The 288,358-nt window shown below is 41.9% G+C and overlaps 1 long non-coding RNA gene across 1 annotated transcript; it reads left to right on the forward strand.

Moving 5' to 3' along the window:
- The first annotated feature begins 44,821 nt into the window (after positions 1-44,821).
- On the forward strand, positions 44,822-211,716 carry LOC142830488 (uncharacterized). Its single transcript, XR_012905781.1, has 3 exons — positions 44,822-44,955; positions 135,845-135,970; positions 211,615-211,716. It is a non-coding gene; the product is annotated as an uncharacterized LOC142830488 (long non-coding RNA).
- Positions 211,717-288,358: the final 76,642 nt, after the last annotated feature.

Genomic DNA, 288,358 nt, shown 5'->3' on the forward strand with positions numbered 1-288,358 from the left:
CTTCAAAGATAATCAGAATGCATAAATAAACACAACTTTTCACAAACATACCAAAATAGTATTTGGAGATGATTGAGCCCATCTTCCTGACTTCAAGACATCCAAAACCAATATATATGTTTGTAAACCAGTTCCTGATGCAAATATTCTTTTATTTAAATTACTTCCTGTATACAAAGATGATTGACAGTTAATCTGTCCTAGTAGAATTTGTAAACACAACTCTACTTATAAAACTCCCATTTCCTCATGCTGACTTCAGAGCTGCTTTAGGCTTTTTAATGCTGAGAACAGACTCAGATGTAGGAGAGAAAAGCAAGCTTAGGTGAGGAGGTAGGAGTTTGCACCACAGTTATTCTGTGAAATAACCTGCATCCTACGCTTATCACAGACATTTATAGTTACTCACAAATGATAAGATATGTGGCGATGAAAAGAGAATACCCAATAAAGGAATCTCACATTTTGTATGTGAAAAGAAGATAATTTCTCCTGCAAGGTGGTACTGTAGCAGTCCTTTAATGGGTGTTACGTGTAGCAAAGGGAAAGTGATTTGCCACATGACCAATTTCAATCTAAAAACCATGTCACATTGGTTTCTGGGTACACTGAAGAATTACCCTGTCTTCAAGAGGACCATTTCCATTGGCTTGCTGAGAGAAGGGGGGAAACTTCTCAGCAACATGGGTAGAAGAAATAAAAGAAGATCAGTGAAAAGTGGTAAGGAGAAGCATCTTAAATATGGTGTGAATTCACTCTTCACCCTCTTGCCTCAATAAATCCCTGTACAACTTACTGCAGAGTTAGCAACTGACACATACGGTCAGATCCACAGCTGATGTAATTTGTAGTAGCTCTACTGATTTTTTTTTTCCGTAGAGCTACAACGAATGACAAAAGTTGAGAATCTGGCCCATCGTCTTTATTAAGATGGAGGAACAATGGTACACAAACATCTTTCCATACATGATAGTGAGATTTGGTAGACAGCTCTATGGAAACTACTTTCTTAAAAAAATGTTATGGTGACAGTAGAAGCCAGCTATAAGGGGGGTAAAGTGGGGACTTTCATAGGAAAGTCATACAGAATTTAAAAGTAAATGATGAGTTTTCTATAGATTTTTGAGTTAATAAAATAGAAGTAATAAAATATTATATCCTTATGTGGAATTCTATAGGATCGTTGGTGCCACCCGCAACAGATGAGTTTTTTAGGAATGGACTAAACATAGGTGATCCTGGCAGGACTGCACTTTCTGATTTGTGGACTTTTGGGGCCATCTTAAGCTCATATTTGACTCAGGAGAAGTCAACCAATGTCCACTGAAGCCAATGGGGAAAAAAACCCATTTATTTTAAAGTTGCTAGATTAGTCCTTTATCTTTTTCAAAACAAATTTTATTAAATCCTATTTCATTTCTATTCTCTTCACATTTCTATTCTATTTGTTTCCTTTCTTTTCTATGGCACTATACTGCTCTGACCCATATGAAATTCCTAAGATTTAAAAGGCAAGGCCGTTCCACAGATGACAGTTCTCCAGCTTTGTGTTTTTAAACCAAACCAATCCACTTGTCTCAGACACTCCTAGAGTCAATGTATATACAATGTGTTATGCCCTTGCATGTGAAATATTCGGGGAACGTTGCTAGTCAGTAATATTAACATTCGATCTCAGTCCTGTAGTGAGCTCTTGCCTCCATAGACTTCACTGTGAAAGTGTCAAGTATCAGAGGGGTAGCCATGTTAGTCTGGATCTGCAAAAGCAACAAGGAGTCCTGTGGTACTTTACAGACTAACAGATGTATTGGAGCATAAGGTATTGTGGGCAAAGACACACTTCGTCAGATGCATGCCTCCAATGAAGTGATTCTTTGCCCACCATAACTTATGCTCCAATACATCTGTTAGTCTGTAAGGTGCCACAGGACTCCTTGTCGCTACTGTGGAAGTGGACTCTTATTATTTATATATAGTTGAGTATGATTTAACATGGGTGTAGTTCTTATTTTTATAGTATTTATTAATAGCTATATTTGTTCCCTGTGGACTAAAAGGAACCTTTGAGGTGAGATAATATCAAGAAAATAGCCATATTTCTCAGCACATTTTTATTTTGCACATAGAGCACAGGTACTTTTGTAATGTCACAGCATACCATATCACAGATGTATACCAATGGCTTTAAAAGGGTTTTCAGTACTGTAATAGCCTGATCTTTCTCACAAGACAGGTTTAAAACAAACAAAAGGGAGTTTTTCTTCACTCAGTGTGCAATCAAGCTGTGGAACTCCTTGCCAGAGGATGTGGTAAGGACTAGGACTTTAACGGGGTTCAAAAAAGAGCTGCATAGATACATGGAGGTTAGATCCATCAATGGCTATTAGCCAGAATGGGTAGGAATACTGTCCCTAGTCTCTGTTTGTCTGCAAATGGGTGACAGGAGAGGGATCACGTGAGGATTTCCTGTTGTGTTCTCTCCCTCTGGGGCATCTGGCATTGGCCACTGTCGGCAGACAGTATACTAGACTAGATGGACCTTTGGTTTGACCCAGTATGGCCGTTCTTATGCTCTTATGTTCTTATGTTTAAGACTCAGGGATTTCTTTATCAGGGCTCAGAACAATTGTCTGCAACTCTGCTCCTTGAACTACAGGCAGTCCCCGGGTTATGTACAAGATAGGGACTGTAGTTTTGTTCTTAAGTTGAATCTGTGTGTAAGTCGGAACTGGCGTCAGCCGCTGCTGAAACTGATCAGTTTCAACCACGGCTGAATCTGGACGCCAGTTCTGACTTACATACAGATTCAACTTAAGAAACCCAGGCGTCCCCAAGTCAGCTGCTGCTGAAACTGATCAGCGGCTAATTCCAGGAAGCCTGGGGTAGAGCAACTCTGCCTCAGGCTTCCTGTAGTCAGCCGCTGGTCAGTTTCAGCAGCGGCTGACTTGGGGACGCCTGGGGCAGAGCAGCTGGGGTGCTGCTGGGTTGATCCAGTAGTGCGGCTCCTCAGCGCTACTGGAGCAACCCAGCAGCACCCCAGCTGCTTTGCCCCAGGCGTCCTGATTCAGCCGCTGCTGAAACTGACCAGCAGCAGCTGAATCAGGACGCCTGGGGCAGAGCAGCTGGGGTGCTGCTGGGTTGGTCCGGAGCAGCGCTGCGGGACAACCCGGCAACCCCCACCTGCTTTACCCCAGGGGTAGGCAAGAAAAGCCTGGTCTGCTGGAGGGGGAACTAGCTGCACCCCCCGCCCAGCAGACCAGGGAGACGGGGGTGGCGGGACCGCCCAAGTCCTCCATGGCTTTGCTCCGTCTCCCTGATCTGCTGACCTGGGAGACGCGGAGCAAAGCCGCAGAGCACGCGGGCAGCAGGACAGTCCAGGCGTGCCGTGGCTGTCCCGCTGCAGGCGCACTCCAATGCTTTGCTCCCCGTCTCCCTGGTCTGCAGGGAGACGGGGAGCAAAGCTTTGGAGCGCGCCTGCAGGGGGACAGCCCAAGCGTGCCCAGGCTGTCCCGCTGTGGGCGTGCTCCAAGGCTTTGCTCCCCGTCTCTCTGGTCTGCTGGTCAGGAGACGGGGAGCAAAGCCGCGGACCAGGGAGACGGGGAGCAGCTTTTCTCACCCCAGAGGATGGGGGCGGTGGACCGCGGCGCATCTGGGCGTCCCACCGCTCCCGTCCTCCGGGGCGAGAAAAGCCCCGTTCGTAACTGCGGATCCGACATAAGTCGGATCCGCGTAACTCGGGGACTGCCTGTATTGTTGGGTTCGAGTGCTTATAATGACAAATTTTTAAAAGGGAAAGCAGAAGCGGGGAAGGGAATGGAGATGTGAGCAAAGAATAACAACTCATATGGTGTGTCTAGACTACAGGGTTTTGTCGACAAAAGTGGACTTTTGTTGACAAAACTATACCCGCGTCTACACTGCCACTATGGGTACGTCTAGACTACCGGGTTTTGTTGACAGAAGTTTTGTCGACAGTATCTGTCGACAAAACTTCTGTTGACAAAGAGCGTCCAGACACATTGAATTCTGTCGACAAAGCAAGATGCTTTGTCGACAGACCCCTGTAGTCTAGACGCAACCCTACAGGCAATAACACGTTCTGTCGACAGAACTCTGTCGACAGAAGGTGTTATGCCTCGTAAAATGAGGTATACCAGCGTCAACAAAACTGCTGAGTTCTGTCGACGTTATGTCGACAGAACTCAGTGGTAGTGTAGACACTGGTATAGTTTTGTCGACAAAAGTGGACTTTTGTCGACAAAACTCAGTAGTCTAGACACACCCTATGTTCTGTTGACGTAACGTCGACAGAACTCAGCAGTTTTGTCGATGGCTGTAAACCTCATTCTATGAGGCATAACGCCTTTTGTCGACAGAGTTCTATTAACAGAAGGTGTTATTGCATCTACACTGTCCTTTGCATCTCTACTGTCATGTCAACAAAGCGGCTTGCTTTGTTGACAGAACTGGATGTAGTCTAGACACTCTTTGTCAACAGAAGCTTTGTCGACAGTCTCTGTCAACAAAACTTCTGTTGACAAAAGCCTGTAGTCTAGACATACCCTTATAGAAGTGGTAGTGATGATACAGGAGTATTGATGTCTTGCATATAGGCCAAGCTTTCACCTCAAGAGATTTAAGAGGCCATGTGTTCAATTCATTTAATTTTGGCATTGCAGTTGGGATCTAGTGCTGTGGCTGTATCTCTACTTTCATATGTGACTATAAAATAGCAACTTGTTAATCAACAGTTTTACTCAATGTGTGAAATTCATCTGCGTCTAGAAAGCCAGTACCTAATCTGTTCGACACTTAGGTTTCACTTAGACTTAACAGGGACTTAAATGGGACATACGGACTAATTTTCAAGGCATAAGTGGATTTAAGTGATCGTACACTCATGGACTTCAATGGCAAAAGTCCTACTGACTTTAGTGGCATGGGGTTGATCTGTAAAACCCACTGAAGTAACTGGACTTACAGGACTTACTGTAATTTGGACTGCAAAACTCATATTGTTGGTGTGATGCACAATGAGCAAATAAGTGAGCAACACATTTAGAGCCAGATTCTTGTCACCCTTACTTTTGCTCAGGGGTACCCTACTACTAAAACAACTCCATTGAAATCAGTGAATGAGAAAAGAGATGTACTCAATAGGAACAATATTGCAGGCTGATATCTATAGTGCAGGGTTGAACTTTCAAAGCTGGAAGTTAGAATAAACTTTTATTTTTATTTACTAACAAAAGACCTTCTATATGAAGTCACAAATAACAGCTTATAATATGTTTTGTGCACTGCATAGGCAACATATTAGGTATCACGCTTAGAGAAAACATTTATTTTTCCGATTCCCCTTCAGATTTGAAAACATGTTATAAGCTTCAAGCAAGCTGGAGGCTTTTAGTCTTTTCAGTTTTACGTGCTTGTTCCTACACAAGTGTGAATTAATTCTGTATGTGAATGGACTTAGAAACCAAGAGATTTATTAGAGAAAGTGAAGCTGTAATACTGGGTCAGTTGTTTGAAAATGAATATGTCCATTTTCCCAGGCCCCACTTTACTGTATTTAAGAACTAAAATGTAACATGAAAGAGATTTTAGATTTTATTTTAGCAGTGTTAAGAAAAAAAATATGGCTGAAGAGTTAGCAACAACAAAAGCTTTTTTGAATATTAAAAACATTGCTGAGATATTCAACTTATTTTTCTATTGTTCAGTGGAGTGTTGCTTGCCTTCCTACTGAGCACATCGTGTTCAATCCGTAATGCAAATAGATTCAGTTCCAATTCATTTCATCCCCATGTTTTACTTATTTGTATCCCACAGAGCCATTCTTTTGATGCCAGATCTGTTCACTTTATTTCTTTTTTTTATTTTTCCATTTATTCATTTCCCCACTGCAGAGCTGAACTAGACAGTTTATCCGTCAATAAGATACATTTGAATACATGGATATTTATCTAGAATGATAATGGTCAGCTGCTATTCAAACTGGTGAGATGAATACCTTACACTGATTTATAGATAACTGTTCTTACCCTTTTAACATGGCTACCCAGGTCAGATATGATTTTGCAACTTAAAACCCTTCCATTAAAAAACCCTCTCAAGTAGCTAAATAAAAATAGATCCACATATCATATATATTTTTTACATAAAGGGGTGTACTATTCGGCTTGCTTTGCCTCTGAATTTTAGCTAAGGTGAGTATCATTATATTGGGTGAAAATTAATATTATCAAACTCCTTGACTGGAATGTCGATGAGTGAACTCCACCCCCAAAATTATATACTCAAATGGACACTAAGAAAATCTGAATCCTTCCCACCATCAGTCAGAATTTAGAGAACAAACAAGGCTGTGCTCTCCCTGTCTATTCCAGTTGGTGTGTGACTTGCGGGGTTGGTTGGTTTGTTTGATGGTGGTGACATTTTTCTGATGCTGATTATATCTGAAGAAGGGTTTCTTTCAGTTGGGCCATTCTAAATGTTTCTCCAGTTGTCTAACTGCCAGTGTGCATGTTATGGACTGGCTTCTTTCTAAACACATTCCAATATTTCTGTCTTCTCTTTTTAAATAACTTTAGACATAAGGGGTGATTGAACTCCATGAAAAATAATTCTTCCTTGTAATAAACTGATTTGGTTTAATGCTTAGGTCTAAGGCACCTCATTTCTCAGGCTTTAGACCTTTGTCTAGACTGTTGGTTGATTTCCAGTTTTCGTATCTGTCTTCTAATATAGAAATAAACTTAAAGTCAAAGATTCTGAGTTGGTAAGTAGGTTTCAGATTTTTTGATGACCAAACCTTGTTTAAGCTGGTGAGTGCAAATGCTTCCTTGCCAGTTTATGGCATTTCCTTCTGGATATACCTCTTTTGGATTCCATGTTACTGCCAAAGTTTGTAAAATGGCTCATCAGATTTGCTTTTTGGATAAACATTAACCCCGCCACACACTTTTCTGTTTCTAGACAGCTTTGTGGTTTCTAGTCGCATGTTGGTTGAGCTGATACTTTTAAATTATGCCATCAGCAAAATCGAGGTTTTCTGTTGTGTGCTAAGCACACGGTTGTTTCTTAATTTGCTGCAGCAAAAAAGATCTTGTGTGGAACAGTTATTCTTGCTTGGGGGAGGTGGAGAGTTGCTGCAGGTGTGGAAACCTTCATATGCCTGCCCCTATGCAGGAGGGCAGGGCAGAGCAGCACAGGGCTTTAGAACAACACACAGAACTGCAGGGGTGCGGTTTCTGTGGTGCTGGAGCTGCGTAATAGATGAATGAAGTATTTGAACAGCTAATACAAGCTCTCCTTGCACACTAAGGGAAGGTGCGCCACTGCTCCGGAAGACTCATTGGCTTGCATGGTGCTGCAGAAGCACAATCAGTGTTGAGATACCTAGGTTATACAGGGAACTGGGAGTAACGGAGACATCTCTTCAACTAGTGAAGCAAATTCTCTCCTTCTGTTGTGTGCAATGATGGCGCCATCATGCTTTCTCCTCATTTATTCCCAGAGATGTTATTGTGATATTTCTCATTTATTTTGGGGCATAAATGGGATACAGACCCATCCCTGAGGAGAGTGAGGCCTAAAATAACCCCTCCAATCCATCCCAGGCTCCGTTTCTTCCCACTCCTGCTCCACTACCACCCCACTCTCCCCAACTCCTTTTCCCAAGTGATGAGGCCCAGGGGATTGGCAGGGTGAATGGCACTGGCAGCAGGAACTGCCTCCCATTCATTTACTCACCAGCGGCGGGAAACAGAGAAACCTGGCCCCAGCCTGCTCTGCTCTGCCAGCTACTGCTGTGTCTTTCTTATTCCCACCAGCGGTGAGTGCAGGGAGCAATTCAAACCCTTCCCAAAGATCCCTCCCCTGAGCAGTGTAGCCAGGAGCCAAGAGTGCAGAGCAAGTGGGGGACTGGGTTGCTTCACTTCCTGCTGCTGCCGGTGAGGACAGAGTGGGCCATACCCCTGGTGTGGGCACCATGCCCTCTACTAGTTTCCTGGGCTATGCTGGGCCCCCAAAGCATGGGGCTTAGGGGAGTTGCCCCGAACCATCCAATGAACAGGATGGCTCTGACCTGGTAAATGCTTTCTGAAAAAAAGATCCCCTTCTCAGTTCTCCCAATCTGCCAAGAAAATGTTAGGCTTTTGAGTGTAGTCATCACTATCATGACCCTTACCATATTGTCCTAAATAAAATGCTTGTCAACCACAAAGTTATTATCCTCGTGGGAATCCCTGGCAAAGGGGATGAAAGATAAAACTGTGATTGAAGAAAACAGGAAATAAAAAAAAAAGACCGATACAATAAAAGACTACAGCAATTTTATTGAAAGATTTGGGATATCTTTATGTGATATGACGAAAATATTTTCTTGCTGAAGGACATTTCCTAGAACTGAGCTAAGATCTGAAATGAGAAATTAAATTGCTTTATGTTAGCTTTGATTATTATCAAGTTGGAGACAGTTGCTAAGATTTTGAAATAACCTCTTCCCATATAATCCTCTTCTCCTTTCACTCACTCAGGCAATTTGTTTTTCTTTCTCATGATTCTTGCTTTGTTAAAGCGTTTCTGCCAGGAAAAATGGTGAGAAATGTGACTGAATTAGCAAGGGTCCTAGTTAGAAGGTTGCATCATGGACTTCAGTGGGCTTGGAAAGCTTATTCTTCTCATAATGTAGACATTTAAGTATCCCTTTGAAAATTCCAGCAACACTTTTCATTTGTGTAATATGGTGTGCGTTATAATATGCAGAAATCTCTCCCCTTCCCCCTTTCAGAAGCACTGGCTCAGGAATTCAGCAGTACAGTAAACAAAGCACATTATAGGGATGTCATCTATGATTTCCTATCAAAGTCATCATGTGGACTTGGACGAAATAGCCCAATGTCACTCTAAGGCTACGTCTACACTACGAGTTTTCTCGGCAAAAAATATGCTAATGAGGACTTATTTGGATGAGTCGCTATCTCATTTGCATATTTTCTGCCAATCTGTTTTTGCACTGGGGTTTTTGCACAAAAACAAGCAGTGTGGACATTTTGTTTTTGTGCAAAAAACCCTTTTTCTGCAAGATCCTTCTGCCCCCAAAAAGGAGGTTTAGCGATCTTGCACAAAAAGAAAATGTCCACACTGCTTGTTTTTGCACAAAATCCCCAGTGCAAAAATGGATCAGCAGAAAATATGCAAATGAGATTGTGACTCATGCAAATGAGTCCCTCATTAGCCTATTTTTTGCTGAGAAAACTCGTAGTGTAGGCATAGCCTAAATGTCTGTCTCTGATTCCCCCCAAAATCATGCAGACTTCAGTGTCTTCAATGGGATAGTTCGGAGTATATAAAGTTAAGTATGTGCCTTTGTGGGACTGTGTCCTGCGACAGATGATGGCAAGGATTTAGGAGGCAAATATGTTGTGCTTAAAAGAAGCACCCAGGATCTTTTTCAGCGGGATAAGGCAACATGCCACATTTATTTAACTTACATAGATCAATCAGTACTTTATCATATGCATATGATACGTTACACTCATGCACTCACACACACAAAAGCACACTCCATCTTGTTGTTACTTAGAGTTGCTCCCCCTAATTGCATTGGCCAGGTGAGTTAGAAGGGGGAGGGGTGGAGCTGGGCTTCTGCTGATCCAGATCGATGCTCCGATGTTGACAAGACAAAAACCCAGGGTCCCTCTGCAAGATACCTCCTATTTATCCCTCTCATGAAGCCAGTTAGTCATCATCTCGCCATTTTTCCTGCTTTAAAGAGTGTTCTTTCAAGGGCAGGCATTTGCTGCTGGACTCCCAAGGCATCTGTACGTCCAGTCTTCTTTTCAATGTACTCACTTCACAGGTATTGTCCTGGATCTGGCTCCCAGCCCCTCTCCATCCTTGCAACTGCTGCTGGAGTTGCTCACCTCTCAAGGCTTCTCCATTCACACCTCATTCATTTCAACAGGACAATCAATGAAAGAGGAGAGATCTATTCTACTCCTAGAATAAGACATTTTCTTATTCCTAAGGCCTATAACATAAAGGGGCTTAATACAAAGTTTCTATGGTCTATAAGAAGCAAAGATCTATACAAGATCTACCTATATAAAGAGTTATAAAGTTTCTCTTAATACAAAGTTATATGAGAATGATACATGATTATATGGAAATGTTGCAGAGATTTATCCACAAATATGGGTTATGCTTTCTAGGATCTTAGTCTGAACTGGAGTTGGATTTTCTTTTCAACAGTTACTCTAATTTAATAATGACTCTTTGTGTCTGACCATGCTTATCTTCCCTATTTTTTTCTTTCTATGAACATTTGAACCATTGAGTTTTACTTGCATATAAATTTTAGGCTCACAAGTCTGAGTAGTCACCCCAGAAGAGGAATATTATATATGGAATGTGCCGGAGTCTCTAAAACCACTCACTAGTGGATTCTAGTACATACATAGGCAATGCAATGAGCCAGTCAGCCAGCCAATAATCTAACCAACTAGGACCCTGCATACACACAAGCAATTGCCTCATAGGTCGTTGATAAGAGAAAATTAAATATAAACACTATTCCTACCTAAGCAACATTTCAGTTGCCGACATTTTCTAGACATGATGTCTTCAATAAGCCAGGGACTTATCAGTTGGAAGCAAACGGAGGAGAAGAAATACCCAGCTATACTGGGTATGAACCATCAATATGATGCACCAGTGAAAAAGGTTAATGCAGTCCTAGATGAGGTGTTTTTCATGTTTAACAAAGATTAATTCAGACTGGAACAGCTGCAGAAAAGCACTGATAGGATGAACCGAGGAATGGAAAACCTACCTTATGTGAGGATACTCAGGAAGCTTGACTTGTTTGGCTTAAACAAAAGAAGACTGAGGAGAGAAATGATTATAAGAGCGATAAATGCCAGGGAGAGAGAGGAGCTATTCCATTTAATTATCAATGTGGACATAAGAACAAATGGATATCAACTGGCCTTCAATAAGTTTAGGCAAAGGTCTCTAAGCATCAGAAAAGTGAAATTCTGGAAAACCCTTCCAAGAGGAGCAGTGGGGACAAAAAAATCAAGAACTGACAATGTCTGAGCTTGGTATGATGGGAATGCTTACAGTGGTATGTGACGCATTGGCAACTGCCAGTAACAAAACACCCCAGTGGCTGGAAATGGGATATTAGAGGGGAGATTACTGAGAGAATTCTTTACCAGGTTTCTGTCTGGTGAGTCTTGCCCACATGCTCAGTCTAGCCATCCATCATATTGGATGCAGATGAGGAAATTAATAAATTACAGAAGGATCTGGTTAAGTGGATGACTGACTGGCAAATGTGACTGAATGGTAAATGTAGAATCAACATTTCTGGCAGATTGTCAAAAAACTGTTTACATCCTTTCATACATATCTTTCTTAAGTTCTTCCTGTGATATTTGGCCCCATTTTATTTTAAGATAGGACAAAATTAATAGTGGGTGAAAATTCATTATCTATTCCAGAGTAATAGAAGGGACAATAAATCTAACTTAACAAAAATAGACTTCAAGTTGCTATCTTTATATTTAGTGTTGCCTTATTCCTCCCATTAAAATAATTAAATATCCTCGACCGGATCTTCAGCTGGTGTACATTTGGTGTGGCTCTGCTGAAGCCAGTGAAGCTGCACCCATTTACATAATGAGAATCTGCTCCAATAACTGTTACAGCTAAATTGTAATGCAGGCATCTTATATGGTCCTTCCTGTGTCCCCTCTGTCACTATTGTCGCAATGGAAAAATAGATCTAGCCTTACAAATGTAAATTTTACCATGCCAGGAGAATGAGACTGACTCATTCTCATCTGAGAAGTATTACAATCAAATATTTCTGCCAACAGTGACATTAACAAGCATTATTTTGATGATTATTTCTTTGCTTTCAATTAAGGAAATAAGTTGTTTTTGTTTTAGGCCACCAACTCTAGATTTCCCTTATTTAGTATTCATCTTTGGCATAAAAATGCTATCTGGTTTAGTCCCTTGGCATCACAAAATCCCTTGGATTTCATTATTTATGTTTTATCTACGGGTTACACTGCACTCATTTTTAAAAAGTAAATGACACACTTTGGAAATCCATTATTGCCTTTATTCACTACTCAGGATGAAAAAAGATGTATTTATAGTATGAATTTTTAGATGAATAATCACTACTGCTAAAATTCATGAAAGTTTTAGATTCAAAACATTTCTACAACAACCCAGAGGACATCCAAACTCTCAAAAAAATGAAAAACGCCACCCAAATTAATGCAAACTGAACAGTGAGCTTTTATTCATGAAAACATTTATGAATATACATTTTTCCTATGAACTGACTAGCTCTACTAATGCACATCAGAAAACTGAGCAACTGTGGCAATGAAACAGCATTCTGTACAATCACAGAATCCTAGGGCTGGAAGAGACCTCAGAAGGTCATCGAGTCCAGCTCCCTGGCCAAACCAGGACCAACCCTAATTAAATCAACCCAGCCAGGGCTATGTCAAGCTAGGATTTAAAAACCTCTAGGGATGGAGGTTCCACCACCTCCCTGGGAACCCATTCCAGTATTTCATCACCCTCTCAGTGAAATAGTTTTTCCTAATATCCAACCTAGTCCTCTCCCACTGTAACTTAAGATCATTGCTCCTTGTGCTGCCATCTGTCACCACTGAGTACAGCCTCTCTCTGTCTTCTCTGGAACCTCCCTTCAGGAAGTTGAAGGCTGCTATCAAATCTCCCCTCATTCTTCTCTTCTGCAAACTAAACAAGCCCAAATCCGTCAGACTCTCCGCATAGGTCATGTGCTCCAGCCTCCTATTCATTTTGGTGGACTCTCTCCAATGCATCCACATTCTTTCAGTACCGGGGGGCCTAGAACTGGACACAATACTCCAGGTTTGGCCTCACCAGTGCTGAATAAAGGGGAATAATCACTTCTCTAGATCTGCTAGCAATGCTCCTCCTAATGCACCCTAATATGCCATTAGCCTTCTTGGCTACAAAGGCACATTGTTGACTCATATAGAGCTTCTCATCCACTGTAATCCCCCAGTCCTTTTCTGCTGAACTGTTGCTTAGCCAGTCAGTCCACAGCCTGTATCAATGCTTGGGATTCTTCCATCCCAAGTGCAGGACTCTGCACTTGTCCTTGTTGAACCTCATCAGATTTCTTTTGACCCGTTCGTCCAATTTGTCTAAGTCACTCTGGTCCCTGTTCCTACTCTCCATCGTATCTATCTCTCCCACTAGCTTAGTGTCATCCACAAATTGCTGAGGGTGCAGCAAAATGTTTAAGGCTCATGGGAAGAGCTAAATATATGGGCTCAAGCAGCTCTGGTATAGGGTTAGAAAATGGTACAGGGCATCTAAACATGGACAAATCTGGTTCAGAGTAATCCAAAGAAAACATCTGAAAAGTGACCTACCTGATACCTTTCTGCTTTGGACAATGCAACCCTGGCTGGAGATTCCACACTAGGTTCTGCTCTCAGGCACAATACGGAATCACTGTTAACCTATGTCACTCTTGATGTCAACCAATGTAGTTCCAGCAGCATTTGGCTCAAAATGTTCTAGTTATCATATGTAAGTTTATTCAAGCTGCTCCACAACGGGCGACATTTGCAGAAGTGCTAGGTTCTGGCGATTTGCCATTCCATACGCAGGGCAACACTTTCTCACCCAGGGTGAATACCCACAATTAAATTAATTAACATTGTAAGGTCTTTGCGGCAGGGACAACATATGTTTGTATAGATACTAGTGTAATGGGTGTCTGATCATAGTTACTGACACTCAGCCTGAATGACATTGAAACTGTATGTCCTTATTTGTATATATTTTTGGAAAATCTTTTGGGCCTCCATTTTAATTCATAAATAACTTCTATCCCCATCTGAAAGGACAAATGTTGAATTACAGCCAATGAGCCAGATTCTCAGCTAGTGGGTATTGATGGCGCTCCAATCATTTAAAGGAGTTTATACCAATTTAGACTAGTTGAGAATCTGGCACAAAGTCTGCTGGATTATTGAAATAGGTATTCTGGGAAGCTTAGGTGCTCAGTTCTGCATATATCATGTTGTTTTGATAAAATAGCTGAACCTACAATCAGGTCTGTAATCAAACCATAAGATTCTGTATCTTTCTCATTGCCTCCCTATGGTGAAAACGTAGGGAAAAAACTGCGGATGTGAAATGAATGCAGATTTCCCCACCCCTTCTCAACAAGACTAGAATTCATAACGAAACAACTTCAAAAAAAAAGTTTCCTTAAAAAATACTGGAGCTTTTTATTATTGTAAGATTTTCCTTCCCTATTTTGCATGTATAATTAAAATTCTTTATCTCAAAAGCTTGAAGCTTTGCAGGGTGGGAGGGAATTCTTAGCTTTGAGATGACCAGGATGCATTCAAATGCTTTTAGGCCACACTCTTTCTACCGTCATCCTTCAAGGAAGATAATGAGCATTTTTACTTTTCAGTAGTATTTAACTTGTCAGCCTACCATCATTACAACAGCTTTTAGGAGATCAATAGGAGCAAATTAATCTAACTGGTACAGTATAAGAAGGTTCAAAGCATTTCTTGTCTGCAGAGGCGTCTTAAAATTTATTCTTTTGATGTAATCACAATTTAGGCCACTGGCTTGAAGAAATTGATAAGAGAAAACACAGAATTATTCTACCAGTGGTTTGCACTAAATATTTATAATGCATACATCAAAAATATATTCTCTAGCCGATGTTTCATAAAATATTTTCCAAACAATGGTACTCCACATCTGTGGTTTAGCAAAAGGGAAAACAAAGAAACCCTGGGTGGATTTTTAGCCATTACTGGATTTCAGTCCCCCTTGCTGATTATAAAATAAATGCTATATACAAATTAAAATAAGAACCAAACTGTCTTTGGTTCTTATTAGTAATAAGATCTGATGGACTATATTGGGAGGTAGTCACTTATAGTAGCAAACTGTTATTGACATAAATAGTCTCACTGGTTTCAATGGGTTATCAGTGTGACACATCTTATCAGTGTGACAGTCTGGCCCTGTATTTAATTGTCCGATTAATAGATTATTGGTCAGATGATAACACTTTTGCTCAAATTTAATTTAGTTTATGACATTTATGGTATAACACATGTTGCTAAAAGTATGCTCCTAAATTCTGACTTTGAGAAATGTTGGCTGCCCAGCATTTTGAAAATCACACCACATATTTTAGCCTTCCATGTGGCTTGAGGAATCTCACTTCAGGTGCCCACTTGGAAAAAACAACAACAAAAAACAACCAAAATTTGGCAGTGGTGTTATAAGGCCTTTATAGAATCTATCATTGAAACTAAGTTTGGTTATGGGTGAGAGCACATACCATAGCTCAGCATGATCAGTGAGGATGGCCTTTTCACTTCCCTCATCCTGAATCAACTTTTAACTGGCCCAATGTCATATAGAACAGATTAGAAGCTGTCCCAAATTAACTGGCTGCCTATATCTCAAAGTTAGCTGGGAATAAGAAGCTGCTTTTGCTCCAGACCTACTCATTATACAGATAATGAAGGGGAATAGCAGTTGCTCTGCCAGGAGATAACCTCTGTGGCTGTCGGTGATCGTTATGGGCTGGAATGTGCTGGAGGTATGGTCTTGGTGCTATGATCTAAGGGGGCTGCACCACAACAGTGGATCTGGCTCTTTAATTACCTATAGATAACATTAAGAGAGAAAACTCAATCTTTTCTGTAATTGTTCTCTAGGGATTAAATGTTCTGTTAGGGAACGTTGTGATCCTCCTGTCTCAGCATAAAATAAAAAGCAGCTTAAATTTGTATGAATATTCTGAGTCTTGCACACAATCACAGATTCCTTGCTTACAAATTGTGATGGAAATTGAAATGGGAAAAGTCACGTTGCATGGATATTTTGTCCTTGGATTAATACCAATTTTTCACCATTCCACATTTTTGCTTAGAGTGCACTATTCCCCTACCCCTTTTATTTGTGTGTGTGCGTATCTGTGTGGCCAGGTCTCTCTCTTTCTGAATACAGACTTCTTTCGTGAGCTAGAGATGAGTTAGTTCGCTAAATGGTTGGGTTAGTGTTTCAGCACTAGTAAAAATTCCTTGCTTTGTAGGCTGTTAATTGGAGGTATCAGCAAGATTTTCTTTGAACAAATAATTGTGAGCTGTTTCAGTTGTGCTAATTGAAATAATCTGCCTTCTAACTCTGCTTCCTGCAGTTCTAATAGATAAGCCAGAATGCCATATTTCCTTGTCACATGTCTAATTGAACTGTCTTATCTGCTGCATATTTCCATTTCAATGTAATTGGGACCTTGCTCATTTAAAACAAAACCAAATAAACAAGCTATGGTTGGGTAAGTGCAAATATGCAATTTAATTATGCATTGAAGAATGTCCCAACTTTGCTGGAGATTTGCAAAGTATGAAGTCTGAAGAGCTTGTGAAATGACTGAAAACAAACCAGAATATGAAAGATACACATGGACAATGGAGCAGCATGAGTATAAGATTATGTTCACTCAGCCAGACCTCATATATACCAAAAAAAATACAACATTGCAAGAAAATTTCAAAAATAGATGACTAGTTCTTATGGATGTGGTGATGACACAGTTGTAAATGTAGTCCAAGGGCAAAGTATGTTATCTCCACTGTGCATAGAGCAAGAAACAACAGCACTAGGAGATGAGAAATACCCCATTATTCTCAGTGGATGTTGACTCTGAACCCTGTAAATACCAAAGTTAATGTCAACATTAATTTAATTATTTCACTAGTGATTATTTTAGCAAAATATCAAGTTAATGCCTTACCCCGTAATCCCCAAACCCACCTCCTCAGGTGCCAAAACTTAGCTTAAATTTAGCAAGGCGACAAAGCCTCTTGCTTCAATGTTCGATATAGATTAATATGGCTTTGACAAATGTTAATGCATGTTTATAATAAAAAACATGAATGTATCTACTGGATATGTCCATTTTTATACTGAATTATTTTAATATGTATCTGAAGCCACAGAATTTCCACCAGAATGCTTATAGATAGATGGACTTAATTTCACAATATAGATCCAGCTTGTTGATGAATAGACAGGACCTTGGACAAATTGGCTCAAAATGAAATGACTAACTTTTCTCTTACACAAGGAACTTAAAAGAAGAGAGGGCCTTTTACCGTTTATTCTCGACTTTGATAGTGGATAGAAATGTGAGAGCCCATAGTGTTGCAATTCTGTGTTTGGAATGTGTTGTAACAAATTACACAATGGAACTCAAAAATTCACATATTAATATGTTTTAAGTGTAAAAGTACCATCTCTTAATTCTAATTTTCTACATATAACATTGGTCCTTTTATTTAAAACAGTAAAAATATTGCCTTGGATATTTATACATTAGCATCAAGGGTCACCAGTCAGGAATGGGATCAAGATTATTGTGCAAGGTGTTGTACAAATATGAATGAAGACAAGATTCCTGTTCTGAATAACTTACACTCTCATATGGAAAATCAGGTGTTCTGTCCTCAGCATATGACAATCCCATTTTGTACTTGTTTGCACTTTTACCCACTTCTACAAACTTAACAATTATAAGCACTTGTTCATGTTTGTTCTCCCCTGTACTTCCTTGGCCGAAACAAAGAATTAGAAGCATTTACAAAAAGATTACAGTTCTGTTTTTTCTTGATTTTATAATTGATATGTTCTGAATGGCAGAGCTCCAGATATTCCTCCATGACAGCCCTGAGCAATGCAATCTAATTTTAATATAATAGCAATTTTTTTGTGTGAGTCAAAGGAAGCAGTGTTTCCAATAAATAGGCAGTACTTCATATTTCTGATACCACCATAAAAACACTTAAATGGGAACAGTAAACTATAAATATCTAGGTAGTAGATTAAATTTACTATTTCGATGATATGAACAATTCATTTGATAATCAGCAGTCAGTGACTCAAAACACAGGAATTACCAGTAATCAAACTCCTCTGAAACTATGGATATTTACTAACTACAGCAACCAACCATATTAATACTTGATTTTGTCCCACTCTCCAATACCTCCAATAAAACCCATTCTTGCCCTGTATCTTATCCAAAGCTTATTTAAACCATAGAAACATAAGGACTGGAAGGGACGTCCTGGGTTATCAAATCCAATGCCTTGCTGTTGCAGGCAACATTGTCATATGCTTATCAAGCTCTGTCTTGAAACTCGCTAGGTTATTTCCCCCACTACTCCTCCTGGTAGGCTGCTTAAGAATCTCACTTCTCCAATGGTTAAAAAACCTTCAGACACAGAAATCAGTCCACGTGCTTCAACTGGCTTTGGATCTGATTCTCAAAATTCTACCAAAGCCTGAAATTAATCTTGTCACAACCAGGGTACATCTACAAAGTAGCATGTACCTCAAAATAAGCTACACAATTTCAGCTATGCAAATTACTTATTTTGAAATAAATTGCTATTCCGCTGATTTCCGTAATCCTCGTACAATGAGGTTTACAGGAAGTCGGAGAAAAAGCCTGTTATTTTGAATGTATTTCGAAATAATGGCCTTCTTGTGTAGCCAGCGGATAACGTTATTTCGGAATAACAGATTTTGTTCCAAAATAACCCTGCTGTTTAGATGTACCCCCACAGAATACAAATCAACACATTTCAAAATGATGTGATTTTTGAATGCAGAGAACTTGTATGTGGTATCATTATCTTCTCTTCTTTAGTGTCACTTATCATTGCTTTTCATTTGTTTACCCCATTATTTGAAATATATGTTCTTATTTTCCTTCTAGAACTAGCCTTGGGTCTGTGGGGAGTTCTTGGGTTACAATTTCAGCACTGACACTAAGACAAGCAATGGCCACAGGCAAATCAGTAAACTTCTCTGCTGTGGCATCCCTGCCTATAAATTATAATACCCGCTAATCTCATAGGGTTGTGGTGAAGATTAATTAATCACTGTTTCTAAAAGATTTTGAAGATAATGAACCACTGCAACTGCTTTGCTTTACCATGAAAAGAGCACTTATAAAGCTGATGCTTATGTAAGCACTATTAGTGCTTATGTATGTAGCTCTCTTATGAAAGAGTGGCATTTTTCAGGGTACTGAAGACAAATGGTTACATTTACAAAAAAGGTGCAACAGATTTAAGAAAGAAGATTTATTTCCCAATAAAAGTGAAAAGGACTATGATTCCAGAGGCATGTAGGAACTTTTGGAGATCTTACATATACGCTTACACTCTGGAAAAAGAAGGAATTGATCACCTTCAGTGAATTTGATTAGCCTTGATGGTTATCCGATTTCACTTTTCCACTACAAGCTACCTGGGCATTTCAGTTTTCACAATATGTATGTGTGCTCCATATAAGTGAAAACTGTTCAGTCTCAGTCAGTTATCATATTTATTTGCATCAAAGGTAAATTTCAGTCTCAAATCCAAACAGAAAACTTAAAGCTCCTTAATAAACAATTGACACCACTAGCAGAAACAAAGAGACAAAATCCTTTTCATCTGATTCATTAAAACATAAAATAATTGGCCGTTGCACTTCAAATATTTCACAAGGGAATATTGCTGCTCTATTAGCAAATGCCTAACTTCCATGTTAGCCAGTATGTAAAGTGGTTTTCTTCTAGGGAAAAAAAAAAAGCTTGGTGAACAATGTCACTAAAGAAGATTCTGTGAAATGCCATGTAAAATCTCAATTTGTTGTTTGTGAATAAGTCATTTTATTTTTTAGCCCTTCTCTGCATTCAGGTTCATTCAAGAACCAATTCTGATTTCTACAAAGCGCTGGATATTCACATGTACTTACCAAACTGTTTTGTATTTCATCTCAGCCACTTCTTTGCAGCTATTTAAGGGTGTGTCTACACAGCATGGTTTAACTCAGAATAAGTTATGCAAACTGAGCTACATCAATTGCATAGCTTATTTCAAAATAGCTTATTTCAAAATTGGGAGCAAATACATAGCACGTATTTCAAAACAGAGCATTCTTCCTCCGACTTCCCTTACTCCTCCTACAATGAGGATTACAGGAGTTGGAATAAGAAGTCCTCCAGCTTGACAGTATTTCGACACTATTTCAAAAGAACTGCCTGCTGTGTAGACATGGACTAAGTTATTTCGAAATAACGCTAGTTATCATATATATAGTAGCCGAGTGTCTGTGCGTCTGTAACACTGACACTCACGCTGACGTACACGGCTACACCTCCTGGTCAGTGCCCCACCCTCCTTCCCTTCCCTCCCTGGTGGTTTGGCCAAGCTGCGCTGCTCAGCTGTGTCCCGGCAAGGGAGCAAGTGGCGGCAAGCACCCCTTTGGGGTCCGCGCTCCCCAAGCGTCGGGAGCACGGACCCCAAAGAGCCGCTTGCCACCCTGGCTCACTGAGTGGCACTCCCGCCAGGAGCCAGCTGAGCAGCGCCAGCACTGAGCTGCTCAGCTGGGTCCTGGTGGGGGAGCAAGTGGAGGCAAGCATGGGGAGCGCGGATCCCAAAGGGCTGCTTGCCACCGCTTGCTCTCCTGCTGGGCCTGACGGGAGTGTCGCTCAGCTGGGAGCAGCACAGCATGCCACAGAGGGGGACGTAGGAGAAGAGGGAGGGAGCAGAAGGGGGACGGTGACATAGACAGCCCCACCTCCTGGTTGTGAACGTCACAGCCCGGCCCCTCCTCCCCCGTGGTGGCCTGGCTCAGCACGCAACACTCAGCCGAGCCACCACGGAGGGAGGGGAAGGGGGCAGGGCAGTGACGTACACAGCCAGGGGGCCGTGCCCCTTCACCTCCCACTGTGACACTCAGCTGAGTGCTGCACCCCTCAGCCGGGCCACCGGGGAAGCCAGCAGCTCAAGGGGCTGTTTGGGTTCCCCCGGGGTGAAAGGGGAAGGGAGGGTGGTGATGTACACATCCCCGGCCCCAGCCGTGTATGTCACCGCCCCCCTTCCTTCGCGGCAGCCCAGCTGAGCAGGTAGCACTCAGCCAAGCACCATGGCAGGTGGGAAGGGAGCGGAGAAGAAGAGAAAGGGAGAGTGAGATGCAGGAGGGGGAGAAGAGAAAGAAAGAGATGGAGAGAGAGGCAGGAGGCGGAGGAGAGCTGAGAGAGAGGGGGGAGGCAGTAGGAAGAGAGAGAGACAGAGCGAGAGAGCTCAAGAGAGAAGACCTGAAAATCCCGTTTTATGACGGGCTAATTGGCTAGTTTTGAAATAATGTTGCTGTGTAGACATACTCTAAGAGTGTACAGCAATACTATGCAACATTGTAGGACAGGTAGCAAAAGAAGTGATCACAAATTCATAGGTGCTTATTTTTATGTCATCTCTTGGAGCAGCTCCATGTCCTTTAACATAATTCCTGAAGATCACCTTCTGATAAACAAATGCTACTTCCTTAGCATGTATGTGCTTATTACAAATGTACCTTCTAAGGGTATATCTACATGGCAATGTCAGTCGATGCTTGAGCCCCGTTTGAGCCTAACCCCCTTTGCATCTATACTGGAATTGCACTACCAGAGCTCAGACTCTAGAGGGGCTATGCTTGATTTAAACTGCAACCCAGAAATATTCTGAGGTGCAATTGCATCTCTGAATGACTCGGGTCCCGGGAGTCACCAAAAGTATCCCACATTTCCATTGGACAACTTCCCCAGTCTTCTCTCTCCCAGCAATCTGAAATCCACTCTCCTGAACAGAGAAGCCACTCCCACCTTTGACAAAGGTCAGTATTAAATCTTTCTCTTCTGATCGCTGATCTGCAAGCCGGCTACCAGAGAGCCTCCTGGGTTTGCAGAGGAGAATGAACCCATCCAGTTCAGGTCCAGGAGAGCTGCTTTCCACTTATGGGAGCACAGACTGATTTGGATGTAACCCTGGTGGGAGATCAGTAAAACTTTAAACTTCAACAAAAGCACCAGGAATGACCACACGTACCAGCCGAGTGTTAAAAAGCTGACAGCTCTACAGATTTTTCATACTGGTGAACAGTGCAAGGAATGTATTAAGAGGCTAAAGAGAGAGTATAAGGAGACCAGGGATGAGAATGATTTCCTCAGGCAAATTGCCAATGGCATGTCCATTTCATCATGGTTTCGACCAGATTCTGAGTACTGCACCAAGCACAGAGCCGACCATGCTAAATAAGGACATGGTCAACCTGGATGGTTCCCTGCCAGACCATGAATCATGCATGGGGACTAGTGAGAACCGATAGCAGGCTCTCTGACAGCCACAGGAAGTGAATCTCTTAATAAAACCAGTCCCAGAGCAGGCTGTGGATTAGGATCCACAGGAAATTCTCTGTCCCTACTCAGAAGAGCTATTCAATTCCCTCCCGGACCCAATGGTCTGCAGAGCCTTCAGAGAACCCAGTGGGGACAGAAACCACCCTGGAGCCCAGGAGGTGTATGGCTCAAATGAAAAGTCAGGAATGGATGAGATTTCTGCTGTAAGAAACATGGCAAAAATGGTAATCCCCAGCTACCAATGTTTGGCCAGTAATGGCAAATTGTAACACAAAGCCTAGGCCTTCCCCCCTGCTCCTCACCTCATGAAGTTCAAAATGGTGACTTGGAATTTCAAACATTCATAAACAGCTGGAAATGTTATTTCGCTGTTAGGTCACATGGTCATTCTTGTTTTCTTGCCAGTAATTGGAAGTATGCCTCTGTAATCGCTCCTCCTGGGCCTATATAGCTGCCTGTAAACTGAATTCTGTGTGTGCGTGTGGGTTTGGGAAACATTAGCTAATCTCAAAATCCAGTCCACTTCAATTAAGTTCTTTTTAATGAGAGGAAATCTATGCAGTCTGTGGGCCACACGATCATTTCTCCAAGGTACGAACGTGGCGTCCATTTTTTTCCTAGAATTGTGCGGGGTGCAGTGAGTGTGGGAGCAGATATGGGGGTTGTAAACAAGCAGATTTCAGTGCGTTTGAATGCAGCCTTAGCAGGCTATGCCATGTGTGAGCTAACACAGCATCACATTAATTCTCACATGGATTCTGACTGAATCCTGGCTGCTGAGAGTTGCCAGCTTTTCCTGAAGCAGGAACTCCAGTTGGTCAGTTACACTGTGGAGAATGGAGTATTTTCCATCCCACTGCAGAGGAAACTCCATTCCCCTTCCTCTTCTGTCAAGTGAGGAGGAAACCATTGAAAGCAAGAAAAGAAGAATATTGGGCCCAAACACATGGGGGAGGGGCCTATGATTTTGTAACGGTAGGAGGCCTGCCCAAATCTGAGTTTAAGACATGTTTACAAATAAAGCATGCTATGACTGTCACTGTATCACATCAGATAATCATGATTTGAGATGAGAAAGCTAAAAACATGTTCAGAAGCAATTAAGCATTAGTAAGCAAACAGGTGCAGCATTAGCACGGTACAGCAATTAATATTTCAATGAATTCCATCAGTATAGCCACTTTGGGGCTTCACACACCCCCCCCAACCAAATTCATCATGTAATTCAGACTTACATTGGGAGGCATTCAAGTCCCTCCTCCCAAGCACTGCCCCTTTCGCCAAATACAAATGAGAGTTTTCCCCCTACAAGCATCTCTGTACAGGTACTATTCCTCCTCTTCTGTTTGGCCTTAAAAGTCTATAATGTGAGAAGACAAAGCATCCCTCACTTCTGCTGCCCACTTGTAACCAGCACTCCGTGGTAACTGCATTTTCTGGTTGAGGTATTGATCCAGCATTCCCTCACTCTCCTAGGTCCATTCAGGGTTGAATGGCTCACCCTTTGCAAAGGCTGTGACGAGCACAGCAAGATACTGTAATGCATTCAACACTGATATTGCTGGCATCCAAATGGATTTATGGACATCTCTAACTTAAATTACAGTCTCAGCAGGTGCAGAATGGTAGCAGAATGTGCTTTTGGCAGGTTAAAATCAAATCTTTTTGGAAGGTATATCTAAAATAATAGCATGGTTTCATAAGAAAAGACAAAAGTGGGTTCCCTCAGAACAAGGGAGGGGAGCAAAGTTCCCTCAAACTGTGCAGCTATGCAGCTATCTTCTGAGCCTGCTCAGAGGTTCAAAGCTCCCTGCACAGGCAGGAAGCTCAGCTGGGTGGGGCATCTATAAACAGCAGCTAAACATTGGCCTGTGCTGAACTGAAGGCCTCCCAGAGCAGAAAAGCAGCCGAGATAAGGAGACAGTAAGTGGCTGGGGGGGAATGGAGTCATTAATTAATTGGTTTGGGGGAAAGTCAGAGGGGAGGGGAGTTTGGAAAGTCCCATCTGCCAAGGGAGAGAGAGGGGCAGAAACCTAGCAGTCTCTTCAACACACCTGGGCTGGAAAGGGAGAGGTAAGGGAATGACTGCATGGTGTAGATGGGGGAAACAGGAGATGGATGCATGCTGGCATCTGTGCAGTGAAGTGGAGGCAGGAGGCAGTTTGTTTGGGGTGTCCTGACTCCCTGCACTCCTCTTTGTTATGCTGAGTTTGAGGGAGGGGGAAAAGCAGGCTGCACTGGGGGTGGTGTGCTAGGAGCACTTTTGCATGATTGCATTTCAAAGTTTACATAGGTGTTAATAGCTTAAGATAAGAAACAAAAAGATTATTTTACCAGAACTTTTTGGAGTGTTGCAGGTATCTAAAACTCTGAACTTAATGATTTTTTTAATCCTGTTACTATGTGCTGTTACTAATTAATACATGGTAAATTGCATTGCATTAAGGCAAGACCTTTGCTATGTGTTAGAGTTCTGGCTCTTATGAGTCAGAATTAGCAAGTACTATCTGTGATTCTAGTTTTGTAGGATGAAACCTTATCTGCAAGCTCTTTGAAACATGTATTTGTCTACAAACCTGGAAGCCATGTGTTAATTAGTTCTAGGGCTTCTGCTCTTCCTCCAGTGGAAGAAGGCTAATTCCCTACCTTTGTGGTCACTAAGGATATGTCACAGCAATTAGACACAGGTGCCTTGTTTGTATATATTTTCTTCCACATATATATATATATATATATATATATATATATATATATATATATATATATATATATAGACTGGCAACTGTAGTAAGATGAGGGCCTGAAACATAAGCTCATGTATCATAGGCTAGATATGAGTCCTGAGGTCTAGAAAGCAATGGTCAAAACATTGCTAATATTAAAGTAGAGTTGAGCTGTGAGCAAGAGGCAGGCCCTGTTCACAGAAAATGGAAAGAAAAGGGCTAATGTTACAGAAACACACACACACAGGGGAGGAGAGAGAGTGTGTGTTTTGTTTGTATTGGTGGTGCACATCCACACACTACATCAATGTTGGTGGTGAACATAAGAAATTTCAACCCACCCAAAAGAAAATTCAACCTGCCCAAGGATAAAAAATGTTAGTGGGAACGCTGGTAGGGAGAGTAATATGGTTTGTCAGTCATTTGGTGGGAATAGTGTCCCAGCAGGTCTATGGAAGTAGCCTCCCCTTCCTCCACAAGGAGTAAAACACTCTGACAGTGTGACCTTGACAGCCGTTATTATCATTAATACATCTGCCTCTGTGGTTCTCTAGTGCCTGCATAACAATGGCTTTGTGGTTTATATGCTCCTAGTTAACAACAACTAAAGACACATGAGTGCCATCAGTGGCCTTGGCACAGTTAGGAAATATCATTCTCTCAGAGTCAGCAGTTAACTCTGGAATAGCTTTAATGCCTGTCACATTGGAGTAAATGACATACTTGATTGTCTCAAACAAAATACAGGACCATGTAGCACTTTAAAGGCTAACAAGGTTGCTACGTAGTCCTGTATTTTGTTTCAGCTCCACCAGACTAACACGGCTACATTTCTATCACTTTGATTGTCTCAGAAACCTCTGCTATCATTTTACTCACACTGGACTTGTAAGGCTATGGAATTCAGTAAGGCAGATGTATTTCAGAGTAACAGATGTATTTAGGCATAAGCTTTTGTGGGCAACCAGCTCTTATGGGCAACTGTTGGGAGTAGCCTACCTCCACCCTGGCCTTTTTGTAATTTCCACTTTATGCATCTGGCAAAGTGAGGTTTTGCCCAGAAAAGCTTATGTCCAAATAAATCTGTAAGATTTTAAAGTGATACAGGATTCCTCATTGTAATGTCCTATGCAGTCAGTAAAGTTTTCCCACAGTGCATCACTGCAGTAGATTGGCAACTGTAGTAAGATGAGGGCCTGAAACATAAGCTCATGTATCACAGGCCAGATATGAGTCCTGAGGTTTAGACAGCAATGGTCAAAACTTTGCTAATTTTAAAGCAGAGTTGAGCTATGAGCAAGAGGCAGGCCCTGCTTGCAGAAAATGGCAAGAACAGAGCTAATGTTACAGAAACATACCTCTGAGGTACTAGGCACAGGCTGCAAACACATTCCAGAGGGATCATAATAGAATACCTTGTTAAGAAACATCTTGGTACCACCCCATAACATACATGCTGATGCAGGTTCAGGACCGGGTCTAAATTGACAGTAACTGAAACCTCAGTCCCTTTGTATGAGGTATGGGGCAGTAACTAAGCAATAGAGGGTGGCAACCTGATACGTCAGGAGTGATGTGTAACTTATTTGTACCTGTGTATAAAAGTGCACCCCAAAGGATGGTTGTCCACTGACGCTGGGGTTGATGCTGAATCCATAGTATTGATTGGGTGTTAGTCCACTGTTACAGTATACATATATATAGTGGCACAGCGGCGAGTCTGTTCACTGACAACTATTATTGTACTTTGGTTGTCAATAAACCTGTCCAGATGCTTTGGATCCTTATCTGACTTGTGGTCTCTGGGGGCTCTCTCAGCATCTGTCGTGTTGACTAACTGTGCATGGTTAGCACACTAGACTGGGAGCACACACGCAGCAAAAGTTATCGTTGATGGAGCTGAAGACCTGACAGGAACCCATCAGGACGCCTGACTGACGAAAGCCACATTTCAAGTGGGGGAGTCTAGGGGCTCTGGAATATGAGTTGGGTCTGTGTGCTACACGCTGCCGTGAGGATTGCAGAGCCCTGTGTTTGAGCTTGCACAAGAAAAGCCTTAACATAGTGTTAAAATACTATGTAGCTGCTCAAGCCTAAGGTTACCTAATGTGGATCAGCTTACCCAATTCCCAGTAACCCTGGGCTTATATTGCAATGTAGATATATGGTAAAGGTATGTAGGAGCATAACAACATTTCAAAAATCTCATTAGGAACCTATTTTCAACTTCAGACACCTTAAGATCTTTAAAAATCTGGCCCTAAATGCCTGCCTGAACCTGCTTAGCATGTAAGATCTATCATATTCCTAGCACTGGGGGATTTGGTAAGGGCTATTCCATTATAAATTCATATATATTACTGTACTCTCACAAACAGAGGGCTGTAATAAGTCAGGATGCAACATTAGCAAATCTAGTCTTCTGCCACACTAAACACTGCCCACTTTGCAGCCAACAGTTTCAAGCGATTGCTCTTCCCTTTCTGTTTCTATAATATCAGGAGAGAGGAACTCTGTGCATGCATGCACACACAGATTGTTTGGGGTAAAATTTAGACATGCATAGATGAGAGAGATTGACTGATGGGAATCTCACCTATGCCTGTCCAAACAATCTAATGCACAGCCTTGGAAGAGAGATTAGACTCTGATACGCTTGCTGAACTTTGGAGAGGAAGGACTTGGGCACAGGTCCTGGAGCTGTTGTGGTTACAGATTACAAATATTAGTACTGAGGACATTTTTTTTTCACATGAAATAACTTCTCTCTGTTGCCTCCATCCACCCTTCAAATAAATAGGTAGCTACTGAGATAGCATGTTGATGATAATGCTTCGAGCTACCTATGCAAACCGTGTAAAGAGAGTACATAGCAGATCATTCTTTTGTGTACATTTCCAGGGCAATTCATGTGTGTGAGAGGGAGAGCTAATGAAAGAAGAAAGATCAGAACAAATTTCTTCAGTAAGGCATGGTTGCTGTAGCAATGAATACACCATGCTTTGCTCTGTATTCCACTCGAGCGCTAAGTCTTTCTGACACAATAAATGCAGTATTGAAGAGAGGTGAGGATGAGACAACTCCAGTCTTCACCACGAAAGGAAATGGAAACGGTATCAAAACAACATTCTCTCAAACCATAGGACTGCAGTCCTCCTCCACTTCCCCAATGTCAGTGAAAAATCGTTTGACTTCCATCTTTTTTTTATTAGCTCATTTTGCTGTTCTGTTAATGCTGCCGAAATGCGGTGAGACAACAATTCAATCTTGATTATGCAGGGAACATCAGGGCCACGCATTTTGGGGTTCTGTGGTAGGGAAAATTATCAAGACCATTTTCTATGGAGATTTAGCATGGTATTGCCCAGATAAGTGTTTTTGAGGCACGGCTACTGACACACTATGCATAAACCAATCAAATCCCCCTCTTATTGGACCAAAGGCCTGTGTCCTTTGCCAGCTATCCTTACTTAGGCAAACTTCCATTCAAATCCATTTTAATTTCACCTTAGTATGGACAAAGAGTAGCTGAAAAAGGACTTGAGGGTTTGGCCTACATTTTAAAGGGGTTAAATTATGCTCTCTCTTGTGTAGTTGTATATTAGGGGAGGAGAAGATGGAGTAAATAGGCTACTTCCATTTTGCGTAGCCTGACTATGAGAACAGAGCCCTTGATTGCTAATTGCATTGTCCTTCTTGGAGTCCAGAGAGCCCAAATAATGCCTACCTAGAATAGTAGGCCATTGTCTGGGGGAGGCACATAAATTGTTCACCAACTTTCACCCTTGAGGAGGAGATCATGGATATGATGGTGGGGGGATACTTTGGCCCTATTAGATGCTGGCTATTGGAACTGAATATGCCTGTAATGAGGAGGCATGCTCCCACAGCTGTAAATGCTAGGGACGTGCCCTGGGCCACCTGGTGGATGGAATTACACCCAGCCCGCTGGAACTTCCAGCCTGGAAGTGCAGGGGCATGACAGGAAGGGGAAGCATAAAAGGCTAGCCTCACTGCTCAGTTTGGGAGAAGTGGCTGGAAGCAAGAGACACTGTTGCCCCATGGCTGGAGGCGAGGTCCAGGGAGAGCCACAGTTGCCCCAGGGTTCAATGCCAACCTCTGGAGAGTGCCCACATTGTAGAGCTGCTGCTGATGCCCCTGGCAGCATACCCGGAGAAGCTGGAGGAATACCTAGAGGTCCAACTATGCTGAAGAGTGAGTGGAGGTGACCGAAGGGAGCCAGCTGGTAGTCTTGTCTCTGGTGCACCTGAATATGGGTCAGTGTGTTGCAGACAGATCCCTGCTGACCCAGTGCCAAAGGGCTGTGGGTGGAGATGTGGTGGTGTTGGGTAGGCCCATGTCTCCACATGCATCCCTGATACCCTAATCCTGAGGTGGTAGTACTCCCACTCTGTAAGCCAGGAGGCTTGTGCTATGTTGCTCAACCCCTTATCTGGACCAGTAGATTGCAGTGATAGTCATCCCTGACCTGCTGAGGTGCCAAGGAGCCCAAATTGCTATTGATCTGGCTCTGTCTGATTGTGAGGGCCGAGCCATTGACTATAAATTACCCTGCCCTGCTTGGAGGCCAGGGACCCTGAGCTATTAGCAGAACTAGTGAGGTCTGACTGAACGACTCTGGGTGCAAATCACCCCACCCTGCTTGGAGATAGAGCAACTAACTATTGCTCTGTCTGGTTGGGAGACCAGGGTACAGATTATTTGTGGCCATGTCCTGCCTGGAGCCCAGGGAGACTGGTTCTGGCAGCCCTACCTGGTGGAGGGGCTGAGCCTTAGACTGATTCCTCTGCCCTTCTGGGAAGTGAGGAGAAAAACCTGACCCCTGTATAGACTGCTGTATCTCTTACTGGGAAGACAGATCCAGGAACAGTGCACTGAGGTGGGGCCCCCTTGGCCACAGATGCTGAGGGGTGGCCTTTAGCCTAACAATGCTATACTGTTTAAAGGGATTTAGCAAACTGTGCCTCCTGGCAGTGCAAACCCTGATGTCCAGGAGTCAATGTACCTCTTGAGTCCTAATTTTTTCTGTGCTTCTGAGGCTTGCTACACTTGTGCCTTTTTGGTAATTGTGGTGCAATATATCTATGACGTGGACAGCTATCTACGAAGGACAACGCTGAGGCAGCTATCTCATTTTGACTGGACTAAACACTCCAACATCCACTATGTGTCATGCCTTTGATAATTCTTGACCGGAAAGGAATCAAACAGGACATAGCTGTAACCCATTACACAACAAGCCTCACTGGAGCATATCCATATTTCCAAAGCTTCCCTCCTAACCCAGCCACCCCCGCACAGACACACACATGCAAACTTCTGCCCCTGTGCATAAACCACTGACAATTTTCAGTTTCACTGCTATATTATGCCCTTAATCTGAATGCATCTCCTGCTCAAATCTGTTAGTGTTGATCCCTGGGGATTAAATATACTGTAGCAGTTCTCCTCAAAAGTTTATTGGAAATGCAAACATCAAATAATAATTTCCTAAGAGTGAGGCAGTGTATTTGTTTTCAGATATGATCGCTGGGCTAAAGCAATCATGACATTTAATATTTTTACTATGACCAACCTGTGAAATCTGTCACCCACTGCTGTAATTTATATGCAGCCATTCTTATAATTCTTTATTTGTGACACGAGTGCTCTTGCAACAATAAATATGCATATCTGAAGTTGAGTTTGTTTTAAACCAGAGCAGCAAGAGCTTGAAAACATACCAAGGAAGAAAAGTCCCCTTTCTTAATAAAATCAATAAAATAAAATTAATAAAATCAATAAATACATCTGAGCTCGTGTCACTCAGCAGAGCTGAACTGAAGTCAGATGGGAAAGTTTAAGGAAAAGCAATAAAAGGTGATTGAAAAAGAAATTAGTGCATTCATGTATTTAAAATGTACTTACACAACCACATTGCAAGCTTAATTCTGTGACTAAGCAGAGAGTGCAAAGGTGAACATGCAGAGGTAGAAACTGATATCTAAAGCCAGCCTCTGGGTCCCAGATATCCAGTGGTAAGGGGGCAGTTGCATAACAAGACTGCCCAATCTTGGTCATGGTCAACTCCAGTGTGCATGAGAAAATTGGACAGGGATTGCTAGCTGACATCCATGAAGCCCAGACTTCGCTTCTCTTCTTTCTTGGTATCTTGGGAGGAGCTCAAACTAGCTAGAGACATTCTATAAATATATTAGAAGAAAGAGGAAGACCAAAGACAGGGTAGGCCCATTGCTCAGTGAAGAGGGATAAACAATAACAGGAAACTTGAAAATGGCAGAGGTGTTTAATGACTCCTTTGTTTCAGTCTTCACCAAGAAGTCTGATGATGAAGGAATGTCTAACATAGTGAATGCTAATGGGAATTGGGTAGGTTTAGAAGATAAAATAAAAAAAAAACAAGTTAAAAACTACTTAGAAAAGTTAGATGTCCGCAAGTCACCAGGGCCTGATGAAATGCATCCTAGAATACTCAAGGAGCTGATAGAGGAGGTATCTGAGCCATTAGCTGTCAACTTTGAAAAATCATGTCTTGCCTGCTGGAAACAGAGGAGCATGACAGGGTGTATAAAAGGCAGAGACCACAGCTCAGTTTGCCTGGAGCTTCCAAAGGAGACAGATTCCTGCTGCCTGTGGCTGGGATTTCAATCTGAGGGGGACCTCTATAGCAAGAGGAACCGGAGGGACTGCTGGTGCTGCCACATGGCAAAGACATAGAGGACTTGCTGGGATGCCACCTGCGTAATCCAAGGAGGCAGAGAATGCCAATGAAGTGAAGGTACCCAGTAAGGTAGTTGTAGGAGGTAGTCCAAGGAAACCAGACTATTGTCCATTGTTCAGCCAGAAGACTGGTCAGCGTGTTTCAGCTGGATCCCTGCTGACCCAGAGGTAGGAACCATCTGCAACTCCTAGGGACACAGTAGAGTCACCCATCCCTCCTCCCCCATTGCCAACTGCACTGCTGCCTGTATTTGTCTGCTGTCTCCCCGAGTTAGGATGCCAGGTGCTAAATTGTTTGGTGCTTTGTCCGTTAGAAGGCCTGAGGCCCAAACTGTTTGCTGTTTGACAGTGCCTAGTATGCCAGGGCCTCAGATTGTTAATTCTCCATGAATCCTTGCCTGCTATGGGCCTGAGAGCAAGGTAGCATAGATTCTCCTCCATACCCATCTACAGGCATACTCACCCAATATTACTCTACTAATACAATATACCAAGCCAGTAGCAAAAATAAAATTTTGTTTCACCATGTTCGTTGACTGACAAGAAGTCAGAGATGCAGCCTCAGCTTTGATCTCATCTCCCAAATGCTGGATTGAATGATGAACGGTTATTGAAAAGCAGTGTAATCACACATAGGGTACGTCTAGACTACATGCCTCTGTCGCCAGAGGCATGTAGATTAGGCTACCAGACATAGGAAAATGAAGCGGCGATTTAAATAATCGCTGCTTCATTTAAATTTACATGGCTGCCGTGCTGAGCCAACATACAGCTGATCAGCTGTGTGTCGGCTCAGCGCGATAGTCTGGATGCGCGGGTGTCGACATCAAAGGTGTTTGTCGGCCACCCAGGTAAACCTCATCCCAGGAGGCATACCTGGGTGGTCGACAAATACCTTTGATGTCGACACCTGCGCGTCCAGACTATCGCGCTGAGCCGACACACAGCTGATCAGCTGTGTGTCGGCTCAGCGCGGCAGCCATGTAAATTTAAATGAAGCGGCGATTATTTAAATCGCAGCTTCATTTTCCTATGTCTGGTAGCCTAATCTACATGCCTCTGGCGACAGAGGCATGTAGTCTAGACGTACCCATAGAGTTCTTCTGCTCTCAACAGATCAGCCAGTTTAGCCAGGGAAAGATAGAACTCGGATCTTACCCAATAATCACATGGCTGCCAGTCTTGTAGTAACTAAAATCTAGGGCTGTGTCTACACTGGCATGAATTTCCAGAAATGCTTAAAACGGAACAGTTTTTCGTTATAAGTATTTCCGGAAAAAGAGCATCTACAATGGCAGGCTGCTTTTCCGGAAAAGCCCTTTTTCCGGAAAAGCATCTGTGGCCAATGTAGACATGCTTTTCTGGAAAAAAGCCCCGATCGTCATTTTCACGATCGGGGCTTTTTTCCGGAAAAGACTACTGTGCTGTCTACACTGGCCCTTTTCCGGAACAGTTTTCTGGAAAAAGGACTTTTACCCGAGCGGGAACAGCATAGTTTTTCTGGAAAAGCAGCTGATTTCTTATAGTAAATCGTCACTGCTTTTCTGGAAATTCAAGGGGCCAGTGTAGACAGCTCGCAGCTTATTCTGGAAAAGCGGCTGCTTTTCTGGAATAAGTGGCCCAGTGTAGACACAGCCTAATGGTTTATTAATAAAAAAGAAACATGCAATGATAGCAATGTCTTTACATCAGATTTGTAGCAGTGATGTTATATACTGAGGACTTGTGATGTCTCACTGGTAACTTCCAAAAAAATTGGAAGGTCCATAGCCCATAGTTATAAAGCCACAGTTCAGAGAATTGGGGCAAAAAAGAAGCAAAACCAAGTCACTCTTGGGGGTTTTTATATCCCTTGCATGGTAAAAATCTTTTTCCATAAAGCTCACTGCCCACTTTGTGGAAAGTTACATGACTTGATGACTCACAAGGGCACCCATTGCCAATATCCATGCTGAGCCATTCACAGGAAGATCTGTCTGGGTGGAATGAGTATTTTCTATGGCCCATTATGAAAGCTAGTTGTCCTTGGGCAATAACACTTGAATAGTCCATTCACTATGGGCTGGCTGGACTGGACGTGAACTACCTTTCACTTGTGCCAGGAACAAGCACATTTGAGAAATAAACATATGGCCAGTATTCATAACTTCAGACACAGTGATGCTACATCAATTTAAATAGGATAATCTCATTTAGGAAATCATAAGTTTTCTGTTGGCATCTTATAGGACATACTTTGTACAGAATTGGTTGCAGTTGTCTAACAAGGATACATCAGTGATATAAACGCTCAAGTTTCAATCTTATAGCATTGTGTGAAATGTTCTAGGGAGATCTACAAGTGTTATCGGGCTGTTAGCACACTGCATTACATGTGAAAGTCGAGCTTACTGGAATTGTTCAGTACATAGGGCAAGGTGCATGGAATTTCTCTGGTGTTCTCAACTGGCTGAACCTGTCTCAAGCAATCTGGAGGGATACAGCAGAAGATATTTTCATTCATTTTCTCACAGGGAGAAAGAGAGGGCGCTCTGCTAAAGCGGGAAAAAATAAATCACCTCGCACCTTTGTTCATCTGACTGAGGCAATAGAAATATTATCATCTGTATTCTTCAGTCATTGTCAATCATTTCATCACTACTTTGTTTTGCTCTCAAAATAATTTTATGAGCCTAGCTAAAATCCTTAATGTATCAAAAATATTGTCTTAAACACCAGTCTGGGGTGTGAGACCAGCCTGAGGATTTGGGGAGTGATTCGATTAAAGATTTTTTCCCCGGCCCACTCACTACATTGAAATCTGGGATGCAAATTAAGCATCTTTCCAGTTATTGGAAAGTTTCTTATTTTAATAAGGACTGGATGAGCAAGAGTTTTGTTTATAGTAATCAGAAATCCCATGTTTATTCTTTAAGTCATATGTTTCTAAAATATGCAGTAGAATGACATTTCTTTAAATAGTGTCCTATATTTGCTAAACTGGAGGAATATTTTTCTGGATGCATTCTTTTTTTCACTTACAGTAATTGGAATCAGTTGATAGTCACCAAACCATAAAATGAGATTTATCTTATTTCAGCTGTGGTACTGTTCATTTATTTAAAAGGATGTTATAGTGATACTTGCCCAGCATTATCAAAATAAGCCTAGGTAAATGGTGCTTTCTAGATGTTCTAAACAATTGCAAGAATCATGTTCGTATGTTAGCAAATATTTACTGTATGTACTTCAATAAAACACAAAATAAGGGTGATCATTCATTATAATAAATGGAGTCAGACCATGCTGGTTTTGGATTGGATTTGAGGTGATATTATATATTAAGAATTGTGTTACTTCTAGGCATTGCAACTAATATTTCCAAAACCTCCAGAATTGTGACCACATTATTTTGAGTAATGATTTTTTGTTTAGTACATGGATAAATGTTTTCATCATTTCAAAAAATAAATCAACATATAAGGGGCACAGGTGCAATACAAGATACAACCCATTACCAATACAAGGTCACATTATATAATTTATGTTATGCCCTTGGAACTTTTTTAAAGCAAACACATTGACACTGGGATAATATCAAAGAATATGAATACATGCCATATCTGTGGGTGGTAAATTCAGCAACCCTTTCAGGTTCTACATTTTTTTTTTCAATACAATTTCTAGCAGTTTATTTTAGCTTCTTTTTCTTTTCATGTATTATCTGTAACCAGTTTTGTTTTCCCAATGAATTTGTTCATCGTTCAAAGTATTTCCATTGGTTTCATAGGGCTTTAAATTCAGCGCTAAGTGTTTTATGTCAACATATTTCAACCTATGTCTGTCTTGTGAGTTAGTCACTGTAACTCTTTCTTTGAGTGTTCCCTATTTGTATTGTTTGGTTCCCAAAGTATTACTGCCTTAAGAAGAGTTTTTGAGATGACCAAGCTAATATATCATCCATGAAAACTCATAAGAATATTCAGGTGAATATTCATAATGCTTTCTCTTTCTGTGAAAATTATGCAAACAATGTGCTTGAAAGGATGGTAAAGCAAATGGTGGGAGATCACGAACATCACTGAAGAGAAGTAGGTGTTTTATTTAATTGTATTTCATGTTCCCTCTTTGTAGGATTTGTCTACCTTTACTTTCCAATGATGTATTGGACTGTGTAGGTCAAGGTTCTGCAACGTCAACTGTTATCCTTTGATACTGTGGAGTATTGATATCCTTGTAAATGCCAACAGCAGCTGTGAAATTTCATCTCTCTTCCATTGTCTCATTTCAGCTGTCTGCTGCACTGCCTTTCATGGCTTTTAGAAGCTTTTTACAATGTTATATCCCTTTCTACTTCTCCCACTGGACGCTGGGTGGCCTTGGGCAAGCCACTTTACTCCCATGCCTCAGTTTCCCCACCTATAAAGTGGGAGTGGTGCGATTGACTTTCTTGTTAAAAGTACTTTGAGATGTACAGATAAAAAGTGCCACAGAAGTTGGGAATGGAATAATCTTACCTTGACGTAAAGGTGCCAGAGCAGTCCTAAAGGTGCAAAAGGAGGGATGGATAAATGTGTCTGCCTGGGAGTGACTGGGGTGCTCAATAAAGTGTCAGATAAAACAGCCTTGAAAGACTTTTTTATGTTTTTTTGTTTTTTTTTTGCTGGATTATTTGAATTTTCTAGGGTCTGATTGCATTTTAGATCATTAGTCATTTTACTTTCTTCTTCACTAGTTTTGTGGGGTCACACATTCCCCACCCTCACTAATGTCTTACAGTAGACATAAGCATAATAACTAGTACATAGTAGTTTTTGGTTGCTTCAGGAGCAGGTTTTGCAACAACAAATATACTTATGCTAGGATTATCCTCTCAATCTCTCATCCATATGCATATTATGAAGATTGCAGAATCTTCAGACTACTGCCCTAAGGGTTAAGCTTTAAAAGCACCACGGAGGCTTCAGCATCTTAACATTTTCTGTATTAAGATGCTGGTGAAGGAAAGCGCTCTTCTGCCCCCCTTTCCAATGCCTCCAGCATTAGCTGAGCTTCTGATCTGCTGCAATCAGTGCCTCTCAACTTGTAGGTGGAAATTGCATCCCTCTTTTGCTTCCCGGTACTTCAGCTTGAGTCACAGACCAAGGAGCTTCATGCTTTGCTTGCTTAATGCCCATGGAGATCCTCTGAAAAATTTAGCAAAATAGTATCATTTCTGACATGTTGTTAAATATTGCTTGCCAAAAAAAAAAAAAAAAAAAAAAAAGCAGCAGCTAGGCATCTTCCTTAATTCATTTGCAAATATGAGACATGCTGATACTAAATCTTTGGAATGGCAATTTGTTTGCCTTGGAGAGGAAACACTACAATTCTCCATTTACTTTGCTATATCAGATTCTTTTGGAACCCAACAAAGATGATGTCACAGATGCACTATTATCTCTATGACGCTAGCAGATGACAGCCATTCAGAGAGATTAAAGAAAAATAACTTTGCTCTAGTATCTTAAAAACCAACAAATAGTCTGGTAGCACTTTAAAGACTAACAAAACATGTAGATGGTATCATGAGCTTTCGTGGGCACAGCCCACTTCTTCAGATGAACCAACTGAGCTGTGACCACGAAAGCTCATGACACCATCTACATATGTTGTTAGTCTTTAAAGGGCTACCAGACTATTTGTTGGGTTTGTTTCATTTTTTCCTGTTACAGACAAACTTGACTACCCTCTGAAACTTTTGCTCCAATAATTATTTTTTAAACATTTCATACAAAACGAAGTCTGAATTAAATGTTGTAATCATCTCATTCTGTTATAGGAACAAATTTGAAAAATATGCTAGGAACTATTATAAAAGGTTGTTTTTACTTGAATATCAAAGCGATATTTTATAGTTAACTCAAGGTGTAGTGTGTGTATGTATGCATACACACAGCATTAAAATATTAACACCTGCTTCAAACTGATAAGAGCCAGAAAACCGAGAAAAGGCTTGAGTTTGCCCATTAACTTATCCCATTGTACAAAAGAATAACACGTTACTTAGCATCAGCCACTGTTAAAAGGTTTCGGTACCTCACTGGTTGGCCTTTTATAGTGAAAGGGTTCATCTATGAGCATGAGAGAATGGGACGAATATTGATGTTGGAGTTTTTTGTAGGTGATAATCTACAAAGTATGCAGTGCAAAGCCAGCCTTGAAAAGGTGAAAGCTTGATGTGACTGACACTGACTCTGCAGCCAAATACTTGATCTTTACTCATTGTTTACTCAGACAAAATTCCCAACCATTCACTGGGATTTCTTCCCAGATCATGACCTGCAGTGTGTGGCTACTAGGTTTGAAATTCTTCACTAGTTTTGCAGTCTAACTGCTGAGTTTTGTCACCTCTGAATCAAAAACTGAACATGGTACAACATGAAGGTGTTTTCATGCAGAGAAATGGAAGGATAACAATATGAACATCACCCTGCCACAATAAAAATTAACTTAAAAAACAACAAATAGTCAGGTAGCACTTTAAAGCAGCATTTCTCAAACTGTGGGACCCCTGGGGGGTCGCGAGCAACTTAGAGGGTGGTTGCAGGTATGGAGAGGGGGATCGCGAGCAACTGAGAGGGGGGTCACGGAATCACAAGTTTGAGAACCCCTGCTTTAAAGACTAACAAAATATGTAGAAACTCACAAAAGCTCATGATACCATCTACATGTTTTGTTAGTCTTTAAAGTGCTACCAGACTATTTGTTGTTTTTTAAGTTTATCCTGTATAGACTAACTTGGCTACTCCCTGACGATGATAAAAATTGACATTTCTAAGATCTTATTTAAAATGAAAATACATTAGTATTGTACTGAAAGTCCATGGCCTACAATATTCAGCAGCAAAGGGCTTATCACACCGTCTTCATAACACTAAGACTGTCATTTTGATATTTTTTTCTTCAGTGCTACTATAGGTGGTATGTCTGGGAAATGTGTCATGTAGCTTATACTTTTTTAGGGGCTAGACTACTTCTAATTTTGTTAATTAATTATAGCTTTTTCTCTATAATCATATATATTCAGTGGCATAATCTGTTATATTTTTCTATTTTCTGCTTTTGCATTTGCACTTCTATCCCTTGGTAATACAAAGGATGAGCCTCCTAAAGCTTTCCAAATGGCTCAAATATGTAAATGCTAGTTCAATTATTAATATCTGAGGAATATCATTGGATATAATGGGAATTTTAAGCAGTCATGGGGGAAGAAAACCTTGATGTGGGTATTGTTATATCTATTTTATTACTTTGTTTTGTCAGTAGATACAACAAAAGTCTCAGAAAAACTATGGCAGGGCAGAAACTACTACACAACCACCTACTGTTCTCATTATTTCTCATTTTTGCTTTTCCTGTTGAGGCCTCTTCTACACTTTCAATTGCATGTTAAGACAAGCCTCATATTTAAAGACAGAGCCTTGGTCGTCTTCTTCAAAATGAAATGTCACTTCTTCATCCCCAGGATGCTCTATTTTTAGTATCAAGGGCCAGCCGACAAAATCAATTTATATATGAGGCATATATTGGAGAAGGATTCTGTTGTGCATGAAGTAAGAAATAAAATTATTTTTAAAACACAAGAGAGCTCTTAGAGATGAGATGTGGGGAGCAGATAAAGCAAACTAAATGCATTAATGTAAACATATAAAGATTACTTGCACTTTGGACAGAAAAACCGTTACGGATAAATGAACCCGTTAGAATTTGCTGTACACGAAGACAGACAAACACATGCAGACAATTGAGAGTAAGACAGAAACTAATAAATAACAAAATTCTGTGCTAAAATTGCTGAAGCATCCTATTTAGCCCCATGTCATTGCCCTTTTTCATTTATGTCTTTTTATGCAGATATAACCAAAGTAGCAGACCCACGGTTTTGAAGTCGTTATCATGCAGTGAGTTAATACACTCAGACTGTTGCATATTAATTTATGTCTAATTACAAATCCTGTGGAAAATGCAACATACTTTTTAAACGAAATTCAAGAAAAGCATCAATGTACCTGTTTTAGGACAACCCAGCACACTCAAAATTAAACAAAAATAAACAGTCTAATTTTATTCTCACTGATAACATTATAAATCAGGAGTAACACTCCGAAATTCAGTGGAAACATCAGTGTAAATACTCTGCTCATGGCATAAAAATCTGGCCCATTAGTTTAAAACCTTAATTGTGGCTGTAATAACTTGCATTACTCCATTATAATGAAAGTATATAGGCACACATATTCAGCTGTAGAGGGAAAGAGGATTAAAGTTAAGGAAAGCAAAGAGTCTTAACAAATAGACTCTTAATATAAAACACTGGCCACACTTTCACTTTAAAGCACTGGTCTGACAGCACAGCTGTGAATGCACTTTAATTTTAGAAGTGTAGCGAAGCTTTAGTAGAACCATTTCTTTTGGCTAGTTATACAAAACAAAGGAATGCAAATGCGTAAAATAATTACCACTTAAAACAGCATTCTCCATTAGACTTCCGGGCCTACAAAAGGACAATGTTTTTTCCTCTATCGAGAATAAAAAACAGAGAAGACCATATCCAAATGCCTGGTTTGCTGTCCAGAAGCCTTGATTCGGAGATGCAGGTTGGACGTCTGTGGTCTGGGACTCTCAGGACCTGACTAGTCCTGAGCAAAGGAATTTGCTGGACCTGGGGACGTCACCTGCCATCAGCTTTCCAGCTCCCCGCGGGTTGAGCTTTCAGCCCCATCTAGCCCCCCGCCTTCAGCTTGCTGTACTGCCAGCCCTGGCCAGGCCTCTTAGCCCCAGGGCTCTCAGCTACGCAGCCTCAGCTCCTGGACTTCCAACTGTGCTGCTGGACTTCCTTGCCATGGGGCTTCTGGTTGACCCACCTGGATTCTCCACACCAGCTGAGCCTTCTGCCCTGAGACTCCTGACCTATGGCCGGTCTCCCTGCACTTGGGCTTTCTAGTTCTGGTTCAGGGAAGTCCAACCAGTAGTAGTTTTTTTTCTTGGCCCCCTGCTTTTACTGTCATCTCTTAAATAATATTTAAATTAAGTCCATGCTAAATCTTTCTCTTTTTGAATCCAAAGCATACAGGGATTTCCCCCCCCCCCCCCCCCCACAATATCATGTCAGATATATGCCCTGCTATTATTCTTACCTTTTTTGCATCCTGTCTTTGACCTTAAAATGGCCACACTCCTAATTCTGGTTGCCAGACTTTTCTTGAGTTAATATTGCTCACTGGTTTTCTACTCTTGAATATACTATGAGAGTTGATGGACACGCATACTGAGTGAAGATTTTGTTTTAAGTGGACATATTTGAAACCAGGAAACAACAGCATTTAAGCTAGCTCTTTGCTTTGCTTCTCATATTTTGGGCAGAGAGGGTTTCACTCATTTTCTGAGCACACTCATGCAAAATTAGGTGCAATACTCTCTGCATGAATATAGAACCTGACATGCAGTCAAGTTAATCAAAATAAGTAGATTAACATGGAACCAAGATCCCAGAGTTGCACACATCAACATTTTTTGGCGTTTACATTCAGCATCTTTGACCCATCTCTTTTAAGAGGGCTGTCTGGACAGCTACCAACCACACACAATTGTATCTAACACTGCCACTTCCAGCTGTAATTTGTGGTCCCCAAATCTCAACCACTGTAGAGGAGCTCAGAAAAAAGTGGGAGGAGGGGCAGGGGAGACCTTTGCAACTTTGCATTGCTCACAGTACGACTTTAATCTAGAGCACTAGTGTGCTCAGCAAACAGCTATTTCTCCTCTCATTTTGAATGCTATGAAAGGTATCAGTGGTCAGGGAGAGGTCTGAGGTTAAGTGTGTGGGGAGCTAAGTGAAGAAAAGATACTTAGATTCTTTCATAGGGAATTCTTAATTGCCCGACTTCCTTTTGCAATATTAATTTTCATTGTTAAATGACATTGTGTGAATTCTTGGTTCCTTCAGCTTCTTCATGAATGGTGTTTCCTTCCAAAGGCAGATCCATTCACGGAGATTCTCATGCAATATTTATGCCTGCTCCATAAAAAAACAGAAAAGCACTTGCCTTTGAGGGAAGAGCAAAGCTCTGATACCGCTTGTGAATGCCTCCAAAGAATTCTTCAGCTATCCCCAAAAGCAGATGAGTGTTTGCAGGGGCGGGCAAAAGAATTGCTGGACCTCTGTGCAAGGTGAGGGGTAGTTCTGTGTGCAGAAAGGGGGAGGGCATTGGGTGGAAGGGGCAGGGCTGAGGGCTGCCCTTCCCAAGCCAGCTTTTCAGCACTGACCTGGGCTTCGACCACTACCATAACAACAGCAGATGGAACCAGGAGCCCTGGGCCTTGAAGCTGCTGCTCCTTTTCTCCTCCCTCATCAGTGGGCCTGCACGTATGTAACACATTAAATGGCAGTCAGGAATAGCTTCATTGCATATCAATTTTCTGCAAGGGAAGAAGAGGGAAAATGGTACCGAAAGGGTTATTGTGGCAATACCGACTGATTTGACCCACAGTACTTTCTCACTATTCATTCTGCTCACACTTGGTCATTTAAATAGAGTCTTGAAACTTGGTAAATTGGAAAAAAAGTGAAGTTCGCTTTGCTAAGTAGCAACAATAGTGAATATTTATTCTGAAAACTTTGAGAATGTGGAGACATTTGGAAAACATAAGTATCAGAGGCGTAGCCATGTTAGTCTGTATCCGCGAAAACAGCAAAGAATTCTGGGCACCTTAAATACAGATTTATATGGGCATAAACATTCATGGGCAAAACCCCACTTCATCAGATGCATTTGCCGTACAATATTTTTTTACTATTCATAGTACTCATGCTTGGTCATCATTTAATAGCCATAACTCTGATCTTAAAACTTGTGCAATTTGTAATTTTTTGTTTAGGGTGATTATGTAGTCTCTAATAATAGGATAATATCTTCACACATCTGCTGAACTGGGGTTGTGCCCATGAAAGCTTATCCCCAAATAAATCTGCTAGTCTTAAAGGTGCCACAGGACTCTTTGTTGTTTTCGGAAAACATAATAAGCTTGCCTGTGTGTTGCCTCTAAAACTTTCATGTGAGCATAACAAGATAAAAATGATTGATTGGCTTCCTGCATAAGCAGTAATGTGTTCTCTAATGTCAGTTCTTTTATGTTAGCTGCTTCATATGGTTAAAAGTAATGAACCACTTTATATCAACCTAGGGAAGTCAGTTTTGGATGCGTTCTTTCAGTTTTGTAGCTGTATTAATTAATACATTTCAAACTGCTCTAGTATTGCAAGTGTGTCAATGCTAATGTTCGGTAATAACCACCACTTGATCTCAAAACCATGCGCTTAAGTGGTCCAAAAACGTGGGCACTCTCTGGGTCTACAAACCACTTGGTTTGTGCCTTCCAGAGTCATTTGTATTATATGGAATGCTGGGGTGATTATGAAGGATGCTATAACAGGATGATATCTTCATGAATAAGTTACAACAGGGCTATTCAACATGTGGCCTGTGGGCCGCATGTGGCCCACGATCCATTTTTGGCCCGCGATGCAGTTTGGGTTTACGCGGGGTTCAACGCGTGGCCCCGTGGGTGGGATCTTTTGAACATGGCCTCCACTGGGAACATACTGCACAATGGCGAGGCTTCTCCCAGGCAGGGTGAGCTCTGAAAGATGCAAGTAGATAGACTGGCTGGAACAGACGGGCACAGGGTGTCAGCATTTCTAGCCCACAGGGAGAAGGTGCTGGGAGCATCAGGCCATTGTGTGAAAGAAGCTTTTTGCAAATATTTGCATATATATTTGCAGTGGGTTTTTTTGTAAAAAAAAATAGGTGCCACTACTCCAGGGGAAAAGTTGTTGAGCTCTTACTGGAGGTGCCAGTACTGAGTACTGGACAGTACCATCACAAAAAAGCACTGTATATTTGCATGTATATGCAACCCCACTTAAGCTGCAGCCCTCAGCATGTGTTGTGAGTATCATTGTGGTCCCCTAGGCTTCCAAAGTTGAGTAGCCCAGGGTTAGAGCAACCTGTTTGTATTTCCCAACTGCTGAGAAACGTTCTGTGCACTTTTCTAGAGACAACACTGTGTAGACAACACCTGCTCAAAGCCATACTTCTTCCATGTACATTCTGTCCATATTCAGTTCTGTGAATAGAGATGAGGCAAAGAGGAGGAGAGTAACCATTGCTCCATTTTGGGGGTGCATTTCTGCTCATTTTAATTAAGCCTCTTAGAAACCTGCTGTGATAGCAACTGCTAACTTCCTCTGGTTTTACACCCTTTTGTGCCATTCAGAGAAAATCAAAAATAGTTATTTCTAGAGGAAGTGTAGTAACAACTTGTACTGGCCTCCAGGAACTCAGTCATGTTGACTCCCTAATGCAGCAGCCAATATATGGCACAATTGCACTACATATAAATAAGTACAGCTTAGAGTCAGCAAAAGTCCTCTTCAGCACTTGTATTGACGTGTTTGCAAAACACTGTACAATATTCATTGCTATCTGTGAATAGCAGAAGATCTGTAGTTCAGATAATTCTACCTCTCTTTCTTCAAATCTGTTTCTTTTTTTCCCTTTTGAGAGAATTACTGCAGATGGGCTGAAAGACCTTTATTTAGATTTTATGTTTTACCTGAGTAAAAATGGAACAAAATGATTAGGTCAACCCAAAATATGTGATGGGTGCATTCTCTCTCTCTCTCTCTCTCTCTCTCTCTCTCTCTTTTCTTTTTTTAATGGTTCAGACACTGAACAGAAAAATTAATTATTTGTACAACACTAGTCAGGATTTGGATAATCAAAACAATTTACATAGAATTAATTACATTATAAAGAAATCCTGTACAGAATTATAAATAAACTGAAGCTTCGTAAGGCCTGGTCTACACTAAGGGATAAGTTTAAATTAAGATATACAACTTCAGCTATGTTGATTACGTAGCATAAGTTGAAGTATCTTAACTCGAATTTTGGCGCTGTCCACACTGCAGGAAGTTAACAGGAGCACACTCTTACTTCTACTTCCTTACTTCTCGTAGAAGCAGGACTACTGGTATTGATGGGAGCACCCTCTCAGTTCAAATTAGCTGTCTTCACTAGACCCGCTAATTCGAACCCTGGAAGATCGACTGCGGCTGCTTATCTGTAGAGTAGACACGGTCTTCATGACAAATTACAGGTAAGAGATTCTTTATTGAAATAGTGTCTCATTGGTCATATGCTGTCCAACTGAAAATAGGGATATAAACACTTTTCCCTTTGGTGAGGAAGGGTGTTCTTGTTAAGGCATTGAAGTGAGACTCATAATTTCCCAGTTCTGTCTCAAAGTTTCCACATGACCTTGGATAAGCTGCTAAGGGCTTGTTTATGTGATAGTTAAATGTACTCTAGAGGGGTTTTTAAAGTGCACTAATGTCCTGTACATTACTTGGTCCATATAGACCCCACTGGGGTGTAGTAAATGTTTCCTGAAGGTTTCCAACAGCAGTACATTAAAGTACTGCAAAAGGGTCCTACATGGATCAGTTAATGTGTAACATAGTATTGCACTTTAGAAATCACACCTCCATAAAGTGCATACCCCCACTGTATGGACAAGTCCTTGATCACTTTGTGTCTTTTATGCAGGAAATCTCACTATGTGTATGTAGAGTGCTTAGCATAGTGGAGCCTTGATCTTAGCTGAGGCCTCTAAGTGGTACAGAAATTAAAATAACAGTACAAAAATAAAGTAATTAGAATTTCAGATGTATTCAAAGATGTTCTTTACACAACTTGGATGTATTTTCAGGTACTTCACAGATTATAGAAAAATAGGAGGAGCCAGTGGAAAATTCCATTTTCTAAATCTATAACATTGCTACTTATACTATAGGAAATTTTCTTCTTTCAATATACTGAAAACAATTCTCTTTACATGACATATAAAACCAAAGTCACGAGTGCCTGCTGTCAATAAAAAGTTTCAGAAGGGTGGCAGTGTTAGTCTGTAACTTTAAAAATCGAAAGAACATTTTGGTTTTTTAAACGTTGGTAAACCTCGTTCTATGAGGAAGAATGCCGTTTCCAAAAGCGCTCTTTCGAAAAAAGGCATGTGTGGACGTGGAGGAGGGAGTTTTTTTGAAAGAAGAGACCTCCAGGAAAAAGCACAGGTGCCCTGGTGGCCATTCTGTTCATAGAAATCACAGCTTAAATGAGAGAGAGCATCCATTTAGTGTGGATGCTAGCTTTCAAAAAAGCAGATCGCTTTTGCAATGTGCTTTGGCAGTGTGGATGCTCTCTTTCAGAAGAAGATTTTTCGGAAGATCTCTTCCAAAAAAGTTTCTTTCAAAAGAAGCTTGCCGTCTAGACATACCCTAAGATACCACAGAATGACTTTTAATGGTCAATAAAGTTTCCAAATTACTTTACTTAATAGTGGCACTTTTAACTCTGTATGAACCATTCCAAGTTTAGTTCAAAATGGGGAAGCAAATGTGTGGAAGAATTACTTTATACTGGTTGCAGGTTTTTTTAGAGGGATTGGGTGTATTTCAGTTGTAATCTCTGAAATTTTTGGGGGAAAAATTCTCCCTAATCATGACCTCCATATCTAAATGTGGAAGACAATGATCCAGTATACTGTTAGATTCTCTGGGAATTTATAAATTTCCTGACATAAGGAGATCCTTGCTCAGCAAGGGAAAATTCATTCTTCTGAACAACTTATTTTTTCTAATGCCATCAGCTTGTGATTTTCAGTCTTTGTGGACACAGGTCTGCACTCTTAACAATATGACCTGGAATTTTCTATTCTTTTTCTACATTTTTAATTTAATACAATCATCTTATGTTAGCCATGCTGGCAAATATTCAAAATACATGACAGTCAGGCCACAAAACATCAGGACATTATCTTTAAAGATAATGAGATTTTAAAAAAAACATCAATGCATCTGTTTCTTTCTTAATATGCCTTCTAGTTTGAGACTTCAGGATTCCCCCTTTTCAAGCTCTTCCTTTCACTAACAAATGACCTTTCCACGTAACAAAATGACTCGAGGAACTAAGGTTTTTTAAATGGTGGTTATGAGTAAACATGACAGATGGCATGCAGACCAATGAAATAGAAAACCAGGCAGTCTTTTTGCTCCATTGTTTCTGTAGAGACAGTTCTATCACTTTAATGTCCCGTTTCTCATTTATACACACAAAATAGTTATGCTGCATGAAAGATTGAGATCGGCACTAAACAGGCTAAAGGGACTAGTTAAGAGATAGTGGTAGTGATTCCAGTTCTGGTCCCTTTATCATCAGTTTTCTATGGTTCATCATGAGGTAGAAATCCACCAGAAAACATCCAGTAATCTAGTTCCTTGTGGGCATGTACGCATACAGGGAATGTCTAAACTGCATCCCTCTGTCGGCAGAGGGATGCAGATTAGGCAGGTCAACACTGCAAATGAGGCAGGGATTTAAATATCCTGTGCCTAATTTGCATAAAAATGGCCACCACGTTTTGCCAACTCAGCACTTTGTCGGCAAAAAGTGGCAATCTAGAGGGGGATCTGTTGAGAAAGAAAGCCTTTTTCAACAGATCCCTTATGCCTCCTGCATGCCTTTCTACATTGTTTAAAGTGTATTTGTCAAACTGTGTAGGGGAAAACAATGAACAAATCATTGCCAAGTTGGTTCTAACTGCTGCAATCAGTTCTTTAGTCTCAGGAGAGTAGAAATTCAATGAACCGTAAACAAATATAAAAAAGTCAAAGACTACCTTTTAAATGCATTGCCCCAAAAATATAACAATCCTGGAGTATAAATTAACATCTTCTGCCCTGATTTATGCATGTTTTGAGAGAGATGGCTTCATTTTTTCCATGAAAAAAGTTCTATGCATACATAATGATGAAAAAGTTACACTGTAGAGAAGTCAAAGATAATATTTTTTTATGAGTGAGGGCACTTCCAAGAAATTATTTCAACTGCCTGAGAACTACTCTCAAGTCAGTTTGTTTTTTTTACCCTACAATAATTTGCATTTAATTGAATGCCATTTGTAATGTATTAAATATTAGTCAATTACTTCCCGATGATTTTCATTCTGAAGGCAGTCTTATTACAGTGATAAAGTTGGGTGGGGGTTGATTTTTATTTGTTTTTCTTTCCTTCGCAGATTTTCATTGATACACAGAAAAATTAGAAATATTGTTTCCCCTTAAAGTACATTTTTGTGGAAGAAAATCTGCAACTAATATAAAGGCTTTTATACTGCTCAATAAGAAGCACCAAACTGTTCAACTGGCTGTTTAATCACAATGAAATTAAACAAATCTACAAACAATTCTTTGCAACATATCTAATTAAGACAATTAGAAGGGAATATGCAGCTGTTTTATTCTATACCACACTTACATAAAAACTGAATTCCACTATACCTGAAGATTCAGTTCCAACTCTTATTTTCCCTTGGTGATATTCATAGCAATCCACCATCCCTGAGAGAGAAAAGAAAGACTTTCCTCCAGAGAAGTACAGCTGACTAGTTTAGTTTTAAAGACCTACATAGAGAGTGACCCATTCAAACTATGCATGTGCCCATCATGTAGCAAATGTTCACATTTGCATGATCATTCAATCATTCACAGTGTGATACAGAGTTTATATACACTCATGAGTTTGCATGTGCATGTTTTTAATCTGCACTTTTCCAATAAGAGTTGGAGAATTTAAACATGATTTTGCAGAGGTATTTTTATTTTGTGTCTCGCCTGTTGCCTTCAGTTTTAAAAGTTGGCCCTACATGTTAGAGGGCTTATTCCCTTCACCCTCCCACTTCCCTGGTCCTTCTCATGTGAACAGAGAACGGCAATTTCCCAAGTCAAGAGATGCAAACCATTTGATATGTATAGAGGTTAGCATGAATCCAGCTTCCTTTCCTTTTTGCCTTTGTTGCCTTGTGTTTATTCCCAATTTCCCCCTTTACTTCCTGTTTACCCCTCATGTATATAGTAATATTTTCAGATATGCCTTAACCCAAGTGTGAGCAATAGTTTTTCGCAAAGGAGCTACTTCATGAATTTTTATTTGTGATCACGGGCTAGTTCCAGGTCTCCCAGAAGGAGCAGGGCTTTAGGCGGAAGGTGTAGGGCTGGAGGCTACAGAGAGAACGAGAGACAGAGAGACTGTGTGTGGAAGAGACAGATTTTGTGACACAGGTTGAGTGTGTGTGGTACAGAGACAGGAGAGTGTGTGTGGCAGTGCGTCTATGTGACAGTGATATGTGTGGGGCACATACTTTGTGTGCAACTGTGACACAGAGTGTGTGTGCTGGCTGCTTCTGGGCAAATTTCTGAGAGAAGCCACATTCTGTCGTCTTAAGATAGGGAAAATGTTACAGCTCTGTTCTCTGCAGAACAGAGGGAGGGGGCAGACATGGAGTATAGGGGGAAGTGTGTGTGTGTGTGAGTGAGTGAGAGAGAGAGAGAGAGAGAGACTTACCATCCATGCTTCAGATTGAAGCAACACTGCTCTGTGTCCCTCTCCCCAACCCCTGCTCTGCAGAGATGCGGTACAGGGGCAGGGGACACCCTGACTTGAGCACTCCCTTCTCCCCTCCCCTCTACACAGCCAGAAGGAGAACGCTGGGAGCAGCTTGGCTGCAAGATGGAGCAAGGGGAGGGGAGAGGCAACTGGCCACACACTGTCTATAAGTATATTCACTCTGATAATCAGATGGGCACGCCAGAGAGAAATGCTTGGCAGGCCAGATTATGCCCACCTTTGCCTTAACCAATATTCTACTGAAATGTAACAAACCGGTCCTAGATACTGCAAAATGATTACCCAACCAATTACATCCTACCACCTCAATTGGTTTGCACCTAGCAAAATAAATTAAACAGCCGACAGAAACAATCAAAGAACCTGGTGGAGGCCACACAGCTAAACAACTGAGAGGTGGAAGGCATAATAACAAAACAAAAAATGAAATGAGGATTTCACAACCCCAACTCTTGATAAGTGGGTCCTTGCTGGACAGCAAGCTATCAAGTGTCCAAGCTCTTCCCTTTATGTGGTGGCGATAGATTGGATCACCTTTCTGATAGCCCCAAATTGCCTTTTTTTCAGTGTGGCTGCTTTGAAATGTGCCGAGATGTAACTGCAACTCTGCAAACTTATGGACGTCCCTGCTGCTTAACCAAAAACCTGAGCTTACGAACAAGTCTATATACAGATAGACTTTGATTTTGATTCTTTGTTATACCCCTGTAATTAGCAAAATGGTAAAACTACATCTACGTTCTTAATGTATAGGACTTTACAGGCAGGCCCTAATTTCTATATCCTAACACTATAGTAATACTCACTATGCAGTCACAGGGATTTACTGGAACACTTCAAGTAACAAATCCAGCAAATATGGTAGGGTTAAACTGCCTAGTAACCCCTCCTACCCTTTCTGGCAAATAAGTATTGATGGACCTAACCTCCATGAATTATCTAGTTCTTTCTTGAACCCTGTTAATGTCTTCATCTTTGCAACCTCCTCTGGCAAGGAGTTTCACAGGCAGGCTATGCACTGTGTCAAAAAAAACCTTCCTTGTATTTGTTTTAAACCTGCTACCTATTAATTTAATTTGGGGACCCCTAGTTCTTATGTTATCTTTGCTTTTCTGACTGCTGCTGCACATTGAGTGGATGTTTTCAGAGAACTATCCACAATGACGCCAAGATCTCTCTCTTGATTACTTGTAGCTCAATTAGCCCCTGTCATATTATATGTATAGTTGGGATTATTTTTTCCAATGTGCATTACTTTACATTTATCAGCAGTACATTTCATTTGCCATTTTGCTGCCTAGTCATTTAATTTTGTGAGATCTTTTTGATTCTCCACCTCAGCCTCAGCTGTCTCCACATGAGTACTCTCCAGAAATTGTTTGTGGAGTCAGATACTCCTCAGCCTAGCCACCTTGTGTAGCTCTCCCACCTGCTTCCTGAGAAATTCCACCAGTGGGCACCTTTCACATTGGATGGTCTCCCCAGCCTGGATTTCAGTAAGTGGGAATTGCAAGCCACAGTCCCTGCAAACCAGGATCTGGAGAGAGGCATCCATGGTCAGGTGTTCTGTCTAGCTACAGGTGCATGCAGAGAAGACAGAAGCAGTGCTGGTGCAGGTGTTGCAGGTCTTCCTAACCATAATAGGCCTCCCTCTGTCAAACTCCCTCTTTAACTCCCCCATCTGCAGCCCCCTGTCTGCTTTTCCTCTGGCTTTTAAAGCCTGCTCACCTAGGTCAGGCCTATCCCCTCGTTAGCCACACGGGAAGGCTGATCCTGAGGCTGATCAAAGGCAATCAAGGATCAAACACTCTCAGACACACAATCCCAACTGCCACAGTAACTGAAATCACCTGAAATCAGAATCAAAATTCAAAATTCAAAGATCTGTGCAAATTCACTCACACCAAATCTAGTACACTTATCTTGCAGCCTGTTCAGTGGTGGGATCTCCTGTTCTCCTTTTTAAACTCGAGAAATGGTCTGAAGTAAACAGGATGAAGTTTAATAAAGACAAATGTAAAGTACTCCACTTAGGAAGGAACAATCAGTTTTACATATATAGAAAGGGGCGTGATTGTCTAGGAAGGAGTTCTGCCAAAAGGGATCTACTGATCACAGTGGACCACAAGCTAAATATGAGTCAACAGTGTGATGCTGTTGCAAAAAACGCAAACATGATTCCGGGTTGCATTAACAGGAGTGTTGTGAGCAAGACACAAAAAGTCATTCTTTTGCTCTACTCTGTGCTGATTAGGTCTCAATTGAAGTATTGTGTCCAGTTCTTGGCACCACATTTCAAGAAAGATGTGGAGAAATTGGAGAAGGCCCAGAGAAGAGCAACAAGAATGATTAAAGGTCTAGAGAACATGAGCTATGAGGGAAGACTGAAAGAATTGGGCTTGTTTAGTTTGGAAAGAAGACTGAGAGGGGGCATGATAGCGGTTTTCAGGTATCTAAAAGGGAGACACAAGGAAGAGGGAGACAAATTGTTCTCTTGGGCCTCTGAGGAGATGATAAGAAGCAATGGGCTTAAACTGCAGCAAGGGAAGTTTAGGCAGGGCATTAGGAAAAACTTTGTAACTGTCAGGGTGGTGAAACACTGAATTAAGTTGCCTAGGGAGGCTGTGGAATCTCCATCTCTGGAGATATTTAGGAGCATCTCCCCCAAGAGATGTCTCTGTCTGATCTATGTGCTCCTAGGCACCCATCTATCAGGGGACTGGACTCAATGACCTCTCGAGGTCCCTTCCAGTTCTAGTGTTCTATGATTCTATATTTTATCATCTGCCATGTTCTAGTCTCTTCTGACTAGAACATAGAGAATGTCTATTAATAGTTCCTCCCCCAAGAGATGTCTCTGTCTGATCTGTGTGCTCCTAGGCACCCATCGACTTCCCCCCAGAATAGGTATCCTTTAAAATAAAGAAATAAAATAAGCAAATGGTAATGTAGCCTTAGCTCTCATAAGCTAAAATGGTTTGCCATGTAGAGTGACAAACAGTCAATAGTAGAAGAGAGGAAAAGCAAATACAATAAGAAACGTGCGTTGACACTTCCACAAAAGGCTATAATGTACTGGAACAAAGTTCCCTGATTGAGGGTCAGTACATGGTCACACTATCCCTAGGGCAAACAAGGGAACAAAAGCTGAAACAAAAAGTCACAGTTTGTTTCTTAGTTCTCCCTTACTCCATGAGGAAAGTATTCTGTTTCTACTCCTTTTAGCTAGGTTACTCCTCCATCTACACCAGGCCTGAGAAAAATATAGCCCACTGGACGTGGCCCACCAAGCCACCAGATCTGGCCTGCGGATGCTTCAGGGAGCCCCAAGCAGGCTCCACTTATCTCACACACCCATGCCACTCAGGGTATGTCTAGACTACGTGGCTCCGTGGACAGTTTACGCAACACAGGCAAAGAAGTAGGGATTTAAATAATCCCTGCTTCATTAAAATAAACATGGCCGCCGCGCTGTGCCGATGATCAGCTGATCCAGCACAGCACGGCAGTCTAGACGCGGATCTGTCAGCTGGGGAAGTCTTTGCGTCATGAAACGAGGTTTACAGGATTGGTAGTCAAAGGCTTCCCCAGCCGACAGATTTGCGTCTAGACTGCCGCGCTGTGCCGGATCAGCTGATAGTCGGCACAGCACGGCAGCCATGTTTATTTTAATGAAGCGGGGATTATTCAACTACCCACTTCTTTGCAGGAAAACTAGTTTACATAGTTCTGTCGACGGAGCCATGTAGTCTAGCCATACCCTCTGAAACGTGGCTGCAGGGAAGTTTCACTTTAAAAACTGAGCCCAGAGGGAAGGGAGGGAAGCTTTAGGAGTTGCTCCCACCCCCAGCACAATCCCATGGGCCAGCTTCTGGCCATAAGCCAACATTTCCTTTACTTATTCAGTTTAGCTGTGGAGGTATCTCTCATCAACAGACGTTAACTCAGGAAAAGATATTACCTCACCCTTGGGTTTCTAGTATATCCATTACTGCCTTCGGAGCACTGTACTAAAAGGGAAAAAAGCAAAGTACTGTACTTTCATGGATAAGAAGAAAGCTAAACACTTATCTCAACTTCTTTCCTTCCCTTCCTTTTCATAAATCACACTTCTGTTAAGCCCACCAACATCAATCCAACTCCCCCCTTCCACACACACACACACACACACTCACACTAGCGTTAACACATTTACACTAAATTAGTGAGGAAAGAATCCCACTTTGCTTTGTGATAAATACATCTTCTGTTCACATGACCCAGGATAACATTCATTCCTGTGCAGAGGGCCAGCACAGTTAGCACCATGTCAGGGTCTCCTAAACCCCTTGTTTTCTTCTTCTGTCTATAGATTGCCACACCATAAGGTCTTTGGAGATGTGATAAAAGGTGAAATCTTGGCCCTCTTGACTTCACCAGGGCCAGATTTTAACCTCGTGGGTCCTGTATGTTCTATAAAGAACTTTGCCAGCATACAAAAAGAAAATATTCTGACAGTGGTAGTCTCAGGAGCAGAATAATATACTGTTTTCAGAGGGATGTCGTTACCAGCAACTTCAAATATCCAATTCAACTGTAAAAATGGACAATAAAGCAACAAGCAGTCAGAGCAAGGGAGGAAGAGCTTTACTTATCTGTCAGAATGATATTAAAACTGATAGAGACAACAATAGATTAAATCCTCAGCTATCAGAAATGAAGATATGCTGAGTTACACCCACATACAAAGTAGCACATACAGAGCTTTACAAAGTTGTACAGGGCTTGAAGAAAATAATGGCTAAATAATGGCCACAGATATATGTACACAAGTTGCACTGCAGTCAGTGGCATACGTGTGCATAACCAGGTGTCAGGAGTATCTAACCCAATGTTGCTTATCCCAGTGAAATAACTGTGAGAAGAGCAATAAGAAAGGATGAAAGTCAGAGTTCAGCCTGTAAGGCATCAGGAGAACAAAATTAGAAAGCCATGCTCATGACATTTGCTAAAGAATAACTTCAAAGGTAAATAGATCTTGAACAAAGTTTTATGGCATGTGTAGGAAAACTTGTTTTGAGGGGACTTGGAAGAGGATTGAAATAGAAACCCTAAAAAGAAGAGAGAAAAAAACCCCAAACCACTGCTTGGTTGTTACTGATAAATATGTTGGGCATAGCTTAGTGTTGTAATTGGTTAATATAAAACTGATGGCATAATATTCTGGGGCATGAAGAATTACTACTATTAATACCCAAAATGGTTCCATCTAAATCTGAGGAATTGTCCCAGATTAAGTTGTCATTAGAGGAGATTTTTGGAACAAATTGATAAACTTAACAGTAACAAGTCACAGCGACCAGATGGCATTCACTCAAATGTGAAATTGCAGAACTATTAACTGTGCTTTGTAACCAGCTTTACATCAGCTTCCATACCTAATCACTGGAAGATAGCTAATGTGACACCAATATTTAAAAAGGACTCTAGAGGTGATCCTGGCAATTACAGACAGGTAAATCTAATGTCAGTACCGGGGAAATTAGTTGCAATTATAGTAAAGAATAAAATTGTCAGACACATATATGAACATAATTTGCTGGGGAAAAGTCAACATGGATTCTGTAAAGGAAAATCATATCTTGCTAATCTACTAGAGTTCTTTGAGAGGGACAACAAGCGTGTGGACAAGGGGGATCAGTGGATATAGTGAATTTAGATTTTCAGAAAAAACTTTAACAAGGTCCCTCACCAAAGTCTCTTAAGTAAGATATCATTTGATCAGAGGGAATGCCCTCTCATGGACTGATATCTGGTTAAAAGACGGGAAACAGTGAGGTGGCAAAATATGCAGATGATACTGAACTTCTTAAGACCAAAGCAGATTCTGAAGAGCTTCAGAAGGATCTCGCAAAACTAGGTGATTGGGTAACAAAATGCAAATGAATTTTAAAGTTGATAAATGCAAAGTAATGCACATTGGAAAAAATAATTCCAACTATGCACACAAAATGATGGTGACTAATTTAGCTATAACCATTCGAGAGAGCGATCCTGAAGTCACTGTGGATAGTTCTCTGAGAACATCCACTCAAGGTACGTCTACACAGCAGTGTTATGTTGGAATATGTGATGTTATTCCGAAATAACATAATGCATCTCTACACAACAAGCTGTTATTTCAAAATTATGTCAAGATGGAAGAGTAAGGGAAGTTGAAGGAAGACTGTTCTTCCTTCAACTTCCTGCTGTGTAGATAGCGTCAAAAGCCAAATTAAGCTATTTCGACTTTAGCCACGCAATTGACATGGCTGAAGTTGTGTATCTTAATTTGACATTTTCCCTACAGTGTAGACACACACAAAATGTGCAGCAGCAGTCAAAAAAGCAAACAGAATATTAGGAATCATTTAAAAAGGGATAGTGAACAAGACAGAGAATGTAATCTTGCCTGCATCTTGAATACTGCGTACAGATGTGGCATTGGAAAAGGTTCAGAAAAGGGCAACTAAAATTATTAGGGATTTGGAATAGTGTCCAAATGAGACTAAAAAGGCTGGGCCTTTTCATCTTAGACAAGAGGAGACTAAGGGGAGATTTGATGTTGGTCTATAAAATCATTACAGGTATGGAGAAATTAAAGAAAGAAAAGTTATTTACTTGTTCCTATAACATAAGAACTAGGAGTCACCAAATGAAATGAATAGCTAGCAGGTTTAAAACAAACAAAATGAAGTTTTTATTCATGCAATTCACAGTCAACCTGTGGAACTCCTTGCCAAAGGACTTTGTAAAGACTAAGACATTGGCTGTGTCTACACTGGGCCACTTATTCCAGAAAATCAGCCGCTTTTCCGGAATAAGCTGCGAGCTGTCTACACTGGCCCTTGAATTTCCGGAAAAGCAACGATGGTCTACTGTACAAAATCAGCCTCTATTCCAGAAAAACTATTCTGCTCCCGCTCGGGCATAAGTCCTTATTCCGGAACACTGTTCCAGAAAAGGGCCAGTGTAGACAGCCCGCGAAAATGGCGATCGGGGCTCTTTTCCAGAAAAGCGCGTCTACATTGGCCACAGATGCTTTTCCGGAAAAAGGGCTTTTCTGGAAAAGCAGCCTGCCAATGTAGACGCTCCTTTTCTGGAAAAACTGAAAACGGAATAGTATTCCGTTTTAAGCATTTCCGGAAATTCATGCCAGTGTAGACACAGCCATTGTGAATACCTGGACTTTCAAAAAAGAACTAAATAAATTCATGGAGATTATGTCCATCAATACGTATTAGCCAGAATGGGTAGGAATGGTATCCCTAGCCTCTGTTTGTCAGGGGCTGGAAATGGATGACAGGAGAGGGATCCCTTGATAATTCCTATTTTGTTCTCTCCCTCTGGAGCATCTGGCATTGGCCTCTGTTGGCAGACAGGATACTGAGCTAGATGGACCTTATGTTCTTATGTTATTTTTAAATAGGAACTTGGATGGGAATGTATTTTTTAAGAGAAAGGGGAGGGAAAGAAAACAATATCACATATTCTGTATAAACTCTCTTAACAAAAGATCAACTGTTCAGTGCCCAGGGCACCAATAATCATTTGAATTCATGATTTTGAGTGAACTGAAGAAAGCAGCAGCTAGGAGAGCCTACAGCAACCAACAACAATTGAAGCAGCATGTTGTGCAGGGAGTTATTTCCTATTTGCATGTTGGGCAGGATTCCAAAAAGACGTCAATGTATAATAAAAGCTAAAGACTCAAAGTATTGAATAGAATGACTGAAAAGAAATGTCATTAACTTTATTTTTATTGTTAGTAGTGGGTGATTGTCTATAAAGTTTTGTGGACAGTTAAAATGAGAATTATTATATAGTTCCGATTGACAAAGAAGAGGCGGGGCCTCAGGGCAGAAGAGGTGGGGCTGGAGGCAGCTAGCCCTCAATGCTGCCTAGACAACGCTGAGCTGTCCCCTCCCCAGCCAGCCCTCAGACTGTACTCCGGGCCTGGGGCTAATGTCACCACTACGGCAATAGTGGTGCCTGAGAGTCCCAGGTCCTTTTCAGTCCACCGGGCCCTGGGCAATTGCTCTCTTCCTTCCCTACCCCCACGCCCTGTCAGCAGGCCTGACCAACTATAAACTTTTCGGGTAAGTGCATCTTACCACTGAAGTTTTCTTAATTGGTGTTATGCAATCTCTCCAATACACCTGTTGAAACACTGCTTTGCACTAGGCCCCTGAGGTATTTTTAAAAGCACTTACAAACATGTTTTATGGCCATCTCTAATCAGCAAAGCACTTACACACTAACTTTGCTGTTTCTTTGACTGCATCTCATTTAGGACCATGCTATGACACTCTTCCATTGAATAGGAGCTTATTCCACAAGTAATCCCTTCAAAAAATAAATCCTTTTCCGAATTCCCACTTAAGATAATCAAAGCAATTAGGATAATTTAAGCGCATGTAACGCTTCATATCTTGTAATATAGCCATCAGTGAAACTGTTCAGTCCTTTTAGAACATAGCCATACTATTAAATTTTGTCTACCAAACTTTAGCAATAGGAAACAGGTAATCTCCTCTTTCTAGGACTTCCTTCTGTCATCCTACATGTCTCACCAAAATAGAACAACATGTCCTGAGTGTTTTTTCAAATAATAATAAAAAAACAACAACCTTTGTTCCGAACTTGCAATCTTTTCTTAAGCGGCTCTTGTCAAATTTCACTGGCATTGGTTTGTAATTGACTTCAATAGTGACTACTTATGGAGTAAGGGTACATCTAGAATACTGGCTTTTGTTGACAGGGGCTTTGTAGACAAAGGACAGTGTAGATGCAGTAACGCTTTCTGTCGACAGAACTCTGTCGACAAAAGGTGTTATTCCTCATAGAATGAGGTTTACCGCCGTCAACAAAACTGCCGAGCTCTGTCAACGTTATGGCGACAGAACTCGGCGGTAGTGTAGATGCAGGTATAGTTTTTGTCGACAAAAGTCCACTTTTGTCAACAAAACCCTGTAGTCTAGACACACCCTAAGCTACTGCTCAGTGCTAATATGGGTTAATAAGGGATGGAAGGGAGTAGTAGACTAGTCGACTACCCAATAAACCTAGGCTTATCAAGTGGTTGAGTCAACTACTTGCATTCCACTCCCCGCTCCCTCCCCTTCCCACCCCCCGCTGCCTCTGTATTAGAGGCAGAGGCAGGGGGATAGGCAGAAGCAGGAGCCGGTGCTTGGGGGAGACATCTTAGAAGCCAGTCTCCCCCACCCAGCACCATATCTGCGGTGCTGCCTGTCCCCTCTCACTGTTGCCTCTATCAGAGGCAGCAGGGGAGCAGGGGCTGCTGCTGTGATGCAGCCCCTGTGCATGGGGGGGTCCCAACTTCCCTTTGGGACCTCCTGTGGACAGGAGCTGCTTCGTGTCAGCAGTCCTTGTCTGTGGCAGCCTGGCTCTGCATTTAAAATGTAGTAGGAGCCAGGCAGGCAGGCAGCCCGGCTTGGTCCCTGTTCGTTCTGGGTGTGGGACCAAACCCCACTGTGGATCTGAAATTTAAAAGGCAATAGGAGACAGGGTCAGGCTGCCTGGCTCCTCTTGCCTTTTAAATTGCAGTGCCGCAGCGGGGTTTGGTCCCGCACCTGGCGCAAGCCGGGACTGAGCTGGGCTGCTTAGCAACTAAACGAGTAGTCGATAAAAATTCTATCGACTAATTTATTAAATACCCGCCTCTTAACATCCCTAACATAGGTATCAGATTCTGCTGCATATTTACATTGAGAATGTAAAAGCAACTTTGATTTAATTGCTAGTGAGATACGTTATCTATCCATTTGTAGAAAGGTGAAGCTAAGAACATAGAGCATGAGGTAGGTTTTTCAAAAGCACAGAAGAATTGGCCTCTCATTGAAGTCAAACTTGCATTAAGTAACAAGGAAACCCTAAGCCAAGTTGGGACTAGTCCTAGTGAGGAATGAGAGAGAACATCAAGTTACCAGCTTTTTATAGACAACAAAAGTGAAATTGTATTGTATCCTATTAATATTATAATATTTCCTCCATTGACATGGTATGAGTGCATGAAGTTCATTAAGCAACAGGACTAGTATTTGCGTGTATGGTTCTTATTTTATCTTTTCATTCTCTTGGGTGGAACTTTTCTTTTTAATTAATCAGTTTATGCTGTCCGTGTTCTCTGGTTTTAATTGGAAGGCAAGGTCAAAGAAGTGCATTCTGAATGTGGAGAATCTGATATAGTTTTTAGGTCCCACTGGAACTCAGTCCCAAGTCTTGGCCTCAGCCCAAAGAAAGCTTTCCTTCCTGCATAAATGAGATTGACCATTATAGTGGACAGCTACATAGTGTCTGAGGAACAGAGATGTCAGCTGCTGTCCTTGTCCCTTAGCTCTGGGTGCTCTTTTGGGCCCAATCCATGGAGCACCTTCAAGACAGAAACCAAGACCTTGAACTTGATTCTGTGTTCTATAGGGAGCCAGCATGCCAAGTGGAATATAGTAGGGGCAGTGCTTGTTTTCCCAGTGCCCCCAGGTCTATGTGTAGGGACGTGCAGGTGAGGGTTCTTGCAAGTATGTACCATAAAATCTGCAGTATAATGCGCACTTTTCCCATCCCGGTTTTTTAGGGTCAACGCCGGGGTGCGCTTTTACATAGGAGATTTTCTGTTAAAGTTTTTAACTCACCCTCCCCTCTGCACAGAAACTTTCCAGCTGCAGTGCAGCGCCCCACCAGGCTCCTGGACAAGGCAAGGAGCTAGCAGTGCAGCCAGACTGCAGTGCCCTGGCTTGCTGCCTGCCTGGTCTTGGCGCGGCGTGCGGGCAGCTAGGCAGGGGGCCCCGTTACAGGCGTGAGGCTCCCGCGACAGGCACAAGCTCAGCCAGGCTCTAGGACAAGGCGAGGAGCTCCCTGGCTCGCTGTCTGCCCAGTCTCGGCGCGGACAGCTGGGAGGGGGTGGGAGGGACCCCTCGGTAGGTGCGAGCTCAGCGTGGTGCACGGGCAGCTGGGTGGGAAGCAGGTTTCAAATTCCGCCGCTGGCTCCCCAGTTCTGCACGCGTATTTCCCGTGCAAGCCTGCAGGTGGGAGCGGCCCCTTCCTTCCTATATATACCATAAAATCGTGAGTATAATGGGGGTGCTCATTATTTATAGGAGTTCACTTTTTTCCAGGATTCTGACGTTGAAAAGGTAGGTGCACATTATACATAGGTGCGCATTATACTCACGATTTTACGGTATGTGGCTGCGTAAAACAGAGCTGTAGAAGGACAACTTTTGGCTCTGAACTAATATTCAAGATTTCCATAGAAACTTCAGTCCATTCTGACTTTGGGAGCTATCACAAGTCACCATGGCCGTTGACTACTCTAAAATGAACATCTCTCTCTCTGTCTGTCTGAAATGAAATGTCTGTCTGTCTGTCTATCCATCTGTTTGTGCAAGAACTCCTCCTAAACGGTAACAACTAGGGTAACCAAATCTGTTAGGCAGCTTCCTCTCACTCTAACTTAAAGCAAGGCCAGGATTTTGTTGTTCTGGGAGCACGGGAAATGGTGGGAATGGGGCTGTTTTTCGCAGCTGGGAAAGGGAGGGGCAGAGAAAGGTGGGACGTGATCCTCACACTCATCACTGGTGGCTGCAAGCAGGGATGGGATATTGCAGAGTGTGCATTGGGGACAGCTGTACCAGCATGAGATTGACTGACTGGGGACAGGGCACTGCATGTTGCTGGCCAGGCCCCCTTCTATGAGTAAGGATTCTCTCCCCATCCCATCTACTGGACCTAGAAATTTCCCTCCCCCACTTACGGGGGACTGCACACTCCCTCCCCCCACCCGCTGTGAGTTCCTTCTTCTCCCCCCCACCCCCCCACACATAATTCCACCTGGAATGTGGGGATTCCACACTCCACTCCTATGCAGGACCTCCTGGTGCCTACAGATTTGCCTTCCTCCCCCCTACTGCCCCTCAGTGGGTATGGGAATTCTCCCCTTTTCCCCTCCCCACCATGATTTCATTCACTGTGAGGAGATTCCTGGTTTGCGCCCCCCTCCTCCTCCCACACACACACACCACTTCGCCTGGGGATTCCCTCCCCCATCCTGCTCACTCACAGGGTCTGGGCATGCACAAACCAGAGCAATGCCAGGTAAATCTGCTAGTAAATAAATAAATAGATAAATAAATAAAGCAAATGAAAAAAAAACTTTGTGGTAAAACTTTGTATGTAATTTAGTTTTTTAGTCAGTAGAAAAGCACTTAGAAAGCAGAGCAAAGAGGAATCATGAGTCAGACATTGTAAAGAGTTAACACAAAGCTTGTGTTTAATCTCAACAGGCGATACATTGATTTTATAATGGATGAGTGGATTTTTTTAATTTATACAGATTTAAATTTCCTATCGTGTATGTGAAATTATGCTGTTTTATTCTTAAAAGGCACTTCTTTGAGGTGTAATTTCAGTGTTTTACCAGAGTGTTTATTCTCTGGATATTTTTATATGGAAAAAGATTAAGGTATAAATGAAGATGATTTTGTCTATAACCATATCATTTAGGCTTTATGCACATTCTTTTCTACATAAAAATCTGAAATGGCAGCATGCATTTATTTTTATATCTAAAACGACATCAAGAGTTTTTACATAACCAACTATATGCAGTATCTATTAGAATGCTAGGCGCAAAAATATATACAAACTTATGTTTATATTTTCTGTATTAATTATTAGGCTTTCTGAAAGCAATTTGCAGATAGAGTCTGAGTAAATTTATATGATGTCATCTTGAAAGAACTATGCATTACTTTTATATTTTTACATTTGGATTCCATAAACACATGAAATGACAGTTAACTTCAAAAATGTGCGTACTCTCAAGTATCAGCTGCTTCTGCAGGAAGGATAGTAATTAAAGGAACTCACTACAGATCACACAACTCATTTTACCAACTTGCATACTGAAAGCTTTGGGATAGATTGTAAGTTTACTTGCAATATACTCTTAGGAATGGGTAGCTTATAGTTAGTCTAGGAGCAAAAGGGGGAATACATTGTAACTCGGAGTGCGTCTATACAACACCCTTACTTTGAAGTAAGCTACGCAATTTGCGCTATGTGAATTGCATAACTTATTTTAGTGTAATTTCGAAATAGCTTATTTTGAAATTTGGTGCAGTCTACACAGTGCCAAATTTCAAAATAAAGCACTATTCTGAAACGTCCCTTAACCTTGTGCAATGAGGTTTACAGAGACATCAGAATAGCAAGCCCTTTATATTTAGATATAACGTTCTTGCTCTTATGACACAGAATAGCTATTTTGGGATGCCAGAGGTATCCCAAAATAGCTCCGCAGTGTAGACAGAGCCTCAGATAGCTACAACTACTCCAGTACTCTTCCTTGCCCTAAGATGGGTGTTTCTTAATCCCTACGTATGAAGCAAATTGCCGCAGGCTGATCACAGAGAAGAAAGTACCCACTGCCAAGGCAAGATGTGGGGCCATTCCTGTTTGCTTTCCTATCCATTTCCTTACACACCCACTTAGTCACAGTGGGGAGTATGCACCTCCTGATTTCCACTCCATGACAGTACCTAGAGTTTCTGCAAGAGTTATTAAGTGGAGCAAGAGTGTAAAGCGGTGGGGGAAGGGGGGGAGAGGGAGGCGGAGGCGAGTATGGGGATAAGTCCCTTCCTGTCACAGCTAACGCTGTAACAGTTTGAGACTAGATTTAGAAGAGCATTCTCAACTATTGCAATTAAGTTCCATGTAGTTATTTCAAAATGCAAATTTTGGGGCACCTTATTGCTGGGGATGTTGTTGTTTTTGTGTTTGTGTTCTGGATGGTTCCCTGAGTTTATTTTCCTATTTTATTTCCCCTGGTTGTATTGAAGCATGGATGAGCAGAACATTATTTTCAAACATTAATATTGCAGGCATGGAGCATATTTACACTTACACGCAGCTTTATTTTAATTTGTATATGAGAAATAATGGTTAGATTTAGGGGCAAAATGTTTTGCAAAATATAAAAAGAAAACATTCTAGTTTTTAAAGGAAACTCATAATACCATTGTGTTCTCTAATCCTTTATATTTACCATTTGAATGGTATATTCCAATCATCGTTCACATTTGTTATAATAACTAATATAGAGGCTTTCTTGGTTTTTTTTTTTTTGTAAAGGTATGGGAATGAGAATGTGTTTTCCAGTATTTTGTACATGCTTTTTTTCCCAATATCTTTAAAACCAGCAGCAGATACCTGATAGGGCATGAATCTTGAAACATTCTGGTGAAAGTCACATTATGATCAGTTCTCAGGATTTTCATGTTTTCATACTTTAAATACCTGGAAAATCTTCACAATTTACTTTCATAATAAAACAATGGATGTGAGGGGTGAGGGGTTCTGTTCTATGGCACTGTTACTAACAACATTCTGCAATAATAATAATAATTCTCTCCATGCTCCTATACACGCTTATAAAAAACCGTTGAAGTCAATAGAAAGTCTCACATTGACTCTAGTGCAATGAGAATCATAGAACATTAGAACTGGAAGGGACTGCGAGAGGTCATCAAGTCCAGACTCCAGCCCTCACGGCAGGATCCCTCTACTGTCTAGACCATCCCTGATAGATTTCTATCCAACCTGCCCTTAAATATCTCCAGGGAGGGAGATTCCACAACCTCCCTAGGCAACTTATTCCAGTTTTAACTACCTTGACAGGAAGTTTTTCCTAACGTCCAACCAACTTATTGTGATCCACACTATACAATCTCCTTGAAGTAGTTAATATAAAATATTTCACAGTGTGTTGCTCCCTCGAAATATTAGCAGAACATGTCTGGCTTTAGTGGACTAGAGAGTTGACTACTCTCAAACTATGCTTGTAACATTCTTGTGTGGGTTATTTTAATCATACTATCTGTAAATATTCCTAATCAAAACCTTCTTGAGCTCTTCTATTTTGCATGAGCACTTAAGTGTAAACAGAGTTGGACCCACCTTCCATTTGGTGAATATAGATGTTAGGTTAGGTTACCCACTTTTTTATTATTATTATTTTTACTACACCCCTAGGATGGCTATCCCATTGTGGTTCTACAATTTAACATTTTTCACAAGGATGGGTTGTTGGTAGTCAACACTCTCAACGTGAAGGACCAGTGGACTAATTTTTGTCTGCTTTCTACATGTCGACCTGACCAGCTTGGGTGGTCCTATCAGGTATTAAATTTTCTGATGGCCTATTTTTTAGAGCCATTGGACTATACAAGCCTTCCTACCACATCATGGTGAAGATTACTGAGAGAGTCTGCAAACATTAAACTGTTCTTTGAAATGTTGTATTATATTTAATCTAACAAAAGATATATCAGTTGTTACTCCATGCAGCTGATTACACTACTAGTAGATATATCAGATACTACAGTCATGAGTACAGCATAAAGATCTCTATAGAATACACTTCTGCAAATTAACTTCAGTCCCCTCCCTGAGAAAATTGCTGATCTGGTATTAGTACCACTTCAGCTGAGCAATAAGGAAAAAAAAGAGAATTAATCATCCCATATTCAGGAAAAAACAAATAGCCAAAGAAACAACTATGAAATAAGAATGAAAACGTAAGTCCATCTACATTAAATTTATAATGTTAATAATTTAAAATCTCCTAGCAAATATATAAAGAATAAATTTTCTATCAAAATGTCTAACATATAAACTGACACTTACAAATATGTACCTTGTGCTGACATTTCAAGAATTTTCCGTTGGCGATATCTTGAATCATCTTTTGAAGATCTGTAGATTACAGTTAAAATATTGTTATCCATCAATTTGACTGAAAAGCATGCATAGGCCCAAGAAAAATTTCTTTATGACATATTTTATGTTTTATTAAAACATAGTTCAGTATGCCTCCATTAACTGAAAAATTCTTCTGTATTCTGTGTGGGTATGTCTACATGGTGGTCCTATTTTGGGATTGCGTTTTGCATATCTTAACAGCAAGCCTGTTGTTTTGAAAGACATTCGAAATAACAGGCTTGTTATTCCAATGTCCCATAAACCTTGTTGTACGAGAATTAAGGGGCTCATTGGAATAGCACTCTATTTCAAAATAGTGCTGTTTAGATAGCCTGTTTTGAAATTTGGCGCTATCTCGGAATAAGTTATGCAATAGAAATAGATTTAATCTATGCTCAGCTTTGCAGCTTCAACTACGCTTATATTTTAAGTATCTCTTCAGTTAAATTTGTCTGATCTTCTATCAACATAGTTAGACAAGAGAAATCAAGTTCTTAGGGCTATATCAATTAAGATTAAAAAAAACTATTGGTAAATATTTGCCTCGTATTCAGAAACCAGACATAACCAATCATCATTAGGGAAATTCGATTTAAAGGCAGCATCAGAAAGCCACTATCATTTGATTCTAGAGAAAAAAGCAGAAGCTGATAATGAAATTTTATTTTGTTACTGTCTAAATTAAAACTTACAAAATAAACATGAACACACTTTCATTGGGATGCAACTAATTTAGATTCTTGAAGTTTCCATCCTTATTGTTCCCTAATAAAGAACTGTTTTGGCAGGTTCTAAAGTCCTTTAGCAAGTTTGGGCCTCATTTTATAGTCTTGTACAGGAGAATTTACTCCCTTATTTAAATCTCAAAAGTCCAGCTGTTTTTAGTGTTGAATTCCTAACCATTGAAATATAGGATTTACTTAGGCATGATAAATAGGACAGCATTTGTAGCATTAGAGGAAAATTAATTACCAATCTACAATAGCGGGCCTCGATCCCACAGTTCAGATTTATAGAGACCATTAAAGTGAAAGTCAATGCCAGGATTTTACATCGTTAAAATGAACAATATGATCCATGGGATGCCAATATAACAATTCCCTGGGTCCTGAAAAATTTACTAAGAGACATTCAATTTATTCCATTGTTAAAATCCATGAAAATTGTAAAGCTTCAAAAAAAAAATAGATCTCTCTATTTTATTCCCAGTTGGAGGTGAGGCTGATTAGATTCACAGCCTAGTGGCATTAGATACATTTTACTTAGCAAATAGGAGGCTATGAATTATTGGCAGAGATTAAAACATGATTTTCATATTATTAGATTGGTTATAAACACATTAATTAAAATTCTGCTTATTATCCAGCCTGGAAGCTGAAAGTCACTCAAATATTTAAATTGTTACAATGACAAATAAGGCCTTGTATATTTAACTCCAAAATAGTAAAAACAATGAGTAGTCCTGTGGCACCTTAGAGATTTTATATATATATATATATATATATATATATATATATATACAGTAAAACTCCAATAGTCCGGCATCCAATTGTCCGGCACTCCCGATGGCAAGCACTTCTGATGGAATGACTGAACCCGGAACCACTCAGGTCAGCTGCTCTCACATGGGTTATAGCAGGGAGCAGAAGTGTTTGGCTCCGGGGAAGAGGAGGGGGAGGGGGATTGGGTTACTCACGGCATCCCGGCCAGCTGCTTGAAAAGCCTGCCGCTCAGTGCACGTGCCGGCTGTACAGGGACCGAAGCATAAGGTTGTGGGGGGGGGGGGGGCGGAGTGGGATGAGGTTACAGCAGGTAGCAGAAGTGTTTTGCTAAGCGGAAGGGGAGGGAAAGGGGGATTGGGTTACTTATGGGGTCCCGGCAACCTGATTGGGGAGGGGGGGCAGGGAGATTGGGTTGGGAGTATGCAGTACTTCCTGATACTCCGGCATATACAATAATCCGGCACCACCTAGGTCCCAAAGGTGCCAGATTATCAGAAGTCTACTGTATATATAGTATCATGAACTTTTGTGGGCAAAACCAACTTCTTCATCTAAAAACTCATAATACTATATATGGGTATGTCTACACTACAAAGTTAATTTGAACTAACAGACATTAGTTCGAATTAACTTTGATAGGCGCTACACACGCGAACCGCTAGTTCGAAGTTAATGCGAACTAGCGGAGCGCTTAATTCAAACTAGGTAAACCTCATTCCACGAGGACTAATGCCTAGTACGAATTAACTAGTTTGAATTAAGGGCTGTGTAGCGACTTAATTCAAACTAGTGGGAGGCTAGCCCTCCCCAGCTTTCCCTGGTGGCCACTCTGGACACCACCAGGGAAACTCTTCTGCCCCCCTCCCGGCCCAGGACCCCTTAAAGGGGCACGGGCTGGCTACAGTGCCCGTGCCAGGTGCAAGCCTGCCAGCATCCAGCCAGCAGACCCTGCACCTGGCACGGCTCGAGTCAGCCACCCGCTGCCACCCAGCCCTTCTCCTCTTCCCGGGACCAGGATGGCGGCTCCCGGGAGCCTGCCCAGGTCCGCAAGAAGCGGGCGCCCGCCTGGTCTAGCGCAGACATCATGGACCTCAACCACGACTTCCGCACTAGGCACAGGAAAGTGGCCGGACAGGAGAGCTGCCACCCTGGCCACTCATGAGCAGGTTTGCATGAAAATCAAGGTGGTCCACTGAGACCCCCGACCCTGAGCCCTGAGCTTAGAATGGCCGTACTGGGTCAGACCAAAGGTCCATCTAGCCCAGTAGCCTGTTTGCCGACAGCGGCCAACACTAGCTACCCTGGACCAGATGGACCGAAGACAATGACCAAGCCATTTGTCTCGTGCCATCCATCTCCAGCCTTCCACAAACAGAGGCCAGGGACACCATTTCTACCCCCTGGCTAATAGCACTCCATGGACCCAACCTCCATGACTTGATCTCACTTCTCTTTAAACTCTGTTCTAGTTCTAGCCTTCACAGCCTCCTGCAGCAAGGAGTTCCACAGATTGACTATTTGCTTTGTGAAGAAGAACTTTCTGTTGTTAGTTTGAAGCCTGCTACCCATTCATTTCATTTGGTGTCCTCTAGTCCTTCTATTATGGGAACTAATGAAGAACTTTTCTTTATGCACCCTCTCTACATCACTCATGCTTTTATAGACCTCTATCATATCCCCCCTCAGTCTCCTCTTTTCTAAGATGAAAAGTCCCATTCTCTTTAGCCTCTCTTCATATGGGACCTGTTCCAAACCCCTGATCCTTTTAGTTGCTCTCCCCTCTCCCACCCTCTCTCTTCCCCTCTCCCACCTCCTTTTCCCAGTCTCCTCGAGTTTTGTTCAATAAAGAGAGTTTCTATTTTTGAACACACGTGTCCTTTATTTTGTACATCAGGAAGGGGGGCTAGGGAGGGCTAAGTGGAAGGAGGTGAGGGAGGAATGGGGTACGAGCCCCCGATGGGGAGAACTGAGGTGGCTCTATGGGCTCCTCAGGGTGGAAGCTCTCCTGAAGCCCCTTGATTGACCCCCCCTCCTGATGGCAGTCTGCGGCAAGTGCAGCCGGGCTGATGGCCGAGTGCTGTGATGTGCCGAGTGTGGGCACTCAGGGCATTCCAAGCCAGGACTGCTTTGCAAGCGGGGAACCCCTGAGAACTGTCTGTCCGGGGTGGGAGTCGGGTCCCTTTAAGCACAGCCCTCGGCTAGCCTGAGACAGCAGCTCCACGTTCTAAGTCCTAATCTGATGCCCTGCTGGCACTGCTTCCGGCCATCCTTAACCTCGGTTCAGGGTCCACTCAGTGTGGACATGCTAGTTTGAATTAGCAAAACGCTAATTTGAACTAGTTTTTAAGTCTAGATGCGCTAATTCGAGTTAGCTTAGTTCAAATTAGTGCTGTAGTGTAGACATACCCTATGTTTTTGTTAGTCTCTAAGGACATGCCTACACTGGGGAGTTGTTATTCAAAATAAGGGGAGTTATTTTGAAATAAAGCGAGCATGCACTCTACCAGGGCTGTTATTTCGAAATAATGGGCTTGTTATTTCAAAATAACTTCTGCTTGTGAAGAGGAATAAACTTATTTTAAAATAGTTTTTTCAGGAGTTAATTCAAAATAAATTATTTTGAAATAACCTGGTAGTGTAGACATAGCCTAAGGTGCCACAGGATTACTCGTTGTTTTTAAAGTTACAGACTAACATGGCTACCTCTCTGAGATTCCCAAATAGTAATGATTTGACCAATCAGTATTGATTGCTGTGTATTACTTAGTAGCAACCATTTTATAGTGAGCTGTATAGGATTACCTGATATGTTTTGAGGTAGTGTAAATCATAATCTGTCTTTAGACTGATATAGATAGGGTTAAATTAATCAAAAAGCATAAGGTTGTGCATTTAGCAAATGGCAAAATCTCTCAGTGACTTTAATGTTTCAGCATCATAACCTAATCTTGTTGGCTGAGCAAGAATTCTTTCAAACTCCATAGTATTTTGAGAGAAACCTTGATACAGAAAGGATGCTTTCCTCTTGAGCATTCATTTATTAAAATATGTGGGCATATCCCCTAACACACTTTCCTTTTATTATGGAAGCAGAGATAGGCAGCTTGAGAAGAGAAAAATATATGTGTGTATGCATATTATACACACAAACAAATATCTAAGACCATACCATCCTCTCCAATGTGAGAGCTGAATTTCTCAGTGGAATATTAGATTTACCATTATGTAAAATTGCTTATCTTCTAATTGTTACATCTCTTTCTGATGCTCAATAAAAGAACAAATTGTGAAAGTATGCATGGTAATTTTCTGAAAAATGCCTTCCACATAAATAACTGCAACAAAATACTGTACAGCAACTGCTCACAGAATCTCCTGTAGAGAGTAATATATTATTGAAAATTATGCACATCTTAAAATGCGTAAGTGAAAATGAGCTGGTATGATTTACAAACACACTAAAATATTTTAGGTTATGATTTTATGTATTTATTTACTTAATGTCCTCTGCTAATGCCAAACGTTGTGGTTTTTTTGTTCAGAGTTTCTCGATCAGTTCTTTCCTCTTCCCAGTTTCACCGTGTATTTTCCCCTGTTAGTAAAAAAATAAATACAAATAAAACTCACAATAAATACTAATTTTGAAAGGTTTCATTCCAGAGTATTTCCAATGTTTTATTCAGGACATTGGAGGAAAACAATTCTGGTATGAGTTAAGGGGTATTTTTTAGTTCATTAATTCATCTTTCCCATTGCAGAAGCAGAGAAGTCTCAGTTATGCAGGAAAGGTGCATATGCATCCAAAAGCCAATAAGTACCTTCTGCTTCTGAGATGTGAGGTACACTGGTGCATTCTGGGTACTGCCAGTCTGAGTCATAAGCATGTTGAAAGGCACAATGTATTTTTCTATTTAGACCAGGTGGCTTTAGGATATGGCTTTAGAAATTGTGTATGTCCTTCAGAAACACAAAATCTGACATAAAATTGAATGTTGATTCTACCTATGCCAGCCCATACAAAAACAGAGAATTCTTAAGAACCTTATGTGGAATCTCCATCACTGGAGATATTTAAGAGCAGGTTAGACAAACATCTGTCAGGGATGATCTAGATGTTGCTTGGTCCTGCCATGAGGGCAGGGGACTGGATTGATGACTTCTCAAGGTCCGTTCTAGTGTTCTATGATTCTTAAATACTAATGTGCATGTATGTGTCTTTGTGGAAATTTCCAGTGTTGCTGAGTGACGTTTCTGTAAGCTACGTAGCCTAAAGCCTCAGCCCTGGTCTATACTAGGGAGTTATTGTGAAAGAGACCCCCTTATTTTGCACTAATAAGTGGAGTATCCACACTACCAAGCCCGTTATTTCAAAATAACAGGCTGGTTATTTTAAAATCTGTACTCCTGCTTTCCTCAAGGAAAAATGCTAATTTTGAAATTGTTATTTCGAAATAGTATTAGTGTGACAATCCGGTGCTGCTAATAAGAAATAATTGGCCTTCAGAGGCCTCTCCCAGCTGCAGTTCTGACCGCTCTGACCATACCTGCCATCTCCACTGTGCCCCTTCTCCTGTAGAGCGTAACATTCCAGGCAGCAGAAGAAGGGCTTGAGCCATGTGGGGAGCTTTGCCAGCCCTGTACAAGAAAGCAGCATCCCGGGGAGCCACGATGGACCCCAATGCTGCCTCAGAGCCTCCCACAGCTTCCCGGCACTCTTGCTGTTCTCTTCGCTGCCCCTGGCCAGGGACACAGGAGAGTTCTGGCCTGGACAGGAGTGGAGATCTTGGACCTCATCAAGGTCTGGGAGGAGATTAATCTGCAAGATCTCTGCACCAGAAAGTGAAATGCAGACATCTACAGCTGGATTGCTGCCATCCTGGCCACTAAAGGCCACTGCTTCAAGTAGCTGGATACCATGCTGGGAGGGGGGCTGGACACCACCCTCCCTCCATTGTGGTGGAGCCCGGCCAGGATACAAGTGGCACCAGCCTTCAGGAAAGCAGGGTTGGTGACGAGGAAAAGGGAGAGGAGCCAGGCAACCATACCCACCATCCAGGACCTGCTCCTCACCATGGACCAGTCCACCCTCCTCTACCAGAATGTCTCCCAGACTTAGGACAAACCCAGGGAAGGCACTTCAGGTGAGTTCTGTAACTTTCCCTATATACACAAGGGGGCAGGCAATGAGTTGTGAGGGGATGCATGCTCCTCGCTCAGCCTACTTGGCCTGGGGGTTGCACAACAACCTGTGCACATGGGCTGCGTCTAGACTGGCATGATTCAAGCGGCCAGTGTAGACAGTTGGCAAGCTGCTTTTGCGGAAAAACTTGCCAGTCTAGACACAGCCATGGAGTGCCAGTCTGGAGCACTTAACCCCATGATGCTCTCACACAGGAACCGCTTGGTCCTTCTCACAAGGTTCCTGGAGAGGCCTGCCTTATTCCAGCCTCTGTGGGGGGGACACCTTCCCATGACAAGCCACCACTAAGGAGTTTGGTGTCATGGAACCACACAGCAGTTCCACACATGGCCCAGGGTCATGCCTGCGCTCAAGCAGCATCTGCTCCCATTCAAGGGCGGTGATCTGGAGCAGACTGATCTCATGCATAGGAACCTGCAGGGGAGAGGAAGCGGAAGGGAACCCATTAGCCCTGTCTCTGGCAAGCAGCCTCTGCTGCTTATACATACACCTCTTCCAACACCCTCCCTCTCTCCCCACCTCATCGTCCAGTGGGCACGGATAGTTTTCTCTCTGCAGGATGCCACCAATGCCGGACCCACCATGTGCAGGACACAGAAGAAAGCCAAGCCACACTGCTCCCCTCTCACCCTCGCAGGCTTCTGGTCTGACTGGCACCTTGCCATGCCTGCTTGTCCCAGGGCATGGGTATAGCGATACTTATCTGGGACATCTATGCCCCATCAGGAAATTTCCCACTGTCTAGGCAACATATGGCCTTGCTCGAAACATATCTTCATCATCTGAACCGAGACCTTCAGTGAGAGCTCAGAAATTAGGGCTAGGCTTCATACACAGTGTCTCCTGGGATGACTGCCCTTGTAACTTTTCTTCACAACTGGACCAGCTGTGAGTTTGGAGCATCCCCCACCTCCCATACTATCTGCACAGCTCTGCAGGATCCGCAGACAGAAGAGAATCCACAAAGACCTGATGTGGGAGCAGATGACTTGCATGCAGGCCCTCGTCTGGAGGCCCGAGGAGGAGTCCTGGGAACAGGCCACTGATTGGAAGTAGAGGAAGGCCACCAGGGACTAGCCAGGGCACCAGCACAAGGCCATGTACTCCTCCCTCACCTCAGTGATGGAGCACATGGCATCATGCATGGATTGGGCCACCAGCCAAGTCCTTCCCCTCTCATGGCTTCCCTTCCTGCCCCCCCCAGGGGTTGCTGAGGCCTTAGAACAGGGGGCAGTGGGACCTCTTGGGCCGCCAAAGCCTCCAGACCACCCAGAACCAGAAACCAGTCCCACCCCTGTTGTATGTGTCCCGCCCCCCCCCCCCCCCCATCCATAAAGAGTCCTGTTTTTTTTTTTTTTTTCAACAAAGAAGGCTTTATTATTTGTTCTGCAGGGGAGGGGAGAAGGTGGGAATGGAGGGCAGGGGAAGAGAGGGGTGGGGAGTGAAAGGCACACAGAGGGAATGCAGAGGCCCCTTTTGGAGAAGCACAGGGGAGAGTCTCACAGCTGGCCTTGCACAAAACTCTCCTTCAAGGCTTCCCGGAGGAGCACAGCCCCTTGATGGCTCTGGTGTCCCGCTGCTCATAAGCCCTTGCCAGATGTTCAGCCTCTGCCCCCCACCCTGGCAGAAAAGTCTCCCCTTTGTTCTTACACAGGTTGTGGAGCACACAGCAGGATTCCACCATGAAGGGGGTATTGCGTTTGCTAAGGTCCAGGTGGGTGAGGAGACTCCCAAACCTCCCCTTTAAATGGCTTAACACATACTCTACCCCCATGTGGCAGTTGCTCAGCCTGGAATTGAAGTGCTTTTTGGTGGGATCCAGGTTGCCTTTGTAGGCCTTCATGAGCCAGGAGAGCAAGGGGTGGGCTGCATCACCCAGGATGCAGATGGGCATGTCCACCTCCCTGACTGTGATGGTGCGGTGAGGAAATAAAGTGCCCGTGTGCATCTTTTGAAACAGGCATGAGTTCCAGAAGATGCAGGCATCTTGCACCTTCTCCAACTATCCAGTGTTGATGTCAGTGAAACATCCTTTGTGATCCAAAAGGGCTTGGAGCACCATGGAGAAGTACCCCTTCCTGTTGATGTAGTCGTGGCATGGTGGTTGGGGGCCAGGCCAGGAATGTGCATGCTGTCTATGCCCCCCCCCCCAACAGTGGTGTAAACCCATAGCGGGAAAGCTATTGATGATGCTGTCCACATTCCCCAGAGTGACAGCCCTCTGTAGCAGCACCTGGTTGATGACCTTGAGTACCTGCAGCAGCATGGCCCTGATTTTGGATTTCCCCAACCCGAACTGGTTCCCGATGGAGTGGTACCTGCCCAGCATGATGAGTTTCCAGAGGGTGATGGCAACGGGCTTCTGCAGGGGGATGGCAGGTCACAGTCGGTTGTTGTGTCACCTGAGGGCAGAGATGAGCCACTCACAGAGCTTGAGGAAGGTGGCCTTCTGCATGTAGAAGTTCTGGAGCCATTGCTGGTCATCCCTTGGCTGCAGGATGATGCGGTCCCACCAGTCCGAACTGCTTTCCCACTGCCAGAAGTGGAATTCTGCTATGTCCAGGGAATTGAGGGGCATCAGCAGAAGCACCAGGACCTCTCTCTCTCTCTCTCTCACACACACCTCTCTCTCTCTCTCTCTCACACACACCTCTCTCTCTCTCTCTCTCACACACACCTCTCTCTCTCTCTCTCACACACACCCCCCTCTCTCTCTCTCTCTCTCTCTCTCACACACACACCCCCCTCTCTCTCTCTCTCTCTCTCTCACACACACACCGCTCTCTCTCTCTCTCTCTCTCACAGTCTGCAGTCTGGGCTGGTCCTCATTCTTCTGGAGCAGCAGGAGGGACGTTTGGAAGTACTACACCATGAGGCACAGCATGAGGCCTGTGAGCCTAGCATTGCTTCGCTGCAGCTCTGGCTCCATGCTGCGAGTGCTGTGGCATCTTCAAGGGCAACAAGAGCACACTGCATCCCTTTTGTGTCCCACAAGAGGAGAGGCAGTAGAGGAGTGGCATGTGAGATGCAGCCATAGGGAGGAGCCCCTGAAATCATGTGTCGTAGCTTTCCTCACCAAGCAGCTAGAGCACCCTCCCTCCACTGCTTCCAGGGGCTCTAAGTCCGAGGCAGGCTCCAATCAGTGTGGACATGCTATTTCGAAATAATTCTGACTAATTTAGATGCTTTCCCGGAGTAGAGTGTTAAGTTAGTTCAAAACAATTTCCTAGTCTAGACACACCCTCACAGAGTAAAGTGCTCTCTGTTGTCACTTGGCAAAAGAGCGGCTCCAAGCTGCTGAAAAACTGCAGATGGGCAGGTCTTCCTCGAGGAGGGATCTTGCTGCTGGCAACCTTTGGAGAACAATCGATGGGAATGGGAATGGAATGTGTGGGCCAGGCCTCACTTGGATTTTAGCTGTGTCAGAACATTTTTGTTTTGTTTTGTTTTGTTTAAGATTGGGGCCAATTAAATGCTATTGTTGGGAAATACAAAGACGAGACATTATCACTGCATGTGCCTGATGTCACTCCGAATGAAACTGCGGGCCCAGAAGTGGCAGTTACAATAGACCTAAAGCAAGCCTCAGAAGCGTGGCACTCCGCTGCCGGCGTCCTCAGAGGCTTTGCTCCCGGTGCCCCTGGTCTGATGGGGACTGTCTTCAGCAGACCAGGAACACCGGGAGCAAAGCCGGGGAGGTGGAGGGGCGCTGGGGCGCTGCCGGTTGGCCTCTTAAGGGGGGGTAGTCTTATACGGCGAGTCTTATACGGCTGGGGACCGTCTCCAGCAGACCAGGGACACTGGGAGCAAAGCCTCTGAGGACGCCGGCAGCGGGACAGCCGCGGCGCGTCTGGGCTGCCCCGCTGCCGGCTTCCCCCGAGGCTTTGCAAAGCCGCTTCCCCCAAGGCTTTGCTGCCAGAGCCCCTCCGCAGCTTTGCTCCGTGTCTTCCTGGTCTGCAGACCAGGGAGACGCAGAGCAGCTTTTCTCGACCCGGAGTAAATGGGCGGCGGGACCGTGAGGTCCTGCAGTCTGTGTCCTCCGGGGCGAGAAAAGCCCTGTTCCTACTTGCAAGTCGGGGACTGCCTGTATACCCGGCGTATAAGACGACCCCCGATTTTTGGGGGATTTTTTTAGCATAAAAAGTCGTCTTATACACCGGAAAATACGGTAAAGTAAATGAGTATTACACTTGATATCTTAGTAGGAAAAGTGTCCAAATTCAGCTGTTATGAAAGTCGGATGACCTTAGTAAGACCTACACCTTCTTACACTTAGACTTTGTCTAATGTAACTTACTCAGTGATATCAGAAGGCAATATCGTATTAACTGGAATTTGGCAAAGCAAATAGTATATGTATAATATCAACCATTCTTGTGTACTTGTAAAACTGTCTTAGAATTCAATGGATACTCTTGGGATTAAACATACTCCAATGACAGTGTGAATTTATAGTAATAAAGGATAGGAGTCTGCATAGGTTCTCTGCTATACAATCCATTTCCCCAGTTGTATTTATGTGCTGTCTCTTTAGATTATAAATTCTTGGGGATCTTTGTACTGTACACTGTTGGCACTGAACAAATAATAATGATTATGCTAATAATATCTAATTGTAGCTGTAGCCTTTTTGTATTGTAATTGTCACATTGTATCGTGTATATGCAAATCCACATTCCTAATAACCTGTTTCTGGGTATCCAGTGTAAATATTTGGAATCACCTGCATTCTAAATACCTTCCCAACAAATAAGATTTCGGTACCATCTGTAGCTATCTTGAAAGTGATTTGAAGAATGTTCATGAACCAAATACTTTTAAATTGTTAAACTCCCATTTAAACTTTTTCCCCCTTTTAATCTTTAATGAAGACACCCTCTGAAAGATCTGTGCAAGAATAGCAATAAAGAATAGATTAGTGAACGTGACATTTCATTTCTTCATCACTCGGGAAATTAATGAACTTGCCTGTAGCTTGGCCACTACTATCTCTAGAGATGCAGATATGAAATGCCCGGGAACTATACATAATGCATTCTTTATTGCCTAAGTCAAATGCCTCCCTACCCCCCCCCCCCCCCCCAAAAAAAATCATTGGTTGAGTTTGTTTGCTTTTTTTCCCTATTAGAATTCCCTATTAGATTCAAACTCTTTAAAGGGTAAAACACTTATTGATTCTGGCCACACAGCCAAATGAGAATGAACTGCTTTCTGCATGTGGAAGATCTATGAATGTAAAGATTAAGACTAAAATGATCAAAATTGCCTACATTTAGTGGCCAATCTAAATAAGTCTCCTGATTTTTTTAAAGTTGCCATTCACCTTTAGATACTGAGAGTTAAGGTGACTGAGCACCTCTGAAAATGAGGTAACCTACTCAGGTACACTGCTGTAAGTACTTTGTGATGACATTTTTCCTACATAAGACAAGACAGGGGTTCCAAGCAGATACCTACAGATCCTAGTTATCACAGGACACACTTTAAAGGGACTCCCCTTGCACTCGCTGGTATTTCAGTTCTAGCCTATCTAGATTTGGACAAATAAATTTTGGCCTTCATTTTCCTGCTTCTATTACCTAGTTTTAGTTTGTCTTTAGAAGTTTTCTTACCTGTAACATTCCTTTGTATATACAGACAATTTTTTTTAAATTAGGTACCTATATTTACTTTTCTTAGGGTATGTCTACACTTAGTCCTTAGTTCGAGTTAACTGTTACACCTCATTCCATGACTTAGTTCGAATTAACGTTTGACTGCCACGTGTACCTGCGGGCAGTTAGTTCGGACTAAGGGGATTTAAAAATGGCGCCCGGATGGGAAAATGCACATAAAGCCCGGGCTTCATTTGCAACTTCTAATACCCACATTAGCCTCCCTAGTTCGAACTAGGGAGCTAGTGTAGACATAAACTTACTTTCTTACTAGATGTTGCTTGGATCCTTCAGGGCAGGTGGCTAGGGCTGGGAGGGGGGGCCTGCAGGAGTCAGCATAGGGGTTTGGGAATATGGGGGAGGGGGCTCAGTGCAGGATGCTAGAGGTGTGGGGGTGCACAAATCAGAATTGATGGGTGAGAAGGAACTCAAGGCAGGGCTGGGGGTTGCAGGAGTCAGGACTGGGGAGTGAGGAGGGGCTCTGTGGCGGGGTGGATGCAGGAATCATGGCAGGGGGCTGGGAGGTGTGGGGGGCTCAGGGCCTCTGTCCAAGTGTATACATTTTAAATATAGAAAGCTACACCTCCTCCCTTTCCCTGCCTATCCTTCCTGAGAAAGCTGTACCCTTCTATACCAATATTTCAATCGTGTGTATTATCCCACCAAGTCTCAGTGATACCAGTTATGCCATTGTTGTATTTATTTACTAGCATTTCAAGTTTTTCCTGCTTATTCCCCATACTTCTTGCATTAGTATACATACAATTAAGATATTGGTTTGATTGTGCCCCCCACCACCCAGTTCTGTCTTGTCCTCCTTTATCCTTGCTATTACAGCCCACACTGCCCCAATTTCTGATTCATCTCCCAGGTCTCCATGGTTTTGACTAACCTGTGGACTTGCCCCAGTCAAACCTAATTTAAAGCCCTCTTCATTAGGTTATCCTGTCTGTGTCCTAATACTTTCTTTCCTTCCTCAATAAGTGGACTCCATCTCTGCTTAGCAATCATGTTCCTAGAAAAGCATCTCATGGTCAAGAAAGCCAAAGCCCTCCTGGGGATGCCAATTTTGCAGCCGGCATTCATCTCCAGGTTGCATTTGTCTGAGCCACTACTTTTGACCAAAATGATCAAAGAGAACAAAACATTCATTCCAAACTTCTTCACCCATACCTTCAGAGCCCTGTAGTCACTTCCGTTCTTCTCTGAGTGATACCTCAGGGTATCATTAATGCCCACGTGGATGAATCAAGAATTGTTCTCCCCTTACACCCAACAAATGTGTTGTATTTTCCACTAATTAGCTTGCTCTGCATTATGTCTTGGACTCTCCTGGTCCATAGTGGGACTCAGGATTATAGAGAGGCAGTGGGGAAGAAGGGCACACAAACCTGGTTTAAAGCCATTTTTGCCTTCATTCTCCAACATCTACCAAACTGGGTGGGGTTGCGACTTCTTTGGAGGATAGGGACATAATTCAAAATGACCTTAGCAAGTTAGAGAAATGGTCAGAGGTAAACAGGATGAGGTTTAATAAAGAGAAATGCAAAGTGCTCCACTTAGGAAGGAACAGTCAGTTCCATACATACAAGATGGGAAGCGACTGTCTAGGAAGGAGCATGGCGGAAAGGGATCTAGGGGTCATAGTGGACCACAAGTTGAATATGAGTCAACAGTGTGACACTGTTGCAAAAAAAGCAAATATGATTCTAGGTTGTATCAACAGGTGTGTTGTAAGCAAAACTCGTGAAGTCATTCTGCCGCTCTACTCTGCACTAGTTAGGCCTCAGCTGGAGTACTGTGTCCAGGTCTGGGCACCACATTTCAAGAAAGATGTGGAGAAATTGGAAAGGGTACAGAGAAGAGCGACAAGAATGATTAAAGGTCTAGAGAACATGACCTATGAAGCCAGGCTTCATGAACTGGGCTTGTTTAGTTTGGAAAAAAGAAGATTAAGGGGGGACATGATAGCGGTTTTCAAATATCTAAAAGGGTGTCACAAGGAGGAAGGAGAAAATTTGTTCCTCTTGGTTTCTGAGGACAGGACAAGGAGTAATGGGCTTAAAGTGCATCAAGGGAGGTTTAGATTGGACATTAGGAAAAAATTCCTAACTGTCAGGGTGGTCAAATATTGGAATAAATTGCCAAGGGAGGTGGTGGAATCTCCCTCTCTGGAGATATTTAAGAACAGGTTAGATAGACATCTGTCAGGGATGGTGTAGACGGAGCTTGGTCCTGCCTTGAGGGTGGGGGGCTGGATTTGATGACCTCTCGAGGTCCCTTCCAGTCCTATGATTCTATGATTCTATGCTCTACCTGCCCAAACTCTCCTCAAGCTACAGCTGGCATAGCTTAGACGGTAGCTAGGAGTAGGATTTCTGTGTGTCAATATTCTCTATGTCTTTCGTAAAATATTTAGTAGACTTGATGAATTATAAGTGCATTGATAGGTTTTTATTTAAAATAAGACTATAATTTTAGAATTGCTTGTGGTGGCAGATTAGACCATATTGAATACCTGTTTGCATCTTGTTCTTAATAGTTCAACAATGAGTACAGTAAATATTTGGAGACATTACCTTCAATAGTCCTGTATACAGGATATTAATCTTTTAGAAGAAAAAAGAAAAACTGACTATAGTTTAAAATAAAATAAAGGACAAAGATGCAAACACTACCTGAAAGCATCAACCTCATTACTACATATTTTTGTGTTTGTTAAAGGGCAAACAGAACATAAATACGTAACTGTGGCAAAGATTCAGCTATGCATGTGGCTATTGTGTGCCTCACAGGCTCACTGCTTCTTACCTTTTCTGAACACTAGGGTCATAGCTTAATGAGCCATCCTCATCACTGGGAAAGTCAGAGGATTGTGGTGAAACCCCTCTGTAATCCTGGCCTCCCTTTCCGGCCCAGACTTTTTAGTGGTGTGGGGAGGGTTGGGGGGAACCCTGGCCCACCCACTATTCCAGGCTCTGGCCCAGGAACCGCAAGTAGCAGCAATCAATGGGGTTTTCCTCTAGCCCCAAAACAGCAGCCCTTTCTCTAGGCCACTTCCTCAAACCCGCCCCTATTACTTTTTCCCTGGTACCTAAGCAAATCTTTCCTGCTTCAGCCCACACTTTCCTTTTTGGCAGTCCTTAGCTATCCAGCAATACACTTTCTCCTCTCTGTCCTTCACTCTTCTCCTTCCTCCTCCCTTATTACCTGAGGGTATGTCTACACTGCAAAAATCATTCGAAATCATTCGAAAGTTATTTCAAATTAACTTTAATAGAATCTACACAGGCAAACCGCTATTTTGAAATAAATTCAAAATAGTGGAGCCCTTATTTCAAATTTGGTAAACCTCATTCTACGAGGAGTAACACAAAATTCGAAATAGCTATTTCGAATTAAGTGCTGTGTAGACTCTTAATTCAAAATAGGGGGCCTCAAGCTCTTCCCAGGGAGCCCTGGTGGCCACTCTGGGCACAACCAGAAAAACTTACTCTCCTCTCCCCCAGCCCCGGAGCCATTAAAGAGGAAGACCTTGGCCACAGTTCCTGTGCCAGCTCCTAGCCTGCCATCCCAGAGCCAGCAGTGGCCACCGGGGCCCCTGACCCAGTGGCTCCAAAACGTGAGCCATCAAGTCATTGGCAGCCAGGCCTCCACTGCTCCCCAGGAGCAGTCTGCCAGCTCCCAGAAGCCTGACAAGGGCCGGAGAAGGCGGGCGCCTTCCTGGTTCAGGGTGGAGATCATGGACCTTATTCAGGTTTGTGGGGGATGCCCCCAATGTCCATGATCTCCGCACTAGACAGAGGAATGCAGCCGTCTATGGCAGGATAGCTGCCAGACTGGCCACCAAAGGCCACATACGAACTCAGGAGCAGGTTTGCATGAAAATCAAGTTGGTCCAGCGAGACCTCCAACCCTGGGCCCTGAGCTTCCACTCCCCCTTCTTCCCCTTGCTGCCCCCTGCCAGCTCCCTCCTCCCAGGGTTCCCTCTCCTCTCTCCCACCCTCTCTCTTCCCCTCTCTCACCTCCTTTTCCCAGTCTCCTCAGAGGTTCATCCCCCCCCCCAGTTTTGTTCAATGAACCCAGTTTCTATATTTTAATATACATGTCTTTTGTTTGACATCAGGAAGGGGGGCTAGAGAGGGGTAAGTGGTAGGATGTGAGGGAGGAATGAGGCATGAGCCCCTGGTGGGGAGGACTGGGGAAGCTCTGAGGACTCCTCGGGGTGGATGCTCTCCCTCAGTGCCTCCTGACAGCCCCCCGATGGACCCCCCCAGATGGCAGCCTGCAGCAAGTGCAGCCAGGCTGATGGCAACGACCCCACGAGACGCACCAGCATGCCCAGGGGCAACTCTGGCTCCATGTGGCCGAGAGCTGTGGTGTCCCAAGTGCGGGCACTGAGGGCACTCCAAGACAGGACTGCTTTGCTGTCCCTCATCAAGATAGACAAGCAAATGGGGAACCCTGAGAACTGTCTGTCTGGGGTGGCGGTAGGGTCCCTTTAAGCACGGAGCTCAGCTAGCCTCAGGCAGCAGCCCCACACACTAAGTCCTAACCTGATGCCCTACCGGCACTGGTTCCAGCCAGCCTTAACTTCAGTTCAGGGTCCACTCAGTGTGGACGCGCTATTTCGAAATAGCAAAACGCTATTTCAAAATCGTTTTGTGTATAGATGCATTATTTCAAATTATCTTAATTCGATTTAACTATTTTGAATTAAGTTAATTCAAAATAGTGCTGTAGTGTAGACATACCCTGAGAGGAAATCTTTTAAAGTAGGCTAGCAGGCCTTAAATGTCTGAAGGTACCTGATTAGCCTGCTATTTCAGGCAAGCTCCTAATTAGCCTATGGTGCCTGCCTGACTTGATTATGTGGCAGCAACCTCTGGAAGTTTATTTAGGAAACAGAAAACCATTCACCCAGCTCCTGGTATGTCTGCCCTCCACCAAACTATTGTAGCCAGCTGCCCTGGGTCTGTCACAATACATATCAGAGAAAGCAACAAGGTACATCTTTGTAGGGAATCAGTGACATGTTTTTGATCCCTGCTGAAATAAATGTTAGGTGTTAACGGATAGATAAGCACAAAATGTTTTTCTATTTATTCTGCTGCTTTCTACTGCCATGTATCACCCTATTAAGTTGGTCAATGGAAAATACACTATAGATTAAATGAGAGTATAACAACTGTACTTGCTATATTCAGCTTGGATTTTCATATGAATTTGCCTGGAAATGTATGAGCTTCTATAAACACAAAGCCATGAGTCATGCAAATTATCAATGTCAAATTGATTAAGTGTATAAAATGGTCACTCACCCAAAAAGATATCATTAGCTAAGTGTTTTGTTGACTATTTGGATGCAAAATAGGCTACAATACATGCACTGATGACATGCAGGTGTATTAAGTATTGAAGTCTTCATTATCTCATAGCTCCAGATTTTTTTCCCTCTGCTACTCATATTATAGCAACTGGGTAAGCCTAAAAGTTTAGCTTTTGTTATTCAAACAGATAATTAAGTTAAAACAAAAAAGAAATATTGTATGGTATGTGGAAAGGAATTAATTTTTTCAAGAAGTCAGGTACATCATTACATAGATAGGTGTCAAGATATTAATTTCTTTATTCCACAAGGCTTTGAAAGCACTACCAACCTGTCTGTTCGTATCAAACTTTACTCCATTGCAAATTAAGAAAAGATTGCAGCTCAAATCTCACCATTTTAAGTGATGTGATTAATTATCACACCACAGATTGAATAATTAAATAAAACTGACATTTTAGGCAGGGAAAAATGAGTTGTGGATTTATTTGAAAAAGATGTGTGGGAGGAAAATTCTACCAATGAGTAGCACTGAAAATTACCTATCATTTATGAATAAATTAAGATAGAAAATGAATAGTTTGTAGATCCCTGATACGTAACACCCATTTTGCACATAGAATTTGAAACTGAGTTTAAGTCTGATCCCACACTATTTGAACGTTATAGAGCTGGATCACAGCTAGTGTAAATTGCGGATTCTCCATTGAAATCACTGTAGCTTTTCAGGTTCATAACCAATGAGGAATCCACACCCCTCAGTAAAACAGACCTAATCTCTGGTATAGATAGCACTAGGCTAATGGCAGACTTCTTCTATTAATCTAGCTGCCACCTCCCAGGAAGTTGGACTACCAGTACCAACAGAAGAAGCTCCTCCCCCTCTCCTCTCTCCCTACCCTGCCTTTTGGCATGTGTAGCCTCTTCACTGAAACACTACCGCAGTACTACTGTACATTATTGTAAGTAGACAAGTCCTTAGAGGACAATAAGATCCAATGTATGTAGTGAAATCAAAGAAGACACTTGCTACTTCATGCTAGACAAGGTGTTATTTTTCATACTAGTTAGGTAGCATATTTTGTGTTCCTCTAGTTACTACATAGATAAGCATAGAAGTCTGGGTAAAATTTCTTCTTTGCCAGTCCCAGGGTCGTATATCTTTAATGCAAGCCACATGGTGTCATTCAAGGGTTGTAGGTTTCTGAGTAGGAAGTGCATCAGGTGATATTTGTGAGAATATAACTTGTGCCTTTGTAGTGTATAACTCTGTGGCATTTTATGAATGTGGGGGATAGCAGAAAAGGTCTTCCTGTATCATAGAATCATAGAACCATAGTGCTGGAAGAGACCTCAGAAGGTCATCAAGTCCAGCCCCCTGCTCTACGCAGGACTAATCCCAACTATAGGGAGTTTAGAAAATACTTGATGCTATCCAAGAAATCATTCATTCTCGGTACACTACATGGAGATTGTTTCTGTTCACTCCTTCTGGGGTATCTGGCATGGGGCATCGTTGGAAGACAGGATACTGAGCTAGATGGACCTTTGGTCTGACCCAGTATGACTATTCTTTATGTTCTTGTGTATTGTTCTGGTTTGCAGAGCTGGCTACCTGTAAAGTCTGATCCTACTCTCTTGTTTAAATAATTCTTGTTTGGTTGGTTGGTTGGTTGGTTGGTTGGTTGGTTGGTTGTTTTTTTGGCCAACTTTGGTAGTGGACTGTTGCCAGGCCCATCACCTCCACATGTTCACAGTGTTCTGCTTCTGCAGCACAAATAAGTCCCTAGCCTCTATCTTCTTCAAAACTTCATATTCATTATCCTCTATTAGTATTTTTATTCTTTAGTGAAGCCCTGATATAAAAAGAGAGACAATTTATCCTCAAGAGTGTTAATGACTATATCCATATTTATTTTTCTGCCAAATTCTTGTATAATCCCTGTGGAAAATAAGAACTATTCAGGTGGTTTCCACAGCAACACACACTGCTGTGCATAGCACTGTGCTCGCTTGAGGCCAGATTATGTGTGGGTGTACGATCACTAGGTTCTCTCTCCTGTACTGGGGTCAGGTATGATACAGACCTATTGTCTCCTAAGAACACCCTAAGCCGTGAAAGAGGGTTGGAATAATGCCAGCCTTCCCCTACACCATGGTAAGTTGAGCTGATCAGTTGCAGAGGGGAAAACAATCGGTAGTTTTTAAAAGGCGATGCATGCTTACGCACTTCAGAAAGACCTGTGTCGGTGAATGTGTCCAATCTGCATGCTAAACTGGTCTCTGGCCCAGATTTGAGCCCAAGCCTTCCTTCTATCCAACACGAATGAATCTGTCTCAGGTTAACAAGCACTCAGGAACTTGGTCCTAGTAACCTGCTGATGGGTAGGTCAGATCCAGTGTCCTCCAGCTGCAGGCACAAGTCAGAAGGCCTGCTTCATACAGTAGGAACATGCTAGCACAGCTGTGAGACTCGGGTCCAAAAGTGAGTGTCCCAAGCTTACCAGTCAGTATGAGCACTGAGACTCCATCTTGGAAATTCTGGGAACGTCTACACTGTGGCGCTATTTTGGGATACTTCTAGTATCCCAAAATAGCTATTCCACATCTTGACAGCATGCCTGCTATTTCAAAATATCTTTTGGAATAACAGGCTCTCTATGGTGATGTCCCTGTAAACCTCATTCCACGAGGATTAAGGGATATTAAAGAATAGCGGTTTATTTCGAAATTTGGCGATTTGTAGACAGCACCAAATTATGAAATAAACTATTTTGAAATTAACTTGAAATCAGCTACACAATTTGAGCTACACAAATTGCATAGCTTATTTCAAGCTATGGGTGCAGCATAGATGCACCCTCTGTGTCCAGAAGACTGTGTCCTACAGACGTGGGTTTCCACTACAGCGCATAATTACTCTAAGGCTGCATCTAGACTGGCATGATTTTCCGCAAATGCTTTTAACGGAAAAGTTTTTTCGTTAAAAGCATTTGTGGAAAAAAGCGTCTAGATTGACACGGATGCTTTTGCGCAAAAGCACTTTTTGCGGAAAAGCATCCGTGCCAATCTAGACGCTGTTTTGCGCAAGAAAGCCCCGATCACCATTTTCGCCATCGGGACTTTTTTGCGCAAAACGGTTCTCAGCTATCTACAGTGGCCGTCTTGAGCAAAAGCATTTGCACAAGAGAGCTTTTTCCCGAACGGGAAAATCATTGTATTTGCGGAAGAACACTGACAATGTTACATTAGATCGTCAGTGTTCTTGCGCAAATTCAAGCGGCCAGTGTAGACAGCTGGCAAGTTTTTCCGCAAAAGTAGCTGCTTTTGCGGAAAAACTTGCCAGTTTAGACGCAGCCTAAGGGAGATACAGAGTCTTTCAGAAACCTTGTGGGATGAGGTATATCTGCATTTATCTTGTAGGATGAGATATATCTGCATGTATACCTCTAGGTCAATACCCATTTATCCACTATCTGGTCATTAGAAAAAAGTGGGAGTGGTACCTTTATGGGCACATCGGTCACTCCAATCACTTAAGAAAAAAAATCACTAGTTTTCTTTTCTCCCCCCACTCCCAACGCCTGTTTCATATGGTTAGAAATAGGTTAAATTCTCTGCTACTGTATTCAAAGTCAATAGAGTTAAATCAGCAGAGTTTGGCCCAAGAGTTATTGCCTTCATTGTGTAATTCTCTACTTAGCAATTCCAAATACAATACATTGTGCACTGGCATATTGCCACAAAATGATTTGCATCCTAAAGTCTGGCAAATAAATGCAAGTCACAACACATCTTGCCTCTAAGAGTAGTTGTTACTATTGTTTATTATTAGCTGAACAATGTGGCACTGTACTAAATACCTTCACCTTATAAATAAGCAGGCAGGATGTAATTATAAAAAACTTTAGTACCTGACCTTTTCAAAACAGGTCCCAGCATTGCTCAAGTATGTTTCTTAGTCCAAGAGGTCCCAACCTAAGGATGGTTGTTAACATCCTTAGGTTAATTAATAAGTTAATTTCAGACAGCCAGTAGCACTCAGCTAAAGTTATACTGCCTCAACTCCAGAACAGGACATAGACACTTGGACTATCTCTTCCCTATTTAATATTAAACTATGGAATATGTATTGGAGGGAGCTCTGCAAGGGTTTGTTGAAAGAAAGAAATACCCAAAAATTAAATCCTAGGGATGCAGGAAGGATACTGCACTGTATAATTTGCAATTCTGTTGAATTAATTTATTTATGAAATATTGGGGGAGAAGAGGAAACAGGTTTCCAGTTATATAAGGATACATAAATAATTGATTGAAGCTATGCTATTGTAATTATGTTGCTCTGTAGAAACTGTAGCTGGTTAATAGTTGCTATTACTATGCTTAATAAAGTCCATGCACAGTACAGTATGAAAAAATGGCTAGGCCATAGAAAAGAGCACCATATATATATACAGCATAGGAAAGTTAGTGTAACGTGTTGAGGAAAATAAATACATTGGGCCAGCTCTTCAGCTGGTATAAATTAGCATTCCATTGACGGCAGCAAACTCGGGAATTCCCAAGCAATGTAAGATCAGCAATCCTTCTACTTTTTTCCTGTCACTAGCAGTGGCTGAGACTTGAAACTTTAAGGAAGAAAAGTAAGTAGTTATGGGATAACGATCAGTTTCTCTCTGATCACCTCTTGATATTAGACATTTGGACCTCTTCCAAAAGAAATTTGTTTTTATTCTTAATATTTACTATTGTTATCTCTTTTAGCCCAAGCAATTAGGGATAGTAGTTATGGTTGTTTGATAGGAGTCAGGTATTTCTTCGATGCAATCCTAGTCATTTACAAAGAATGACCAAGTTCCTGTGTCCTTGAACTCAAAATGAACAAACAGAATGCTGGGTATTTTGCTCACAATTCTAAACCTCTTTCCAGCCGGCACTTTGCCTAACATGCTTTCTCTCTTCTAACTCTCTTTCAGGGCCATGTTAATTCTGCTTCTCTTAAGATCTTTTTAGTTTTCTGATGCCTGCTCCAACCTTGCCTTACCCATCTGTAATTTGGGTGGTCATTGCTGTTGCTGCAGATATTACCAAAGAAAAGATACATTTAACTGCTCCCTCAGGGTGTGTCTAGACTACACCTCTTTGGGTATGTCTACACTACCCCGCTAGTTCGAACTAGCGGGGTAATGTATGCATACTGCACTTGCTAATGAAGCCCGGGATTTGAATTTCCCGGGCTTCATTAGCATAAGCGGGGAGCTGCCATTTTTAAATCCCCGCTGCTTCGAACCCCGTGCAGCGCGGCTACACGGGGCTTGAACTAGGTAGTTCGGACTAGGTTCCTATTCCGAACTACCGTTACTCCTCGTGAAACGAGGTGTACCGGTAGTTCGGAATAGGCACCCTAGTTCGAACTAGGAGGGTAGTGTAGACATACCCCTAGTGATTAGATGTAGAGAGATGTAGATTAGACACATCGAAATTGCTAATGAAGATGGGATTTAAATATCCTGTGCCTCATTAGCATAAACATGTCTGCCGCTTTTTTTCCAAATGCTGTTTTTTGGAAAAAAAAGTCAGTCTAGACAGGGATCTGTCAAAAATAAACCCTTTTTTGACAGATCCTATAAACCTAATTTTTGAGGAATACAGGATCTGTCAGAAAAGGGTTTATTTTTGATAAATCCGTGTCTAGACTGCTGTTTTTTTTTCAAAAAACTCCATTTCGAAAAAAGTGGCAGCCATGTTTATGCTAATGAGGCACAGGATATTTAAATCCCATCTTCATTAGCAATTTCGATGTGCCTAATCTACATCTCTCTACATCTAATCACTAGGGGTATGTCTACACTACCCTCCTGGTCTCTGTTGGCAGTCTAGAAGTAGCCTCAGTCTGAATGAAAGCCATTTATCATGCCCACCAAGTTCAGTGAGGTTTGCAACTAGTCTTGCATCCAATATACACTCCCTGGGAACCACCCTACCTCCAGCATAGCTGAATTATTATTCTAGATATTCTTCTTAGCCAAATAAATGTGTAATCCTTTTTCTGAGTACAGGGATAATGGAACCACAGTGATTTGAGCCAGTGGTGGATCTGGGCACATATTGTGTTTTCTTCATGTTAAAATATTTATTATTGTTATTTCAGGCCTGAGCTAAAAATATTCCCAAATATCTTGTGAAGAAATGTCTTGGTTGCAAAACTCTCTTGTAAGTGAGAGGATAGAAAACTGAGATAACTACACATTGCTTCCTTTGCTAATGCTCCCCTGGGTGTTTAAAATCAAATTGTATAAACTCTGTCAGAAGGAAGGAAGTGGCTGCATTCTGCAGCAATCTTTTTTAATATACAGACATCAGTAGGAGAGTACAACATAAAATTGACCTTTATGCCTCCTAATGATATATAGCTCATCTAATACGTCCTTTTCCAAAGTAAACCTTCTCCACCAAATCATAAGGTACAGTAGATAACAAAAGTTGTCATGGATGAGTAGAATTACTCATTCATGAAAACTCTTCTCCCTGTCAACTTTTCCAGAACATAAGAGTCTTAGGCAGTGTGGAATGTTTTCACTGAAAGCTGATGAATTGTAGCTACTTTGGCTGCTTTGATATTTTTCAAAATCAGTGAAGTTTTTTTTTAAACTCTTTTTGTATATTTGACGTGTAAAATGGGAAATACAGTAAAATTGTTGTATATTAGAAAAGTTAATGAAAACTGGTGAAGTGTTATACCATCAGAAGGCTTGTCAAATGAATATTTTCAGTCACTCTTCTCAATAAAATGCGAGTGGTAGGAAAGCCAATAGCTCCTCCCACATCTTACCAAGCCAGCATATTTTTAGACACAAGAAGCAATAAAGTATGATCCTGGTCCAGAACTGGTGAAAATTGTCTTAAACTGCGACAGATGATCAAGAATAGCATCTTATTGTGAAAGGGAAAAAAATTGGAATACATTGTACAACAGATCATTAGTTGGCATAAATCAGCAATGACTTCAGTGGAACTACATCAAGTAACACCAACTGAGAATCCAGCCAGGTAATATATTCAATTAATTTTCATATTCCCTTGCAGAAGTAAAGTACACTATAAGTTTTTCTCTTATCACTTTATAAATCAGAGGCCAGTGAGAAACTTTTATCCAGAATGGACTATTTTCTCAGATTCTTAATAAATCTTCTTTAATTGATCCTATCCCTGGAATTCAACACATTCAAAAACAAAAAAATGCTGTGGACAGTGATATGACCATATTGCAATCAGGAAGTTAGAGAACAAGATGAGGCAATAAAGTGGTCTCTAATGGTACGTCTACACAACAGGGCTCAACTAAAAATAAGCTATGCAACTTGAGCTATGCTAATTGTGTAGCTTACGTTGAAATAATTTATTTTGAATTTGGGCATGTCTACACAGCACTTACGTTGAAAAAGAGCACTGTTCTTCTGACTTCCCTTACTCCTCATACACTGAGGATTACAGAAGTCAGAGTAAAAGCCCATTATTTTGAATTTATTTTGTACTAACAGGCTTGCTGTGTAGACGCACCATACATTATTTGGGGACAACATCCATTATTCTGAAATAACGCTGATGTGTAGATGTATCCTAAGTTTAGGGTCTGAAAGAAAAGTACTCTTCAAAAAGAAGGAGGTTTATATGAGAGAGAAAGAGAGATGATACAAGTGATAATTGGAAATAATTCCAGGGGGGATTTGTGGAGGGAAAAAAAAAAAAAAAAAGGTCAGAACCTGAAGTGGACAGAGTTACTCGGCATTTACTTTGGTATAACTGAAATCAGATTCTGGCTCTCAAAATGGCAATTTTTGACTGGATCCTCATGTAGCTGAATGGCCTATGTAGTTTTTAGACAATGGAAGTGATGTAATCAGACAACCTTTTTCACTGAAATGGTTTGCGGCTGTTTTTACTGGTTCAGAAGAATTGAGCATGGACCATCAATTAGGATCAAGTATTTCTAACAATTGGTCTCCTGCAATTTCTGAAGAGAAGTATTACTGGGCCTTTCTATTTATAGAATCCTTTTTCTGCATGTCTTAATATTTATGACTTGTTACCTCACTCTGACACACACACACACTGTAAACCACTCTGAACTGTAAAAAGCATTCAAAATACTTCATAAATAACTTAGCAGTGTAGTAGGGTGGAGTGGCCGCCCACTGACCCAGACAGGGAGGAGGCCCTCCGTAAGCCCTTGTGGGCAGAGCCTGGCCCTGCCCCCTCACCTGACTGGAAGTCAGGAGGCTGAGCCAGGACTATAAAAGGTTAGTAGGGGCCTAACAGGAAGAGGAGGCAGATGTCTGCCCGGTGCTTCTGGGCTGGGACACCGAGGTCTGACCCGAACCCCCATACCTGCCGGAGACCGTGGACTGGCCTAGACTCCTGCACCTGCTGGGAGCTGAGGAGTGTCCTGGACTGGCAGACCTGCCAGTGCTGACAGACCCCAACCACCCAGCAGACCTGTTGGAGTCCCAGGTACCCACAGAGGGGGAGATGGAAGTAGCCCAGGAAGAGCTGGCCACAGTATAGCTGGGCCACCACAGTGGTCAGCGTGTTGCGGTGTGGATCCCCGCTGACTCAGTAGCAGACTGCTCCACTGCATCCCAATCTAGGGCCCTAACAACAGCAGAGTGGGTGCACCTCTTGGGTGGCAGACTCCCACCTTCGCTGTCCTCGAGCAGCAGCCTGTATTTGCCGGACCCTCACTTGAGCAAGGGGATCCCACAGGGTGCTTCAAACGAGGCTTGTGACTGTTGGTTTGCTTGCTGCCTTGCCCTGAACTAGGGCTGGGTCTTAGAAGTGTTTGCCTGCACTCCTGCCCTGAACTAGGGCCAGGCCTTAGAACTGCTTGTCTGCTGCCCACCCTGAATCAGAGCCTGGGTGTTCAGTCTCTGCAACTATGCTTATTTGCTTCCCTGACCTGAACCAGGATCTGGGCGTTTAAACCCTGAAACTGTTTGTTTGTGGACGTGCCCTGAATCAGGGTTGGGGCACCCAAACTATATGATTGGGTGTGTTTGTTGCCACGCCCTGAGCTAGGGCTTGGCCATGGTACTGTAACTGGTGACTGTTTTATTTGTGGTGCCACCCTGCCCGGACCCAGGGCCAGGCTGTTGACTCTGTGTATAGCAGCCACCCCGATCCAGGACCAGACCTTCTGATGGCCTGCCAAACTGGGCTGACCATTGGCCTGAGGCCCTGGACTAAAAGGGGCTCTACAAATATCAGTGGAGTGGCTGTCCACTGACCCGAAAGAGGAGGAGCCCCTCCGTAAGCCCCACAATGGGCTACAAGCAGAAATCAATGAAAACATTTGGAAGCAAGAGTATAGAACTGTTTATGTGTATACTGACAGACTATAGTATGTTTTAGGAAAAAAAAGCAAATATGCAATCATTATTAATATGACTAAGCAAATGAAAGATAAAACATCTCTATACTGCTGTGGGAATATATGTCTGTTGAGGCTTATCGGAGGCATGACACTAAAGAGGCTACATCTGTGGAATGCAGTGATTTGTCAAGCCAAATGTGGAGACATTGGTTGCACTTGGAGGTTTTTAAGTCCCAGCTTGACAAAGCCCTGGCTGGGATGAGTTAGTTGGGGTTGGTCCTGCTTTGGGCTGTGGGTTGGACTCGATGACCTCCTGAGGTCTCTTCCAGCCCTAGGATTCTGTGATCTCATTGTTCAGGGAGTGTCTAGTATATTGTGGGTACCAACATAGTACAAATATTAATCTATTACCATGCTGGTAATTCAAGACCAAGTAAAATGATAGGGTGCAGTAGTGGAGTAAGTGCCTATGCTCTGATTTGTATCCTGTTTTATGGGAGCAGTCTGAGTGAAGTCCCAGTGGGATTCCATGTGAATGACACTGTGTACGTGAATCCGATTGCAGGGTTGGAGCTCAAGGATGGGGGAAAATATGAAACAAAGTCTTCAAATTCCCCCAACATGAACACTTTCCTCCACTGCTTTCCAGAAAGAAAAAAAACACCTTGGACCACTTGAATGAAACAGTATGAGAGTTGGTTAGTTTCTCTCCATGGGGGGAGCTCTGTAGACAAGAAACATGATTTGAAATAGCATCTTTTTTTTTTTAAGCTGAGGATCCCTGCCTCCTGATCTTGAGCATCTCTATGTGCAGATCCCCTAGATCAAGTTGTTGAGGAAAAAAAATCCCCAAAAAACAAAACAAAAAACCTGCCCCTTTAAGAGCCGTGTGTGGCCCAAGCAGGCTTCTGTTGGCTGCAGCGTCAGAGCTCACTGCCCCAAGCGGCACCCTGATCAGACAAGGAAAAAAGGTCAGGACAGGGGAACGCAGAACAACAGTGGGTGCGGGAGCTGAGCCGTGGGTGCAGGAGCTGCAATTTTTCCTTTGAAGAGCCTCATGCAGCTTGGGAGCTGCAGGTTGGCCACCCCTGAAATCCTTATCTCAAGGCCCTCTTTTGTAGCAACTGGGTTTTTTGCAAATGATCCTCTTCAGGCCCCACATTTTTGGGGCAGAGGAACTCAACAAGGCCTGTTAAAGCCTAGAAAATATTTCCTGTACTTGATTCTTTACTGGGCTCACATCAAGTTCAACATTCATGTTTTACTGAGGTTCTGTCCTACTAAGTTTGGTACCCAAACTTTCCTGAAAAACATCTTAGGGGCGAGGATGTGCTGTAGAGCCCATGTGTAACACGGCAAACATGAGGCTAGATTGTGACCAGCCCTTTGGAAAGCGTGCAGTTTTTGAAGAAAAAAAAAGCAAAGGAAACTGAGTGAACAGTTAAAAATGTGTTTTCTGTAGATTTTTCCACATCCTCAAACTTGTATTGACCTTCCAAACAAGGATACACAGAAAAGCTATCAAGAGCATCCAAATTAAACAAGATACAGTGTCACTGATTTGGCAGTGAAAAGCTCCCTCATGTTTACAGTCATCGTGTGCATTATGTTCTTCCATTATTTATTCAGCTGAGTCACTTCAGCTTTGAGCCCTGTCAGTGTAACTGAAGAGTGGCTGACCAATACATTCCTGACTTGCAACACCCAATTAAGCCCATCTCAAACAAAATACATATTGCTATGGTAAGTATTCTCCAGTGAAGATAACATTTAAAGGTCAACAATAATGAAGAGTAGCTATCTAATAAACATTTGATAGTGCCAATAACAGTAGAATTATCCAAAGCATGTTACTCAATGTTTAGTTTGGGTACCAATATATGGCAAAATCCTGCACATTTTGTTTATGTGATCAGTTGCACTGAACTCCATGTCACTATTCAAGTGAGACAAAGAGGACTAGGCCAATAGCAAGTATCAATTAATTTATGGCAAGGTTATGATTGGGATGGACCTCTAAAGAGAAAAATCCTTGACTAAATTATGCCCTTAATGTAATGGTGTAACTGAGGTCACAGTTTAGTTTTGTCATGGAAAATGACAGGTATTAGAATGTTGCAGATTTCAAAAAGACATTCTTCATAGCGTAAAGATGCAAAAAGAGATTTGCGAAAGAGAGAAGAAAATCAAGATTGTTAAAGGATTATATTTGTAATTACGCTGCAGTCTTCAGTGTGTGTGTTGGAGATTGATGACCTCAAACAGTCAGACAGTCATATGCTACCGTGTTCTGTAATGCTGAGCTAATGCTGTAATAAAAAGCTTCCACTGATAAACATTTGAATTCTCAAGTGAAAGCACTTCACTACATTCATGCTCCTTTCGTATTTGCTTTCTTTGAACATTCCAGAAAACAATTTTGCTGGCAAGAATGTTTGTGGGAAAAAATAAAGAATATTCATGGGAAGTCATTTTAATTCATTCATTAATGCTGGCACACTGATAATACCAGAAATATGTCATGTCACTTGTAGATCTTCACAGAATTAATATGGCTCACATGGTGACTATCAGGATCAAGAAACATGACCCATCTGCTTTGTGCAAAGAAAATGCTCCTTCTCACAACCTCCTAGGGGTGAGGACTTTTGAGTGGACTGCCTAATAAAAGGTTAGTAGTTTCCTTTAAGGGTCCTCCCCCCCCGAGTCTCTAAGGCCATGTCTACACTAATAAACTATTTTGAAATTAATAAATTAGATTTAATAACTCCTGATTTAACAAAATTGATCTAGCGCATCCACACTACGGGGAAGCCTCAAAATTAGTCCAAGGCACGTTTTATTAATATAGATGTGCTACTTCAGAATTAGAACCCCAGGAATCACTGGGGAGTAATTAGTTCAAATTACTCTGGGGAGTAGTTATTTCGAAATAGTGGCAATACTGAAAAGACGGTCCACATTACCTTTATTTCAAAATAACTATTTCAGAATTAGTGTTACTCCTGATTAAGAACAGGAATACAGGTTTCAAATTAAGCAGACTGTTATTTCGAAATAATGAGCTTGGTAGTGTGGACACTCTGCTTATAAATTCGGCCTTATGGGGTAATTTTGAAATAAAGTCCTGGTGTAAACCATGGCTGAGAGATAGATTGGTTGGGAGTGGCAGGGTGGAATATCACCTGAGCTGGTGGACTGGCTGGTGATCCCAGGTGAAAGAAGGAAAGGTGAGGTACTTAAGGAGCATGGCATAATATGTGATTCCTACCCAGAGGCTGGTAAAATCCAAAATGTATGTGAAGCAGCAAAGAGGCTGCTGCCTAAATAGAGAACCCTTTTTAGAAGACAGCCATAGGTATGGGGGAGATATCTCAGGCAAGGGACTCTCCACCCATATGAGGACAGATTCCTCTCTGCCCTGTCCCTGGAGAAGGAATATGGTGTTATCTGAAAGTGATGTGATGGTTTCCTCACATATGCACAGCCCAGGGGTAAAGACAGAAGCCTGGAGAGGGCAGGCCTAAGATGTGGAAGTAATGGCTGAATCCTTTCCTCATCTGATATTCATTAACTAGAATCCAAGAGTTGGTGTTTGATTAAGACCATTTTTGCAGAGTCAGGCCTGTCTCGACCACTCACTTTAACCGGCACTCATTAATGGATCTCAAAGTCACTGTGTTGTTTCAGGCCAATTTCACAAGCCAAATACACAGGGAAGGGTAAGAACTTAATTTCATTTACAAGGTTGGTTCCGATCAGGGAGGAATGAATAAAGATATCTGCTGGCTGGCACACTACCTTCCACATCCTAATGACTAAACCAGCCAACCAAACAGTGGTTACTTAGAGAGGGGAAAATTGTTCTTATCAGCCTCTTGTAACTTGAAAAATCCAATTCACTATTTTTTCTCTTTTTTACATACTCCCCCCATACTCCCTCTTCCCCCTTCTCCCACCTTCCCTTATTTATTCTTAGATCTGGACTTTCAATACTCCAGTTATCTGAAGAAGTGGGTTGTACCCGCAAAAGCTCATAATACAATCTACATGTTGCGTTAGTCTTTAAGGTGCTGCTAGAATATTCATTGTTTTTTAAGTTTTTCCAGTTACAGACTAACCTGGCTACCCCTCTGAAACTATTAGGAGTGTTGCTTATACCACTCCAGCCTTTCACATGAGGAAGTTACTGAATGAGGGGAAAAAAACCTAGAATAACGATTTATCTTTTCTTCCTTTGTTTTACTGTAATGCAGGAGAGCTTGCAGATTATGAGAAAGCTTCACATGAAGCAGACTGCTGACTTCTCCCACTACCTCTCAGACTTTAATCTGCTGATTTTTATTACAAGGGTCAAGTTATTTCCACAGGCTATGCCCATAGACAATCATGATTGTGCTCAGCTTTTAAGGTTCATCACGTTGTCAGAGTGAAAAGTGAGATGAAATTATAGGAGGTAGGCCAGCCCCAGTGCCTGACATGACTTGTCTAGTGAATGAGTTAGATACAAAGGCATCTATCTCTACTTATTGCTAATAAACTGTCAGGCTGATGGTAATTGGCTAGGAGGGCTGAGGAATCAAAGAAGATCACTTTACAGGAACTACAAGTTTAACCATCTTCAATTTCACACCCCAGGTGGTCCCCTTAGGATAGATAATTTGCTCTTGGCAGTTGGCTGCCTCCTCAGTCATAGTCAGACCCAATTAATCAAAGGGAAATTAAGAGATAGCAGATTTATTCAGTGCTGGACAGTCCCTGAGTCACTGCAATAGGGTTTTTTGAAGGGAGGATTAGTTTCCAGATATAAACCTGCCACCTGATTTGAATGTATGTACGGGGTGGGACAATGGATCTGGAATTTATATCAGGCAAGTTGCTGTTTGGCTCTGGGAGGAGATAATAAAGGATATAACACCATAGGAGCTCTTACCTGTCCCCATAGCAGTGACGCGGTTCAGGGATAAAGTAAGAAACAATAGTGATGATTCCGAAGGAAAAGTCAGGCTGAGGTCTTCATTGGCCTCATTAAATAATATCGAATCTTATCTTTTTTCCCTAAGAGTCTGGGGCTATGTGGCTGGAGAGCTGTCCTAAAGGGACCGGAGAGGAATCTTGCTTCTGCATGCACATAAGTCCGTGTATAGATCATGTTTATAAATCTGTGAAGCACAGTGACTGTGAAATTAGCTAAACCAGGGTACTGTTGTTTTTCATCACCAAAGTTTATACTGTTTGCTTAGAGAGATACTCCAAATCAGATAACAAATAGATAAATAGGCTGAAGTTTCATAAGGACACATCCAAAGTGCTCCACTTAGGAAGGAACAATCAGTTTCAAACATATAGAATGGGAAGCGATTGTCTGGGAAGGAGTACTGAAGAAAGGAATCTAGGTGTCACAACCTAGATATGATTCTGGGATGCATTAACGCGAGTGTTGTGAGCAAGACCACAAGAAGTCATTCTTCTGCTCTACTCTGCGCTGATTAGGCCTTAATTGGAGTATTGTATCCAGTTTTGAGCACCACATTTCAAGAAAGATGTGGAGAAATTGAAGAGGGTACAGAGGAGAGAAGACTGAGAGGGGACATGATAGCAGTTTTCAAGTTTCTAAAAGAGTGTCACTAGGAGGAGGGAGAAAAATTGTTTTCCTTGGCCTCTGAGGATAAGACAAGAAGCAAAGGGCTTAAACTGCAGCAAGAGATGTTTAGGGTGGACATTAGGAAAAACTTTGTAACTGTCAGAGTGGTCAATCACTGGATTAAGTTGCTTAGGGAGGTTGTGGAATCTCCATCCCTGGAGATATTTAAGAGCAGGTTAGACAGACATCTGTTAGGGTATGTCTACACTTGCAGCCTATTTCAGAATAAGGCTGCAAATGTAGGCATTCAGAATTGCAAATCAAGCCCAGGATTTAAATATCCCGCGCTTGATTTGCATCTTTTCAGCCGGGTACCATTTTTTGAAATTTACAAGCCCGTGCCTACACGCGTCAGTGAAACGGGCGTTCGAAATAAAGCTGTATTTTGAACTACCTCTTATTCCTCCTGCAATGAGGTTTAACAGGTGCTTCGAAATAGGACTTTATTTTGAACTCCCATTTCACTGCCCGTAGAGACGCGGGCAGTCATTCCGGGCTTGTAAATTTAAAAAAAAAAAAAATGGCACCTGGCCGGGAAGATGCAAATCAAGCATGGGATATTTAAATCCCGGGCTTGATTTGCAATTCTGAATGCCTTCATTTGCAGCCTTATTCCAAAATAGGCTGTAGACATACCCTCCAGGATGGTCTAGACAGTACTGGGTCCTGCCTTGAGGGCAGGGGACTGGACTTGATGACCTCTCAAGCTCCCTTCCAGTTCTAGTATTCTATGGTTCTATGATTCTATAAACACTGGTAGCTTTTGTCATTGATCTGGATTCTGCTGCTATTATTTATAATGAACTAATCTCTCGCTTCACCTAGTTTGGAGTAGATGCAGAGTAAGGTGCTGTTTAACGTGAGAGAGTGTGGCTCAATTATGACCAATTTAATTGCTGACAAAATCCCCAGATAGAGTTTAACAGTTTCCTGAAAGATAGCAACAGCATTTAGCTTTTGGGACAAACAAATTGCTTATGGCTGGAATACAAATCTGCCAACCAATTATTGATACTGGTGACACATTTCCAAAGTTAGAGCAGTTTTTAATACTCTTTGCACAGTAATTAATGTTTGCAAAGTACACTGACTTCCTCCTAGAAAAGGCCCTGTATAAGTCCAACCTATTAGGAGTATTACTCAGAGTGTGCCAATTCACTTAAACTCCAAATATAGCTATAAATTGAATTCTGCAACAAACTTTATTATCTGATTTCAAAGGGGTGGTTGAAAATGTTAGGTTTCCCCTTCCTACAGTGGTGTTATTAGACTTGATAGCAATGATCATTGATGGCAAATTGTTTTGGCAGATTTTTATTGAACAAAATTTCCTAACAAGGACCACTCTGATTTAATTATGCTTAAGACCACATGAACTGGCCCAAACCTCACTCCTTTTTCTAAGGCTATGTCTACACTTCAAGGTTTTGGCAATGAAAGTAATGTTGACATACCCTTTTCCCTTCCCCCCCCAAAAAACAACAACAACAGTTGCCAAAGCATATTTACACTGGCTCCCTCTGTCAAAAGATCATGGCCACATTTTTAACTCCTGCTTTCATAGAGTGAGCAATGCAGTGTGGGCATATATCTGCAGTGCTTGGCAACACCTTCTTTCACTAGGCACTGTGGACCATAGAATGGAACACACTGAATCTTGGGAATGTACACAATGTCTGGTTAGGTGTTGTGTTTGCTTCCTTTTATGCCATTTTTACAATTGCCAGTCTTTGCTGTGCACTTCAGCATCTTCAGTGAAAAAGTGTAGCTCCTTCACTTGTTTCCTGTGCTGTGTTCAATGCCATGAGGACATCACAAGTTGCGGCAGAGTTACTCTTGAAGTTACTAAGAAAGGAAGAAGAGTCGCTGGTGGAAGACACGATGCGGGAGATGGACAGTGGAAACCTGGCATTGTATTTGACACTCACAACACATCTTTACAGGGTAGATCAGTACTTTGGGTTAGGGAAACAAACACTGACTGGGGGCATCACATTGTCATAGAGGTTTGGGATGAAGACCAATCGCCAATGAACATTAGGATGTGTAAAGCAACCTCACGGGAGCTGTGTGCTGAGCTGGCTGCTGGACTGCGGCGCAAAGACACCAGTCTGAGAGTTGCTGTCTCAGTAGAGTGGTGTGTGGCAATTACTGGGTGGAATCTGGAAACTCCTGATTACTACTGGTCTATTGCAAATTGGTTAGGAGCAGGGAAGTCTGCCATTGGGGCTGCACTACTGCAAGTGTGCAGGGCAATAAATGGCATTCTGCCTGCAGAGGACCATGCCTCTGGGGAATATGTATAAGATAGTGGCTGGCTTTGCAGAAATGGGCTTTTCTAATGGGGGGAGGAATAGGGAGGGTCTATAGGTGGCACACATGTTCCAATTTTAGCACCAGACCACCTTGCGACAAAGTACATCAGAGGTCACCAACCAGTAGATCAGGATCTACTGGTAGTCCTTGGAGCCCGTGACAGGTGATCCTGACTGGTTTGGCTTAGAGCTAGAGCACTTCAGCTGCCTATTCCCCACCTCCCACACACACACTGCTGTGCTGCTCCTGGCCTCTGCCTTGGAGATGTCCCCCCGGGGCACTTCTGTTTGCTGTTCAGGGTGGGGGAGGCAAAAGGGCAGAGGCACTGATGTCAGGGTGTTCCCTTCCCTCCACATCTGTACCCTCATCTGCACAGAATGACCAAGGTGGGGCCTTGGAGAAGGGGTAGGGAAGGAGGTGGGTAAAGGAAATCTGGGTTTGAGATAGATTCTAGATGGACTTAAATTGGAAAAGTGATCTTGCACTTAAAATGGTTGAAGACCTCTGGAGCACATCAACAGTACGGGATACTTTTCAATGGTGATTATAGATCATCATGGGCATTTTTCAGATTTCTATGTGGTGTGGTCTGGAAAGGTCCATGACACAGGCATCTTCAGGAACAGAAAGTTGCAGGTGGGGACTTTTTTTTTTTTTTTTGCAGATCACAAGATTATAGCAGGGGATGTGGAAACACCCATAGTGATGCCAGGAAAGTTGGCTTACAGCCCTGGCTCATGAAACCTTTCAAAGGGCACCTGGACAGCTGTGAAGAGCATTTTAACTGCAGGCTTAGCCAATGCCATGTGTAGTACAATGTGCCTTTGGCAGACTAAAAGGGAGATGGAGGTGTCACTGTGGCAGGCTAGACTTTATGGAGGAATGTATCTCCATGGTTATAGCCACTTGCTGTAGTTCGCATAATATCTGTGCAAATGAGAGTGAAATGTTTGCTTATGGGTGGTGCAACGAGGCACAACATTTGGGCACACAATTTGAGCAAGCAGAAACTTGGGCTGTCAGAGGAGCCCAAGGAGCTGCCGTTAATACCAGGGAGACTTTGAGAAACCATTTTGACAATGAGGGGCACTGAAATCTCTCTCTCTTTTGGAGTTGCTTCCCTGCTGCGTCCCGTTCAACATCCCCATGTAACACATTTCTGTGAAAGAAAGGGTTTGAACAACCTTGGGCCTGAGTGATTGCTTTGGGTTGTGGACCAGTAAAGTCATTCAACTCTTAAAAAAGTGTACCTTTATTGATCAAGACAAATCACAGTGAAATACACCTAATGATCCATGTTTGCTGCTAAGGGAAGGTGTTGGGATGGAGTAAAGCCTCAGAACTGTGTGTTGGTCCAGCTGCCATAGTCAAAGTTGTGAGAAAGAGTGGAGTGCAGCAGAAAGTAGGGATTCCCACAGAACGGAAAGGAATGAGTGGGTATGCAGGGTGGGTTTCTGGACAAGGTATTCTGTATGTGCTCCACAGGAGGTCAAGGCTGAGTCTGTTTACTCTGTATCTTAATTAGACACTTGAGCATCTTGGTTTATTCCTCCATGTGGTTGATCATGCATTCAGTGGTGTCTTTTCCCTCCTGCCTTTCACTGATCCCTCACTTTTGAGTTCTCAGGTCTGTTCTGTAACAGAGCCCGTAACGAAAAAGGTACCGTAAAACTCATGCTCAGAACTCCTCTCCCCCCACATTTAGAAGATACAAAAGCTCTGTAGTGGTCCAAGCAGGAAAGTGTTTCGAGTGAGAGCCAGCCAGGATCAGCTGGGGAGACACTATTAGAATACTTCATGCTGTGTCAGCCAACCAGAAATGGAATTTTAAAATCCTGCGGCTTGAAAGGGGAGGGGCAGATTGTTATATACCTGGTTGCAGGGCAGTAGAGTTCAAAGCACTGTCCAAAGTGCAAAGTGCTTGGGGCATTGTGGGATATATCCTGGAGTTCAATAAAGGTAGAAAAAAAGTCTTCTGTAGTCCACATTGCATGAGTGTCAACTGTAAAGGGAGGGGGAAAGAAAAAAGTCCCTGGTGGAAGTCAAAGCTGTCTTGTTACTGAAACTGAGCATTTTTTGTGACTTCTGTCACATAGCAACATGAACGCCACAACAGTTTTGTCACCAAAAAGCAGGCTTTGGTGACAAAGCTTGATAATGTGGGCATTTGGATAGGAAATATTTGGATAAGTCATTCTCTGCATGTTTGAGAATCCTTATTTTCCTGTTCCCAGCTCCAACTGTGTAAATTCCTAAGATAATTGAAATCTGAAAGTAGTTATCCATGACGCGCTACCTACCATTTGGAGCTAAATAGTATTTATTAGTATTATTTGTTAATTGCATCACAGTAATGCCTAGAATTTGCAACAGAGACCAGAACTTGAGTGTACTAGACACTGCACAAGTGCATGAGGCAGTCCCTGCCTCATGAGCTGGGGAGTTAAATGACAAGGAAGACAAAGGATGTAAGGGGAAATGCAGAGAAAGTGGCTTTCAGGTTAGTGGCAGAACCAGGAAGAGAAGCCACATCTCTTGACTCCCAGTCCTGTGCTTTAGTCTTAACTCTGTTACAACACTTTCATACTTGTGGAGCTCCATTGATGTTTCGCCTAAAGTTTTTGATGCTAGCTTGGACAAAGGGCCTCACTTTCTGCTCCATTAATTTTAATGAAGTCACACTGGAATAATCAAGTGAAGAAAGTATGACAGCACTAAGCACCTGTAGATGAAACATCATGGGTTCAGACCAATGGTGGGTGACCTGTGGTCTGAAGGCCACACGTGGCCCAACTGGGTTCTATGTGTGGCCTGCAAGACATTTTTTTTTACTGTTGCCCATGCTCAGAGTTGCCAGATTCTGCTCTTTTCCAGTCACATAGTTGTTGTTTTTTTCTTATCTGTATTACTAAAGAGATATGCATGTAAACCAAGGGCACGTGAGCTGATGTGTGATTCTGACACGCAACATTTATTGTGAGAGCCGTGTGCTCCCCTCTACTGCTGCTATTGTGGAGTTGGCACACCCCACAAATTCTAGGATGTAAGTGCAATTATCAAAGCTCACTCCTGGGAGATCATCTTGGTTACAACAGTTCTGCGGCCCACTGAGATGAAGGAGGGTCTCTCATGAGGCCCACTCACTAGCCTAAGTTGCCCATTGCTGATTGGGATAATATAAACAATACATTTTACAAGAGTTAAAAAAAATTACATTACATGGAAAGCCACTGCTAATTTGCCACTGCTTTGCAACTAGTGCACAACAAGCATAAGACACGCTCCTGGACAGAATGCTAGCGATCTAGGCTTGCACAGATGTATGTTTCAAGGAAAGGACTAAGGCAGTAGTTAAGCAGGCACTCTATTCTTCAAAGGCTCTGGGGCAGCTCCTCCGATGATGTAAATGAATGCCACTCCATTGACTTCATCCAATTTAAACAAGCTGAAGGTCTATCCATAATACACTATGATTTTTTTTTAACTGAAGGGGACAAAAAATCATTTTCTTGCAAATTGAATGTCTAATGTCAGCCTGGAATTAATTTCTCAAAGCTATCAGTTGAGGCAAATCTAGGTTTATAATTATAACATCACCAATCAGCCTTACTCAGAGCTTTGCCATGAACTTAAGTTTGCACACAAACAAAACCTTTTTCGTATAAAATCAATTTCTTTTTTCAAAACAGACTCTAGGTGAGAGAGATAAACGTCACTCACAACACTGTCGCAGAGTCATGAACTCACATTACTGTAGGTTCATAGTAATAAATACATACTTTCAATCCAGTACATTGACAGTTTAATTATTAAAGCCAGTTGAGATTTGGGAGACTCTGAATAGCCATAAATAGATTAATTATGGAACAGAGGAAGCTCATACTTTTCACGAGATATTAGATACCATAGTATGTTCCATATACTGTATTCAGTGTATTGTTTTCCATACATTGTACAAAGCCATTGGAATCCTCAGTATTGTATCCTTTTTGTCACAGTGAGTTAGTGTCAGAGTGACCTATGGTTCTCTGAGCAGTGTTAAGTATTTTGAAGCCCTAAAGGCAAAGTCAGCTAATTGCAAAACAAAAATAAACCTCAAGTGAACTCTAGATTGAAGGAAACGCTAATCTCAGCCATAGAAAGCACTTAGCACATTTTTGTTGCCATAAATATTGCTGTGCCTTTACCATACTCTGTTCTGAAACTGGTGTCAATTCTCTGATGAGCAGTAGCAGATGACTGGGGTCTTGCAGGTCAGCTTCTCAGTGAAGGAGAGATCACTGCAGTGGGAGTATGGATATACACTAATTGTAAATGTTTATGTTCACACATGTGCACCACTCCTGGAACAGAAGTGGCCTAGCACCATGCAGGGGCAATTGCTTCTTCCACAAAGCTCAGCCTGACTACAATGCCCACTTCTCAGATAGACACTTTACCTCGAGAGTTGACTCCCCTCAGAGGCCCATGGACAGAACAAACTGTCCTGTTCTTGTACTGCTCCTGTCTCAGGACTACTGTCTCTACAGAGAACCATGCCTAAGAGAAACTAACACCACAGAATGGCTAATCAAAACGGACATTTGCTTTCATGCTAAATACACTATGAAAATAAATTAGAAGACTTAGTTTAATGGTAATGTCAGAGTTCTTATGATAAGTGCACCTCTAACCGTTTTTGAGGATAACCCACTCAGGCCTTAAGCCTCTAGCCATCCCTTTTCTCCAGGTGGGATCGGTGGTCCACTCCCACCAGCCTGGGGAGTAAGCCTTTAACTTCTTCCTACAGTGCTTTAATTCAGTACCTGATGACCTGTTCTCTCATTGCAGCTGTGACAGGGTTTATCAGTGATCAACCCAGCCTTCAGAAAGCAAAGTGTTTTTTCAAAACCAAAATCTTTAAAGAAACCATATAGTGAAAACAAAACACTTATATACATGCATGTATTACTCCTCTTCCATCTGGAGACCATGATAGATTTCATAGTTCTTTACATTCATTCTGCTAGCCTCTTAGATCAGGTGAGAGTGTTTGCTTTCTAGATCAGGTTATCAGTTTATACAATTCTCAGGTTGTTTTTGTTTTGTTTTGTTTGCTGGGCCTCTTGAACCAGATCTAAACCAATATATGCAATTTTCTCCAGGTAGTAATACTTCTACAGGCTTGTTTACTGGATTAAGGATTTACATTCATTTCCCCTCCGTGGTTTTAGTTCCTAATGATTCATTCTTGATTTAGGTGACCCACTTTGTCTCCCACAATCTGAGTTGCTTGTCCTTTACTGAGAAACAAACCGAGGAAAAACTTTTTCATACAAATAAATCAATACTTTCCCAGTCCTCCACAAGCAGCAGTTGGTGATGGTTGCTATAACAATGGAGTAAATAGTAACAAAATCATACCAGGCAATGATTTGTCTCAATAAAGGGGTTAGTTTAAGAAAACCTGAATGTTTGGATTCTCCCAAGTATCAGATTAGGTGACTGATCGTATTCTACTTAAAGGCTATGAATATGTCACTGGCTGGCTGGTCCTTTAAGAGGAGTCAGGCTTAGTCTTGCATATAATAATCTGATATCTTCCCAGCTGATTCAGACAGCTTTGGGTAATCATTGGACCCAGCTAAGAAACTTCATTAGATGGGTTCCAGCCCACAAAAGCTGGTGCCCATATAAATGTGTTAGTCTTTAAGGCGTCACAGGATTCCTCATTGTTTTGAGTCAGTGCTCTGAAAGACATCAGGAAAGAATTCTGCAGCAGTGAGCAGTAAGTGATGATTTCGAGAAGCAGGGAGCTGAGGAAGAAGCTGGGAGAATATTCCAGGAACAGGCCAGGGTAGGCAGTGTCCTAGGGATGCAAATAGACCATGGCTGCTTTCTACAGCTCCCTGGACTGGAAGTCAGAGATGAGAGAGACAGGAGTGTAACCATGTTTTTATAACAAGGGTTTCTGTACCAAAGATAGTGAGGTTGAAATTCTCTTCATTATGCAGTGAGCTCCGTGTTTGTCTTAGTCCTCATGTGATTGTTATACAGTTAGTGTTTATGAAAATGTTCATCTTGTTTCTTCATACTGCCGAGAAACATAATGGTTGTTCTTCCAAAATTTACAACTAAACATTAACTTAACACAGTTTTGAAACTTTACTAATCAAAAGAAAATGGCTGCTTTTAACTATCACTTTCCCTGATTTGTCAAATCTCTTCTAAGCTGCTCTCCCACCTTTGGAAGTAGTTTATATGTATCACAATACTGCACTGTATTTGTTTTTGTTTTTTTTGTGGTTGCAGCTGCTCCCTGATTGCATACTTCCAGTTCCAAATGAGGTGTGGTTGGCTGATCAGTTCATAAATTTGGTGCTTACAACTCTGAGGTTCTACTATATTTCCTTACTATGTAACGAGGGGTACATCTAGATTACATGCCTCTGCCGACAGAGGCATGTAAAATAGGCTACCCAAGATAGTCAATGAAGCTGGGAATTAAATATCCCTGGCTTCATTAAAATAAAAATGGCCGCCGCGCTGTGCCGGCTCAGCTGATTGTCGGCACAGGGAGCGAGTCAAGATGCAGATCAGTCGACAAGGGAAGCCTTTGTCAACCGCTCCCTTATGCCTCATGAAACGAGATTTACAGGAGCGGTCAACAAAGGCATCCCTTGTCGACCGATCCGCATCTTGACTCGCTCTCTGTGCCGACAATCAGCTGAGCGGGCACAGCGCGGTGTCCATTTTTATTTTAATTAAGCCGGGGATATTTAAATCCTCACTTCATTGACTATGTCGGGTAGCCTGTTTTACATGTCTCTGTTGGCAGAGGCATGTAATCTACACGTATCCTAATTCAGTAAGCATATGCCTACACTACAGGACAATGCCTATGCTACTTCGACTTCCGATAATTGCATAGCGGAAGTTAAAGTAGCTTAACTCAACTTTTGGCACTGACCACACTTCAGGAAGTCAAAGGGAAAATGCTCCTCATAGAAGCAGGACTACTGGCATCAACCAGAGTGCTCCTCTCAATTCGAATTAGCATTCTTCACTAGACATGCTAATTTGAACCTTGGAAGATCAACAGTGGCAGCTTCAATCATTTTCTGTAGTGTAGACGTACCCTAAAGTATTACATAATGTGATTAATAGGGTCAGAATCTGGTTCTATGGTTTCACATTACCCAACTACTGTGGCCTCACTAAAGTTAGAATAGGATAGTTATATAAACATTAGATACCTTTTGATACCTATTTACTACATATGATGTTTTCGGAAGTTTCAATATACTTTTCTATTGTCATAGGATTTAGAAGCCACTGATAAAGAATCAGGATCCCATTATTATAGGAATAGTATACCTACATAAGAAAATGATTTTCTACTCCAAATTATCCCTTCAAATCAAAGGAGACAGGACATATTTAGACTGCATTTCAAAACCTGGGGCATATAGTCTGAGCCTGAGTCTGCAAACCTCATCTTGTGCTATGGTGCCAAAATTAGCTGTGTAGATGTTCTGGCTCTGAGACTAGCTAGCTGCTGTAGTTTTAAAACAGTTTACACTTGTCCCCAAGAGGGGCAGATTTTTGCCTCCCTTAGGTTAGGTGTCATCTACCGCTTTTGTGCAAAAACTTGCCAGCTGTCTACACTGGCCGCTTGAATTTGCGCAAGAGCACTGACTTTGTAATGTACAAAATCAGTGCTTCTTGCGCAAATACTTTCACGCTCCTGCTCGGGAAAAAGCCCTCTTGCACAAGAATACTTGCTCGAGAAGGCCAGTGTAGACAGAGAAGAATTGTTTTGCGCAAAAAAGCCCCGATGGCTAAAATGGCAATTGGGGCTTTCTTGCGCAAAATCATGTCTAGGCTGGCCACGGATGCTTTTGTGCAAAAGCATCCTTGCCAATCTAGATGCGCTTTTGCAGAAATACTTTTAACGGAAAAACTTTTCCGTTAAAAGTATTTCCACAAAATCATGCCAGTCTCGACGTAGCCGAGTAGTTAAATCTCTCTGGAAACTTTTTTCCAACATGGATATGAAAACTCACAACTAAGAGCTTTTGTGATGTGCATCTCAATTTTTCCTCTGTTTTTTCCAAATATCAGAATCATTCAGAGGTAGCACTGATAAGCAAGATATGTAAGGACAGATTGAAAACACACTTGCTTTAGGTAGCAGGTTTGTGAGGATTTTTGTTGTTGTTGTTAGGCTGCGAGGTTTGATTGCATTTGTGCTCGTCTCCAAAGCATTTGCATGATGGGCACTACACAAATCAAGTCTTTATCATGCTGCATTGATCCATAAGTGCACATTTGCATGCCTAAGACATTAAGGATTCTGATCAGTGTCATGTGCTCTCAGCTAATCAGCACAGACAAATTACCATTTAAAGACTAAATCCTAATGTGGTAAACTTAGCATGTGCGGACTGAAGGCTGCCAAAATTGTAAACTCTGTCCAGGGTATATTGTGCTCCATGTGAATTCTGAAGAAATCAACTTCTAATTGGACAAATGTATAACTTACTATTTATTGTTCAAGAAATTCTATAGCAAGCAAAGGTGGTACTTAGTGCATTCGATTGAAACTTATTTCATCTAAAATACCTGGAGTAACAAAAGCTAGAGATATCACTAATACAAGAAAGAAACAACTCAGCACAGAAATTTAAAAGAATTCTCTGATAAAAGAAAAAGCTACTAAAAAGATTTTGGTAAATCTGTGGCATTGTATACCTTCATTGTCTAGTGCTCCCCATGAAATAACATTTTACATCACAGATTTTTTTTCCATTAATACGTGACATACGTCTAGTGACAAGTTCTAGATGACCTTATTTTTGACACACTTTGACAAACATTGTGCTGTGAAAAGCCATTGTTAGTCCAAGGACATGGTGAAAGAAAATTGCTGAGTCTTAAAATCATTTTTTTACAATTAGGATATGCAGAAAGTGCACAGTGGGGAGGGAGTAAACAAAACCACTTTTTTGTGGGAACTATCACAAATAACACACACAACCACTAGCCCTAAGAAACCAATTCAGTCAGTAATATTTTTAATGGCTATGTTATTCAAAGTTATCCTTCCCACAAAAAGGGTTTGAGAGCTTTTGTTACAGACTTGATAGTTAGTCAATGCTTTAAATGTAGTAAATGTTGAGGGTTTTTTTTTTTCACATTTAATTTATGGCTGTGAAAATTTGCACATAACTGAGAATCAAATGACAAATTCTCAATACCACCTCTCCTTAAAGTAGGTTTGTTTATTTTTAGCACCCATATGAACTTAATTTTAAGACCTCGGTTCTGTAAAATAACATTTATAAAATTAAGTATGTGAGTTTCTCTTAATTTCAGAGAGGCTACACAAATGAAGCCCATGAATATTTATTTGTAAATTTGGGGCCTATATTATAAACATCTGGGGACTTAGAGCCTTGAGTCTTAGCCCTTATCTAGTCATATTTCTTGTGTTACTTACCACAAACAGAAAATTCTACCCCCTATTTCTTGACTTCTTATTTTTTTCACAGAATAGATTATTTTACAGTTTATTTCCAACCAAATAGTGGTATTATCTAGATTCTAGGCAGTCAAACTGAACTTCTGGGTTTTTTTTAAATGTCAATTTTTATGCCCTGCAGTTCTAAATCAATGATCTAAAAATAAATAAAATCAATTGTTTTAAAATTGACATGTAATAAATCCCAATTACTGCATGTCACTGACAAAACTTGAGTGTAAGCTGAAGATAATACATGCTTGGTGCTTTTCCAGTGATTTCCTTTATGCATTTTTAGACAATTTCTTGGCTGTAAAGCATATTTCAGTAATCTTTTATATTTAATAAAAAAGTGAAATCCAAGACAACATTACTGCATAATAGTGTTTTATAATGAATAGTCGGGTTTGAACTTTTTCTTGTTTTCTAGAGTAAGCTGTGAAGCCCTGCATTGATATATAACTACTTTTAAGAGGAATTTTTTTCTTTATCATATCAGCATTTGAGGGGAGGCAGAACAGGTTTTTGTGGCCAATTGGCCATTTCATCTGTCATTTGGATATGGTACTGAGATGGATAGGAGAAGTGCTGGCCAGCACCTAGGTGACTAGGGGGTTAAACTTAGGGAGTTAGCAAGGGTGTTGGCAGGGGGCCAGAAGCACCAATGGGGATAAAGTGCGGTAATTTGAATTGGATAAGATACCTTGTCTGCTTTCTTTGTGTGGGGGAAGTTAAGCCAGGAGCTGAGACACACACCGAATGCAGGCAATGTATGGGGTACCCCTAAGGAAGGAATTCAAGTTCTCCCTCCTGTTTTTTAGGGTGAAATCACTTGATGGTGGCAGCTCTTGGGGTTTTTTTGCATCTGTGACTTGGGGGAGATTTTTGTAAGCAGAGCTTATAGACATGGCCAGCCCCGCCCCTGGGCACGTGGAGCCCCCCAACCCTGGGGGTCCCGGCGCATACATGGTGCCATCCCGGGCGCGTGGAGCATGCGCGGTGCTGGCCCCACCCGGCCCGGCAGCCCTGCACAACACCCCCTACAATGGTGTGCCCCAGGCAGTAGCCCAGTTGTCCCGTACCTTGGGCTGGCTCTGCTTATAGAGGCAAGGTATACAAGGCCTTTGCAGTTCCCCATTTTCTGTACTCGGAGTGCCAGAGGGGGGAAGAGCCCTGACAGGTACATATGAGGAGTAGCTGCTGTTGTGTCACTATTACCAAGTACAATGTCTCCAGTGAACATCACAGCCAATGGGAGGAGGACCATTGTCTTTTGCTTATTTATGGTTGTTTAAAGTTAATCCATGTTTGAGGTGTTGGACTGACAGTTCTCTTCATCCAAAAAGCAGGTATTACATGGCTGTGGCACTGCACAGTTCCCTCACACTGACCCTTAATCCCTCCTTGCCAGGACAATGTTTAGGAATGCAAGGATGTCTCCAGCACCAGTATTTGGTCTTGCCAAAAGTTGGGAACATTAGAGCCATAATGTTTGTTTAAAAACATCTGTGGACACTTATCCATTAGAAAATGGATAACTTATGATAAGCCACCGAACAGTCGTCCTGGTAACAACTCTTGATCACACCGACAGATGTTTACTAAAGGAAATAGGCCACAGACGAGACGTCTAGGAACAGTTCATTCCGCCTTGGTAAAAGAAGATAATCTGGTGATCAGGGTGCCATGGTTTACTGATCCCTTCCCTCGCCCTGGCTCTGGTCCCAGATGGAGAAAACCTGGGAGCTACTCTAAACTGTGCCATCTGGCAATCGTGCTCCAGGGACAATCTGCCAGCTGGGGAGTTTGGGAGAGCAAACAGGAGTCTTAGAGCCTAGTTTCCACTCCCTTTGTTGTGCTCAGGTGCTGTGAAGGGAGCAGGAGATGCTGTGCCCCAATATTTACAAAATAGTGAGCTGTGAGAGTAGGAAAAATGAAATACAAATAGTGCTGGGTGCTCTTTATCTCCACCCACCATTTCTAAGATGGCTGATGAGTAATCTAAGTTCATTGATGTGAAATACTCTTTGATAAAGTAAAGGACAGTAGAAATGTGCCTTAGGAAGAAACCTGGATTGTCACATAGAAACATCTGTTTTTAGAAACCACTTGAGAAATGAAAATGCAACAGAGAGAACGAAACATCTGCTTGTTCCTGAGCAGCACAGCAACTGTATCACATCAGAGTGCAGAATATGCTGTTCCCAAGTGGCAAATGTACTGTACAGAGACTATTGCACGTGTGCTTAACAAGAAGGAACCCAGAGTTTGACACAAATTTCCAGGCAGCCGCGTCCACAAGCTTAGGTCCTCTAATGTGAAAATATATGTAAAAGTGTTCACAGTATGATATACTAGAAGTGCCTTTGGACTGGCCATGCTTAGGTACAGCCAGTCATTTCCCTTGGTGTGTCTTTATTATACCTTGATGACTGATAAGATTTTCTAGATCTTAATGGGAAAAGAAAGCATTTACTCTTTGAAATGGATGCAGTAGAAATGTCTCATTTTGACACTTGTGACAAATCCATTGTTGGTAGGAAAATTCAGTTTTTCAACCAGCTACAGTATATAGATTGTAACATGCTGAATAAGATATGGTCTCAAACATTATTTAATTTTTGGAGCGATGTAGCTAAAATCAGACTCTAGCCTCATGTCTTTACGCGGTTAACATGACCATACATGCAGTGGTTTACAAATGTCACGTTACCCTCCATTTCCCTGTAGCCTGTTGGGATTCTTTCAACTATTCTTCCATCACTTCTCACTGTCTCAGACCTGTATCTATCAAAAGTCCTGGCTATGTAAGAGCATCACATCCTCTTCCTCAATCACATTATAATCAATGCAGAGTTACTAATACAAGTTCCACTAAAAAGCCATGGTTGCTTTTCTGATTACTGATTTATACAAATCCAGTGTTCCTGTCTGAGATTAGATGAGTGTGCAGTGATGGAGCTAGTTGGGGGAACAAAAGAACATAAGAAAATAAAAATAGTTACACTGGGTAAGGCGGAAGGTCCGTCTAGCTCAGTATCCTGTCTTCCAGCTCTGGCCAACGCTAGATGCAGGTGAACAGAACAGGGAATCATCAAGTGATCCCTCTTCTGTCATGCATATCCAGCCCCAGACAAACAGAGGCTAAGGAGACCATTGTTACCAATCTTGGCTAATAGCCATTGATGGACCTAACCTCCATGAATCTATCTAGCTCTTTTTTTAATCCTGTTAACGTCCTGCTCTTCACAATATTCTCTGGCAACGAGTTCCACAAGTTAACTGTGCTCTGCATGAAGAAAAACTTCCTTTTGTGGGTTTTATACCTGCTACCTATTAACTGCATTTGGTGACCCCTAATTGGCAGGCCTGTTAGTAGCACAGGTTAAAAGTAGTTGATCATTTTCATAAACACATGGGGAAATAAGTTTTTTCAACATTCTTTCTCCTTCTGCCAGTTCTTATGTTATGCGAACAAGTAAATAACTTTTCCTTATTCACTTTCTCTATATCTGTCATGATTTTATAGACCTCAGTGATATCTCTGCTTAGTCTTCTCTTTTCTAAGTTGAAAAGTCACCTTTTTCAAAATCTCACTCAAAGACAGCTACACATCAATCTTTTCTGAGGTGTGGGGATGAATTGGCCTCTCTGTATTAGGGTTAGGTGGGGTTTTTTTTCTCTTTTTGGTGGAGTACACTCTGCTGCATTCCCCTCCACCCAACCCCAACTTCAACAACATTCACAGATGAGACAGACTTTCAAATTCATGACAGTTAACTGGGTTTGAAAACTGTAGACGTAGTCAGTCCCAATTTTAAGTAAATGTGTTTATAAAGGCAGTGAGTTCCTTATTTCACAGACAATGGTATTTTTTTATGGAGATGATGTTGGATTTAACAAAATAAGATGAATTACTCTAAACCCATATTTTAACAGTTTTTATCAAGATCATTGAATTCCTGTTTAGCAAATATCTGCCCAAGAATCAATTTGAACTCATATCGGGGTGATAAATTGTATAGCAGCAAAGCTGCCATGATGGAGAACAAAATTCTTCCTCTATATGTATCCTTATGAAACACTTGTTTACTCATCACAAAGCTGAATGTGAAGTGCCGTGGGGACAAAATCAGAACTATAGCAAAGGATTCAACGGCTGCCTACCTGGAACTGCACTGACGTGTGAGGTGGTTGTATGATCTGCCAGCCCGTACAGCCCAGGAGTTCTTTTCTTCCTGACATGTTGGGGGAACATCACTAGCTGCAGGGACATGATAATAGAAATCCCTGAGTCTGTGGGATTTTTTCCTCACTGGTGTAGCTTGGGACCTGCCCATGCAGGACAAAAAAAGAAATAGCACAGGACATTGGATCCTAGGACACCCCCCCTTTTTCCCCACTTCACCTGAAGAACAGAAATGAAAGCCTGTACTGCCTCTTGGTTTCATCATTCATGCTACTCTGAAACAGGAATGTGGCTTTTTACAAAATTTTCCTCCTATGTGATGTTGCATTAAAAAAGCCTCCGCCTGAGCTCACTAGATTTATATACATGGATTTTCTAAAGCTACACCAAACTGTAAGGTCTAAGGTTTTAAACTGCAACTTATTATGATCCTTGTCAATCTTTGCAATCTGTGTAACTCTCAAATTTATTGTAAACTGCAACTTTGTAATCTTTGTAACATGCAGCCACCTTGCTTGTAACTTTCCCTAATCTGCATTCTCCCCTGAGTGAATGGAGAGAGAGTGTGAGTGTGAGTGTGTTTGAAGAAGGTTTGGAACAATGGACCACATGGCAATGAGTCATCACAGTATGGGCATGCTCCCTCCTGGATAAAGGGAAGTCTGGGCATGCTCCCTGATGACAAGGTGAATGAGTCACAGGAGCCATTCAGACACTATATAAAGAGAAGGAGCACATGTGAGACTCTCTTTTTCCTTCCACTGATCCTGAGAAGCTCCCCTCCAGTGTCTTTCCTCCTGACCAGCTTCCCCAGCCATGATGAGCAGACAGACCCTTCAGGATCCACATGCCTTGGCCCCTTCTGTAACCCATATGGGTATGTCTACACTACCCCGCTAGTTCGAACTAGCGGGGGTAATGTAGTCATCCGCAGTTCCAAATGAAGCCCGAGATTTGAATTTCCTGGGCTTCATTTGCATGAAGCCGGCCGGCGCCATTTTTAAATGCCGGCTAGTTCGAACCCCGTGCCGTGCGGCTAGACGCGGCACGGACTAGCTATTTCGGATTAGGCTTCTAATCCGAACTAACTGTACACCTCATTCCACGAGGCGTACAGCTAGTTCGGATTAGAAGCCTAATCCGAACTAGCTAGTCCGTGCCGCGTCTAGCCGCACGGCACGGGGTTCGAACTAGCCGGCATTTAAAAATGGCGCCGGCCGGCTTCATGCAAATGAAGCCCAGGAAATTCAAATCTCGGGCTTCATTTGCAACTGCTGATGACTACATTACCCCCGCTAGTTCGAACTAGCGGGGTAGTGTAGACATACCCTGAGTCTGTGTAAGTGTGTGAGTGCCTGAGGGCAGGAATGAATGGGTGTGAATGAGTGAGTGAATGGAGGGGTGTGTGCTTGCTTGGTTTTGTGGGTGAGTGAGTGAGAGTGAGAGAGAGAGAGAGAGATCTTCTTTAGCTTAAACCTTTGGTGGCTGCTTTCTCCTCTTTAGGTTTATCTAGTGGAAATAAACCTATACTAGTGTAACCCTGTAACCCTGGGTGGTCTCCAGTGAGAATGTTTTTGGGATAACATGTGATAATGGCAGAGTTGTTGGAGAGGCTATAAGGAAGCAAAGGGGGGATTTGCCCTGGGGTCCTTCAATATAAAAGGGCCTGGACTCAAGGCTGCTACTACCACCACAGCAGCAGCGGTCCAAGCCCTGTGCACTTTAAATCACTACCCAAGCCCAGCACAGACTGGGCAGCACTGACGATGGGGTGCCTCTACTCCTCCCCTTTTCTAACAAAGACTCCATCCCTTCCTGAGGGCCCAGACCTGAGCTCCCTGCTACATTGCCTAAGGCCCAGTGAAGTCTGTTACCCCCCCTGGATTTTACTATTGGTGCTTGCTATCCTATATCCATGCACTTCTCCCTAGTACTCAGGAGACACAGAGCAAGAGTCCTTTCTTCCAAGAATACTTATGCTTGCTTGGAATGGTGTCAGTCTACCCCAGAGTACCAAGTGAGCACTGAAAATGAAAGTTAACGCTGCACTCAACATCAGCCTGATAAAGTTGATGGATATCTATGAAGAATATTTACATCTTAGGCAAATATAACTTAGATAGGGCCACGATAAGGTGGGTGCATAATTGGCTGGATAACCGTAGTCAGAGAGTGGTTGTTAACGGTTCTAAATCCTGCTGGAAAGGGATAACAAGTGGAGTTCCTCAAGGGTCTGTTTTGGGACCCATACTGTTCAATATCTTCATCAATGATGTAGATATTGGGATAGAGAGTACGCTTATTAAGTTTGCAGATGATACCAAACTGGGTGGGGTTGCGACTTCTTTGGAGGATAGGGACATAATTCAGAATGACCTTAGCAAGTTAGAGAAATGGTCGGAGGTAAACAGGATGAGGTTTAATAGAGAGAAATGCAAAGTGCTCCACTTAGGAAGGAACAATCAGTTCCATACATACAAGATGGGAAGCGACTGTCTAGGAAGGAGCATGGCAGAAAGGGATCTAGGGGTCATAGTGGACCACAAGTTGAATATGAGTCAACAGTGTGATGCTGTTGCAAAAAAAGCAAATATGATTCTAGGTTGTATTAACAGGTGTGTTGTAAGCAAAACTCGTGAAGTCATTCTGCCACTCTACTCTGCACTAGTTAGGCCTCAGCTGGAGTACTGTGTCCAGTTCTGGGCGCCACATTTCAAGAAAGATGTGGAGAAATTGGAAAGGGTACAGAGAAGAGCGACAAGAATGATTAAAGGTTTAGAGAACATGACCTATGAAGCCAGGCTTCATGAACTGGGCTTGTTTAGTTTGGAAAAAAGAAGATTAAGGGGGGACATGATAGCGGCTTTCAAATATCTAAAAGGGTGTCACAAGGAGGAAGGAGAAAATTTGTTCCTCTTGGTTTCTGAGGACAGGACAAGGAGTAATGGGCTTAAAGTGCAGCAAGGGAGGTTTAGATTGGACATTAGGAAAAAATTCCTAACTGTCAGGGTGGTCAAATATTGGAATAAATTGCCAAGGGAGGTGGTGGAATCTCCCTCTCTGGAGATATTTAAGAACAGGTTAGATAGACATCTGTCAGGGATGGTGTAGACGGAGCTTGATCCTGCCTTGAGGGCAGGGGGCTGGACTCGATGACCTCTCGAGGTCCCTTCCAGTCCTATGATTCTATGATTCTATGATCTTATTTCATTCAAATAATTGTCACATAACAAATCCAAATTAACACTGGTGCAAAGATAGATTCTGGGTACTTTGCCATCTGAAGAGCTACATGACAGATTGGTAATTAAACATGGAACATTTGAATGGGAATGTTCACAAACAACTAAAAAATTTCCCACCATTGAATCCAATCTGTTATTGGTTAGTGAAGTGGGTCATATTCCTGGAGTGGGTTCCGAGTAAGAATTCTAATTTAGAGGATGGTTAGTTCATTAATGTAGTATCTCTGTTGACACTCCTGTAGGAAAGACAGTAATTCAAAGTCATGCTCAGTTGATGTTCAGGGACTTCAAGATACCTCTGCTGATTTATACCAGCAGAAGATCTGGCCCATAGTGCTCATCGGACAGTCTGGGAGTATCTACATTGCACCTGGAGCTCAAAATAAGCTGCACTATTTGAGTTACACAAATTGCATTGCTTATTTCGAGTCAATTTCAAAATAGCTTATTTTGAAATAAATCTCTATTCTGAAATGTCGTGGAATGAGGTTTACAGGGACGCCATCAGAATAGCAAGCCCTTTATATTTTGAAATAATGGACATGCTCAAAAGACGCGGAATAGCTATTTCAGGATACCTCCGTATCCCGAAATAGGGCTGCAGTGTAGACATCACCTCTGAGAAAAATCTAAAGAGGAGTCATACGCATGACTTTTACAGTTCCTCAAGAGTAACTAAGCTAACCCACTTCCAAGGCATGATGAGATCTATTCACGTCAGTCTACAGGGTGCAAATTGCAAGACTAGCTGCACCCAACATGCGGTTTCATTCCACAAAATAGGACAAACAACGCTACTCCTGTCGAGGACACTTGCACTTGACCTCCTATTTGTTCTGCATGAATTAACGTTGCTCCTTGGCTGGTGGGCAAATCTTTCACTCACATGGTCCTGCTCTTTAAATCTGTGTCCAAAATGCATTTATTGTATGTTCTGTGATTCTGAATCTGCTGTCAGTTCATGCAAAGCCAATACATTCTAATCAGATACTTGATTTTACTGATTCTATTATTAAGTTGGATCATTGGTTTAAAATGGGAAATCACAAGTCAAATATATTGTCTGGACTTTACTGTGGCAGCCAATCAGATGCAAGCCACATAGTATGTTGTCAGCACATGTCCATTTCTCTGCTCTACAGTAAACCTTAACTCACCCCGGTTGCTAAAGGACTTTTAGTTTTAAACAATTCAAAAGACAATTGAATTGGAAAATCTTGTATGAAGGTCCTTTCAGATGGAGTTGATAGGAGCCTGAAAACCTGCTTTCATCAGCTCTTTTCTCAGAAGTCTCATTACATACTGATTTTGTTCCTATTTTCTTTGTTGAGAAATGTCTGGAGATGGTGCCTTTCATTACACAATTTCTTCTTTCTCATTACTGGGTTCCTAGAAATTTACCCCTTGACATTATTTTATCTTGAATACAAAGTTTTGGTGCTTTGGGTTGAAGCAAGACATTTATCAGACTGTGAGAAACTTCTGACATCTGGATAGATGGACTGGCAAACACTGCTTATATTGAATCAAAAGGTTTTGTGTGTGGGGACGGCAGGAATGGGCCTTAAATGCTGTGGTTTTCTGAAGGGTTTTTCTTCTATCCACTGGCAGCCTTGTGTCCTCACTATTCTTATTTCTTTCTGTTCCTTTAACATATACTGTTCCTGACAATTCTTTCCCTGTGCTAGAATGTTTCTCCTTTACATTCTCAGATGTCTTCCTTATCGAGACACTAACAAACTCTCAGACAAAAAGTCTCAGCGATGTAGCTGTGTTAGTCTAACTTTAGAAATAAATAGTCCTATGGCACCTTAGGCTATGTTTACGCTGCAGTGTTGTTCAAAATAAGATACGCAATTTGAGCTGTAGAAATTGTGTATCTTACTTCGATCTTATTTCAAAATAACCTGCTATTCCGAAATGTCTCTTACGCCTTGTGGAATGAGGTTTACAGGGACACTGGAATAGTGAGCCTGAAGTGACAGGTTTGCTGTTAAGACGTAGGATAGTTATTTCAGGATACTCCAGTATCCCAAAATAGCACCGCAGTGTAGGCATCACCTTAGAGGGTATGTCTACACTACAGAGTTTTGTTGGAAAAACGGCCATTTTTCCGACAAAGCTTGAGGAACTTTCACATGTCAGTCGTGTTCTTCTGTAAGAAAATTGAAAGAACAGAGGGGGTTTTCCAGCATTGGTAATCCTCCTTCTATGAGGAAGAAGCCTTTTTGGGAAAGAGCTCTTTTGCAAAAGGCATGTGTGGACGGGGAAGAGGGAGTCCTTTTGGAAGAAGAGGAAAGAGGAAAAAGCACAGGTGTCCTGGTAGCCATTCCATCCACAGCAATCACAGCTTACATGTGAGAGAGCATCCATTCAGTCTGGATGCTCTCTTTTGAAAAAGCAGATCAATTTTTCGATGCACTTTTGCAGTGTGGATGCTCTCTTTCGGAGTTTTTTCGGAAGAACTCTTCTGAAAAAAGGTTCTTCCAAAAGAAGGCTGCAGTAGAAGTACTGTCAGTTGTAGAAACTGTGTAAATAAGACTAATTAAGTAGTGTCAATGTGTCCTATTCATAACTTTTGATGTGAAAATGCAGATGAAAAGGCAGGAAAAGTTGTCTCCTGCCTTTCCATCTGCATTAAGAGCTACAAAAGGGACACATCCAGCCCACTTAATTATCCTTATTAACATGGGTCCTACAATTGACAGGTACTTCTTCTGATGTTATCTATATCCTTGGTTCCTCTTATTTCCACTCCAATTCATCTGATGAAGTGGGTTTTATCCATGAAACCTCATGATTCTACATATTTCTATTAGTCTCCAAGGTGCCGCAGGACTCTTCGTTCTCTCAAACAAGTTATTTTTCTCCATACATTTTTGCAAAGGCCAAGTATTCAAAATAGTTGTGTGTTTTGGTGGCCCATGCAGTAGCTTTGCTTTTAGACTACATTTGCTAGTGCTGATTAAGATCTTGTTAGCCATGTTTGAATTGAGGCTAGGAATTGAGTGGGCCATGGAGACTGAACTGTTTGTAGTCCATAGCTGCTCACTTCAATAAAGGATTAATTCATATTTATAAGGCAATCTGGGAAATTTACTGCCATTACCTATACGTTACCTTTTCTATGCCTTAAACTGAACACTTCAGTCTCCAGGGCTATTGGTTTGCCACTTCAGTCTCCAGGGCTATTCGTTTACATCATCACAACTGAAGGAGACTTGATGGCTCAGGAGATTGTTAAGGAACCTTGATGCTGAGGTTGTGAAACATACTGCAACAGAAACACAGGAACAAACTTTGCTGTCAAAAACTGAGTTAATCTGGAATAAGTCCATAGACTTAATGGCTATGTCTACACTGGCATGATTTTCCGAAAATGCTTTTAACGGAAAACTTTTCCATTAAAAGCATTTTCGGAAAAGCGCGTCTAGATTGGCAGGACGCTTTTCTGCAAAAGCACTTTTTGCGGAAAAGCGTCCATGGCCAATCTAGACACGCTTTTCCGCAAAAAAGCCCAGATCGCCATTTTCGCGATCGGGGCTTTTTTGCGGAAAACAGTACTGTGTTGTCTACACTGGCCCTTTTGCGCAAAAGTCTTTCGGAAAAAGACTTTTGCCCGAACGGGAGCAGCATAGTATTTCTGGAAAAGCACTGACGATCTTACATGAGATCGTCAGTGCTTTTTCGGAAATTCAAGCAGCCAGTGTAGACAGCTGGCAAGTTTTTCCGGAAAAGCTGCTGATTTTCCAGAAAAACTTGCCAGTCTAGACACAGTCAATCAGTATAACTGAGAGCAGAATTTGGACATCACTTTTTGCTTTTAAGCCAGAATTTCTTCTATAATCACCTTAAATCAGAATAGCAGGGAGTTCCCATCTGCAAACATGTATATATTATGTAATTTAGTTTCATGGCTAGGCCAGTATATATTAAAAATTGTTATTGGCAGTAGTGTAGTCAGACTGCAACTCCCTGCCATCCCAGTTTTGCATGATTTTAATTCATTTTAAAAAATAAAGCCAGCCAACAGTGCCTCAAGTATTTTACTAAGTCTGGTCTTTCTGTATTCACCTTTGATGCATATTGTATGAAGGCTACAAATCAGCTCCACAATTCATTGAATAACTTTTCAGGAAAAGAAAAAATACTAGATTGAAATACAAAGCACAAATGTTTACGGGGTTTGTAGTCTGCCTTTTCCTTGGGGTAATTCCTATTCCTTCCCTGACAATCTCCCCAAAACCACTGAAGATCACTGATTAAGTGATCCTATTGAGTGAGAAAAACTTCATCTGAAATGGAAATAATTCTCCTGAGTTACTAACTATTGATGACAGGCAAACTTCTGATGGTTGAGGTTTCATCTGGAAACACATACACATGGTATGATTATCTAAAGTTCATTCCAAACTTCACCATATTGAAGATTTGGACAGGACATAAGAACAGATTTTCCTAGTGTATTTTGGGTTAGGTTGTGGGAGAGAATGAGGGTTCCAGTGTGGGTTCTGGGTCCAGGGACATAGGAGGGGGCTCCAGGGTGGGGCCATGTGGTGTATAGTGTGGGAGAGGGTTTAGAGCTGGGGAGGAGGATTAGGGTATGTGAAGGTGTTGAGGGTGCAGGCTCCAGGTGGTGCTGACCACAAGAGGCCCTAGCATTTCCTGGGTATGGAAGACATTCACACAGCTCCTGAGAAGCAATGGCATATCCCTCCAGCTCCTAGGCAGACTGGTAGTCAGAGGGAGGCTCTGTGCTGTCCTTCTCCCCACCACACCCCATGCAGGCACTGCCCATGGCCTGTGGGAGCTGTGGAGGTGGCATTCAGGGCAGTACCTGCAGACTTGGAGCCCCTCTCTGGCCACCCTTCCACCTGTGATCCAGAGGGACATGCTGCTGCTGCCTGGGAGCTGTGTGAAGCTATTGGGCTTGAAACTTGCCTGCTCTGATATGAGCTGCCAGCTGGATTTTAGTGGCCTGGTTAACTGTGCTGACCTGATATTAATAGGGCTCCTGTTCAAGTGCTTCTGGAAATCAAACCCCTTTTAAGGTCTTGGGTGGGGCACTGAAAGTTGCTTCTGGAAGTTTTGGTCCCTTGCACTCCCCATTGCTGACTGACATTCTATTGCATTATCCCTTTGCCAATGCCTGCTTTATTGGAAGTGATGCAAACCCTGGGTCAGCAGGGCCCTAGTTGTGTGTAGTAGACATCCCTTCTAATATTCTTGTTTTGCGGAAGGGAAAATGTTTCTCCCACAGCCATTCCATTTCATTTCAACTTTTGAATGGTCAGTTCCACTCTTCGTAAGCTTCAGGAGCTTTTGGCTACAGTTCTCTTCACTTGGAGTATGTGAAGTTGCACCTGACTTTGATTAAAAATTAATGGCTCATTTTCAACTTTTCATTTTTCAAAAATAAAGGAAATAAATCACTCCTCGGACAGAAATATTTGGTAACTACACTTTATTCATTAACCACTTGCAGAATTACCTAAAAAAGTAATCCTTCATTCATCGTTGGCAGTGGCAATTCTTGTATTACAGCATCTTAGAGAGAACAGTGAATTTACATAGATTGCTATAGAGTTGAAGGTGCCTGAGAGAGACTCAGGGTATGTCTACACTACCCTCCTATTTCGAACTAGCGGGGTAATGTAGGCATACCGCAATTGCAAATGAAGCCCGGGATTTGAATTTCCCGGGCTTCATTTGCATAAGCCGGGCGCCGCCATTTTTAAATCCCGGCTGGTTCGAACCCCGTGCCGCGCGGCTACACGCGGCACGAACTAGGTAGTTCGAGCTAGGCTTCCTAGTTCGAACTACCGTTACTCCTCATTCCACGAGGAGTAACGGTAGTTCGAACTAGGAAGCCTAGCTCGAACTACCTAGTTCGTGCCGCGTGTAGCCGCGCGGCACGGGGTTCGAACCAGCCGGGATTTAAAAATGGTGGCGCCCGGCTTATGCAAATGAAGCCCGGGAAATTCAAATCCCGGGCTTCATTTGCAATTGCGGTATGCCTACATTACCCCGCTAGTTCGAAATAGGAGAGTAGTGTAGACATACCCTCATTGGTTAAACCTCAAACAGAACTTTCGTTCTTTGGATGGCTTGCTAACTAGAGTTGTATGCTGTTCCCCAAATGGGAGCTCTAAACCACTTTAGAAACTCTGTTTCCACTTATAACTAGTTAAGCAAACTATACAGCATGAAAGCTAAATGGTGCTGTAGTCTAATGTGTTCCTATTTTCCACCACCTGAAGCTATGTTTGAAAAATTTAGTATCAAAACCCAAAATAAAGCAGAGGAAGAAGGGGAGGAAGGGAATCCCCACAAAACCATCATCTTTTTTAGGGACCCATCAATGTCCACTGCCTTGTGAATTATCTGATATGACAAGATGTTCATTTTATGATGTTTAAATGTGAATTCTGGTCAATAATAAATGAGGGCAGTCAGTTTCCACAACCCTGACACCACAATTTAAGGTTGATGTGAAAGCGAAAGAGGAAGTCCTAAGAGCGGGCTGCTTTTTTCTTTAATACAGGTTATGACCTTGTCTTCAGTGAGGTTGACTAGAGTTAGTGTGTTCTCTTAAATCTGATCACCATGGATCTGTGAAAAGCTAATACAGGTTCAAACTTTCTTCTCCGGCACTCTCTGGTCTGGCATGATTTTAGTTAGCCAGATGTCCACTTACATGGGTGTGTTCGTTTGCCACAGTCCCATAGTTTGTTTAGTGCCACCAGTCCTGGCTCTCAGGATTCTGTGCTGTTATTTATCTCTAAGGAGTACGTCTACACAACAGGACAAGTTTGAATTAAGATACGTTAATTGTGTAGCTGAAGTTGAAGTAGCTTAACTCGACTTCTGGTGCTGTTCACTGCAGGAAGTCAAAGAGAAGAATACTCTTCCTCTGACTTCCCTTGCACTTTGTGGAAGCAGGTTTACTGACATCGACCAGAGTGCCCTTCTCTGTTCAAATTTGCGTGTCTTCACTTGACACACTAATTTGAACCCCAGAACATTTGTGGTAGGTTGGAACATTTGATGATGATAGGTGGAATGCTAGCTTGCATGTTGGACCGAGTCTCCTTTTTTTCTGAATGGGTGGATAAGAAATCAGTGAAACTATCCAGAATAAGATCTATTATCTCTTGTTTCCACATGAAGTATTGGTAGCTGAAAGATCCATTCTAAAATGTGAATTAAAACTCAATTTTCACTTTCACATGAGGTCAACAAGAGAAGTCCTATGAAGCACAGGAAAATCTCTGCATTTGCTTCAGTGAGGTGTATATCAAGTGCAAACATTGACATTATATGCTCTCAACAAATTATTTGGATCCATGGTATGAAATAAGAATAATTTCAATGGGATTTTTTTTTCAAATTTGACAATAACATCCATTTCAGATCATCTTGTAGCATGAAATAGTTCTTAATTTGCAGTGCAAAATATACAGATTGGAGCTATAGCATCTTCAGACAATGTCATTCAATGTTAGATAAAGTGATACAAGTGAATTATTTTCAGGGTAGCATTATGCTCTTCACAAAGATTAGAGAACTAACTCTCACTTTTCTGTTAAAACAGGCTGCATTTTTTCTTTTCTGGTTTTCCATTTTTATTGCAGAGTTTTGAAAAGAATAGTTATTCACATAATTATATACACATGCTATTGCATGATGGCAGTGATATCATGCTATATTATATGTTCTTTATCAGCTATTCATTCCAGTGGTATTTACCTTATATAACATTCTTATCAAGAGTGCAGGTTGCAAACCAAATTAATTGCTCTGAAAAGTTTAAAAATCACTGCAATCAGTTTATTGAAAATGTATTTCCTAGTGCGTGCATGTACCTTTCATCAAAAGCTTAATTAACTTAATGTGCTGTGTTAAAGGTGCAGTTCCTATCAACACAATCACTAAAAATCAATCAAGAAAATTACAAATGAGGGTAACATAAGCATCCACACTAACCTCTGCTCACATGCCTTAACATTCAAAGTAGAATACCAAATAATTGGCTTTGTGTGTTGCCAGAGATGCCTGAGAATAATTTCCAGTTCCTATAGACAAGAAGCAACTTGTCTTTCTGTTGGGTCTCCTATACTACACTTGAAGGGTCCTAGTTTGAACATTACAGTCTGTCATACTTGGCCTCCTATTGATGAACAGCATCAGGGAAAAATATATAACACTTGATACTCAGGTACGCTGGTCTAGAAGCTGAATTTTTAAAAAATGCTGATTTTTGTTAACAGCTCATTCAATCCCTAATTTTCTCCTTCTAAAGTATTTTTGCTACTGTCACTTTTAACCCATGCTGAGAAGTATCGTGTAGCTCTCAAATAATTATTTTGAATAGTCACATTGATGTCAAGACAAGTAAGAGTTAGCCCTAAAAATGGTATTTATATTTGTGACCTAAAATGAGAATTATTTAAGAGCAGAGCATAAAATTGCCATATTTGTAGACAGTATTTATTCTCTGGTGAGGTACATCTACATTGCACACTTATTTCAGAATAAACTATTCTGGAATAACTTATTCCAGGAAGCACTGGGCTGGAATAACTGGTGAGGAGCTATTTAGAAAGAGCAGTATTGGAGAGTCTACACACGCCTTATTTTGAAATAGCTATTTCCAAATAGGTGTTATTCCTCATAGAATGGGGATTAAAGGAGCCCACTCTACACACTCACCAATTTCTCAGCTTCAGTAGTGGCACTTACCCAGTCATATGACATTTCAGAACTAAAAACAAAATATTGCCTCTATGGATGTGTATGTATTTCACTACTGATGCAAAAGTGATGGAGCCTGATTCTGAACTAATACATGAATCACTCCTATGGACTTAATTGTGTGGGGTTTTTTCTTTTGATTCATATCTGTGTAAGTAAGATCAGGACTGGTTTAGTCTCTTTATATGTACAGCATATTGCTACAGGGATGTTTTATGATGAGATCCTCTTGTCTTGTGGTTCTAGCTGCCTAGAGTGTAATCAATTTGAGGTATTTGGTTAAAACAGTAAGGCAAAAATTGCGACATTTCTATAATGAAAGCTCCAAATGTAATCATGGACTGGACTCTAATAATGAAAACGTTGCATTATATTTACACTAAAAACATAGTAAACCCATCCAGTCAACCAGCACAAGCAGAAGTTCTATGATGAGAGCAGGGAGCTTGTATTCACATGTAAATGGGTGTGGGCGGGGTGTTTATAAATTGCTACAGAAATAAACCAGCCTTTCCCTGGCACAGAGTCCATTTTTTTATCTGTAGCAAAAAAGCAGGACTACATGACTAGGTTAGGGAAGAGGAACAACCTCCTTTATCATACAGGAAAAGATTATTTTACTAACAGATTAATACACCTGAAAATATATGAAGTCTGTTTCCTTTGTTTTAAACATTAAGCTACTTAGATCAAGTGTAAAAGATTCTGTTACAGTTTATGCTATATAGGATGTTCTTTCTTTATAGATATCTCTATATCTCAGAGAAGGGCACATGTAAACTTCCATATATTATAGCTTCTCATTAGAAAAAGCATAAGGTATAAAATAGTTCTTTAAATTCAACTAACAAAAAGTCTCAATACATTTAAAACACTTTTTTTTTTTTTTAGCAATTTTGCCTTGTATATTTAGTGTAACATACCTCAGACATGCAATCTACTACAGACTCAGGCATTGAGGCTTCAAATTACATTTGTGTATTTATGCATCTAAAGGCAAAATTTGGCCCATTTTTATTTGTTTGATTAGGTTTTCTTTTGGTTATGAATATGCTAATGGAATGCGGCCCTCAGGCTCTCAATAGAAATTCCAGTGTGAACGAAAAATATCAATAGATACTTAGGACTAGTGACTAAAGTCTTCATAAATAAGAATCACTGGATTGTGTGCCAAATAGGGCAGGACAAAACTGCATCAAATATTTTAAGAATTGCATTGAACTGGAACCCAGGCTTTTTTCCCTACTTTTTTCTAGCTTTTGTCAGAAGTGAAAGTACAAAAACAATGAACAAATGGTGTTTATCCATCTCTAGTTGCTGATATTATATTGGCTGCATCTTAGTTAACCAAAATATCCAAGGGCATGTCTACACTGGACAGTTATTTTGAAATAACTCCCCTAATTTTGAAATTACACAGTAAGCCCGTTATTTCAAAATTATTTCAAAATAACAGCCTTGTTATTCAAAATAATAACCTCTGCTTCAGATGAGGAATAACATCTATTTCGAAATTGTTATTTTGAAATAACATTAGTGTGGACACTCAGCTGTGCCTATTTCAAAATAATGGGCCTCCAGAGGCCACTCATAGCTGCTCTTGTGGCCACTCTGGCCACACTCCTGACAACTTGAATACGCCTCTTCTCCCATAGTATTTAAAACTCTATGTGCAGAGTCAAAAAAGCAAACAGAATGTTAGGAATCATTAAAAAAGGGATAGAAAATAAGTCAAATATAACTTATTGCCTCTATATAAATCCATGTTACACCCACATCTTGAATTCTGTGTACAGATATGGTCGCCTCATCTCAAAAAAAGAGATATTGGCATTGGAAAAGGTTCAAAAAAGGGCAACAAAAATTATTAGGGTTTGGAATGGGTCCCATATGAAGAGAGATTAAAAAGACTTGGACTTTTCAGCTTAGCAAAGAGGAGACTAAGGGAGATGTGATAGAGGTCTATAAAATCATGACGGGTATGGAGAAAGCAAATAAGGAAAAGTTATTTACTTGTTCCCATAACATAGGAACATGAAATTAATAAGTAGCAAGTTTAAGACAAACAAAAGGAAGGTTTTCTTCACACAATCCTTGCCAGAGGATGTGTTGAAGACTAGGACTTTAACAGGGTTAAGAAAGGACTAGATACATTCTTGGAGGTTAGGTCCATCAATTCTATTTAGCCAGGATGGGTAGGAATGGTGCCCTTAGCCTCTGTTGGTCAAAGGCTGGAAATGGATGACAGGAGAGGGATCACTTGATGATTACCTGTTGTGTTCACTTCTTCTGGGGCATCTGGCATTGGCCTCTGTCGGTAGACAGGATACTGGGCTAAAAGAACTTTTGGTCTGACCCAGTATGGCCATTCTTATGCTCTTATGTATGGTATGCTATTGCCACCCATTTTTCTGCACTGATATTGTTGGGGGGCTGCCTTCATCCCTGAAGGCAGTGCAGAAGGTAAGTTTGGCAATACCATGATCCCCCTAATATAACCTTGTGAACCCCACATCTTCTTTTGGGTCAGGACAGCCAATTTGAGAAATGCTGGTCTTCCCTCAGAAATCTGCATAATATAGGATAAAAGCACACAAGACCATCAATTTCATGATCTTTGATGCATTTCTCATGGCTGTGAATTTGGTAGGACCTTAGGTGAGGAGCTCATACCCTACATCAGGCAAGTTTATCCATGTAGACTCGGACTTCATGATAGTCTCTATTCTAAGATCCTGAGCAGATTATTCTCCTTGGTAGAGTTTTCATCCGGAAAGGAAGATGTGTGTCTGTAGCTAAACTTGGTTAGAAACAAATATGTCCGTTCATTCCCTGGGTCCATTAAATCACGTTCTAGCTGCCAGATAAAAATTGACTCTCTAAAAGTACACGCTTTAAAATTGTTTCAGTGGAGGAAGGGGAAGAAAATCCATTAAAGTTGTTTAAGCCCTAATTATAAATCTGACCATATAAACCCACAGTATGTGGCAGGTACATAATTTTAAAGTTGTGTGATCATAACTCTTTGGTTTAAAGAGTCATGGCTAGTTCAAACTGTTAAATAATCACTTTGTGCACTTTTCCCCTGCAGGTTGTTTAGCTGTTATATTTATCAAGAACTAAACATGCTAGTTTTGGTCTTGATTTTGTGGTGGGTGTAGGTCCTTATATTTTACTTAAGCTGGTAAATTAATTTATCACCCGGAGCAACCAAAACATAGTTTGTATTTTACTGTCTTCTCTTTTCTTTTTATTGGGGCTTTACTTTTGCTTCCTCATTTGTTTACAGTGATTGTAATGGAACGTGAATTATGTACTGCATTATTATATCCCTTTCACCCTCACAAGAGCTAAATATCTAATTAGCTTACTCTTAATAGGAGATAATTAGTGAGGCTTACAATAGACATTTATATGGAAGCATAATACAATTCATTCCCGTATTCACATAAAAGTGAACCTGCTTCCTTTGGGTACTGGGAGTGAACATGTAATCTTGTAATGTCTGTGACAAAGCATAAGTCCTTGGTGGTCTCTGTAATTGAGATATTTTAATTTGTCCCTTGTTCAGTCAATAAAGTTGGTCCTTTATTGCTTTTGTATCTCTTTACAGATAAAGATCTGAATTGTATTTGTAATTCCATAACATTCTGTTGACCTTCTCTCCACATAACACTAATGGCCAAGAAAGCTACTAGAGCTTTGTTTTGTTTTGTTTTGTTTTGCAAGACTGGGTCTCCTAACTTTTAATTTCCATGCAACTGGGAGAAAACCTCAATTTGAGATGAAATATATGGAGAAAGGGATAAATGATTATTATGGTTTGTTCTTTGTGCTATAAAAATCCCAGAAGCAATTCCTGATTAAATATTAATGGACTTAATGTACATGTTAAGGGTTGTAAAGTATTTTTACCTATAATTTAAAGGTTATTGTTGTATTGTGCGCTAATTAGCAAGACTGTCTCCCAAAACCACAATAAGAGCTGATAGCCCCTTCAAACAGATGAGGCAAAGAATATTTACTTTCTAAATAGTGTTAAGGGAAAATAAAAAATGGCTGACTTTCAGATTACAAATGAATAAAATGTGAAATTCCTAGCCAATTTCTATAATAAATAGCAACCCTTTGGAAGATAGTGGTTCCTTCAATCAAGGAAGAGCTAAATAAATCTGCTATAAGCAAAACAAATATATTCAATGTAATTTTTGCCTGTTTTTCATTGGTCAAAGGTCACAGACACAACTTTTGGAAAGTTGTTTGTTCCTAATTATTTAGGAATATTTAATGCAGCTTTCTGCTGCTGTCCAAACTGCTATTTTAATTATATTGGTTAGCTGTTGCAGTTCCTGATACCCGATTAGAATAACAGAACACCTCCCTGAGGGTATTCTCACAAAAAACAATGTCAAATGTATTTAAGCATGTGCACCTAAATTCATGTTCTGTGAACTCTTGTTCTATGTGAGGTTTTATTTTTGAATCCAAGTAGCTGAATCCAGCAAAACCTGGTAATCCAAGTGTTTTGCACACAGTAACCAAACAGGAAAAGACTCCACATATGGCCACAAACAGCCTTTCCTACCCTTGAATCCCTGCCATTTGTCTGCTGCCAATGCTGACTCAATATGGACATTTAATGAGTAGCATCACCACTATCCCTCCTGTTTGTGATCAGAGGCATGTTTTTCCCTCACAGCTTGCAAAGGAAATCCATACTGGAAATTTCACTGCATACAAAGATGTGGCATAGGCTCCTTTTGCAGGCAGGGGCTAGAGATATGGTAGCTTGCATTTACTGAAGCTATAGCTCATAACTGTTCACGCAAATTGAAAAATTCCTGGGCAGTTTTGGGTCCTTAGATTCTTCACCTAAGGAAAGGCACTCATTCTTCACGCATACAGAGAGGCTCCACTTAATTCAATGCCAGTAACGTTCACATCTGAATGCTAATGCACAATTGGTCCTTTTCTATGCTGAAATATTTTAGTTTCCTACAAGAGGGAGCCCTTTTTCTATATATTTTGTGCTGCACTTGCAACAATGCATCTTGGCTTTTCATCACAAAACATTAAGTGCTGCCTTAAAACAGGCTGACAGAATAAACTTAGCCTTTAAATTTTTGTGTGGAAGTCACTGGACTCTTATTTGTTGTGACAAGGAAAGAACTACTCTAAACTATTCCACAATGCAAGACCTCTTGCAAGGTCAGTTTAGTATGGTGCAGAGAAGCTTCCTCTTTCCTTTCAATTTTTTTTTATTTGCTTCTTTACAGAAAATAGCAATGGGATTTCCAACTTAAAATTAGCTATTATACTGGTAGAGCTACTGGGAAATTGTAATTGTCATTAACAGACTTCATAATGCTACCCTACTCCCATATGGTTGTAATATGAATATCTAGTATATTGATTAGATATTGTTTATGGCAGTTAAGTTGCCCCTTATCACCGCAAACAATCCTAGGTGTATGACTTTTTCATTTATTTTTAAGTACAGTATTGAGGTAAGCTAGGGGAAGAGGTACATATGTTAGAGGGCAGGGACAGGGTCCAGCGTGACATAGACAAATTAGAGGATTGGGCCAAAAGAAATCTGATGAGGTTCAAGAAGAACAAGTGCAGAGTCCTGCACTTGGGAAGGAAAAATCCCAAGCATTGTTACAGGCTGGGAACGGACTGGATAAGTAGCAGTTCCACAGAAAAGGGCCTAAGAATTAGTGGATGAGAAGTTTGTTATGAGTCAACAGTGCGTCCTTGTAGCCAAGAAGGCTAATGACATATTAGGGTGCAGCAGGAGGAGCATTGCCAGCAGATCTAGAGAAGTGATTATTCACCTTTATTCGGCACTGGAGAGGCCACAGTTCTGGGCCCGCAACTATAGAAAGGACGTGGACGCATTGGAGAGGGTCCAGCAGAGAGCAACCAAAATGATTAGGGGGCTGGAGCACATGATCTACGTGGAGCAGCAGAGGGATTTGGGCTTATTTAGTCTGCAGAAGAGAAGGGGGGGGGGGGATGATTTGATAGCAGCCTTCAACTTCCTGAAGGGAGGTTCCAAAGAGGTTGGAGAGAGGCTGTTTTTAGTGGTGATGGATGGCAGAACAAGGAGCAATGGTCTCAAGTTACAATGGGGGGAGGTGTAGGTTGGATATTAGGAAAAAACTGTTTCCCTAGGAGGGTGATGAAGCACTGGAATGGATTACCGGAGAAGGTGGTAGAATCTCCATCCCTAGAGGTTTTTAAGTCCTGGCTTGACAAAGGCCTGGCTGGGTGATTTGGTTGGGATTGGTCCTGCTTGGGGCAAGGGGCTGGACTTGATGATCTTCTGAGGTCTCTTCCAGCCCTCAGATTCCATGATTCTATTATTCTAAGAGTGTGATAAAGGAAAGAAACGACATGTTTTAATTGGAGGTCAGAAACAAATATGGGAAAGAATATTTTTTCTTCCTTCTGTTTTTTAGAGTGGGTTAGAGGAGAAGTTAAGACTGGTGAAAAATAATGGAAATGATGAGGGAGGATAAGGAGAAACAGTATCAGAGGAAAAGTTAACATCTCCTCACCAAGCTGCCAATACTCTATTGCCTCTTTGGGGGAGGCAGTACAATGGAAATATTCCCCAGACCCTTGATTTTTGTGCTATAGTTCCATAGGTAATAAGTTGCCATAGTGATGAACATGGCTAAGATGCTAACTACATGTGACCGTCATGCACAGAATAGGATTTTTATTTAAAAAAAATCAGTAGGAAAGGAATGACTAAGCAGATGGCAGCCTTAGTTACAAGGGATTTGGAAGTGAGAGAGGATTTTCCCTAAAGAAAAGAGATAGGGATGCTCTTGGAGACTGGCAAATGACAGTCCAAATTCAACGTCAAAAAAAGTAAGTTGTGAGACTTAACCGTAGGGGTGGCAGAACATGATCCTACCTGGCCAGTCGCTGTAACATGGCATTGCCAGCTCCTATATCAATTTCTCCATTCCATTTGAGCAAGCTGAACACATTTAACCTCTGCCAATTTTCAACTGGCATATGACAATAGCCAGCTGGTATCTATTAACGTCTCTCCTAAATTACTCCAGTTTCTGCCAATGTCCAGGGTTGGTGCAAATGCACCATGATAGTTTCACTGATTTGCCCCTATTGTGTAGCCCTCCTTCCCCTCATTATCTGGGGCCATATCTCCAAATGCATGTCCTAGAAATGCCCAAATGAATTTTGTTTAATTGACCTTGTTGAGGAGAGAAGTTCTTTAGTAAGTTCATATGCATGGATTAGTGTGGAAACTAAACTGTCTTTATGCCTTTCTCATGTGTGTAATCTCTTCAGGGCAAGAGTGTTTCATGCTTTCTTCATTTGGAAAGTGGCTAGCACATTGTGGGTGAAAACAAATGTGTAGTAGTAATCAGACTGCCTTGTAAATTAGGCACAGGAGGCGAAGCTGAAGGACTCAATTAATAAGGTCTACAAAGAGAAGCCAGTGCAATTGTAGGGGGCTGACCTTGCAGATGAGAGGTACAAAAAGACATCCAGCCTTCGCATGGGATCAAGAAGTGAATAATTGAAAAATGGAATAATTATACACTCCTTAAAATACTTCTAAAATTAAAATTCAGAGTCTTTTACTTCCCTCCTCCCTGTCCCTGTCCGTCCTGGTTTGGATAGAGGTGTCCAGTTTTTTTTAAACATCCAACCTGGGCCTTTTAGTCTTGGCCAAAGTCTCAGGCCTCAGGGAAGCAACACAGTTTCTTTTATAGTCATGAAGCTGCTGTGGTGCTTGCTTAGCAGTCAGCCTGTTGGCATCTCCTCAGTGCTTTCTCCACTAGGTAGAACAACGGGCCAAAACTATTCCAGCATACCTCCTTTTCAAAGGTAACACTTCATTCTGCGGGAGATTTTTTGTTTGATAAAATCATCACAGGGAGCCAGCTGCCACAGAATGCAAATCTTATAGTCAGCACCGGTGAACAGCTGAATGACGCCCGGCATTGGGAATACTTTTCAGGTTCCATATTATTTCCAAAATTAAATAAAATGGCCTTACTATATGAAATAAACAATAAAGTCCAACAAAAGAAATTTAGGTATCTATCCAACTATTAATAAAACAATATCGACAAACATCCCTTCTCATTAAGAGGAACTGATTTTTTATAAGAGATGGTTGTTGTCATGCTGGGGTATACCGGTGTTATAACTTTTCATACTCGATCTCTTTACACTGTGTACAACTGAATTGGAGCCTATAATAGCCATAATCATTCAGATTTTAGCTGAAATGACTTAAATCTAAACAGATAATTGGTCCTGAAATTACACCTAGGTTAAGCAAATAGTATTTAGTAGCCCTTGACAAGACTTACCAAATTGTCTAGCTGAGAAATACAGCCCCATCAGAATGCTGATTTAAAAGATTTTTATTTGAATATATCCAGTGACAGCTGGGATCATATTCCAGTTTTACAGCCCCTGGATTTGAACTCTAGGGGGCTAGATGCAGAACTGACTAAAGGAAGCATATAGCCCTGGAAATTTTTCCTTTGTCAAATCCCTGCTTAATTGACTTATAACTACATGGCGTTGTTCAAATACTGTTGAAGTTCAATTATCTGTGCGTGGCTTGGGTAGCAAAGGGTGATTTGGGAATCTGACCCTCACTACTGCTTTTATTAAAGCAATGCTGATGTTACTAATAGACTCCGAATTTTTGGATGTTGAAGGTGCATGGACAGAAGCACAGGAACAATTTTTAGGGTGGAGATGCTGAGCTGCTTCGCCTTATGCCATCCATGCCTTTCATTGAACCAGGCTGAGGCCACAGTTGGGGTTGGCTGCAGGGCCCTGGGTTTGAGTTGGACAATCAGTGTCCCAAAACCTGCAATTGAGCTGCCTTGTCCCTGGCCAGCAGAGGAGCCCCAGGTAATCAGGTTCTTGAGGCTGAGAGTGTAGTCTGCAGGTCTGACAGACAGGACCCACTGGAAATTGGCAGCTGGGACCCCCAGGCAGCACTGGGGGCCTTTGGCATTGGGTCCCAGCAGCCAGCTGAGGATACATTTAACCAAGAAAATTTTGACCTAAAGGAATTGTTCCATTTAATTTTGAAAAGCCATTTTTGTCCCAGAGACTTTCAGTGAAGAAAATGTAAATAATCTTCTGGTGATTCTCTCTCTAGACATCTACCTACATCACCATGGATGGGTATGTCTACACTGCATGGCTATTTTGGGATACCAGAGGTATCCCCGTGTCTTCACAAGCTGCCCGTTATTTTGCAATAGTTTTTTAAATAACAGGCGCACTATTTTGGCATCCATTCAAGGGATGTCTTGAAATAGCATATTATTTTGAAATTTGGGACTGTGTAGATGCGCCAAATTTTGAAATAACCTATTTTGAAATTCAATCAAAATAAGATTAACAACTTACATTGTGCAAATTGTTGTCTTATTTCGAGGTTAGGGTGCTGTGTAGGTACACTCCATGGTTTCTGATCAACAAACCAAACCCCACCATTAGCTTAATAGGAGCAACTCCTGTCTATAAGGAATCAGGCCCAATGGTGAATTTGGCCCCCATAATTCCTATTGAACTCAATGGGAGAACTGCATATGGAGCAGCTTTGGAATCTGGTCTGCTTATGTTCTATTTTTAAACTGTACTTAGTCTGCATAACACAATTATGCCGTTGGTCTGCATACAAATTTCTGAGAACAATTTTCTAATCAGAAAATGCTGATTTTGAACAAATTGACAAATTTGAAATGACAAAACGGACATTAAAGCCAGAAGGTGGATGATGTATTGGACCAACTTCTGCTGGTCAAAGAGACCAGCTGTTGAGGAAGAATTCTGAGGAGCAAAAGCCTGTTGCTTTGATCGACAGTAAAAGATTACCCATCTTATTGCTTGAATCCTGGCACTGACATGGCTACAACAACTTCACAAACACTGGTGGAATGATTCACTTTGACCATTATTCAAATGTGGTGAGAGTGTGTTAACATTTTACATTTTTTTTTCAGAATTTATAAAATTGGACTTTTTCATTCCACTTTGAGACAAAAGGAAATTTCAAAGTGTTAGAAGTTTCCTTGGAAATAGAAATTCTGAATTTCAACCAGCTCAAATATTCACATCTGCTCCAATTTGTAAGTAATTCATTTCCATTTTAATTGATTCTTAATCGTGTGTTTCAGTAGTGACAAGTGTATAAATTTGGCATATTGTGCTGTAAACAATTATCTTTAGAGTACTCAAAATTGGGATTGTAATACTTTAAAAATTCATGTGCCTATAATGGCTTTCATAGTGTTTTGTATTTTAATATTTCAAACATTTTTCAGGCCTCTCCATTTTTTCAAAGGCATTCGGGATACAATAGGATTGGATGAAATGAGATGGAGGTTTATTAATGTTCTATTATGGATTGGGAATGAATTTTGATTGTGATGTGTCTGGCTCTTTTGTGTGTGTTTCAGCACAATAGTTAATTAGGTTGTATCCAGCATCGAAAAGGGAACTCAGATCAGGGGATGAAGGCTCCTATGTCATGGTTTATAAAATCTGTATTAAATATATCCTCACATGCACTTGTGTTAATATACAGAACATAGTTTAGCAAAAATATTTTACATATAATAAACATCCCAAGCCAGCTATTACAAAACATTTAATTTGCTAATTTCAAAGTGGTTTTTAGCCAAGCCTTTACAGAATCCCTTTACAAACACAGTATGATCTTTAATTATTAGGTTTTACATACATTTCAACCTATTTTAAAATAAGATGTGTTAGCAAGTGGATTCTTGTTTTCCTTTCAAGCAGATTCAAAATATTCACTTTAGTTTGCAGTTATGCACTTTTCTGTATGCAATAATTCTTCATTTTGTAATACAAGCAGTCTCTGAGTTTGAGAAATCCAGCTAGTGAAAGGAATATAAACACAACAGAGAGGTGTATTAGATAATCTGCATTATTGCAGAACCAGCAGTAAAGTGTAAATACAGTATACCTCAGTCCATTTTGTCACAGGGTTGCCTCTTAACATAGCAATTTCATGCCATTTAGTTGAACTTTCCCGTCTTTTGTTGGTGTCTGAGGGTTGAGGGGAAATGGAGGAATGAGATCTCCATTTCATTTTTATACATCTTTCTGTTTTCAATGGGGTTAAAGAAGTTACACCAATGTACACCCTCTCTATGTAAATTTAAAATGAGGTGTAGTAATCCTGCCATTTACGTTCACTCTGAATTTTTCCCATTCATCTGTCTGATACCCCCTTAAATCCAGCAAGCCGATAGTGCTTCTCGCTGAAAGTTTTCCCTGGTGATTACTCATTACTTTTTTCTGTGTAATTATTGAAGCAAAATTTTTAATCTGCTTTGAAACTTTGGTTATATCTTGTCACACAACTATATGTTAATCATAGTTGTGTTTCATTTTAAACTTGCTTTTCTGTTTCTGGCCAATTTTGGCTCTGGGTTACATGAGCCCATGTGCCATTTGAACATAGTTTGAGCATTTTTTCAGCTTCACAAATGACTGCTGAAAATAGACAAATGATTGTTTCCTGGAACAGACATAAGACACTACTTTTGAATTTAGTACTATAGGTTGAACTTCTTTAGTCTGGTATCCTTGGACCTCACTGGTGCTGGACAAGAGAATTTGCTGGACCATGTGAGCTCAATATTGTCTAGCAGCATTACCAACACTTCCACTGCTTACTGGGCTCTTAAAAGACATTTATAGGTAAATTAGAGCTAAATAACATCACAGAACAATGAGAACCAGAATTGGTGGCTGTATTTCTGGGTCTGTGGGAACCTTGGTCATGCCTATGGTAAGTGACTATCCGGCTAACTAAAATCATGCCAGTCCACATATGTTGCCAGACCAGAGAATGTTGGATTAGAGAAGTTCATTCTGTAGGTGACTCTTAGGAATTAATTCAAGCAGTGTTTGTAGTTGAACAAGTAATGGAGACTGTGAGCAGCATCTCCTGTGAGGAATCATGCAAAACATCCATATTATGACACTAAATTTTGGGGATGAAATCCTGGACTTATTGATGTCTATGGGGGTATGTCTACACTACCCTCCTAGTTCGAACTAGGAGGGTAATGTAGGCATACCGCACTTGCAAATGAAGCCCGGGATTTGAATTTCCCGGGCTTCATTTGCATAAGCGGGGAGCCGCCATTTTTAAAACCCCGCTGGTTCGAACCCCGTGCAGCGCGGCTACATGGGGCTCGAACTAGGTAGTTCGGACTAAGCTTCCTATTCCGAACTACCGGTACACCACAGTTCAAACTAGAGGGGTAGTGTAGACATACCCTGGGAGATTTGCTACATGTTGGAACTCCCTGGTCTGGCATGCTCAGGACCTGACCAGTCCTGGATGAGGGATTTTGCTAGACCACGGGAGGTCATATCTGGCTTCTCTGCTACCAGCTCCACCCAGCCCTGGAGCCACCGGCTGACTCCACTTTACCACCAGCTTCACCGCCCTGCCAGTCCCCCCACTTCCTTCCCCTCTATACTGGGGAGCCCAGTTGCAGCCCAGAACCCTGTGCACCAGGCTCCTTGCCCCTCTGGGCAGCCCCATTACAGTGTGCCAAGTTAGGTCCTGCCACTGTGGTGCACCAAGCTTATAGACCCACTGGGCAGGTCCACTAAGCTCCTGACCCCACTGGGCAGCCCTGCGGGGTTATGCGTGGCTGCCCAGATGCAACACACCAGGCAGCCCAGCTACAGGGAGCCCAGCCACCCACCCTCCACCAGGACTCTCTGGTCTTGGAACATCCATGGTCCTAGCAGATGACAGATGTTACTGGACTGGGGGATCCTGGATTACAGAAGTTCAATGTATATTGACTTCAGTGGGAACTGAATTTAACTCTAGGGAAGATGATTTTGAAAAGGGGAAGAGGAAATGGAAGCTCATTAGCTTTCATCAAAACCATGGCACTCAACGGTGGGGTTTGCAAGTACACTTGTTATTGGACTAATTCTGCTCCCATTTGAAGTCAATGAGTTTATCATTTACTTCAGTAGGAACAGTTGAGTCAATACTGAGTGTGCTTGTAAACTCTACTCTAAAAACATTATAGAACTGACTTATGCAAAATATTTTAGTCTTAGATGTTTTATGTTGTCCTAAATTAAGGAAAAATGCCATGAGTCTCTTTAGCCTTCTGAGCAGAGGAGCCATTTGGCTCTTTTTTCACCCCGCCCACCGACCAGATGACATTATGATCTCAATCTGCTTTTATCACATTGCAATTTTTTTTTTACTTGCCTACTTTCTAAGAATGAGTATATCTATTTTCTGTAAATATGAGTGAAATTCACCTTCAGAGAGGGACAGGAGAGGACCCAGAGAACCTCTGAAGGGTCACTTCAATCCTGATTTAAAGGCTCACACAAGACTTGGGAAGTGTGTTTGTCTTGAGCCAATACTCAGCATGGAGAGAATTTCACCAGGTATGTAATGAAAATTCTTGTTTTTAAACAAGGATATTCATGTGAATACAGGTTTAGTATAAGAAAACTAAAACATTACTTTCAGCATTCAACCAGTTCTAGTTTATGTTTCATACTTAGGTTTGGGGGATATTTTTATATGACTTCCTTGGAGAATCATTTTTAACTTTCCGTGCTAAGTACAACAATAGGATATGCCTTCCAGTTACGGAAAATTATTTGATTTCAAACACCATACACTATACAGTCCATCAAATTCTTCAGTGTTCTCCAGCTATATTAGCTTTGACAGTATGTTCCATCTCTTTGAATCTTGCATAACAACAAAATCTTGCATAGCAACTGACTAAGATTAAATACACATTGTCAAAATATCTTTTATGATAAGCAGCCTACCTAAATGATTTGGGGGGAGCAAAGAGGGGAGACATATCTATAAGTTGCAGAAATATAAAACTATTTTATAGTTCTGTATCAGAGGGGTAGCTGTGTTAATCTGAAGCTGCAAAAGCAACGAGGAGTCCCGTGGCATCTTATAGACTAACCGAAGTGTTGGAGCATAAGCTTTCGTGAACAAAGACCCACTTTGTCAGATGCATGTAGTGGAAATTTCCAGAGGCAGGTATAAATATGCAGGCCAGAATCAAGCTGGAGATGACCAGGTGGATCCAATCAGGGAGGATGAGGCCCACTTCTAGTAGCTGATCTGGAGGTGTGAATTGCAAGAGGGCAGAAGCTGTTTTTATGCTTCATATATTATGCTTCAATTATGCTTCATATATTGCTGTTGACTGTTGGATTACTTGGAGATTAGGTGCATTGTTTAACTGAGGCTTGGTTTCAGCAGTCCATTTCTATTCAGTGCCTTGCTGAATAGGGATAAACTTCTGCACATATTGAAACACTTTTCTGCTGGATCTTATGGAGAACGCCTCTTATGCTATGGTATTTTGGGATAGCAAGGTACCAGGTAACTTCCTACACCCAAAGAGATTCTGCCATATGGCTTAAAGGTAGGGAAATGGTTTCCAAACATTCTTCTTCATGGTGCTTATTTAGCGAGTTAAAATACATAGTTAACTTGAAACATAGGAATAGTCCCATTAAGATCAATGGGAATAATTTCATTGACTTCTGTGTTTTGAATAAGGCTGAAAATGAAAGTTCCAGTAACCCACTAAACTGTGCTGTGTATGAGATGCAAATAGGTACTAAAGAGCTGAGAGGGTTCTCTTCAAGCAGTGAGAAACGGTAAATATCTTAGGGTACGTCTACACTACAGCACTAGTTCGAACTAACTTAGTTCGAATTAGTTAATTCGAACTAAGCTAGTTCGAACTAACGCGTCTAGAACTAAAAACTAGTTCGAACTAGCGTTTTGCTAGTTCGAACTAGCAAGTCCACATTGAGTGGACTCTGAACAGGGCTTAAGGATGGCTGGAAGCAGTGCCGGCAGGGCATAAAAGGAGGACTTAGAGCATGGAGATGCTGTCTCAGGCTAGCCGAGGGCTGCGCTTAAAGGGTCCCGATCCCCACCCCGGACACACAGTTCTAAGGGGTGCCCCGCTTGCAAAGAAGTTCTGGCTTGGAGTGCCCTGAGTGCCCACACTGGGCACATCACACCACTCGGCCATCAGCCCAGCTGCACTTGCCGCAGGCTGCCATCTGGGGAGAGGGAGTAATTGGGGGGCTGCAGGAGAGCTTCCACCCCCAGAAGCCCGCAGAGCCAGCCCAGTCCTCCCCATCGGGGGCTCGTACCCCATTCCTCCCTCACCTCCTTCCACTTACCCTTCCTTAGCCCCCCTTCTTATTGATGTACAAAATAAAGATAACGTTTCTTCCAACATTGACTCTGTCTTTATTGAAAAAAAACTGGGGGAGACTGGGAAAAGGAGGTGGGAGAGGGGAAGAGAAAGGTTGGGAGAGGGGAGGGCAACTAACATGATCAGGGGTTGGGAACAGGTCCCAGATGAAGAGAGGCTACAGAGACTGGGACTGTTCAGCTTAGAAAAGAGGAGACGGAGGGGGGACAGGATAGAGGTCTCTAAAAGCAGGGGTTGGGTGGAGAGGGTGCATTCAGGAAAGTTCTTCCTGAGTTCCCATAAAGAAGGACTAGAGGACACCAAAGGAAAGGAATGGGTAGCAGGCTTGAAACTAGTAAGAGAAAGTTGTTGTTGTTGACAAAGCAAATAGTTAACCTGTGGAACTCCTTGCTGCAGGAGGCTGTGAAGGCTAGAACTAGAACAGAGTTTAAAGGGAAGTGAGATAAAGTGATGGAGGTTGGGTCCATGGAGTCCTATTAGCCAGAGGGTAGGAGTGGTGTCCCTGCCCAAAGTTTGTGGAAGGCTGGAGAGGGATGGCACGAGACAAATGGCTTGGTCATTGTCTTCGGTCCATCCCCTCCAGGGTCCCTAGGGTTGGCCGCTGTTGGCAGACAGGCTACTGGGCTAGATGGACCTTTGGTCTGACCCAGTACGGCCATTGTAAGCTCAGGGCTCAGTGTCGGGGGTCTCAGTGGACCCCCTTGATTTTCATGCACACCTGCTCCTGGATGGCCAGGCTGGCAGCTCTCCTGCCCTAGACGGCCACTTTCCTGTGCCTAGTGTGGAGATCGTGGACGAGGTCCACGATGTCCGCACTAGCCCAGGAAGGTGCCCGCCTCTTGCGGTCCAGGGCAAGCTCCCGGGAGCCACCAGCCTGGTCCCGGCAAGAGGGGGTGGGCTGGGGGGCATCGGGTGGGTGGCTCTGTGCCGTGCCAGGTGCAGGGTCTGCTAGCTGGGTGCTGGCAGGCTTGCACCTGGCACGGGCACCGTAGCCAGCCCGTGCCCCTTTAAGGGGTCCGGGGCCGGGAGGGGGGCATAGAGTTTCCCTGGTGTTGGCCAGAGTGGCCACCAGGGAAACCTGGGGAGGGCTAGCCTCCCACTATTTCGAACTAAAGGGCTACACAGCCCTTAGTTCGAACTAGCTAGTTCGAACTAGGCGTTAGTCCTCGTAAAATGAGGTTTACCTAGTTCGAACTAAGCACTCCGCTAGTTCGATTCAAATTCGAACTAGCGGAGCGCTAGTGTAGCACCTATTAAAGTTAGTTCGAACTAACGTCCGTTAGTTCGAACTAACTTTGTAGTGTAGACATACCCTTAGTGTAAGATTGGCCATTTGTCTGGTTTTAAATTGGACAGTTTTGTTTGTTAGGGAGGGGGGTAGATTGTCCCCCATCCAGTACTATTAATACTAGTTCATGTTGCACAAATTTTGTGCTCACTCACACCAGGGTTTTCTAGCTCTGTAGTCACAGCTCAAGTTTTCTGTCACAAAAATGATTACTCAGCAGTTTCTGACACACGTGCAATACCTGTCTGCTAAGTTATAAAACTCCTAAAAATCAAATGTTAGGCTTCTATCTGGCCTAAATAAGCCTTTGTTCCCAACCTCCTTCAAAGCACAATGGATGATGGAACACAGGTGGAAAAGTTTTATAGGGACACTCAAGGCTGGTGTAATTTGCTGAACAGAATCTGGGTTGGATGTCTTGGTCTATGAGATGATACATAGGACAGTAATAACCTGTAGAGGGCCTCAAAAGTGGAGACAAGTGTCCAGTGCTTTGAGGAAGGGGTTACAGATGAGTGATGAAAACAAACAGTTGAAGAGGGTGAAAGCAATGAGCCAGGAAAACTGTCTTTGAAACTGTTTTATATGAACACAGTGGGAGGGAATAGGTATGATTTCTCAAAGCCAGAAAGAAGTAGTCAAGATTCAATATGTATAAGGCCTGGACAGAAGATTTATCTATGTGAATGGAGGTGAAAGGTCAGATCACACAAATTTATTACAAGAGGAAGTGGTAGGATTTAGTCATTGGAGTAAATGTATTTGGCACATTTACTGTAACATCTACTGCATAAATACATTGTATGACCTTTAAAATAGAGCGATCTGAACTCTTTAGCTAGGTTGAAGACAAAAAATGCCAGACCAATAGCTACACTTTCGTGCATGTAAATTAAAAAAAATCAATATATTTGCCTTTATCAGAATAATTGTCCTTCAGTATTTTTCTGCTTTTACTCTGCCTCTGTTTTATGTCATTTCTCTTAGTCTTACAAAGGTGTTTTTATGTTATAAAATAACTCAAGAATAGCTGGACTGAGCCACTATCTGATGTTATGTTTTGTTTTTAGTTAAAGCTGTGTGCTAAGCCCTACAATGACCTAGGCTTTTGAGTGGTTTGTTAATATTTTAACAAGGCATTTTCAGATACCTCATTAGGACTCTCTTGACTGACCTAGAACTCCCTAGCCATATAGAATCCTCATTAATAATGAATTGATCCTGGGAAGCATGAAAATATATATTTACACTGCAGTAAAATACACATATTCAGAGACTATAGCACCATTCCTTCCCAGCTAATCATACAGGGCAAAATTCATAGCTCCATATTTACACTGAATGCCATATTATTCCACAGGTAACTTCAATGAAATTAATGAGGCTACTTTGGGTGTAAAAGTACTGCTTGTGTTAAGTATGTCTGGCTCAGGGTACTTTTAACGAGATTGTATCAATGACTGACATAAATAATCAAAAGGCATTTACAAGAAAATTTCATTTAAATCCAGTGAATCCAGCTGCCTGGGTTGTGGCTGTAACAAGGGCACTTGAAGGCCTTTCTCTGTTCAGTACTCGTATTACAGTAGTGTTGAAGGACCTAATCAAAATAGGTGGATGTTACAGTAAGAAAGAGTGTCCCCTAGGATCGTTAGGCCTCCCGTTTTCAACTGGAATGCATGCTCAAAAAGAGACTCTGGTGGCTCCAGTCAACACAACTGACTGGGCCACTAAAAGCCCATTTGGAAGGGCTAAGGCAGGCCCTGTGTAGCTCCCAGAAGCAGCCAGCATTCTCCTCTTCCTCCCAGGAAAATGAGCAGCCAGGGCATGCTGCCAGTGCCCACAGTGCCACCCCCGCAGCTCCCATTGGCTAGGAGCTGCAGAGGCGGTGTCTGTGGTTACTGCCAGCATGCACGGTGTAGTCACCTGGCTTCAGGTAGCTTCCGGGAATGGCATGGAACCATGGTGGGTGGGATAAGAACTGTCTGACCAGAGCCTGCACCCAAAATCTTCTGCCTTCAACTGGAATCCCCTTCTGCACCCCAAACTCTGGTTGAACTCCCTCCCTGAATCTGCACCTGGAAGCCCCTCCTGAACCTTAACCGGAGCCCATGCCCACTCCTGCATGCCAAACCCCTTGGTCCCAGCCTGGAGGCCCATTTCCACGCTCTGAAGCTCTCATTCCTGGTCCCACACCAGAATGGTCATCCCCAAGGGTATGTCTACGCTAGCCCCCTAGTTTGAACTAGGGAGGCTAATGTAGGTGTTCGAAGTTGCAAATCAAGCCCGAGATTTAAATATCCTGCGCTTGATTTGCATCTTCCCGGCCGGTCGCCATTTTTGAAATTTACAAGTCCGGATTTACTGCCCGTGTCTACACTCAGCAGGAACCCAGTAGTTCGAAATAAAGCCCTAGTTCGAAATGCCTGTTATTCCCCCTGGAATGAGGTTTAACAGGTAGTTTGATTTAGGGACTACCTAAATCCCCCAGACTGACATACATTCCAGCAGCATAAGTGCTCATGTGCACTGCCAACTGCAGAGCTTCTGCCTCTCCAGAAGGTGGTTTTCTTATGCCCATAGGAGAGCATGTCACCAGATGTGTTACAGAGACATGGCCTAAGTAGATGAGACAGATAAAAGGTGGAGGTTGGAACAGAGAGGTGAATGGAATTATTCCAAGATCACCCAGCAGGCCAATGGCATATCTGGGAACAGAACTCAGGCGTCATGACTTCTGACCCAGTGTAATATTAACCAGTGCACCTCACTAAAGGCAAATGGAAGCTGAAAGGTACAGCATACGACAGGAACCTGGATTGTACTGGACATTTTTTCTATAAAAACACCCTTTGAATAATATGAACTAATTTAAAAGTTAAAAACCCTTTAAGCAAAACAATGGTGGGGAGGGAGGCGGAATCTTGCCACTTGATGCCAGGGAGGGACACAAGGTGAGGAAGTGACTAATATAAAGTGCACAAATATGTCCAGATGTTTTCAAGACATGGTTTGAAGACAGGCTGGATGGAATTCAGCCAACGTAGGCGATGCATCGGAGGCAGCTGTGGGAGCTTGCAAGGAAGAAGCCTGATGACTAGTTTTGGAGAGCTATGGGTGCGTTCCCACAGGACCCACTGAAAAGACACTGGGCGAGGCTGCCCTTGTGGAGAACACAGTGGGAGATGCACAGAAGAATCTACAGTTACTGACCAGAGCCAAGGTGGTCTGTCTCTGGTGACACATCCAGTGGAAAGCGTGGAAAGAGCAGAGGAGATTCTGAGCATCTGGGCTCCTTCTGAAAGTCTAGGAAACTGCACATTGACCACCTTTCATTCTGCCTGAGACCAAAGAAGTGGTCCAATTTTCCTTCCATTAACTCCTGTTTCATTTTGGTAGTTTGAGAACCTGAGAGGGGGACTGGTTAAACAAAAGTGAATTTGACTAGTCTGATTTTAGTGACCAGGCTGATTAGAAAGCAGCAAGAATCTAAAATAAATGGATGTAACACTTGAATAGTTTTCAGGGCTTTTTATCTTTAACTGCTTCAACTTCTCTTGTGGAGGAGGAGGTTTGTTAAAGCAACCCCCTTTCTCCATGCAGAACTCCATTCAAATCAAAATCTTCCCAGGCAGGCACAGCTGTAGGTTTGGAACCGAACATAGTAAGCAAACTAAATTCCTGCGCCCTCCTCTCCACACATAAAATCACTTATTTTGTAAATCCTTGAAAGACTTGATTTAAGACAGTATCTAAAGGCTAAATATTAAGTTTATTGGTACCAAAGGAAAAACTAACTTTCTTCCTGAGGGGAAGTTTCTTTCAAAAAAATCTAACTTATGACCTTCTGCAAGCCATCTACTTACAAATGTATTCTTGAATACATTAAAACTAATAAAAGAAAGTTCTTCTTCACACAGCGTGTAGTCAACCTGTGGAACTCCTTGCCAGAGGAGGCTGTGAAGGCTAGGACTATAATAGAGTTTAAAGAGAAGCTAGATAATTTCATGGAGGTTAGGTCCATAAAAGGCTATTAGCCAGGGGATAAAATTGTGTCCTTGGCCTCTGTCTGTCAGAGGCTGGAGAGGGATGGCAGGAGACAAATCGCTTGATCATTGTCTTCGGTCCACCCTCTCTGGGGCACCTGGTGCTGGCCACTGTCGGTCGACAGGATACTGGGCTAGATGGACCTTTGGTCTGACCCAGTACGGCCGTTCTTATGTTCTTGTGTTGAGACCATACGAGTCAGACCCAGTAGTGAAAAAAGAGAGAATATCTTGCTTGTATTTAATCCTGAAATTTAGGGGAAAACTCAGTTTTATTGCTGTCTTTTCCCTCTTTTAAAAGGGGGAAAATTACCATGAATCTCAGCTTAATCCTTGTTCTGACCAGCTCACATACTAATAATCTTATTACCAGCCCTTACTGTTTTTTTTCCCCAACTACCTTGGAACATGCATATTAAAGCTATTTACTGCTTATGTGCACTGTTGGCAGCATGACTTTTTGCAATCTATGGTACTGTCTGCCTCCAGGAATTTTTGTGCGTAGTGTCTGGTGTTCTAATTGCATTCATTCCTTTCTGTTCTCTGACACTATTGCAGTTACTCTAGTAAATGTTGTCATTTTAGTGAAGAATGGTGAAAAACTGACAAACAAAAACCTGGCTGGTTTTAATCCTGTTGACAATGTGAAACTTCAAATGTGTAAAATTTCAATTTTTGAAAACTTTGAATTTGAAATTGGAAGTCCCCTTAGCTTACCGTGTGCCCTTACCACTGCTGGGAATGGGAAGGAGCAGCGCCGATGGATTTCTGATAAAACTTTTGTGCTTCTCTTGGGTAACTGCTTCCTCTGGTGCAGACTTGGGTATTTCTGCTGTGTTTTGAATTTTGGGTAAATATTGGGGGAGGGCACAGGACTAGGGCATGTAGCCTTCACTTACATGTGTAGTAGCTGAAGAGGGACAGATCCTATGAGAGAGCGCTGCAGATTTTAGCCTTGCCTTACTGTATCATCTTGCCTTGCAAGGCTGACATTCTCCCTCACCCCATTGCTTTGCCAACAATGCCAGCCTCAGTCGTCTACTTGTCTGCTTCTCTTGCAAACACTTTCACATTTTGTGGTATCCCGCTCCTTAACCATGTTGGAAAAACCTCCTGATCCAAATCTATTAACCCACCATTAAAAACAGTACAGTCCACACACCTAGTATGGCCAAAATATTGAATTATTTTGCTTCCCTGAGCCATAAGAGCAGACGAAGCTCGCCATTGACCGAGCAAAGTCACTTTGTGTAGATGGCACTTATAGGAAAGTTCAAGAAATTAAATATAGGTAATAGAATTTTTTATTAATGTGCTTGCAAAAGGGAAGTAAAAGAACAGATTTAAGCTTGTAGGATTTCAACTTCAAATATTATTCATTTTATTGGATAATTAACGTACATAGTAAATTTGAAACAGAAGCTTGTAAAGCTGCCATTGCTCTTTCCGTAACTAATCTGAATTATTTTGTCATTTGTAACAGTAAACATTTTCTTTGCACTGAAGTGACCGCTGAATAGACCACATTCAATTTTAATTTTGTTAGCAAATATTTTTTATGAACTCTAATCATAATAGTCATGACTTTTTCTAATGAAAAACAAAAATAATTATTTAACCCCTTTACCCAGCATATTCCAGGGTAAAAAGTAGTGCATTCAGCTAATTTAAGTGGCAAGATTGTTTATGCAAAATTTGGTATCTGTAGGTAATCATGAAGGATGACTTTATTTTGCACAAATAAATCCACAAATAGGGTTGCCAGGTGTCCGGTTTTGAACTGGACAGTCCAGTATTTGAGCTTTCTGTTTGGGAAACAAATTGAGAAAATATAAATGTCTGGTATTTTCTAAATAAGATGTAATGTAGATGTAGCCAGACATAAAGCCCCATTTTAACATCCATCTTTGTCTGCTTAAAACCATGCAGGGCACATAAGAGCTGGAAAACAGCATATTCTTTGAAAACCTTGGAGCAGGAGGTTTAGATATGCTGGCTCAGTGACCGTGACCAACTGTAAGCAGAGATAGGAGGGTGGTCAAACTAATTGTTGACCAAGAGGCTGTACATCGTGCCCTTGACTGAAACCCATATTGATACGAACACATACCCGTCCACGGGGGAAGGAATCTCCCGCCCAACAAGAACATCCGGCAGTCCTAATTTAGTTATCTTCCTCTCTTACAAGTGTAAATTAACTTGTAACCTGCTTGTAAGAACTGGCACCACAAAATGGACCAGTAAAATTTGGCCTCTGAAGATAAGAAAGAGAATACGGGCCCCCAGGGGTATAAAGATGAGTCCAGCAGCACATTTGCTTTGTGTGTCAATCTACCATCTATCTGCTGGTCGGGTTTGGTGTTTGACCTCCCGAGGTTCCAGAGGGGACGCCCACCTCGTATTCGTCTTTCCGAGGAATTGAGAGACCGGCCCTGGCCTGACACGCTGGAGTCGAGAGGCACAGAAGGGGGTAAAAATTGTACCTGGATGTGGTCCTTTGTTTAAGTATATATACATAGTGTTAGAGCTCTTTAAAGATTAAGCTGTCACTTGGTACCATTATTTTCTATTTTCTATCTTTACCTTTTTCCTGTAACCATTTTAAGATCTATATTTTGCTAATAATTAAGAAATAGAGCAATAGCCATTGTAACCATATGATTTATAAGTTCCTTTAATAAACCTGTAACTGTTTAAGTTTTAACCTGACTCCTTCAGTTGCTGTAATAGAACCAAGAACAATTTAAAAGAACTTCAGCCGGTCATAAAGGGACAGACATAGGGAGAGCTTGGGCGTTTGGATCTGTGTCACTCCCAGGTGACAAGATCCGTTGGGGCACCTTTCCAGCCTTTCCCAGGCTGCCCGCTGCGAAGGAACTTTGTGTTCTAGCAGTTAAAATCTAAGGTGTAATAAGCTCTTCCTACACACTGGGGCGTCTGTTAGCCTGTTTGGCTACCCTCTGCGATGGGACCTTGGTCCTAGCAGTAAAGTCACGGACGTTAAGCACTCGGGGCTCCTTTCAGCCTTCTGGGCTGCCCGCTGCGACGAGACTTCGTGTCTTAGCAGTTAAAGACTTAGGAGACATACCCACACACACTGCCCTGACCGTCGGCTGACAGTAGATTGTGATGTATTGTCAAGGGTGTCCGGTATTTTTGTTGAAACCATCTGGCAACCCTATACCACAAACAGAAAAGCTTTACGAAATGCATAATAGATAGGGCTTGTTTTTTAGAATGTAAGCTCTTTGAGGTTTGTACACTAAGTCCCCTGCCTGTAGCAGCTTCTTGCTGCTTTTCTGCAATATACATATATAATAAAACCCAAAGGATCTTTTGCATTTGAGTGAAATGCTGACAGTATTTTAATGCTGAAACACTGTAATCACTGTTCCCTCACCCACCCAAAAAATCTGGTGAATTCTGCTCAATATGAAAGCACCCTGTCTTATTTACTGCCTCCGGGATGCCCTCAACAGAGTTGGCAATGTAGCAACTACAGTTATTTCTCTCCTGTCTCCTGTGATGCATCAGGCAGCTGAGACTGGGGAACACACTCCCTACTAAGAGCACTTCCCTGTGCAAAAAGAACTACTCTTTAACTAGCAGGGCAGTCCGCTGGAGGGCGGGCGGCGGGAGGGGGAGGGAAAGAGGGGAGAGAGAATACCACCTACTTTGCCCAAAAGAGCTCATTCAAACATTTCACTTTTAAAGCTGTAGGATATATCCCAGGGAATGTATATTTTCAAATACAATTGTTCTTAGAATTGTTATACTTCAAAGCTATTTTTTTGTTTTCTCTACTTGAAACAAAACAAGACAGTTTCCTTCAGATATGTTACCAAGTTATTATTCTGAAAAACAGTAGTTCTCACGGGTTCTCTTGAACTGCAAAGAATTTTAAACTTTCATTCGAAGAACTGTATTTCCAATTGCAAATCCACCAGAACCCCATCTCAGTTAAAGTGCAAATGTAACAGGATGCACTTTAGCATGATAAAAACGGGCTCATTTGAATGTATAAAATCACTTTTACAATTAATGTTAATGAATTGTTTCCACAATGGGTCATGTATTGATCAAAATATCTAGGTATGGCATGATTAGACTACCAACTTTCTGGAAACTTTGTTACAGACTATTGCCCTGTGAGCTCTGCAACTATGGGGAGGAAACGAATGTGAAGGGGAAAAAAGTATGCACAGATTGTTCAAACAAGTGCTGTAACACCAGCATGAAGAGGTCTACAGCAGAACCACGTACCAGTAGACTTTATTCAGGAGTGGGTTTGAATCTGCTCTCTTTCAAATCCACGGAAAAACTTCCATTGAATTGAATGGTGTCATGTCAAACCCTTAATTCCCAATACTGCTTATATTTTAAACCCAATTAACAAACCAATAAAAGAGTGAAAAGAGACTGTAGGCAAAAATCTTGCAACAGTGCAGGAGCAATCCAGCTTATTGCATTGAATGCGGCATGCATGACCTGCCTTTTTGGGATGGCACATGTTGTGCATTCAGTGGCAGGCACTCGTGGCCCTTGCAGGAGTTAAGGGAGACAAAGGTATATAGATGAGACTTTCTGGTCACAGTAGTATGGTCCCATCCCTGATATGACAGCCTTTGTAGTGTGGAGGATGATGGAAGCTTCAGAAAGAAGATAAAAAAGGAACAGAGGGAAACAATCCCATAGTTGGAACCCTCTTTCCAGATATTATGCTATTCTCTTGTTCTGTGTATACCTCTCTGGGGGAGGGAACTCCACTTATTAACAGGAGTCAGGCAATAGTTATGGGTGATTAATCACTAGAAACATGGCTAGGCTTGCAATGACCAGGAAAACTACATGATGATTGTGGATCTCTTGAGAGATCTAGACATTTATGAAGAGTGCTGGGTAGAAGCCAGTGACCTTGGTATCTGGAGGTACCAGTGAAATGGAGGAAGGATATGAAAGGGATCCTGGAGGCAGGAGTGAAAGTAACATACATGGGGCAGGGCAGGAGGTTGTGACAGGGCAGTCTCTGTAAGAAATTTAAGTATGAAATGGCTTGCAGGGGATTCATGACAAGGAGTTGAGGTGTGTGCAGAAAGGAACTCAGGGCAGAGGTTGGAGATGTGGGGATGCAGGAGTTCAAAGTAGGGCTGGGAGGTTCAGGGCAGAGGTGTGGAGGGGCAGGAGGTTGTAGGGGTTAGGAGTATCAGGGCTGGGAGCCACACTGCCCAGCCTCCTGAGCATTAGTACCCCTTTGAAATCCCACTTTTCGTGCCTGATTTTCAGAGACACTCAAAAGGCTAGCTACTGTCATTTGGAACTGTGGGTTCTGTTCATCTCTAACAAAGCTGGCATAAGGGGGAGGAGGGAATTTATGAAAAGCACCCAAGTGTTTGAGGCGCATGCTTCTCTCGGTGGATTTTGCGCTCTTCAGTCACAGGTGCTTTTCAAAATTCATCCCACATGTTTCAAGTTAGCTTGCCAAAAAAAGGCACTAAAAATCAGTAGCACTTCTGAAAACATTTGGTGTTAATTGCTGGAACATGCATATTCTCCGATTTGCATGATTCTGTTTGCATTGAGAGATTCTGCAATTTGTTTTCTAAAGTGGTTAGCTATAACTATAATAATTTGTCTCTAAAAATGAAGTTTGGGACTAGGACTGAAAACCGCTCCCCCTATAAACTCACTATGGGGAAACCTTTCTGTGCCTCTATTTCCACATCTGTGAAATGAGCATGCTGGGGTGGAGGATGCGGGGCAAGGTGGGAAAACATACTTTCTAAGTGTTTGGACTGACTTAGACATAGGCATGCTACTATTTATGGTCATATGCCGCTGTTACAAATAAGCAGACTTCATCAAATTTAGCAAAGTAAAACACAGCGAGACTCACAACTTTTCTGGGGATATGTGGGAATTATTTGCAAGGACACCAATGTGTTAGCAAAGCAAATAATGTGGCAACCAACAATATAGCCAGCATCCTCCCCAAGGAAACACTAAGGAAGTGGTAAAATGTTTTCTTCTCAGATGGGGTCCAAAGCCATCATTAGAAGGGGCTTAGGTGTGAACATTGTCTTTAAACAGATATACTAGAGAGAAGGGACCAATCATGCAAAGAGGGGTCTCCTTTAATAACCAAACACCCATGGCTACGTCTAGACTGCATCCCTCTGTCGACAGAGGGATGCCAGTGAAGCATATCGAAATTGCTAATGAAGCTGGGATTTAAATATCCCATGCTTCATTAGCATAAACATGGCCGCCGCTTTTTTCAACGTGGAGTTTTTTCTACAAAAATGGCAGTCTAGACGCAGATCTGTCAAAAATAAAGCCTTTTTGGACAGATCCTGTATTCCTCAAAAAACGAGGTTTACAGGATCTGTCGAAAAAGGTTTTATTGTCGACAGATCCGTGTCTAGACTGCCATTTTTTGTCAACAAAACTTGTTGAAAAAAGTGGCGGACATGTTTATGCTAATGAAGCATGGGATATTTAAATCCCGGCTTCATTAGCAATTTCGATGTGCTTCATTGGCATCCCTCTGTCGACAGAGGGATGCACTCTAGACGTAGCCCATGAGTGGGAATGTCTACACTAGGAAATTATTTTGAACTAAGTAAAATTGAAATAATAGCTCCTGAAATAACAAAATAAAACAACACATCCCTGCTATGGGAAAGCATTGTAAGTAGTCAGAATTATTTCTAAATAGCACATCCACACTGATTGGGGCCTGCCTTGGACTTAGAGCCCCTAGAAGCACTCTGGGGAGGGCGCCAGGAGGGTGGACACTTCCTGTGGCAGCTTGGTCAGGCAGGCCGTGATGCATGCATTCAGGGGCTCCTCTCTACGGCCACGTCTCACATGCCACTCCTCCCCTGCCTCTCCGCTCATGGAACACAAAAGGGACACAGTGTTCTCTGCTTGCCCTTGTGGATGTCACAGCAGTCACATCATGGAGCCAGAGCTGCTGCAAAGCAGTGTGAGGCTTGCGGGCCTCGTTCTGTGCCTCATGGCACAGTATTTCCAAACTACCCGCATGCTGCTCCAGCAGGATTAGAACCAGCCCAGGCCACAGGCCTTCATCACCCAGGTCCTGGTACTCCTGATGCTGCACATGCCCCTTAATCCCCTGAACACCATGAAACGCCACTTCTGGTGGTGAGTTACCAGTTCAAACTGGTGGGACTGCATCATCCAGTAGTGATGGAGCAACCAGCAGTAGCTCCAGAATTTCCTCATGCAGAAAGCCACCTTCCTTGAGCTCTGAGATTGGCTCACCCTTGTTCTCAGGTGACAGGACACCAGACTGAGATCTGCCATCCCCGTGCACAAACTTGTGGCCATCACTTATAGACTCATAGACTTTAAGGTCAGAAGGGACCATTATGATCATCTAGTCTGACCCCCTGCACAGTGCAGGCCACAGAATCTCACCCACCCCTCCCAGAATAATCCTCTCACCTATATCAAAGATATTGAAGCCTTCAAATACTTTGAAAACCCCAAGATGCAGAGAATCCTGTAGCTGTGATCTGTACCCCATGCTACAGAGGAAGGCGAAAAACCTCCAGGGCCTCTGCCAATCTACCCTGGAGGAAAATTCCTTCCCGACCCCAAATATGGCAGTCAGCTAAACCCTGAGCATGTGGGCAAGACTCATCAGCCAGACACCCAGAAAGTTCTCTATAGTAACTCCTATCATCCCTCCATTGACCTATTCCCACTGATAATGAATGGTCAATTAATTACCAAGATCATGTTATCTCATCAAACCATCCCCTTCATAAAACCATCTAGTTTAATCTTGAAACCAGATAAATCTTTTGCCCCCACTTCTTCCCTTGGGAGGCCGTTCCAGAACTTCACTCCTCTAATGGTTAGAAAACTTCGTCTAATCTCAAGTCTAAACTTCCTACTAGCCAGCTTATATCCATTTGTTCTTGTGTCCACATTGGTATTAAGCTTAAATAATTCCTCTCCCTCCCTGGTATTTATCCCTCTAGTATGTTTAAAAAGTGCAATCATGTCCCCCCTCAGCCTTCTTTTGGTTAAGGTAAACAAGCCAAGCTCCTTGAGTCTCCTTTCATAAGACAGGGTTTCCATTCCTTGGCTCATCCTAGTGGCCCTTCTTTGTACCTGTTCCAGTTTGAATTCATCCTTCTTAAACATGGGAGACCAGAACTGCACTCAGTATTCCAAATGGGGTCTCACCAATGCCTTGTATAATGGCACTAACACCTCCTTATCCCTACTGGAAATACTTCGCCTAATACATCCCAAGATCGTATTAGCCTTTTTCACGGCCATGTCACAATGGCGGCTCACGGTCATTCTATAATCAACCAGGACTCCGAGGTCCTTCTCCTCCTCTGTTACTTCCAACTGATGTGTCCCCATCTTATAACTAAAATTCTTGTTATTAATCCCTAAATGCATAACCTTACACTTTTCACTATTAAATTTCATCCTATTGCTATCACTCCAATTTACAAGATCATCCAGATCTTCCTGTATGATATCCCGATCCTTTTCTGAATTGGCAATAGCTCCCAACTTTGTGTCATCCGCAAATTTTATTAGGACACTTCCACTTTTGGTGCCAAGATCAGCAATAAAAAGATTAAATAAAATTGGCCCCAAAACTGATCCCTGAGGAACTCCGCTAGTAACCTTCCTCCAACCCGACAGTTCACCTTTCAATAAGACCTGCTGTAGTCTCCCCTTTAACCAGTTGCTTATCCACCTCTCAACTTTCATATTAATCCCAATCTTTTCCAATTTAACCAATAATTCCCCTTGGGTACTGTATCAAATTCCTTACTAAAGTCAAGGTAGATTAGATCCACTGCATTTCCTTTATCTAAAAAATCTGTTACTTTCTCAAAAAAGGAGATCAGGTTGTTTTTGCACGATCTACCTCTTGTAAAACCGTGTTTTAATTTGTCCCAATTGCCATTAGCCTCAATGTCTCTAACTACTTTCTCCTTCAAAAATTTTTCCAGGAACTTACATACTACAGATGTCAAACTAACAGGACTATAGTTACCCGGGTCGCTTTTTTTCCCTTTCTTAAATATTGGAACTATATTAGCAATTCTCCAGTCAAATGTTACGACCCCTGAGTTTAGAGATTTATTAAAAATTTTTGTTAATGGACTTGCAAGTTCATGTGCCAGTTCCTTTAATATTCTTGGATGAAGATTATCTGGACTCCCCGATTTACTCCCATTAAGCTGTTCAAGTTTGGCTTTTACCTCGGATATGGTAATATCTACCTCCATATCTTTAGTCCTATTTGTTAAGTTACCATTATCCCTAAGCTCTTCATTAGCCTCATTAAAAACTGAAGCAAAGTATTTGTTCAAATATTGGGCCATTCCTAGATTATCCTTAACCTCCACTCCATCCTTAGTAATTAGCGGTCCTACTTCTTCTTTTTTTGTTTTTTTCCTATTTATATGGCTATAAAACCTTTTACTGTTGGTTTTAATTCCCTTTGCAAGGTCCAACTCTACCTGACTTTTAGCCTCTCTCACTTTGTCCCTACATGCTCTAACCTCAATAAGGTAGGTTTCTTTACTCATTCCTCCCATTTTCCTCTCCTTATATGCTTTCTGCTTTTTCTTAATCACTTCTCTGAGATGCTTGCTCATCCAGCTTGGTCTAACACACCTGCCTATATATTTTTTCCCTTTTCTTGGGATACAGGCTTTTGACAGCTTCTGCAACTTTAACTTAAAATAATTCCAGACCTCCTCCACCTCAAGATCCATAATTTCTTTATTCCAATCAACTTCCCTAACTAATTTCCTTAATTTATTAAAGTTAACCCTTTTGAAATTAAAAACCCTAGTCTCAGATTTATTTTTGTTTATCCTTCCATTTAATTTGAACTGAATTAGCTCATGATCACTCGAGTCAAGGTTGTCTCCTACAACCATTTCATCTATGAGGTCCTCGCTACTCACCAAAACCAAATCTAAAATAGCATCCCCCCTTGTTGGTTCAGCAACTACTTGATGAAGGAATTCATCAGCTATCACATCTAGGAAAATCTGAGTCCTATTATTATTACTAGCACTTGTTCTCCAGTCTATATCTGGAAAGTTGAAATTTCCCATGATTACACAGTTTCCATGAGTATTTACTTCATTAAAAACATTAAAGAGGTCTCTATCCATATCCAAATTGGATCCTGGTGGTCTATAACACACCCCAAGCACTATCCCAGGGGAGGATCTGATAGTTTTCTTCCCCAATGTGATTTTTGCCCAAACAGACTCTGTCTTCTCCATTCCATCACTTTTTATTTCTTTACAATCTACCTCATCTTTGATATACATTGCTACTCCACCACCTTTACCCTTATTTCTGTCTTTCCTAAACAGCGGTGTACAAACATCTTAATTTTGCAGTTTGACCTCATTCACATTCTTTACCCAATTTGGCACGGACGTTATACTTCCAACATGACCTATTAGACTAGTATCCACCCTACCCTTCCTCATGTTCATTCTCCTACCCCCAACTATATCCTTTCTTACTTCGTTTTCCTCCCTCTCAGTGTTAAAATCTGGTGTAGAGATTACCTGGGCATCTCCCAACCATCTCCCCCAAATTCCTAGTTTAAAGCTCTCTTAATCAGTAGAGCCAGCCTCCATCCTAGAAGTCTATTTCCTTCCCTACTTAGGTGAAGTCCGTCCCGAGAGAACAGTCTTCTGTCCATAAATGCCTCCCAGTGACCATACATCCCAAAGCCCTCCTTATAGCACCACTGCCTAAGCCATCTATTGATCATCATAATCCTGTCATATCTTAGTTGCCCTTCTCTAGGAACAGGTAGAATCCCACTAAAGATCACCTGAGCCTCAATTTCCTTGAGCATCCTCCCCAGCCTAGCATAGTCTCCCTTAATTCCTTCCAGCGAGAATCTAGCTGTATCATTTGTTCCTACATGAAGGATGATCAATGGAGTCCTTCCTGCTCCCTTAATAATCCTCTTCAACCTCAGTTCCACATCTCGTATCTTAGCACCTCGCAGACAGCACACCCTTCTATTCTCTGGATCAGCTCTGGTTACAGGTCTATCTATTCTTCTCAATAAGGAGTCCCCAATCACATTGACCTGCCTTTTCCTAGTGACAGTTTAATTCTCTGGTGTATCTCTAGCTTCCTCTGGCTGCAAGTCCTTGCCATTCCTATTTTCCCTTGTAATCTTCTTTAACCCATCCTGTATCCTCCTAATGCTCATTATTGGTTTTGTCTCCATTAAGTCTTCCCCTTTATCTATGGGACTAGCCACTCTTCTCTTCTTCCTCACCCTTCCATCTTCATTATCTACCTGCTGTACCCCTTCTCCATTCTCCAGCTCCACATACCTGTTCTTGAGCTCTCTTTTTCCTTCACTGACCCATCTTTTCCTCTGCTTGTTTCTCTGAGTCACATGTTTCCACTGTCCATTTTCTTCGCCCAGCAGTCCCCCCTCTGAGGCCCTTGATCCTGCTTCCATCTGCATATCTAAACTTTCCCCTTCAGCCACCTCATGCTTTTGCCCCATCATCTGCTCAAACCCCCTTCTAAACTCAGCCACAGTTTCCACCTGCATCTCCAGTCCTCGGATCTTTTCTTCCATCAGCTCTATCAGGCAGCACTTCATGCAAACAAAACTCCTTTCAGGTATCCCCTCCAGAATCGTGTACATACCGCAGCTACCACATCCAATCATCATCCTTGTATTCTCTACTACTTGGGCCACGGCCACTAATGCCTCTGTGTTTTATCTACTTTCTCACCAAAATCCTATTAGTCTGGTGAACACAAAAACAAACCAAAACACCCCCTCCACAGCAAAAACAAACTCCAAACAAGTCCCACAATCCAAACTTCACCTCCAACAGAACTCCCACTCAAACTCCCCTGTTTACAGCTCTGTTTGCTTGGCTCCTGTGCCGCTGCAGCTATCTGTGCCGCTGCCTGACTGGAAGGCTACCTTTATAGGACCCCTAATCAGTGAAGCCCCGCCCCCTAATTAGGGCTCAGCTTCTCTCCCAGCACACTGCCTCTCCAACAGAACTCCCACTCAAACGCCCCTGTTTACAGCTCTGTTTGCTTGGCTCCTGTGCCGCTGCAGCTATCACCCTGTGGACGCTTGCCACACCAGATAGCTACCCCTCCATTGGGAACCAGTTCAATATGAGTAAATCCATAGAAGGAGCCATGCTCCTGCAAGTAGCCAAAGCCATCAAACATGGGCTGCTATGGAGGGTTGTCACTCTGGGCAATGTGGACACCATCGTGGATGACTTTGCCACCATGGGTTTCCCCAACTATGAGGAGGCCATAGGTGGCACACACATCCCCATCCTGGTCCCTGCCCACTGTGCCTTTGACTACAACAAAAGGAAGTGGTTCTTCTTCATGGTGCTGCAAGCCCTCGTGGATCACAAGGGACACTTCACCAACATCAACATGGGATGGTCAGGGAAGATGCACTACACCCACTTCTTCCGGAACTCTTGCCTGTTACAAAAGATACATACCGGAACTTTTTTCCCCAACTGCACCATCATAGTCAGGTAGGTGGACATGCCCATCACCATCCTGGGTGACACAACCTATGGCTTGCTCCCTTGGCTCATGATAGAAACATAGAGCTGGAAGAGACCTCAGGAGGTCATCAAGTCCAGCCCCCTGGCCAAGGCAAGACAAATCCCAACTAAATCAACCCAGCCAGGGCTTTGTCAAGCCAAGACTTAAAAGCCTCTAGGGATGGAGATTCCACCACCTCCCTAGGGAACCCATTCCAGTGCTTCACCACCCTCCTAGGGAAATAGTTTTTCCAAATATCCAACCTAGATCTCTCCCTCTGTAACTCGAGACCATTGCTCCTTGTTCTGCCATCTGTCACTACTGAGAACAGCCTTTCTCCATCATCTTTGGAACCTCCCTTCAGGAAGTTGAAGGCTGCTATCAAATCCCCCCTCACTCTTCTCTTCTGCAGACTAAACAAACCCAAATCTCTCAGCCTCTCCTCATAAGTCATGCGCTCCAGCCCCCTAATCATTTTGGTTGCCCTCTGCTGGACCCTCTCCATTGCATCCACATCATTTCTATAGTGGGGGCCCAGAACTGGACATAATACTCCAGATGTAGCCTCACCAGAGCCAAATAAAGGGGAATAATCACTTCACTAGATCTACTGGAAATGCTCCTCCTAATGCACCCTAATATGCCATTAGCCTTCTTGGCTACAAAGGCACACTGTTGACTCATATCCAGCTCCTTATCCACTGTGGATGCTGCCTGAGTGCAGGCATAAGCCTGTGCCGTGTGCAGCATGGCTGTATGGTTCCATGACCCCATAATCATTAGTGGTGGCTTATCATGTGAAGGTGTCCCATCATGGAGGCCGGAGTAAGGCAGGCCTCTCCAGGCGGTGATCCAGGCTTAGACGTTGGTCTTCCTTTTTCTGATGCGGAGATCCTGGAGTTTAGTCTTCTCTCCCCAGACCTTGATGAGGTCCAGAATCTCCACACCACTCCAGGCCGGAGCTCTCCTGGGACCCTGACCAGTAGCCACTGAGGGAGCAGCAGGAGTGCTGGCAGCCATGGGAGGCTCTGAGTGAGTGCTGGGGTCTGTCATGGCTCCCTAAGATTCTGCATTTTTTCATTTTTCAAAGCTGGCCACATGACACAAGCCCTTGTCCTGCTGCCTGGCGTTTTAAGCTCCATGGATGAAGGGGAGCAGTGGAGATGGTAGGTGTGTCTAGGGTGTCCACAACGGTAGCTATCACAGGCCTCTGGAGGCCAACTATTTTGAATTAGCAGCAGTGAATTATCCACACTAACACTATTTCAAAATTACGATTTTGAAGTGTTATTCCCCAAGGAAAGCAGGAGTACAGATTTTGAAATAACTAGCCTGGTACTTCAAAATAATGGGCTTGGTAGTGTGGACACTACCCTTATTATTTTGAAAGAAGGGGGCTTATTTCAAAATAACTCCCTAGTGTAGACCAGGGTCAGTAATGTTGATTAACTTCATTAGCTACTAGTCAGTGAGTCCCAGATGGGTGCACTATAAAACATGCATCAAGGGAGATGGAAGACAGAAGTAGGGGAGGAGAGGAAAAGTCTTGGATACTTCAGTAACTAAAGCAGGGATGAATCTAGAATCTTTGTATCATACGGCTACATAGGATTTTATCGTTTGGCGTTTTAACAACAATTATATGGTAGTGGCTCAGGCCCTCAATTCAGGTAAGTAGAATTCTTTGTTTCTGCATTTCTCTGAAGATGTGTCATTTGAATGAATTTATTTTTCTTTTGTTAAAACACCTTTGGGGCAAAATGAGTTTTTATGTTGCATGTTGGCTGAAAAACTTTTAGGGTTTTAATGAAAAATCAAATACAAAATTGTTCACCCAAAATTGCTTTTGAAAACAGACTTTTGTATTGGAGGGGAGAACTTGTTAATTGAATGTTTCTTGTGGGAGAAAATAATTCATTTCAATGAGCTTCTCTTGTGTACAGTTCAGAAATGAACTTTTGCATGGGTGGACAGGGAAGAAGCAGCTAACACTTCTGGCTAAACAATGCTTATGTGCCCTTCCTGTTCACTTTAAACTTTTAACATACTCAGTTCTCGTAAAGAAAAGCATAACGAACACTGGGGTAGCTCTGTGCTTAGAGGACTGATATCTGTCAGGGTAAGCCCTCTAAACTGGATGTGCTTCTCCAGAAAAAGGGAGAAAGTTAGCAAGTAATTAGTGAATGGGCAAATGGATCACCCAGAGGGCAAATGGATCACAATCCTCTCTCAAACTGTACAGCATATGCTGTAATTTTAGCCCCTCAATATGTAATAAAGAGATCTCTTTCCAACAGCTCTGCCTGCCTACTGCATAACTTTTCACTGGTGAAACAACAATTAGAGTTAAAAATGCACAAAATTAAAGCTGATTAATTTTCCTCTATTTTTTTATTTATGATGTGTTAGAGCCTAAAGGCTCAGGGAGGCTGGACAAGCACCCAAACTCTAAGACCCTTACTTGAACCAAAATTTACTTAGTTTCATTTCTTCAGTGTTCCAGGGCTAGAAGGATTGTTTGGCTGTGTATATTTGTGACATACATTACATTAGGAATGCTTTTGATTGTTGTTGCTGCTATGAAATTAACTCTGGCAAAAGTTGTCTAGTTGAAGTGTGCCACTTGTATTGCTTCACAAGTGGTATGGGTACCAACATGAAAACTACTATCCAGGTGTTCATTTAATTATGACCAGAAGCTATATCCAGCATTGCTTAGGTCCTTAACTCAATTATATTTTGTTTTTCATTTAAATCATTGCCCAGGGGCGTGGCTGGGGATGAGGGGTTCAGTATGCAGGCTTCCTCAGGGAGAGAGGACTACCCCAGTCCTCTCTCACAACAGCTTGGGGCCACATGAGAAGTGCCTCTGAATGTGGGGGTGCAGCTCCCCTAAGCACAGCTGGGGAAAGGGTTTGCCTGCCCCCGGTGCTCCCCAGTCAGGGTGAAGAAACTTTGCACTTTCCCCCTCTCTTCCTGATGAAGGGGAACACCCAGCTCCTGTAAGAATTGGGGAGAGGGAGTTTCACCCCCCACACGCACCCTCTCGAAAGGGCATCTGAGGGTTTGGCGGTTCAGGGCTTGGGCAATTCTGGATGGCAGGGGAAGGCGACGTACCCAGCCAGCCCCTTTCACCTGCCTCTCTCTCTCTGTATGGTTTCATAAGAAGCAACCCCCTTCCAGGCCCATCCCATTTTCCTGGCACAACCAAATCCTTCTCTTGCTTTAAGTTTATGACAAGAAGAAGCTGCATCCAAATTTGGTCCTAGCTCTTACTGTTTAGGAGGAGTTCTTGAACCAACAGACAGACACATTCTCTCAAATATATAGCAGATGCAACAACAAGAACCAGAAAACTTTAGCCATAGCAAGGCATTGAAGATTAACTATGGAGATTAAATTAGTCCTATAGATCAACAGATGGTGTTACTTTGAGCTAGCCTTTATAGGTTATTCTTCTTCAACACCTAAATTGGCTTCACCAAGGCCTAATCCGATGCTCACTGAAGCCAAAAACAACCAGTCCTGTGGCACTTTAAACACTAACAAATTTATCTGGGCATAAGCTTTCCTGGGCTGGAGCCCACTTCATCGGATGCATGAAGTGGGAATCTTCAGCTTGGCAGGGATATATACACATGCAAAGATGGAAGAGTTGCATTTCTATGTGGAGCACCAGTGCCAACGAGGGCAATTTAATCAGGATGCATGTGGCCCACTCCCAACAGCTGCTGAGAAGGTAAGACTATCAAAAGGGGGAGAATTACTTGTTGTAGGGAGCTAGCCACTCCCAGCCTCTGTTCAAACCAAGTCCAATAGTGTCACATTTGCAAATGAATTCCAGCTCTGCAGTTTCACACTGCAGTCTATTTTTGAAATTGTTTTGCTTAACTATGGTAACTTTCAGGTCTGTTACTGAAGTCCAGAGAGGTTTAAGTACTCTCCTACTGGTTTCCCAATGTTACCATTCTTGATGTCTGTGCAAAAGAATAAATTAACACAAATCAGACAGTCTGGCTTGACCAATGTACAAGGCAGAGGGGCATTGCTGGCACATGATGGCATATTCAGTGGATGGACAGGTGAATGGATGCCCTGATTATATGGCTGATGTGGTTAGGTCCTCTGGTATCACTAGGCCAGAAATATGGGGTTTGTTTTAGGGAAGTCAGCTAGAGTCTTTTCATTGTGATCAAGCTGGAGCCTAAACTAACTCATCTTTATTAGCATGACCGTTCATGATACTATGGAAGGGGCCATTTAGGTGAGTTTTGCAAGTATAAACTTCTTTAGGGATTCTTATTTAAACTGATGATAGCTAAATCCAGTAACAATTAGCAGTGGTGCCTATTATTGCTACAGCTAATTATTGCATTTATATAAAAAATGTGAAGCTACTGGCAGAGCCATCCTGGATACAGAAAATCGGGGCAACAGAGCCAGAGCTCCATAGGCCAGCATAACTGGCCAGCGCAGCAGCCCCAAAGTGACTGATTTATCATTTCCACCACAGGTGTTACACCCTGGTCACTGGTGAGAAGCACGGTCTTGAACTGAGATTCGGCAGACCTCTGAAGTAATTAGCATTGCAACAATACTGCCTGCAGAAGGCGTGTCACAATACGCCAGAGAGGAAAACAGCACAGTTCAGTGATGGCCTCTCTAATTCAGTGCTATTGAAGGTGAACATCTGTTTTTCCCTGTCAATTGCCAGAATGCTATATAATAGCACTGGCCTCTTCAATGTTCAGAATCTGTAAAAAATAGCTCCCATTGTTACATTACAAAAGGCTTTTCTTTCTAACTTATTTCAAAATACAAAATCAAACCTATTTATGGCTGATATCCAATATAATGGAGGCAAACTTTGGTTGCCAGTAAAGATATGCTTTTTTAAATAAAAGTTATATATTAATTTTCTGTATCATTTTCACTGTTTTTTTCAGTGTCCCTTATATTATAGGTCACATTTGTAACATAAGGAGACATTTTTCTATTGCCTTTTCTGACCCTTGTCTCTGCGGTGGGGGGGGGGGGGGGGGAGAAAGGGGGACGGTAAGGAGGCGTTTTAAATTCAAGATTTTGTAAACATATTTCTTGCATGTTAAGAGGAAGAGAATAAATACATCACACTTAATCTTGTTCTACTGGAGTGAGTTTAATTTAATATTTGAGATTTGTTGGCTATTTTGTGTTCAGACTTGCAATACTCCACTCTGGTATATAATTTTCTAAATGATGTACTTGTAATTCATTTGCATCCTTAGCAGAACATTTAAGAACTTAGAACAGTATTCAAATCGACTGGTGGGGAGTAATAGGGATTTTAGAAGAGGAGAGAATCACATGCAGCATTGTCACATTCCTGACCAGTCATGAGTTGTCGCTGCCTGTATTGATATCTTGCATGGCTCATGGTGCTTCACTGTTGTAGCTCCCAGCCTGGGCTACTCTCATAGCCAAACAGCATTCAGATAATTCCCTGAGTGTCTCTATAGATACAATCTTGGTCTAGAAGCTCTGACTCCAGCAGCCTGTCAAACACATCAATAACACTTGGACTTCCACTTCTACTTCCAATGTACTGCCAGGCTTCCCAAAAACATATTCTTCACTGTGGCTATGTCTAGACTGCAGAGTTTTTGCGCATTTTTCCTAATGTCTTGTTGCTCTTCTCTGGACCTTCTCCAATTTCTCCACATCTTTCTTGAAATGTGGTGCCCAGAACTGGACACAATACTCCAACTGAGGCCTAATCAGTACAGAGTAAAGCAGAAGAATGACTTCTCGTGTCTTGCTCATAACACACCTGTTAATGGATCCCAGAATCATGTTTGCTTTTTTTGCAACAGAGTCACACTGTGGACTCATATTTAGCGTGTGGTCCACTATGACCCCTAGATCCCTTTCTGCAGTAGTCCTTCCTAGACAGTCGCTTTCCATTCTATATGTGTGAAACTGATTGTTCCTTCCTAAGTGGAGCACTTTGCATTTGTCCTTATTAAACTTCATCCTATTTACCTCAGACCATTTCTCCAGTTTGTCAAGATTATTTTAGATTATGACCCTATCCTTCAAAACAGTTGCAACCCCTCCCAGCTTGGTATCATCTGCAAACTTAGTAAGCGTACTCTCTATGCCAATATCTAAATAACTGAAAAAGATATTGAACAGAACGGGTCCCAAAACAGACCCCTGAAGAACCCCACTTCTTATGACCTTCCAGCAGGATTCTGAACCATTAATAACTACTTTCTGAGAATGGTTATCCAGCCAGTTATACACCCACCTTACAGTAGCCTCCCATCTAATTTGTATTTACCTACTTTATTTATTTATAAGAATATCATCAAGACTGTATCAAATGCCTTACTAGGCATACCACATCCACTGCTTCTCCCTTATCCACAAGACTCCTTATCCTATCACAGAAAGCTATCAGATTGGCTTCACATGATTTGTTCTCTACAAATCCATGCTGGCTGTTACCTATCACCTTATTTTATTCCACATATTTGCAGATTAATTCCTTAATTACTTGCTCCATTATCTTTGCTGGCACAGAAGATAAACTGACTGGCCTGTAAATTCCTAGGCTGTTCTTATTCCTCTTTTTATAGATGGGCATTATATTTGCCCTTTTCCAATCTTCTGGAATCTCTTCCATCTTCCATGATTTTCCAAAGATGATAGCTAAAAGCTCAGATACCTCCTCTATCATCTCCTTGAGTATTCTAGGATGCATTTCATCAGGCCTTGGTGACTTGCAGACATCTAACTTTTCTAAGTAATTTTTAACATGTTCTTTTTTTATTTTATCTTCTAAAACTACCCCTTTACCACTAGCATTTATTATGTTAGGCATTCCTTCATCATCAGATTTCTTGGTGAAGACTGAAACAAAGAAGTCATTAAGCAACTCTGCCATTTCCAAGTTTCCTGTTACCGTTGCTCCCTTCTCCCTCCTCCCTCCTCACTAAGCAGTGGGCCTACCCTGTCCTTGGTCTTCCTCTTGCTTCTAATGTATTTATAAAACGTCTTCTTGTTTCCCTTTATTCCTGTAGCTAGTTTGAACTCATTTTGTGCCTTTCTAATCTTGCCCCTGCATATCTGTATTGTTTGCTTATATTCATCCTTTGTAATTTGTCCTAGTTTCCACTTTTTATATGACTCCTTTTTGATTTTTGCTCTATCATGCAAGATCTCCAGGTTAAGCCAAGTTTGTCTTTTGCCATATTTTCTATTTTTCCTACTCGGTGAATAGCTTGCTTTTGGGCCCTTAATAAACTGCCAACTCTCTTCAGTTGTTTTTCACTTAGGCTACGTCTAGACTTGGCATGATTTTCTGCAAATGCTTTTAATGGAAAACTTTTCTGTTAAAAGCATTTGAGGAAAAGAGCGTCTGGATTGGCACGGATGCTATTCCACAAAAGCACTTTTTGCAGAAAAGCATCCGTGGCCAATCTAGACGCGCTTTTGCACAAAAAAGCCCTGATCACCATTTTCGTGATCGGGGCTTTTTTGCGCAAAACAAATCTGAGCTGTCTACACTGGCCCTTTTGCACAAAAGCTTTTGCGCAAAAGGACTTTTGCCCGAACAGGAGCAGAATAGTATTTCCGCAAGAAGCACTGATTTCTTGCATGAGATCGTCAGTGTTCTTGTGGAAATTCAAGCGGCCAGCGTAGACAGCTGGCAAGTTTTTCCGCAAAAGCTTCTGCTTTTGTGGAAAAACTTGCCAGTCTAGACACAGCCTTAGGGTATGTCTACACAGCAAAGTTATTTCGAAATAACAACCCTTATTTCGAAATAACTTTCCTAAGGTCTACACAACCAAACCATTATTTCAAAATAAATTCGAAATAGCAGAGCGCTTATTTAGAATTTGGTAAACCTCATTCTATGAAGAATAACACCAAATTTGAATTAGCTATTTCAAAATAAGTGCTGTGTAGACACTTATTTTGAAATAGGGGGCCTCCAGCCTTCCCAGGGTGCCCTGGTGGCCACTCCAGCCCCAACTAAGAATACTCCACTCCCTTCTCCCTCCCCAGAGCCCTTAAAGGGGTAGACTCTGGCCACAGTGCCTGTGTCAGCTCCAAGCCTGCCAGCCCAGAGCCAGCAGTCACTGCCCCTGACCCAGTGGCCCCAAAACATAAGTCAGCCAGCCACTGGCAGCCAGCCCTCCACCACTACCCAGGAGCAGTCGGCCAGCTCCCAGGAGTCTGCCAGGGCCTGGAGAAGGCGTCCAGGATGCAGATCATGGACCTTATTCAGGTTTGGGGGGGATGCCCCCAACATCCATGAATCTCTGCACTAGACGGAGGAACATGGCCGTCTATGGCAGGATAGCTGCCAGCCTGGCCACCAAAGGCCACATGCGATCCCAGGAGCAGGTTCACATGAAAATCAAGTTGGTCTGGCGAGACCCCTAACCCTCAGCACTGAGCTTCCCCTCCCTCTTCTTCCCCTTGCTTCCCCCTTCCAGCTTCCTCCTCCCAGGTTTCCCCATCCCCTCTCCCACCCTCTTTTCTCCCCTCTCCTGCCTCCTTTCCCCAGTCTCACCAGCGTTTCATTCCCTCCTCCCCAGTTTTGTTAAATAAAGAGAGAGTTTGTGTTCATGAAAATACGTGTATTTTATTTGACATCAGGAAGGGGGGCCAGGGAGGGGTAAGTGGAAGGATGTGAGGGAGGAATGAGGCACAAGCCCCAGTGAGGCTCTTAGTGCTCCTTAGGATGGAAGCTCTCCTGCAGGGCCTCCTGGATACTGACAGCCCCTTGATAGACCTCCCAGATGGCAGCCTGCAGAAAGTGCAGCCAGGCTCGCAGCAATGCGTCCACGCTATTTTGAAATAACACTGTAGTGTAGACATACTCTTAGTCTTGCTTCCCATGAGACCTTACCTACCAGCTCTCTGAGCTTACCAAAATCCTCCTTCCTGAAATCTATTGTCTCCATTTTGCTATTCTCCCTTCTACCCTTCCTTAGAATCATGAACTCTATGATTTCATGTTCACTTTCACCCAAACTGCCTTCCACTTTCAAATTCTCAATCAGCTCCTCCCTATTTGTTAAAATCAAATCTAGAACAGCTTACTCCTGGCAGCTTTTTCAACCTTCTGAGAGAAAAAATTATCTCCAATGCAGTCCAAGAACTTATTGGATAGTCTGTGCCCCACTGTGTTAGTTTCCCAACATATGTCTGGATAGTTGATGTCCCCCATCACTAACAAATCTTGCGCTTTGGATGATTTTGTTAGCTGTTTAACAAGACCCTCTTCCACCACTTCTGCCTTGGTAGGTGGCCTGTATTAGACCCCTAGCATGACATCACCCTTGTTTTTTACCCCTTTTAGCCTAACCCAGAGACTCTCAACACATGTGTCTCCTGTGTCCATCTCCACCTCAGTCCAAGGGTATACATTTTTAATATATAAGGTAACACTTCCTCCCTTTTTCCTCTGCCTCTCTTTCCTGAGTAAGCTGTACCCTTCTATACCAATATTCCAATCATGTGTATTATCTCCCCAAGTCTCTGTGATACCAATGATGTCATACTTGTGTTTATTTACTAGCACTTCAAATTCTGCCTGCTTATTACCCATACTTCTTGCATTTGTATATAGGCATCGAAGATACTGATTTGATCTTGCCTCCCAGTTCTGCCTTGTCCCTCCTTTTTCTCTGCTATTATAGCCCACACTCCCTCCCATTTCTGACCCATCTCCCAGGTCTCCATGTTCTTCACTTACCTGTGGGCTTTGGTCACCTGCCCCCATCGAAGCTAGTTTAAAGCCCTCCTCACTAGATTAGCCAGTTTGCATCCAAATATGGTCTTCCCCTTCCTCGAAAGTGTACCCCATCCTTGTATAGCAACCATTCTTAAAATAGCATCCCATGGTCAAAGAAGCCAAAGCCCTCCTGGTGACACCATCTTCTCAGCCAGGCATTCACCTCTAGGATGCACCTGTCTCTGCCTGGGCCCCTACATTTGATAAGGACTGAAGACAATAGCACCTTCACTCCAAACTCCTTCACCCATACTCCCAGAGCCCTGTAGTCATTCTTGATTCACTCAGTGTCATACCTTGCAGTATCATTAGTGCCGACATGAATGAGTAGCTTGGAGTAGTAGTCAGAGGGCCAGATAATTCTCGACAATGCCTGCATAATGTGTCGGATATGGGCCCCCAGCAGGCAGTATACCTTCCGAGATGATATGTCAGGGCAACAGATGGGCGCCTCTGTCTCCCTCAGAAGAGAGTCTCTGACCACCACTACTCTATGTTTCCTCCTCACAATGGTGGCAGCAGACTTCCCAGCCTTGGGGATACGAGGCTTCTCCTCCTCAGCAAATTTACTTTGTCTTCTGCCATCTCTTTTCCCTGCTGTCTTAAGGAAACTGTTCCTACTTGTATGTAAACTATAAAACTTATCTGGCATTGCCTGGGTGCTTCAGGGCAGGGCGTTTGGGATTGGAGGGGGGGTGCAGGAAGCTGGGAGCCCCAGGCTTGTTTTCTCCCTCCTGCAGTGCTGCAGCCAGAGGCAGAGTGGAGGAAGGGTTTGCAGTAGAGGGTGCTACTTACTGGTGTTCTCACAGGCAAGATGACAGAGCTCCAACCCTGCTGGCACTACCTTGGTGGTATGGCTTCCCCCAGCTGACACTCTGCAGGATAGTTCTCTCCCGTGCGCTCGCTGCCCCCATTGGCCACTCCCATATTGCATTTCTCCAAAAGAAACTCCTCCCTTTGCATGTTATGGAAAATTGTCCTTTTCTAAGGGCTGCCTGTTCTCCTGGCACAACCAAACCCTAACCTTGCTTTAAGTTAGGAGAAGGGGAAACTTCACACCTAATTTGTTGGCCCTAGCTCTTACCGTATTGAACCAATAGACTCACAGACAGACTCACTCTAAAACATATCTCTTCATTCGGGATACTTCTGTGTGGACACGACTGTGGTTTTGAACACATGGTAAGATCATCATATGGGGGTTGTTCATAATTTTATGTATAATGTTGCTACAGACATTTCACTATCATATTATAGACCAATGAATTAATAGTTTTCAAAGGATAAATCACAAGACATAGTTCATACAAAGAGGACTACAATTGTGGCAAGGTGTGACTATAAGGATGTCCAGCTCCATGCATACTCCAGCTAAAGCAAAGGCTTACTCTCAAGACACCTGACATATTTAACAATATTGCAGGTGTTGGCACTGTGCAGGAAGAATGGAATGTTTATTGGTGACCCTTTACATTGATTTTATTCTCAGAAGAACTGAAGATTTATTTCTTATAACTTGGAATATTACATTTGAGAAACCAAATAGTCTGAAGGATGGTTATGGGCCTGATCCCTATTTACTGAAGTCTGCGGAAGGACTCAAATTTATTTCAGTTGGCAGTTGAGGCCTGCAAGAAACAGAGGGATCAATGATGATGAGAATTTGAATTAAGAAATAATAAAACATGCAAGGCATAGCCCATGAGGAGTACTTTAATATAAGACAGAAAATTACAATAGGGTTCTATGTTTCTGCCTAACACAAGCAATACCACAGACTTAGTCTGTGTTCCAGGGGCCAGCTCCTTTCTGGTGTTGACTTGTTATATTCAGTTGAATTGTGGAATTTGCCCTAGCTATTATTCAGAATTGGAATGTTCTCCTATTTTGCATATTACCAATGTTGCCTCCTTTCCGTCACCATCTGGAAAGAAAATGTAGAGAAATGTGTGTCTTATATCACATATTCTTATCTGTGGTAGAAACTGTTGAAGATAAACATGGTAATGTTCTTTGCTCAGTCAACTGGCAAACATAAAGGTTTGATTTGAGATGAATTTCAATAATTTGCCTTTAATCCATATTAAAAAAAACAGGAGCCATTGGGTCATAGAAAGCTGAGTGGTCCTGGATGGCTGTCTTCTAATTGTTCTGAACTCCTGAAGTTTGGCAGCAGTTAAATTTGTTCTCCGGTGCTAGAGCAGGGACAGTAGAAATCAAAGGCCAAGAAGCCAGGGGAAAATAGAGACTAATGGGATGAAAATAAACTAAAAATACTGCACCAAAAATGTAAATATACTAGTGATGACCTTGGACCACTGACTGTCCAAATGACAAGTTAGAAAGACTGAATAAGCATCACTGAAATTACACGGAGATAGATAGTATAATAATAGTGCAAATGTAAAATGTAGAATTGAGTCTAAAATAGTATTTCCTATGTCCTGTCACTGTATTGAAATTTCTAGGCCTCAGTCCTGTGAATACTAATTTATGACTATATGCCCCTAATGGTTATAAAGTTAGGTATATGCATAATCGTTTGCACAATTAGGACCGTAATGACCATGCTGCTGGGCAAAAAGAAATCATACTGTCCCAACAGGCAAATACCTGACCCAATTTTATAAAAAGAGAATCTGTTAGGTAAAGTTGCTTATTTAAGAAAAACTTAATCATGTGCTAGAATGAAACCCAGGGTAGGAATCATTTTCTGAAGCCAATTCAAGGTTCAAGATCCGATGCAGGGAGCGGGGAAAGGAGAGAGGAAGGGAGATCTCTTATTCATTCAGTAGTTGGTCAAAAAATTTCAAAATTCAAGTTCTCATCAAATATTTCATTGAAAACTTTGACCAAAAGTGTTTGCAAATTGTCCTAACTTCCGACTAGCTCCATTATCGGAATGTTATTTTGACTTCTGTTCTTCTTAAAATAGAAGATTTTATTTATGCACCAATTAAACATGCATTGTACACCACATTGCATTGTCCTCTTCTATGGTTTTTTGGTTTTTGTTTTTAATATTTAGCTAAAAATCCGAAGTGGGAAGATGCTAAAATGCAGACATTTTGGTTTTTATTCACATTGTTCTTTCCCTTTTCATTATAACTATTTTGTCAACCCGACACCATGATTCCTCCCAAAATGTTATCCCCAGCTTGGCTCATCACCCACCAATCAGGTTCAACCATGTGATGTGATTTTATATCAGCTGCTGTGCTACCCTTATGTCTAGAAAGAGCTTATCTGAATATATTTGCGAAACCTACTTCCATCTCCACATGGTAAATTTTTGACTTTCAGGGGACTCAACAAAGATGCTGGTTGTGTTAGTATACTTGTGATGGGACACAAGCCAAAGAGTAACTGAACTAGAGCTAGCAACAGACTTCTCAGTGTCCTGAGTAATGTGGGAAGGAGACTTGGCTCTAGGCCCCCAGAAAAGGTAGGGCCCCTCAGTGCCGCTTGGACGGCATTGCACCTCCCCCAGCCAGCCCTTATTACTGTCTGAACAGTGCCACACAGGGCTCTGGTGACGGTGTAAAGGACCCGGAGCTCAGGGCATGACCTGCCTTCTCTGGGCCCTTTTAAACTGTGGGGCCCAGAAGCAACTGCCTCCTTTGCTCACCTCCCCAATAGTGGCCCTGAACTGAACAGAAACCACCAACTCCTGTGTTGCAAGTCAAAGAAGAGTCATTAGAAGGTCAGCACACTGGTCACTGCCAAGGCTAGCATCAGATTTTAAGCAGGGACTTGCATATGAAAAGCTAAGTGTCCTTCACGACAAGTCCTCAGTAAAATTCAGTCCTTCTTTATAGCCACTTATTTGGATGTTTTGGCACTTAGTCATCTCCATTCCGTTTCCATAAGCACCTAATTTTAGACTTCTTGTAAAGAAGTCTGATTTTCAGTTCTGTGCTTTCCTATAAATGTTTATTTATTTTGGAACTCTCAACTTGTTTCTTTTTTCCTATATTCTTATTTTGTGATACTGGGCTTCTTTATGTCTAAGTACTGTATAGAAGAACAAAAATAAGCTTAATGTGTGGAGCACTCTTAGGGTGTGTCTACACTACATGGCTCCGTTGACCCTCTGGGTGTGTCTACACTCCACTGTAACTTGAAATAAGATACATAATTTGAGTTGCGCAAATTGCATATCTTATTTCAATGTTTTCTCAAAATAGCTTATTTTGTCATTCGGCACTGTCTGCACAGTGCCAAATTTCGAAATAAAGCACTATTCCAAAACGTCACTTACATTACCTCTGAAATAACAGGCTTGCTGTGAAGACATGAGCTAGCTATTTCAGATACTCCAGTATCCCGAAATAGCGCTTCAGTGTAGACGTAGCCTTATTTAGCTACAGTGAGTATATAGAAGTTCATCAGCTCCCAAAGGCTCTTTCTACTTTCTTAACATAAACTATGGAGGTGGTTAATAATAATTGCTCTATCTGAATTTATTAAAGTGGAGCAGAGAGGAGGTTACATTAAATGTGTAAATATGCTAAATCCTCACATACTAGAATTCTCTATAAAGAGGAAGTTGACTATTGCAAATTTAACTCAGCACTACACATATTTATTACAAAACATTTACATTAAAAACCATCTACATCTTGATGAGGCTTTGTCTTATCTTGATTCATTTTTACAGTATTTTAATAATAGCCATACATTTCTTTTAAAAAGGTAATTACTCAAACCATTCAATTGTAAGCACCTTTCTCAAGATAATTGAATCATTCACTACAAAATACTTCATCTAACTCTGCCACTACATAAATCTCCAAATATTTCAATCCCTTTAGGGTCCAGTGAAATTGGAAATTACTTATTGTACTCTATCAGAATACCTAATTCAAAGAGAGTCCTTTTTTCCCATTGAATTTTCATATGAAATATTTTTATAGATAAAATGTATGATTGAATTGGGAGAGATTTAGCAAGTATAGGTAGTATCACATTAACAACCTGGTAGAGGATACAGCTGATCGTTATTGTTTTTAATGATAGAAATGCTGGAACATTTTATATTGATTTTCAATGGTAGTGTCTGAACCCTGGTACAGTACTAGTAAAGAACCCATTACTGCAGTTTCAGAGCTGCAAGGCTGGCAAAAAGTAATTAATGTATATGAATTATGTTACCTCTTAATTGTCAGTTGTTGACATTCTAGCCAATTTGATGATGACAATATAGGAGCTTCTACTATGGGCTACATGATATAAATGCAGGGTTTGAATGATGAGGGTGCTTGTTTGGGTTGCTTCACAGGGGCAGAAGGGAAGGATTATTCTCCATTGGATGGGGATTGCTAGTGTATCAACATCCACCATGCATACAGTTCTCACAAACTTCCACCACTGTATAATCTCACACAAGGCCCCCCTCCACAGGGTGGGTAGTCTCTGCCATTCAAGCTACTAAGTCCTGCATCCCAGCACCTCCAGCCCACTAAATTCACCACAGTTCAGTCTCAAACTCATTTCCCATTGCAGTCAACAAAAAAAAGTTCACTTATTTCAATGTGAGTTGTCTCTTATCCTCTTAGCAGGATTTCACAGCTTCTCCTGCACTTGGGTCACTCTGCACCTATGAGTGCAGGAGAGAGAATGCTCCCAAGTCTTTGTTGATTAATCTCTCAATACACACCAGAGAAGGATGGAGCTGGTTTGCTGTGCAAGTACAACAACATGCAAGCTGGTTTGAGGTAAATTGACAGTCTTATTAAAATAAGACAGAAAAGAAGAAGGGTAGTAGTTGGACCCTAGTCTAAATTAACATAGTGGGGAAATCTGGAGGAAAAACAATAGTTCCTCTTGCAATACTCTGCTCATTATTTGCAAATAAATCCACTCCCGCCTCTTGGCTTTTATGTACAGTGAGTGGGAAAGTGAGAAAGAAATAGTGAGGATTACACTATAAACCAGAATAAATATATTTACCAAGAAGCCAAGTATTTCTCCAGGGCTAAGGGAGATATTGCCAAAGAAGGTGGATTCTTTGAAGTGTCTGCTGCAGTGAATTCTTACAGAAAGAAAGCTACAGCATGTGTCAAAAACATCAGCAACAGACTACATTCCATGGGGAACCACTATAGAGATCCCGCAGAAAGAAAACAGAAGTGAGATTGGTGCATAAGGATAAAGTAAGCAAACGTAAGAGAGCAGAGGCTACTAAAGTCCTTGTCCCTAAGGGTATGTCTACACTAGCCCCCTAGTTCGAACTAGGGAGGCTAATGAGGGTGACCGAAATTGCAAGTGAAGCGTGAGATTTAATTTTCCCATGCTTCATTAGCATGTGCCCGGCCGGTCGCCATTTTGGAAATTGACTAACCCGGAAGAACTTCCTGCGTCTATATGCGGCAGAGAAGGGCAATTCCAAAATAAACCCCTTACTTCGAATTAGCAGTTAAACCTCAGTCCATGTAAGGGGGTTTATTTACTTTGAAGTAAGGGGTTTATTTCGGAATAATTAAATCCCGCACTTCATTTGCAATTTTGGTCACCCTCATTAGTTTGAAGTAGGGGGTTAGTGTAGACATACCCTAACAGTTCAGCAGAGACCTACAAGGCATCCCCCACTATACATCCAAGATACGTTCCAACAAACGTGGATGTATAGCAAGATAATGTAAAACGGGGAGTTATACTTTTGGCCCTCACAGCATCCAATGACAATAAGCTTTGAAGGTTAATGGTGCATTAGTAAGGGAAAATACTTCCTCTTGTTAATTTCATTGGGTAACCTCCTGGTTTTGTAGGAGAGGTTAAATCATACTACTATCTTCACTTTTTCCCACCCTATTCATAATATTCTAGATCTCTATCCAATCCTCCTATTGTCATCTTTTCTTAGATGAACAACCCTAATAATGTTACCCTCTCCTGATATGCATACCTCTGATTAACTTTGTTACCATTCTCAGAACCTTTCCCATCTTATTCTTTGTGAGATGTGGCGACCAGAACTGCACACCAGTGTTTCAGGTGTGGTCACCTCATGGTCTTATATAGTGATATTATGATAATTAGTCTTATTTTCTCTTCCTTTCGTAGTAGTTTCTATAATTCTGTTAGCCTTTCTGGTCACTGCTGTGCGTTGAGCTGAATTACCCACAATGACTCCAAGATCATTCTAGGGTGGTAATAGCTCATTTACAACTCACTGAATATGTTGTAGTTGGGATTATTTATTCCAGTGTGCTTTGCTTTGCATTTACAGTGTTGAATTCCATCTTACATTTGGTCAGCCAGGTTTGTGAAATCTTCCTGTAGTATTTCACAGTTAGCTTTGGATTTAATACAAAATAATTCAAGATAGTTCACTTCAAAGTCTGCCACTTTACTCTTCCATGATCTTTTCCAGATCAGTCATGAATGTGTTGACCAAAACAGGGCCAAATAAGGCCCTGCTCTTTACCTCTCTCCACTGAGAAAATTGACTAATTCTTCCTATAGTTTATTTTTTAACCAGTGTAGAAGCAGGGTTGTAGTGAAAGGAATACCATTTGTATGACTCAATTAGTTACAGAAGTTGCACAAGCCAGGGGATTTGCAGGAAGAAAAAGAATGGCCCTAGTAGTTGAATACCACCCTGGATTAAAGGATTTTATCTCAGCTCTGTCATAGAGTTCATGAGTGAGGCTAGGCAATCACTAAAATGAAACACTTCACAGGTGGCCACTTATTATATGTTCCACATTTAGCAAGACTAGAAAATGTTCAATAGGGGAAAAAATTGCCAGGGAAATTAAATGGGTGTTATAATAGAATGTTACAAGCTTCTAACTTCCATGACCATGATAACATATATACACACATGCTAAAGCCATATAGCCATTTCTATGAATTTAAAATTATAACTATTTACATTAACACTATTTCAGGCAACATCCATTGAATTTCATTTATGTGAGCAATTGAATTACTTAGAGCTGAACCCGAGAAATAATCTCCTTTACCTTTTCTTGAAAAGGTACAGGATTATCTGCAATGTCACCCAGATAAGTACGAGACTGACTCTTTTTTAATTTAAGGGGGTTTGTAATGAAACTGTTTATCAACCTGTTTATGAACCAATTGAAAAAAAGCAAAAATGTCATGTGTTTTCCCTAATTATGCCTGCATGCTTTTTAGAGGGGGAAGAGCAATAGCAACAGCAGAAGTCCTTTTCTAACAACATATAAGAGATTAACGAACCATATGACAATCAGAAATCCCACCTGGGGCAAAGAAGTAATCGTGAATTCTTTTAAATCAAGCAGCCAAAGTGTTACTTCACGATCTTACAGTTTCAGTTAATTCATTGGTCTTTGTATCTCAAACGTTTGATCGTTATTAGTTTTCAGAAATGAATTAGAAATTCATTCCTTTTCCTCAGAAGAGGAAGTAATTTCAGTATACATAAGAACAACTATTTAGAGCTGCTAGCAGTCACAATTCATGAAGTGAAGAAGAAATAATTGGGATAATTCAGAACCTGAAATGGTGGCTGGGGAGGTATCAGAGAGGTATTTTGTTGTGTTTGCAGAAGGAAGAATATACCCAATGAACAATGTGCTATCTTCTCTTCCCTGGTGGCTGAAGATGGAGAATGAGGTTGTTAGCTCTCAAGATGTCTTCAGAAGCCACACAAATTAGCTATCATAAACATTGCTGCCTCGCTTGGGGTTTTGCGCAGTATCTAGCATTTCTAGAGGAGTTACTTTCTCTGAGAATGTTACAGTCTGTTGGGTGACTGTATGGAGGACACAGGAGTATTTGTATTGTGTAAAAATTATGCTGACATTTATTCATCTCTACGCGTGGGATGATAAAACTACAAATTCCTTCTAAGGCCCATTTGGTACAAGGAGAGCTGGAGGATTTCTTACTCCAACTCATGGTAACCCTCATTTAGGGAGGAGTAAGGAAAGTCGAAGGAAGAGTATCCTTACTTTGACTTCCTGCTTTGTAGACAGTGCCAGAAGCCAAATTAAGCTCTTTTGACTTAAGCTACACAATTGACGTAGCTGAAGTTGCATAACTTAATTCAACTTTAGCCCCGTTGTGTCGATGTGCCTCTCATGAATAACTAAAGCTGACTTGCCTTCTCAAATTGACCTGACTAAATGTTCTCTACTAGTTATGTTACACATGTCAAAAGTGTTTCATATTTTCCTTTAACAATCCATGCTACTAATTTGTCACTCCCTTCACCCTACAAACTAAAAATTAAAAGGGGGAAGTGAGCACCTTGTATCCTCAATATACCTACTCCAAATGAATTTTCTATGTCCACCAGTTTCTCCTTCACTTTAATTGGGAACATCAGTGCCCTATAAGGAAAATGCCAGTAGTTTTGTTCAGCCTGAGTATGACTGTTCAAAAGTTCAATGCCATAAGTATCCTGAGAAATATGTTGTAATTAAAAATAAAACAAAACCAAATAAACCCCTCCCCCCACAATCTTCACGTCTATTTCACTATGTAGTCATGGTGAGACATTTTTTGACTGGTGAACTTTGACTACTGTCATGATAAAAAAGAATGGAATAAAGTCCCTTTCAAATATGATTAAAGAAATCAGATAACCTCAAAGTATTACAAGTGTAATTTGAGTCAAAATGTTCCAAGCCACTGCTGTTCAAATTTATAACTTCTGAGTACACAGTACTAGTTCAGCCCCATTCTTACAAAAATTTATCAGAATAGAAATGAGTCATTTGTGAAGAAATATTTCAGAACTAAAACTCAGTCAGTATTTTACAGCTCTCTAATAAACTAGGCCAAAACAATTAGAAATTTGGATCCAGAATGTTCTTTAATTTTTGGCATTATATTGAAAGAATAGCTATTAGATTTATTATATGGTCATGAAGTAGACATGTGTGCATTTATATACAACTCATACACATTTATAGATGGTGTTAGTATTTTCATGAGCAACTCCTTCAGGAGTCTACAGTAGGTTGTCAGCATTTAGACATTTATTCAGAATGAAATTTCAACTAAGATTTGTAAGCAGAACAATTCACTGTTATCTCTGCGGTGTAATAGTGTCTAATTAGGCTCGGGTTTTTTTTGAGTAAATTTGAGATTTTTAAACATATTTTATCGAAAGAATGAAACAATTAAGTGGCACTACTGAAAATATTAGCCTTACTACTGGAAAAATAGTGGTTATAAATGCAGTGTTGCTTAGCAACTGGAATAAATTTTATATGGCACAGAGATTTAGTTATTTCTTTTCTTTTCACAAGAGAACTGGTGGGGTATTTACATATTAGATGTTAAATTGGATATTTTAAATGTGAATGACAGGGACACAGATCCACAGATGTCTACATAAGCTATCCATGCCAAACTGAGATGTATAAAATATGCCTGTTTTATAGTTTTAAAGTTTCTCTTTTTTAACACAATTCTCTGAATCTTCCTCCTGGTTTTCCTATGGAAATAATAACATGTAAAATTGCTTTCATCTCCTGCATTCTGTAATGACCTGTGGTACTGACACGCTAATGTATTCAAATGACACATTACATTTCAAAACCCACTAGCAGAGATTTAAAAATGGCAGTGTACTACAAATAGAAATATTTTTGGAATATATTCTAGTCACCACCCCTGATCATCATGCTCTCAAAATAACAATATTGGTAAAACTTAAAAAACAACAAATAGTCTAGTAACACCTTAAAGACTAACAAAACATGTAGATGGTATCATGAGCTTATGTGGGCAAAACCCACTTCTTGAGACGACTGGAGTATAATAAATACAGATCCAAGAATAAATAAGGGGGCGGGGGAGGAAAAAGGGAAGGAGAGGAAGAAAAAGAGAGACAGTGAGTAGATAGTTCAAATACTTACAAGAGGCTGTTAAGAACCATTAGCACCTCCATTGTTTGTTTGGTTGTTTAAGTCATTAAAAGGTGGAAGATAGTGTAAAAGCCATCCCATATCCCGGATCAGACCAGTAGCATAAGAATTAAACTTGTGAATGAAGTTAAGTTCCAATCCTTCTTTTATGTATTTGGCTTGTGAAATTGGTCTGAAACAGCACTTGGAGATCCATTAATGAGTGTCCTGGAAGATTAAAGTGTTCTCCGACAGGTTTTTGTGTATTGCCTTTTTGGATATCTGATTTGTATCCATTAATTCTTTCCCGTAGAGATTATCCAGTTTGGCCAATAGATAGTTAAACTCCATTGGTCCGGCATCCAATGCTCCAGCACTCCTGATGGTCCAGCACCATCAGGAACCCGGAAGTGCTGGGGCAGCCGGACAATTGGAGCTGCTCTCCACCCGGCTTCCCCAATTCAGCCGCTGCTGAAACTGACCAGCAGCTGAATTGGGAAAGGCCTCGGGCTTCCCGGAGTCAGCTGCTGATCAGTTTCAGCAGTGGCTGACTCGAGGACACCTGGGGCAGAGCTGCTGGGGTGCTGCCAGGTTGGTCCTGTAGCACCGCTCCTTGGCGCTGCAGGACCAACCTGACAGCACCCTGGCTGCTCTGTCCCAGGCGTCCCCAAGAGCATTTGGGGTGCTGCTGGGTTGGTCTCACAGCACCAAGGAGTGGCGCTACCGAACCAACCCGGCAGCACCCCAGCTGCTCTGCCGCAGGCATCCCCGATTCAGCCACTGCTGAAACTTACCAACAGCGACTGAATCAGGGATGCCTGGGGCAGAGCCAGACTATCAGAAGGGGGGACTGTGAAGGGTCTGGGGTGGCATCCCTCCCACCCCACCCCAGACTCCTCATAGTCCCCCCCTTCTGAAAGTCCGGCATATCTGATAATCCGGCACCCTGGGTCCAAAAGGTGCCAGATTATCGGAAGTTTACTGTACATTGCTTTTTTCTTTGATTCAGTAGCTATATCTTTGGCCAAGTAAATTATGAGATGAAGGTTGAGATTTATTAGCCCCCAAGTTATAGTGATTACTAAGCTAGAGGAAGCATCTACAACTTGTTATACTGGAATACATTGTGAATCTCATATTAGGAGGACATGGACATTGTGACATGGATTTCAAAACACTTTTAAGATGGGAAGTTCTAAGGCTCTTAAGGGAGTTAGGTGCCCTGAAATGGGCCATAACCTCTCTCAGCTCCTTTGAAGAGTCTCCCCTCCAATGTCAAAGTTCATATAACCTGGAGTTGAAGCTCCAAAGTTTAAGAAATAGGGACCCGTTTTAAAACTTAAGATGTGAATCTTAGTTCTGAACACCTGTAACCCTCTCAGTTGTTGTTCCAAGGATTTTTTATATTGTATGACATTCACTGTAAGTTAAGACAACATGCAGTATCTGTATATATTAACTGAGACTTCTTGTCAGTCTAATTAATTATGGTTTTAGAAATCGTTTTCTTAGCACATTCTTTTCTTGCGAAGAATTTTAATTGCACTAATTTCCATCTGCTGGTGGTAAGAGATCTGCACTAATACTTGGTAGAGAAGGACTATGTGTTTGAAAGGTCGAGTGATGCTACTTGAAGTGAGGGGGAAGATGTATTTTCATTCTCAGGGAAGAGCCATTCGGCTTGTTAAAAAAAATACTCATCTCTAGTTGGCTGTTTGTTGAAAAATGAAGATATGGATTAACTGAAACAGCTTGTCACTTTTGACCAATTGCCAACATTTTATAAAAAAGATGTTAAAATAAGTCATTTAGACATTTTGTAATTCTTTGGAGGTTTGGGCTTTTGGCAATAATTAACTTCTATTCCTGTATGGGACAGTGTTCTTTGGGGAAGCAGGAATAGATCTGGCTTTCATATAAGCTAGTGACTCCAATGAAATTTCTCTGCAAGGGAGAGGAAACTGTATAGGAATTTGGTAATATCTCTTTAATTAGTTGTGAGCCTTCCAACTCACTATGTTGTGTTTTTTACAAGCGACCATAATGACCAAAGCAGTAGCACATCCATAGCTAGGCCTGGCATGTTTGTGTATAGTTAGTAAACATGGTACACCCAGCTATGGTCTAATGGTTTCTTCATTCCTGTTATGTGAAGAGCAAATGATACTAGATAACATACGTAACTCTCTCAGTATAGTCTTATTTTCTTTTCTTAGCAGGATAAATTAGGTATTAAAGTTCTCTTCCTTAAGACCTGGTATCCTTTAACAAATGGAAAATACTTTTATGTGATAAGTGTGGCCAAATTCCTGAAAGTATATAACAAGGAACAATGATTATTAATTCTGACTATATTATTTGTGATTCTGCAAACTATACTTGTTGTAATTGGTGAGTGAATTTACTTGGCATTCAATATAACATATTTTGCTGAAATGAGGATACACTTAGTTTGAAACTGGGCAGTAACATAAACATTAACATTCACTGACTATATTTTGCCAAACAGGAAATTGATTATGTTGCACCTGCAGAAATGTTGAGTTTTCGTATGTTCACTAATTAATAAGACTGAATAAATTTTCAATTCATTTTTGTCCCTTGTTTGATATAACTGAAAATATTTGAGGCCATAAAAGAAAGAACAAACAATATTAAAAAGTAAAGAATAGGTTTTTGCTCAGCTGAATAGCTTGCCAATCTAATTTTCACTCTCGAGACGATTAAATAATTGCAGACATTTGCTAAGCCAAGCAGCTGCAGAGAGGGGGAGAAAACGTAGGGAAAAATAAATAAATAACACTTGAAATGTATTTAAAACTGGATATCATTGTTGAATGAAAACGTTATTATTATATTATGGTAGAGCATAAAAGGCTCAGAGGCTACATCTGCACTATAGCTCAGATCCACACTCTGAGATCAAGCCATCAGTGGTGGATTTAGCGGGTGTATTGAAGACCTGCCAAATCAACCAAAGATCATTCTATTGACTCCATTACTCCACCCACGATGAGAAGAGCCAGGGAAGTTGAAGGGAGAGTGTGTTTCATCGACATGCCCCCATGTGGTAGAACCTGCGCTAACTCAACTAATGTACATAGACTCCAGCCACTTTATTCACATAGCTGGAGTTGTGTAGCTTAAGTTGACTTTGTGCTGTAGTGTAGAACTAACCTTACAGATCAGGGGCCCCTTTTTGTGGCTGCTGTACAAACACAGAGCATGAAGATGATCTCTGTGGAGAGAAAGATCACATTCTTAGGTTATGTCTACACTCACATCTGCATGTAGAGTACATACACCTATGCTTTATGTATCCAGCACAGGTATAAATAGTGGCATAGACAGAGAGGCTTTGCTTACATTAGTAGAGGGGCACCACAGAACCTTAGAGTTCCATGCTCTTAGAAAACCCTGCTGTTTTCTACATATCCAAGCAGTACCTCCCTGTGACAGGCTGCCAGTGGCCCGCACACTGGGCGGCAGGGGGAGGCGGGAAGAGAGCAGGGCCGTGGGAGGAGAGCCCAAGCGGCAAGCCGCCACTGCTGAAGGGCAGCGGGGCTGGAACCTGCCTCCGTGCCTACGCAGTGGGGAAGCACTGTCCCCGCCTCCAGCGTACTGCCGGGAAGGGCAAGGGTGGTGAGTGATGGCCCGGATGTGGCGGGGGAGGCATCACGGGCATCACGGTGGTACCCCCGGGCTACGACACGACTGGCGGGCCATTTCACAAGGGCCCGCCGGTGGAGGGGAAGGGGGAGCCTCCAATGCCACGGGACGGTGAGCCTCAGCCGAGGGGCCGCCCGGAGCAAACCCTGCGGCAGGCAGGTGAGCCCCCACTGCAGAGCAGCCCAGGTCAGCCCCCGCAGTTGGCGGACGGTGAGTCCTGGGCACAGCACAGCCCGAGGGAGCCCCCGCAGCCGGTGGAGGGTGAAGCACGGCTGAGAAGCAGCCCGGAAGAGTGGTTCCCCGGAGGAAGTGGTGGCGGACCCACCCCATCACGGGACACTGGAACCATGGTAGACACAGGAGAATCACTGAACAGATCCCGGAGATCTGCGGGGGGAAGGAAGCAGCCCAGGGCGGGGTCCCCGTGATGCCCGTGGACAGACACATTTTGGGAGTAAACCCCGTCTGTCATGCAGGGACAGTGTGGTCCCCTGCACTTAGGGCCCTGGGCTGGTACCCAGTAGAGAAGGTGGGCCCGGGTCCCCCTTTCCCCTTTTTCCCCCTCCTGACCCAGCATACACGGGCACGCCAGCACACGCACACGGTGGGCGTCACCCCAGGGAGGGGCTGAATGCGGGGCATAGGACCCTACTCACTAAACTATAAACCGGACAGCGGGTCCACTGAATCCTCCCCTGCCCGCCAGTAGGGGGGTGATTGCACCCGAGTACCTGGTCCCCAGGCCAGAGGACCCGAACTAAAATATGGCATGTTGGACGGGGGATCCGCCGAACCCCCCTGCTCCTCATAGTAGGGGGTGATCGCACCCCACGACCCGTCCACACTCCCCTATCTACAATGTTTTTAGCAGTGCAGTGTTCTGCTTCCTCCACACTGCCAGAGCCTTACCCTGGCTCTCACCCTAGGCAATGCCACCAATGTAGACTAAGTCTAAGGAAAAGGCAAGAGACAAAAAGTATTCTGATAAAAAGATGGAGAATGAGGATGGGATTTTCAAAACTTTTAAGTGATGTGGGAACACAAGTTCCACTGACAATTGATGTAATTGCAAAATTAAAGCAGATAGTTCAAAGGTATCAATTAAAAAAGTGCTGTAAGACAGATGGCCATTTGGTACATATCCACATGGCTCCACAGAAGTCACCGGTTCCATGGTAGAGGTATATAAATGCACCAGGCTACTTTGAAAACTTCAAAAGGCATTTTTAAAGTCTGCATTTGTAATGTCCCTATGAAGAAAGTAAGTTTCTGTGCCCAGAATCTCAGGGGAATTCAATACAGGGTTTGCAAGAGATCTGGAAGCTCTATTTGTAGTCTTATTTCATGTATTTATTGTTTAGCGACATAAATGTGAGGGGAACTATGCAGCTTTGGGTCAGGAGCAATTTGAGAAGAGATACTGACAGACAATACAGTGGGAGGAATTGGGAAAGGATGATTAATGGTCCAGAGCAGATTATTCAGATTTTGCTTTGGTAATTTTGCTCATTTCTGCATTAAGGGAAGAGGATGGTATGAAAGAGGTGATAAGGAAATAGCTGTAACTGAGGAAGGCAGGGAAGATGGGTGGGGGAGATCTCTAAAGAGGAATGAGATGGATGGAGGTGAGCAAATGGAAGAGAACACAAGATGGGTAGAGGAAAGAGTGAGATAACATCAGGTCAACCGTTGTGACTGATAGTAGAGAACGAAAAGGAAAAAAGACCAATGTTGAATGGTGACCATAGCTTTTATGACAGATGACAGGAGCCATAAAGGACCCTTGAAGTCTTCACCCTGTCAGATGATGAGCGCCCTCAACTTCTACTGACTGCTGCTCATACTGCTATTGACTACATGAATGCTTTAAGAGACTAGGAGGCTTTTAGCCTGCCTCAGAGGCTCCTCTGCCTTTCCCCCAGCCACTGGCTTGGGTATTGATCACCATTTGGCTCCAACCTTCTGCAATAGCCACCTATTCAATAGTTACTGAAATCCTTCAGTAGGTCTCTCTCAAATTAATTCCAGTATATGACTCCATTAGGGGATTCTGGAGAGGAAGACTAATGCTGGTGTCCTATTAAATGGTTCTGAGGAGAATTGTGGCATCAGAAAGGAGTGGAAGCCTCAACATCTATTATGCTCAGAAGCACAGAACTGGCAAGCCAGAAAAAAAAGTAATTTTTACTAAAGTATATTGTATTATAATTCATGCTTATGTCTCTCAAACCTAAAATCAGACGAGGGTCTATTCAGATGTGTAGCAAGGAGGAAGGGGCACTAGGAGGGTGGCGGGCTGGCCTGCGGGGGGTGGAGGGAGATGCAGGGCGCTGGGCTCACCTGGGCTGCAGGAGGAGGGAGGTGCCGGAAACCCGGCACTGGACTCGAGGGGAGGAAGGAAGGGGCAGGGAATCAGCACTGAGCTCAGCATGTGTGCATGGTTTGGGGGGAGGTGCAGGGAAACGAAGCTCAGCTGGGTTGCAGAGTGGGGAGATGCAGGGTGCTGGGCTGAGCTGGGCTGGGCTGCGGGGCAGGAGGAGGGAGGTGAGGAGCTCAGAGTTCAGTTTGGCTGCAGGAGGAGGGAGGTGCTGGGAACCAGGGCTAGACTCAAGGGGAGGGAGGGGCAGAAAATCAGAGCTGGGCTCAGCAGTTTTGTGGGACTTGGGTGGAGGTGCAGGGAAATGGGGCTCAGCTGTGCTGTGGGGGAGACATGCAGGGCACCAGTGTGGGGCTCAACTGGGCTGAGGTGGATGGGGGAAAGCATAGGGAAAAGATGCTGCACTCCCTTGGATTATGGGGGATGGTTTTGGGGGAGGTGCAGGGAACCAGAGGGGGTGGGCAGCTCAGTTGGGTTGCAGGGGATAGAGGTGCAAAGAATCCTAGGGTGTGTCTAGACTACATGCCTCCTTCGACGGAGGCATGTAGATTAGCCAGATCGGAAGAGGGAAATGAAGCCGCGATTAAAATAATCGCGGCTTCATTTAAATTTAAATGGCTGCCCCGATCTGCCGATCAGCTGTTTGTCGGCAGATCGGGAGAGTCTGGACGCGATGCCCCGACAAAGAAGCCTTTCTTCATCGACACAGGTAAACCCTCTTCCGATCTGGCTAATCTACATGCCTCCGTCGACGGAGGCATGGAGTCTAGACACACCCCTAGTGGGGAGTGGGGGAACCAGGAGCCCTGAAATGACCTCCCCTGGTCCAAAAAATCCCTCATCTGGGACCAGTCAGATCCAGAGGGTGCCAGACCAGGGATGTCCAACTCCTACCCAAGTCCCCTCCTTGCACCCTCCCTCCTAGCCAGATACCCTACCCCCAATCTGCTCCTGCTCCCTCCCCCTGGCCAGACACCCTACATCCAGCCTGCTTCTGCACCCTACCTACCACCCAGACCTTGCCCCCTTCCGCCCCCCATCTCCCGCCCAGATCCTGTACCCCATCCCTATCCCGCTCACTGACAGCTCTCTCACACACACTGCACCCCTTATTTTTGTCCCCACTTTAGAACCTAAAGGGTCCATAAAATTAATCAGAAAAGCAAATCTAGCCCATGGGAAGCCCTCAGTCCTCCCTGTCCCTTCCCCTCGCCCCTTGGGGCTGGAGGAGCTAGGTGTCTCAGTGGGGGCCACCTAAGTCAGGGTTGGGGTTTTGGGAGGAGTGTTTTTGTTTCTCACTTGTGTGGATCCCATCTAATTTTTCTGTGGATCAGTGGCCCCTGATCCAAAAAAGGTTGCCTACCCCTGCCATAAGTAAAACCTTGAAACCTTTTGTATTGCACATAAATTAATATTTTACTTTATTTAAAATGAAGTTTGATAAACTAACATGAGAAAGTTAACATTTAATCTATTTAATAATTGAATTTAAACCATTCTCCCCAGCTACAGCATTAGCAAAATGGCTTGGGCATAATTTTGTAATTAAAAGTGGGTTTCCATTAGCAACTGGCCATCTGCGGAAAGGTTTACATTGAATCTTGTGGTCCATGGGCCAAAAAGCTTGAGAACCAATGGAATAGAGGCATTCATGGACTCTCCCCCAAGATACCGCTGCAGGCTCCCTGCTGCTCCACAAGATCCCACAGAGAGATCGGGTCTGTTACCACGGTGGTAAATCACCATGTTGCTCCAGTGTGGATGATGGACAGACTCTTTGTGAGTCTTCCTCGTCCAAGAAATCGATTTAAACAGCATGGTAAGATGCCACATGAAAACATTTGGTACGTCCACCAAGAGGCAGGACGTTTTGTCTCTCTCCAGAGAGAGTTGTCATTACTTGTGTCTCTGGGTGAACAAGACCCTTTGTGAGCTCTGTGAGGAGGTGAGATGTTTTGACTTCCAGCTTCAAGGGATTTGTTCTGCTGTCTTTAGGGTGCATGTTGCTTTGACCTGAATGGAGTTAACTGTGACAATGCACTTCTGTATTATTCTGACACATAATGTGAAACCTGAAGACCCCACATTCAGTGAGAGAAAGCGCTGCTGTCAGAAAAAGTAAATTAAAAGTCTCTCCAATTTTCTTCAGAGATCATCTCTACCAGGCAATGGGGCTTTTACTGGTTGGTCCCTTCTATGTTTGAAGGGTGACTAAATGTTATCTGGATCTTTGGGGGTCATATCAACAGATAGTTTGGGGCTCAATCACAATTTAAATTTTAATCTAGATTAGGCCCTTTGTAAGCAGGTTGGGAAGTGGTCTCATTTGGCAATTATTATTCAGTATTATTTACATAATAAACACATTGCCATCTTGGTATTGACATATACATTTCTCGGGGTATGTCTTCACTAGCTCATTAGTTCAAACTAGGTAGGCAAATGAGGGCAACCAAAGTTGCAAATGAAGCCCGGGATTTAAATATCCTGGGCTTCATTTGCATCTTCCCAGGCACTGCCATTTTTAAATCCCCCTTAGTCCAAACTCATTTGCAACTCCGGTTGCCCTCATTTGCCTACCTAGCTTGAACTAACAAGCTAGTGTAGACATACCCAAAATATCTTTACATATAAAATAGCCCAGCCCCATTGACCTCCATGGTCAATGTACCTTATAAGGAGTGGTGGGGATACAATGAAGTTGTTTAAACAGATATGTTGCAATTGTAGAAAAAAAATTGTGTGTCTGAAAACTGTAGGTACTGGGTTTACTTATAAATTTTGTAAAAGGGATACTTTACCAAAAAAAAAAAAAAAAGGTTGAGAAACACTGCTCTAAACCATTCCTTTTGGCCTCCCTGTTTCCTTTCTCCTTTGACAAGTTGGGCAGGTAGCAGTTTTGGTAAAAATATATCAGACATGTGCACACAGTGCCCGCTGTACCTCAGCTGGTGCTGGATAATCAGAGCCTCAATTCTAAAGGAGTTGGCATTACTGAGGTGATCAATCCTCCCACGTTTTGTTGTGGATTTTCCAAAGAAAATGTTAGTGTTTTCAACCACCTCTTCCAGTCATAGCAGGGACTTGGTATTAAACATGGCTCTCTCAACTAAAAGTCTTATACATGTTCGGACGTGGTGATTGTGAATACCTGGCAAGGCAGTCTGCCAAAGGCAAGGCTGGCCTTGAATCTTGATATCTTTGGCTTCAGTTGAATGGCTTGTGTGAAATTTGGAAGAGCAGCTCAGAGAGACCTCTCTCCTTTACTTAAGGATAGAATCTCACAGCAGCCTGAAGGAAAAAGTCCTTGTGGCAGACTGAAAGCCTCGCTTGCACTGTATCCTCAGCCTTAGGCTACTTATTGCTTCAAGAAAGCGAGGGCGATTCTCGTGTTGGGTGTTAGTTTTATTTAAAAGTTTTTTCTGAGTGTTATTCTAACAGGTAAGTTAATCGCTTACATTCACTGACATAGCAAAGGAGGTATGGGGGGGTAATTGCCCTTCTGCTCCCCGTATCATACCTCTGCTCACCTGCTTCTCCACCACCGCCTGCTGAAGCCTCCTCCCTGCCTCTGCACCCCTAGCTTGACCTTCCTCCCTCTTCAATAGTGGAATAGTGCCCATCCCAAACTAGAGGGGGAGGAGGAAGATGCGGTACAAGCTCCCCTGCCCACGTAGGACTCAGCTGTGTACGATGTTCAGGGCCCTGTCACATGGTGGTGAGAAAGGTGCCTGAGGGAAAATGCCAAATTTGTGCCCCCCCACCCCTAACACTCTCGCTACACCTCTTTGTCTATTTCAAAGCATGCTCCTAACATTTCTGTTCCCAGATGATCATAGGATTGGCTGAAGTTCTTAAAAGATTTTCACTTAGTTTAATCAAGATTAAAAATATTTCTCCAAAACTTATATATTGGCAAACATATGAATGTTGTTCAAAGAGAAGATACTCCTAATTTACACAGGTATGCATATGGAATCAGAAACATGTCTACAAATGTTACAATTCCTACTGTAATTAACACAACATTTGCATGAGATCTGGTATGCCTGCTATTTTGTGTTACTGTTTTCAGTAATTATACTTAAAATAAGTATTCTGTTCATTTTTTGCCTTCAGTAGTTCCAAATCTTCGATTTACTGTGCATAACTTCTAGGAGTATCTTAGCCAACACTAGTTCTCCAGATATCACTCTTGTCATCAAGTGCAACATGTGAGTTTGAATTTATAACCGGATAAATAACCGGATAGTGAATTTAAGAAGCCCAGATCAGCTATTTTGTATAAACATTAGACATGCAAAGAGCAAGCAAAATTCATAGGAGAAATCAGACCCAGGTTCATGACTTTAATTGCAGGGTAAGATATTAGAAGGATCTCACTATGTCAAATAAGCTGTCTAAGAAATTGTGGCTTTCTGCTGAAACTGAGTGTTATGTATATATGAGGAAAGCTGCAACACATGCTGCTCGGAATGTGTGATAGTTACATTTTTTAATGACGCATTGGCAGATGTTAGCCACTTCCCCAGCCTAGCATCCAAGAACATGCTAGAATGGAATCCTGCCTAAACTTCTGTGCAGGTGTATTCATGGTAAGTTGCCCCTTGCCAATGATGAGTGGCTAATTCAGATAGTTTGCCCCTTCAGGAAGGGCTAGATGATGAATTGCAGTAGGTCACTTATATATGGAGGTGATGACATAGAGGAAGGTAATGGGCAGGAAAGACACCAGCCAGAAGAGGGCGCTGCAAGGCTGAAGAACCAATTCTTAGACTGATCAGCAGGAAGCACCATGGCAGTGAGTGGCAACATCCTGCACCCCATGATAAGTTACGTTATCCCACATTTTAAAGATGGGGGGACTGAGTCAATGAAGTTACTCAGCAACGGCCACACTGAGGCAGTAGCAAGGCCAGGAGTTAGAACTCAAACCCTCCTAGTGGCTAACTCTCTGATTAACCCCGGATAAAACTAACCTGTCAATTTTGCTAATCTTCAATAATGGCAATAGTCCTCACTTACATGAGTAGTTCTGTTGAAGTCAATGGCAATACTCCAATGAGAGAGAAATCCACAGAAGGCTTCCAAGATGGAAAATGCTATCCTGAGAATGCAAGCCACATTCCTGGCAGTTGGACTGATTTTAAAAAAATATTGAAATATTGTTTAGTCCAAAAAAACAACAAAATGATTTTTTTTACCAAACTTGTGAAAAGATTAATTTCTTACCTCATATGTGGAGTTTTACCAATTATTTTTCTTTGAAATAGGCCAATTTATATTCACACTTCGGTCCATTTATGGAAATGGACACTTTACTGCTAGAAAAGAATCCATTTAATTTAAAGTTTTCATTTTTATGAGATCAAATGAGCAAATGTTGGCAGCATTTTTCAAATTAGGATTGTGTTCACATTGTTGACAAGAGCAAATAAACTTTTCAGCATTTTTTCATTTTATTATGCACATTTTGTATACCGGTTTAGAGTCCAGTTTTGTAAGTTGGGTGGGTGCACATAATTATCACATTGTAAATGCGAAGGGAGTATTGGACATAAAAATGTATTGTTTAAGTTGACATCTCCATGCAGAATTACACAGGCCACATCTAGACTGCAGTGTTAAATCGGAAAAAGATACACAATTTGCAGTACGCAAATTGCGTATCTTTTTCCAATTTACTTTTGAAAGAAGCTTTTCCGAAATTTGGCACATCTACATGGTGCCAAATTTTGGGAAAAAAAGTGCTCTTTCAATAAATCTCTTATGCCTCATAAAATGATGTTTACAAAGAGGGTGAAAAAGCATGTCGGCTTTTTTTTTTTTTTCCGAAAAAGCGGACACGTTTCTTGGACGCAGTGTTGCTTTTCCGGCACGCCACTGGTCTATGATGCAGTCTAGCTGTAGCCACACTTTGGATGCATAATTGCACACAAATGGTCTATGAAATAAGGCCCATAATCTAAGAGGAGAATGAGGGCTGTTAATTGAAGCAGCTGGGAGTCAGAAATTTAAAAACTAATCCTGGCTCCACTGAAGTTTGTGGGAGCCTTACCTAGATTCACTGAAGGCAATGGGATCGACATCAGGTTCTGCTTCCCTCTATCCCACTGAAGGCTTGATCCTTCTCCACTGAAGCTAATGTAAGTTTGCTACAAACTTCAATGGATTCAGGATCGGGCAGTAAACTTTTGTGGCCTTCTGTGGTTCTGTTTGCCCTTCTGTAAAAATGCAGGTGATACATCACTAGCGGGTAGTGAGGTTTACTTGATATTGATGAAGTGCACTGTTATATAATTATCAGTAAGTCCAGTAGTACAATTTATCACAGCAAATATGCCTTTAAGAAAATCATGTACTTTATAAAATAGCAGCTGTCTGACCTTTCAGTCGTGAAATTGATAGTACACTAATCAAATTATCATGTCTATTCTATTTTTTTCTCGCTCTGTCTGATTAAATTGCTTTTTTTTCTTCCCGGTTTTGCAAGAGTCTTGTTACTTTTTATTTTCTACTTACTGGTAGAAAAAATCATTATTCACAACAAAAACAGATTAGTTTATACGACAGGGATTAAGAAATTCCAATAAATACACACTCTGCTACATTCATGTGCATAGCATCAGCTGAACAGGACTCATTAAATAATGCCTGCTGCATTTTTTTCTGCTGTGACTTGGGCATATTGAAAGTTAGAGAAACTGCCAAAAATATCTTTAATTATACACTAGTGTCATCGATGCTGCCAAGCCCGTAAAATATTTACTCAGCTTTTAAAACATTGAATATTAGAAAATGTGAAGTTCAATGTCAAACAAATGCAAAAACATCATTTTATTTCATCAGAAAAAAAAATTGGAAGAGACTTGAAAATACGATTGGGGGAGGGAAATCCTTCTAAATACTGTGGGTGGGGAGGTTGTTTGGGTTTTGTGTGTGTATCTTGTGAAACTTGATCTTTCTAGTAAGAGCAGCTTTGAAATTAGATGCATGGAATTCACATATGCAATCATTCACAGGTGTCTTTTGCTTTGTCAGCTAGAGAAAGTGTGTCTTGTTTTTGCATATGCTGGCTTGTTTTTGTCCTCTTTCAAGTCCATGTACCACAGACAAATATATATTACACTTACACACACATACACACAAACTTAACAGATATATTGCTTTCTGAATCAAACCTGAAATCATGATGGAATATAATATTCTGTGAAATTCTCCATATTCAGCACTTATCCAAATTGTGGCTTTGCCATTTGCTGAACCAATTTTGCAGGTTGAAACGATATGTGAAAGCCAACTGTAAAGGTTTCTTCATCAATTTATCTCCTGTGTCCTTTCATCCTTAACTCTGAACAAATCTAGCAAGACTTATCTTACTCCTGTTCGAAGAGGAATGAACAAAGACTCTCTGGGTGAAATTCAGGCATTGTCCTACTTGGAGGAGAGGTTTCTTGGCCAAATTCATCAACCTTTTAACTAGCAGTATAAATTACTTATGATGTAAGCTGGTTTTTAAAAGGGGCCCAACTTGTAAAATAGTCTTAGGCCAGATCTAGACTAGACCTGGAAGGTTGGCTTAAGGTAGGATATGTAACTGGAGTCAGCTTACCTTAAGCCAAGCTTGGTGGTGTCCCCACAGCAGGGGGCTGACAAGAACAAACACTCCCGCTGGCTTCCCTTACTCCTTGTGGCCGCATGGAGTACGGGCACCAGCCATAGCTGCCCTCAGCATTTGATTTATGGGTCTATACTAGACCGACTACATTGAATGCCAGAACACTGATCTCTAGCATGAAGAGTGAAGATGCGTCCTTAGTCTCATACTACTGTAACCTACCATTCCTTCCCTCTTTGGTGTAAGATGTGTTTATTTGTGAACCTAATGGTTGACAGACAAGTGCAAGATTTGATGGTTTACCGTCTCCCCCACATTCAATGATAGGGTCAGGCCCTCTTCTGCACAGTGTTCACACCCAGAACAGCTGAGAGAAGAGTGGGAAAGAGAGCTTTTCCACTCCCTCCTACCCCTTGAAGCTGGACAAAGGCTGAAATTGCTCCTGAAGTAACTTAGAGCCCCAATTAAATTGGGCTGCTCTGTCACTCCAATTGTAGCAGCCATACTGAGGAGCTGGTTGCTTGCCTTGTGATCTGCTCCCAAAATGGCTCGTATGTGGAGATGGGAAGAAGGCTGTTATGCCACCTGAAATGTTACATTTTCAGGGTGAATTCTCATGTTCCCTTTAACTGTTTCCACTCATGTGAGGAATACATTTTGTTATGTATACAGAGGCAAGTTCAGAATATAAGAATATAAGGATGGCCATACTGAGATAGACATCCATCTAGCTCAGTATCCTGTCTGCTGACAGTGACCAATACCAGATGCTCCAGAGGGAGGGATCACAACAGGTAATCCTCATGTGATCCCTCTCCTGTCACCCACCTCCAGAGAAACAGAGGCCAGGGACACCATTCCTACCCATCCTGGCTAATAGCCATTGATGGAACTAACCTCCATGAATCTATCTAGATCTTTTTGAACCCTGTTAAAGTTCTAGCCTTCACCACATCCTCTGGCAAGAATTTCCACAGATTGACTGTGTGCTGAGTAAAGAAAAACTTCCTGTTCTTTGTTTTAAACCTGCTGCCTATTAACTTCATATGGTGACCCCTAGTTCTTACATTGTGGGAATAAGTAAATAACTTTTCCTTATTCAATTTTTCCACACCAGTCAGGATTTTATAGACATCTATCATATTCCCCCTTAGTATTCTTTTCTAAACTGAAAAGTCCAAGTCTTTTTAATCTCTCTTCATATGGGACCCGTTCTAAACCCCTAAACGGTTTTGTTGCCCTTTCCTGAACCTTTTTCAATGTCAATATATCTTTTTTGAGATGAGGTGACCACATCTGTACACAGTATTCAAGATGTGGACATAGCATGGTTTTATATAGAGGCAACAAAATATGTTCTGTCTTATTTGCTATCCCTTTTTTAATGACTCCTAACATTCTATTTGCCTTTTTGTCTGCCACTGCACACTGAGTGGATGTTTTCAGAGAACTATCCACAAATACTCCAAGATCTCTCTCTTGAGTAGTTGTAGCCAAATTAGTCCCCATCATTTTGTATGTATAATTGGGATTCTTTTTTCCAATATGCATTACTTTACATTTCTCAACATTAAATTTCATTTGACATTTTGTTGCCCAATCACTTAGTTTGGTGAGATCCTTTTGAAGCTCTTCACAGTCTGCTTTGGTCTTAGTTATCTTGAGCAGTTTAGTATCATCTGCACATTTTGCCATTTTCTCTAGATCATTTATAAATAAATTGAATAGGATGGGTCCCAGGATACACCTTTGGGGTACCAGTAAAAAACGTACTGTGGGCACTCTGCTAATCAACAGGGTTGAATTTGAATCTGTCCTGGGTGGCTGCCCAAGCGCTCAACTTACCAGGAACACTGTATCTTATTCTACTGAGGCAGAGGGAAATGACCAGAGTGGTGACTGAGAATCTGCCTTGTAGCCATTAACATATAGCCTTTACCCATGTTTGCCACATGAAAATAACTGGCATAGTAAAGCTAATCTATGGGAGGTGAGATCTCTCTGATAGAGATGTTATGTGGTAACTGTGACTTACTGCGTCAGTTTTAATGGCAACTAGTGAACATCCATGTTTCTGACAACTCAACCCATCCCTACTTTGCAAGCTATGGCAGCCTTCCTTTGAGCAAGAAATTGTCCTGACATTTTTATCAGCAGCATTGTTAAAATAGGAAGGAAATTTTGTTAATATAACTCTTTTTCAATGTCAAGATATTGTCAGCTTTGAAATTAGAAAAAAAAATTGACTAGTGTTATTTACTGGCCAAAGAACAAAATTCTTCTTGTTGAATCATGTGATAGTTTGTTGCCCTATTATTCTTTCTTTCTCTCTTGAGCAAATATTAAACTCATTTTTCTTACTAATATTATTGATTGCCCCAATAAGTGCTTCTCTGTCAAAGAGCTTTAAGGTATAGAACATTGGTTAGCAAAGGGTACAGATGTAATGTTGCAGAGAGTACAGAGTTTTCAGGGCAAATCGTATCATGGTCTTAATTCCCAAAATACTACATTTTCCTTTGATGACATCAGCCTAAAAAGTTGCAGTGATTTTTGGACCCAGAAGAATCCTCCCAGGTGCTCAAGAGGAGGGCAGATAATTTTACTGGATGTCCACAAAGTAGATTTATCTGGTCTGATTGAAAGGCTGCTACTTAGTTGTGGAAGAAAAAACCTGTTTCCCACTCTCTATAGAGTTCAAAAATTCCCTTTTGTATACTACTTTTGCTTTGTTTTGTGAGATTTTTATTTCTGTACTTGCTATTAAAGTAAAATACCTGTCTCTGCCCTAAAGAAGGTTTTGGTTTTTTGTATCGAGCAAGAATCTTTGGCGTTCATTTCATGGAAAGGCCAATGGGTTTCAGGTTTGCCACAGTGTTCGAACTGAAAGTTTTATTCTTTTTATATTTCTTATCTTAGGTTTAGTAATGTAAGGTAACATATTTAAGATTGTAGTAAGTCAAATCCTTTAGTAAAGTATATATCTCCTATATTTCCTTGTTCTAAAGTTTTAGTTAATAAAGAGACAGAATCTCACATTATAACATTCTTATAATGAAGATTATAAGAATGTTAAAGTCTGAGGACTTAATTGCTTGATTTATGATGCCTCTTTGTCTTGCCAATATGGATGTTGATGTGCCGCATAGCCTTGAAAGCCCTTGTAACATTGCTTATGTGTGTGTGAAAGGGGAATGAATGTGTCGAGATAAGGTGCAAAGTTATTTCTCAGAACCAAATGAAGGGGGAGCAAGCATGGCTGAAGATGAGATGATCTGGCGGCAAAGAAGCCATCTATAACCATCGATGCGTACCCCTACTCGTAAGATGATTGGATATTGGCAGATTGACGAGCCTTGAAGCAAGCGGGAATTCCCGAAAGACAATTGATTACAGGATGGGCTTTGGAAAATGTTTAGGGAACACTGACATCAAAAAATAATGTTCCGGTCACAAGCTGACAGAATGGAATACATTGATTTCAACAGAGAAAAGGATTATAAAAGCAGGATGCTTTGCTATGGAACTTTGGGTTCATCTTACCAACAAATCCAGAGGAGCATCGGATTGATCGACCAACAAAGGCCCTGCTCCCCCCTGTGTTCAATCTAACTGGCCACTAGATTGATACAGACTCTGGACTGGTAACTATGACATTGTCTGGCGAGATTCTGTGGCTACGTCTACACTGGCATGAATTTCCGGAAATACTTAAAACGGAACAGTTTTCCGTTATAAGTATTTCCAGAAAAAGAGCGTCTACATTGGCAGGATGCTTTTCCAGAAAAGCCCTTTTTCCAGAAAAGCGTCCGTGGCCAATGTAGATGTGCTTTTCCGCAAAAAAGCCCCGATCGTCATTTTCGCAATCAGGGCTTTTTTGCGGAAAACACTACTGTGCTGTCTACACTGGCCCTTTTCTGGAACAGTTTTCCGGAAAAAGGACTTTTGCCCAAGCAGGAGCAGCATAGTTTTTCCGGAAAAGCAGCTGATTTCTTACAGTAGATTGTCAGTGCTTTTCCGGAAATTCAGGGGGCCAGTGTAGACAGCTCGGAGCTTATTCCAGAAAAGCGGCTGCTTTTCCGGAATAAGTGGCCTAGTGTAGACACAGCCCTAGTGTATGTTCTTTGTGTGTAAGAGTGATTGAAAAGCATATGCAACTGTTGTAGTCTCAATAAATGTAACGTACTGCCTTTTCCCCTATAAAAGATCTCGTGTGCTTTGTTTAAGCAGATAACAACAGCTTGGTTGTGCTTTAAAAGGTGTACAAATCTTATCCTGCAGCAGCCGATACTTTAAAGCATCTGACAAATGTCCGTATGTGTAGGAACGCTGCTGCTCTTTTCCATAGCTGTGCAGACCCTTGACCTTAGTGGTGTCAGGGCTGAGGAGGGTGTCTGTAAAAGCTCTGAAGCACTGCAGGACAGAAGGTGTTCTCCAGGTATCTAAGCATTTGCGAGATTTTAAAGTTGTAGTCCAGGCTCTGCTGCTCATAGGTGAGGCAACAGGTATTTATGGGGTTACTATAGCAGCCAGAGCATGGGAAGAACTGCACGTCTTCACTCCCATGATGCTTCCCCATAACTTCCCTAGAACACTGCTTTTGTACTTAGATTTTGTACCTGGTTTAGGCACAAGGCTGGAGGAAGCATTTCCCTAACTCAGGGGTCTCCAACCTTTTAACTACAAGATCACCTTTTCTATTTAAGTGAGATGTAAGATCTACCTCAAACCCAAATACCCCAGCCCCACTTCCTTCCCCCCCTTCTTTGAGGCCCCACCCCTGCTCCACCCCTTCTCTGAGCGCTTACCCTGCTCACTCCATCCCCCTTCCTCACTCACTTTCACCAGGCTGGGGTAGGGGGTTGGAGTGCAGACTCTGGTCTTGGGCCAAAGACTTTGGAGTGAGGGAGGGTCCCCAAGCTTAGCCTAGGGTGGGGATTGGGGTCCAGGAGAGGTTTCAGTCTACAATCTCTGGGAAGGAATTTGGATGCAGGGGGACTCATGTCAAGGGCAGGCAGTTGGTTCAAAGCTGGGATAGAGATTCAGGAAGCAGGCTCTGGCTGGGCACTGGGCAACTAAGACAGCTTCAGTGTAGTGGAGCAATAGGGTTAAGGATGCCCTGGCCCTGTACCACTCCTGAAAGCAGCCTGCATCTACAGCAATGGCTCCATGGTGCCATGTGCTGTCCCTCATCTACATGTACTGAGCCAACGGCTTCCACTGGCCCCGATTCCCCATTATTGATCAATAGGAGCTGCAGGAATGGTATCCGCAGGCCAGGACAGTATGTGGAGCTTGCTCCAGCCACCACAGGTGCAGCAATTTAGAACTCATTAATCAAAGAATTAAATTTAAGCGTAAGAAAAAGTGAACACGTTCCCCGGATGCTGCAGCGTTTTCCTGGGTTACGTCTGGTATCCCAGAAACTCTGCAGACTAGACATAGCCTGACTCTCATTCTGCTGCTTTCTAGGTTTACATTTAAATTAAATGAATCCTCTTGTTGTATGAAATATAAAATTGAACTGATTTTATGGCAAAACAACAAGCTTTTGAATTTAGCAGTTTTAATAATGGGATAAATTAGAATTCTCTGTTCATTTCTTATCACTCTGTTCTGGGAAGGGAGCAGAAAAAAAGTGAACTCAAAGATGAACAATAAAGATGTTTACACCAGTATCCATCTGGCAAGAGCAGTATATCTTGTTTAAGGATGAACTCGGAGAGGACATGGACAAATATAAAATTATAAATAGTATACAAAAAGTTAATGTGGAACCTTTTCTCTTGTAATAGAGGAACAAAGTGGAGACTTGTGGAATTGCAAGACAACACAAATAGAAATACTCATTTAGCCTTTGGACCTCATTACCGGAAAATATTCAGGTTTAGTATGATTAAAAAAAAAAGACGAGATTGACATGGATGATAAGAAAGCATCTCAGCCCTGTTGGTTGGGATAACTTTTCAGAGAAATAATATAGATCTCAATGCTTCCAAGCATAAGACAGCTTCTAAGGATAGTTAACTTCCTGTAGTTACAGAAAAATTTCCTTGATGGGCAACTCATTTTATATTATTTACTACAGGGTGGTGTTTTTTTAATGGCCACTCTCAGAACCCATATGCTGATTAGATGAGACATTGCCCTCATCCAGTATAACAGTCCCCATAAATCCACATACCTACCAATGCAAGTTGTCATCAAGGTAAAAAGAATCAATGCAAATATACCCATTGTTCTCACCACACAGGACAGAATCCTTCATTTTAAATATATTTTTGCAGAAAGGGCAACAGAACTTATCAGTGTCCCCTGAACAGTTTCATTTTATTCTTTGGATTTAATTGTTGTACCTGCAGACAGGAGTTAATCTTTTGCATGGCATATAAAACTTGTAGAGTGGGAAATTTACTTTAAATTGCTTTACTATTGGATCCAATTTTCATCCTCACTGATGGAGAAAATATATTTTGTTATGAGTGAATAGTTATGTCTTTTAACCACTTCACCTCTACTGCTAAGAACAGGCTTAACAATGAGGGTTTTTTCTTTTTCTGTATATACTCCAGGTTATTTCCCAAATACTTTCTTCATCATCTATGTGCAATCATTTTCAATTACGGTAGTAAGGATTAGAGTCAATTTAGGGATACCAGTTGAGATATTTTCTATTAATATCTTGCAGTTTTTATCTTCAGAGCACTCTGCTACAATTGACCAAATCCATTTCTGACTCCATTGGCATAATATGGGGGTGGAGGTGGGCATTAAATACAGCACAAGAGCTATACTTCTTTGAATACTCTTGTGAGGTGGATAGCATTGTACCTGTGTTGCAGATGGGATAACAGGCAGAGCAGTTGACATGCCACAGCTGAAGGGGGAATTGAGGCTGGAGTCATAATTGTAGTGGAGGAATAGACTCATAGGCTGTCTACACACTGGCATGAATTTCCGGAAATACTTAAAACGGAATAGTATTCCGTTTTCAGTTTTTCAGGAAAAGGAGCATCTACATTGGCAGGCTGCTTTTCCGGAAAAATCCCTTTTTCTGGAAAAGCGTCTGTGGCCAATGTAGACGTGCTTTTCCGGAAAAGAGCCCCGATCGCCATTTTCGCGATCTGGGCTTTTTTCCGGAAAAGACTACTGGGCTGTCTACACTGGTCCTTTTCCGGAACAGTGTTCCAGAATAAGGACTTATGCCCAAGCGGGAGCAGAATAGTTTTTCTGGAATAGCGGCTGATTTTGTACAGTAGAGCGTCGTTGCTTTTCCGGAAATTCAAGGGCCAGTGTAGACAGCTCGCAGCTTATTCCGGAAAAGCGGCTGATTTTCCGGAATAAGGCTATGTCTAGACTGCAGGCTTCTTTCGAAAGAGGCTCTTTCAAAAGCATCTTTCGAAAGAGCCTCTTTCGAAAGATCGCGTCTAGACTGCAGGTGGATCTTTCTAAAGAGAAATCCGCTTTTTCGAAAGAGAGCACCCAGCGAGTCTGGATGCTCTCTTTCGAAGACGGCCTATTTACATTGAAGAACGCCTTCTTTCGAAAGAGGAACTTTCGAAAGAAGGCGTTCTTCCTCATAAATTGAGGTTTACCGCCATCGAAAGAAAAGCCGCGTTCTTTCGAAATAATTTTGAAAAAACGCGGCTTGAGTCTGGACGCAGGGGAAGTTTTTTCGGGAAAAGGTTACTTTTCCCGAAAAAACCCCTGAGTCTGGACACGGCCTAAGTGGCCCAGTGTAGACACAGCCATAGACTTTAAAGTCAGAAGGGACCATTATGATCATCTAGTCTGACCCCCTGCACAGTGCAGGCCACAGAATCTCATCCACCCCTCCCAGAATAATCCTCTCACCTATATCTCAGATATTGAAGCCTTCAAATACTTTGAAGACCCCAAGATGCAGAGAATCCTCTAGCTGTGATCTGTACCCCATGCTACTGAGGAAGGCGAAAAACCTCCAGGGCCTCTGCCAATCTACCCTGGAGGAAAATTCCTTCCTGACCCCAAATATGGCGATCAGCTAAACCCTGAGCATGTGGGCAAGACTCATCAGCCAGACACCCAGAAAGTTCTCTATAGTTACTCATATCATCCCTCCATTGACCTATTTACCACTGATAATAAATGGCCAAATAGTTACCAAGATCATGTTATCTCATCAAACCATCCCCTTCATAAACCCATCTAGTTTAATCTTGAAGCCAGATAGCATTTTTGCCCCCACTACTTCCCTTGGAAGGCCGTTCCAGAACCTCACTCCTCTAATGGTTAGAAACCTTCGTCTAATCTCAAGTCTAAACCTCCTACTAGCCAGCTTATATCCTTTTGTTCTAGTGTCCACAATGGAATTAAGCTTAAATAATTCCTCTCCCTCCCTGGTATTTATCCCTCTAATATATGTAAAGAGTGCAATCATGTCCCCCCTCAGCCTTCTTTTGGTTAAGGTAAACAAGCCAAGCTCCTTGAGTGTCGGATCATCCTAGTGGCCCTTCTCTGTACCTGTTCCAGTTTGAATTCATCCTTCTTAAACGTGGGAGACCAGAACTGCACACAGTATTTCAAATGGGGTCTCACCAATGCCTTGTATAATGGCACTAACACCTCCTTATCCCTACTGGAAATACCTAGCCTAATACATACCAAGACCATATTGGCCTTTTTCATGGCCATGTCACAATGGTGGCTCATGTTGTAATTTGTCCCAATTGCCATTAGCCTCAATGTCTCTAACTACTTTCTCCTTCAAAATTTTTTTTCAAGGTCTTGCATACTACAGATGTCAAACTCACAGGCCTATAGTTACCCGGGTCGCTTTTTTTCCCTTTCTTAAAAATAGGAACTATATTAGCAATTCTCCAGTCAAATGGTACAACCCCTGAGTTTAGAGATTTATTTAAAAAAATTGCTAATGGACTTGCAATTTCATGTGCCAGTTCCTTTAATATTCATGGATGAAGATTATCTGGGCCCCCCGATTTACTCCCATTAAGCTGTTCAAGTTTGGCTTTTACCTCGGATATGGTAATATCTAACTCCATATCCTTAGTCCCATTTGTTATGTTACCATTATCCCTAAACTCTTCATTAGCCTCCTTAAAGACTGAAGCAATGATATTTGTTTAGATATTGGGTCATTTCTAGATTATCTTTAACTTCCACTCCATCCTTAGTAATTAGCGGTACTACTTCTTCTTTTTTTGTTTTTTTCCTATTTATATGGCTATAAAATCTTTTACTATTGGTTTTAATTCCCTTTGCAAGGTCCAACTCTACCTGATTTTTAGCCTTTCTCACTTTGTCCCTACATGCTCTAACCTCAATTAGGTAGCTTTCTTTACTGATCCCTCCCATTTTCCACTCCTTATATGCTTTCTGCTTTTTCTTAATCACCTCTCTGAGATGCTTGCTCATCCAGCTTGGTCTAACACACCTGCCTATACATTTTTCCCTTGTCTTGGGATACAGGCTTCTGACAGCTTCTGCAACTTTAACTTAAAATAATTCCAGACCTCCTCCACCTCAAGATCCATAATTTCTTTAGTCCAATCAACTTCCCTAACTAATTTCCTTAATTTATTAAAGTTAGCCCTTTTGAAATCAAAAACCCTAGTCTCAGATTTATTTTTGTTTATCCTTCCATTTAATTTGAACTGAATTAGCTCATGATCACTCGAGCCAAGGTTGTCCCCTACAACCATTTCATCTATGAGGTCCTCGCTACTCACCAAAACCAAATCTAAAATAGCATCCCCCCTTGTTGGTTCAGCAACTACTTGATGACGGAATTCATCAGCTATCACATCTAGGAAAATCTGAGCCCTATTATTATTACTAGCACTTGTTCTCCAGTCTATATCTGGAAAGTTGAAATCTCCCATGATTACGCAGTTTCCATGAGTATTTACTTCATTAAAAACATTAAAGAGGTCTCTATCCATATCCAAATTGGATCCTGGTGGTCTATAACACACCCCAAGCACCATCCTGGTGGAGGATCTTCTTTCCCAATGTGATTTTTGCCCAAACAGACTCTGTCTTCTCCATTCCATCACTTTTTATTTCTTTACAATCTACCTCATCTTTGATATACAATGTGACTCCACCACCTTTACCCTTATTTCTGTCTTTCCTAAACAGCACATACCCTTCAATACCTGTACTCCAGTCATGCCTCGTATTCCACCATGTTTCTGTTATTCCCATAATATCTGGTTTCACTTCCTGGACCAATAGCTCTAGTTCCTCCATTTTGTTACCTAGGCTCCTCGCATTGGTGTACCAACATCTTAATTTTTGCTGTTTGGCCTCACTCACATTCTTTACCCAATTTGGCACAGACATTATACCTCCAATATGACCTATTAGACTAGTATCCACCCCACCCTTCCTCCTACCCCCAGCTATATCCTTTCTTACTTCGTTTTCCTCCCTCTCAGTGTTAAAATCTGGCGTAGATTACCTGGACATCTCCCAACCGTCTCCCCCAAATTCCTAGTTTAAAGCTCTCTCAATAAGTTGAGCCAGCCTCCATCCTAGAAGTCTATTTCCCTCCCTACTTAGGTGAAGTCCATCCCGAGAGAACAGTCCTCTGTCCATAAATGCCTCCCAGTGACCATACATCCCAGAGCTCTCCTTATAGCACCACTGCCTAAGCCATCTATTGATCATCATAATCCTGTCACATCTTAGGTGCCCTTCTCTAGGAACAGGCAGAATCCCACTAAAGATCACCTGAGCCTCAATTTCCTTGAGCGTCCTCCCCAGCCTAGCATAGTCTCCCTTAATTCGTTCCAGCGAGAATCTAGCCGTATCATTTGTTCCTACATGAAGGATGATCAATGGATTCCTTCCTGCTCCCTTAATAATCCTCTTCAACCTCAGTTCCACACCCCGTATCTTAGCACCTGGCAGACAGCACACCCTTCTATTCTCTTGATCAGCTCCGGTTACAGGCCTATCTATTCTTCTCAATAAGGAGTCCCTAATCACGTAAACCTGCCTTTTCCTAGTGACAGTACGATTCTCTGGTCTATCTCTTGCATCCTCTGGCTGCAAGTCCTTGCCGTCCCTGTTTTCCCTTGTAATCCTTTTTAACCCATGCTGTATCCTCCTAGTGCTCATTATTGGTGTTGTCTCCATTAACTCTTCCCCTTCATCTATGGGACTAGCCACTCTTCTCTTCTTCCTTACCCTTTCATCTTCATTATCTACCTGCTGTACCCCTTCTTCATTTTCCAGCTCCACATACCTGTTCTTGAGCTCTATTTTTCCTTCAGTGACCCATCTTTTCCTCTGCCTGGTCCTCTGAGTCACATGCTTCTACTGTCCATTTTCTTCACCCAGCAGTCCCCCCTCTGAGGCCCTTGATCCTGCTTCCATCTGCATATCTAAGCTTTCCCCTTCAACCATGTCATGCCTTTGCTCCATCATCTGCTTAACCCCCCTTCTAAACTCAGCCACAGTTTCCACCTGCATCTCCAGTCCTCAGATCTTTTCTTCCATCAGCTCTATCAGGCAGCACTTCATGCAAACAAAACTCCTTTCAGGTACCCCCTCCAGAATCATGTACATACAGCAGCTACCACATCCAATCATCCTCCTTGTGTTCTCTACTACTCAGGCCACTTGGCTCTCACTCCGATACACTGAAGAACACCATTTTTGTCTGGCAGCAAATCAGCACCCCAATGTCAAAACAGGGATACCATCAGTACAAATTCAAAGGTGTAAGAGGGGGGAGGAGCAGTCCACACAGTTCCTGATGGGGGAAAAAAATCACAACCCTGCAAAGTTTCCAGACAGCTTTCCCTGACACCAAAAGAGCTGCTAATGCATTTTTAAAGCATTTTGAATTTCTTTAACAGCATCCAACCTCTACTATGCATTAATCATGTTCATTACAAACCTACTGATCAAAATACTATTTTTATTTCCACTGGAATCTTATCATAAGCACTTCAGTTGCTATCCAGAGCATTTATGTGAATCATTAGCATGCTAACTTTGGTAATGATCAAGTTATAGTTCATAGTCAAAAAGCCTCTATTAGATTCCACCCCTATTATCATGGTATGGTTGGAAGCCCAGTGCTTTGGGGGTGTTATTTAAAAGGCCTTATAAACAAGGACATTTATAAAGTGTTTAATGCTGATGACAGTCAAGGGCGCACAACACTAACATGAGACACAGTTATGGAAAGTGTATTTGAATTAGAAGTGTCAGCTATGTGAGGGAGAGGAATAAATTATTTGAAGTAGTTGATTCAAATCAACTATTATCTGAAGAAATAAAGCTGTCACAGTATTGAAATTTATATTTATGAGTTAATGTCCATGTAATAAACCACTCATAAATTTAGAGACAAATAATTTTATATACTCATTTATAATGTCTTTTAATATTATCTGTATGTCTGCTTGGTTAGGATCAGAAATAGGAAAATTTGGAACAATTTTGTTCAAAAATCCATATTGATGCATTGTTGGTAATTGGGGCTAATGTTGTATATGTGATCTCAGCAAAAGGCAAAAATGTCCTAATTAAATGGTTTATGTTAGTGAGAGGCAAGGCTCAAAAGGTCCAATTCAGTCTGGATAAACACACAGAGACTCAATGCCAGGCCGTCAGCTGGTGCAACTCAAGTTAGCTACAACAGAGCTAATCTGATTTATTCCATACAGGGAAGAGGATGATTTAGCAGGCAACCAAAGGAGATGGTACAGACTGAGGACAGAAAGTAGTGGCTCCATCAAGCCACCGCTAAAGATAGTGGGGTAATTAGGCATCACTGATTGCTTTGTGATTATCTCAATATTAGGGGAGGGTAATGGGTCATAAAGCATCTCCCTTTGGCCATATCTAAACTACACGGAAGATCAACACTACAGCAGTTATCTTCCGGGGTTTGAATTAACAGGTCTAGTGCAGATACGCTAATTCGAATTCACACCATTGGCATTGATAGTCCTGCTCTTCAGGAGGAGTAAGCGCAGTTGATGGTAGCATTTGCTCCCGTCAACCTCCCGCTGTGTGAATGACCCAAAAACAACCAGTTAAGAGACATTGACTCCAGCTATGTGATTAAAGTAGCTGGAGTTGTGTATCTTAAGTCAACTTTCCCCTTTAGCGTCGACCAGGCCTTCCTGAGCATACCAACATTACATCAATATGGATTTTAAACCTGAGCATTTTTTCCCATTGCAATTAGAAAGTAGTGTAGGCATCTACATCTTTCTATTGTCAACTTGCAACTTTTATCACAAGTTTCTGCAATAGTTTCCCATTTAAGCCTCAGCGCTTGTACTTGCATAACATAGGACTCTCTGGCTACGTCTACACTGGCCCCTTTTCCGGAAGGGGCATGTAAATTTCACCAGTCGTCGTAGGGAAATCCGCGGGGGATTTAAATATCCCCCGCGGCATTTAAATAAAAATGTCCGCCGCTTTTTTCCTGCTTTTAAAAAAGCCGGAAAAGAGCGTCTACACTGGCCCCGATCCTCCGGAAAAAGTGCCCTTTTCCGGAGGGTCTTATTCCTACTTCGAAGTAGGAATAAGCTTTTTTAAAAGCCGGAAAAAAGCGGCGGACATTTTTATTTAAATGCCGCGGGGGATATTTAAATCCCCCGCGGATTTCCCTACGACGACTGGTGAAATTTACATGCCCCTTCCGGAAAAGGGGCCAGTGTAGACGTAGCCGAAGTGCTTTAAAAAAAAAGTTTCTAGTTTGGATGTCTGTGAAGGGAAACATGAAATCCAAAGGGTCAAAAACCAGAAGGTGAACAGAAAGTCCATTGTTAAAGTCTGATGGCTTCTTTGTGCCTGACTTATGATTTTTTGAATATCTGGTGTTAGCAATACTGGAGCTATTTTTATTGAACCTCCAGGTGTTAGAAGTATCGTGTAGTAGTGATTTGGGATTGTCAATACATCAGAAATCCAGCGATGACTCCACTCATAGGGATATATTGAAGGCCTTCTTGAGAGGGAGATGGGAAATTTTAAAAAAACAACCTCTAAGCACATTTTTGTTCACTTTGGCGGATTGCTGAAGATTTTGGGGACAGTGATTGTTTCTTTTAACTGGGCTGTTTGCCTATATACAGCATCCCTATTCTACTCGCAAGGCTAAGGGGAAATGTTTCTTTTTAGTTCCGAGGAAAGGTTGTAATAAATGTTGATCCCTGCAGTGAACTCTGTAAAAGGTTTTCTAAACTGGCAGTTTTATAATTCTGAGCACAATATGATTTTATTTGATCTCTGCATTTTCTATATTTTCTAAAGGTAGTGTGAAATCCTGTGTGTTCTTTTTCAAAATTAAATAGAGCAAAATAAAACCGAAGATAGTGGGCCGAATTTAGCATTGGATATACTAGAGAAAATCTAGTGTACCTTGAAATCAATTGAATCTCTCTGGATTTGCCCTGGTCTAAAGGAGAACAGAATTTAGTAACTTGTAACAATGTATTTCAGTTTAATCATTTCTATGACTGCATGGATGTCCATAGAAATACATTCTCCCCAAATGGTCACAGATCATATGCTTATTTGAATGAATTATTCAGAGGATGACCTTTTCCCCTCTAGCTTCTCTGCATGTTTAACTGGTTGACATCTGCTGAAAACCACATGCTACTTCAGCAGGCAGAGAGCACACTAGTCTGAATTCAGATCTTGGGCATATTGACACAAATTCAGGATAATGCCACAGATTTACTTGGAGTTATTGGTAGCGTTGCCAATTTTCAATTGAAACCAGACATCATAAGCCCCATTCCCACCCTCTGTGGCTTACTCCCATAATCCCCCTGGTCGCTCACTCACTCCCCTCCTACATCCTCCGGTGGGATACAACTGCCACCTGGGAGTCAGGCTGGGAGCTGATGCAGAACCTCCCTGAAAATTGCAGGTAGCAGATGGCCCCTGCTGCGGGATGATGGCCTTGGTTGATGATGTGTCCACTGCCTGCCTTCTCCTCATCCCCATGCCTTGCGCCAGGCTGGCAGGGAGTGAGGGACAGTCTGTTGGTGGTGTTTTCAGGTAGCACCTCCTTCCCATTCAGACACTCCGGGAGGCCATAACTGGATTTTCTGTGTCTGGTCACTACTGACTAGATACCCTAAAGGTCCCCCTTCCTGGTTAAAAAACCCTAAACCAGGCATCTGGCAGTGTGTGGCTATATGTCAATGTGGCTGAGATTGGAATCTTGTTCCTCGTGTAAGCAAGGGAAGAGTGGCTTTACAACGTCAAACAGTTAAGTATGGTGTTTCCTTTTCATGGCCTTGTTTATTTATTCATATTGAGGTCCAGGAGGTGAGTAGGAATAAATCCACCCACATCTAAAGCACACACACCCCAGCCTACAGGGAGGATCCACAGAACCCAAGACTCCAACTAATTCTGGGGGGCAAATCAAAGGGTATGCCTAGACTACAAGGCATAAGGGATCGGCCGACAAAGGCTTTCTTTGTCACCCAATCCCCGTCTTGACAGCTGCTTTTTGCCGACAAACTGCTGACTCAGCAAAATGTGGCAGCCATTTTTATTCCAATGAAGCATGGGAGATTTAAATTCCCGCTTCATTTGCAATGTCGGTATGTCTAATTTACATCCCTCTGGCGACAGAGGGATGTAGTCTAGACACACCCAAAGAAAAAAACGTAGACAGGTGTGAAGGTCAAAGTGTTAAAACAATGGAAGTGGATTAGGGCACTGAGCAGAATGCCCCCGACAGTGCCCACTGCCTTTGAAGGCATCGAGAGAGCCAGTGGACACCGACCAGTGGAACTCTGCCCAGATGTGTGATACCCTCCCTCAACCAACCTCTACTCTCTGGTCTTATGGCCTAGTCACCTTGGCCATACTCAGAAAGAGACTGATAAGGAAGTCCCACAACTTCATGGGGCCATGGACGGTGTGTGCAAAAATCAATAGGTGAGGGGAGAAGTGTACCCAGAACCCACCAAGAGGTTTTGGAGGAGCTGAAAGAGGGGCTGAAACTTGGCACGCTTGAGATAGACGTGTGATAGGGTTTCCCTCACACCACAGAAAGGACAAGTGTCAAGAACAGGGGTGAACCACTCCAAGGTTATGTCTACACTACAGCACTAATTCGAACTAACTTAATTCGAATTAGTTAATTCGAACTAAGCTAATTCGAATTAGTGCATCTAGACCTAAAAACTAGTTCGAATTAGCATTTTGCTAATTCGAACTAGCGTGTCCACATTGAGTGGACCCTGAACCGAGGTTAAGGATGGCCGGAAGCAGTGCCGGAAGGGCATCAGATTAGGACTTAGAGTGTGGAGGTGCTGTCTCAGGCTAGCCGAGGGCTGTGCTTAAAGGGTCCCGACCCCCACCTCGGACAGACAGTTCTCAGGGGTTTCCCGCCTGCAAAGCAGTCCTGACTTGGAGTGCCCTGAGTGTCCACACTCGGCACATCACAGCACTCGGCCATCAGCCCGGCTGCACTTGCCGCAGGCTGCCATCCGGGGGGGAATCAATTGGGGGGCTGCAGGAGAGCTTCCACCCAGAGGAGCTCGCAGAGCCACCCCAGTCCTCCCCATCGGAGGCTCGTACCCCATTCCTCCCTCACCTCCTTCCACTTACCCCTCTCTAGCCCCCCTTCCTGATGTACAAAATAAAGGACACGTGTGTTCAAAAATAGAAACTCTCTTTATTGAACAAAACTCGGGGAGACTGGGAAAAGGAGGTGGAGGAGGGGAAGAGAGAGGGTGGGAGAGGGGAGGGAAACTAAAATGATCAGGGGTTTGGAACAGGTCCCATATGAAGAGAGGCTAAAGAGACTGGGACTTCTCAGCTTAGAAAAGAGGAGACTGAGGGGGGATATGATAGAGGTCTATAAAAGCATGAGTGGTGTGGAGAGGGTGCATAAAGAAAAGTTCTTCATTAGTTCCCATAAGAGAAGGACTAGAAGACACCAAATGAAATGAATGGGTAGCAGCTATCCTGCCCTAGGCGGCCACTTTCCTGTGCCTAGTGCAGACGTCGTGGATGGGTCCACGATGTCCGCACTAGACCAGGTGGGCGCCCACCTCTTGCGGACCCGGGCATGCTCCCTGGACCCACCGGCCTAGTCCCGGGAAGAGGCGGAGGGCTGGGTGGCGGCGGGTGGCTGGTTCGTGCCATGACAGGTACAGGGTCTGCTGGCTGGGTGCTGGGAGGCTTGCACCTGGCACGGGCACCGTAGCCTGCCCGTGCCTCTTTAAGGGCCGGGAGGGGGGCAGACGAGTTTCCCTGGTGTTGCCCAGAGTGGTTACCAGGGAAACCTGGGGAGGGCCAGCCTCCCACTAGTTCGAATTAAGTGGCCACACAGCCCTTAATTTGAACTGCTTAATTTGAACTAGGCGTTAGTCCTCGTAGAATGAGGTTTACCTAGTTCGAATTAAGCGCTCCGCTAGTTTGAATTAAGTTCAAACTAGCAGTTTGTATGTGTAGCGCCTATCAAAGTTAATTCGAACTAACGTCTGTTAGTTCAAATTAACTTTGTAGTGTAGACATACCCCAAGTGCTTGTTTTTTGATAGGAAGTATGGACACCAGGAAGTCTGGGATTTTGGGGATCTTGAAAACTGTTCTTTGGCTCACTGGATTGGAGGGGTGTAGTGCAAATTTGTGTAACTGTTTTCCTGTGCATTGAATCCCTTGTTGAAGTTTTTTTTTGTTTCAGACTAGTCATTCAGTGTTGTGGGATTAATAATGTTACCCATAGTGGAAGGACAGCCTGTCTGTGTGCATTTCAATGTGCATATTTCTTTATGTATTTGAATTTCTTTTATATAAAGATCAGATTGGATACCATAGTTGTATCTCCTTATATGATGTGTACATTTACTATGCCTTCCGTGGTATCTGAATGCAGTTTGTACCTTTTCTGTTCTGGGGCATGTGCAAAAACTGTCTTTGCCCCCCAGTTGGCATATGGAGGTTGGTGAAGAGTGTAACAAACAGAGAGGCATTTATTTAGCCCAATACAAAGAAATAATATTTACAAGGAGTCAGAGGTCCACTAAGAGTATCATAGAAATGTAGAGCTTTAAGATACCTTGAGAAATCAAGACATCTAACACTGTGGCAGGACCAATAAAACTTGATAATTTCTCACAGCCATTTGATTAACCTGGCCTTAAAACTTCCAATTATGAGGATTTCACAATCCCCTTTGGAAGTCTATTCCAGAGCTTAAATATCCTTATTTTTTCTTAATATCTAACCTACCTCTCCCTTGTTGCAGATTAAGCCTATTACCACTTGTCCTACTTTCACTGGAGAACAGTGGATCCCAGTTGGCCTTTTAACAACACTTAGCATAACTGAAGACTACGAACGGGATGGGTAAGTCTTTTCCTAAGGCTAAACAAGTCAGATTGTTTTTTTAACCTGTCCTCATAGGTTAGGTTTTTTAATTTTTCCCTTTACGTATTTCTCCTCTGGAATTTTCTCACATCTCACATTTGTTCACATCTCTAGTAAAGTGAGGCTCTCAGAACTGGACTCAGTACTCTAGCTGAGGCCTCACCAATGCCAACAGGGCAATTACCTCCCATGCTTCTATATTTTCCTCCTATTAATACACTCCAGGATAATATTAATCTTTTTTCAGCTGCATGACTTTGTTGATTCATATTGCCTACCCAGTTGTTCAAAATTTTGTAACTGTTCTTTTGATTTCTCCTTAAATGTACAACTTTCCACATGTCTGTATTGAATTTGATCTCGCTGATTTCAGAGCAATTCTCCAATTTATCAAGGCAAATTTGAATTCTAATTGTGTTCTTCAGACTTCTTGCAATCCCTCCTCACTTGATTTCACTTGCAGATTCTGTAAGCATACTCTCCACGCTCTAATCTAAGGGTACGTCTAGACTACCGCGTTTTGTCGACGGAAGTTTTGTCGACAGATACTGTCGACAAAACTTCTGTCAACAATTTGCGTCCAGACACATGGAGTTCTGTCGACAAAGCAAGCCGCTTTGTCGACAGAACTCCGTAGTCTGGACGCAACGTTACAGGCAATAACACCTTCTGTCGACAGAACTCTGTCGACAGAAGGTGTTTTGCCTCGTAAAATGAGGTATACCAGCGTCGACAAAACCGCGGAGTTCTGTCGACATTATGTCGACAGAACTCCGCGGTAGTGTAGACGCTGGTATTGTTTTGTCGACAAAAGTCCACTTTTGTTGACAAAACTAGGTAGTCTAGACACACCCTAAGTCCACTAATGAAAATATTGAGTAGTACCAGACCCAAGACTGAGCCTTTGAGGATCTCATCAGATCCTGCCAGTTTGACAAAAAGAACCATCTACTCTTTGGCTATGTTTACACAGCAACATTATTTTGGAATAACTGACGTTATTCCAAAATAACATAGTGCATGTATGTACTACGAGCCTTAATTTTGAAATAACGCGAGCTGGAGGACTTCTTACTTCAACTCATAATAACCCTCATTTCATGAGGAGTAAAAGAAGTCAAAGGAAGAGTGTTCTTCCTTCGACTTCCTGCTGTGTAGACTGTACCAAAAGCCGAATTATACTATTTTGACTTCAGCTACCCAATTTATGTAGCAGAAGTTATGTAGCTTAATTCGACCATAGCCCTGCTGTGTAGACAAACCTCACTGTGTATTGTCTTTTAAACAGTTGTGCCCCACCTGATAGTAAATTCATCTAGATATATTTCCTCTATGACATTATATGGACTTGTCAAACTTATTACTAAAAATGACCTATTTACAGCTTCCCTCATATCCACTGGGCTAAGTAACCATGTAAAGGAAAAAAATATCAGCAGCTTGTCATGTTTTGTTCTTGATAAACCTTTGCTGTGTATTCCTTATAACCTTATTATTCTGTAGGTGCTAAAATTGATTAATAATCTGTTCTAAATTTTTTCCAGGTATCAAACTTAGGCTGAGTGATCTATAATATTCCAGGGGTTTTTTTTCTGCTTTTAAAGACAGTTACTGTACTTGGTCTACTCCAGTCCTCTGGGACCTCTCCCATCCTCCATGAATTCTTGAAGATAATTGCTAACTATTCAGAGTTTGATTCAGCTAGTTCCTTAAGTACCCTCACCTTACTTTAATCAGACCCTAATGACTTGAATACATCTAATTTATCTAAATATTCTTTGACCCACTCTTTCCATATTTGGGGTTATTTCTTATCCCTTGTTAATATTAATAGTTTTGAGTAACCCTTTTTTTGAAAGTTGAAGAAAAAACAGACATTAAACTCCTGAGTCATCTTGATATCAATTGTTAACTCTCCTTTCACAGTTTGTAAGAAGATTTACACTTTCCCTCATGATTTTTCTCTTGATCGTAATGAATTTTAAAGAATTTCCCATTGCCTTGTACATCTCATCCTAAGTGTGACTTGAGACACTTTGCCCCATATTTTCATGGAAATATGTTTTTAATATGAACATGCATAACCTGACTTGATTTTGCATAAAACATATTCAAGTAATTAATCACTCAAGAGCCTGTGATCCCCTAAATGTGTATATTCTATTTGTGTCCATAAATGATTCTTGTATGTGAAGTTAGAAATGTGCTGTGTAAACCTGCTTTTGAATCTTGAATTTCTAGTGAGAACTATTAGTGGTTCTTAATGGACTTAAAGTATTGCTGCTCAAGACAATGATTTGCAAATGCTTTTGTTTTTCCTGTAATCCCAAGCCGTGGTTGGGCCTACAAAGACATGTGACCATGCCACCTGGAGCTGGAATCCATTTTGAATACGGTATTTTTCCATTGAGATACAGAGACTGAAACAAAGGATTCCTACCCTGGGGAAATCCCACTCAAGGAATGGGAAGCAATCAATGATCATCTTTTGCTGGCTTTTGAAACTGCCTTCCCCAACCTAAGAGAATACACATGAAGGAACTTGAAAATAAAACTAAATACACAAGAAGCTGTTAGAGCCAGGCCAGAGAAAAGATAAGCTCTGACTTGAAGGATTTTATTTAGAATAAGGACAAATATAATTTGTTAACACTCTCTCTTAGCCCTGATCCACACTATAGAGGTATTTCAAAATAATTCCCCTTATTTCAAAACAACAAGAGGAACATTCACACTACTAAACCTGTTATTTTGAAATAATGTGCTGGTTATTTCAAAATAATAACTCATGCTTTCCATGAGGAATAATGCTAATTTTGAAATAGTTCTTTTGAAATAGCAGTGGTATGAATGCTCCAGTGCCATTTTCGAAATAACTACTCCCCAGAGTCATTCAAACTACTCCCCAGTGGTTCTGGGCCTCTACATTGAGGTAGCATATCCACATTAAGGGAGCCTATCTCAGACTATTTTTGTGGTTTTCCCCATAGAGTGGACATGCTATTTCAAAATTATTATTTCCAGAGTTATTATTTTAAAATAAGTTATTTCAAAATAATTTCCTAGTATAGTCTACATTTTCCTAGTGTAGACATGTTCTTGTTGATTATCAACCCAGTGTTAATAAAGAATTAGGCTTGTTTAGTTTAGAGAAGTTTTCAAGTACCTAAAAGGGTTATAAGGAGGAGGGAGAAAATTGTTTTCCTTAGCCTCTGATGATAGGACAAGAAGCAATGGGCTTAAATTGCACCAAGGGAGGTTTAGGTTGGACATTAGGACAAACTTCCTGTCACTAGAATAAATTGCCTAGAGAGGTTCTGGAATCTCCATCACTGGAGATATTTATCAGGTTAGATAGATATCTATCAGGGATGATCTAGTTGGTGATTGGTCCTGCCATGAGGGCAGGGAATTGGACTTGATGACCTCTCGAGGTCCCTTCCAGTTCTACTATTCTATGATTCTATGATTCTATGAAAGGTAAAACAAATTAAACAGGATCTATGGTAATGTTCTTCCAGTTTTAACACTTACCGGCTGTGTCTAGACTGCATCCCTTTTCCGTAAAAGGGATGCAAATTAGACACATCACAATTGCAAATGAAGCAGGGATTTAAATCCCCCCCGCTTCATTTGCATAAAAATGGCTGCCACTTTTTTCCAGCTCGGGGCTTTGCCGTAAAAAAGCGCCAGTCTAGACGCGGATCTTTTGGAAAATAAAGCCTTTTCTGAAAGATCCCTTATTCCTTATTTTAAGTGAGTCTGGATGCTCTCTTTCTAAAAAGCCTGTTTGCTTTCAAGAACGCCTTCTTTCGAAAGAGCACTTTCGAAAGAAGGCGTTCTTCCTCATGGAATTAAGTTTACCACAGTCGAAAGAAAAGCCGCATTCTTTCGATTTAATTTAGAAAGAACGCGGCTGCAGTCTAGACGCAGGTGAAGTTTTTTCGAAAAAACCCCTGAGTCTGGACATAGCCTCAGAGACTAACAAAAGCTTTTGCTTCCCTCATCTGAAGAAGTGGGTTGTGCCCAACCAAAGTACATCATACTATATATATATTTGTTAGGCTCTATGGTGCTACATATTTGTTGATCTCTATGGTGCTACAGGGCCACTCGGTTCCCCCCCCTAAACTATCTGTCTCCCAGGTAACTTCCTGAAACAAAAAATTGTCTCAATACAGTCTAGGAATTGATTGGAAATTTTGTGCTTTTCTATTTTATTTGGACCTACTTATATAAATGTTTCTTGTATCAGTGAAATATTGGAACTATTGCTTTAATACTGTTTAAACCATGTAACCCCAGCTTCTGGAATAATTAACTGATAGTGTGATTAAGGTTGCTATGCAGCGCTAATCATGGTGAGAACTTATGACTTATACAAGCTTCTATATGGGACTAGACTGAGACTACCATTTTTTGACATTTTTAAAATCCAAACATTACATTCAGAGTAATATGTTTTTAGAGTATGTAGTAATGTTATAGCTATTTATATTTTACTGTTTGTTGTAACATTTGTTATAAAACAAGATTTTACATGCCATTTGGTTGGCGGACCCCTGTATTACTGCTTCAATTTCTGCAGAATACACTGGCAAACATCCAGGTGTGTGTGTGTGTGTGTGTGTGTGTGTGTGTGTGTGTGTGTGTGTGTGTGTGTTTTCTTAGCTACATAAGTGTGTACAAAAGATGAAAGCACAGATATAAAATTTGTATTGGGCTGCAGAAATGAACAAAGCACTCTGACAGGAACTCCTATTAGAATTAGTGGACCTATAATTAACCAATGTGTTACTTCATTTTTTCACCAGTACAACTGCATTGAGTTAGATTGTAGTAACCATGCTGAACTATGTGGAGATTAGAGACTCAGCACACCATCGTTACGGTAATTTCAAAACTAGCACTAGATTCTTTTTTCTGTTTACACAGACTCTTATATCCTTGCTCTGTGCACCTTACTTACAACTCTAAATATTCACAATTAATGACACAAATTGGACTCAGTGTGTGATAAAGACCTAGAAAAGCCTACTCTAGCTGCAGGAAATCATTTTATATTAACATACATATAAGTAAACTGGGTGATTTAGCTTGCATCCGACAAAATGCTAGATTTTGAAGTAAATATATTTATCCACCCAGGAGTTGATGACAAATTCAAAAGCAAATTAGTAATTTTGAAAAATACTGATTTACTTTATTTTTTTCTGATCAATTTACTTGGAAAAAAAAGAGGTTTGGCTAACACTTTCCATCTTTAGGATTTTAACATGCATTTGGTAACACCCCGCAGCATAAAATTAAACCTTAACTTTTCTCTACAGTAGCTTCCATCTTTCTGAGTTTGTAATGCCATTGTTTTGCATTGTGATGTGCTGGTAGCGGAAACAATAATTGTACTCCTACACTGTCATTAGTAGTACTTTCCCTTTCATTTTTGCCTCAGTGGCATCCACAGAACTAAAACTGTACTCTTGTTCCTGTTATGTGTCCTGAGTTTGAGCCAATTCCAACTGAAATCTGTAGAAGCTGGATGAGGCCTTCTGTGCTCCAATTACACCCCTAGAATGACTTCTTTCATTTAGTTCTGTAAATTTGGCAAGGACAGAATTGCTTCTGTGGATCTTGTGTTGTATTTATTGCCCTGACATGACTTGAATTATTTGGGAAGTTGTTATTTAATTAAGGAATTAACTGTGCTTTGAAACACCCAAAAGTCATGTATTGAGGAACAAAAATGTAAGTTGTACTCTGAAGATGGGAATTTGTATCCCGGGAAACCAGGACTCTAAAAAAAAAGACTTTAGCGGGTATCGTAGATAACCAATCAACATGAGATGCAAGTGCAGTGCTATAGGAGAAAGCACTAACATGGTCTTTGTGTGTATTGGTTCTGTATATGGTAATTGTGAGACTGCTACAGAATTACTATGTCCAGTTCTGGTAGTCACACTTTAAAAAAGATGCTTGAAAAATGGGAGAGGGTTCAGAAAAGTGTAACAAGCATGATGTGAAAACACAGTTTGAACTGTTAGGCTACATCTACACTATGAGTTTTCTCGGCAAAAAATACGCTAATGAGGGACTCATTTGCATGAGTCGCAATCTCATGTGCATATTTTCTGCCAATCCATTTTTGCAGACATTTTATTTTTGCACAGAAATTCCTTGTGCAAAAGATCATTGCAGGAAAAGGGTTTTTTGCACAAAAAGGAAGCATCCACACTGCTTGTTTTTGTGCAAAAACCCCGTCAGAAAAACGGATCGGCAGAAAATATGCAAATTAGTGTGCGACTCATGCAAATGAGTACCTCATTATCATATTTTTTGCCGTGAAAACTTGTAGTGTAGATGTAGCATTTGTCTCAGTTAAACCTATTTATTTGATCAACCAGAAGGTTGAGGCAAGTTGATCAGGTTCTATAAAAACCTAAACCCAGAGTCTGTAATTGTATTGTTACTGGGCTCTTCCATCCAAAAGACAAAGGCACAAGAAGACCCAGTGGCTGCAAGCTGAATTTGAAAATTTCCAGTTTGCAATAAGATGGAACTCTTCAAGTGAGAGGCAATGAACCACTGGAGCCAATTAGCAACAAAGTGGTCAATTCTTCATCGCTTGAAGTCTTTACGGTTGAATTTTATTCGAAAAGACATGCTCTGGATCAAACATAAGTTACTGGGCTTCATAAGAGCTCCCTTACATAGTAGTGAATAAAAGTTTATCCATTGTAGGAAGCAATGAATGAAATTCTATGGCCTGTGTTATAAAGGAAGTCAGAGTGGAATGGTGCTTTTGTGGATGGCAGGGATTCTTCTCTGCTAGAGCAGAGCTGCTGCTCACCAACCTTTTTCTGCATATATTAAACTATTTTTTTCATTGTCGAAGTGCACAATGCTCTGTCTGAACGGCAGGAGCATTTAGTTTCAAGATGTTGGGGTATCAACTGCTATTCATCTGAGCTGTAACTAAGTTATGACTGCTGCAGCTAAAATGAAGGCAGGTGCTATCTCATTTCATTTCTTTGGAGAGCAGAGCTATACATGCCTAGATCACTCTCTCATATGAAAGGGCTATCTTGTCAAATGTATGCATCCAAACCCTGAACAATGAGATAATGCATAGGAATGAGGTGGTAAAGATTAAAGAAGAATTTTTAAAAGATACTTCAGAGTCTGTTAAGCAACTTTATTTAATTTTGTGGGTGCTTGTAACAGCCTGCAAAAATAAGCAAGATGCTTTAAATTGTGTTCACAAGTTTGCCTCTATGAAACAACAGCAAAGATTAGCAGACCAGCAGGTTTCTGCTGACTGGATTAAACTTCCTTTCCCTTGCGGCTGTCAGTTTTATTTAAGATATTGCCTCATTCTCATCTTTGTCCTTACTGGTGAGTTCAGGACGGCAGAGCTTTTGTGAACTTACCCCATGTGTCTGTAAGGGTTTTCTTTTCATGGCCCGGGGAATGGGGGCTATATAGGTGTTAGGCACAATTTTAAGTCTTGCATCTGTGTGAAGACACAACATGAGATGTTGACTTTACCTAGCTGGATTCCAACGGCAAAACTCTGTCCTGGGTCTTTTAGTAAAGAAAACAAGGCAGGAAGTCTAGGTCACTTCCTGGGTAATGTTGCTTGCTGACTAGATTGTCAACTGGTATAAGCTGGTATAGTGTGGTGCTTCAGAGGAACTATGCTGATATAGATCGTTTCAAAATCTGGCCCTTCACTTGAAAAGGCAGCTATCAACTGGCAGCTGAGCACAACTGGTAAGGGATGAAACCACTTCATAGGGTTTTGTACTGCATAGGTGGAGTCCATGTAAACCACCTTAATTGTCAATCATTGAGATAATGACAAGTGTTCTTCAGGTAGAAGACCTTGGGAGGAGGATGTTCTCCACATGACTCATTTATGGGAAGATCCCCTTTTAGCCCAGCTGAGCTAAAAGGGGGTCTCCCCATAGATGAGTCATGAGAGACTTTGTCATGCTTTGCATTATGGGAGCCACTCTTCAGTACATGCCATTGAGCCCACAGTCCCACTGTGGACTGAGGGGATGCATTCAAATCAGTGCTGTTTCAACTAAAGCTAATCTGCAGGTGTTGTATTTCTCTCTCTCTCTCTCTCTCTCTCTCTCTCTCTCTCTCTCTCTCTCTCTCCTGTTATATTTGAAGTGCTGGCAATCCTTGGGGTGGTGTAAAATTTAGATTCATTTACTGTTCTGCCCTCACAGCTAGAAAGTTCAGAGGACCAATGACTTCAATTTGATCTGCAGCAGCAGGGGAGTCCAAATGTAGCACAGCAGCAGCTTTTGCTGATCAAACCTCCCACTTTTTTCCTCTATCAGAGAATTTGCCAGAGTATAATGTGTAGTGTTAATTAGCATCTAAAAATGCAACAAAGTCCACCCTGTAACCTAGTGTCTGCAGGATTGGACTATTGTGGTAAATGTTACTTGGTACTTGCATCATAGGAAGAATATAAATGCAACTCAGATGTTTTCCACTGATATCCAAAATAGAATGGCCCCGAAGCCATAATACGGTGGAATTGTAATAAGACAGTTTTGATTAATCTAATTTCTTTCCCTTATTTTGTTTGGTAGCCATCAGTCTCCAGAATCTAATTCCCTGTCATCCTCTACAAACATATGCCAGTCAAAATCAACACAGAAATACAGATTGAATTAAGCTAAGGCTAAAAAGCTATTCCTGACTAAATTCATTTGTCATTTCAAGCCAATAAGATACTGTTCTTCCTTTCTTGTCCAAAACTAATGTGCACATAACTGTGAGCCATGCAAAACAGATTTATATTCCTTTCCCTGGAGAGGCTGAATTTCAGTGGTGAGTGAAGTGATTCAGTATATCACAGGGGTAGACAATAAGCCCTGGTCTACAGTAGAGCGTTTTTTGAAAATAACCCCGTTTAGGTCAAATTTATAAGCGGAGCATCCATACTACAGAGCCCGTTATTTTGAAACAATAGGCCACTGATTTCAAAATCTGTACTCCTGCTTTCCTTGGGGAAAAACGCTAATTTTGAAATATTATTTTTAAATAGCGTTAGTGTGCATGCTCCGGAGCTGCTATTTCAAAATAGTTGACATTTGGAGGCCTCTCACATCTGCGGCTGTGACCACTCTGGCCACACCTGGCATCTCCACTGCTCCTCTTCTCCTGCAGAGCTTAACAGCCTCAACAGCAAGAGAAGGGCTTGTTTCCACGTGGCGAGCTGTGAAAACCCAATGTGAGATAGCAGCACCCAAGGCAGGCATGACGGAGCCTAATGCTCCCACGAACCTTCCCACAGCTTCAAGCACTCCTGCTGCCCCCTCAATTGCCACTGGCCAGGGACTCAGGAGAGCTCTGCCCTGGACTGATGTGGAGATCCTGGAACTCCTCGAGGTCTGTGGGGAAGACCAACCTCCAGGATCTCTGCACCAGGAACAGCAATGAAGAAATCTACTGCCAGATCACTGCCAGCCTGGATGAGCAAGGGCATACATGGACCCTCAGTCAGTGCCAGATGAAGATCAAAGAGCTCCAGCTGACCTACCACAAGTCTAGGGAGAAGAGTGGATGTTCTGGGGTGTTACCACACAGCAGATGGTGCTACAAGCACTGGAAGTCATCCTGGGAGGGCAGCTGGTCATGTCCCCCATTATTGTCATCAAGTCAAGCCAGGATACATTTGGTGTCAGCCTCCAGGAGGGTGGGGTGGCAGAGAAGGAGGAGGAGGAGAAGGAGGAGGACAACCAGGTGACAATGCCCTCCAATCAGGACCTGCTCCTCACCCTGGGGTCAGTCCCCTCCCTCCCCAGGATGTCTCCCAGGCTTCAGAGGAACTCAGGAAGGAAACTTCAGGTGAGTTCTATACATTTCCCTATCTAAACATGGTAGTAGGCGATGGGGTGCGAGGGGCTGCACACTCCTCTCTTGTCCTACTCAACCAAGGGGGTGCACAACAGCCTGTTCATGTGGGTGCACATGGAGTACCAGTCTAGAGCACTCACCTTCATGACTCTCTCACACAGGATCCTCTCAGTCCCTCTAACAAGGTTCCAGGACAGACCTGCCTTATTCTGGACTCCATCATGGGACAGTTCCCATGACAAGCCACCGCCAAGGGGTCATGGAACCACACAGCAATGCTGCACATGGCACAGGGTCATGTTTGCACTCTGTGGCTGTGTCTACTTTGGCACCCCTTTCCGGAAAAGGGATGCTAATGAGACCAGTCGAAATTGCTTGAAAGTAGGAAAGTAGGAATAAGGGATCTTGCGGAAAAGGGCTTATTTTCCGCAAGATCCCGTCTAGACTGGCGCTTTTCTCCGGCAAAACCCCGCGCTGGAAAAAAGCTGCAGCCGTGTTCATGCAAATGCCACGGGGATATTTAACTCCCCCGCAGCATTTGCAATTCCGACTGGTCTCATTAGCATCCCTTTTCCAGAAAGGGGTGCCAATGTAGACACAGCCTGTAAGTATTCACTACTGGTCAAGCGATGTGGAGGAGACTGATCCTGTGCATAAGAACCTGCTGTGGGGAGGAAGAGGTGAGACACCGAGAAGCACTCTGTCCAGCAAGCGGCCTCTGCCATTTACACACACATCCCCCAACAACCTCCCCCTTCAGCAGTCAGGGATAGAAGTTCTCTCTCTGCAGGACACCATCAGTGCTGGACCCGACGTGTGCAGGATGCAGTAGGAAGCCAAGGCCCCCATACTTCCCTCCCACCTGCCGGCTTCTAGCCTGACTGGCATCTTCCCATGCCTGCTTGTTCGCAGGCTATGGGGTAGTGATGTTCCCCTGGGATGTCCGTGCCCCTGCAGGAAAGTGCCAACTATCTAGGTAACAAATGGCCTTGCTTGAAGCAAATCACCATTATCTGAACCGAGAGTTTCAGTGTTGGCTCAGAGATTAGGTCTAGGCTTCATTCACACTGTCTCCTGTGATGACTGCCCCTTTAACTTTCCTTCACAGCTGAGAGTTGCGAGCATAGTGCATCCGCCTCCTCCCACACCATCTACCCGACTGTATGGAATCAACATGTGGAAAAGCGCCCACAAGTTAAAGCACCCACTCATGTGAGAGCAAATGGCCTGCCTGCAGTCCCTCCTCCAGGGGTCAAGGACGATCACCAGGAGCAGGCTGCCAACAGGGAGAAGTGCCAGGCTTAGCAGGAGCAGAGGAAGGCTGCCAGGGACCAGCTAGCATGCCAGCATGATCCCATGTTCTCCTCTCTCACCTTGGTGATGGAGCAAATGTCATCATGCATGGAGCGGGCCACCAGCCACTTCCTGGTCCCACCCATGGCTTCCCCTCTGAGCCCTAGGGTGGTGGTGGGATCTCATAGGGTGGTGGGATCTCTTGGGCAGCTGAAGTCTCTTGACCACCTGGAGGCAGGTGCCATTCTCAGCCCCATTCCTGAGCCCCCTTCCCTCCTCCCCAATTCCAGGTTCTTTCCCCAGTTCCTCCCCTGTTCTATGTCCCTCCCCCCAATAAATAGTCCTGGTTTTTTCCAACAAAGATGGGGTTATTATTTGGTCTGCGGGGGAGGGGGAAGCTGAGAAGGGAAGGCTGGGGAGGAAAGGCAAACAGAGGAATGCAGGGCTCCTTGTGGAGAGGCATGAGGAGAGTCTCAGAACTGGCTTTGCACAAAACTCTCCCTGAAGGACACTCTGAGGAGTACAGCCCCTTGATATGCTCTCCGAACGGCACTGGTGTCCGGTTTGCCAAATTCCCTGGCCAGACACTCAGCCTTGGCTGCCACCATGTAAGAAAAGTCTCCCCCTTGCTTTTGCAAACGTTGTGCAGCACACAACAGACTGCCACCATGAAGGGCATGTTGCACTTGCTGCAGTCCAGATGAATGAAGAGACTCCTGAACCTCCCCTTTAACAGGTGAACACACATTCAATGACCATGCAGCACATGCTCTGCCTGGTGTTGAAGTGCTCCCTTGTGGGGTCAATGCTGCCTGTGTAGGGATTCATGAGCCAGAGGAATAAGGGGTAGGCTGTGTCACCCAGGATAATGATGGTCATGTCCACCTCTCTGACTCTGATGATGAGGTCTGGGAAAACAGTGCCCTCATGCACCTTTTGGAACGGGTAGAAGTTCCGGAAGATGCAGGCGTCATGTGCCTTTCCCAACCACCTGACACTGATGTTGGTAAAGCGTCCCTTGTGATCCATGAGGACCTGCAGCACCACAGGCCCTTTCTGTTGATAAAGTCCAAGGCCCGGTAGTTGGGGAGCAGGATGGGGATGTACGTGATGTCTATGCCACCCCCTCCTTGCATTTGGGGAAACCCATGGCAGCAAAGCTGTCCATGATGCTGTGCATGTTGCCCAGAGTGATGACCCTCTGTAGTTGATGGCCTTGGCTACCTACAGGAGCATGGCCCCAACTGTGGATTTGCTGAAGGTCCTTTCAAACTGAAGGTGTGATATGAGTAAGTTATTGCTAAAAAGCTCATAGGCTTCTCAGAGCCTTTTATTTTATTTTCTGGTATGTCATAATACTGGGACCATCACTGAGAATACAGAATGTGCAAAGTCTATGGCTGTTTAACTGTGAATGCAACTGAAAATTGTAGCCAGGATGTGATTAAAGAAAGCAATACAGTCAAACTGCACAATTAAAAATAAGGAGGCTTATTCGTTCTCCGCGTATCAGAACAGTATCATTGAATATGTATTGTATTTACAGTACACTTTTTTTATTTCTATAACAGGCATTCAAGTAACTCACCTTCACTGGGGATAGTCTAACTGTCAATCACATAGGTTCCATCTTAATGCTAAACTAAATCCTTTTCTTTTTCTGTAGAACTATCTGAGTTATTACTTATTTCCTCAAGCAGTCATTTGTTACAGCAAAGTCCATTTGATTGGAAAGCACAATATGAATGCTCCTCCAGGGGACCAATCCTGCTCCAAGTAAAGTCCATTGACTTCAGTAGAAGCCATCCTCCAAAGAGCACAAATGCAACTAAATTTTCTATAGCAATCGACATCTACTAGTACTTATGTTTCTAAACAACTTGGGCATTTGGGAAAATTTTCCTTGATGTGTTGATTGGCATCTTGTCTTAAAGGGAAAAGTAAGTACCGGATCAAGTATCAAGTATCAAATCTTTCATCCACTGGATGCTTTCAAAGTCTATCACTAGATAACTACATAGGGAGATGGTTCTGCATAGGAACTTTTCTTCCCTCTACTTGAATCCTCACAAGGATCATCATGATGGGATTCATTTGCCAAATTTATAAATAAGAATTTTTAAAATTACCAACAAAAAGATGCATTCAAAGACTAAGTTTTGCATCTGTCAGTGAAAACAAGAAAGCAAATAGTAAGTAGCTCTTGATGGATATGAGGATATAATGGAAACGATTTGGCATTAATATATTTTCAGATTTCGTGATGAACATGTCCTGATGATAGTTATTGTGACATTGTTGACAGGGTTTTTTCCCCCCAAGTTCAAGTGTTACATTTCTACATCATGAATTGGATTTATTAATAATGTCTTTCCTACTTTTTAGTGCACTTTAATATAAAGTGACAAAAACCTTAAAATAATAAGTCTCTCTATGTTCTTCTACACAGCATCAATTATTCTGCTTTATAGCTTTTTAAATTGTATTTCTTACTGAATAATGAAGCAATATAATGTAGTAAATTAATTTATCCTGTTGAATCTTTGTCTTGCTCTAGTGTAGTGTGAACATGCCTCATGAATCTGGATTTCTTTCTGCCTGTGACTAGTGTCTTTTTGGTAAAATATAAAGGGATTGGTTAAATTTTCCAGTTGATTCTTTGTTTTCTTTTTCTGTATTGTGGTCAGAGAATCACTGTGGTAAGAATCATTTGTCTGGGATTATCTAATAAAATAGTAAATAATAATGTGGATACTATTAATAAATGTCAAGTATCAGAAGGGTAGCCGTGTTAGTCTGAATCTGCAAAAGCGACGAGGAGTCCTGTGGTACCTTATAGACTAACTGAAGTGTAGGAGCATAAGCTTTCGTGGGCAAAGACCCACTTCGTCAGATGCATGCCCACGAAAGCTTATGCTCCTACACTTCAGTTAGTCTATAAGGTACCACAGGACATGCATCTGACGAAGTGGGTCTTTGCCCACGAAAGCTTATGCTCCTACACTTCAGTTAGTCTATAAGGTACCACAGGACTCCTCGTCGCTTTTATTAATAAATGCTCATTTGTGTGTGCGAGCACATTACTTCTAAGAGCATCACAATCTAAAGGTATAGTGCTCAACACAATGTTTGTAGTTTCTTCATGCATCATTTGCACAGAATCATTAATCTGTGTCTACTTACTGTAAATCTTTATGACAATCAACTGGTGTATTAACTGGCAATTGGGACTTCCAGGAGCTAGAACTCATACCTTCATGATTCAAATTACCCTAATATTTGAGTTCAGTGTGTCATTTTTACCAGATAGGTCCCCTTATACTATAACACTGACCAGTCCTTATTCAATTGAGTTATCATGCACAATGATATGCATTCACTTAATAAGTGTGTCTCTGAGGCTACATCTGGATTGCAGAGTTTTTTCGGAAAAAGATATGCAAATTGCGAATTGCAGTTTGCGTACCTTTTCCACTTTTTTTTTGGAAGAGGTTTTTCTGAAATTTGGCCCATTTACATGGGGCCATATTTTGAAAAAACCTCCTTTTTCTGGACATCCTTTATTCCTCTCACTGAGAGGAATACAGGGATGCCAAAAGAACGTGCCTGATTTTTCGGAAATTGTTCCAAAAAAGCTGACGCATTCCATGGATGCAGCAGTTTTTCCGGGATATCGGAAAAACTCTACAGTCTAGACATGATGGTAGGCATACCAGATGAAGTTTCACATTTATATATATACATACCGAGTTTCCTTTTTAATTAGAAAATTGTAAATGACTGCCCCTCATGCATATTTATTGAACAGGAAATTGTACACAAACTGCAGCATATTCATGTGGATTTTGGTTTGAGTTTCAGGTTCAAATCGGAAGCAAAAAAGCCAAGTTTACAAGCTAAAGCTTCTGGTTCGCTGTTACACCTGCAGTGCTGTTTGTCTTAGGGTTGGCCTTCACCCCTGAGATCCCTGAGGTCAGGCCAAGGCAACGCATTCACATTCTAATTCATTGATCTGAATTGTAAATCTGAGTTGTCATCCATTGGGTTTCTGCTTGGAAATACAAACAACCTTCTCACAGAGGTCGACATCCAGTGTAACTTACTGGGTTTAAAATGTTAAGCATTCACTGGTGTTCACAGCCCTCTCTGACACCCTGACATTCCCATTAAGGGGGATGTGAGTTAAAACATTATGGAAAAAATCCAAATAAAGTGTGAGTCTTGAATAAGCAGAACTTTATAGTTAGCAAACCCTCACCAGATTGTTCAAAGGCAAAACGTATTGATTAGATGACAATATGTTTGAGGCTATGTCTACACTATGGGGTTTTTCCGGGAAAACAGCCACATCCAGAGAATGCGTTTGCTCTTCTGCTTTTTTTTGCAGAAGAGCAGATGCGCTCTTTCAGAAGGCCTATCTTCCTCCTTCAATGAGGAAGAAGGGCTCTTCCGAAAGAGGAGACTTTTCTGAAATTTGGCCCAGTGTAGATGGGCCAAATTTTGGAAAAGCCTCTTCCAAAAACACTATCGGAAAAAGAAAGGTATCCAATAGATCAGCGTAGTCTAGACATAGCCCATGTCTCTGCATGTGGAGAGTCTGAATTGTTGCTTTGCTCCACCTTGTATAGCACTCAATGTTAGGTTCTTCTATACCTTTCCATTCATTCAATTCTTTGTACAGTAACTATTGGCTATCTGCGATAGAATATATCCAATAGCTGGTAATTATTCATTTTTAGTAGGTACTCTGTTATGTTTTGTTGGTTGTACTCTGTTACTGCTCTGCTTTGTTTTGTCCTTGGAGATTGAAGTCAAGAAGGGCTTTCTTTCTTGGAATTTTACCTAATTTCATGATTGCATTTAACCTTCAGGGAATCTTTACCTTGGTTATTTGGAGACAATGAACACTTGGCGTAAAAATGAGTAGTCCTATGGTACCTTGAAGACTAACAAATATTTAGGATCATGAGCTTTCATGGTTAAAACCCATTTCATCATATGAGTGTTCATCTTAACATAAAAATAAAGTAGGAAGGAAGTTTTGTTGTCTGCATCATAACAATTGTAGTCTCTTAAAAGTTAATTCAATAGAATGTTGCATTGTTATCCATTTCATCTCTCTTATATTGGCTTTCTAGAGTATTATGTTTGGAGCAGTACAAGAAATAGAGGAGAAAATTCTGGCTTTAGTGAAGTCAATGGAATTTTTCCATCAGCTTCGATGAGAGCCAGGATTCCACCTATGGTCTCTTCTCAAAATGACTCTCAACCTTTACAAATTCTAAACAAGTCTAGTCTCATGGAATCCAGAAAAATGGAGGCAGTCAGAAAATAGCTAAGGATAAAGGTAATTTTAATCTCAGAAAAACTTCAGTTATCATAGATTTCTTTCTTAACATCTAAAATGAGGTTTTAATGTTAGCCAGAAGCAAAGCATCACTAACTTTAACATAATAAAAAAATTCATGTCGATACTGAATAGAGATAAGATTGCTGGTATAGTGCAAAATGTAGAGGTTATTCTAGAATATTTCTCTGATACACAATCATTGTAAATGTTGAGGGTTTTTTCGTTAGGAAGATCCATTACATTGAGTTTAAAACAGATAATGGCTAAGAGATACTGTATTTTTACTATCCTTTGAATATAAGTTACATGTGAACTGATCATTCTTAAACACTTGCCATTTTTTTCTTAAATAGATGTTAAGGTTACCTCAACTCCCTTATATATTTTATGGGAAATATCTAAAATAATGCATTGATTTTTCAAAGGCAGTTGCCTTCCTTAGAAGTTTGTCCAGTGTGTCCGCCAAAATGCATCCTATTTGCAAAATTGAAATGATAAAATGCAGGTATCATGCAATGTACCACTAATCAAAATTACCACTGAAGTCTTAGCTGGTGCAAGTCTGCATTGTAAGCAGCATAAAATGAAGCTATGCCACTGAGCACTTGAGAGGCATTTAAAATGCAAGAGAGATTATAAAAATACAGTTTGTCTGGATAATCAAGTGGCAGGTTGTCCTTATCTGTCATTTGAACAGTGATTTGAACAATGACAATTTGTAAAATGAACAATTCTAGTTAAAAGGCCATGTCATAAAATGGGTACATTGATATAGTGCAATTGACTTCAATGGAACTGTACTAATTTCTATTAACTAAGGATATAGTCCTAAATATCCTTAATTTACATCTTGTTGCTAGTGTTTAAACAAATGTTCCAACATCAAGGCCAATATCATGTTTAAGTCTTAGGGCAAGATGCTCTGTTGATGTAGTTTCATTGAAATAATAGTCCCTTGGAGTAAACTCTGACTTATTTATTTTTAAATTATTCTTTTGTGTGAGGAGTAGCAACTATTTAAGCTATTCAGGATATTGAAAGCTGCTAAAATCTAAATAAAATTGAAAGCAAACAAAATGCCATTGAGACCTAAAGTGTCATGTCAGAGCACAGCCCGAGCAACTGAGATCACCTTGGGATCTGCATGGAAAGGACTTTTAGGAATAAGATCTTATAGCTGTGTTTATAGCCCTGAAAGAAGATAATCAGGGCCTCTAGCTAGAAAATACCAATCATAGAATCATAGAACCATAGAGCTGGAAGAGACCTCAGAAGGTCATCAAGTCCAGCCCCTGCTCTAGGCAGGACTAATCCCAACTGAATCAACCCAGCCAGGGCTTTGTCAAGCCGAGACTTAAATGCCGCTAGTGATAGAGACTCCACTACTTCCCTAGGTAACCCGTTCCAGTGCTTCACCACTCTCCTAGTGAAATAGTTTTTCCTAATATCCAACCTGGACCTCTCCAGGTGAGACCATTGTTCCTTGTTCTGCCATCTGTCACTACTGAGAACAACCTTTCTCCATCCTCTTTAGAACCTCCCGTCAGGAAGTTGAAGGCTGCTATCAAATCCCCCCTCACTCTTCTCTTCTGCAGACTAAACAGACCCAACTCGCTCAGCCTCTCCTCATAGGTCATGTGCTCCAGCCCATTTTGGTTGCCCTCCGCTCGACCATCTCCAATGTCTGTCCACAAACAGAACATTATAATTAGGACTAGTATTAAACATCCAGAGTCACTGGCTGCATTTGAGTCATAGCAAAGCTCCCAATGATCCACATGGGGCCAATATTTCATGCACACTGACTACTAAATTCTTGGTTAATATAAGTGGTGAAACTCCCGTAAAATCAATGGAACTGTGCAGGTATTCTGGCCTCTTGAATTTCTTAATTCCGAAAGGGTTCTTTACCAATTAAAAGTTCTGAAAGTCTTATGATTCAAATCAAGGATTAAAAATAATTCAGAGAGGATTTATAGTCTAGTAATCTTGTTCACCTCGTTAGATTGGTTATACATCTCATTATAATAAAAAGCTACAAATAAGATTAAAATAACAAGCTAAAACACACAATAGCATGAGTGGTACAATGGAAACAATATTCTCAAGGAGTTGCTTTCAAACAATACTTTGAGTTTTCGAACTGCAGATAGAAAATAGAGGACAAATATATTTCAGATTTGAACAGAGATCCATTACATACTTGTGAGCACCGCCCACAAACCTCTTTTACTGAAAGAGGAGAATGTCTGGCCACTGGGGTTATCTCATTATCTTTTAAAAATGTCATGGGATCTTTAACTTGGTCTTTAAAAGCTGAGCAGAATCAGCCATCATTAAATGTCCCCAGGTATCCTAAGTAACAGGAACAGTAATCCAGTTAATTTAGCAAATTAAGGCTAATAGCAAACAGCGAAAGTTGGAGGCAGAGCTCCAAGTGAGGAAGATTGGTAATAAATTTATGCTACTGAAATCTGAGACAGATGCAAGAACTTTTTGTTTGAAATGGAAAGGTTAGTCAAGACATCTATGGATCAGTACAGCACAACAGAAGGGGGTAATGTGGGGAAGTGTTATGGTACAGTGGGAGAACGGTAAGGGTGCATTATTTCGGAATAACGGCCGTTATTCCAAAATAACAATGTGGGCATCTACACAGCAATTCCATTATTTTGAAATACATTTGAAATAATGGATGGCTTATTCTGATTTCTGTAAATCACATTCCATGAGGAATAACACCTGTTCCGAAATAGCTATTTTGGAATAGTAATAATGTGCACGTTCTGCTGCTGCTATTTCAAAATAGCTTCCCCTCAGTGCCATTCAAAGTAATTACTCCCCAGTGCCTCCTGGGACTCTAATTCAAGTTAGCACATCCACATTAGGGAAGCCTGCTTTGGACTAACTTTGGGGCTTCACTGTAGTGTAGATGTGCTGTTTCGAAATAAGCTATTTTGAAGTATTTCTTCTGGAATTGCTTATTTTTAAATAAGTGTGCAGTGTAGACATACCCTAAAGGTTATGAAATGAAGTTTTGTGTGCAAAAAACAGAATGTAAAGCAGAGAGAGTAGAAGGGAACAACAGAAATTAGTAGAAACTGAAAATATTGCATGTCTGAAGTGAAAGCTAAGGTAATTTAAAAACTAAATTATTTCCCAAGTATTCCCAAATAAGGATGGGTAGCCAATGCCAGCAAGAAACACAAGTCTCCCAAGAGGGGAAGAAGCAAATCAGGCTTATGGAAGAACAAGTAATTAAAGAACTGGAATATTAGAAGGCAGGCAGATTGCCAGTTAAAATTATGAAGGAAGTGGTCAGAGATAAGGAATCCTTTAACATGTTGACAGACAGCATGAAGTGGATTAATTGCCCATCAAAAGATTATATTTCATACAGTGGAGCCACAAGCTATTGTGTCATGCCATATCATCTACTATTATTTTTGATGGATAAAATGTAATACAAGGATAAACTGGGAGAAAGCTGATATAACACATTTAATGGTATTAAGGAAAACTTTAGTATCTATAGACCAGTAAATTTTGGTTTCTGCAGTGTAACATACCGCAGAAACAGGAATCAGACAGAGAATGGGGGATTGCGAGAGAGGTATGATTCAATTAAGGCGAATGAGTCTGGATTCCCCAAATGAGAAATGTTGATGAATATTTCTCATCACCTTGAGTTTCAGGACACAAGTGTTATATATGGGCTCTTTTTTATATGGCAAATGGAAGGGTAAATACTATGTATCATCATTAAAGAATCATTGCACACAAGTGCATGGCTGTGCTATAATTTAAAAAGTGGGATATAAGGAAATTATTTTTTATCTAATATGCAACAGTCTGAAGAGATGCTACTATGCGTCATATCATGTCCTATTGAAGGAGGCAAATCAGAAGAAAAGTCTGAATCTCCCCTTATACTTCATCCTCAGTTATTTCAATGGGAGTGGAAGAATTTTGCCTCCCACAAGACCAGCTCTCGAGCATTATGGATCAAGTTGGTTTTGTGTTTGTGTGTGTGTGCTCAGTGTTTAACACCTCCTCTCCCTCCCCCTCCTCCGTCTTTTCCTGGTATCATGGCTCTGTAGACTCCCATAAAGGCAGGAGAGTTTCACTTAAAATATAGTAAAGTCCCAGGCTATATTGTGATGTTGCAACCCATGTTATTTATGGAAGTAGACTTATGAATTTGATTGTGTAACTGGAAATTGTTTCATGCAAAATACATCTTCTAACATATCATTAGAAACGTTAGTATCTGCTAAATGTGTATTTTATTTGTGTGCATGTATCATTTCTGTATTTGAAGTCAGAAATACTAATTAAGACATGCTCAGTAATGGCCATTAGTAGTACTTAAAGTAACTAAATGGCCCAGTACTCAGGAAGATGATCTGTGAATATTCTTAAAGGTCTCAGAGGGGTAGCCATGTTAGTCTGTCAGGGCTGGCTCGAGCCATTCCTGTGCCCCGGACAGCGGGTGCGCAACGCATGCGCGGCTCCACCCCCCCGGGTGCACGGCGCATGTGCGGCCTCACCCGCTGGCGCACTGCGCACCTTACAGCTGCAATCAGGCACCCCCCCCATAGGTTGGCACCCCGGGCAGCTGCCCAGCTAGTCCCCCCCTCCTCTTAATCCGGCCTAGTAGTCTGTAAGCTGGTGCTTTTGTTTTATTTTGATCTGCGTGCTATTACTTTGCAGCATTGACTATTCTGTATGTTCTCCCACACCACTAATGATTTGTCTACTCATATGGTCCTAATCACCATTTCTGAGTGTCTTGGAATGAAAGCTTGTCCACAAATCTTCCCAGGTTTTTTACTCCTCTACTTCCACCACATTACTGAACAGGGCCAGGACAGTGACACTGCAGAAAGAGAAGCGGGGGTTTGATCTCAAAATCTGGTGCTAGCAAGCCCTCAGGAAAACATGACTGTGTGCCAGTTCACCCCACAAGACTGTAAAGTTGCCACCAAAGAATGGTTCAGGGTTGTGCTATGTGAGCTACAAGGATAACAAACGAATAAGCTTGTGTGGTGAAAAAGAAGTCATTTTTGAGTGGAAGCATTTTAGGATAGAGAAAGGAAATCACTGGAATCCCACAAGTATTAACATGGATTGTTTGTTTTACATAATGATTTAGGAGAGAGACTATAAGGTAAAGTGATTAAGGTAATGAAAACTGTAGATTATACTAAAACCAGGTGATATCAAAAAGGATGAAGGTCATACTATTAAAGCACATCTCGGACAAGCTAAGAAAATCTGCAGCTAAGAAGATTAGACTATTTAATTCATAAAGAAATTGTAAATTAATAAAATTAGGGCAAGGTATGAAACTGGGTCCCAATTGTACAATTACTCCCCAGGGGTTTGGATTCAATTACTGATAGAGTAAGCTTGATAGTTTTGTTTCTTAAGAGTGAACAGGAAGAATGTTCTAGGTAAAGGAGTACGTTAACATGTAAATTATTTGGCGCTGTCTTCCACAACAGAAAGATAGCTCACTTACATATATACAGAGATCTGGCAAGATTGAGGGTAGTGTTAACATTTGTTGTTTTAGTTGAATATTTTATCACAGCTTGGTTTAATTTTAGCAAGTTCTGCTATTCTTCATTCCAATATGATAGGCAATAAATAAAGAAAAGTTCAGGAATGTGTGTAATTACTGACTTTCTCTAAATATAGCTAAATAGTAATGACTGGATTTCTATATTTAGCCAGAGAACGTGGCATATGTATATAGCACCAAAGTCTATTTTTTGAGATGATAGAGACATACAATAGTTAATACCTAATCCTGGAAGGGGTACAGTCGCAGAGACTCAGCTGGTCTCCCTTTGAAGATGACTAGACTTCAGTTTCAATGAGCAAAAGACCATTTCAGTGCTCTCTGTCATGGGCACCCCCCCTCCCCAATTTCCCAGCACCCAGGGATCTAGAGGGAGAAAAAGCCTCTTGCTGTGTCTTGGGCTTGTGTAGATTTTCCTGCATGCTGTTTCCTTTTTCAGGGTGTGCTGGGAACTGTAGTTGCCTGGAACCTGACAATGCCACTTTCTTCACCCCAACGGTGTCTGTTTCCGAGCTGGGCATGGCTGGGTCCAGCAGCCCCTAGTGCCAGCCAGCCCATTTCGTGGAGGGAAAATGGAAATTCTGCACAGAACTTTATTTTTTGTGCAAATTCTGCATTGCACAGTGATGGAAAAATCTCCCCCGAGGGCAGATTGCAAGCCATAAGTGATCTCATAGATTAATCTCACACAACCTCTCAACCATTGGCTACATATTCCATGTCTCTGTCATGTTGCATTCCTTGTAGTCATCACTGCTGGTAGGTTAGATGAGGTTGAAGAACTGACGATGGATTCACTTTATGCCATACTCCATAAAGATGACGTTTGTGTGCCGACATCCTCAATTCACCCCTAACGTTTTAAAATTTCACCTAAACCAGTCAATCCTCTTACTGTAGTTGTTGGTTTTGTTTTTCAGTTATCCATAGAAAAGAGGAGACATCATTCCTTGAGATACAGAAAGCCTTTTCCTTTTACCTTCAAAGGACAAAGTAAATCCGTAAATTACGGAAAGAGTCTGAGGTCAAGATATACCCGCTGAGGTTCTCTAAATGCATCCGTAACTTTATCTTGCTCTGTCTGCAGTCACATCTTCCTCCCCCTCATGGAGTTAAGGTTCATTCTACAAGAGCACAAGTAATGTCAATGACAATGCTTCAAGAAGTACCTTACCCTGTCATTTGCGAAGAAGCTATATGGAGTTCCAGCCACATATTTGTGACATAACTCCTCAATATAGGATACTTCTGCTGATGGTTCCCATGGGGCACTGGTCCTTCAAATAGCCCCACCATCTGCATCTTTGCACCCATTTCCTACTTCATTACTTCATGTCAGTCACCCATAGGAGAACACACATAAGGATAAGCACTTGAGGAAAACAGAGTTGCTTACCTTATAGTAACTGGAGATGTATTGTCTTTATCTGTATTCCACTACCCATCCTCCTTTTCCTCTGCTTCAGATCATGATTCGATTGGCAGTAGAGAGGGACATAAGGAGGCAGCCCATCCATTCCATCCTTTGTACTTGGTCAGGTGCATATGCACAGGCCAATGGACACTGCTTTCAAAACTTGTGACCCTGAGCACAAGGAATGCATATGAACTCCAGGTGGAATACAAAGAGGGATCACACATTTTAAGAGCTTTGTTACTAAAAGGTAAATAATTTTCTCATACGATGGCAATGAGCAGAAAATAGAAGTTTGTTGATTTTAGGCAATTTAATTTTAGACATCAAAGGGTATGTTTACACTGCATGGCTATTTTGAAACAAGCTATTCCAGAATAGTTATTCTGAACTAGCTTATTTCAAAATAGCACATTAACACTGCAGGGAAGCCTCAAAATTACTCTAAGGCAGGCTTCCCTAATCTTGATTTAGAGCCCCAGGAGCAGGAGCAGTCCTAACCAATTGGCTGCACTGGGAGATTGCCCGGCTCGCCCATAGGGTTGCCAGATGGTTTTAAAAACATTTCCAGACAAAAATTTATCAAGCAAAAAAAAAAAAAAAATGAGTGCAGGAAAGTAACCAGGAAAACCTTGGGGGGGGGGGGGGGGGGGGGGATTTGGGAGGTTGGGCTGAAATGCGTTCGAGGCCCACTGCCCCTAAGATCAACTCTGTTGGTGGCCCCTTGAAAATGGCGGCCCCGGGCAACTGCCCAGCTCAGCCACCCCTAAGACCTGCTCTGCCCAGGGGAAAAATAACTTAGAATGATCCTAGTGGGGAGGAATAACTTACAATGGCCCTTCTGAGGGGCTATTTTGAAATAGCAGCAGTGGAGAGTCTACACGTGCCTTATTTTGCAATAGCAATTTTGGAATAGGCGTTATTCCTTGTAGAACGAGGTTTACAAACTTCGGAAAAAGCCGTCAGTTATTCTGAAATGATTTCAAAATAACAGAATGGCTGTGTAGATGCTCACATTGTTATTTCGAAATAAAGCTAGTTATCTTGAAATAATGGTGCAGTGTAGAGGCTCCGCAACGAATGTTTAATATATTAGCAACACTGTTTTACTCACTAATGAAGTTAATTTGGAATACGTTTTCCAATAATACCTTGGAAAACACAGGCCCCAAATGATGTGGGATTTTCACAAACATACTCTTGAAGAGATTTTAGAGTGTCTGTCTGTGAGTACGCTTGTTCAAGATCTCCTAAAAGGTAAGAGCTAGGGACACCTACTTTGGTGTTCAGCTTCCTCTTTTCCTAACTCTACGATAGGGAAGGGTTGTGCCAAGAAAATAAGTGCTGGGAAAAGGACTGTTTTCATAACATTCAAGGTAAGGGAGCTGTTGTTTGGAGGGACACGATATGAGAGTGGCCACTGGGGGCAATGAGCCCACGGGCAGAGTTAGCTTACACAATGTCCACTAGGGGGAGCTGTACTACCAAGGGAGTGGCCAGCATGGTTGGGGCTCCACCATCTTGCCTGCCAGAAGACTGGTAGGTAGCACCCCCTGCTTCAAACCCTGTCCCCCGTCCAGGCCCTTGGTTGGAGCATTGGGGGTAAGAGGGAGAAAAGGGGCTCGTGATGGTTGAGGGAGAGGAGAATGGGGGCAAACATGGGCCCTTGGTGGCCAAGGAGAAGTGTTGGGGGTGTGTGAAAAGGCCTGTGCCAGATGGGACCCCCTACTCTGAGTCCCTTCTCCCTCCAACCCTTCACTCTCACACCACCCTGCCCCCCAGCCTCCTGTGCTCCCCCACAAATATCCCGAAGGCCCTGCCCTGGCTTCTACACCCCTCACACCACCAGCCCCCTATCCTGAAGGACCCAGGCAACACCAGGTAAGTCTGCTAGCTTGTTTATATAGAAAAGGGTAAATACTTAAATGGTACATAGGAGTTAGGAGCAAGTGGCAAATCTCATTCAAAATTAACAGCATCTGCGAATATCCCTCACCCATATTGAGGTTTTCAAATGTCTGCACTTGTGCTCACAGTAAGCTCGAGCTGTTGAACTAGGCAAGGAGTGAGTCACAGCCTCAACCAGTGCTGACCAGGGGGCAGCTACACAACTCAGTGGAAACTGGATTTGAATAGTCAGTTTCCTGCAATGTATATGTGGATTTAATTGAGCTGTGCCGTGTACAGCATCAGACATCTGGCTCCTATGTTTTCTAAGGAGAAGACAAAAGCTCATCTGTATGCTCAATGACTATCATTACCTGTCTCCATACATCTGATAAAGTGGTTTTTAACCCACAAAAGTTTATGCCCAAGTAAATCTATTAGTTTTTAAGGGGCCACAGGACTTCTCATCAGCTTTGCAGATACTGATAACAAGTATAGCTCTCTGAGGCTTTTTACCTATCATTATTAATGCCCACAGAGAGGGGCTAACATGAATATATGCAACCAAGTACACAACATGTTTCTAGATTGGAGCAACATTTTCTTTTATAATCAAAATTGACTAGGTTTGACACATCTCCTTTACTGATATAACCATATGCTCTCTCCCTGCACCCCTGTCAACATCCATATGCTTGGCTGAGTTTGTTTTCTTAGCTCTGTATAGTATTCTAACATATCGTATTTGCCTGGAAATAATTTAGCTCGTGTTTTGAGCTGACATTTGTGCTAGGAGACAATTATTTTCTAATTAACTATACATTAAATCTGATGGTAAACAGTTCAGGCTATTTTAAAGTGCCAGGATAATAGCTTTACTTCAGCAAATTGTATTGCTTAGAAGAAATCAAATGAAGCTGCCTCTAACCAAATATTTTCTGATTTATGAAGCTGAGGATAGGCTGTATTGATGTGTCTTGTGTATACAGTACTCAGCAAACCTTGTTTTACTGCTAGCACAATGATAAAGAGCCTCTAACAGGCAACCATTGACAATCAAAAGATAAAGAGATGCCGCTCATGAGAAAACTGACATAAAACTGGATATGCAGTCAAAAGTTCAAGCAGGCTTCCATAATGCTACTATTCTAGGTTTATTTTAAAAGCACGTAGACATTTGACTCGTACACTTGCACCATAAGACTTATCTATCTTGATGACTTTCATGATTTTTAGTGCAACCTGATTTTCCCTGGGCCCTATTTTATTCACCACAGCAGAAAGTATCAGCAGAAATGCTGCATTATGCCTGCAGTTGTTGTTTTTAAAAATATCCATTTTAATTTATATTTACAGGAAGTTATGTTTTCCATCTCTCTCCCTCCAAATACTAGTCAGGAAGTGGTATTTCAGAGGTGAAGTGTGCGGTCTCGGTGCTGGACTATGGAATGGACCCTCCATCAAGATAAATTGTGGTAGTCAATGCTGCCAATTGAAGTGAATGGAGCTACACAGATTTATACTAATTGAAGATAGGCCCAGTGAGCCAGAAATCCCTGAGTTTTATTCCTGTTCTCATACAACTCCTTCTTATCTTGTGACTCCTCTGTCTCCGTTTCCTCTTCTGTTGACGCAAATCCAGTAATGTGTGTCCCTTTTGAATAGAGAGGTCAAGAACATCTGGGAGCCAGCTCTTGGATCATAGAGAGTCATTTGCTGCTTACTTGACATTAATCTGAGACTTCTATTTTATTTGTATCTATAATCAATTGGTGCAGGGTCTCCCTTCCGCTCTGCGTCAGAGGGCACCAAGCCGCCTCACTCCAAGCAGTCACTAGCCCATGCTCTGGTTTGGAATGGGTCAATCCCAGAGTCAATGACTCAGCCAGGGAGCAGACAAAGCCCTATGGGTATGTCTACACTACCCTCCTAGTTCGAACTAGGAGGGTAATGTAGGCATACCGCACTTGCAAATGAAGCCCGGGATTTGAATTTCCCGGGCTTCATTTGCATAAGCGGGGAGCCGCCATTTTTAAAACCCCGCTGGTTCGAACCCCGTGCTACACGGGGCTCGAACTAGGTAGTTCGAACTAGGATTCCTATTCCGAACTACCGGTACACCTCGAGCCGCGCTGCACGGGGTTCGAACCAGCGGGGTTTTAAAAATGGCGGCTCCCCGCTTATGCAAATGAAGCCCGGGAAATTCAAATCCCGGGCTTCATTTGCAAGTGCGGTATGCCTACATTACCCCGCTAGTTCGAACTAAGGGGTAGTGTAGACATACCCCAACCAACTAGTGAATAGCTCAGCTATTGCTAGGCGGAGGGGGAGGCTGCCACCCACAAAAGACAGGTGGCAGAGGGAGTGCAGGCCCATTCATTCCACAGCAGCCTGGCCCAGGGGCCTAATGACAGCAGCCTTGTCTTCTGCCAGGGTTGGGGGGGAAGTCTGCACTGCAATGCACTGACTCATTCCAGTATCCCTGGCCCACAGTATGCTCCTCCTTCAGGTGTACCTACAGTCTCAGGAATCTCTCTCAACAGGCAGCTTCTCGAGATCCATGTCTGTCAGGAGTTCTGGTAACCCTGGCCAGTCACTGACTTCCCCCGGGTCAGTGTCAGGCAAGGGGCTGATAGTCCAGACCAATCCTCTAACTCTGGGATCACCTCAGTCTCTCAACCTAAGGAACCAGGAGGAACATCCACATCCCCTGGTGGCTGGAGCTCAAATGTGCTTAGAAAAGAGGAGACTAAGGGAGGGATATGATAGAGGTCTGTAAAATCATGACAGATATGGAAAAAGTGAATAAGGAAAAGTTATTTACTAGTTTCCATAACATAAGAACTTAGGTCACCAAATGAAATGAATAGGAAGCAAGTTTAAAACAAACAAAAGGAAGTTTTTTTTCATGCAGCACAGTCAACCTGTGGAACTCCTTGCTAGAGGATGTTGTAAAGACTATGACTTTAACAAGGTTCAAAAGAGAGCTAGGTAAAGTCATAGAGGTTAGGTCTATCAATGGCAATTGGTCAGGATGGGTAGGAATGGTGTCCCTAGCCTCTGTTTGTCTGGAAATGGGTGACAGGAGAGGCCTCACATGAGGATTACCTGTTGTGTTCATTCCCTCTGGGGCATCTGGCAATGGCCACTGTCAGGAGAGAGGATATTGGGCTGGATGGACCTTTGGTCTAACCCAGTATGGCTGTTCTTATGTTCTTATACAGCCTTTATATTTCCATATCTGCCCATCTACTTATGGGGGTAGGGTGAAACTGATCCTGTCCCACTCACTGGGGTATGTGGAAGTGGCATTTCCCTTCGGGGTCAGAGGATAGCTAACCCGCCTCACTACAGTGTGCTAAAGAATATAAATGATCCTCGTTTGGAACTCTGTGATACGTTGTGTGGTCTGGGGTCAAATTAAAGCGAGAAAAGAGACAGCCAGCAAATTAGCAGCGAGACTACCTCACCTGATATTTGCCCATCCCAAAAGGGAGAGAAAAATGGGGCAGGTGGTGGAATGATATAGGAAAGGGAGTTTGCTGAGAGTGAGGAAGATAGATTTAAACTACAAGGGCGCACCTACACAGCAGGGCTAAACTTGAAATAAGCTACGCAACTTGAGCTACGCTAATTTGGCACTGGCTACACAGCAGTTATTTTGAGAAAGAGCACTCTTCCTCCAACTTTCCTTACTCCTTGTACAATGAGGGTTACAGGAGTCAGAGTAAGCAGTCCTTCAGCTTGACATTATTTCGTCATCATGTCAAAATAATTGCTTGTATGTAGATGCGGACTGTTATTTTGGAATAACACGGCTGTGAAACACAGCCCAGAGGAGCTGGAGGGGAGGAATGCCAGCCCGTTGTCAGGAGAGCCAACTACTGACTTTCATTTATAAGTTTCTAGCCCTTTATGGAGGCAGTCTTGAAAATGTGATCCAATGCCAACGAAACACTACAGCTTGTTGGGCTCAAGCTCTATTTCTGCAGCAGGAAGCTGTGGGAGATTTAACAGGCTGTCTCTCTTGATACACATTCTTTTTAAATAAAATAAATCAACTCTGGTAGGAGTGAATGCCAAAGAATCACCTTGCTTTATTTTCCCCTTCACCACAAATCTCCATGGTAGTCCTATTTATTGCAGATGATAATGTTAAACAGGAATTGTTTACCATATTACTATAGTATATTACTATATAGAATACTATATTATCTGAAAGAAAAATTGTAGACACACACACACACACACACACACACACACACACATATTTATATACAGTAGGAATTAAAATAATATTGGATAGGAGATACTAGAAACCAAAGGTACTATCTGTGATTAATGCAAGCATGAAATGAATAGCATTTTTATTATTGTCTTTAATAAGGTCTTGAGCAATTCCATAATATTTGAAAACAATTCACTTTAATAAGTATCGGGAACTTCCAACACAGGTTTTTCCAAAGCAGATTTCTTCTAATCAATCTCTATGAATCTCAATGAACTAAAAAATCTTCCTTTTTCTCCCTTATGGGTTCTTTCTGTCCCCCTCCCTACACTTTTTCCCTCTTGCTTTACAACCCTGCAAATGAATATCTTAAACGGCAAATGTCTATTTAAGGTTGAGATATCAATGGTAAATTATATTAATGTTAAGATGAAACCATTAGGATGCACTGGGCCAGGGCCTCATTTTATTGAAACTCCACCAAAATAAACAGCTGTATCTTTTTAAATCAACACAGGATTAGGCCCACAGTATACTGTGGGTTCTGATTCTGATCTCACTTTTCCATCCCTGGTATAAAGAACCAGTATTTAGAATTTTAAATTCTCTAAATCCCTGTTGTAAAACATTTTTTTCCAGAAAACTGCTGTGAAAATTTTAGAAATATCAAATAAAGTTTCTTCTCAAACTAAGAGTTATAGGCACTAGTCCGCCACCTGGGAGGGAGGCTTGAAAATAAAGAACTTAGATTCTATTTGGGCAAAAAGTCATTGAAGGAATGCAGTGAGAAAGAAATGAAATTCTGAAAAGGTTGTGAATTGTTTGCCACATTTACTATAACTACTTTTGCAGTATCTAATAAGCACCAATCATAAGCTTTTTGCATATTTGTAACAACTACACATTGATCATTATTGGAACAAATTAATATTTCTCAGCTGCTGCCAAATCTGCCAGACCTTTGTTTACAACTTTGTCGTGTCTAGATATACAAATAGTTAAAGTACATTCCTGAGGATTTGGCCAAATATCTCTTGATTAGCTTCTTCTTTCAATTAATATTAAAATGTAGTTTTAAGACTGAAATTTAATGAACATGTTTAATGTATAAAATAGAAGTGTCTGCTGTGGAGGGGAAAGGTAATTTCTAATAAAGAAAAATAAATTGTATACAAAATATCTTATCTGGTTTCTATATTTAGAACAGGGGATAACTGAAAACTTTTGGTGGCAACCACTTTAGTAGTTCAGAAGTTTTTGCATAGTAGGAGACAGGGGATTGAGATTTAGGACTGCTACATTATTTTCTGAACCTGCAGATATAGTAAAGCTTTGTTAACCAGAACTCTGTGAACTGGAAAACTTTGCTAACCTGCTCTTTAATATCTCCAGAGATGGAGATTCCACAACCCCCATAGGCAACTTATTCCAGAGTTTAACCACCCTGACAGGCAGGAAGTTTTTCCTGATGTCCAACCTAAACCTCCCTTGCTACAATTTAAGCCCATTGCTTCTTGTCCTATTCTCAGTGGCAAAGGAGAACAAATTTTCTCTCTCCTCCTTATAACACCTTTTAGATACTTGAAATCTGCTATCATGTCCCCTTCAGTCTTCTCTTGTTTTAAACTAAACAAGTCCAGTTCTTTCAGTCTTCACTCATGGATCATGCTTTCTAGACCTTTAGTCATTTTTGTTGCTCTTCTCTGGATTTCCTCCAATTTCTCCACATCTTTCTTGAAATGTGGTGCCCAGAACTGGACACAATACTCCAATTGAGGCCTAATCAGTGCAAAGTAGAGTGGAAGAATGACTTCTCATGTCTCGCTCACAACACTCTTGTTAATTCAAGGTGATAAACATCCGTTGATGTCAGTTGGAGGTGGGTGTGACTTAATATTTTCAAAACTTTGGCTCAGTGTCCGAAAAAACAGGTACCCAAAATGGAAATGCACTGGAAACTGAAGAGCTTAGTCTTTTTGTGCCTGGGTTTTCCTCCCTGTGAAAAATGAATCTAGTCATTCTAATGGTTTTGAAAGGTTTCTGAAGGTATTTTTTCCTATTTCTTTCAAACATCTCAACTAATTACCTACGTACCTTCCAGGAGAGTTCTGAGTCTTAGTATTTGTAAAGGACTTAAGATCAAAGCATCACAGCCTATTCTGATATAATAGAAATACAGTAAATACGTGAAAGTTAACACTCACATTGGAACAAACTAGTACAAGAACCTGAATAGAAAACTGCCATTCCTTTCAGAGGATCATCTTACCAGTATTACTGAGTCAGTAAAACGTTGACTTTTAGAAATGGAGAATGAGTAGGAAAAGCTGATTATAAACAACTGCCTTGCAGAAAATCTGCACTGAAGAGTAGGAAGCCTCTAAAAGATAATGGCAAGGAAATATTTTTATACAACAGTATTGGTGCTATAAACAAAGTGAAAATCAAAGGGAATAAACAAGCAGAGAATTGATATTTGTGGCCCATAGTTTAAATCACATAGAAAAAAAGATCCCTGAGTTCAGTGGCCTGCAAGTTAACCTCTTAATTGTCTAACTCAATCAGCAACTATAATGTTGATTGCACCTACGCAAAGGAACGAGTTTTTCATTAAGGAGAGCATCATTGGCTGCCAGGCCATTAAAAAAGAAAACATTATTCCTTCAAGGTGAATCTACCTGAGAGAGACACCCGCTGGGGGGTTTAACTATTGTGACAAATGTGTTCATAAATAGGCAGACTACACAGCAATAACCCGACCAAAATATAATAATAATCCATTTTGCCTCTGGTATGGAATATCAGACACAGAGTTGTGGCATTTGTATCTTGAGGACTGAAGGAGACCAAAATTACGTGTGCTCTACATATCATTAATCATTTCAGCAATTTTTTTATTACTAAGAATGGATTAAGTGCCATATTTCTCCTCTCATAATATTTCATGAGTGACCGGTATGAATGGCAGTATCCATTTATTGTGAAATTGTGTTAAACTGCCTGCGCTCAGCGCTCTGTTATGCTGATTTGTTACCCGTTTGCTGCTGATTTCACTAGCTAGTGATGGTGTTAAATGAAGGTGGGAAATAGAATGAGCCCAAAAAGAAATAAGAGGAAATGCAAATGATCAAAATCTGCACAGTGGCTCCCTAGAGTATTCTGATCAATAAGGTCCTGTTCCAGACAGGCATTTCAGCACAAGCTTAGTTTAACACATGAGCATTTCCGATAACAGCAGTGGGGTTACTTGCAATCTGAAAGGTAAGCACTTGCTTGAATGTTTTGCTGGATCAGCACCTTATACCTTATATGGTAAAAACAGAACCAAATCCTTAGTAGTAGTCCTTACTCACATGAGTCGAGGTTGTAGAACTGGGCTTAAAATTGTTAATGTTACATTCATGTTGTGCTACTTTCTCCTCTGTTAATCACAGTTTTCTGTGCTCAGCCCTCTCAAGAAGCCATTATAGCGGACGCTGTCAGGGATCGGTGGAACTCCACTAGAAAAGCAGTACGTGTGCCGCTAACTTAGCAACCACAATTTGAGTAATCATAGCTATTCTAACTCTCTGAGAAGCAAAACACACACAGCAGGATAAGCTGATACGTGGCTGAATTACTAGGCATTCATGAAGTAATTCCAATGGCATTCATTAGGGAGTGTTCAAAACCAAGATGTACATAAAGGTAAATGTGGGTGGAGGTTCTCCTCATATACACTGAGGTTAAATGTTTTAGAAAATGAATTAATTGCCTCAGAATTACTGGCTTGGCCTAGTAGTCTCCAGCCTTTTTAACCACAAGATCACTTTTTCAATTTCAGTGCAAACCCAAATACCTTTGCGCTGCTTCCTACTTGCCTCTTCTCTGAGGCCCCGCCTCTGCTCCACCCCTTCTCCAAAGCCTCACCCTGTTCACTTCATCCCCCTTCCTCCCGCATCCTCACTCACTTTCACAAGGTTGCGTTAACAAACAGGTTGGGGTGCAGGCTCTGGTCTTGGGCCAAGAGGTTCAGAGAATGGGAGGAGCTCTGGACTTAGCTCAGGTTGGGTGATTGGGGTCCAGTAGGGATTTCAGGGTGCAAGCTCTGGGAAGTAGATTGAGTGCAGGGGGACTCACATCTGGGGCAGGTGGTTGGGTGCAGGAGGGGGTTCAGGGCTTGGACAGAGGTTCAGGAAAAAGGCACTAGCTGGGCACCATTTAACTGAGATGGCTTCCGGGTGATGGAGCAGTTGAGTTAAGGCAGGATTATTCCTCCCCGGGTCCTGCACCACTCCTGAACGCAGCTGGCATGTACAGCAATGGTTCCATGGTGCCATGTGCTGCCCCTCTTCTATAGGCACTGAGCCCACAGCTTCTACTGGTTCCCTATTATCAATCAATGGGAGCTGCAGGAGTGGTATCTGCAGGCGAGGACAGCACGTGAAGACACCCTGTTCTACCTTTTTCAGGGGCTGCAGGGCCATGCAAGCCACATCCAGGACCAGCAATTCCCACAGAGATAATGATTCCAGCTATGACAGGTTTGGCATTTTAGAACTCACTATTCAAAGAATTAAAGTTAAGTGTAAGAGAGAAATGAAAATGATGAAATTCACCGACCAGTCAAAAACCAAAAATAACCCACTTTGCAAGCAGTAAAAGAAATAACAACAACCCCCACATACGTGTTGGGTTTAGAGATGAGAGCAAAGGACAGTTTGGCTGCGTCTAGACTGGTATGATTTTGCGAAAATACTTTTAACAGAAAAGTTTTTCTGTTAAAAGTATTTCCGCAAAAGAGCGTTTAGATTGGTACGGACGCTTTTGCGCAGAAAGTGCTTTTGCGCAAAAGCATCCGTGCCCAGTATAGATGCGCTTTTGTGCAAGAAAGCTCCGATGGCAATTTTAGCCATCTGGCTTTCTTGCGCAAAAAATTAAGGTACCTATCTACACTGGCCCTCTTATGCAAGAATACTTGTGCAAGAGGGCTTATCCCTGAGCGGGAGCGTCAAAGTATTTGCGCAAGAAGCACTGAATTCTTACATTAGAACTTCAGTGCTCTTGTGCAAATTCAAGCGGGCGGTATAGACAGCTGGCAAGTTTTTGCGTAAAAGCAGTCACTTTTGCACATAATCCTGCCAGTCTAGACGCACCCTTTGTGTGTGTGGGAGAATGACAGAGACACACACAGTGTGTGAGAGTGACAGAGATTTGCACTGCCAAACTCCTTCAAGCCCCTTCTCTCTGTACGGAAGTGGGGGTGGAGAGATGCTCCCCCTTTTTCCCTCCCACACCCTACACAGCAAGCAGGAGGCTCCCAGAGAGGCAGCTCCGAGGCAAAAGGTAGGAGCAGCATGACGGTGGGGAGGGGCAACTGAAGTGCCTGCACTTGATAGCTTTCTGGCCAAACCAGTCAGGATCACCTGTCCAAGACTACTGCTAGATCCCGATCTACAGGTTTGTGACCACTGGCCTAGTGGACATATTGTTTCAAAAAATCACTGATAAAAGCTGATAGCATAAAAATTAGAACCATGGAAAAAGAGGAGGGATGTTTGTTGTTTTGTTTTTTTTAAAATCCAGCCTCACAAAAGCAACTGGCACATGAAAGGATGCAGATGGATCACACTGGCACATGTACACATGTATATAGAGGGGCACACTCTTTAGGTTTGTTTGGCAGCTTCTGGCAACCAGATTTTGGGGAGCATCTCCACAGTTGTTTTACAACTACAACTCTATTAATGCTTTGTTCAAACCACTAATCTCACTCCCAGTTGCCTCTTGCCACTCTGCCCATTGAAAAACACACCACTCCATGCCTATTGCACCACCTTCTGGTCTTTGCAGCTGGGTGAGAGGGAGGACTACTTTGGGGAGCAGAGAAATGGCCTTTTCTATACACAGAAAAACCTGCTGCAAGCTTTCTTCTTCCATTAACATTTGGTGCCTTTATTACAAGAGGAAAGTACAGATGCAATGTATTGCTTTCCGATACTGTTATCTGAGATTGGCCGTCACCGTTCACAAGTTGCTATGGTGCACACGTTAACTTTTTACGTCCACAGTCTCAGGCCCATCACCTAAAAATTTACCCCAAAAGCTGGTCAAATTAAGTATCTTCGTTGAAATGTCCTAGGAAATAAAAGCCATGTTTTGTTTAAAATGTCTCAGTTTTGAACAAGAAACACCCACATTTTTTTTAGATGGGGGGAAAAACTCTCATTTTAGTCCACTCCTTCCAGTTTGAAACACATTTGTGAAGTAAATTGGCATTTTCTCCACCAAAAATAGACAATTTCATTTTTGGTCAAAAAAACAGAGCCTTCCATTTTTTGTTCAGCTTCTTATCGAGAAAAGTTAAGCAGCTGTCTTGAGGCCCTCATTTTGAAAGGTGGATGAAGAGATATAATAATATGTACAGAACACCATGGAAATATACAATGTCAAAGGAATGGAGATTTAACTGCTACTTAATTGCAAAAACGTCTGTTGAACCAGCATATGCCTTGAGAGACAAGGAAATTCCATCTTATATGAACATAGAATCCAAGTAATATGTTGGCAGTGCTGGATAAAAATATGTGGACATGGGAACAGTTGGCATTGAATGCTGATATGACTAGAAATACATTTATCAAAGGGTGAATTGTTTCATACAATAGCTACTCCCAGGGAAGCCAACAGCCTGGGGGATGGGTGAACACAGCTCCATGCTCCCAGAATGGGAGGGGCCCAAGGTGGAAGGGGCAAGGCAGAAGGCACCTGGCCCTTACTGCTGCCCAGACTGTGGCACCCTTCCCCCCCCACTCGCACCTCGGCACTGTCTGGAGGGCCATGGCAGTGATCATGTGGCAATGTAAAGATTTGGGGGCTCCAAGAGCCCTCACTGCTGTGGCAGTGGTGGCCTGAAAGCAGTTGGGCAGTGCGTGGTAGTGCAGCCCTGGCCAACAGGATCAAGGAGCACAGCCCGCCTGGGCCAGAGGCAGTGGGGTTTGGCACCCAGGAGTGCAGCCCTGCCCAGGCCAGCTCAGTGGGAAGAGGAGTCCCAGCCCAGCTGGAGGCTGGGAGAGTAGCTGGACTGATGCCCCCAGTGGCAAGGAGTGTGGCCCCGGCAGGAGTGGGGGGAACAGGGCCGGTGGAGGGGAGCAGGGTTGGAGGGGAGCATTGACCTCCCCAGTCCACCAAACTCCGTGGCTCGGGGCCACTTAGGTACTGAGGGTGCCGGACCAGGGAGGTCCCACCTATATTTCATAGCTGTCCCTGGCAACCAACTTTAAAGTGTTTTAAGGTCTACATTGGTCACTTGTCCTGATATGTCCATGCAGCTACTCAAATTTCCAATAGCAAAAGGCTGGTGAGTGAGTTGACAATGATTTGATACCTCTGGGAATTGGGAGCCCTCACCTCAGTCTTTCAAAGTGGAAAATTTGTCTCTAATTTCACTCATTTCAATAGCTTTACTAGAGGTAAATAAGGCCCATATGATCCCCTTAGTTACGATCTGAAGAATACTACCTTTGAACCATTAACTCATAGGCATATCCTCAGCTATATTCAATCAGTGTTGTTTCCATTATTTCAACATGTCAGACAAAGATTGGTCCAAGATAGTTGTTTTGGCTCATAATGAGTGTTGACTCTATGGGTTATATACCTTCAAGGAGTTTGTTCCTTTGAATTAATACTCCCCAGAAGCCTGATTTCTTATATACAATACAGGGGAAACTTTTTGCAAAATAATACTTTTTTACTTAGTTTTAACTAACACGGTGGCTACAACTTCGAAAAGGTAGGAAGGTCTTTTTCTCATTCCACTATTTCTTCTTCCTACTATGTAACTGATTTTTTAATCTCCATAAGAAAGAACCAATTCTTTACTCTGTTCAGCATTTTATTCCAAACCAACTCCAAGGATATTCTGACAAATGTTTACCAACCTCCCCTTCCACCACTGCCATTGGATTTGTTATCTCGATTACTTTATTCCAACCATGAATCCTCCAAACCTGCGTTCTCACTCTTGTCCTATCCTTCCATTATTTGTGGTCTGTATAAGTCTACTTTTCTCAATCACGTACTTCTAAACATCCAGAAATTCTCATTATCTAGTCTCCATTGTATATTGACAACAAATCCTAGTTCTTAATGGATGTCAAATCTTACAAAATGTTAAGAGACGTACTTTATGGCTGCTGTTGTTATCAGACCTTTATATAGTGAGATATATTTATTTGGCTCCTTACAAATCGTGGCAAGGTACCTCCTTCACCTCACCGGATTCAGCATTTCCTCCTGTGGCAAAGGGGGTCCCACACTGGCAAGTTTTTATTCCTCAGTAGGGCTTTGCTTTTCAGTATTTACATGGTGGGCTCAGGATTAGCCCAAGAAGTGCTCTCAAGACAAACCAAAAATCTTAACACATCCTAACACAAAAAGAGAATCTCTCCCTGCCCCCTCTTTACAGTGCTGCTTTGTTATGCTGGTCTCTGATTACCAGCCCTTCCCCAGACAGGGTATTAGTTTGGCTGCCTCCCATACCAAGAAGAGACCAGCCTTTCACCAAGAAGTCTGTCTTTTTGCTACAAGCCCTGCTGCTGTTTATCTCTCTTCTCTCCTCCCTTCCGCTCACCAGAAGAAGGCTTTGTAAAGGTCACAGCCAGCCCTTGATTAGACTCAGATGTCTGTAGCTGAGCTTAAGTAACCTCTTCAAGCTAATGGAAAATAGGGTCATAACTGTACTAGGCCTTGTATTCTGCCTTCCATCTGACACAAACATCACTATACTGGGGGTCAAAGGAAGCTCTACCTTAGAAGTGTAAAGAATCCGTGGGGGCAATCACCCGCAAACAAGGTAACTGTGGTTGAACGTTGGCAACTTCTCTTGGAGCTACTCATGCTACAAAGACCAGAATCACTGATGTGGTCTACAATGCTTCCAGCAAGGAGCTAAAGTGGACAAAGCCCCTAGTGAAGAACTGCATTGTTGTGACTGCACGTCATGTTGACACTGGTATGAAGCCCACTATGCCTTTCCCCTGGGAGGCAAGACCGATGCTCCACTGACTCTTGAAGAGGAGTACATTTGAAACAAGAACATTTTGAGAAGAAATGTGAGGAAAGGAAGAGGAGTGCCCAGGTCAGCTGCACTGTGTAGCCCAGTTGTACCACTCTGGAAGTTGTCCTGTTTGCCTTCATCACAACACAGAAAATATATTGTGTCTGTCCCAGAAGCCTTGCAGTCTGGATAAGGAAGGCAAATAAAATGAAACAGAGGACAATTGTTTGGGAAGGGGGGAGAATGTGTGGAGATAACAGAAAGGAGATAAAGTGAGAGAAGAGGTATGTTAATGCAAGATTTGAAGGCAGAAAAGAGAGGCGCTTCAGGAGTAAAGGCAGCCTGCCAGAATTTAAAAAGAAAAAATAGGTAAAGAAGACAAAATGGGACAGTGAGGCAAATGAGTATTGAGAATGTGAGGAGCAAACAGGCTGCTGGGATTCATGACAGCAAAAGTGAGTACGTGGAGTCATATTATGGAAGTCCTGTGATGGAAAGGCATTTTTAATTTGGTGGGATAAGTGAGGGAGTGACTGGAGGAATCCCAAAAGAGAGATTCCAGAATAAAGGGGACATAGAAGGACCAAAGAAGAAGCTGACTTTAGTAATGGCACATGCAGAGAGGCTGACAGACTTGCTGGTCCCTGGACAAATGGGGGGCGTGGGGAGGAGGGACAGCTGGCTCTGTTCTCCCAGAAGGGGTGGGGTCTGGGGCAGAAGGGTCAGAGCTAGAGGCAACCTGCCCTCAGAACTGCTCGGAGCACCATGCCATGCCCCCACTCACTGCAGGCAGCTGTTCAGAGATGCATGGTGCTCCGGCTGCAATTTAAAGGGCCAGGGGTTCTGGCTGCCATAGTAGCAGTGAGGGTAACTGGAAACACCAGGGTGTATTGAATCCCCCCACCCCCCGATGCCTGTCAGCAGGCCTGAGTTCACTGCTTCTCACCTCTTGGCACTGTCAGGAAGCCAGAATTTGGATAACATTTTTAACACTGGATAATAACGAAAAAGGTCACGTTTCTGGATAGCAAAGAGCAAGAATCAAAAGGACTGAATCTAATAAGGAGTGGGGGAAAGATGGCAATGATTATGCCAAGAGATAGGGAAGAAAGATGAATTTGGTTTTAGGATATTTTTAATACGGGATGGTGTCTCGGTATCTATGAGGAGGGGAAGAGTCCTGGGAAATTGCAGAGATGGAAAAGTTCTGCCTGACATTTGGTGGACGACCTGTGTAAAGTAAATATCAACTGGAGCTTGTTTGCTAAGTATGTTCAAGTCCCAGTTCCTATTTTGAAAGTTGCTTAGAAAGAAGGAACGTGCCTTGGTAAATTTGAACATTTCCTTTAAGAATTGTAATTTTTATATATATTGTAAAGGCTTCATATAAAAAAAGACTAGATTATATTGACAAGTTTATTCTTTACTATATGTAACACTTATAGAATACGCATCCATCCAATGCAAAGCTTGCAAAACTCACTTCTTTGTTCATACACAAGTCAAGATAGATATTATTTATGGCAGCCTGGCCATTCTAGGATATCTAAATGATATCAGTTAGTATAGATTATTGTAATTTGCCTTAAAAAGCTGCTTCAAGAACATTGGGGTACTCCATGCTCGTCACATACATACCAGCACCTAGTGGAAACAACATGTCTTGGATGAGTGACCCCAAAACAGATTCTTTCACATTTAGTTCACTGTAGTTTTATGGTATTTACAGGTAAATTACTACCTTGTCTCTGCATAATCTTCCATACATAATACACTAGATGATTATTAATTCTTTCAAGTATGAATGTTATCTCCAGCCATTGCCTTTTCAAGGATAGAAGAATAATGCAAGCTCTTACTGACCTGTGTATAATTGTGCTGTTGTCAAGGTTGGAATATTCAGTATTTTAGAAAAAGTCAGCACACAATATGAGTGAGAGTAAACACATGAAATGTTTGAGACCTGCAGCTTTTATGCATTATTAATTTTAATAATACAGATTGCATTCAGAACACAGAGCCTAATTTGTGATTACAATAAGGTCCCTTTATACCACACTGGCAGTATAAAACCAGCCTTGAAATGACTGTAATATATTCCCAATCTAAAGCCCTTTAAACTGCCAGAGTGGTGCAGTAAGAGGGATTTTGGGTAAATGAGAATCTGGTCCACAGCCTAGAAAAGACAATTTGCAATGATCATAGACGCATTTGGGCCATTTATGAGAACAGATTATTTTTGACTCAGGAGAAAGAAAGGGAGATGCTAAATCTTTACTTTTACAGACGTGGAAGATGTGGGTATGTCTATGCTCCAGCTGTGAGGTGTTATGCCAAGCACGGGTAGACAGACTTGTTCTAGTACAGCTCAAGGTAATGTGCTAAAGCATTGTGGACTTTGAGGCATTCAGATAGCCTGCCCCATTCGCTGTAGTCTGAGCTCAGGTAGGTAGCCTGAGCGACCACTCATGCTGCAATGTCCATGCTGCCATTTTTTAAGTGCTAGTTGATCAGAAACACATGTCCAAGCTACAGTCCCTCCCTGGGAATCACTCCTCCAGATGCAGTGCAAACATACCCTATGGGTCAGACTCATTAGCCTTTTTGTGGGGAAAGGTAAGCAGTGCTTAAAACCAGAGACCAAGATTCAAGTTATATAGGGCAGCCATAGGCAACGTAGGCTAGCGAATGGGTCACATGAGTGACCCTCCATCTCAGTGGGCCTCAAGACAGTCGTAACCAAGATGGTCTCCTGGGACAGGGTAGTATTGCTAACCGCACTTGCATATCTAGAATTTGTGGGGTGTGCTGAATGAACTGTAGCAGCACTGAGACTGGATGCAGAAAGAGCACATGGCTCTTAAGTCAACATTTTGCGCACCTCACTTAATATGCCCTTGCTTTACATACATGTCACTTCTGTAATACTGGTATGAGAAAAACAACATGGACAGCAACCAGCAGAATGTGGCAATGCTGTTTATGGGCAATAACACACAAAATGTCTTGTGGGCCACACACAACCTCAGTGGGCCATATGTGGTTTTGAATTCATCTAGTGGTTTTGAATGCTGACACTGAAAAGCATTAAAGTTGTTGAAAATTTTCCGAAGGCGAGGATTGATGCACTTTCTGAAAATCAGAGGCACATTAAGATTTCAAGCTGGGCACTGAAAAATCACCAGTCACTTTTGGAAATTCTTGAGTTTAGGGATTCTGAAAACAAATGGCAGATCCTAAAGTATGATTTTACTCTTCTCCAGTGCCCAACAAATAAAAGACCTGTTGCCATTTAATTTAATGCAGAAAACTATAACATTCAATTAGGACAGACTTAAGCTCCCTGTCATGTTAACCTTCCTAAATAATGTTTTAGCCATATAAGAAATGCACTAACATTTATCGACTATTAGAGTTAAAGAAACAGTATTTGGAATGCAAAATTTATTTGAGAAATTTCATAATTTTTTTTCTAATTATTGAACATGTTTCCTCCCACTTTCCCAGTTCTGGTCATGGTGGTTTCTTCATTCTTATCATTTGGCAAGGGAAACTAGTTTTTCATAGTATTTTTAAAGACCTTACTGTTGAACTAGGAGGCATTTGTATCACAACTGAATATATATAAAATATGGGCAATATTGCGAAGAACCTCATTTTTTGTACAGCACATAGCATAATGTGGTCTCATTATTCATTGCTCTTTAGTTACTACCATCATAAAAGTTTCAGAGGGGTAGCAAAGTTAGTCTGTAACAGGAAAAACTTAAAAAACAATAAATAGTCTGGTAGTACTTTATAGACTAACAAAACATGTAGATGGTAACATGAGCTTTCATGGACAGAGCCCACTTCTTCAGATGACTGGAGTGTTGGAAGTCCAGAACCAAGAATAAATAAGGGAAGGAGAGAGGTGGGCAAATGGGAGGGAGAGAATTTCTTCCCACCCTCCCATTTTTTCTCCCCTCTCCCCCCGTTCCTTTATTTATTCTTGGTTCTGGACTTCCAACACTCTGGTCATCTGAAGAAGTGGGCTCTGTCCATGAAAGCTCATGTTACCATCTACATGTTTTGTTAGTCTTTAAAGTGCTACCAGACTACTTACCATAATAAACATCATTTATAGTTGGTGGCGTCTTACATTATCATTGTTTGGGATGAAGTCTACTTGGTGTAAAAGAATCAGGACTAGATTCCTCTGGTCTGAGCAGTTGTATTTGTTGGAAGGCGGCTGGGAACAGACCAGTTGTACAGGCGGGACCTCTCTGGTCCAGCACCCTCGGAAGCTGTGTGGTCCCAAACCGTGTAGTTTACTGGACTGGGGAGGTCAGGGCTCCCCTCCTGATTGCCAGCCCCAGCTCTGTTCCCAGCCTGGCCGGGTCTTCCCTCCTGGCCATCAGCTCTGCTGACTCCAGTGCTACGGGGGTTGCGCTTCCTGCTGCTACCGGCCCCACTTCCACTTGCCCCACAGCTGACAACTCCAGCCAGCCTCACTGAACCTCTGCACCTGGCCTGCTGTATCCTTGTAATTGTGTAAGTAATAAATCAGTCAGGGTATGTCTACACTACCCTCCTAGTTCGAACTAGGAGGGTAATGTAGGCATACCGCACTTGCAAATGAAGCCCGGGATTTGAATTTCCCGGGCTTCATTTGCATAAGCGGGGAGCCGCCATTTTTAAAACCCCGGTGGTTCGAACCCCGTGCAACGCGGCTACACGGGGCATGAACTAGGTAGTTCGAACTAGGCTTCCTAGTTTGAACTACCGTTACTCCTCGTGAAATGAGGAGTAACGGTAGTTCGAACTAGGAAGCCTAGTTCGAACTACCTAGTTCATGCCCCGTGTAGCCGCGTTGCACGGGGTTCGAACCACCGGGGTTTTAAAAATGGCGGCTCCCCGCTTATGCAAATGAAGCCCGGGAAATTCAAATCCCGGGCTTCATTTGCAAGTGCGGTATGCCTACATTACCCCGCTAGTTCGAACTAGCGGGGTAGTGTAGACATACCCATAGTTATAATGAATGTATGTTATAGCAAAAGGTTTGGATTAAACTTAAACACAAGATGTAAGTCTCAGGCCAAGCAGCTTTGATAACTTAGCTCCAGCTCTGTTTGATGATAGCATGTTCCGAAGGGATGGAATATTGTAATGCATAGTGATGTCAGCATTAGACAAAGCCTTGTAGTAGGTAATGTTGAAAGACTTTGTAACTTTGTTAAAGTGACTAGATGTACCCCTTTGTTCTGTGCTGCAATTGTGTATCATTTGTGTGAATGAGAGAGAGAATGTTTTAGGAGAAATAAGTGTGAAGGCCACTGCCAGCCTAAATAGTCGGAGGAGGGGCTGGAGACTCAGAAGCACCAAATAATGATCAACTAAGCTAAAGCACACTGAAGATGCAAACTGGACGGAGGCAGAATGACGAGCCCTGAAGTTAATGGCAAACACTCTTTGATAGGGAACCAATAACAAATTTCACCAGAAGACAACACCCAGGAGAGATTGTCAGCATATTGATATCAGATGACTGCTAGAACAACCTCCAGATAAATATATGTCACAGAAAAACTGAATGTGATGCTGAATGACTGATTAAAGCCTGACAAGGCAAAATGCATAGATTTGCATGGAAGGAAAATCCTATAAAGGATGGGGTGTCTTGTATGGTTCTTCAGTTTCTGTCCAGCATCAGTCTGGACTGACAAGAACCCAGATTCTCCCTCGTACTCAAATTATCTGGCCAATAAGTTGGGTCAAGCAACAGATGGGTAACTATTCCATCAGCAGGATGCACACATGTGTGTGTGTGTGTGTGTGTGTGTGTGTGTGTGTGTGTGTGTGTGTGAATCCATATGCTACTTGGTATATTATCAATAAATGTGGCGTGTTCCCATATCCCCCTGGAAAAAGGTCCCATGTTCTTCTTTTAAGCATAACACTGCCGGACCACAGATATCGCAAGACCAGAGAATCCCAGATTTTAGAGGTTCAACCTGTACTTCCCATCTCCAACACACTTGTAGCCAGTTTTGTAACACACTAAGTATTTATTAGCTAGCTAAAAGAAAGGAAAGAAATTCACAGCATTAAGGCAGAGATAAAAAATATGCCACTGTATAAATCCATGGTCCAACCACAACTTGCATACTTTGTACGGTTCAGGTCTCCCCATCTTAGAAATGTTACAGTGGAACTCGGAAAAGGTCAGAGAAGGGAAAGAGTTTGGAACAATATGGACAAAGAGTTTGGAACAGCTTCCACAAGAGGAGAGACTGAAAAAAAATAGGGCTACGTGGCTTAGAAAAGAGACAGTTAAGGGTGGTCATGACAGAGATCTATACAATTACAAATGATATGGAGAAAGTGTTGTTTTACCTTTTCCAATAATACAAAAACTGGGGTCACCTGGTGAAATTAATAGATGGTACTTTTAATACAAACAGGAGGAAGTACTTTTTCACACAATGCACGGTTAACCTTGTCATGGGATAGTACAATGGACAAAAGTATAACTGAGTTAAAAAAATAGATGCGCTCATAAAAGATAGGTCCATCCTTGGCTATTAGCCAGAATGGTCATCGATACAGCCACATGTTCAGGGTGACCCTAAACCTTTGACTGTAGGAAGTTTGGAGGGAAAAATAAGATAGATGTCTTAAAAATTGCCTCCTTCACACACTCTCTGAAAGTTCTGGTTCTGAACACTGGAAGAGACAAAATACTGAGCTACATGGCTATTGATCTGATCCAGTATAATGGGTCTTACTATTTCATGTTCCATTGTTTTGTCTTTATTTCCTGCTTTATTTGGAATCTCTGTGGATTTTTGACTGCCTTCTTTTCTTCAGTACATCTCCTACTGCAATGAGGTACCTCTCAGTTGTTGCCTCAGGGTGTAACTGTAATGCAAGTAGGTAATGAATTCAGCATTAATATTTTCATGCTTGCAGTTCCTGGCTTATCTGTCACTCAAAATGGGTTTTTTTTGTTTGTTTGTTTTTGCGAGGGGAATATAAAACTCCCAGTATTTTATTCATCCTCTAATGCCAGCGACTCACTACTGGTAAATGGTCTAACATAACTATCATGAATGTTTCAAAAACTACTTCAAATGAGAATTGTGGGTAGTCAGAGTTTTAATTTTAGTTTTCTTTGGACATAGTTTATTCTGAATCTTCAGGGGGTAGCTGAGTTAGTCTGTTCAGGATAAACTTAAAAAAACAATGAATTGTCTGGCAGCACTTTATAAACTAACAAAATATGTGGACAAAAGCTCATGATATCATCTACATGTTTTGTTAGTCTATAAAGTGTTACCAGACCATTTGTTGTTTTTTAAGTTTATCCTTATTCTGATTGTTAGTTTAATATAATTCTAGTACCTTAATATTGATGTCCTACAATCTTTGGGTCAAAAATATTCTGACTCAGTAGTGGTTACTTATTATTTAGGAAACTAGACTCTAGTGATGCTAAAAGTATCATTCAGCAACAGTATCATACCTATGCAACAGGTTTTGTTCTAGGGGCCTGAATTTAAGCTTAAAGCTCAGCTTATGGTTTGTAAATTGACAAGATGACGATGAACAGGGGTATGATACAGGTGATAACTGTAGCTCCTTGTGATGGAGAATTTGCTCTTTCATAGCGGCAGGCTTCATTGTTAAATTTATGGAATGCAATAGTGTATTCTCCTGTGTACCTGGAAATATTGCACTGCGGTTGTAGGTAGGACTAAAGGCTGAGGATGGTTCATCTTCTCGTGAAAACACTGGACTAGAATCCAGTAGATCTATGTTTAATTTCTAACTCCCCACACTTCCTGTATGACCTTCTGTGGTGTCACAAAAAGAAGTGCATTGCATTTCCATTATGGGATTACTGTGATGTCTGTGATTTTTAAATGTTCAAAATATTAAATATTTTCAATGTTTTAACAAGTATTTGATCTGTATTCTGGGAGCACTCTTGATCCTCATTGAGATCCCAAAGCACTAGGCACTGACCTAAGACCCCAATGTGCTAGAGAGCTCTTTCCCTCAAAAGCTAAGAGTTTAAATAGACAAATCAGACCAATAGCGGGAGAAGGAACTAGAACCCTGTTTTACCAATGGAAACTGAAGCCAAAAGAGGTGAAGTGACTTGACTAAGATCATACAGCTGGTCTGACAGAGATGAAAAGCGAATTATGATCAGAGTCCCAGCTAGGGTCTTAACGACAAGAGTCCTCTTTCCCAGCAAGCGCACACACGTTTTTCTCCATTTTCTCTTTTGAAATTCTCTTCCTTCTTTTAACACTTTCCCCCAAACGTATGCAGATAACGTTAGCACAAAATAACAGGAATCATGGCCATAATATATGGAAAATTGAATAATGATAATCTAGCAAGATAAAATGATTCATTTCAAAGTTACAAAAATGTAATTGAACTTATCCATTTCTCGGTCTTCTATCTCTACATTATGAATTACTACAGAAAATTCTTGCCCAGGTGTTGGCTTGTGGGTTTTGCCAAAATACTCATTGTCTGACTGACTCCATGTTTGGGATTTGGAAGGAATTTTAAATGGGTCAGATTTGCAGAGACCTTGGAGGTTGGTTGGGCAAGGTTGCTTTCCATTGCAGCATGGGTGACTTGCTGGTGTCGTCCCCACAGTGAGAAGCCAACGGGAGCAAATGCTTGTGTCTGCTTCTATTGATCCTTGCAAGAGCAGGAGTACCGGCTGCCAGCGGAGATGCTCTATGAGTTCAATTTAGTGAGTCTTAACTACACTTGCTAAATCAAACTCCAGAAGGTGGCTCACAGCAGCATCTATCTTCTGTAGAGTGAAGACAAGGTCTAATAAGGCTTTGTTTAAGGGGAGGTGGTATTGTTATGCCAATGGAAAAACTCCTTCCATGAATGTTGGCTGTATCTATTAATGTCAACATAAGCTCTATAGTGTAGAAGCACCCTTGGCTTTCATATATAAAGTTTTTCAGCTCCTCAGATTTGCAGAGAAAAGGCTGGAAAGATGACCTGAGTTCATCCTCAGGGCTCATAAAGCAAAGACATGTAAAAAGAAGCAAAATGAATTATTTGTTTAAAGAGAAATAATTTCATTATTTTAAGCCAGTCTTGTTATTTTATTATTTGGTTCCTGATGTTGGTCTGCCTCAGGTTGGCTGTGCTCCCAGGGTGAAGACATTTTCATTGACATAGCATCGAAGGCTAAGTTTCATTTTTGCTATTCCACGAAACTGAGATGGTTACAGGCATCAGGAGATTACAAAGTTAGTAGAAGGTTGTATAAATTCTGGCAATACAAATGGTATCTATGTCACCTGTGTATTGAATAGGGAGATATCTCTTTAAGAGACCCATGGAACGAGAGAGGAGTGAGTTGTGTCTGGGTCATTGTCACTGGGCTGATTTAGCACTTCACACCGAGAAGCTTCTGGAATTGGGTGTGGTAGTTTGGGGGTCTGCTCCAATAGGTTCTGTCTCTGCTGCTGGGGTCAGACTCTATGAGCAAACAGGCCAATCTAAGGGCTTTGCACCCAATGTGAGCTGGGAGAAGCTGAGCCAGGAGCAGAAAGCAGGCTGTCGTCCCTCACTCTGGTATACTTTGCAGCAGGTAGTGATGTTGGTAACTCTCTAAGGGTATGTCTACACTACCCCGCTAGTTCGAAATGAGGAGTAACGGTAGTTCGAGCTAGGAAGCCTAGTTCGAACTACCTAGTTCATGCCCCGTGTAGCCGCGTTGCACGGGGTTCGAACCAGCGGGGTTTTAAAAATGGCGGCTTCCCGCTTATGCAAATGAAGCCCGGGAAATTCAAATCCCGGGCTTCATTTGCAAGTGCAGTATGCCTACATTACCCTCCTAGTTCGAACTAGGAGGGTAGTGTAGACATACCCTAACGGAGAACACAGGCAATGTAAGTTATAGCAAGGGGAAACTGGGAAGGAAAATAAACTTCTTCTGGTTCAGTTCTCTTGCTTGGAATGTTGTTTTGATTTTAGCCAAACTGTTCTAGTTTAGTCTAGTAGCACCTTAAAGACTAACAAAACATGTAGATGGTATCATGAGCTTTCGTGGCACAACCCACTTCTTCAGATGACTGGAATATTGAAAGTTCAGATCCAAGAATAAATACAGGAAGGTTGGGGAGGGACAGGAGAGGGGGGGGAGTCAGTGAATAGATTGTTCAAGTTACAAGAGGTTGATAACAATTATCACCTTCATTGGTTGGTTGGTTAAGTCATTAGGATGTGGAAGGTAGTATGTGAGCCATACTGTTCATTCCATTCTGATAAGAATCAAACTTATAAATTCCAACCATTCTCTGTGCATTTGGCTTGTGGAATTGGCCTGAAACAACATGGTGACTTGGAGATCCATTAATGAGTGCCTGGGCAGGTTAAAGTGTTCTCCAACAGGTTTCTGTGTGTTGCCTTTTGGGATATCTAATTTGTGTCCATTAATTCTTTCCTGTAGAGATGGTCCAGTCTGGCCAATATACTTGGCAGTGGGGCATTGCTAGCATTTGATGGCATAGATCACTTTCACATCACCTTCCATATCCTAATGACTTAACCAACTCCACTTCCCTTAGGGTACATCTACACTTGCTCAAAAGCTGTTTCGAAAGTGAAAGTGTGCTCCAACACACAGAAACCTGTTGGAGAACACTTTAACCCCTTGGTTTGAACTAACGATACTCCTCACTTTCACTTTCACTTTTGAAACAGCTGTTAAGCGGAGTAACGCGCTGGTGAGATCATGCTAATGAAGTGCGGGGTATTTAAATCCCCTCTTCATTAGCAATTTCGGTTGCCTACATTTGCTTCCCTAGTTTGAACTAGGGAGAAAGTGTAGACGTACCCTTATTTATTCTTGGATCTGGACTTTCAATACTCCAGTCATCTGAAGAAGTGGATTGTGTGCACAAAAACTCATGACACCATCTACATCAGTGTTAAACTTTTTGAGACCACAGAACACCAAACCTTAATTTTTTTTTATGCGGAACACCTATGAAAATTCTCTTCAAAATTTTTTTTTCTCAGACAAAAAAATACAGATAAAAACAAAGAAGAGGTCGTGGCACATCTGCGAGTTGTTCTTGGAACACCAGTGCGGAACATAGTTTAAGAAACACTGATCTACATGTTTTGTTAGTCTTTAAGGTGCTACTAGACTATTTGTTGTTTTTTAAGTTTTTCTAGTTACAGAGTAACTTGGCTACCCCTCTGAAGCTTTTCTCGAGTAGTGTGATTCTTCAGCTTTAAATGCCTTAATGGGGAAAGAGTCATTTCTATTTTGTTAGTTTCAATTTTTGTATGTTCTTGTAACAGGGTTTCCTTGAAATCTGTATACTTGTGACTTAACTGAATGGTGAATCAGTTAGGCCGTGTCCAGACTCAGGGGTTTTTTCGGGAAAAGTAGCCTTTTCCCGAAAAAACTTCCCCTGCGTCCAGACTCAAGCCGCGTTTTTTCGAAATTATTTCGAAAGAACGCGGCTTTTCTTTCGATGGCGGTAAACCTCGTTTCACGAGGAAGAACGCCTTCCTTCGAAAGTTCCTCTTTCGAAGGAAGGTGTTCTTCAATGTAAAGAGGCCGTCTTCGAAAGAGAGCATCCAGACTCGCTGGGTGCTCTCTTTCGAAAAAGCGGATTGCTCTTTCGAAAGATCCGCCTGCAGTCTAGACGGGTTCTTTCGAAAGAGGGTCTTTCGAAAGATGCTTTCGAAAGAGGCTCTTTCGAAAGAAGCCTGCAGTCTAGACATAGCCTTAGCTGGATAGCTAGCAGTGATCCACAGCAGAGGGCTCCCAGTCTGGAATTCAGCACTGCCCTCAGCAGTGATAGAGAACGAAGGAGAGGCAAACCTAGCCCGTGCTACCCTTCTTTCTGTGCATCTGCTGGTGACAGTCTTGACCTTCTGCCTGCTTAGCTTGCAAGACAGCGCCACTTCCAGGAGTGGGAGAAGGAAGAGTAGCAATATAGTGCTACTCTTCTTTTTCCTCTGCTACTGGCAGTGGCACTGCCTTTTGAGGCTCTGCCACCAGCTGTGATGCAGAAGGAAGCATTGCCATACTATGCTGGCGCTGCACTTCCTTCTGCACTGCTGTTGGTAGCAGCGGTGTCTTCCAAGCAGAGCAACCAGAGACTAGTGGTTGCTTGCAGAACACCCAGTTTGGAAGTCAGTGGACCTCCAGCAGGGGCACAGAAGAGTTTCAATACCATACAGGGCCATCTTCCTTCTGTGGTGCTGCTAGCTGTGACACTACCATCACTACTGAACACTTGGCTTTGGGATCATGGTCTCCAGCTATCCATCTTAGAAGACAGCCTCACCCCCATCACCAGGGCAGAAGGAAGGGAAGCAATGCCATATCATTCCTGCCTTCCTTTTGTGCTCTTGCTAGTGGAGGGCCTGACTTTCTGAGCAGATGACCTGCTAGTGGCCACTGTTCTGCTACTGCCCAGATCCTAAGACAGTGCCACCATCAGCTGCGGTACAGATAAAAGGGTGGCTATACTATTACATGCCACCTTTCCTTCTGTGCGGCTGGCCCAGCCACTGCTCTCCAGCCACACCACTTGGAAGGCAAGGAAAACTCAGACACTGTTAAGGTTTCCACAGTCTGTCTGGAGGAAGATTAGAGGACCAAAAAAGAGCTCATGGAAAAACCTGGGCAGCTGGTGACCCTGCTCATGACCCTCCCACCTTTTGGGTTGGGAGCGCCAGCTAGAGAAAGGCTGCCCTTGGGGATACCCCAATGCCCATAATGTCCACCATAGCCAAAACTTTCTGGCGTGTGATTTCCAGAATAAGTCATAGATAGGGCTCTGCCACATTCACCATGCTTTCTCATCAATTTCATGGCTGGAGATTTTCCAAAATGGTCAATTTCACTATTTTAGACATATACAGCTGAAATTTCATGGTGTTCTAACCATGCAGGTTCTGGCCCCAAATAGGATCATGCTGCGGAGGGAGGGATTTTGTAAAGTTGTTGGGGAGAGGGGGTCTTGAGAATGCCACCTTCACTTCTGTGCAGCCTTCAGGGCAGGGGTAGCAGAGATTGCACCCTCATCTCTGCCCTGACACTCAAGGTGGCTCTTATCTCCCTGCCAAGAGTTACCATGTTAGGGAAGAACAACTCCTGTTCCTCCCCAGCCTGGTCAGACTAGCAGATGGGTGCCCCAGGCTACTACCAGCATAGGGAGTTCAGATTTCACAGTGCAGGGCAGATTTCACAGTCCATGACATATTTTTCACAGCAGTGAAATTGGCAGGGCCCTAGTCAGATTCTCAGGGACCTTTTTCCCCATAGTGGTCTACACTGGATGGTAGTCTCCATTGGAATGTTCTGGGGATGCTGCAAACACCAAGGCTACGTCTAGATTGCATCCCTTTTTCGTAAAAGGGATGCAAATTAGATGTATCGCAATTGCTAATGAAGCGGGGATTTAAATCTCCCCCGCTTCATTAGCATAAAAATGGCTGCCGTTTTTTTATGGCACGGAGCTTTGCCGGGAAAAAGCGCCAGTCTAGACGTGGATCTTTCAGAAAATAAAGCCTTTTCCGAAAGATCCCTTATCCCTTTATTTTATGCCGTGAACCCTGACATAAATCTGGGGAGCAGAGCCTGTGACCCTGCATGTCCCCCACCTGTTGCCTTGAGATGATGCAGGAGAGGCAGGCCCCAACCTAGGGCCCCAGCCAGGTATGAAGGGTGGCAAGCACTGGGCAAGGATCATAGAATCATAGCATACTAGGACTGGAAGGGACCTCGAGAGGTCATCGAGTCCAGTCCCCTGCCTTCATGGCAGGACCAAATACTGTCTAGACCATCCCTGATAGACATTTATCTAACCTACTCTTAAATATCTCCAGAGATGGGGATTCCACAACCTCCCTGGGCAATTTATTCCAGTGTTTGACTACCCTGACAATTAGGAACTTTTTCCTAATGTCCAACCTAAACCTCCCTTGCTGCAGTTTAAGCCCATTGCTTCTTGTTCTATCATCAGAGGCCAAGATGAACAAGTTTTCTCCCTCCTCCTTATTACACCCTTTTAGATATCTGAAAACTGCTAACATGTCCCTCCTCCATCTTCTCTTTTCTAAACTAAACAAACCCAATTTCTTCAGCCTTCCCTCATAGGTCATGTTCTCTAGACCTTTAATCATTCTCATTGCTCTTCTCTGGACCCTCTTCAATTTTTCCACATCTTTCTTGAAATGCAGTGCCCAGAACTGGACACAATGCTCCAATTGAGGCCTAACCAGTGCCGAGTAGAGTGGAAGAATGACTTCTCGTGTCTTGCTCACAACACATCTGTTAATATATCCCAGAATCATGTTTGCTTTCTTTGCAACAGCATCACACTGCTGACTCATATTTAACTTGTGGTCCACTATAACCCCTAGATCCCTTTCTGCCATATTCCTTCCCAGACCGTCGCTTCCCATTCTGTATGAGTGAAACTGATTGTTCCTTCCTAAGTGGAGCACTTAGGATGGTTGGGTCAGGGCCATCAGTCACCCGCATCCTCATGTGAGACAGCTGTCAGTGGGAATGTATGTGTGTCCTTCTCTCTATGCACACCTTAAAGATAAGAAAGTAAGTACCAAGACTCTAGCTAGATAAGATTTCTTTTTAACCAGGGCTCAGTCAACTTGAGGTTAAATTGAACATTTGTGCTGCAGAGTTCTGGTTGATTGCCATTGAACTGACTTGAATACAATTAATTTTACTAGGTGTCTAGTATTCAGCATAGGGAAATATGGTCACCCTATGTATAATTTATCAGTTGTCTGGTTCCATGTCTGTCAGTAAACATCAGCTGGTTTGAGTTGTGTTCTGATTACCAGGTCAATCTGTACTTGACAGTTTAGTAGTCTCTTTCCCTCTATTTTCATCTGTCTGGCTGACTGCGTTTACTGGATAGCATTGCTATCATCTGTGCCAGCTTGCCTGTACGGAAACAGCTCCTTTTGCTATTTTAAGTATATTTTCATGGGCTTTAGATGAATGTTATGTTGCTTGTTTGAACTAGTTATGTTCAGTTCAGTGCTGTTGCACTAAAACAAATGAGCATCAGAAACCCAACAGCTTCAGTCAGCCCGCTGTAGGTGGCACTAGTAGACATAGCAAAAGCCCTTTCTCTCACTGTAAGTAACATGAAGTCGTGTAATGTTGCAATTTCACTTCCGCAGCATATGGCAGAAAGGACAAATTGTAACTAGGCTAGCGCAGATCCTGTCTCTGTGGGACTGCAATCTTTACCAGCTCCCAGGGACAATCAGGGAGTTAAAAATGCATCAGAAGGGATGATAACAGCATGGGGTGGGGTGGGGGGAACATTGACTGGTACACTCCTACTATTATATTTCTTTTATCCTTATGTGACTCTAATTCCATTATCTGGTTTATGTAACACTCAGATTTCTGGATTCATTTTGAATCTTCCATTGGAGTCATAACAACTTATTTGTTTCCTCTGGTGTTCCTGCTTGAGTATATCATATCTCCATACAGGAAGATGAGGTAAGATATTGCCTTTGAAAGTGCTCTTCTCTGCCCTCGTGTCTCCCTCTGTAGTTATGATCAAACGTTGCCTAGGTTAGCAAATACTGGGCCGCACTCTGCTCAGTCAAGGGATGAATTTGGCCCATTATCACAAGTCCTTTCTCCTGGGACCTGTATATAATATGTAGATATAAGATTTATTATAGAACCTGCTCGTCCAGAAATCATGTAATTTAAAAAAATGATTCCTAAAACTTTTAGTGGCAAAATGATCCACTTTTTTCTTTACACCATTATTTTGTATTATTTTAAGAGGATAGAATATTGGTTCTAGTCCTGCAAACTCGTACAAAAGCAAGTCATCCTATTGGCTTCAGGGGGACTAGTCATCTGGACAAGCACTGCTTGGGTTTAAAAGGCCAACCTGTACATTGCAGTCCGCTCTTGTATTCCCAAATTCTAAAGGATGTCAGGTGATGTAAAATCTAATGCATTAGACCTAATGTCATGTTCAATGCAAGGAGCTGTAAAAATATGAGCATATCTCACTAGGGGTATGTCTACATGGCACACTTATTTCAAAATAAGCTATTTCAGAAGAAATACTCTGAAATAGCCACATCTACACTTCAGGGAAGCCTCAAAATTAGTCCACGGCAGGCTCCCCTAATGTGGAAGCACTACCTTGATTTAGAACCCCAGGAGGCACTGGGGTATAATTCGTTTGAATATCCCTGGGGAGGAGCTATTTCGAAATAGCAGTGGAGCATCCACAGAACAGCTATTTCAGAATAGGCATTATTCTTCGTGGAGTGAGGTTTACAGAAGTTGGAATAAGCTGTCCATTATTTCAAATTTATTTCAAAATAATGGAATTGTTGTGTAGATGCTTGCATTGTTATTTCAGAATAATGGCCATTATTCCGAAATAACGCTGCTGTTTAGACGCACCCTAGTTGAACAGAAAGCTTTGTAGGGCATATTGAAAAAATTCCTTAACGATCTTGTGCTCTCTTGGATTTTAAAGAATCACTGCGTTCTGCCTTTGTAGTGCATTGCTATTCTGAAGCAGGCAAGCTGTGCTGTTTTCCAGGAGGATACAGAAATTTTAAAAAATTAATTAATCATGTATGATTTTCTATGCTCACAGATGTTAAAGTTTGATCAATATTTTTAGTGCCAGGTCCAACCTAAATTTGTCGTAAATCCACAGCAAGTACCATGTGGATTTCTTTTTTTCTGAACAGTCGCTGAAAGCAGAATCACTTTTCTGATGATTTTGGGCATTGATCTAGGATGAAGGTGGGATAATAATATTTGCAAGGGGGTCACTCCAAGAATTTTGGTAAGAGGTCATGAGCTACACTTCCCTATTATGGTAACAGCGGGTGTGTGGGATCTGTAGCAGAGCTAGGGTTCAGGAGGGGTTCTGATCTGGGTCAGGGCTGTAGGAGGGGGCTTGGGTGTATGAGAAGGAGTAGGATGGGGTGTCAGAGGAAGTGTGAATGCAGGCTCTGGCTCTGGCTGGGAGATGCTTATCATAGGCAGCTCCCGAGCAGCAGCCCAGCAGGGCACTCATGCTGTGGAGCCCCATGCTGCACAAAGCTGCCAGCTGCCGCAGGCAAATGTGTCTGTGTCTCTGTGCACCTCTTGGGGGGAGGAGGGCAGTGGCCCTATGCAGGCTGCCTGCACTCACAAACAATGCCCCTGCAGTTCCCAAGGGCCAGTTTCCAGCCAGTGGGAGCTTTGAAGATGGGGACAGCACACAGAGGCATACTGCCCTCACCCTCCAAAGAGCATTCAAAGACACGCTTGCCTGCAGCCTCTAGTCATGGTGCTTCTGGGAGCACCATGGCTGGGGCAGTGGCAGGTAGGCAGACTGCCTGACTGCCCTGCTGGGCTGCAGGACATTTTCTCCTGGCCACACCCTGAAGATTGTAATGGGCTGGAGGAAAATGTCTGGCAAGCTGAATCCAGCCTGTGGGCTGTATTTTACCCACCCCAGTCTAGGACTTGAGAGGCCCACGTTCAGGTGCCTGGTCTGCTACAGACTGAGTGATCTTAGACAAGGTGAGGCCAGATATGAGACGGTTTTTAGGCACTTAGTGCAATTTTCCAGTCAATCCACCTAGATGTGAAATTCCTGTGATTTCAATGAGAGTTAGGTACCTACGTGATTTTGCAAATTTCGCTAGTGGCCTATTGGCATCATTTAGCTGCCTAAACACTTTTGCATCTTTGACCCTTAGTCATTCCGTGCTTCAGTTCCCGCTCTGTAAAAATGAGGATCATAGCTCTTCCCTAACTCTGACTTGAGGATAAATATATAAATAGCTTGAGGTACCCAGATACAATGGTGTTGGTGATAACTGAACTGGAAGCTCTTTGCAACAAGGACTGTCTTTTGTTCTGTGTTTGAACCATGCCTTGAACAGTAAGGTCCTGGTGCAAGTCTGACATCCTACACCCAATGCTAATACAATTACAAGGAATTCCAATACTTCCCGTGTCCACCAGCAATATAAACATGCAATTTTTGACGCAAAGGGCCCGTATTTTTAGTTTGTATCTACTAAGAGCCTTGCTACAGGCATATTTTATGAACTGGATGTCTGTTAGCCAAGAGACTGATCCAAAGCTCACTGAAGCCAACTGAAAGATTCCCATATAACTGGGACAATTGAAAGCAAAAACACCTTCTAAACGGGGCCCTGATAGGTGTCTGTCATCCTCTGGAATCTGATCTTTCCAACCTCATCTTCATCCTTCTGATTTCTTACCCGCTGGATGCTGCACTAAGGAGTAGGACCTGGCAGTAGGGTAAAGAAAAGGGTTAAAATCTTATTGTTCCAAACAGTGTTGACTTGGTCTACTCAGTTTCAGTCAGGCATTGTTAAAAGGTTTGCATATATGCATGTGTTTGTTTGGTGTTGGGAAGGACAATTAAACTCTTCAACAATGGGTGCATTTTACCAACCTTCCTCTTCCCCTTCCCCTTCCCCCCTTCTCCTCCCCTCCCCCCACTCATTCTCTGACCTTTATCGTTTTTCATTCACTGTTGGCTGTTGTCTTGCTGGGGTCAGTCTGGTCTCTTAATAGTTCTTATCCCCTAAGGCAGGGCTTCTCTGTCAGATGAGTAGTTATTGTTGGTGGACACTAGGTGATCTCTCTACAAGCACTTAAATAACACCTCTAGTCCTCTTTCTATTAAGGAACTTTTCTAAGATTTCCCATTCTTTTCTGAGTCATGTTTGGAGAACTCCAATTGGTGGAACTCTGGTATTTTTAACATCATGTGAATTAGATCTGCTTACCAGACAAAATAAGCTCTTCTTCACTAGGATTCCCAATTTTGCTGTGTCTGATAGATTGAAATGTTCCCATTATTGCTAAGAGTAGTCCTGTTCTATTTCCCTTAGTGTAGATACAGTCCCATAGGGTACATCTACATTGCACACTTATTTCAAAATAAACTATACCAGAATAGTTATTCTAAAATAACTTATTTTTAAAATAGAGCATCCACACTGCAGGGAAGCCTCAAAATTAGTCCAAGGCAGGGTTCCCTAATGTAAATGTGGTATCTCAATTTAGCGCCCCAGGAGGCACAGGGGAATAACTTAGAATAGCCCCGGTGAGCGGCTATTTCAAAATAGCAGCAGTGGAGTCTGTACATGCCTTATTTCGAAATAGCTATTTTGGAATAGGTATTATTCCTTCTGGAATGAGGTTTACAGATTTCAGAATAATTATTTCAAAATTGTTTTGAAGTAACAGAATGGCTGCATAGACACTAACATTGTTATTTTGAAATAACGCTAGTTATCTCAAAATAACGGTGCAGTGTAACTGCACCCTTAGAAGTACATCTCATGTATGGGTTCTATACTGAACCTACAAATGAGAAGAATTAGTTGGTTCCTTTTACTTTTGTTTGATATTTTCAGCAATATAGAAAATGAATATAGAAGACGAGTCTTGAGTGCTATGTGACAGATATGGTGTTGGCTCTTGACTGGAAATACCAGGGAAGATTTGGGGGCATATTTTCAGCTAGTGTAAACTGGTATTACTCCTTCTATTAAATATTTCTTTTGATCGATCTAAAGAATAAATAAAGCTGCAGCTGGAAAAGAGAGACTGAGAAATCTGCTAAGATTGAAGGATGACTAGTTTAAGATTGTCTCATCAATAACATACAATGAGCACTGTTACTCTTTCTTGTCCTGGCACTTCCTGTTGATGCGATGTTTGCATCCAAGTTGTTGGTGGCAGTTGTTGCTCTGGAAACCTTCTCTGTGCTTTCTTTCAATAGTCATCATCCATTTGAGAAACATGAAACTCTAAGGTGGAACCTTCCATATAATTTTTAAGCCCCTAGGGTGCTGGCTATCTCATGAGGATTGTGATTGTTTCGTTTGGTGGGAGGATTTAGAGTTGTTTCATATTAGCAAGTATTCATTTTTTTTTCTCCCATCATAAACGCTCACCGAATGATACCATTATAAGAGTCTTTTATCCTCATCTTTTTAGGAAATGTTATTGAGAAGCTGGAAGCTTTTTCTTTTCAAGGCTGGCAGCATCTTGGATTGGTTCCAAACTCTCTTCTAGCTGTTCCATAGCACAAAGATGTTACTGAGTGATCAGTGCTCACTTGAGGGTTAACGGTTGTGGGCATGGCTCCATCTTGATCATATGTGATTTGTCAGCACCTTGTACTAATGCTTTGGATCATGGGGTATTGTGATGGCTGTTTGGGGTGGCCTGTAACTAGTTCTCAGTGGTTCAGTTTGTACCCAGGTACAGTTTTGTAGAGTACTGCAGCATTCATAGAATCATAGAATCATAGAATAATAGGACTGGAAGGGACCTCGAGAGGTCATCGAGTCCAGCCCCCCGCCCTCAAGGCAGGATCAAGCTCCGTCTACACCATCCCTGACAGATGTCTATCTAACCTGTTCTTAAATATCTCCAGAGAGGGAGATTCCACCACCTCCCTTGGCAATTTATTCCAATATTTGACCACCCTGACAGTTAGGAATTTTTTCCTAATGTCCAATCTAAACCTCCCCTGCTGCACTTTAAGCCCATTACTCCTTGTCCTGTCCTCAGAAACCAAGAGGAACAAATTTTCTCCTTCCTCCTTGTGACACCCTTTTAGATATTTGAAAACCGCTATCATGTCCCCCCTTAATCTTCTTTTTTCCAAACTAAACAAGCCCAGTTCATGAAGCCTGGCTTCATAGGTCATGTTCTCTAAACCTTTAATCATTCTTGTCGCTCTTCTCTGTACCCTTTCCAATTTCTCCACATCTTTCTTGAAATGTGGCGCCCAGAACTGGACACAGTACTCCAGCTGAGGCCTAACTAGTGCAGAGTAGAGCGGCAGAATGACTTCACGAGTTTTGCTTACAACACACCTGTTGATACAACCTAGAATCATATTTGCTTTTTTTGCAACAGCATCACACTGTTGGCTCATATTCAACTTGTGGTCCACTATGACCCCTAGATCCCTTTCCGCCATGCTCCTTCCTAGACAGTCGCTTCCCATCTTGTATGTATGGAACTGATTGTTCCTTCCTAAGTGGAGCACTTTGCATTTCTCTTTATTAAACCTCATCCTGTTTACCTCTGACCATTTCTCTAACTTGCTAAGGTCATTTTGAATTATGTCCCTATCCTCCAAAGAAGTTGCAACCCCACCCAGTTTGGTATCATCTGCAAACTTAATAAGCGTACTCTCTATCCCAATATCTACATCATTGATGAAGATATTGAACAGTACGGGTCCCAAAACAGACCCTTGAGGAACTCCACTTGTTATCCCTTTCCAGCAGGATTTAGAACCATTAACAACAACTCTCTGACTACGGTTATCCAGCCAATTATGCACCCACCTTATCGTGGCCCTATCTAAGTTATATTTGCCTAGTTTATCAATAAGAATATCATGCGAGACCGTATCAAATGCCTTACTAAAGTCTAGGTATATGACATCCACCGCTTCTCCCTTATCCACAAGGCTCGTTATCCTATCAAAGAAAGCTATCAGATTAGTTTGGCATGACTTGTTCTTCACAAACCCATGCTGGCTATTCCCTATCACTTTATTACTTTCCAAGTGTTTGCATATGATTTCCTTAATTACCTGCTCCATTATCTTCCCTGGGACAGACGTTAAACTGACCGGTCTGTAGTTTCCTGGGTTGTTCTTATTCCCCTTTTTATAGATGGGCACAATATTTGCCCTTTTCCAGTCTTCTGGAATCTCCCCTGTCTGCCATGATTTTTCAAAGATCATAGCTAAAGGCTCAGATACCTCCTCTATCAGCTCCTTGAGTATCCTGGGATGCATTTCATCAGGACCTGGTGACTTGCTGACATCTAACTTTCCTACGTGATTTTTAACTTGTTCTTTGTGTATCCTATCTTCTAAACTTACCCTCTCTCTGCTTGTATTCACTACGTTAGGCACACCTCCAGACTTCTCGGTGAAGACCGAAACAAAGAAGTCATTGAGCATCTCCGCCATTTCCAAGTTCCCTGTTACTGCTTCTCCCTCCTCACTAAGCAGTGGGCCTACCCTGTCCTTGGTCTTCCTCTTGCTTTTAATGTATTTATAAAAGGTCTTCTTGTTTCCCTTTATGCCTGTAGCTAGTTTGATCTCATTTTGTGCCTTTGCCTTTCTAATCTTGCCCCTGCATTCCCATGTTGCTTGCCTATATTCCTCCTTTGTTAGTTGTCCTAGTTTCCATTTTTTATATGACTCCTTTTTTATTTTGAGATCATGCAAGATCTCCTTGTTAAGCCAAGCTGGTCTTTTGCCATATTTTCTATCTTTCCTACACAGCGGAATTGTTTGCTTTTGGGCCCTTAACAACGTCCCTTTGAAATACTTCCAACTCTCCTCAGTTGTTTTTCCCTGTGATGCATTACAGCATTCTACTGTGTCTCTGCATTGCACAAAGATTTGGGGTCAAGTAATCACTGCGTTGATTAATACAATGTCCAGATTTTAGTTAGGTTGAGACCTCAGAATCTGAGACATCTAGAAGGGTTTTACAAGAGCTGCAAAAGCAGCTAATACTGGCGTGGAGCCTCATCACCAAGGCTATGTCTAGACTGCAGGCTTCTTTCGAAAGATGCTCTTTCGAAAGCATCTTTCGAAAGAGCATCTTTCGAAAGATCGCCTCTAGACTGCAGGCGGATCTTTCGAAAGAAAAATCCGCTTTTTCGAAAGAGAGCACCCAGCGAGTCTGGATGCTCTCTTTCGAAGACAGCCTCTTTACATTGAAGAAAGCCTTCCTTCGAAAGAGGAACTTTCGAAGGAAGGCGTTCTTCCTCGTGAAACGAGGTTTACCGCCATCGAAAGAAAAGCCGCGTTCTTTCGAAATAATTTCAAAAGAACGCGGCTTGAGTCTGGATGCAGGGGAAGTTTTTTCGGGAAAAGGCTACTTTTCCCGAAAAAACCCCTGAGTCTGGACACACCCCAAGGAAGCAGCATTGTCCAGGAGACTGTACCAAAGACAAGAGGAGGCAAAGTTGAGGTGTTGCTATCACTGGATTATAAACTCGCTTCCATAAAGCCCATTAGGGGTCTTTCCCACTAGGGCTCAAGTTAGGGCAGTAAAAAGCAGGAAAATCAGGCAATGTAAGCCACCCTCCAAAAGAATATTTAGGTGATAGATGCTATCATAGATATTCTTTTTATTTTCAATGCAATATTTACATATTGTGCAGCTCACTAAGCACTTCATAATACCAGCCCAACAGACTTTATTGTTGTTCACCCTGAGAACTAGAGACAGTTCAAAACTCTGAGCTTATGTCACAAGAGAAGAAAATGGACATAGTTCCACCACACTCATTGTTGGGGCTTGGCCGAATACAGGTGTACTTCGGGGGGTGCGGGGAGACGACAAGCTTTTCTTCTCTCTCACCTCTCAGGCCAGGGCCAGAAACAGGAGCTCTGTGTTCTAGGTAGACCGGGAACTATTTCCTTGTACTGACCTGTGGGGCTAGATGAAGAGAACACAGAAGCATGGCTCTACCTCCCCTGCACACCAGGCTGGCAAAAGGAACAGAATGTCTTACACTACGGGACATGCGCTGAGGGTAATTAGAATAGACACTTTGCCTAGAACTCCCTTGGGGTGAGACAGATTGTGTATTTTATAAACTGCTCCTTAAGGTGATATTAATTGTGCCGTTGCCTCCCTCAATTAGTTGTATTGTTGCTGCCATAGAAGAACATCCATGGTTTTTTAATCATGAGTATTTTAAAATTTGCTCTAGTTTTCTGATAAGGGTTGTAGTTTTACTCTTGCGACTATATTATTAAGGCCACAAAAATGTAATTAAGGCTTAATGGTGTGTTACAGCTGTAGAGTCGAAATAAAGCTCAGCAATTGTAAAAGCTAAGATCAGTGAAGTCAATATAATCCTGCACCGGGCTGCGGGGCCCAGCAAGAGTGGGATTTATTCGTATTACGGTGTTGTCTGGAGGCTCCGGTTGAGAATGGGACGCCATGGTGCTGGGCACTGTGCAAATATGTAGTTAGATACAATCCCTGTCCTAAGGAGCTTACAAATGAAGGGTGAGGTTCACAAAAGGACTTTTCAAAAGGCCTAATGCCTTTTGAAAAGTCCCAGAATCGGGCTCCACTGGGGTACTTCAAAAATTCATCAGCTGCCTCCAAATATTGTAGGTTCCTAAATTTGCATCCCGCCTCAGAATATCCCCTTCCCTGAGAGTGGGTGTTGGATTCCAGATTAAATCCCTTCTCTCCCTCAGTGCATGGGGGACTTGATGGAAGGTCTCTCATAGTCCCAGTTAATACTCTACTCATTTAGGTAGATGTTGTAAGGTCATGGTCATTGTCCATCTTGGCTTCTTGCAAAAATGGCCCAGATGCAAACCTTAAGAGAGGGCTGCAGCTAACCATCTCAAGCAGAGGGAGGCACCACTTTTCAGCTAGATTTAACTCCCAAACTTGATCAGGGCTTGGGACAACCCTCATCATGGCATCTCTTATTGTCTAGCTTAGGGGAGGACTATGGTGGCTTTTGTGAATCCGTTGCTGGGTTCCTGCCTTCCTCCATTCATTGCCTAACTCAGGCTTTGTGAAATCTCCATGATTTCTCTAGTCACCTGAAGGTTAACCATGGTGAGCCTGGAATTGCTGTGCTTAAGGCCCTTTGTGAATCTAGCACTAGTTAAAGAAGACAGGGAAATAGAGGCACAAAGAGGTAAAATGACTTGCTTGGGTCAGGGAACATCAATTGAAGTCCTGAGAATAGAATAGAAGTCTATTAGCTTCTGGCTAGTTACAATGGGCCCTGCTCTGCAGTCCTTACTGGTAAAAATGGAATTGCTCTTACGCATTGAAGCTCTGCTCAGCCAGAGGTTAGCTGGACAGAACTGAACACTATTGCATTTCTTGTTATTACATGGAAGTCATCTATGTATGTAGTTTAAAGTTATAAACATTCTGGCTGTGTCTAGACTGCATCAGTTTTCCGTAAAAGGGATGCAAATTAGACACATCGCAATTGCAAATGAAGCGGGGATTTAAATCCCCCCTGCTTCATTTGCATAAACATGGCTGCCGCTTTTTTCCGGCTTGGAGCTTTGCCGGAAAAAAGCACCAGTCTAGACGGGGATCTTTTGGAAAATAAAGCCTTTTCTGAAAGATCCCTTATTCCTTTTTTTAAGAGGAATAAGGGATCTTTCGGAAAAGGCTTTATTTTCCGAAAGATCCCCGTGTAGACTGGCGCTTTTTTCCAGCAAAGCTCTGAGCTGGAAAAAAGCGGCAGCCATGTTTATGAAAATGAAGCGGGGGGGGAGGGGAATTTAAATCCCCGCTTCATTTGCAATTGCAATGTGTCTATTTTGCATCCCTTTTACGGAAAACGGATGCAGTCTAGACACAGCCTCTGAGTATAGCTAAAGCACCCTAGAACAGTTACACACTCAAGTAGAAAATAATCATGGGTGCTCTAAAATTACTTACCAAATGGACAGTCTGGTATTACAGCAAGCTCTCACACAGCACTTAACTAACCCACATTTGTGTTAGCATTCCTTTCTAAAGCTGTTACATTAACAACAGGTTGTGAAAGTGGTGGTGGTAATAACAATAATGATGATAGTCCACAGTCAAAATATAGTGTTACAGAGATAGCATTATGGACATTCATATGCTTGTGTCCTTCAATGGCCACTTAAGGTTAGTCTCCTAAATCCCTGTGTAGGTATCCAACTAAGTGGACTGATTTTTGAAAAGTGTTAACAATATCCAGTGAGTTCTGTGAAGACAATAGGTCTTTGGCATAGCACTCTTGCAAAATTAGGAAAGTTACATCTGTGTGCAGTGGGCAAAGTTCAATCAAACCAAAATTAGTTAAATTAGTCAATATACTTGTTTTCACATTTTTGCCCTCTTGCGTGAAACTTTTTCCAGAGGTGCTGAGTTGGTGCACTGGCCTCTAATCATAGTCATAAACCCCATCACAAACCCATACCAGAGAAAATAAAATAAATGCAAATATATTAATTAAGCAAACTGATTTAAATAAACTGCAAAAAAAAAAAAAAAAAAAGATAACCACATTTCAAGAAAATCAGACATTGTAAGTTTTCACTCATTCCTAAAACAGAAGATGGGCTGTTATAGACAGCTAAGTGTGTGTGTGATTCCCAATCTTTATTATGAAAAATGATATTTACGCACATATCATCAGGACGTGAACTGAGATTGTTTTATTAGCTGAACTGTAAGGCTACGTCTACACTGCAGGCTTCTTGCGCAAGAACTGTTTTGCAGAAGATTTCTTGTGTAAAAGCTCTCCCAGAAGAATGCATTCACACTGCCATGTGCTTTTGCTCAAGAGATGTGCTTTTGTGCAAGAGTGTCCATGGCAGTGTTGACACTTTCTTGAGCAAGAAAGCTCTGATGGCCATTTTAACTATAGAGGCTTCTGCTGCAAGAAATTTACGTTGCCTGTCTACACTGCCTTCTTGTGGAAGAGCTCATGTGCAAGAGGGCTTATTCCTCGTGAGGAGAGGAATAACTCTTCCAGAAGAAGCCCTGTTTTATGACACTATACTGCAAATTTACTTGCATAAGAACGTGTGTGCAGTGTGAACAGGTGTTCTTGCACAAAAAGTCTGCAGTGTAGATGTAGTCTTTCAGTGGATCATTGGAACAAATTGCTGAGCTACAACTATGTAGATTAATACAGTTCATTTTTCTTATCTCCAAATACTTGTTAAATTGCTAAAGAAGGAATTGATGCCAAGAACCGATGTAAGGATTCAGATTAATGTTTAGGCAATAAGTAATAATTGACTATAAATATAGGATGCACAATTAGTAAAGGTATTATGAATACCACTGTATTAGTCCTGATACTTAACAACCTACATTTTCTTCCCATTTTGACATTAGAAAGACTAGAAATACAGCCCAGGGGTTTTCTTGGCATTTTTCCAAAGCAAATTAATAGATTACCTCCATCCTTGATAGTAGTTTCAGTTTAGGGCCTGATCCTGCAGCTCTTACTGAGCCAAAACACAAATCAATGGAAGTTTGCCTGGCCATGGGTTGCAGAATTGGGCCTGTGGATAGCTAATGCTGTGATAATCCTACAATAATTTCAGGATTTTTTTTAACAGTTCGACTATTCCAACTTTATTGCAAAACAAGGACCAATCTTGTCTTTATAACTAGGTGTTTTTGGAGAATCACTTTTTCTTTGAATATTCCATTTATGTTTCTTTTTCATTTCTTCAGTGAATAGGTTAAGAAGAACATTTTGACCAAAATGGCTGTAATAGATCATATTTGTATTTGGCAGTTCAATTGAGTGGCTGTTTAATCTTACCTTTATAGTACAAAAGCATTTCTCACTTAGAACAATCTCCACAGCTATCTCTATTACCATTCTATATATCTCAGAGTGCAGTTAGTATTCTGCAAAAGCTTCCAATAAACTTTTGTCTGTGTCATAAAACAACCTCACTTTGACACCATTATTTGCAATTTCTGGATTAATATTAGCAAAGTGATTGTTCCCACACTTATTGTTAGTAATTGAAATTCATTCCTATGTGGCATTGAACACATCTATAGCTTTCTGGGCCACACAGACACAACGTAATTTTAGTAATAGGTAAGAGCTGGATATTGATATATAGGGATACATGGGAAGTCTTTATTTCCTGTGTTCCTAAGAAAGTGTATTATTTATGCCGGAGGGAACTCAAAGAAACTGTTTCCAGACGAATTTTCTGTGAAGATGTTTGTAAATGTATTTGCTATCTTAAGTGGGTGGTTTTTTTTCACATCAAGCACATTTTTTTAAAAATCAAAGCAAAAATCAAAGCAACAGTGAAATGTATTTTTGAGTAAGGAAGAAAGCATCCCTTTAGAAATCACAAAATTCAGATATTTTAATTATTTTATTGGGAAATTTTCAAGAAATTATCACAAAGATAAAATATGACATTAGAAATGCAACTTTAGGTGTAATTGTTCAAGATCAGAAAGCAGTACGGTTATATATAAGAACATACACAAGTAACTGTAGCTTTGTTCTATAAACAACTATATGTAAAATTATTTGGGGTAGTATTTGGGGTAGGGTTTGTGCGTATGTGTATGTATAAGGGTTATCAAGTGATTTAAAAATAATCATGATTAATCACACTGTTAATGGAATACCACCTGAAATGTATTTTCGAATACATTGATTTCAAATACAACACAGAATACAAAATGTGTGAACACAGAATGCAACACAGAACTTTCAAATGTAAAATTATGTAAAAAAATCTGCATTAGAAAATAAAACTATGTAAAACTTTAGAGTTTGCAAGTCCACTCAGTCCTACTTCTGTTCAGCCAATCACCTACACAAAGAAAATCTGCAGGAGATAGCACTTCTGATTGGACTTGGAAACGTTGGTTTGTTTTCAGTGCAGTTATATAAGAAAATATCTAATTGTGTATGTTGCACTTTCAGGGTAAAGAGATCATACCACAATACTTGTATGAAGTGAACTGAAAAAATACTTTACATTATTTTGAATAAAAATATTTGTACTAAAAAAATGATGAAAGTGAGCACTGTACACTTTGTATTCTATGCTGTAATTCTAATCAATACATTTTAAAATGTAGAAAAACACTCAATTGGCATTTCAATTGTATTGTTTAACACGGCAATTAAATTTGATTAGTCACAAATAATTTTTAATCCTCATTAACTTGATTGAGTTAGTCATGGGAGTTAATTATGACTCAGTCAACAGCTGTAGTGTGTATAAACCTCCAAGTAGATGTAGAAATTTTGTAAACTCATAGATACATGAGTATCTGATCCCCATTTTCACATTTAGGCTACATCTAGGCTGTATCCCTCTGTCGACAGAGGGATGCAAATCAAGCACATCAAAATTGCTAATGAAGCAGGGATTTAAATATCTTGTGGCTCATTAGCAAAAACATGACTGCTGCATTTTTTTGACACGGAGCTTTTTCGAAAAAAACAAAACAAATGGCAGTCTAGATGCGGATCTCTTGAAAATAAACCCTTTTTCGAAAGATCCTGTAAATCTCATTTTTTGAGGAATACAGGATCTATCGAAAAAGGCTTTATTTTTGACAGATCTGCATCTAGATTGCTGGTTTTTTCGAGAAAGCTCCGTGTCGAAAAAATGCAGCAGCCATGTTTATGCTAATGAGCCACAAAATATTTATATCCCTGCTTCATTAGCAATTTCAATGTGCCTAATCTACCTCTCTCTGTTGACTCTTAGGTAGCTGTGTGTGATGGATGGTGGTACAGAGAATTACATCTTTAATTATAAGTTCTCAACTGTTTCATAGGCGTTAGAGATAGTGTAATAGCTAAAATTCTGATTTAATTAAACTGTTCTTGGGGCTGTCCAGTTTAGTAATAATAATGGACAATAATAATTTTGTTAGGCTTTGTCTTCACTGAGAGTTCTTTCGGCAGAAAATATGCTAATGATTCCCTCATTATAAATCGTGACATCATTAGCATATTTTCTGCCATTTGTTTTTGCGCAAGGGGTTTTTGCACAAAAAGAAGCAGTGTGGCCGGGGGTGGGGTTTGCTCAAAAACTCCGTTTTGCACAAAAGCCTTATCCCTGTCCCAGAGAGGCATAAGGATCTTGCACAAAATGGGGTTTTTGTACCAAAAAAAAAAAAAAGTCCACACTGCTTCTTTTATGCAGAAAACCCTTGCACAAAAGGAAATGGCAGAAAATATGCTAATGATGTCCCGGAGAATCATTGAATCATAGAACCATAGAGCTGGAAAAGCCCTCAGAAGGTCATCAAGTCCAGCCCCCCTGCTCCAGGCAGAACCAATCCCAGCATATTTTCTGTCAGAAGAAGTCGCAGTGAAGACATAGCCTTTGTGTTTATTCTGTTCTTATTCTTGCAATATACAGACATCAGCATTCAGGGAGGGTGCATATAGACTGTCAAGATTTTGCACAAAAGCGGCCGCTTTCGTGCAAAAACTTGCCAGCTGTCTACACTGGCCGTTTGAATTTGCACAAGAGCACTGACGTTCTAATGTAAGAATTCAGTAGTTCTTGCTCAAATACATTGACACTCCCGCTCAGGGATAAGCCCTCTTACGCAAGAATACTTGTGCAAGAGGGCCAGTGTAGACAGTCACCTTAATTTTTTGCGCAAGAAAGCCCGATGGCTAAAATGGCCATCGGAGCTTTCTTGCGCAAAGGTGCGTCTATACTGGGCATGGATGCTTTTTGTGCAAAAGCACTTTTTGCGCAAAAGCATCCGTGCCAATCTTGATGCTCTTTTGCGCAAATACTTTTAACGGAAAAACTTTTCCATTAAAAGTATTTCCGCAAAATCATGCCAGTCTAGACGCAGCCGGATTATGTACATTTGAATTGCTACAGTGGCCCAATTGCATCACTACATCTGCACTTCTGTAGAACTTCAGTGTAAACAGTACCTATGCCAACAGGAGGGGTTCTTTCATTTGTGTAGCTAATCCATTCCCTGAGAGGTGGTAGCTAGAGTCTTCCATTAACCTAGTACTGTCTACACTGGCGATTAGGTCACTTTAACTACTCCATTTGGGGGAAGGGTAATTTCCTCACATGCCTGAGAGATGTCTCTAAGCCAGTTTAATTTCTTTCGTGTAGCCCAAACCTTAGATCAGTAAAAATACTTGGACTGATTTAAGTCATGATCTTTTCCCTGCCACTTCATGAGTCTGACTGCATGTTTTGAGAGAGTGGTACCAGGGGGATGCTTTAGCCTAGAATTGGGTTCTAGTCTCATATTTTTTTAATCTAGATCTTGAGCACTTCAAAGTTCAGGCATGTTCACACCTTGGATTTAGTTCAACACTTTAGAAGAGTAAAGGATCGCAGGCAAAAGGATACAGATCTGCAACTGGAGTTTGTACTTCCCTGTTGTTCAGTTCCCATGTTTTGGTTCGGGCCCGTCTCCGGTTTAATCAGAGAGTATATTCTATTGTGTTTGCTGGGTTTTCTCTTGTGGCGCAGTAGCTCAAAGAGGGATCTGGGCACAAGTTAGAGCAGCCCTGCCTCTGACTTGTGTTGGGCCTCACCAGTCCCAGGAAATGTGGAATTGTCCTGTGTTACCATGTATCCAGCAGAGTTCAGCAGAACAAGAGGATCCAGTCCTACATGCGATAATACCATTTTATGCTTTAGATCTGAAGGAAGGCAGCATGAAGTGTAAACCAGATCAGGGAAATGCAGTTAAACTTTTTAAGCAGTCAGTTTTACTCTTCATAAAGCATTTGCTTCTGCTGTCAGCAGAAATAAAATTCACTGAAGCACAGGGTAATATGAAATTGCCATCTTGGAAAATCCACTTTAAGTGGCAAATAAGGGAGACCACATCTCTTAAGAGACTGTCTTCCTCCCCCACTTCCTCCTCCCTTTCGATGAGGTAAGTGTTACAGAGCTGAGCACATAGCTCAAAATCTCTAATCTGCAGTAAAATTGTAAACTGATAGCCTTCAAAAATCAGACTCTGTGTAGTAGTTGGCTTTGTACTTGACTTTGATATCATATATTCAGAAAGGTTAATCAGTTCATTTTTAAAAGGAGGTTAGTCAACACCCATAGCTATTAGTAAGCTTCTTTAATTAATTCTTCTAATCTTTTTGGGGTAGTAAAATAAATTACTGATTAATATATCTTGTAAATATTATAATGATTATATATTTCACAGTTATTGTAAAATGGCTTGCACCCCGTATATGTTCATACAAAGAGAAGGCAGCTCAGATAATCTTATCAAGATGAAAAAGGTTAAATTAATGAATGATTCAGTCAATCGTTCACCCTTCATTACCATTGAATTAATTTCTTAAAGAAATGAAAGATCTTCAATTGTTTAATGTCTAGATTTCACTTTAAAGATGTACAAGTGCTGAGCTATTTAGGGAATGACAGAGTTTTGATAAAGTAAAAAACTCAAAAGGATGAATAAGTCTAAATAGCAGAATCTCACTCGACCTTGGGTGTTATAATAAAGCTATGCCCATGCAGAGGCCTGCAAAGCTACTGTAAAATCGTGAGTATAATGCGCACCTATAAATAACACACACCTACCTTTTAAACGTCAGAATCCCAGAATAAACTGAACTCTTATCTATAATGCGCACTCCAACTTTGCCGTATTTTGTCTTGCCTTTTTGTATTGCTGGGTAATCACGCATGAGCACACGAGTACATAGTGCGCAGTGTTTCCATGCTTTCTTTGGGATACCATGAGTTGTCGGCGATCTTACATGACCGCTGAAAAACGTAAAGTTGTTAGCTGTGCTGAGGCTCATGGTGACAGAGCTGCCAGTCGTGAATTTGATGACATAGCAGAGTCTAACATTCGGCTTTGGAGACAACAGAAAGAGCTCCTGCAAGCAGTGCCTTGGATAAAGATAGTGATAGAAATGTAGCCGTGTTAGTCTGGGGTAGCTGAAGCAAAATGCAGCACAATGTAGCACTTTAAAGACTAACAAGATGGTTTATTAGATGATGAGCTTTCATGGGCCAGACCCACTTCCTCAGATCAAATAGTGCTGGATAAAGATGGCTGAGTGAGGCAAAAGCACTGCATATCCTGAGTTGGAGGCCAAGCTGGTTGAATGGATTGCTGAGCGTAGACAGCAAGGTGGTGATGTTAGTATTGCGGAGGTTAGAATGAAGGCTTTGACCATTGCCAAAACATGCGCTAACAGAGCTGGGTTTAAAGCTTCGTATGGCTGGGGCGATCGGTTCATGAATCGCCATGGCCTATCGGTCCGATGCTGAACAACAGTAGCACAGAAGCTACCCCTGGACTCAGACACCAAGTTACTACAGTTCCAAAAGTTTATCATAAAACTACACAAGCAGCACTGCTACGACCTTTCATTAATTGGTAACGCAGATCAGACACCATTAAATTTTGATAATCCCTACAACAGAACGCTTGAAGTGAAAGGTGACAAGACCATCTCCATTGCTACAACAGGCCATGAAAAGTCTAGGCTTACGGTAATGCTTGTTTGCATGGCCGATGGAATGAAGCTGCTTCCTTATATTGTGTTCAAGCACAAGACAATGCCAAAGAATGTTATATTTCCAAACACAATTCATGTGCGTGTTCACCCTAAAGACTGGATTGAAGAAGCTTTAATGCTTGATTGGCTACAGACGGTTTGGGCAAAGTGTCCGGGTGGACTTATGAGAAAGCTGTCTCTAATAGTTTTGGATGCATTTCGGTGTCATCATATGCCATCCATCAAGAAAAGTCTTCAGCAGGACAAAACATACTTGGCAATTATTCCTGGTGCAATGACCAAAACATTGCAGCCACTTGATGTGACAGTTAACAAGCCCATGAAAGATGCACTACACAGGAAATGGAACACCTTTGTTGGAAGCTGAATATACATTTACTACAGGTGGATGTATGCAGATGTTACCCAGTGGATAGCGGATGTCTGGCTTGAACTTGATCCCTCTATGATAAGGAAGGAGTTTCTGAAATGCAGCATCTCTAATGCTTTGAATGGCAGTGAGCATGATGCCCTGTGAATGGATCCAATCGAAGATGAATTGGCTGAGGGCGAATTACCGGTATGCGAAGATGACAATGATTTGTATTACCTGGATGAAAATGTCGAGGGCTATACCCCGGAAGATATTGCTTGACTGTTCAAGAAAGATTCTAACAAAAGCTAATTCGAGGGCGTCGAAGATGAGTAGAAGATCAATTGACATATTTGCTTGTTTGTGCTGCAGTGTTGATTTCATTTGTTTAACTTACCTTTTTGAAACTATGTATATAGTTGCTTATCGATGCTAATAAAAATCAACTTAACCTCTGGTGTCCAGCTATTAATTAACTGCCACGGAACCACCAAATGAAAACTTAAAAAAAAACCTCCTATGGATAATGCGCATCCCGACTTTGACACTAAAAAAACCGGAAAAAAGTGTGCCTTATACTCGCAATTTTATGGTAATTGTCATAGTTCTGAGAAGACACTAAACGTGAACTAATCATTTCATATGTCAGTAATGTGTAAGTAGGAGCTAGAATTACATTATGAATTATAAAAAAGTCGCAGAGAGGTAGCCGTGTTAGTTTGTAACCTTAAAAACAACAACATTTTATTCTAAAATGACAATGCAAACATCTGCACAGCAATTCTGTTATTTCGAAATAAATTTGAAATAATGGGCAGCTTATTCTGACTTCTGTAAACCTCATTCCATGAGGAATAACGCTTCTTCCAAAATTGCTATTTCGAAATAGCTGTACTGTGGATGCTCCACTACTGCTATTTTCAAAATATCTCCTCCCTAGGCCCATTCAAAGTAATTATTCCCTATTGCTTTCTGGGGCTTTATATTGATGTAGCGTATCCACATTAGGGGAGCCTGCCTCGGACTGATTTCAAGGTTTCTCTTTAGCGTAGATGCACTATTTCTAAATAAGCTATTTCAGAGTATTTCTTTTGGACTAGCTTATTCTGAAATAAGTGTTCAGTGTAGATGTACCCTTAGAAACTAGCAAAAATATATAGAATCATGAGTTTCTATGCCTAAAACCCGCTTCATCAGATGAATTGGCATTATAGGCTATTTGTTTACTTCTCTGGAATCATTTTCATGTCGTACACATCTCTCCTTTAATATTATTTTCATATTAACCTTTATTCCTATAAAATATTATTTTTCTTGTGTTCTTTTATTCTTATAGAAAAGACTCAAAACCTCATAATTAAATCTCCTGTTATATTCTCGAGTGGTGCATTATTGCTTATATTCTGCTTACGACCCCAACTCTGCAAAGCCATCAATTTGCACAGAATATTAAATGGGTCTACATTTCACCTTAAATTATAGTCAAGTGAATTAGTAATTACAGTCTGTCCACTCTGTTTAAATTAGATAAGTTCTACTTCTGAAAACTACTCTCTAAAATATTTGAGGTAGGGTCGATAAACCAATGCCAAACAATAAGCTTTGGTTAATAATCACACTTACAATTTAATGGACGCCAAACTGAATGAAGCTAGACAGGATACAATGGATGAAAGTGTGGGAAGAAAAAAAGGAATCTGTACCATATATTTTCCATACATTTTTTTAAAAGAGCAGATATTTTCTTTCTATTATCTGTGTAAAAATGCCTAGCACAATTAGAGTCATGACTGTGACCTACAGAAATCCACAGTATAAATAAAAAATAAATAATGTGAAATATTAGAAGTGGGGTTAACATGACTTTAAACAATGATATTCCTGGGGACTACAGGATTTGTATTCTGAAAGATATGAAAGTCATTATTCAAGTCCTTGACTTCTGTGCAGCAAGAAAAGGTCTTAAATCACCACCAGAAACATTTTTTATTAGCAGCAGAGGCAGCGGTCAAGAGAATCAGTTTAAGAAATTGGAAATCATCAAATGAATGTGGACTTGGACAATGAAACTGATTCTAGCAAGTCTTATATACAACCTTACAGGAATAGCTGAGGAATTTTAAGAAGCTGAGGGTTTTTTTTTTTTTTTTTTTTTGTACCTAATACTTTCTTGAATGGTTACAATTCTCTATTGCTAAGGGGTTTTTTAAACGTGGTCTTTAAAATTATTTTAGATTTAATGGTTAGATGCTACGCTGTACTTTTTGTGTATCCTCTGCATCGCAGCACTAGAAATTTAAGCATTAGCCTTATAATACCATCCGCATGTAAATTCTGGCATATACTTCCCACAGCAGCAGCTGCATTTCTGTTGTGAAATCAGTTCTCCCTGGGCCTGATCCAAGCTCATTAAAGTCAATGGGAATATATTTACTTTAAATAGAAGAGGCACATTTGAACACTTATCAAATTAAAGGCTCTTTCCATTTCTTTTTTAAAGCCAGTAATAAAAACAGAACAAAATACCAAGTATAGAAACTCTTTAAAAAACAAAAATAAAAAATGATAAAATAAAACAAAATGTAGGCAAGTTTATACCCTACATGTTGTAGAAAAGGCTGGATTCTGAAAACATTTTTAGTGTGGGTGTATTTTTGAAATACAAATACAAATAGCTACCCCAATGGTGAGAAATTGCTTTAAAAATCAAATCATTTTTAGCTTGCAGTCCAGTTGAAAGTGTGGTAACATTACAGGAGAGATTTTTGTTTTAATGGGGGAGATCACTGTGGGTATGTCTACACTAGGCCCCTAGTTCGAACTGGGGAGGATAATGAGGGTGACCGAAATTGCAAATGAAGCACAGGATTTAAATAAAGCCCTTAACTTGAATTAACTGTTATTTCTCCTGGAATGAAGTTTACCAGCTAATTCGAGTTAAGGGGTTTATTTCAAACTCCAGTTTCACTGCCGCATGTAGACGCGGGCAGTTATTACGGGCTAGTCAATTTCCAAAATGATGACTGCCCAGGAACTTGCTAATGAAGCGCAGGATATTTAAATCCTGCCCTTCATTTGCAATTTCGGTCACCCTGATTAGCCTCCCTAGTTTGAACTAGGGGGCTAGTGTAGACATACCCTGTGATCTTAAATGTGTAGGAACCACTCCTATAGCACCATTGTCCCCAACACCTCTGCTGCTAAAAATACTGGCTGACAATGACACACACTACACAATGGGAAGCTATTTGTGTGCACTGGAGTCACTGCACTTGAGATTTTGGTTTGCAAATGGGAAACACTCCTGCAGTTCTCTGATGTGGAATTTTGCTGCGTTTTCTCAAGTATCCAAATGTGGGTTACCAAACCATCCTGCTCAGAGATCAGTGACAACATGGGTGTTCAGCAATATAGGGAAGAGAAGGCAAAGCCGTCCCAAAACTGCCTACATGTCCAAGCGCCTAAGGCTGGGGCCACCACCAGGGAAGGCTCAGGCTGCAGTGTGGCAGCCCGGCTCTGCAGCCCAGCTTCCCCCAGCCTACAGGGAAGGCTGAGACAACAGCCCGGCAACCTGCTTTCCCTGGCTGCAGGAGAGGGATAGGGGTTGGGGCAACACAGCAGCCTCAGCTCTCCACATGTCCAGGAAGAATCGGATTGGGGTGGGCGGAGCTTGGCTCCAGGGGCGGGGCCTCAGGTGGAAGGGGTGGGACTGGGGCGTGCCTTCCCCAGCTGGGTTTTCACTCGCTGGCCATGAGTGACAGCGGAATGTTTAACAATACACAGCGGGCCACATTCTCTGCTGCCACCCAGTTGCTTTGCACCCACTTCTGGTGATACAACAGGGGTGGAAAGCATCTGTGTCATCCCAGCTGAGAATTCCCCCTGCATCTGAGCAGCTCCAGTTGACTTAGAGACAGAGCTTAGGAAATGGGTTTGGATGCTATTGTGTACTAGCTTTCTCAGCTGGCCCACTGGGAACTCTAGACAGCTGATGCAATGTAGAGCAGTCCTTGTACTACACAGACTCCTTTTTAAGCCCCTCTCCCCTAACGGACAGTGAGTACAGGTGAGAACAGCCCTCTCTCTTTGTCTGTCATGGTCTATAATAAAAATAAATAGGAATTTGCTTCCTTTTATAGACAGCATATTGAGAGTTTCATTGCTCTAGGTTTCCTCCACACAATGAAGCAGCTGTAAAAAATGCCATTAAAATGTAGCAGCTGAGATCTAAAGTCTATTTGCCAATCATTTACCACAGTGGTTGATGAAAATGAATATATTAAAGATTTTTTTCCCCATTAAAAGTATACAATTACTCTCCTGGGGTAAGAGGCTTAGAAGAATTTTACAAGGGTACATTATAAAGCATGGATAAGGTTTTTGTTGGATTAGAATTCTTTTCACCTTCATTTGATACATGTCAGTGGTTATTTACAAGCCAGGTAGGGCTGATAAGACC

The sequence above is a fragment of the Pelodiscus sinensis genome, chromosome 8 (assembly GCF_049634645.1).
Source record: "Pelodiscus sinensis isolate JC-2024 chromosome 8, ASM4963464v1, whole genome shotgun sequence".
NCBI lineage: Eukaryota > Metazoa > Chordata > Testudines > Trionychidae > Pelodiscus > Pelodiscus sinensis.